The sequence below is a fragment of the Typopeltis vanoorti genome, chromosome 23, assembly GCF_054136105.1.
Source record: "Typopeltis vanoorti isolate ZY-2024b chromosome 23, IOZ_Tvanoo_1.0, whole genome shotgun sequence".
NCBI classification, from domain to species: domain Eukaryota; kingdom Metazoa; phylum Arthropoda; class Arachnida; order Uropygi; family Thelyphonidae; genus Typopeltis; species Typopeltis vanoorti.
This window is the reverse complement of record NC_143571.1, coordinates 58,816,352-59,067,500: the sequence shown is the minus strand read 5'-3', so window position 1 is coordinate 59,067,500 and position 251,149 is coordinate 58,816,352. Positions and strand designations below refer to the sequence as shown.

Here is a 251,149-nt window from a genome sequence, read left to right as displayed (position 1 = left end):
GATCTTGAAATCTTGAAATTTCTTTCCTACACTTCTCTTTGTTTTTTTTTTTGTATCTATTTCAGCACTGATTTCCAGGATGATGTTATCACATGATATTCGTTGGCGTTGTCTGGCTATGAATCAACTTATTTCTTTGTATAGGTCTCGGAGCCGAGATCTGTAGAAGTAGGCATGTTCTTGGTCCATTCTATAATTTTTTGGTTGATGACATCTTTGAAGCGCGCTCAATTGTCCCAATCTTGGCAAGCATTGGTCCACGTAGAGTAAAGATGGTGAAGCGTGACTGAGAAAAGAAGTTTGATGATAGCTTCCAGAACCCGGAAGTATCCGGAATAGTTTCCACGTTTTCAAGATTGTGGTACTTGAGCGCAATAATTTTATGGTCTGAAATGTTGTTGCTGATGTTGACATGACTTATCTTCCTGATTCTAGAAAGGAGCGACGGGGTCATGTAAAAACGGTATAGTCGAATACGAATTCCTTGATCAAACCATGTATAGTCACAGGCGTGGGGATGAGGATGTTACTAAACACTGATGAGCTGAGCATTTCTTAGGTGTATTTCCAAGTCTCTGTAGCCGGTTGTTCCTGATGTGAATTCTATCCTGCTTTGTCTACGACTCAGATTGCTACACAGTCGAAGTCACCCATCAAGATGACGTGATGGACACCATTGAGATTATTTTTGAGACCAGGAAGAACGCTGGTCTTGCAGGTGCATTAGCCAGAAGTAGATGTTAAGGAACCTAGTGCTACAATTTCGGTGCTTACAGCCTATGGCGAGAATTCTTCCTTCTCCATCCCTTTGAATGTTGTGAAATGCACCTGGGAGAGACAAGCATCACTCATGCTTTTCTCTCCCAGGTGCCCCAACTTTAGCACTGAATGGTGTTGGTACGAAGCTCCAGTAAAATATCACGATCATTGGTTAATAATATCAGGTCTAAGACGATGGTTCGAAGTTTGTTGGTGAATCTGAGCAAGAAATCAAGAGTTGACTTCGTGCACGTTTTCATTTTATCATTAATGTTGTCTTCTCTTGAAGTAGGGTGGGAATCCAGCTCCGTTTCTGTTTCTGGTGTTACACTAGTCGATTTTTATGGCCTTGGTTTTTGTTTCTTCTCTTGCTTCGAAGCCGATTTCTCTTTACGTTTTGCTGCCTTTGATGGTTCTGTTGCTGGTGGTGCAGGTTACATGTGTGGTATTTCATCCTCTTCAAGTGGCTACAGATGGGAAAGTCTATTCCTCGTTTTCACCTGCTGCTGTTGTTGCTGGTAAGACAACGGTTTCTGTAGAAGTCGTCTGTTCTGATGGTGTTTTTTAGGGTGGTACCCGGCTCGACTTCTGGTGTCGATTTTGTGTCTCTAAGGTGGTTTCCGGCTGAATGGCAGTTGCCGATGTCGCTATAGCCGCTGTTGTTGTTGTTGTTGTTGTTGTTGTTGTTGTTGTTGTTGTTGAGGAAGTAGCTACAGGGCTGTCAATCATAGCTAATTTCTTTATCTTTCTGAGGACTTTCTGTGAAACGTTCTTTTCTCCGGTGTTCCTAGAGAGGCGTGGAAATTTTTTTTCAGTGGTCATGATAGACGCTTGTAACAATGGTTGAATTGCTGTCCATGCTCTCTCCGTAGAGGTACATAGCGGGCAACTGGTTATCCGATGGTCAGGAGTGCTGCACTATCAGAAGGGATTAGGGCACTGGCTTGAGATGTGCCTGACACTAACACAACTGAAGCACTTGGCTTAGGGGAAATTCGAAATACTGCCACAGTATAGCTGTATTCTGCTGCATTCCAGGGTAGTTTACTATTGATCATGTCGTACCGATGTTAACTCAGTTAGGCATAGGTAACCATGTCCATAGTGAAGGTTACTTCCCCGAAGAGCCAAGAGGGATCTTTTTTAGAAAATACTATACTTGATGTAACTCACTTTTTCGCACTTCACAATAGCTTTTATTTAATATGACGTCTCTGGCTTGAATATATTCCTTCGGGAACCTATCGATCTTAAAGAGTCCTTACTTAGCTACCTATCGTGACTGGTGTAATATGGTTCTATTCTGCAGAGAATTCCTTTAGAAGTTTATCTCTCGAATCTGTATTTTTCACCATGACGAGAAACTTTTCACCCATCATATGGAGTAAAGGAGATTATGTTCTGTGCCTCAGTGATCTTTTTTTAAAGCTTTCGTAAGGACTCTGGGTACTTCACATCCTGTCATATCTATTCATAAAATTATAGTCCTGTTAGGGACTAGAATCATTTTAGCTATGTTCTTTTTTAAGTACCCCTGACTTGTAAGTATCATATCCCTTCAATTCATACCGTGACTCGTTGCATGGCACGATGCATCTTGCCCATGGGAATGTCCTTAAACTTCTTTCTAAGCAGTCTAATTAGACCATGACATTCTACATATGCATGTGCAGTTCGCACGTGTCATTTCTGAATGTACCAATTTCTATTCTTGTTTTTTTTTTAATTTGAAAGTTGTGTAGCTTAACCGCACGAAGGAAGACTTGCTTTTGATTCTAGTCGGCGACTAGAGGAAATGTTGAAAAAATAAGCCGTTTTTTGACAGATTCCCGAGTTAGTCGATCTCTGGCACGGGATAGCGGGATTTTTCTCCCGGAAACTCGGGTTTTCGTCCCGTGAACTCAAGAAAATCGACCGTAGAACCCACATTATTTCAGACATTAAATATATTGTGTTAGGGTTAGGGACTACTTGTTGAGTCATCTCTCGTCACTGCGTGCCACTTAATTAGTGATAGCCTTTGGTCAGCTATCTTTGATTGGCTGCCAGTGGAGATTGAACTGCCCAGTCAGTCTCCAAAAGTTAGATAAGGTTACACGCCTTGCCTACTCCCTATATTCATGAATACAAAGGCGTTAGCTGATTTTTTTTTATTTCTTTAGTCATATTGAAGATGCCCTGAATATGGTGCTAGGATTAGGAACAATCAGGCGGCGGCATTTCACAGCCATTTATCTTCAACGGACGCCATGTATAATTAGTGGTAGTCTCGGGCTGGTTATCTCTGACTAGCTACTTATTGAGATTGAGCTTTTCTTTGTCTCCAAAATTCAGATAGGGCTAAACAGTCTTGCCTACTCCTTATAGAGAAATCAAAGAAGTTAGCATATTTTTTTAGGTTATAAGAAACAAAGTTAGAACTGGTCATTGAGGTGATTAAACCAAATAACGTATATTACAAACACGAAATATAATGATAACTGAAGTAGTTAAATAAGTTGAATTTGAAAACCTTGATGGATTTCTATCTGAAGTTTTCATATAGTCTCTATAGTTTGAGTATACTGAAGAAATTAATCATTATGAAAAAGGGATAGTGTTCTTTGTATTAAGCAATTTTAGATTTTAAAATATACACATGGAACAAATGTGCAAAGAAGTACTTACTAATCAGTTTATGTGCATAATACTACTAATAGTTATTATCATAATGTATGGAGAGTGTACTCATATATATATATATATATATATATATATATATATATAGGAAGAATCAGAGCGATTGAGAACCAAGAAATTGACCCTGGTCTCATCTGGTTTTCAAATAAGGCACACGTTTGGCTTGATGGGATCGTGAATAGGTTGAAATGGCGAATATGGGGCTTAGAAATTCCGCGTGTTTTGGTTACTTCAAGTCTTCACCCAAAACATGTGACTTTGTCGTGTGCCTTGTCAAAAGTGAGCATATTTGGACCTGTTTTTACTGAGGAGGGGGAAACTCTATCCATACTGAGCTATTGGGATTTGCTTGAAACCATTTCAATTCTTTTCTTCAGAGCTTCTATGGTTCTGGCTTAACGGGCACTTTTTCATGCTAGACGGTACTCGTTCCCATCGCATAGGATAGATTTTCCAGCTTCTGAATGAACATTTCCATAGGAATGTCATTGCTCTGGATTATCCAAAGCAGTACAGAATCGGAATTGGCCAGCTACCTTATTCACCAGACCTCAAATCTTTGAATTTTTTTATGGGGACATCTCAAAGACAAAGTGTATCAGAACAATCCAAAGACTTTGGAGGAACTAAAGACGTCTATCGAGCGTGAAATCTTGGATATTCCAGCAGACGTTCTCCACAAAGTGATGTACACTTTTGTGATAGATTGTTGAAGATCGTCAAAGTTGAAGGTAAATATATTGAGCATATTATAATATATATGACATAAGATGTAGTGGTATGCCTCCTCGTTCAGGAATAATACAGCATTGAATTTGGTAGGTACATTTTGAACTACATACCACCCTGTATATACGAGGGTGTGCTGAGAAGTTGTGATAATCACCATGACGGAATTCAGGTAGAACCATATAACTTACACATTATTCTCCATATTCCCCATGAAGTGTTATACACTTGTTACTTGTTATATATATATATATATATATATATATATATATATATATATATATATATATATATATATATATATATATATATATATATATATATATATATATATATATATATATATATATTCATGCTTTTATATACTGACTGAGATCCGAGAATTAGAATAAATAATGAAATTTATTAAAATACACATGTTTCATTGGGGTGGCCGACTTCTTCAGGCGTGATAGAACATAGAAAGACAATAAAAAAACACTGTAAAGAAACATTGAGTCACTATAAAACCATAAATTATAACAATATAAAATCGAGTGTATACTACAGTTATTTTGAACTGGAGCTACAGTCCGTGTTAAAGTTCTATTGATAGAAACCTGTGCGCGTATGATTTCACGAGTGCGCCAATATCTGACAGCAGAGCTAAAAGAGTCAGGCAAATTATAGCTGAGGTTACTGTTTATATGAAGAGGATCCATGACAATCTCTTTAGACGCGATTATGCGGCGTTCTACCTCGTCGCAAATGTGCGGGTTTGAAGTTGTTGTCCAGTTTATCTTTTGTTGGCGGCCTTCATTATTTGTGTTAACCGAAAACAGGACATTGCTTGAGAGGGCACTAGCTCTAGTTCTTTTGTAAGCGATGTATCTTTGGTGTTCCTAGAGACGTAGGAGGATAGACTTTCCCATTTTGCCATAGTATGGGTTCCCACAGTCACATGTGATTTTTTACACACTTGGGAATTGTAGGTGGTTGTGAGCTTGTTTGTGATTGCTTGAATTTGATCTTAGTCTGGGAAGAGTAGAGAAGCACGTTTTTAAGTTAAGCTTTCTTAAAATTCTACTCAGTTTCTTGGAGAGCGTGCTGATGTATGGCAAGGAGATATAGCCTTTGGGATTGTGTGTGTATATATATATATATATATATATATATATATATGTAATTAATTTTTTAACTTGGGGATACTGTATGTTAGGGTTACCAAGTAATTTTATAAGCTTGGTTATTTAACTCCTAATCCCAAGTATGCAAACAATTAAGTGTGCGCCTGAAACAACTTAGTTCAAGTCTAAAGATGGTACAACACCAGGGCAGCTCATTGTAAAGGTGGGTAAAGCTCTGATCACTATTCTTAGTATTTTCCCATAATGTAAAGCACATCTCACGAAAATATGTGTACTGCAATACCTTATGGGTGGGGTCACTACCCAGACTGGTTTCGACCTTTTTTGAGGTCTCCTCAGTGAGTAGCTAGACTCTAAATACCAAGGTTTAGTAATTCAGAGCCTTATCAACTTTACCTATCGAAGTTGCTAAAAGGTCTTTTTATTTTTAATAAGAATCTCTGGAGGAGATGTAGATGTAATTAAATTTTAACTTGGGGATACTGTGTATTAGGGTTACCAAGTAATTTTTTAACACCTTGTAGCAACTTCTATAGGTAAAGTTGATAAGGCTCTGTATTACTAACCCTTGGTATTTAGGGTCTAGCTACTCACTGAGGAGACCTCAAAAAAGGTTGAAACCGGTCTGGGAAGTGACCCCACCCATAATGTATTGCAGTATACATCTTTTAGTGAGATGTGCTTTACATTATGGGAAAATACTAAGAATAGTGATCAGAGCTTTACCCACATTTACAATGAGTTGCCCTAGTGTTGTACCATCTTTAGACTTGAACTATGTTGTTTCAGGCGCACACTTAATTGTTTGCATATTTATTTATTTATATTTATTTATTTATTTATTTTTCTCTTTTATATAATTTTTTCGTTATTCTATTCTTCTCCCCCTAGAGCTTTTATTTCATTGCCATACATCATCTCTCTCTCCTCAAAACTAGCAAAAATTCTTAAGAAGTTCAACATTAGAACTTGCTTCACTACGTTTCCAAAACTTCACTCTATACTAAGTAAACCTAAAGTGAAATATCTCCCTACTCACTATCCAGGAGTCTACAAGATTTTGTGTGAGTGTGGAAAACCATATTATGGCCAGACAGCTAAATCCATCCTTTTGCGTATGGAAGAAACACTTGAGAGACACAGAGACAAAAAAACCAGAGCCAGCGCTCTCTCTAGCCATGTTCTCTTCTCTATTAACTCAGATGAATGCCGCCAGCACCTCGTAGACTGGCCAAAAACTTCTAATATCCACGTGTGTTATGATGAACTCGAAAGAAAGATCATCGATTCAAGAGAAATTTCACTAGATTCATCACATATTAATAACAACCTTAGTTTCAATCTCTCTGACGCACACATTGCCACTATTCAGTATTGGCGCACTCGTGGCAGCTCACGCACATAGTCAACTTTAATTGGAACTCAAGCTCGCATTCCTGTTTTTATATGTACTATTTTCTTTTCTACTAGTTCTGTTGATGTAATTTTATCATGTCTCTGTCATTTTTTGTATAATTCCTTGCCTGTGATACTTGATGAAGTTGAATTATTCAACGAAACTAGTTGTATCTTAATATATAGAGAGAGTTTTTTTTACCTTCGGTATAATATATGTTAAAGATATCAAGCTATTTTAAATATAAACCAGGTTTTTTACTCCATTTCCCAAGTAAACAAACAGACAAGCCAGTGAAGTTTGCACATGCAAGTCTTGCAAGCCTAGCTGACCCTGCAGGTAATGCAAGTCAAGGCAACTCGCGGTAAAGATAGTTTAAGTTATGATCACTATTCTTAATATTTACCCTGAATGCAAAGCACATCTCCTGGAGGAGATGTATGATGTTATGTATTAAAGGCAAGGGGCCACTACCCAGACCGGTTTCGACCTTTATTGAGGTCTCGTCAGTGGGAGCGAGGCTAAGAAATACTAAGTTTTAAGCAATACAGAGCTTATAAATATTTTATCAAAACAAGTTACCATAAGGTGCTTTGACCTTATTAAATTAACTTGGGAAATGGAGTAAAAAACCAATTTTATATTTAAAATAGCTTATCTTTAACATATATTATACCCATGGTAAAAAATCTCTCTATATCTATCTCTCATCCTGAGATTTTTATTTAATAAGGTCAAAGCACCTTATGGTAACTTCTTTTGGTAAAATATTTATAAGCTCTGTATTACTTAAAACTTAGTATTTCTTAGCCTGGCTCCCACTGATGAGACCTCAATAAAGGTCGAAACCAGTCTGGGTAGTGCCCCCTTGCCTTTAATACATAGCATCATACATCTCCTCCAGGAGATATGCTTTGCTTTAAGGGTAAATATTAAGAATAGTGATCAGAGCTTATTCTACCTTTACCACGAGTTGCCTTGACTTGCACTACTTTGAGGGTCAGCTAGACTTGCAATACGTGCAGGCACAAACTTGACTTGTTTGTCTGTTTGCTTACTTGGGAAATGGAGTAAAACCAAGTCTAAAATAGCTTGGTATCTTTAACACACACACACACACACACACACACACACACACACACACACACACACACACACACACAATCAGAGTTTTTGAATACATTTCTGATTTTATTCATTTAATAAGGGTTTTCAAGAAAAAAAAAATTGTTTTTCTTGTCTTTTATTTCCTTTCTTTTATAAAATGAATTTACAGATGGCGCTAGGAGCATGTAAATATGGCGTGTGCTCTTGCATTTGCTGCGAAGAGATTTGTCGCTGCAACATGCTGTGTAGGAAGTTCGCATTTTCTTGGTGGAGGAGCGCTTTCCTTTGTTAGGTATTAATAGTGTGTGCGAAATACATTAGCCTTTGATGCAATAAGTAGTATTTCTCCGTGTTTTTCGTCCCTCAGAACAGGCAAACCGGCCCGTGAACACACACACACACGGATCTACAGCTATAAAATACATACTTAATGCATAATTAGGAGTGCTGAACTAGTCCTAAAGGACGGTTGTAACATAGACTATGTTGAGGAACATTGTCTGTGTTGCAAAAATAGCCAGCGTAATATGATATAAAAATATCATTCTCTGATCTGTGTTTACAGCTTGCAGAACTGTTAGTTTTGAGAGTAGGATGCTTTTCCTTTTTTGGAAGACCCTTTTTGCTTCATGCACTGGCTATTGGGAGAAAATTCCATAAAGAGTAAAGTACATATTCTGAAAATGTTGCACGTTTTTTCACTTGGTTATAAATGAAAGATGCCAAAAATTGTATTCACTTCACATGCAAACTTTGTTTGCTCACTTGGATAAAGGATTAAACAAGAATATAATTTTTTGGTATCATTAAGTATTGTAACCAGTACAGTATTGATAGGAATAGTATTCTCTTATTAAATAGGTCAGTTATGAACTGATACATAGACTGACAAATAGCCTATTTAATACAAGATATGAATGTTGTTGTTCTTTAATTAAGATAAAGTTAATAATTAGAGCCATGAAAGATGTTCATAGGTTTTACCTGTGGATGCCGTTTTGTAATTGTGGAAGTATACAGTAAACGTGAAATGGTGCATCATACCTAAAAAGAACTGCTTTCTAACTTCATCTGTTGAAACAGTAGCCAATTGTTATGTATGCAGCACATGGCATGGTCAGTTAACCATGCTCCAAGAAACATACAAATATTTCTTGGTGCATTCAGTAATAATTATATATTGCAATATTTTAGAGTGTAAGCAAAAATGTCAAATATTATTTGTTTTTATTATGCAAGTATCTCCATGGAGTCAGAAGACATCATGAAAGACCCATTATTCATACATTAACTTTTATTTACATATTACCTATCATACCTATCCTTGAACTCATCCGCTGATGAATCACTTGCAACCACCTCTGGTAACCCATTCACCACCCATCAGGCAAAAAAATCTAGTTCTGCTACCTTTACTAAACACACTCTTATATATACTGAAAGTTTTTTTCACTTGGTTATACTATAAATTAAAGATGCCAAGAAATTATATTCTTTATCCAAGTGTAAGCAAACACTTGTCAAGTAAAGATAGGGCAGACCATCAATCTGAGTCATACTCGCCAATAAATTATATTCTTGTGTAGTCCTTTATTCAAGTATAAGTGTACAGTTTGTGCATGAAGCATTTTCATGACCAGGCTACATGTATTTAGAGGCTGATATCATATCAGTTGCCTTAGCATCCCATAATGCAAGCACACTTCCCTTCAGACATAAATAATGCTATGTAATAAGGAAGAGTCTCTGTCCAGACTGGTTTCAAAGTCCAAATGGGACCTTTATTAAGGCATTAAAGGAAGAATAATAACTGCCCTACCTTTACTTGACAGTGTTCTTCAACAACCATGTAATCTGAGGCATAATTTTAGATGTCTCTATTTTATACATCTGTTAAATAGAGACTTGTGTTAGACAATGTTTTAAATAATGGCTTTGCACACATAAGAGAAAACTAAACAGAATTTGTTACTCCTATATATTCGCTTAATATGTCATGAACTTCATTCGGGGAGAACACCGAATACTTGGCTACATTTAAATCATGAACACGAGAATGATTCATACAGCATGCATATACTATCACGTCTCAATCACATCTGAACCTTTTGGCATTTAAAAAAAAAAAATTAATTAATTATACACTTGTACAGCTGTGATTGAGATGTGATAGTATATGCATGCTGTATGAATCATTCTCGTGTTCACGATTTAAATGTAGCCAAGTATTCGGTGTTCTCCCCAAAACCGTATGCCTATCTCTAAGTTCCCAAAACTTAGAGATAGGCATACAGTCTATCTGATTAAGACAAGAATGGCAACATAGGGCTTCATATGATTCAAAAATTTGAATTTCCTTTGTCAGAACTCAGTCATAACAATCTTATTATTTCAGCATAAAGATCAGAGGGCTTGCATTTCAGGTATAGAAATATTCAGAAAGGAGGTTAGCTTTATGCAATATCAGTGCAATCTCAAATCTAAGCTTGTTTGTATCATCTGTACGTAATTCCCAAATATCTTTTTCTACACCTACCATTGTTTAAATGAGGCAATCAATGCAGTATTACCTTGTGTGTATATATATAATTTTTTAAAAAAAATCAATTATACATGTATACTTCTCAGAATTCTAATAATATTTCCTCCTACTTGTGCAGCTGCCACAAGACACACATTGCTGTATGATTTGTTCTTATGTTCATAATTTAAATGTAGACAAGTCTTCTGCATTCTCTTTGAATGAAGCTCATGACATTGAGTGAAATATATAGGAGTAATAAATTCTGTTTATAACTACAGAATAATATGCATGCCACAGTAAATAACATTTTTATTATGTAAATATTTTGTCTTATGTATTATAAGACATCATCAGTACAATTATTGAATGACAATATGAATTGAATTCAAAAAAACAGTAGCATGCATGAAGTTGGAATCCCTCTACATATACAGTTGTGTGTGCATGGATTAAAACTACTGGGCTGAAATTAAAATTAAATTAAAATATAACAGAAATTAATTAATACACTTCAGGATAACAGTTTGATACAATTGAGGATATATCTAAAAAATTCTATTTGGCTACCTTTGCAATGTGACTTTTGAACTTCATCTCCCTGTCCACAGTCATCCCCAATATTCCTGGCCTTATTATTCTGTAATACAGTTCCATCAATGTAATACATCACTTGTAAAATCCATCACCTTACACTTGGCCCCATTAAACTGGCAGCCATTTACCTTTACATCATCAACAAAAAACTGAACATTCAACCCCCCCCCCCAATCAATACTCATTGATGTACAATTAAATTGCAAAGGACCAAGTAAGAACCCCTGGTACACCACTAGTCACCTGCCTTCTAGACTGGCTCCTCCATAAAGTGCACTTTGATATCTGTTTATCATCCATCCCTAATCAAAACCAGTTTCATATTCATTTGCTCCAATTTATGCAACAGAATACTATGTGCAATCCTGTATTAAATGCCTTTGTAAAGTCCAGCATTATTACTGAGTAGCCATTACCTTTATCCAACTCAATTGTCTTTTTATTATAAAAAAAGTAAGCATACTACTAAGCTAAGACCTACCCTTCATAAAACTACATTGTCTGCTTATAGCGTATTATATTACTGTCCATCCAGTCTTGAATTCTGTTTTTTACCAACATCTCTAATATCTTAACCATCACGCCTGAGATGAGATAACGATAGGCCTATAATTTGCTACTTTTGTCTTGTATCCTCTTTTATGCAGTGGGACTGTTTTATCCCTTTCCACTCCATTAGTACCTTCCCAGAATTGAGGCTTAAATAACTTGGTCAGAGAAGGTGCTAACTCCCTTGCACATTCTCATAACACCTGATATACCATTGAATTCCATGGCAATGTTTGTATTAATCTTCAATACCCTAAGCACCTTCAGTTCATCAACCTCTTCATCAGTCAGTGTTATATCTGTGGCTTTTGGCCTCATCAGCTAGTTTCTCATCCTTCTTGCCTGTGTACTGGTCATGGATATGCTGTAATCACCTTTTTCTTTATATCTCTACCAAACTTTTTCTGTAATTGCTGTTTAATGAAGCTATTCACCCATCTAATTCTTACCTGATTTAACCTCCTGAGTCTGAGTATACAGGCTGTTACTGCTTTCTCCATACACCCTTGAACCATCTCCCATGCACTGCTAACATTTCTCCCCTCCAAATTCTTTTGCCATGGCACACACTGCTGCAAGCAGGACTCCTCAGCTTGTCATAATCACCTGATTTATAATTCCTCATGTATCCCTTAATAGAAAATTCTGTGTGGCTGGTAGTCTCCTAGGTTAAGATCACATGATTGCTTCACCTAATGCAGGCAGCATGGCTAGATTCATCACTGCTAAAATCTCTGATGCTATGACAAGATCAGCTCCCTCCTCTCTCAGTGTCTGGAGTATATAGAGTAACTTGTTCCTGTAAGCTAGCTTACTTTGGACAGACATAGGCAGATCAGCAACCATCCAGTTAGAAGAACATGACCCACAGGATTTCCTGGAAAAAAAACACCATAGTAAATTCAAAAAAGAAAGACTATTTTTTGAATCTGCATCTGCACTCAGGAATCAACCTAATTTAAACAAATATGGTTGCATAAAACTTCCCAAAATTTGGGAAACATAATTATCAGAGATCCCTCTTTACATCCTAGGCCACCTGCAAATGCCCATAGATGGCACATCACATAGATAGGACTTTAGTTTCACTCATGTGTTTTACTCATCATTGTATTGTATTTGTGTGTGTGTTGTTACAAAAAGTTACTTGCAATCCCTGAAGATGTCTCTCTGACTGAGACAAAATATTGTAAGCATTAAAATTAGTTTTAATCCTTTCTCAGTGCTGATAATATTCCATTAAACCTCTAAAAATCCCATTCTTGAACATTGTGTCCCAACCATTATGTGCTGTCTCAGGTAATTTTTTATTAACAGTTGTGAATTTAATTTCCTTTCCTTCCTGTGACCATTCTTCCTTCCAGTCTGTCCCTATAGTTGAAATCCCTATAATAACTTGGCCTTATATTATATGGCAAAATATTATATTATAATTATATGGCAAAACTGTATAAGAAAAGTAATTATATGGAAAGAAAACTACTGTTTGTGGAAACCTCATAAAGATACTTTTATATGAAATCAGTCTATTTTATTTGTAGGGCAAAAACATGGTATCCTGATCTTGAATTTTTAAAGGAGTTTGATACTCCATACTTACTTCCTGATGAAAAGAAAGCAAAATTTGAAATTAAACCTTGGCTTGGTAAGTTTTAATTTCATTGGATAATTTTTTTTAAACTTCACATTAATTTGAAATATAAGCAGACAGTAATTAAGTTATTTTTAGTATTTAATTTTTTTTTTTCCCTGCTAAATGAAACAAGCAGTGATAGCACAGTGGTAAAAAACACACAAACAGGCATACATTCAGGAATACATATCCATACTTGAAGTAGAAAAAGCCATCACAGGCTTGAAATGTGGAAAGCCAGCGGGAGTAGACGATATTCGAACAGAAATGCTGAAGTATGAAGGTATAAAAATTTTACAGTGGCAACACTGCATAGTTCAGAAGGCCTGGACAGAAGGAAGACTTCCCGATGATTGAAGTAGAGTTCTCATAGTACCTATACAAAAAGGAAAATAAAACTGAATGTGAGAATTACAGAGGTATTTCCCTACTGAGTGTTCCTTGGTAAGTTTATGCAAGTATACTTGAGAAAGGGTTGAGAAGGAGTCTGGAAGGGAACCTTGGTAATGAACAAGCTGGATTCAGGCCAAATAGAGGCTGTCAGGATCAGATATTCACTTTACAACAAATAGTTGAGAAATCATGTGAATATAATAAAGATCTGTATTTAAGTTTTGTAGATCTTAAAAAGGCATATGACAAGGTGCCAAGAGATGAACTATTCAATATACAGTTATATGTCAATGAGGCATTATATCAAGCAATACTTAGTCTTTATTTGAGTTGTAAGTCAGCAGTTAGAATTGTAAGAAATACAGGAAGATGGTTTAATATTAAATCTGGTGTCAGACAAAGATGTACATTATCCCCTCTGTTATTCATTATCTATATGGATCACAATATGAAGGAAAGTGGTATTAAACCAGATATTAAAATTAGAGATGTTATTCTCAGGCTCTTTTCTTTATGCGGATGATGTTATACTTCTAAATAAATCTGCTACAAGTCTGCAAGATTCCCTAACTAAATTGAATAACTGTTGTAATAGGTATGGTATGAAGGTCAGTAATAACAAGTCAAAGACAATGAAAATAGGCAGAAGCTTTGAAAATGGAGAACCTATAGAACAAGTAAAACATTTCAGCTACTTAGGCACCATTTTTAGTGAAGATGGTAAATTAAATATGGAAATAGAACAGAATCAACAAAGCTGGTATTGTAGGAAGTTAATTGAATAAATTTTTATGGAATAAGAGAGAAATTAGTCAAAACACTAAATTAGCTGTATAGAAGACAGTGTTCAAACCAGATCTGAGAGCTGGGTTAGAAGTAAAACACTTGACTAGAGACTATAGATATGAGAGTCCTGAGAAAGATTAGAGGCATGAACAGATGGCATCAATGGCAATATCATATTAAAAACAAGGATATTAGGAAAGAACTTGACATTGTCAACATCCAGGAATGTGTTAGCAGAGCTAATCTCAGGTGGTATGGTCACTTAAACAGAATGGGCGAAGAAAGATTAGCAAAACAAGTGTTCTCTGCCAGATTGTCAGGAAAACGACCCAGAGGAAGACCAAGATATAGTTGAATTGATACGGTAAAAAGTGCCTTAGATGATAGAAATATAAGATCTGAAAATGTTGGAGTCTTGATAAGTAACAGACTGATTTGGAGGAAAATTGTAGATAGAAAGTTAGTAATGATGTAAATTTTTCATGTAGTACTATCATATCCTGTACACATCCCTTGAGGGTACTTGGCAGGAATTAGATGCTGATGAATTTTTTTTTCACATGATTTGAGTTATAAAGAATAAAGATAATTTTTTTTAATGATAATTAAAATACTTTATTCATACAGTATGAATTAGAAAAAGAGGAATTAGCTATTGCACTTAATACCAGACATAAAGATAAATTTCTTAAATGAGTAGTAGTCCTAAGGAATGACATTTGGAAATTTCAAAGTGAAAAATTGGACAGCATGGCTTAATTTTGCTTGTACTTCTGTTTGAAGGCATTCATATTGAAGTGGAGAAATTCTTTCATTCATTAGAAAATACATCTAACATAAATGGGGGAAAAAAAAAAAGTTGGTTCTTGTTGAGGACCTCCTAATCATCAGAGCAGGAAATTAATCACATATCCTGCACAGCAAAGAAAAGAATATTCCACAACAATTACAGTTAACCTTTTCCTTTTTCTCAAATAGTTATCTGCTCTCTTTGTGCCTTGGACACAGAAGTCATCGCTTATGTCATGTTCCAGCACCAAAACGTATGTTTACGTGTAGACACATATACCAGCTGCCCTTCCACATTTTAGGCTTTTGATAGTTTATCAAAATCAAATGTATGATTTCATCAGCTCTTAATTTTGGCAATATAAAATATTTCTAATTCCATCTTCACACCTATATGTTGGATGACCTTCTGTGGGACCGAAGGTACGAATAAGTTTCATTATGAATCTTGCCATTTTGAAGTTGGTGCATATTAATACTTGTAATTGCTTTCCATTCAAGAAGTTTTTCTTCTGTTTGGTGTTGACTGCTTTCACTCCTCCTTCCTTTCCAAATATAATGTCCTGTATTTATTAGGATCTTGCCTGTTTTCATCTTCTTTGTCTTAGTAACATCAATTATATCCATGTGATACTTATTTCCAATTATATATTTGGTTTAATCCTTTATCCAAGTGTAAGCAAACAAAGTTTGTGCCTGAAGTATTTTCAGGACTGGGGCAACTCGTGGTAAAGGTGGTATAAGTTCTAACCTCTTGCCTTAGTATCCCATAATGCAAAGCACATCTCCTTGCAGACATGTATACTGCTATGCATTAAGGGAAGGGTCACTACCCACTACCATATATAATTGGTAGCATAGCCAAGTGATAAAACTTCCATCATGATACTTTTCCAGTTCTGCCAATTTGATTTCCTTTCCATTGATATTCCTTATGTTGTTGATTTCATGTCTTTTGATGTTATATTTGTTCATGTAGCTGACTTTTTCTGTTCACCCTTTCCCTGACTAAAATAGTAGTGTCCTCTTTATAATAAATTTAGTTTAATCCTTTATCCAAGTGTGAGCAAGCAAAGTTTGCTCCTGAAAGTATCTTCAGGACTGGAGTAAGTGGTACAACACCAGGGCACTCCTTGCAAAAGTGGAGCAAGCTACCAACACTCCTATCTCAGTATCTCCCATAATGCAAAACACATCTCCTTGCAAATATGTCTAATGTTATGCATTAAGGGAAGGGCCACAACCCAATTTGTTGTGGCCCTTCCCTTAATGCATAACATTAGACATATCTGCAATTTTGCATTATGGGAGATACTGAGATAGGAGTGTTGGTAGCTTGCTCCACCTTTGCAAGGAGTGCCCTGGTGTTGTACCACTTACTCCAGTCCTGAAGATACTTTCAGGCGCAAACTTTGTTTGCTCACACTTGGATAAAGGATTAAACTAAATTTATTATACTCTAACCAAGTGAAAAATAAACTTTCAACAGTAGTGTCCTCATTTAAGGATAATGCCAGTTGGCATAAAATCTCTTGTTATTTCTGATTTAAAGCAATAGAGAGAGAGAGAGAGAGAGAACAATCTGGTTTTCTTGGTCCCAAATTGCCAGCTCATCCTCATTTGTTCAGTATCGTTGGATATCTAACAGATGGACCACATAAAGGTAAGGATCGGATATAAGGTCAGAAGCCCCAGACTTTGAATATCTTCTCCCAGTTATCTGGCTTTGAACATTAAGTAACCCTGTTGACTCTCATAGTGACCATGGGAATTGTTTGTTATGGTGGAAATTTGCTATAATTAATTGAATTTACTTTAAAAATAGCATCTTGTCTTTGGATTTGGTTGAGAATTTCTGTAGTGTTTTATATCAGATCCTTCTCTCACTACAGTAAATAATGATATAAGGATCTGATATAAAACACTACAGAAATTCTCAACCAAATCCAAAGACACTGTATATTTGTGATGATTTTCTGGTGTATGCTCTCAAGGGATATATCAGACTTTATGGCAGCACACAGATTTCATACCTAGTTTTAGATCAACACTTTTCTTCCAAACTGGTCTATTATTTGTCATGTTTGATTTCATCAGCTCTTAATTTCGACCATATAAAATATTCCTTACTACTCCATCTCCACACCTATATGTTGGTCTTTATCTGGATCTTTTCCTTCCAGTTTTGCTTTAGACTCTTATTTTTCTAATTTATCAAGTGGTGTGTGTGTGGGCAGGGAGAGGGGAATGTGAGTGCAAGAATTAAGACCAGTGGTATGCCCCAGAGATCAGTCGTTGGTCCATTATTATTCAGTCTATCGTTATTACATTAATGACATAAGTAAGGATTTAACAGGAAACATATAGCTATTTACTGGTGATGCAAAGATAGGCAGGGAAATTAGTAATGTGACTGACATGTAGCACTTAGAGAATGATTTGAATAAGCTGGAATTGTGGGCATATGAAAATGACTGTCAGTTCAGTTAATAAATGTCATGCACTTTGGTGTAATCAGATATTCAATGACATTATATTAGTGGGAGTATGCTAGGAGAAACTGAGCAAGCTATGGATCTTTGAGTTTTAGTAGATAGGAGGTTGAAGTTCAGGGGCCATATAGTAATGATTCTGAATATAACTTAGTGGATAATTGCAATACTGAAATGAACCTTGACATGTAAGAACAAGGAAGTTTTTTTGCCTCTTTACAAGGCTTTGATATAACCTCATCTGGGCTATTGTGCACAAGTCTGGTCTGCTGGTTTTCGTGGTGATTCTGATACAGTGGAGTCTTAAAAATTATATCAGAATTGTGAATATAGATGTGGAAGAGAATTTGAGAATTTGTGAACTGCAAACAGGAGAAAGAGGGACAATATAATAGACACATTAACTTCTGTAAAGGTCATGCAGGATAGTAGTAGTAGATGAAAATTTTCATTTTAAGGAGGATGGTGAGAGAATAAGAGGGCATCCATGGAAGTTGAGGATGAATGCAGTCAGAAGTAGACTTTTCTCATAGAACAGTGTGTGATTGGAGTAGCTAGCCTCAAGAGGTTGTGAGTGCAGATAGTGTTGAATGAATTCAAGAGAAGGTATGATATGTGGCCCCTTTGATGATCATTTACTCTCTAGAGATAGCTTTTAATAATAATAACATTCATCTTGCATCTCTCTCTCTGTTCTGTTGTGAGATTATGCTAAGTTATTATTTTGGACTTGATTATACTGAAATATTTTGCATAATTGGTTTCTCTAATTTTCTCTGTTTAGAATTTGATATTAATATTACGGGACAAGGAAATAATGTGGATGATTTTTATGCAGATGATGTTATTTTGAAATAAATCTAGTACAGGGCTGCTTGATTCCTTAATTAAATTGAATAATACATTTGGTATGAAAATCTAATAAAAAGACAGACTATGAAGGTTGGAAATATTGAAAACACTAGTAACAAGTAAAACCTTTCAGCTACTTCACAGTTTTTAGTGAGATCACATATTAAATATGGACATAGACAATAGAATTAGCAAAGCTACTATGGTAGAGATTCAACTGAATAAATTTATATGGAATAAGGAAAATTACATGAAACACTGAAGTAGTTGTTTTACAAGACAGTGTTCAAACTAATTTTAACTTATGGAGAGGTGCATTAGAAATAAAAACAATTGACCAGTGGCTGGAAAGCACAGATATGAAAGTTCTGAGAAAAATTAGGATAGTGAACAGATGACATCATTGGCAGAAACATAAAAGAATGAAGGTATTAGGAAGGAATTTGGCATTGTTAGCATTCAGGAATGTGTGATCAGAGCCAGTATGGTTACTTGAAAGGATACTTCATATCATGGTGGAATGAAAAAGACCTAAAGGAAGATCTAGGTAGATTGATGCAGCTAACAGCCTTAGAAGAGCACATATAAAGATCTGACAGTATTGGAGTCCTTACAAATAAGACTAATTTGGACAAAAATTATCAATAGGAAATTAAGATACAAGAAGTTTACATTATTACTATCATAATATCTTTTTATCCCTTGAGGATACATATCAGGAATGATAATTATGATGAGAGTGCACAGGTTGGTCATCTTGCTAAGTACACTACCACTACAAAAGTGCAATGTAGAGTGATGATTAATGAAACCATGTTTCATCATATGTGAGTGCAAAGGGGGGGTGAATTTTATTGCCCAGTGTAAGACCACCTCCCTTCTTATTGGCCTGAAATGGTTGAAAAAGTCATGTTTAGTCTCTAGAGCAGGGTTTCTGGACCATGTAAAAATAATTTTAAGGCATGAAAAAAAAATATAAAATTGATAAAAATTGTGTGTGTGTGTGGGATCTTTAGCCCACCCACAGCACAAATGTACTATAGGTTTACCAATAACTTTATGTGGGTGAGAACCACATAAAAAAAAACATAGCTAGATAATGTCTTCAGCATTGGAACCACTCAGCATTCATACTTATTTCTTAAGTATGGATGCTTAATAGTAAGGCAAGGCATGAAAGGCATGGAACTCTTATCCTATCTTAGTACTATTAAACACATCTAGTGCAAGTGTCCAGGATTCACTAAATTGAATAACAGCTATAACAAATTTGGCATGAAAATCAGCAACCAAAACTCTAAGGAACATAGAAAACCTCAGCTGCATTCTGAATGGGGATCCTATAGAATAAGTAAAATATTTCAGCTATTTAGGCACAGTTTTTAGTAAAGATGGCAGGTTAAATCTGGAAGTATGGTGGGTAGCTAGCTGAATAAATTTATATGGAATAAGAGAGAAATTAGCCAAAACACCAAGCTAGCATTTCTAACCCAACCTAAAACAGATTTGAACAGTGTTCAAATCTGTTTTAGGTTGGGTTAGTTCACTCTCCTAATTTTTCTCAGAACCCTCATATCTGTGGTCTCTAGTCTTTGATCAAGTGTTTTATTTCTAACCCAACCTAAAACAGATTTGAACAGTGTTCAAATCTGTTTTAGGTTGGGTTAGAAATAAAACACTTGATCAAAGACTAGAGACCACAGATATGAGGGTTCTGAGAAAAATTAGGAGAGTGAACTGATGGAATCAATGGCAAAATAATAATAAAAATGAAGATATTAGAAAGGAACTTGACATTATTATCACTGAAGAATGTGTCAGCAGAGCTAATCTAAGGTGGTATGGGCACTTAAATAGAATGGGTGAAGAAAGGTTAGCAAAATAGGTGATTGATGCCAAGATGGCAGGAAAGATCCAGAGGAGCATCAGGAGACTTCATCAGGAGTGTATCTGTTGACAAATGAAACTAATTTGAGCTTTTGTATGTATAATTTTATTTATTTTATTTTATTTTTTTCAAATATAGGTTCTTATCTGGTTATTTTACTGGAATTTTGAAGAACTTAACATATTTAAACATTTATCTGCCCTCTGTGATAATTTATAATGGATATAAATGTACCTATTCCTGCTGTTTCTCATAAGTACATCCTGCTTATAAATATTTGATAGTCCATAAAGATGAAGTGTCTTAAGATTCATTGTTTGATATAGTAAGAGAAATATTTATTAGATATGCAGTAATTTTTTTAAATCTAAGAACATTTTTGAGGATTAATAACTTTGATATTTAAAGAATGAATATTTCAGTTATATTTTAAACAGCTGTTACATTAAATAATTTGAAGTTGAGAATACCCAACATTAAATTATTCAGACTTTTTCTTCTACATTTAGAGTCAATACCACCATCTGAAAGGACAATTAAAAACATTATTCTGAATTTTGGGCCTCAACATCCAGCTGCACATGGAGTATTGCGATTGGTTTTGGAACTTGATGGAGAGGTAAGTTTGTTTATCAATGGCGGCCCGTGAAATTTTAAATGGGGGTGCTGCCTATACAAAATAATTGTTAAAAAAATCTTTTTTTTCTAATCAGTAACCAATTTATTAATAAATAAATCTACACATTTATTTATTAATAAATTGGTTACTAATTAGGAAAAAAAGAATTTTTAAAAAATTATTTTGTATAGGCAGCCACCCCCACTTAAAACTTCATGGGCTGCCACTGTTGTTTATCGACTTACATTTGTGTGAATAATTATTTTCAGCACACAGTGGATTCTGAAACCTGTGTGGGATTGTGTGCGTGTGTGTTATATTGTGGTGTATTATTTTTACTTTTCATTACACCTGGTCATCGACTTACGAGCTTGTGACTTATGACCAAAAATAAAATAAAATAAATTAATGAATAAATTAATAATAAATCAGGCAGCTGCCTGTACGATAACTATGGGATATGATAGTTATCGTATGATAACCTGCGTACGATAACTATCTCTCACATACACTGTCACTTTCAAGCATATGTTGCATGTGGTGTATTAATTAAAATTCTACTGAAATACTACCCATAAAATGTCTAGTAAAAGGAAAATGCCTTCATCTACAGATATGCCAGCTAAGAAGTCTAGGAAAACTATTGATTTAGAGTGTAAAATGAAAGTTATCCAGAAGTATGAAGGCAGAAAGAAAGTGAATACAATAGCACGTGACTTGAAGTTATCACATTCCATGGTATCGACAATACTTAAGGACAAAGAAAGAATTCGGGAAGCTGTGAAAGGTTCTGCACCTATGAAGTCTACAATTTTAACCAAACAACGACAGGGATCCATCCATGAAATGGAGAAATTGTTGTTTATGTGGTTGGAAGATTTAATACAGAAAAATTCACCCATGAGCCTTTGCACAGTGCAAGCAAAGGCTAGAAGTCTGTTTCAGAGTTTAAAATCATGTGCCGGAGACGATTACGTAGAAGATTTTCAGGCTAGTACTGGATGGTTTAAGCGTTTTAAAAAAAGATTTGCTTTGCATAATGTACATGTCACAGGAGAAGCAGGAAGTACAGATGAAGATGAAGCCCAAAAATTCGTTGATGGTTTCGACTCTTTAATCAAAGAAGGTTATCTACTGGAACAAATATTTAACGTAGATGAAACTGGCTTGCAATGGAAACGCATGCCTAATCGTACGTACATACACTAAGAAGCAAAAAGGATGCGAAGGATTCAAAGCTTTTAAGGATCGGTTAACTTTGTTGCTTGGTGGGAATGCCGTGGTTATTTAGCTGAAGCCTTTTCTCATTTATCGTTCAGAAAACCCTCATGCATTTAAGTACATCAACAAGCACACACTGCCTGTTTACTACCGTTCAAACCCTAAAGCTTGGATGATTCAAGCATTGGTCGATGACTGGTTCATGAACTGCTTTATTCCCCAGGCTCGTGAATATTGTGCAGAGAGAGGTATCCCTTTCAAGATTTTATTGATTATGAACAATGCCCCTGGCCACCCTCCTCATCTGGATGACCTTCAACATGATCTTAGAGTTGTTTTTATGCCACCTAACACAACTGCTCTCATTCAACCCATGGATCAGGGTGCTGTTTCAGCATTCAAGGCTCACTACTTCAGAACAACATTCGCACAAGCCATCGAAGCGATAGATTCTGATGTTGATTTATCTTTGCGAGACTTGGAAGCAGTACAACATTCTTCAGTGTATCAAGAATATTTCGACCGCATGGGAATGCGTAATAAAGAATTGTATGTCGGGAATTTGGAAAAAGTGTCTAAAATGTTATGCAAATACATTTGAAGGATTTTAAAAAGGACAGGAACTGGAAGTGATTACAGAAAAAATAGTTAAACTTGCAAAAAATCTTAAATTAGAATGTGAAATAGAAGACGTAGAGGAGTTGCTAGATTGTGAAATAAAAGAACTTTCGAATGAAGAGTTGATTGAATTGGAAGCAGAGAGTGTCAGAAGAAAAAGCGAGGGAGGAAGAAGAGAAAGAAGAAGAGGAGCCAGAAAAGAAATTCACTGCTAAGAGTTTATCAGATTCTTTTTCGCAACTGAATAAAGCTCTCGCCAGTTTCGAAGCAATGGACTCTAATGTTGAACGATTCACAAAGGTTGAACGTATCATTCAAGATGCTGTGCGTTGTTATCGTGAGATATATGAAGAAAAAAAGAAACAAACTGTTCAAACAAAGCTCAGCATGTTCCTCATCAAGAGAACATCTCCTACCTCAACTCAAGAACATGATCCTGATGATCCACAACCCAGCACAAGCAAAGAAAAAAAATTGATTGACATTGTAAATTTCATTTGCATTAATTTTTACATTGAGTTTAGATTGCATTTTTGCGTTTACAGTATGTACAGTGTTATTTTTCACATTATGTACAATATACATAATTATAAATTTAAAAGATTATTAAAATAAATTATAAAGATGATAAAAAGATTAGAAAGGTTAAAGAATACTGTTAATAAATATATGGCCGACATACGATCAGATCGATTACATCCTGTCAGCCAGAACGGAATTCAGTCGTAAGTCGACGACCAAGTGTACTTTTCTTTTATTGTGTGTGTGTGTGTATACACATACTGCATAGATCTAAAGCTTTTCCTTTATGTTTCTAACTCACTTACTTATGCTGAATTGATGCTCACCCCCACTTTTCTGCCTTGCCTTAATCCTTATTGTAAATGGACTAGCTCTAATTTTGATTGCTGCCCCCCATATGTCTGCGACTTATTCAGTCCCTTATGCTCTTCAGTTTGGCAAATTTATTTGATTTTCGACTGCGCCAGCCATACTGAATTTCTGAGAGTGAGGGATTGAAATGTGGAGTAATGGCAATGCAAGTGCTCGTAACTTTAACAGAAGATTCTAAATTTTGTTACTCAACACTTAAGCTAGTCATTGCAAATTCCTATCAGCACACAGGCTCGTAATTTTTTTTGAGATAGTGCATTGGCAAGAATCAGATCAGCGTGTTGTTTACAAGTCATTTATTCTAACCAAGAAATGCAATTACAATTGGGACAGTTGTACTTACCGTATTTACCACTGTATAAGATGCACCCCCTTTTTTGTACATATTTTTTAGGAAAAAAACTTTATCACTGAATATTATAATGAATTTACAGTATTTCAAATATAAAGTAATAAGTAGGTCTACTTTAAACAATACCTAATCTAACTAGGATAGAGTACCCACCTTTTAATCTTCTTTGTCAAAACCCAGAAATTCATCTCCAGAGCTAAGTGAAGAGACACTTGAAACCTCTTCTAAATCAGAATCTGAGTCCTCATACAACAAATTGTCCTCTGTACCATCCATGCACTGGATGGTACAGAGGACATTACTAATGTCACACTTCTTAAATGATTTAACCACTGTCTCAGTTTTCACAGCATCCCATTAAGCTTTGACCCAGTCACAAACTTGCAAAATGCTAGGCTTCTTCCTGTTGGCATAACCTCAAAATCTGAAGACTGCATCTGGCTGTTCCACTTCTCCTTCATAAATCCTTAAATGGTTTATTAATACAGACATCTAAAGGTTGAAGCTGACTAGTTAGACCTCCTGGAATTACAGGTAACTGAGTTTTCAATTCCTTGAATTTATTTTTAACATCTTCTGTTCTGTGAGAACGAAATCACATGTTGCTTGTATGCAATATTGAGCAATGCCAATGTTTTTCAGTCATAATTTGCCACAATTGGAAATTTTAAACAAACAGGAACACAGCTGTAATTGTCGATGACTGCTCATGTGCATCCACTGAACTCTACAGAACTGGAATGCTCTCACACACCCCAAGGAAGCAAGAAAGAAATCGTGTAACTTGGAACAGAGAAAATTTCCAGAAATGAAAGTAATAAAAAACTGAGTATCGGCATATAAGATGCACCCTGTTTTTCAGATCTATTTTAAAAGAAAAAAGTGCATCTTATATGCCGGCAAATATGGTAGTTATGGCTATTTTTCCTAGCCTACTTATATCTTAATTATGCACACACTATTATATATCATACACTAATAAACAATGCAATACTATACACTACTCTATTATACAACATAGTATTATACATAATTAAGACAACTTATTTCATACCTTCACACAGTTGCACATATTCATAGCACAAGAGTATCAATATAATACAGCTACTCGCAGGTCTTCCTTTACAAACAGTCCATTGTGTTCAGTGCAAGTTCCATTGGAACTTCTCATACCTCACCTCTATCTTGATTAGGACATTTCTTGTTTTCTCTAGGACGTCACGGAAATACATCTCATCATTGATGGCGGCACTGTGCGAATTCTGAGTGATGTCCTCTCCTTTCTCTGTCTCTGTAGTCTGGCTAGAAGCAATTCTATCGGGAAAGATTCCTGTGGAGACCTGGACGTCATCTGTGAGAACCTTCCATTGGTTCCTAGCCACAGGTGCTGGTTGTGGAGAAGACAACTTCTACACATCGAAACTTCCCAACTCTTGGAACACTCAGAAACTCCGTGGGACTACAATAAATTATCGTGAACGAGTGAACGGTGTCTCCTATTCACCAGGTCGCTTAAATATCCTTTCCTGTTCTTTGTTTTTACCTCTGCAATTTTTGCACCTATCCTCAGGCATGCCGATATCACTTTTGCATGCTTTTCTGAGGTCTTTTTCTTGATTATTTTCAAAGTTCGCAAGTCTCTGCAACCTTTTCCTTCAGGGCTTTCCTTTTTTTTTTTTTTTCCCTACTAATCTGGGCAACTTTTCTGCTGACTCATTACATTAACAAAGAATAATCCTTTTCCTTTTCATCCTTTTCAGGTAATTTCAAATCATACATACACTATACTACATTTTTATTTATACGTTACATTATACTTTATGTAATATTCTGACATGATTCTAATATTCTGACTTTATGTGTGTGTAGCCAAAAGGATGATAAATTAATGACATAAACTGTTGGGGAGTGTACAGGATATTATGATAGTACTACATGAAAAGTGTACATCATTGCCAACTTGACCATTTATTCCTGAAATGTGTGAAATCCTGAGTCATCACCCTAATTGTAATTGAACAAACTGCATGTCTATCTCCACAGTTTTGGAAAGTAATTGTCATAAATTGTTCATAAATATTTTTATTATTTTTTACCACCTTTCAATTACACAACTGTACTTAGTTCCATGGAACTTTAATAGTGTTTTCTCCTGTTCACTTAGCTGCAACCAAGCCAGTGGAGTATACTCATGCTATTTACCTCATTCTTGTGTTAATATTTAGAATACTGTAACCAATTCTGTTTAATGTTTCATTTGCAAATTTGTATAAATGCATAAATTTGCAGTTTATAAATAAATTGCAAATTAATATTTAGGAGTGAATAATCAAAAAAAAAGATTATTCACTTCTCACCTACCCTAACAGCAAAGTGAACGTAATTTAGGGTTGTATGTTATCCTCATTGCTGTTTATAATTTCTAGGGATGACATTACTAAGAAAAATGATGTTAGACGTGATATTAAACTATTCATTAAGGCTTAGTTCTTTACCCTATGCAAATAAAATCGTCTTATTTTCATAAGATCCATTCCAAACACCTAACACTCAATGCCTCCTCTGACCTCTCACCAGAAAGTCATCAGAAAAATCCTTCAAATTAGATACCAAAAAAAAAAAAAAATGTCTCATTGCCCTGACAGCATTTATCCAATTCTCCTGAAGATTTGGGCTCCAGAGTTGGTCCCTGTTCTGTCACCTCTTTATATTTTCTTACTCCACTGGCACCTGCCCTACACCCTGGAAATTAGCTCACATCCAACCTATTTCCAAGAAGTGTGACAAATCTTTACCATCAAACTACTGCTCAGTTTCTCACCTCACTCCTCTCCAAAGTAATGGAGAGAACCATCAAATTTCATCTCCTATGCTACCGTGCAAGTACTCAACTAATAAACGAGTATGGATTCCACCAATGCTGTTTGATAGGATCTGCTTACCTGCTGCCTACCTCTAGACAAGTACCATGGAAAAGTGTGGCAAATCCAAAGTTGTTGCGCTCAGTATCTCCAAGGCTTTTGACTGGGTAAGCTCCCATCATTTAGTCTGTTCTGTGACTTCTGCAACTGCAGTTGCCATTTTTTTTTCACTGGACATGTGCGGTGGTGGACAGTTCTCTATCTTCTAACTATGCAACTGATGCTGTGATCCCACAAGGTTATTTCTTCTCACCTACCTTCATTTTTTGATACATCAATGACCTACTCCACTTGGCCATCAATTCAATACCCTAATTTACCAATTACAGTACACTACATTCCTCCTTTTCACTTGACAAACCAATAAACCACCACAATCCACACAGTAACAACCTCTGCAAATGTGAATTCTGATCTCCAAACCATTCTTTGATAGAACTTAAATAATCTTGTCAATTTCATTTAAATTGACATTATACCTTATACCTTATTTCTCATTAAAAAAAAAACAAAAAAAACATTCTCCCTTATTTTTTTCTACACCCAAATCTCTAGGCAAAATGAGATTTTCCTCCTTGGGATTATCTTCACATCAACTCTCTTGTTATTAAACACATTACAACCATTGCCTCCTCAGCATACAAAAAATTAGGATTCCTCTTTTCCATTAATTTACCTATTAACTCTGTACAAAATCAAATCTTCCCATCATTAACTAATGCTCACATACCAGGACAGTGTCAAAGTCTCTCTAAATACTCAATTTAATACAAAAAAAACAATCAGACTGATTAATAACTCCTCTCTTACCAACTTCAACCACTCACCCACAAGCATTTAGTACTTCTAGGGTGGTCTGAAAAGTTCATGGCCTCGACCATAGATGGCAACACTATCGGCATGATTTTTTTTTTTCCCCTTAAGTTGGTACATCTGTCATAAGCATTCATGTGAAATTGCAAGTCATTCTATCAAGTAGTTTGTTTTATACAGCTGTCTGAAGCAAAAGTTTTTCCTATATCCCTTGAAATCGATAAAATTTGAGTATCATGCGCTTATACAATTCTTTGTAAAAGAAGGTTTAATGCCAAAAGAAATTCATTCGAAGTTCATAAAAGTTTTTGGGCACTCTTCTCCTTCATTTTCGACACTTAAGAAATGGGCTGCCGAGTTTAAATGTGGTCATATCAGCCTTGGAAGATGATTCACATGAAGGACGTCCAAAAAGTGTAACAACACCAGAAATCATTGATCAAGTGCACGATATCGTATTGGATGACCGGCGAGTCAAAGTGCATGAAATTGCTGAGACTATAGGTATTTCAAAAGAATGTGTAGGGTACATTTGGTATGAAGAATTGCAAATGAAAAAGCTTTGCACAAGATGGGTGCCATGCTTACTCACATCAGATCAAAAATACACTCGCCTGAAAATCTCTGAAGAGTGTTTGGAGCATTTTAAGAAGAATAAAACTGATTTTGTGCATCAATTTATTACTATGGATGAGACTTGGATTCACTATTGCACACCAGAATCCAAACAGCAGTGAAAACAGTGAACAGAAGCCTGTTGTTCAGCTCCAAAGAAGACAAAGTTGGTTCCATCAGCAAGAAAGGTCATGTCATCGGTGTTTGGGATGCTAAAGGCATTTACTTTATTATCTTGAAAAGGGTAAAACAATAACCAGGGAATATTATTATTCCGATCTTTTAACCACACTAGAAGAAAAAATTCCCAAGAAAAGACCTGGTTTGCAGAAGGAAAAAAATCATCTTTCATCAGGTCAGTGCACCTGCCCTCAAAGGTGTTTTGGGAAAATTAAGGGATCTGTACTATGAATTGTTGGAATATCCACCATCTTCTTCCCCAGATTTGGCTCCCTCTGACTTCTATCTCTTCCCAAAACTAAAACTCATCTTCTCTGGTCAGCATTTTTCTTTGAATCAAGAGGTGATTGCAGCTGTAGAGGGGTATTTTGCAGATCTTACTGAGAACCACCACAAGGTTGGGATAATGCGCTGGAACATTCCTGGAATAAATGTATTAGTCTTAAGGGAGATTATGTTGAAAAATAAAAATAATTTTGAAATTAAAAATTTGTTTTTTCATTGTTAGGCTGAGAACTTTTCAGACCACCCTCGTACTGCATGCACTTTCTAACCTATTTCCATGGTAAATGTTCATCAGAACCATCAATAATTCCTCCTCTCTCTCTACCAAATCCATTGAAACACATGCAGCTACCACCCAATAGTCCTACTTCATAGTCCAATTCATACTCATGGAACACGTTTCACTTTCCTCTTCATCCGCCCCTGCTCCCCCCCTCCCTTACCCCATAGTGTTTCCCAAACAGTACAATGCATCATCCTTCCTTCAGATCTAATGTGAACAAGTCCCTCCTTTCCCAAATCTCTTCCCATATATGGTACTAACATGCTATAGATTGATCAACGTCTTGTGCATAGGTCCAACATTTTATACACACACATTAGCTATTTTATTCCAATTTTTTGTGAAGATTGCAAATTAAATTTTGAAATAGATAATACAACAAAGAAGATGGCAGGAAGCTAGCTGAAGAAATTTATGTGAATAAGAGAAATCAACCAAAAGTCCACCTAGTAGTATATAAGATTGTGTTCAGACCAAATTTAACACGAACCATCATCAAATTCCTGATGTGTACCATACGAAAAAACCACAACCATTGATTTCCATATGCAAAAAGTTGAACAGTTAATCAGAAAAAAATAGTGAACAATAACTCAAGAGATCACTAGTACTGAAACTGAATGTTATATTAACATGACAAAATTATTATCGAATTGGAGTTGTGCCATATACGTTGATTAGTTCAAATGAAACAGATGAGACTGGATGTTTGTCACTTTGTTTTTCACAGTTACCAAATGGAAGCCACTGCTTTCCCCCTTGTAATCATGATTTTAGAATAAAAGTTGGGTGCATAATTAGGATGCCAAAATAAAAATTCTTTGTCATTAAGAGTTCATTCAGTCAAAAAGATCAGAATTAGAAACAAAATTAAAAAGTTCATAACTTGCTAGGGCTATATGGATGAAAGGAATGGCAGTAAATTTGCAATGCTATGTTAACACCTTGCAAAAGTTGAAACAATGAATTGATCATGTTTATGCTGAGATACAACTTTTTAAACATGACATTCAAGGTTACTGAATGTGTTCACTTTGGTTGCTATTGAAAGATTGGTTTTGAAGATGTGGAATATCCTCCCTGCAGCTCAGACTTGACTGTGATACTTCTAGTTGGTTCCTATATTGAAGATCCATTTCAGAGGGATTCATTTTGAAAATGGTGAACAGGTCAAAGCAAGATGAGAAAATGATTCCAAAAACAACCTAAAGAGTTTTACTGCAATGGCTTTTTTTTTAGTGCAATGGAGAAAATGTATTAAAAAAAAAAGGAATGGAGATTATGTTGAGAAGCAACATATGAAATTAGGGACTTCAATATCTTTTTTATTTTACTGATATCTCTTTTGGATATGGAGTTGTCACAATGCAGGCATTACTTTCAGTTGCCATTCATAGCAGCTGCCTCTGAAAAACTGAGACCTTGAACAAATACATGTTGAGGTTGTATACAGTTATTCAAATCAAGAAGACATTTTCAGGTTTAGTGGCCATTGCGCTGAAATGGAACAGTGGAATTTCCATTCTTTCTCCAAGAAATCACAGGTTGCAACATCATAGTCTGGTGGAAAACATGCAAATTAACCCTCTTCACAAGAACAAGTGTGAAGTCAATTATGGCTATGAATCTGTTGTGATGAATTACAAAATATCTAATTGTTTTTTGAGAAATTGTAGGGCATGTTAATCTTTGCTTTATGCGGATGATGTTATACTTCTAAATAAATCCACTACAAGTCTGAAGATTCCCTGACTAAAGTGAATAATCGTTGTGATGAAAATTAAATGACAATGAAAATAGGCAGAAACATTGAAAATATCAACTGCATTGTGAATGGAAAACCTATAGAATAAGTAAAACGTTTCAGCTACTTAGGCAGGATTTTTAGTGAAGATGGTAAATTAAATATGGAAATAGACAACAGAATCAACAAAGCTGGTATGGTAGGAAGTCAACTGAATAAATTTATATGGAATAAGAGAAAAATTAGCCAATACACTAAATTAGCTGTATACAAGATGTTATTCAAGCCAATTTTAACTTATGGATTTGAGAGCTGGGTCAGAAGTAAAACACTTGACCAAAGACTAGAGACTGCAGATATGAGAGTCCTGAGAAAGATTAGGGGCACAAATAGATGGCACCAATGGCAATATCATATTAAAAACAAGGATATTAGGAAAGAACTTGATGTCAGCATCCAGGAATGCGTTAGCAGAGCTAATCTCAGGTGGTATGGTCACTTAAACAGAATGGGAGAGGAAAGATTAGCAAAAGAAGTGTTCTTTGCCAGGTTGGCAGGAAAAAGACCCAGAGGAGGATCAAGATATAGGTGGATCGATATGGTAAAAAGTGCCTTAGATGATAGAAATATAAGATCTGATAATGTTGGAGTCTTGACAAGTAAAAGACTGATTTGGAGGAAAATTGTAGATAGGAAGTTAGTAATGATGTAAATTTTTCATGTAGTACTAACATATCCTGTTCACCCCTTGAGGGTACATAGCAGGAATTTGATGATGATGATGAATTTTTTTCACATAATTTAAGTTATAAAGAATAAAGATAAATTTTTTTTAATGATAATTAAAATTGCGTGAATGAATTCAAGAATAAGTATGATAGCGGTGTGTGTAGTATGCTGGCCTCCCTCGATGAGTCTGACTCCCTGGAGGTCTCTCTTAATAATAATAATAAATGAAAATAAATTACATATACACATTACAGCAATTTATCTTATCTGATTTTCAGATATTTTCATCAAATAAAATTATCAGTTAAATTTAATTTCTTCTAAAATCATCTCACAGTTACAACTTGTCACGATTTGAACTATCTTGGTGCTTGATTGCTGCTTTAGCTATAACTCTGTCAGGATTCATAAGTTGATTGTGCCTAATGTTATTTTACTAACTAGCTCTATGAGTGATAGCAGTGCTCTTTAAAGCTCAAGCCAGCATGACATCAGTGTTGTACTTGCACCACATTTATGATCTCATTATGGAGATGGCAAGGCTTTTTGCCCTGGAAACTTTTCATTCTGCAAAATAGGTAAACCAGCTAGATGAACATGTGCAATTAACTGTAATTCCAAACATCCTGTTGTTACACTTGAATTGCCTGAATAGCAATTTTTTTTTTTTTGTTATGCAGTTACCTTCAATCATTCCATACCATTTAACCAACTTCACTGCTTTAAACTTTCCTTTCAGGAATTGATAAAAGTATTTTGCAACATTGTGATTTGCGTCTGCTACGCATCCTTGCAAGATAAACCTAATACTTCTCTCTCTCACAACTTGATCATCAGCCTTTTTTTTTCCAAAATATATGATAAATTGTTTCATTCTTACTCATTCAAGTTCAAACATGTACTGTGACCTCCACTGGTGGACTTCTTATCTCCCCTCTATACAAAAGCACTAATTTTCTCACCTTTGAACAAACTTAAATTTATTATTATTTAACATGGAGTCCAAAGACTAATCGCACCTCTCTATCTCTAGGGAACTAAATTATCATACCTCTCTTTAAACCCATTAACAGACAAAGCACCAACTGACTCTGGCAACCGATTCCACTCATTCAGCACTCTCCAAGCAAAAAATCTAGTCCTCACACCCTACTAACTGCACCTTTATTCAACTTCCAGCAATGACCACTTCTTCTGGTCCTTCTAGCCAAGTGCCGAAACATTTCTCCTGCATCTATCCTATAAAACTCTTTAAGAAACTTGAACATTTCTATCATAACAACGCCTCTTTTTCTCCTATCAACAAACTTCTGCAGTCCACACACCTTCAATCTATCCTCACAGGGAATATTCCACAAGCCACTCACCATCTTGTTCACTCGCCTCTGAATCCTTATCTGTACTTATTAATGTGTTCTTCAATAGACAATCTTATGGGCTACCTTAACAATATGTCTTCTAAACTTTAACTCTTTGTCTACCACCAGCACTACCCCTAAATCTTAGCTTTATCTATTTCCTGGAGTACGGTGCCATCAATGTGATACACGACTTGTAATCTATTTATCCCAAAATGCGTAACCTTACATTTCTTGACATTTAAACTCGCACCCGTTAACTTTTGCCCATGATGACGAGCCAATTGAAATCATCCTTCTAGCTCTCCACATTGCCTTAATTATTAATCTACCTTATTTTGCATCATCAGCAAACAGCTGAATATTTCATCTGAAAATCGAGATGTAAATTAACTAAATAAATTGATTTGATTATTTTAAATTATAATTAAAATTTTTTAATAAACTAAATCAATTTATTGTAATTTATTTTGTATATCTATTAATGCTAATGGTGCTATTCTCCTGCAGCCAATATTGCATATATTATCTCATGCTTTCAATGAAATTGTTCTATTTTGAGTTTTCCTCAAAAATTTGTATGAGACTCATTGATGGGCTAAATAACTTGGCTTTTTATAAACTAATTTTGATAATGAGAGGGCGGTAATCCTCTCTCTTGTTTGTTATTATATGTATTTTCTGGCCAGTTTGTCTGTTTCGAAGGTAAAAAAAAAACAGTTTCCAGTAGGAAAATCCTTGCCATTCATTTGAGACTGATTCACTCACCTTTAATTTTTAACATCTTATAGGAGTTTGAATTTGGTTGAAAAATCCCTTATAAAGGTTCAAATTTTATTTGAATCCTATTTTGTACATGGACAAAAAAAAAAAATAGCAAACATTAATGCTATTCCTTAATATGTACTCTCATGGACATACATGATACTGTGATAGTGATACTTAATTAAGGTCACATTATTGCTGACTTCCTATCAGTAACTATAGGAATGTAAAAATTCCTAAGTAACTTACATTGTATATTTTTGTTATTCATTATTAATAATTAAAACTAATTTCTTTATATATTAAATAAAGCTATATATTAAGTTATTTATATTATTTTTTATTCCAATATTATCTTTAGACAGTTGTTAGGGCTGATCCTCATATTGGACTTCTGCATAGGGGCACTGAAAAATTAATAGAATACAAAACATACCTACAAGCTTTGCCATATTTTGATCGTTTGGATTATGTTTCAATGATGTGTAATGAACAGTGTTTTTCCTTGGCTATTGAAAAGCTGTTAAATATTGAGGTACCTCGTCGTGCCAAATACATAAGAGGTAAAGACCTTTTTAATTTTGAGTTTGTAGTAGTAATTATTTCTGCTAATTTCATAAGATTTGTGCATGTTTTTCTTTGTACATGATTCATGTTAACTATATATATTTTGTTTATATATCAATATATAAACAAAAACATTGTCTGCTGAATATCTCGAGAGTTGAGCAATTTGGCTTAAAAATGATTTGATGAAAACAAAATGGAAATCTAGCTTCCAACTGAAAAATGGAAAGCTTTTCATTTCTGACGTGCGCACGCACACACACACACACACACACACACACACAGAGAGGGGTGGGTGGAGGGATGACTTTTGCTCTCTAAAGAAAAAGACATACCAAGAAATATTTTGCTCTCTAAAGAAAAAGACATACCAAGAAATAAAAGCAGAAGTTTCAAAGAGATACAGAAGGTACTTGGCTTTTTCTGAACTAATTTTGATAATGCAAGGGCAGTAATCCTTTCTATTGTTTATAATAAATTTAGTTTAATCCTTTGTCCAAGTGTAAGCAAACAAAGTTTGCGCCTGAAGTATCTTCAGGACTGAGGCAACTCATGGTAAAGGTGGAATAAGCTTTCATCACCATTTGATGTTAGGTCATCAAAGCAATTTAATAACTCATCCGAGCCAAGGATGGAGTAATCCTCTTTGAGGACACTACTTCTTTTAATGCTCCCTTAAGGGAATATTTAAAGATATTCTCAATCAGAACACAATTGTCAATGATGATCTTAAAATTCTCTAAGGGCTAGAAATAACTTGTATTCTCTGCTGCTTTTGACTGAAGTTGAATAGCATCATGAGAAATTGAACATTGCTGAATCTTGAGATTTGATAAGAGCTTCGCATTCTTTTGCTCAGATTTGTAACACAGGATATGTCTGATGATACCTTTCATACGTCCTGACTAACTATCTTTAAAACAGGTCATGGGTCAGACTAGCAATTAACAAGGCATTTCTTCACTTTCTTAAGATCTACATCAGCCAGTGCTGTCGGTTGCATATGAGCTGCCTTTGTGCAAACTTTAAAAAACTGTACCCTTGAAAATCATCATTATCAAATTCCTGCCATGTACTCTCAAGGGGTGTACAGGATATGATAGTACTACATGAAAAAAATTACATCATTACTAACTTCCTATCTATAATTTTCCTCCAAATCAGTCTATTACTTGTTAAGACTCCAACATTATCAGATCTTATATTTCTATCGTCTAAGGCACTTTGTACCGTATCAATCCGCCTATATCTTGGTCTTCCTCTGGGTCGTTTTGCTGCCAACCTGGCAGAGAACACTTGTTTTGCTAATCTTTCCATACCACCTGAGATTAGCTCTGCTAACATATTCCTGGATGTTGACAATGTCAAGTTCTTTCCTAATATCCTCATTTTTAATATGATATTGCCATTGATGCCATCTGTTCACGCCTATAATCTTTCTCAGGACTCTCATATCTGCCGTCTCTAGTCTTTGGTCAAGTGTTTTACTTCTGACCCAGCTCTCAGATCCATAAGTTAAAACTGGTTTGAACACTGTCTTGTATACAGCTAATTTAGTGTTCCGACTAACTTCTCTCTTATTCCATATGAATTTATTCAATTGACATCCTACCATACCAGCTTTGCTGATTCTGTTGTCTATTTCTATATTTAATTTACCATCTTCAGTAAAAATCGTGCCTAAGTAGCTGAAATGTTTCACTTGTTCCACAGGTTCTCCATTCACATTTTCAATGTGAAATGGAGAACCTGTGGAACAAGTGTTCAATTGAACACAGTTGACATTTTCATTGATTCTGCCTATTATCATTCTCTTTGTTTTTTTATTGCTGACGTTCATACCATATCTATTACAACAGCTATTCAATTTAGTCAGAGAATCTTGCAGACTTGTAGCGGATTTATTTAGAAGTATAACATCATCTGCATAAAGCAAAGAGCTGACATTAACATCTCCAATTTTGATATCATGTTTATTACCAGTTTCCTTCATAATGTGATCCATATAGATAATGAATAACAGAGGGGATAATGTACATCCCTGTCTCACACCAGATTTAACATTAAACCATCTTCCTGTACGTCCTTCAATTCTAACTGCTGACTTACAACTCAAATAAAGACTAAGTATTGCTTGATATAATGCCCCATTGACACCATATAACTGTAGCGTATTGAATAGCTTCTCTCTTGGCACCTTGTCATATGCCTTTTCCAAATCGACAAAACTTAAATACAGATCTCTGTTATATTCCCATGCTTTCTTGACTATTTGTCGTAAAGTGAAGATCTGATCCTGACAGCCTCTATTTGGCCGGAATCTAGCTTGTTCTTCACCAAGCTTTTCTTCCACAATTCTTCTCAACCGTTTCTCAAGTATACTTGCATAGATCTTGCCAGAACACTCAGTAGGGAAATACCTCTGTAATTCTCACATTCAGTTTTATTTCCCTTTTTATATATGGGTACTATGAGAGCTCTACTCCAATCATCAGGAATTCGTCCCTCTGTCCAGGCTTTCTGAACTATGCAGTGCAGCCACTATAAAACTCTTTGTACCACCATACTTCAGCATTTCTGGTCGAATATCATCTACTCCTACTGCCTTTCCACATTTCAAGCCTTTGATGGCTTTTTCTACTTCATGTATGGATATGTATTCCTGACTGCATGCCCGGTCAGTGTTTTTTACCACTGTGCTATCATCACTGCTTGTTTCATTTAGCAGTTTTTCAAAGTAATTACTCTATACTTCAAGGATATCCTTTTCTCCCGTTCTCTAACTCCTTTTACAGCACTCTTTCCTCCATTCCTAAGTTTCTTCAACAACCTCCAGAATATTTTGCCACCTTCTTGATATTTATTTTCTATAGTCTTGCCAAAGTCCTCCCATGACTTTTGTTTAGCTAGTTTTACACAGTGTTTAGCATTCTTGCATTTGTCTCTGTATTCTCTAAGAGCACAAGCTGACTTATTTGCCAGGAACTTTTGATATGCTTTCTTCTTTTCCTTCACTGCCCCTTTAACTTCCTGTGTCCACCAGGGAGTTCTGATTTTTTTATCCTTGCAGACAACCTCACCACATGCCTCTCTGGCAGAATCAATCAATATTTTCTTCAGAGTTTGCCACCGAATTTCCAAGGTTTGATTCCTGTTCTCAAACTATACGTATAACAAAATAATTTAGGATCATATATACCTAAGAAAAACATAAGTTTAAGTTTACAATCACATCATGATTGGCATCTTGTACCTTATAAAATCACAAAATTTGTAACCTTAATGCTGTTAACACCATAAAATTCTTATTAATTCACCCAAGTAATTCACCCACAAACTATCCATACTATCATTTTGTATAGATATTTTAGACAAACCTTTAAACATTCTTGGGTTATGGTTGATCGTAAATAACTTTTAATTATTTTGAGTTTCAAGAGGCTTCTTTTTCTTAAGCTACTGATATGGAAGTGTAGATAAATTCTTAAAACAACTGAAATATTCAGAAACGTATCATGTAAATTGTTCTCATATATAAAGTTCAACAAATCTTGAGTGGATAGATTTTTTTTATGAAATATTGTCAAGTTTTGAGTTCCTCGAAAAGCACATTGCCATCAATATCATGATTATTTGGATTTTTATCATTGCTTAATTTAAAGCATAAATCTTTGTAATGCTATAAGATATCTTCCTCCTTCCATTGTTTCAATGTGTTGGCATTATGGACGATTTCAAATATTTCATTATTCTCCTTTAACAACATAAACCTTTCAATTAGAAATGATAGAGTAGAAATGTAATGTCACCAAAAAGAAGTGTATTTTCATCCATAACCAAATATTTGTTTCGTTCTTTATTTTTTGAATATCTGGAAAAACTCGTTCTACATCCAAAATATCAGCCATCTTCTTTGCAGAATTAATTACACTTTCAAAATTTTGATCTGTCCTATAATCTGTTCTTCTTTTGTAATTTCTTCAACACATTCAGTAACTGTTTGTATATCAAATTAAAGGTTTTGCATAATTTTACTGATGACATTAATTTTAGTTAAAATATCATGCCATATAATAATTGAACAAAAAAATTTAAACGACATAATTTTTAAAAAACAAGATTATTAGCTTGTGCAATTTGATATCTTTAGTTGTGTCTTCAGTTATTTCCAAGAGGGCTTGAAAGATTTCATATATGTTAATTTTAAGAGGCTTTATTGCTTCTGTACAGCTTTCCCATCTTGTTGACAACGGTTTTAAAGTTAAATATTGAATATGAGAATTCAGTATAGTGCTTAGTAGAAGTGGAAAAATAATTGTGACAATGCAAAAAACGATCATCTGCTTCAAAAGATATTTTTGCCACATCATAAACTACTAAATTTAATGAGTGCGTGGAACATGGAACAAAGAAAGTTGAGAATTTGTTTCAATAATTGTTTGTTGAAACCTGTTATGTTTACCACACACATTCATACTATTGTCACATCCTTGGCTGCATAAATTAGTAATATTGAGATTCAGCAATTGTAAATGATTTAAAATAAACGGATATAATCCCTGACCAGTGGCATCATCTTCAAATGCACAGAATTCGAATGTCTGCTGTGTTTTTATTTTTGTTTTGATATACAAATCTAATAACAAGAGTTAATTGTCCATATGAGTTATGTCTGGAGCTGTATCAAGAATTACTGAGTAATTCTTGATATTTTGCATTTTGAACTAGGGTTATATTTGCAGATACGATGACAATACCCGACAAGTGCAGCCACCGCTATACTATGTCTAAATGAATTCAGGCTGGATGCATCATACAGATGTATATATATAATTCTGTGATTCCTTAAATGATCCCAAAAAAATAAGTTTTATTATAAATATAATCAATCAAAATGCTGCCCTTGTGCAGTGAACAACCTGCACATCTACATGTGCTGACATCAGCAGTTTGGGAGATCTTAGTTCTTTATCACAACTGAGGAAAGAAGTTAAAGAGGCAGTGAAGGAAAAAAAGAAAGCATATCAAAAGTTTCTAGCAAATAAGTCAGCTTGTGCTCTTCGAGAATACAGAGGTAAATGTAAAAAAACTAAACACTGTATAAAACTAGCTAAACAAAAGTTGTGGGAAGACTTTGGTAAGAACACAGAAAATAAATATCAAGAAGGTGGCAAGATATTCTGTAGGTTTTTGAAAAAGCTGAAATGGAGGAAAGAGTGCTGTAAAAGCAATTAGAGATGATAAAGATGACATGAAAACTGGAGAAAAAGATATCCTTGATGTATGGAGTGATTACTTCAAAAAATTGCTAAATGAAACAATTAGTGACAGCACAGTAGTAAAAAACACTCAACTCAACACTCAATCAGGAATGCATATCCATACTTAAAGTAGCAAAAACCATTGAAAGCCTGAAATGTGGAAAGGCAGCTGGAGTAGATGGTATTCGACCAGAAATGCTCAAGTGTGGAGGTATAAAAGTCTTACAGTGGGTCCACTGCACAGTTCAGAAGGCCTGGACAGAGGGACGAATTCCAGATGATTGGAGCAGAGCTCTCATAGTACCCATCTATAAAAAGGAAAATAAAACTGAATGTCAGAATTAGAGATATTTCCCTACTGAGTGTTCCTGGTAAGATTTATACAAGTATACTTGAGAAAGGGTTGAGGAGGAGTTTGGAAGGGAATCTTGGTGATGAACAAGCTGGATTCAGGCCACTTAGAGGCTGTCATGATCAGATTTTCACTTTATGAAAAATAGTTGAGAAATCATGGGAATATAACCAAGGTCTGTATTTAAGATTTCTAGATCTGGAAAAGGCATATGACAAGATGCCTTTTCCAGATCAAAACACTTTTGATGCCTTTTCAAGCTATTCAGAACACTACAGTTTTATGGTGTCAATGGGCATTATATGAAGCAGTACTTAGTCTTTATTTGAGTTTTAAGTCAGCAGTTGGAATTGAAGAAAGTACAAGAAGATGGTTTAATGTTAAATCTGGTGTCAGATGAGGATGTACATTATCATCATCATCATCAAATTCCTGCCATGTATCCTCAAGGGATGGACAGGATGTGATAGTACTATATGAAAAATTTACATCATTACTAACTTCCTATCTACAATTTTCCTCCAAATCAGTCTGTTACTTGTCAAGACTCCGACATTTTCAGATCTTATATTTCTATCATCTAAGGCACTTTTTACCGTATCAATCCAGCTATATCTTGCTCTTCCTCTGGGTCGTTTTCCTGCCAACCTGGCAGAGAACACTCCCATTCTGTAGTGACCATACCACCTGAGATTAGATCTGCTAACGCACTTCTGGATGCTGACAAGTTCTTTCCTAATATCCTCGTTTTTAATATGATATTGCCATTGATGCCATCTGTTCGTGCCCCTGATCTTTCTCGGGACTCTCATATCTGCTGCAACCACTAGTCTTTGGACAAGTGGTTTATCCCAGCTCTCAGATCCATAAATTAAAATTGGTTTGAACTCTGTCTTGTATAGGCTAATTTAGTGTTTTGACTCATTTCTTTGTTATTCCATATAAATTTATTCAGTTGACTTCCTACCATACCATCTTTGTTAATTCTATTGTCTATTTCCATATTTAATTTACCATCTTCACTAAAATCATGCCTAAGTAGCTGTAATGTTTTACAGCTACTATTATTTATTATTACACTTTATTATTTATTTATTATTACACTTCTAAATAAATCTGCTTCAGTCTGCAAGATTTCCTGACTAAATTGAATAACCGTTGTAATAGATATGGTGTGAAAGTTAAGAATAACAAGACAAAGGAGAATGGAGAGAGAGAAGCATTGAAAATATCAATTGCATTTTGAATGGAGAACCTATAGAACAAGTAAATAAGAACATCTTCAACAACCTCCCGAATATCTTGCCACCTTCTTGATATTTATTTTCTATGTTCTTACCAAAATCCTCCCATGACTTTTGTTTAGCTACTTTTACACAGCATTTAGCTTTCTTACATTTGTCTCTGTATTCTCTAAGAGCACAAGCTGACTTATTTGCCAGGAACTTTTGATATGCTTTCTTCTTTTCTTTCACTGCCTCTTTAACTTCCTGTGTCCACCATGGAGTTTTATTTTTTTATCCTTCCAGACAACCTCACCACATGCCTCTCTGGCTGAATCAGTCAGTGTTTTCTTCAGGGCTTGCCACAGTATCTCCAAGGTTTGGTTCCTATTCTCAAACTCTTTCATTTTTTCTTGAATAATATTTGTGTATTATTCAAGAAAAAATTTCAGCAATTTCAGTCTACAGTTTACATCTGAGAGCTGTTCAACTTTTATTCGCTTTAAAACTTTCTTACATGTTCTTCTTTTCAATATGAAATTCAATTTTATCCTGCTGAAGACTAAATTGTGATCATTTCCAATTTTAAATCCTCTGTACACTCTGGTGTCCTCCTGCACCAGGGAGAAAACATCACTATCAACAATAACATAGTCAATGAGACTTGTCTTATTCCTTGCCTCTTTTCTCCATTGTGTTAGTAATAATCAGTCCATGTCCTGAGCAGAAATCGAACAGGTATTTGCCATTATTATTAGCTTTGCTCTTTTTTCCAAATTTTCCTAATATATTTTTGTATGTTTGGCAATCATTTCTACTCTGCTATTTAGATTCCCAACAAGGACCAACTTTTCATTTTTCGTTGTGTCAGTTGCTTTCTCTAAAGCTTCAAAAAATTCCCACACTTCTACCTTAGTAGAACCTTCTGTGGATCATAGGCACAAATGAGTCTCATTATCCAGTTTCCCATTCTGATATTTTCCCACATCACTCTACTTGAGACTGCCTTGCCATTCAAGAAGATTATTGAATACTGTGGCTACTCCTTCTTTTCCTTGATGGTCAATGCAAGAATATAACATTTTGTATTTATTGCTCAGAAAGATCTCACCAGTTTTTGTCTTTTTTTGTTTCAGTCACCCCTATTTATGTCAAGCTGGTACTTATCTAATTCCTCAGCTAGCTCCAGCTATTGAGGCTCTAGGAAAAATTGGTAAAAAAGAGAATTCAAGAATGGGTAGATAAAAATATGATACTTTATGTAATAAATTTAGTTTAATCCTTTATCCAAGTGTGAGCAAACAAAGTTTGCACCTGAAAGTATCTTCAGGACTGGGGTAAGGTGATACAACACTGGGCAAATCGTTGCAAAGGTGGAGCAAGATAACACCACTCCTATCTCAGTATCTCCCATAATGCAAAACACATCTCCTTGCAGATATGTATAATGTTAAGCATTAAGGGAAGGGCCACTACCCAGACTAGTTTCGACCTTTATTGAGGTCTCTTCAGTGGGAGCCAGGCCCAAGTGGAGATACCAGGAAGAAGCATTAGCAAGGTCATCTCTACCTATAGGAGTTGCCAAACGGTGTGCCACCTTTTTATTAAATTACTCTGGATTTAGAGAAAGATGTTTATTTTTCACTTGGTTAGACTGTAATAAATTTAGTTTAATCCTTTATCCAAGTGTGAGTAAACAAAGGTGGTACACCGTTTGGCAACTCCTATAGGTAGAGATGATCTTGCTAATGCTTCTTGGTATCTCCACTTGAGCCTGGCTCCCACTGAAGAGGCCTCAATAAAGGTCGAAACTAGTCTGGGTAGTGGCCCTTCCCTTAATGCTTAACATTATACATATCCTCAAGGATATGTATTGCATTATGGGAGATACTCAGATAGGAGTGATGTTGAGTGATGTTAGCTTGTTCCACCTTTGCAACGAGTTGCCCAGTGTTGTACCATCTTACCCCAGTCCTGAAGATACTTTCAAGCTCAAACTTTCTTTGCTCACACTTAGCTAAAGGATTAAACTAAATTTATTATAGTCTAACCAAGTGAAAAATAAACTTTCAACATGATACTGTATGAGGTTCAACATGGCTTTGTGAAGGGTCAGTCATGCCTTTTATGAACCTTTTATAATAGAGTATCAGCTGAGTTGGATAAAGGAAATGGTTACACAAGGATTTTGCTGGATTTTGCAAAGGTATTGGACAGAATACCACATGGAACTCTGTTATGCAAATTAGAACATATGGGGATGGATATGACACTGCTTAAGTGGATTACAGGGTGGTTGCTGAACAGATATCAAAAAGTGGTACCTGGAGGTGCAGAATCAAGGCAAAAGCATGTGACTAGTATTGTGCCGCAAGGTTCAGTGCTGTGACCATTGCTGTTTCATTTGTACATAAATGATGTAGAAAATTACCTGAAAGGAAATATTCAATTGTTTGCTGATGATGCAAAATTAGGTAGAGTAATAGTTAATCAAGGCGATGCAGAGAGCTTGCAGGACGATTTTAATAGACTGTCAGTATGGGCAAAAGTTAATGGGTGTCAGTTTAATGTCAAGAAATGTAAAGTTATGCATTTTGGGATAAATAGATTATAAGCTGTGTATAACATTGATGCACTGTACTCCAGGAAATAGATGAAGCTAGAGGTGTGGTGGTGGTAGACAGAATTAAAGTTTAGAGGACATGTTGCTGAGATTACTTACTTATTAATGCTGAGATTACAAGGTTACTTATCAATTGAAGAACACATAAACAAGTAGAGATAAGGAAATTGTCGTTACTCTTTAAAAGACCTTGATACAATCATATCTGGATTACTGTGCTGCTCAAGTCTGCTCTCCTGGGTTTCTTGGGGATAAGGAAGCGGTGGAGAGAATTCAGAGGCAAGTGACCAAGATGGTGAGTGACCTGCGGAATATTTCCTGTGAGGATAGATTGAAGGTATGTGGATTGCAGAAATTAGTTGATAGCAGAAAAAGAGGCATTATGATAGAAACATTTAAGTTTCTTAAAGGGTTTTATAGGATAGATGCAGGGGAAATGTTTCAACACTTGGCTAGAGGGACCAAGAAGAAGAAGGGATCATCGCTGGAAGTTGAATAAAGGTGTGGTTAGTAGGGTATGAGGACTAGATTTTATGCTTGGAGAGTTGTGAATAAATGGAATGGGTTGCCAGAATCAGTTTTGAGTGCTTTGCCTGTTAATGGATTCAAGGAGGGGTATAATAGAATATGTGGATAGATTGGGTCTCCCACGATGAGTCTTTGGACTTCATGGAGGTGCCCATATAATTAATAATAATGAATATTTTCCTAAAGGATAGGAATGTGAAAAGCCGAGGGGGAGTGGGAGATTGAAGTACTGTTAATCGATTACAGAGGAATTGTGTCCACAAAGTGTGCAAGTTAATAGTACACGTGCAGATTTTGAATCTGTGTAGTGCAAAATTGAAATTAATAATATATCCTCGGTTTGGGTAGTGACCTCTCCTCATAATGTAAAACAGTAATACATCTCCTAGGAGTTGTGTTTTACATTATGAGAAAATATTAAGGAATAGTGAAGGAGCTTGCTCCACTTTTGCAACGAGTTGCCCTAGTGTTGTACTACCCAGGTGATCACTTATGCCTGGACTCGCCGATAGTTCTTCGGCACGAAACTCTTTGATTTCGATAGATTTCGATCTCCGAGTTTCGTATCTGACTTTAAAATAAAATAATGAAGGATTTATTATCCCCTTAACTTAATTTATGCCGCCGGAAAAATAGCCTCTTGGCTCTTTAACGTAGTAATAATAATATATAATATATGTGGGTACACCGCTCTGGCAATTCGTTAGTGGGGGGGGGGATATATGTAAATTTGGTTCACTCAAACCTTGGTATTCCAGGTCTACCTACTTACTGATGAGACCTCAATAAAGGTCGAAACCGGTCTGGCATAATATAAAACAGTAATAGATCTCCTAGGAGATGCGGTGTAGCTCAGTGGATGTGGCGTTTGTATACCACGGCACTTAACTGCACGAAGGAAGACTTCTTGCTTTCGAATCTAGTCGGTGACTAGAGGAAATTTTTCTAAGCCTTTTTTTGACCGGTTCCCGAGTTAGTCGATCTCTGGAACGGGCAAGCAGGTTTTTTCTCCCGGAAACTCTGGTTTTTCGTCCCGTAAACTCAAGAAAATCGCCCGTAGAACCCACATTATTTCAGACATTAAATACGAGTGTTAGGGTTAGGTACCACGAGATGGCAGCACTTGTTGAGCCGTCTCTCTTCGCTGTGTGCCGCTTAATTAGTGATAGCCTTGGGCCAGCTATCTCTGATTGGGTACCAGTGGAGATTGAACTGTCCACTTAGTCTCCAAAAGTTAGATAGGGCTAAAAATGGCCTCGCCTACTCCCTATGTATGGGAATAAAAAGGTGGTAGCTTATTTTTTTTTTATAGAAAATATTAAGGATAGTGAAGGATCTTGCTCCACCTTTGCAACGAGTTGCCCTAGTGTTTTACTACCCAAGTGATCACTTATGCCTAGACTCGCGGATAGTTCTTCGGCATGAAACTCTTTGATTTCGATAGATTTTGATCTCCGAGTTTTGTATACGGCTTTAAAATAAAATAATGAGGGATTTATTATCCCCTTAACTTAATATATCTGCTAGTCCAGAATATGTGTTTTTGTTGAATTTCTGAGGGATAAATATCTTAAGCAGCATGTGACTAAAGCAACTAGAGGCTTTAGTTCATCATAAAATAATTACTGGAATCATTTACATTTAATTTAAATCTCTTTGTTTGTAAAATGTTATGCTAAGTTTCATAGTCATTGCCATTACAATGGCTTACAATTATAAGAAAACACAAAAACGAGAATAACAGTTAAATTGAAAATGTGTGATATTAGGTGCACTATTTGCTGAAGGAGAATAGCTCCATCTGTATTAATAGATATCCAAAATAAATTATGCTAGAATAATTTAGTTAATAAATTAGTTTTAAATGTCAGCAAAAAATTAATTACAAATTAAGGAATACATGAATGGTGATTATTAATCTTAACTTTCCAAATTTGAGAAAGTTTTAGGCAATTATTTTTGGTTCAAATTTGTGAATATGTGCTTCACAGAATTTTGTGAATCATGTGAATTTTGTGAATATGTGCTTCATAGCTTTCCTTGAACAGTGTTTCCAGAAGAAGAAAACTTTTGTGTAACACTGGTTTTTTTCCATTGAATCCTGTGTTTTGTAGATAATGTGTGGCTTGCTAAACCAGATTTGTTGGGTTTTTTAAATGAAATGTATTCTTGATGTTATTCAAATTGAATTTGTGCAGAATGAAAAGTTTGCCCATAATACCATAAGTTGCAAAAGCAGGGGATTCTGTAAACTCCAAGATAAGAAAGAGGAGGATATTTGTCTTTAAGTGAGGTAAGGAATGTATTAAGTTTGCAAACTGGACAGAAAGAGACGTAAGCTAATCTGTCAAAGTAGTCTCTATTTTTTCTGAAAGTCCTTTAACATATGGAATACAAATTCTGGTAATTTCTTCTCAAGGTGGGTTAAGACAATGTCTATAATTATTTTTTCGATACTTTTTGTATTATAACCAATTAGAGATAAAGATAATTCTGATAATAAATAGTTCTTTGTTAAGAAGAGAATCTGTAAATCATATTTTATAAGCTTTGTCGACTAAAGATTTGATTACACCATATTTATGACAAGGGTGATGCTGTAAGAACCAATGGATTTACCAGTACGAGTTGGTTTTCTATATACTAAGAATGTATACTACTAGTTGACGTAGAATAAGAACATCCAGAAAAAGGAAGACAATTGTTATCTTCTACTTCCAGGGTAAATTTGATTCTTGGGTTTATTGAATTAATTTTTTCAAGAAATTCGTGAAGAATCAAATTTGTCAAATTTGGAGTTCCATATAGCAAAGACATCATCAACATATCTGTGTCAAATTGATTGTTTAGGCGAATGTTCGAAATGTTCCATAAAGTAATTAGCTAGAGTTGGGGGAAAGGGAAGCCACCATAGCTATTCCTTCTATCTGTTTGTACAGTTGGTTCTGGCAGCTAAATATCCTGGATTAATGACAGTCACATAATTTTACAATGTCAGGAGGAAAGTAATTATGAAGTAATTCAGTCGTGTCTGTCAGAAGGATATTTGTAAAGTGTGAGACTACATCGAAACTTATCAGATCTGTGGGTTGTAAGGATAATCCTGAAATTTTATTCTTAAAATCTATTGAATTTTTTATGAAGGAAGCAGAACTTCCAGTAAATACAGAAAGATTAGATTAGGTATTTAATTTCTTTTTTCATTTCCTTCTGTATTTACTGGAAATCTGCTTCCTTCATAACAAAATAACGTTTTATGATGAATTCTTCCTCTTTTGTCTCGATTTGTAAAAAAATTAGAGGCTTTAGTGTTTTGGATTTGGTGATAATTTCACAAGATGTAGTTGTTAATGAGGTATTAACTTTGCTCCCAGTCAGTTGGTTAGAGTGATCATGAGGTATTTGTTTGGGAAGTGGTGAAACAAGAAAAGGTTACTGCCAAATAAACAAACAAACAAAAAAAAACATGTGGAATTATAAAGTGGCTGATTATGGGAAGCTCTGTATACTCAACTAGCATCAATATGTGCAGAAAAGATGTTGACAGTGCATGGAAATTTATAAGGCAATATCTCACACAAGCAATGCATCGTATAACTGCATTCCAAGGGTAAATAAAGGAGTGAAATGAATGAACAGTGAAATCAAGCAGGCTGTGTTAGAAAAGAAAAGGTTATAGAGGAGGTACAAGACAGTTGGCAGCGATCATATCAATGAAGAGTATAAAGCGCAGACTAGGAAGGTGACAAACATGGTCAAGAAGGAAAAGGTACAGTATGAGAGTAGATTGACTGGTCAGGTTAATTCCTCAGAATTAACGTATCCAAAGTTAATTCTGAGGAATTCTTCCATTATATGGCAATCGAGAGGAAACATAATTATGGCAAGTTTACACTGGTGGATAGTTACAGCAGTAGAGTGACCACTGTGAAGGATATTCTGGAATAATTGAATGACAACTTTATGAGTGTATGTCATACTGGTATAAATGATGCCATGCAATAGGTAGAAGTGACACGTATTAAGAGGATTGGAATTGAAAGAATTAAGGGTTGAGTGGTTAGATGTTAATAAGGCTATGGGAATGGATGACATTCATCACCACATATTTTTATGGAATGTGCACAACAGTTACTTGTTCTTGATCTGGTTATTTAATGAAAGTCTTGCAGTGGATAAGGTTCCCAAGGAGTAGAAACAAGATAAGATAGTATCATTCCACAAACATGATTCTAGAAGAGAAGTTTCCAAGTTATAGACCAGACTGTATAACTGCAGTTGTAGTCAAGGTGCTGGAGAGATTGGTTAGGAATAGAATACAAGACTGGGTTGATGAACTTAATATACTTTTTGATGGCCAGCATGGATTTATAAAGGGTAAGTTTTGTTTTAGCAATTTACTTGCATTTTATGGTAAGGTAACGAGTGTGTTAGCTAAGGGAGAATCATATACAGTGATATTCTTGGACTTTGCAAAAGCATTCGATAGATTACTACATGATAAGTTGGTGTACTAGCTGTACAGGATGGGAATAAATAGCATATTGGTTTGATGGATTGGTGATTGGCTCTGAATGATACCAGCAAGTTGTGTATGATGGAGCAGTGACTCAAAAAAGGAGGGTAACCAGTGGTGTGTCCCCAGGCCAATGCTGTTTAACTTGTTTGTAAATTGAATATCATGGGGGCTGACTGGGGATCTTCAGCTGTTTGCTAATGATGCAAAGTTGGAGAGAATTATAATTATTATCCTAAGATCCCATTGAGTCCAAGACTCGCCCTCTCTGGCAGGGCATTTCAATCATTCACAACTCGCATGCAAAAATCTGCTTCTTACTCCCCTGCTCCTCCCCCCCATAACAACAGGGATGACCGCAGGTTCTCCCCTGATCTCCCAACATTTTCAGTGAAACCTCTTTAACATTGATCTTATAACAATCCCCCTTACTAACTTGTAGGTCTCGAGCATATCATCCCTCTTCCTCCTATCCACTAGACTCTGTAAATAGCATCTCAACCTTTCCTCATATTCAACATTTCAGATAATAGAAACTACCTTATTTAGTCACCTCTGGATCCTTTCAACATCTTTGTCCTTTTGAAAACCAGGTGAACAAATCGGTGTACAGTAGTCCATGTGTGGTATAATCAGAGCTTTATACAATGGAACAAGAATCTCCTTATTTCTACAAGTCAATGTTCTTCACATCATTCCCAGAATTTCATAATTTTGTTGTGTACCCCTAAATTTCAGATCCTTATCCACTATCACCCCGAGATCTCTTATTTCCTTCACCTTCAACAATATATTCCCACCAAGCATAAATTCTACATGCATCTTTGTTTTTTCCCAAATTTTAAAACCTTACATTTTACAACATTGAACTGGCATCGCCATTCTCGTGCCCATTCACTCAATCCATTCAAGTCTTCTTGTAAGGCAACAACATCTTGTCTACTCTTCATAATTCGTCCCAACTTTACATAATCTGCAAGCGTCTTAATATCCCCATTAAAATCTTTGCCAATATGATTAACATGCAAGTTAAAATGCAATGGCTCTAAAACAGACACCTGTGCACACCACTAGTGACTTTCCTTTTCTGGGATATTGCTCCCCCATACACAACTTGTTGATACCTATCAGCTAACTAATCTCCAATCCAATGCACCAATCTAATATCCAACTCCATTCGCTCTAGTTTGACTATCAACTTATGTGGTAATCTAATCAATATCATCCTTCCATAATCTTTTTTTTTTTTTTTTTTGTTGGCCACATATCACCATACCTTTTGCAAAATCTAAGTATGCTACTGTGTGTATCCCTCTCCTCAGTCCAATGAATCTGTCACCTTATTGTAATATGTAAGTAGATTATTAAATCATGACCTCCGTTTAGCAAATCCACACTGTCCATCAAAGATAATACCATTGTCAACCCAGTTCTGGATACTAGTTCTCACCAGCTTTTTCAACACCTTAACCAAACATCTGACACACAGATAGGCCTATACTTTGATGCTTGAGTTATATCAAATCCCTTGTGAAGTGGCACAATCTTGCCCTCTTTCCACTCCTTTAGAACTTTACCCAGTGCAAGTCTCATATTAAAAAAAAATGTCAAGGCAGATACTAACTCCCAGGCACATTCCTTCAAAATACTTGGTGATATATTATCCAATCCCACGGCCTTATTAACATCAAGTTTGCTCAATTCCCCATATACCTCTTGCTCACTTATAGTCAATATCTCCTCATCATCAATTGCTCTTCAACTCTCCATTATGTCACATTCACAAGAATGAAAGACCTTTATGAACTGCTCATTAAGTATCTGCACTATATCTTGTGAAGCAATTCTTATACCATTTTCTCCATTCAGTGTAATTTTTCCATAATCATTCTCTTTTTTTTTTTTTTTTTTTCTCTTGGCTACATATCAAAAAGAACTTCCTAGGATTTTTTGCGGCTTCATCAGCTAACTACTTTTCATACTTCATGTTTGCTTCCTTTACCAACCAAGTCATCCTCCTTGCCTGTTCCTTGTAATCCTCATGGAATTAATTATTACCACTTCTCTTATGCTGTCTTCATAATGTCTTTTTTTGTCTGTATCACATACTTAATCTCTTCATTCATCCATTTACATCTACTTATTTAACCTTCTGACCCTTGGAATATATTATTATTATTATTATTAAGGACAACTCCAAGGAGTCCTGAGACTCATCAAGGGAGGCCCTAAACATCATGTCAAGAACTATTCAGCATTCGAACAGTAGTTATCATACTTTGCTTTAAACTCATTCACAGTCATGGCATCCACAACAGACTCTGACAGCTCACTCCACTCATAAAAAACCTAGTTCTAACACCCTTGCTAACTACACTCTTGCTCACTTTTCCTGGATAGCCCCCTAGTTTTCCCACCACCAGACATTTTCTGAAAAATTTCCTCTGAATTAATCTTTTATCTCAGTAATTTGAATATCTCAATCATATCATCCCTTTTCTGCCTATAAACCAGTTTCTGTAACACAAATCTTCAATCTGTTCTTGTAAGGTTCATTCCATAGACCACCTACCATCTTGATCACTTGACTCTGGATCATCTTTACCTCTTCCCCATCACCGAGAAGTCCTAGCACCCAGATCTGTGCACAGTAGGTCAAGATTGGGTCTTATCAATGCTTAATAAAGAGGAACAATAACCTGCTTGTCTCTGATCATCAAAGTATTCTTCAGTAACCAAGTGATCTGATGAGATGATTTAGCCACTTTTGCTATGTCATCCCTAAACTTCAACTCGCTATCCACAAACACTCCCACGTCACTGGCTTCATCAATTTCCTGGAGAGTACAGTTACACCAATGTGTATACTCTGATAACCTTACACTTTGCCACATTAAACTAACATCCGTTCTCCTTAGCAGAGTCTGCCAATTTATCCAAATCATCCTGCAAAATTTTGACATCATGCGTATTCACTATTGCTATACCCAACTTTGCATCATCAGCAAATAACTGAACATGTCCTCTCATATCCTTTCCTATATCATTAATGAACAAATTAAATAGCAGTTGTCCAAGAACAGACCCCTGCAGCACACCAGTCACAGGCCTATTTTTGGACTCTACTCCTAAATGAACTACTCTCTGAGATCTCTCCAACCCTATATCCATCCCCATGTGCTGCAGTCTACTGATTAGAATTCCATGTGGTATCCTGTCAAAGGCCTTTGCAAAGTCCAGCAGCATCACTGTAAATCCATTACCCATATCCAGTTCAGCCATCACTGTATTATAAAACGTGAGCAAGTTACTGGTGTGATCTATTCTTCACAAAACCATACAGTATCCCATTTCCATCTATCCATTCCTGTGTTTTGCTCTAGACCAACTTCTCCAATACTTTGATGACTCCTGATATGCTGATTGGTTGGTAATTTGCAACAGCAGTCTTGGAGCCTCCTTTATGTAATGGAACTATTTTCCCCTCTTTCCACTCCTTTGGGACTAACCCAGAGCTGAGACTTAGATTGAACAATGGTCAAGGGCACTGACGATTCCTTTGGCACTTCACGTAAGACTTGAGCTGGTATACCATCCAATCCTAAAGATGTATTCACATTAAGATAATTTAGACATTGCTTCTACTAGACAATTTTTGAATATCCCCAAGCTGTATTGATCTCCTTTCCAGCTAACTCCTCATTCCATGCTACACCTGCAAACTGTCTCCTGAGCTCCTTATAATCACCAGCCTTGTAGTTATACTCTTATCTCACAGAGGTCCTCACACTGCTGGCAACCACCCTGGTAATCACTTCATGGTCACTCTCACCATCTGGAGGGTGATTTGACACCTCATTTATAATTATATATTCTCTGATGAGATGATCAAATCCAAGACACTCAATCCTTGTGTGCCCTCTCTTACATACTGTACGAGTTAGTTGTCCCTCAAAAACTCACTCATTTTCTTTATTTCCAGTTGCTATATCATCATCCTAGTCTATATTGCATAATTAAAATTGCCCATAATGATCACCCTTTTCTGATTTACTTGGCTAATTTGATTATACATTTCATAGTCGCTACATCCACATTACCAGGTCTATGACAACACATCTAAGTATTTCATTTCATTTACATCTATCTCATACCATACTGCAGTGGTGTTCAACCTTTTTTATTACGCGAGCTACTTTTCTATAATAAGTTATTCGGCGATCTACTCTCTTATATAGATCATGTTCCCCCAACCTGATATCGCATTATGCACAAATAAACAACTAAAAAAAAATACACAACTAAAAACTTTGTGTATTTAAAAATTTATTTATCAATTTTTAATTATTTTAATACAACAAAAAAATATATATATATATATTGGAATAAAATATTTATTTCTCATCATCATCATCAAATTCCTGCCATGTACCCTCAAGGGGTGTACAGGATATGACAGTACTACATGAAAAAATTACATCATTACTAACTTCCTATCTACAATTTTCCTCCAAATCAGTCTGTTACTTGTCAAGACTCCAACATTATCAGATCTTATATTTCTATCGTCTAAGGCACTTTGTACCGTATCAATCCACCTGTATCTTGGTCTTTCTCTGGGTCGTTTTCCTGCCAACCTGGCAGAGAACACTTGTTTTGCTAATCTTTCCTCTCCCATTCTGTTTAAGTGACCATACCACCTGAGATTAGCTCTGCTAATGCATTCCTGGATGCTGACAATGTCAAGTTCTTTCCTAATATCCTCATTTTTAATATGATATTGCCATTGATGCCATCTGTTCACGCCTCTAATCTTTCTCAGGACTCTCATATCTGCGGTCTCTAGTCTTTGGTCAAGTGTTTTACTTCTGACCCAGCTCTCAGATCCATAAGTTAAAACTGGTTTGAACACTGTCTTGTATACAGCTAATTTAGTGTTCTGACTAATTTCTCTCTTATTCCATATGAATTTATTCAATTGACTTCCCACCATACCAGCTTTGCTGATTCTGTTGTCTATTTCTATATTTAATTTACCATCTTCAGTAAAAATCGTGCCTAAGTAGCTGAAATGTTTTACTTGTTCCACAGGTTCTCCATTCACAACACAGTTGACATTTTCAATGATTCTGCCTATTTTCATTGTCTTTGTCTTTTTATTGCTGACCTTCATACCATATCTATTACAACAGCTATTCAATTGTCAGAGAATCTTGCAGACTTGTAGCGGATTTATTTAAAAGTATAACATCGTCTGCATAAAGCAAAGAGCTGACATTAACATCTCTCCAATTTTGATATCAGGTTTAATACCACTTTCTTCCATAATGTGATCCATATAGATAATGAATAACAGAGGGGATAATGTACATCCTTGTCTCACACCAGATTTAACATTAAACCATCTTCCTGTACTTCCTTCAATTCTAACTGCTGACTTACAACTCAAATAAAGACTAAGTATTGCTTGATATAATGCCCCATTGACACCATATAACTGAAGCGTATTGAATAGCTTCTCTCTTGGCACCTTATCATATGCCTTTTCCAAATCGACAAAGCTTAAATACAGATCTTTGTTATATTCCCATGCTTTCTCGACTATTTGTCGTAAAGTGAAGATCTGATCTTGACAGCCTCTGTTTGGCCTGAATCCAGCTTGTTCTTCACCAAGCTTTTCTTCCACAATTCTTCTCAACCGTTTCTCAAGTATACTTGCATAGATCTTGCCAGGAACACTCAGTAGGGAAATACCTCTGTAATTCTCACATTCAGTTTTATTTCCCTTTTTATATATGGGTACTATGAGAGCTCTACTCCAATCATCAGGAATTCATCCCTCTGTCCAGGCTTTCTGAACTATGCAGTGCAGCCAATGTAACATTCTTATACCACCATACTTCAGCATTTCTGGTCGAATATCATCTACTCCTGCTGCCTTTCCACATTTCAAGCCTTTGATGGCTTTTTCTACTTCAAGTATGGATATGTATTCCTGACTGCATGCCTGGTCAGTGTTTTTTACCACTGTGCTATCATCACTGCTTGTTTCATTTAGCAGTTTTTCAAAGTAATTACTCCATACTTCAAGGATATCCTTTTCTCCCGTTCTCTAATTCCTTTTACAGCACTCTTTCCTCCATTCCTAAGTTTCTTCAACAACCTCCAGAATATTTTGCCACCTTCTTGATATTTATTTTCTATATTCTTGCCAAAGTCCTCCCATGACTTTTGTTTAGCTAGTTTTACACACTGTTTAGCTTTCTTACACTTGTCTCTGTATTCTGTAAGAGTAAAAGTTGACTTATTTGCCATTAACTTTTGATATGCTTTCTTCTTTTCCTTTACTGCCTCTTTAACTTCCTGTGTCCACCAGGGAGTTCTGATTTTTTTATCCTTGCACACAACCTCACCACATGCCTCTCTGGCAGAATCAATCAATGTCTTCTTCAGAGTTTGCCACTGAATCTCCAAGGTTTGATTCCTGTTCTCAAACTCTTTCATTTTTTCTTCAATAATCTTTGTGTATTTTAGTCTACAGTTCACATCTGAGAGCTGCTCAACTTTTATTCACTTTAAACCTTTCTTACATGTTATTCTTTTCAATATGAAATTCAGTTTTATCCTGCTCAAGACTAAATAGTGATCACTTCCAATTTCAAATCCTCTGTACACTCTGGTGTCCTGCACCAGGAAGAAACATCACTATCAACAATAACATAGTCAATGAGACTTTTCTTATTCCTAGCCTCTTCTCTCCATGTGAATTTGTGCACATTTTTATGTTGGAACATGGTGTTAGTAATAACCAGTCCATGTCCTGAGCAGAAATCCAACAGATTTGCCATTATTATTAGCTTTGCTCTTTTCTCCAAATTTTCCCAAAATATTTTTGTATGTCTCACAATCATTTCCTACTCTGCTGTTTAGATCCCCAACAAGGACCAACTTTTCCTTTTTCATTGTGTCAGTTGTTTTTTCTAAAGCCTTAAAAAAATTCCTCCACTGCTATCTTAATAGAACCTTCTGTGGGACCATAGGCACAAATTAGTCTCATTGTCCAGTTCCCCATTCTCATATTTGCCCACCTTACTCTACTTGAGACTGACTGCCATTCAAGAAGATTAAGCTTGTATTTTGTGTTGAATACTATGGCTACTCCTTCTCTTCCTTGATTGTCATTGCCTGAATATAACATTTTGTATTTATTGCTCAGAAAGATCTCACCAGTTTTTGTCTTTTTTGTTTCAGTCACCCCTATTATGTCGATCTGGTACTTTTCTAATTCCTCAGCTAGCTCCATTTCTTTGCCATTCAGGCTTCTTATGTTGATAGTACCGATCTTTATCTCTGGTGATGTCGAGTTGTGGTTTGTTTTCAGATTTGTTCCAGTAGCTGACTTTTCGCTGTTCGCCCTGGTTCCCTGGCGAAAACAACGGGGGCCTTGTTTAACCGGGCGATGCCCCAGCCGGCATGAAATTTTGTCATGTTGTACCATCATTTTTTATTTTGGTTTAGCCAAAAGAATACAATTTGATCGGCTAATTCCCAAATTGCCAGTCCATCCTCGTTCGTTCAGTATCCAAATAGATACCCAACAAGGTGTACCACGAGAAGGTGAGGATTGGACATTAGGTCAGAAGCCCTGGTCGGTTCTCCGCATTCCTTTAAATACTATGGGGAGGTCTCCTCTCAGTTATACAGCTTTGACCCTTAAGCACCCCATATATTTATTTCTCTATTTTTGAAAACCAAAGTTAGGAAAAACAACAGATTGATTACAAACTCACAAGTTACAGGAAATACTGGTTGATTAAAAAAAAAAAAAAAAAAAAAAAAAAAAAAAAAAAAAAAAAAAGAAAGTTGATGTGAAATTTGGCATTGTTTGGACCTCGCAATATTTTCATAGTCAAGTTGATATGAAGAAGTGGCCAATTGCAGACAATCATCCAAATGATCATTTGTAATTCGTGTTCTTAATTGATTTTTTATGACGGTCATATTTGAAAAAGCGGTCTCTGACAAGTATGTTGATCCGAAACACGAATTTTTCATGCAATATCAGTTAATATTGGGAATTTTTCATGTACATACTTCCAAATGACTTCATTGCTTTTAAATGTAAACTATTCTGAATGTTTATTATCTCAAGGTTTCAGCTTGGTTTATATCAAACAGCCCACTAATTTTATTTGAAATTTTTGTGATGTTCAAATTTTCTTGAAATGGATTATTGATAAAAGATACAATCATTTCAGTTTTATTAAAATCTTTAAATCTTGAATTTATTTCTTCCTCAACTAATTCTATTTCACGAATAAATTCTTTTAAATCACAGCGAAGCATTTCTTGATTTTGTTCAAAAAATTTTAATAAAATGGTAGATGTCTAAATTTGCGGTCATATATATTTTTCTTTAATAAAAGTAAGTATTGTTGAAAAGTTTTTATTGAACTTAACATGTCAATTAAATTTTTATCTCTACCTTGTAACTTTAAATTTAAATTGCTTAATTTCATACAGAAATCTACTAAAAATGATAAGTGTACCAACTATCTTTTATCACTCAATTATGGATAAATATCTCCTTTTTCATCAAGAAAATTTTTTAGATCATTAATTAATACAAGAAATCTTTCTGAAAATTGACTTCTGCTGAGCCAGCGAACATTATTGTATAACAGAAGTTCCCTATCATCATTTGCCTGTAATTTTAATAACCACCATTGCAGGGCTTTTCCTCGAACAGAATTTAGAATTTTAAATGTAATATCCAAAACATCTTTTGTGTTTAATCTTTTACTACACAGTACTTGTTGGTGAATAATACATTGGTATGTTAAAAAATCTGGATATTTGTCATCATTTTTACATAATGAAATGAAGCCTGATTTATTACCTATCATTGCAGGAGCACCATCAGTAGTAATAGACACAAGTTTAAAAAGCGGAAGTTTGTGTTGTTTGAGAAATTCATCAAATGCTGAAAAAATGTCTTCTCCCCTAGTACTATCCAATAATGTTATAATTTTCAAAAGTTCTTCTTTACTTGAATAATCTTGAAATATCATGCGAATAAATACCATTAAATGAGCATTATCAGTGAAGTCGTTTGATTCATCAAATTGTAATGAAAACACAATACACTGGTGAATGTCTGATATTAACCTGGTCTGGAAACTTTTCTCCGGCAATTGGAACTCTTCCTTTTACCAATTTGAAACCTTGTCTGCAGCCTAGAAGGCACCGTCAGTAGTAATGGACACAAGTTTAAAAAGCGGAAGTTTGTGTTGTTTGGGAAATTCATCAAATGCCAAAAAAATGTCTTCTCCCCTAGTACTATCCAATAATGTTATAATTTTCAAAAGTTCTTCTTTACTTGAATAATCTTGAAATACCATGCGAATAAATACCATTAAATGAGCATTATCAGTGAAGTCGTTTGATTTATCAAATTGTCTCGAACCGAGAAGCTCCTTTCTGGAAGCAGGAAACTCCTCTCTCAAGCAACATGGTTCCGAGCAGTCTCTCTGACGGCATCTCTGGACCGGGCGCCTCCTCTCTGACAGCAATTCTGAAACCAGGACCCCTTCTGCTTGCTTCAGTCCCTTTTTATAGGCCTCCTCTGAGACCTCACATAAAGTTTGGCAACTCCCAAAGAATCGGTATGAGTCTTTCATCTTAAGTTTCAAGTTCGGCACGCCTTTTGTTCTCCTCCGCTTTCTTTTGATTGTAAGTTGCCGGCCATCGGAAAGTTGTTTGAACTCTGACTTACTTCGGAGATGTTTACACTTAGAGCCTGCAAGTTTCAATAACAATCTTTCTAATGCCGCCATGTACAGCTTCGGCGACAAAAACATTGGCTTTGTTTTTACGCTCTAACATATTCTTATTAAAGCAGTATATACAGTTAGCTTCAAAAGAGTTATTTACAAAAACATCTAATACAAACTATACCGAGACAAACAAAGTTTAGTTTTTTACAATATTCACGTGGGACTTGACCTAAGTAAAAAATCGATGTAATGTGCTTTGGAATATTTAATATTTAAGCTACAATTGAATTTTTACACTTTGCTTATAATCGAATTCACTCGGCTCGCTGTTTGACTTCCACTGATCCAAATTAATTCATTTACCCGAACTTATAAGAAAATTACCGATTTGACAATTTTAATGAAAATAAATAAACAATAGCGATACACTTAAAGCGAATTAAAAATAATACAAAATAATGATAAATAAAATATTATGTTTTCAATTTTAATTAAATTTGTAAGTAAGGAGGAATACACAAGATATCGACCAAAAATCGCTCTGCGATTGACCGGTTGATCGCGATCGACAGGTTGAACACCCCCGCCATACTGCCTCAGAACCACTGGCACTATTTCCCTCTTGCATCTCTACTATGTATGGACTTAACTCTTTCTCTATCATCAATAGCACTCCCCCTCCCTCCCTTTTTACTTTTACTATCTTCACATCATACCCTTCCATCTCTATTCCTGTCAGAATGTCATCCTCATCCAACAATGTCTCATTTATTTTTACAATTCTTGGGTGAACAGACTCAGTTAATACAACCATTTCATTTAGCTTGTTTCTTACACTTCTAGCATTTGTATACAAACATGGCATCTCATACCACTTATTTGATGTGACTTCTCCATGTTTAACTCGAGCCATTTCTTTTACTCCTTATTCATCTTGGAACCTTCTTCAAATCTAACTGTTTTCCCTTGATCCCAGGTCATTCTCTTCCCTTTTTGTCTACACATGCATCACATCCTCTTGGAACATCAACCTTTCTCACGCTGTGTTCCCCTGGTCAGTCTGAGCCTCTCTGTTTCCCTGTCTTGCACACCTGTTCTCTCATTCTCTATACTCATGCCATTCACTTCATTCATAATCACCTCTTCAATCTCTCCTTTCCACTCTCCTGTTCTTCCACATCACTTCCCACTTGATCAGATTCATTCTCTGCACTCACTTCTCTACCTTCTAGCAGCAGCAGTCTCTCCAAGTAACTGCCAACAATACCATTCAAACTCATTCTGCACACTCAATTCTGCACATTAACAACTACACTCCCTTCTCCTCACACATTTTATTATATTTTATCTGTCTCAACCTGATATCCAATCTGACATGTTCTTTGTTCCCAGTCAAGTCATTTGTCCCTATTAAAACTATCAACTTTTTTGATTGCTTGCTTCTCATATGCAATGCCTCAATCACTCTACTTGTTCTCCCTCCAGGAAAACAAACTTTTTGCATCCTCTCATCCAGCACACCTCTAATAATTGAATCACCATACAATGCTATTCTCAGGTCTTTATCTCTTTTATACCAATATTATTCGTTTTCATCTTTTTCACTCTTCCATAAGTTTCGAATTCTCTTAACTTCATTCTGCATCCATTTCATCTCTTGTCTCATCTTAACCAATTCAACTTTCAAATCTTGCATTACATTTTTGCTTTCCTTCACTCTCTCAGTTTTGTTGCCAGCATACATGCTTGTTTGCAGTCAATACCACTCACCATCTCACCACCTTGAACGTTACCTTTTTTTTAAAACTTCTGCTGCATTTGTATCACTCTTGCCTTTTGTACCATTGATTGTTAAGTTTCTCAGATTGCTCATTCTCTTTTTTAAAACTTTTTAACCATTTTTTCACAGTTTGCTACATGTAGGATAACAAGAAATTAAAATTTTATATATATTTCAAATATAAAATCATTTATGGATTTTTAGTAGTGTAATATTTTTTTTTAATCAAATTGCAATAATTTAGTTACAAACATTATTTATGTCTTGGAACTGAAAATAAATTGCATCTTTATTTATTTTATTTTTCAGTATTGTTTGCTGAAATTACTAGGATATTAAACCATATCATGGCAATAGGAACACATGCACTAGATATCGGAGCAATGACACCATTTTTTTGGCTATTTGAAGAAAGAGAAAAAGTAAGAATTGATATACTTATTTAGTGAGCAATCAAGTCAGAATGTGCAATCACAGATTGCACATGCATTTGTGTGTGTACTCTGTCATTTGCTTGATTTTTGATGTATTTTGGTATGTTTTTAAGCATCAAGTCATTTGCATCCTCTCATTCAGCACACCTCTAATAATTGAATCACCATACAATGCTATTCTCAGGTCTTTACCTCTTTTATACCAATATTATTCGTTTTCATCTTTTTCAGTCTTCCATAAATGATAATTGTGGCTTTTTTTCTGATTGTAATTATATCACTGGAGAAAAGATTGGAGATGGCTGGTTGGAAAGTAAGAATGCAAGGTATGTTTACTTGCATGGTGACTTTCATTTGAATTAATGGGTTTCCTGTTATGAAAATAACAAGGTACAATTACAGTAGCAAGCTGTAACTGTACCCTGTATTCATGTTGCATTATTTTAACATTAACCTGATTTAAGGTAGAGCTTCTTATGTATTTCCTGAAGCAATGCATTTATCTTTTCTTTCTTTTTTTTTTTAAATCAGTGTATATATACAACGTATATATACACACACAAACCAAGAGAATTTCATATATAGCTATATATAGTGTAATGGAGAATGATAATGATTATGGCAGATGACTTGGACAGGTTAGAAGGAAGATTGGATTTAGTCACCTTGTTTTCAATTTGTTGTGGAAACATTGGAGAGGTATACACTGGGGGAAAGAAATGAAATTTTGCATCTTTTGAGAAATAATAATTACACGAAACAGCACATGATGGAAGTTTCCCGGGGTTTGAGAGTATTGATCATGTGACAGCATCAGAATTTGTTCATAATCAAGGTGACCACTTTGCATGGTGGTCACCTTGATTATGAACAAATTCTGATGCTGTCACATGATCAATACTCTCAAACCCCGGGAAACTTCCATCATGTGCTGTTTCGTGTAATTATTATTTCTCAAAAGATGCAAAATTTCATTTCTTTCCCCCAGTGTATACCTCTCCAATGTTTCCACAACAAATTGAAAACAAGGTGACTAAATCCAATCTTCCTTCTAACCTGTCCAAGTCATCTGCCATAATCATTTCCTGAAGCAATGCATTTATCTTTTCTTTCTTTTTTTTTTTAAATCAGTGTATATATACAACGTATACACACACAAACCAAGAGAATTTCATATATAGCTATATATAGTGTAATGGAGAATGATAATGATTATGGCAGATGACTTGGACAGGTTAGAAGGAAGATTGGATTTAGTCACCTTGTTTTCAATTTGTTGTGGAAACATTGGAGAGGTATACACTGGGGGAAAGAAATGAAATTTTGCATCTTTTGAGAAATAATAATTACACGAAACAGCACATGATGGAAGTTTCCCGGGGTTTGAGAGTATTGATCATGTGACAGCATCAGAATTTGTTCATAATCAAGGTGACCACTTTGCTTCTGATTTGAGTGATCAATGCAGTTTGACCTGGGAGGTCAAGACTGCATTGACAAACATGCAAGATTTTTGTTTAGTAGACGGATTTACTGACACTATGCCTCAACATAAAATTGTGCATAAATTTACTGGAGAACACACAAAACAAGAAAAATTTTACTGGTTATGGTATTGAGTGATGACTTCAGATCGGTTCTCACAATACTATAATGTATAGGTGATTTGATAGAAAGCAATCATCACCTAGTATTGAGCAGGATAAAGGATCAAATTCTTACCTTAGAACAAATTTTCTGAAAATATTTCTGTATAATCTTAATATTCATTTTCTACTGCTGATTAGGACTACACCAAGATCTGGAGAACTAGCTTCTTTCTGCTGGATTTTTTTATATTTATTTTTTTGAAAAATGCATAATTAAGACTTGTTGAATGCTATTATTCTTCCGAACACCAATTCAGAAACACTGTTTCAGCGAATCATAAACAAAAACATAAAAATTCTAAAATGAGAAAGTTCTTCTATTTATGTGTACTTATATTTTGCAGTATGCATAACTATCCTAAGCTTAATAATTACTTGTTACTGTTTAACCAATTTTCCATTTGAAATTTGCCCACATCTCTCACTCTTGAAATGTAAAAACTATGGGAATCAGTTTCAAGGAAAATTTAGCCACATTATTGAGCATTGTGCTTAGTTATGCCATTCTCTTCCTTGTCCTTATTACTTTAATAAATCACCTTATTACCTGTTGTGACTTTTTCTCACTCACATCAGTTTTATCATTCATTCAGTTTTATTTCTAGAATATTTTTATTAAACAGAATTCTCTTCCTAAACAGCATCATTATTACTAAACTTAATATAATACTAATACAAATATTAGTATTATCATTTTACTGATTTGAATAACAGTGGAAAAGCTGCATTTTTAAACCTACCAGTTTACATATTTGATTCTTATTGATATTAGTTGATGGAGTTTTATGAGAGAGTATCAGGAGCAAGAATGCATGCTGCCTACATCCGTCCTGGAGGAGTAGCACTAGATGTACCTATTGGTTTGCTGGATGACATATATGATTGGTTAAATAAATTTGGACAACGTATTGATGAAATGGAGGATTTGCTCACAAACAACCGTATTTGGAAACAAAGAACTATTGATATCGGAATAGTATCTTCAGAAGATGCACTTAATTGGGGATTCAGGTAATCTCTTATTTTGCATTTGCATGTTTCATTTTATTATTTTACTTCCATTTTCTATTCAAAACACTTAACATGTTGACTCCCAACTACGAGATAATTTGTAGTAGGCGATCTGGATGAGAGGACCGACTACAAGTTATCTCGTAGTTGCTTGACTTGTCTTTTTCGTGAGTTGCGAGTATATTTGTGGTATATAAGTGTAACTAAGGATAGTTGGCTTCTGGGAAGAGAACAAAAAATCAAGGTTGGCGTACATGAACAAAAAATTTATTCATAAGTAAAAATCAAATACAAAGTATAGTATGCCCATGCTTTAGAGATATCCACTTGGAAACTTGCCAAGAATAGTCAATTCATGCTGAAGGGAAGAAAGAAATGAAGGACGTACGAATTGGTCACCAACACGCGAAATCACGTGCTTTATAGGTAAAATTTTCCAACTGTTATACAAGCAACATAGTTAACTACAATGATCATAAAACAGAAGTTAATTTTCCGATGTGTAATAATAAACAACTCATCCCATAATATGGATTGATTACCCTATTATCGGAATGGATTCTCCTTTTTGTGACATGTGCAGAAGTGTTGAAGGGTCTCTAATCTGTGGGCGAACTATAATAGAACAATTTTATTTTTTTGTAATATTTTTTAAAATAACCTTTCACACAAAGTGCTGGCTTCTCTTCACAGGCTGGAGAATAATAACGCATTTCTCATCATTTTTTAGCTTGGGTACAAATTTGACATGGCTTTGTCGGACGCAGTTTTTTTTTAGTAGGTGGAATACTCTCTAAATAATAAAAAACTATTTATGATCTAACATTCTTTGAAATTGATAGAATCTCTTTTCTAATCAATGCTTTGACAAATGCTTCTCTAAATTTTATAAGTTTTATGTTAGAATTAGTTACTTTATGAAAAAATTTGAATGCATTGTGTATATATATTTCTATAATATGTAATTCTATAATTGAGTCGGTGGTCTTATCCATATTGTGGGGTTAAAAATATATATTATAATAATAATTATAAAACAAAATACTCAAGAAAGAAGTAAACGTAACGTACTCGACTAAGTTTGATTCACTACTGACGAATTTACATACATATCACTAACTCTGCTTTAGCAAAACAACGACAAGTCGAAGCGTGTCCGAGTACGAATTAACTCGTAGTTGGCTACTGCGAAGAACTTTCTGTTACATATTCCAGCTACGAGATAATTTGTGAGACCTTTTTTTCCAAAAAAAAAACACATTCTGTATGTTTTTTGGTGATGACTATACATTATAATTCATCATCATCATCATCAAATTCATGCCATGTACCCTCAAGGGGTGTACAGGATATGACAGTACTACATGAAAAAATTACATCATTACTAACTTCCTATCTACAATTTTCCTCCAAATCAGTCTGTTACTTGTCAAGACTCCAATATTATCAGATCTTATATTTCTATCGTCTAAGGCACTTTGTACAGTATCAGTCCACCTATATCTTGGTCTTCCTCTGGGTCGTTTTCCTGCCAACCTGGCAGAGAACACTTGTTTTGCTAATCTTTCCTCTCCCATTCTATTTAAGTGACCATACCATCTGAGATTAGCTCTGCTAACGCATTCCTGGATGCTGACAATGTCAAGTTCTTTCCTAATATACTCATTTTTAATATGATATTGCCATTGATGCCATCTGTTCACGCCTCTAATCTTTCTCAGGACTCTCATATCTGCGGTCTCTAGTCTTTGGTCAAGTGTTTTACTTCTGACCCAGCTCTCAGATCCATAAGTTAAAATTGGTTTGAACACTGTCTTGTATACAGCTAATTTAGTGTTCCGACTAATTTCTTTCTTATTCCATATGAATTTATTCAATTGACTTCCCACGATACCAGCTTTGCTGATTCTGTTGTCTATTTCCATATTTAGTTTACCATCTTCAGTAAAAATTGTGCCTAAGTAGCTGAAGTGTTTTACTTGTTCCACAGGTTCTCCATTCACAACACAGTTGACATTTACAATGATTCTGCCTATTTTCATTGTCTTTGTCTTTTTATTGCTGACCTTCATACCATATCTATTACAACAGCTATTCAATTTAGTCAGAAAATCTTGCAGACTTGTAGTGGATTTATTTAGAAGTATAACATCATCCGCATAAAGCAAAGAGCTGACATTAACATCTCCAATTTTGATATCAGGTTTAATACCGCATTCCTTCATAATGTGATCCATATAGATAATGAATAACAGAGGGGATAATGTACATCCTTGTCTCACACCAGATTTAACATTAAACCATCTTCCTGTACTTCCTTCAATTCTAACTGCTGACTCACAACTCAAATAAAAACTAAGTATTGCATGATATAATGCCCCACTGACACCATATAACTGCAGCGTATTGAATAGCTTCTCTCTTGGCACCTTGTCATATGCCTTTTCCAAATCGACAAAACTTAAATACAGATCTTTGTTATATTCCCATGCTTTCTCGACTATTTGTCATAAAGTGAAGATCTGATCCTGACAGCCTCTATTTGGCCTGAATCCAGCTTGTTCTTCACCAAGCTTTTCTTCCACAATTCTTCTCAACCGTTTCTCAAGTATACTTGCATAGATCTTGCCAGGAACACTAAGTAGGGAAATACCTCTGTAATTCTCACATTCAGTTTTATTTCCTTTTTTATATATGGGTACTATGAGAGCTCTACTCCAATCATCGGGAATTCGTCCCTCCGTCCAGGCTTTCTGAACTATGCAGTGCAGCCACTGTAAGACTCTTATACCACCATACTTCAGCATTTCTGGTCGGATATCATCTACTCCTGCTGCCTTTCCACATTTCAAGCCCTTGATGGCTTTTTCTACTTCAAGTATGGATATGTATTCTTGACTGCATGCCTGGTCAGTGTTTTTTATCACTGTGCTGTCATCACTGCTTGTTTCATTTAGCAGTTTTTCAAAGTAATTACTCCATACTTCAAGGATATCTTTTTCTCCTGTTTTCATTTCACCTTTATCATCTCTAATTCCTTTTACAGCACTCTTTCCTCCATTCCTAAGCTTCTTCAACAACCTCCAGAATATTTTGCCACCTTCTAGATATTTATTTTCTATATTCTTGCCAAAGTCCTCCCATGACTTTTGTTTAGCTAGTTTTACACACTGTTTAGCTTTCTTACATTTGTCTCTGTATTCTGTAAGAGTAAAAGCTGACTTATTTGCCAGGAACTTTTGATATGCTTTCTTCTTTTCCTTCACTGCCTCTTTAACTTCCTGTGTCCACCAGGGAGTTCTGATTTTTTTATCCTTGCACACAACCTCACCACATGCCTCTCTGGCAGAATCAATCAATGTTTCCTTCAGAGTTTGCCACTGAATCTCCAAGGTTTGATTCCTGTTCTCAAACTCTTTCATTTTCTTTTCAATAATATTTCTGTATTTCAGTCTACAGTTCACATCTGAGAGCTGCTCAACTTTTATTCGCTTTAAAACTTTCTTACATGTTATTCTTTTCAATATGAAATTCAATTTTATCCTGCTCAAGACTAAATAGTGATCACTTCCAATTTCAAATCCTCTGTACACTCTGGTGTCCTGCACCAGGGAGAAAACATCACTATCAACAATAACATTATAATTAGAGTTGTGAATAATATGATATGATTAAATCAAATTGGCTTCTGAGACCTGAATCCTGAAAATTGCCACGGCAGTCAATGTGTTAATGTATTATTTTAAAAAATCACGCACTTTATACCATAATCATTATTTAAACTGATGAGCTTTTTTGGAAAGCAAAAAATCTTTGCTAACACTTCTGCAGTATTTTGAACCTGTTAATTAACAGTTGAAATGATGCTAGTAGTATCATCTGTCTCATACAATGAAATACTTCCAATAGGAAATGAAAAGAAGAAACAGCACATCATATGAAACCTGTTCCCAGTAGACGGACTGGGAATAATTTATTCTTCATTGCTACTGTCTAACGCGACCTTTTATAATTCTCTTCCTTTCATTACCTTACCTTAAAACTTCATCTGGTTTGAAATATTATGGATAGTAGCATATACAAATCTTTCTTTAAAGTTTGTAATGATGAAATTAAAGTTCAAAGCAGTCTTGGCTTGTATCAGAACAATTCATCTCAGGAAAATTTTTCACGGACAATTCATCCTGGGAAAATTCATGGTGCGGAAAATTAATTGCAGGAAAATTAATTGCGGGAAATTTCATCGTGAGAAAATATATCTCAGGAAAATTCATTATGAGAAATCCTATTGTCATGCCATTCCCATGTACTAAAAAAAAAAAAAAGAAATATTTTATGTATTATTTATTATTTCGATTATATTTAGCATTCTGAGATTTTTTATTCTGTATAAAGTTATTAATATTCTTTCTTACTTAGATACTACAGGCTCTGTAGATGGAATATTAATTTTTACAAAACTGGGATAGGGTGGTTAGGGAGAAAGGGCACCATATTTAAGAATATTTAGGGATAATAGTTATTTCCAACTAATATTTGTAGTTAACTATCTACATATTCCTATTAACTATTCTATTTATAGTTAGAATAGTTATTAGGAAGAATAAAATATTTAAGAATATTTATTCTTCTAACTGTTCACTATTTTTCTGTTCTGTGTATTTAGACACCCATCCAGTTGATATATTTTTTATCTGAACTAATTCAGAAGGTGAGGTGTTTCAATTATTGAATACATGTGTATTTGGAAATGACTCCACTTTTACGGCATAGGAAAGACATCTTGTATGCTGCTATTGTTTGCAGAGCTAGTTTAAGATTATATTAAAGAATATGATAAAATTACATAAATCCTATCATCATTATGTAAATCAGCATAAATTAATTTGGTTGCATTACTAGTCTTTACCTTTTCCACCAATACCAGTATTTCTATGACACTAAGAAATTTTAAATTTTACATTTAGTCTTCTTTACTGAAAAAAAATATATATAGATGCATGTTCCTAAACTGAAATACGTAATTAATTACTTCTTCTGTGAATTGTTCAAATAAACTGTAATCACAAATATCATGTCGTTAACAAATGACTATGTGGTGTACTCCTCTCCCACCAATGAGCTGTAGATTCAAACTCGCAATGGGCATGAATGTTTGTAATTGTTTTTAGGTGAGAGATGAATTTTGTCATCTGATACTAGACCACAGCACTGCTTATTGGAGGCCTGAAGTGGCTTGAGTGGTTTCTCTGTTTGGTCTCTAGAGCAGGATTCCAGACCAGGTTAAAATGAATAAAAATTACAAAGAAAAGTAAATAAAAATAGATTTCGTGTTATCTTTTCATATATAATATCGTTTCTGTGTTCTTTTAAAAATAATACTACTACTGATTGTTGCTATTTCTGAAAGCTGTGATCTTTAATAATATATATAATAATCCTTTCTGGTTACTAGACAGTAATCCTTAGATATACTAGAAGATAATCCTAGAAATCACCAGGCTGAAAGTTAAGTGAGATTATTCATCACGATTATGATATTTAAGTGCACCTATGATCTTAAACTAGCTCTGTAAATGATAATAGCATCCGGCATCTTTCCTATGTGGAAAAATGGAGTCATTTTCAGAATACACGTGTATTCGATAACTGAATCACCTCATCTTCTGAATTAGTTCAGATTATATATATATATATATATATATATATATATATATATATATATATATCACATCTGGATGGATGTCTAAGTGCACAGAAAAATAGTGAATGGTTTGCAGAATAAATATTCTTAAATATTGGGCCTTTTCTCTCTCTAAACTGCCCTATTCCAGTTTTATAAATATTGATATTCCATCAACAGAACCTGTAGTATCTAAGTAAGAAAGAATATTTACAACTTTGACCACACAGAAATTAGGAAAATCAGATCAATAAAATATTACTTTCACTGTATAAGAATAAAAATATTATGAAAATCTAATTAAAATCTAAATAAATAATATGGTGCTTAAGGGTCAAAGCTGTATAACTGAGAGGAGACCTCCACATAGCCTTTAAAGGAATAAGGAGAACCGACCAGGGCTTCTGACCTAATGTCCAATCCTCACCTTCTCGTGGTGCACCCTCTTGGGTATCTACTTTGATACTGAACGAACGAGGATGGGCTGGCAATTTGGGATTTAGCCGACCAAATTGTATTCTTATTGGTTAAACCAAAATAAAAAATGATGGTACAACATGACAAAATTTCATGCCGGCTGGGGCGTCGCCCGGTTAAACAAGGCCCCCGTTGTTTTCGTCAGGGAACCAGGGCGAACAGCGAAAAGTCAGCTACTGGAACAAATCTGAAAACAAACCCCAACTCAACAATACCAGAGTTAAAGATCGGTACTATCAACGTAAGAAGCCTGAATGGCAAAGAAATGGAGCTAGCTGAGGAATTAGATAAGTACCAGATCGACATAATAGGGGTGACTGAAACAAAAAAGACCAAAACTGGTGAGATCTTTCTGAGCAATAAATACAAAATGTTATATTCAGGCAATGACAATCAAGGAAAAGAAGGAGTAGCCATAGTATTCAACACAAAATACGAGGCTAATCTTCTTGAATGGCAGTCAGTCTCAAGTAGAGTAATGTGGGCAAATATGAGAATGGGGAACTGGACAATGAGACTTATTTGTGCCTATGGTCCCACAGAAGGTTCTACTAAGGTAGAAGTGGAGGAATTTTTTGAGGCTTTAGAAAAAGCAACTGACACAATGAAAAAGGAAAAGTTGGTCCTTGTTGGGGATCTAAATAGTAGAGTAGGAAATGATTGTGAGACATACAAAAATATTTTGGGAAAATTTGGAGAAAAGAGCAAAGCTAATAATAATGGCAAATATCTGTTGGATTTCTGCTCAGGACATGGACTGGTTATTACTAACACCATGTTCCAACATAAAAATGTGCACAAATTCACATGGAGAGAAGAGGCTAGGAATAAGAAAAGTCTCATTGACTATGTTATTGTTGATAGTGATGTTTTCTCCCTGGTGCAGGACACCAGAGTGTACAGAGGATTTGAAATTGGAAGTGATCACTATTTAGTCTTGAGCAGGATAAAATTGAATTTCATATTGAAAAGAATAACATGTAAAAAAGTTTTAAAGCGAATAAAAGTTGAGCAGCTCTCAGATGTGAACTGTAGACTAAAATACAGAAATATTATTGAAAAGAAAATGAAAGAGTTTGAGAACAGGAATCAAACCTTGGAGATTCAGTGGCAAACTCTGAAGGAAACATTGATTGATTCTGCCAGAGAGGCATGTGGTGAGGTTGTGTGCAAGGATAAAAAAATCAGAACTCCCTGGTGGACACAGGAAGTTAAAGAGGCAGTGAAGGAAAAGAAGAAAGCATATCAAAAGTTCCTGGCAAATAAGTCAGCTTTTACTCTTACAGAATACAGACACAAATGTAAGAAAGCTAAACAGTGTGTAAAACTAGCTAAACAAAAGTCATGGGAGGACTTTGGCAAGAATATAGAAAATAAATATCAAGAAGGTGGCAAAATATTCTGGAGGTTGTTGAAGAAGCTTAGGAATGGAGGAAAGAGTGCTGTAAAAGGAATTAGAGATGATAAAGGTGAAATGAAAACAGGAGAAAAAGATCCTTGAAGTATGGAGTAATTACTTTGAAAAACTGCTAAATGAAACAAGCAGTGATGACAGCTCAGTGATAAAAAACACTGACCAGGCATGCAGTCAGGAATACATATCCATACTTGAAGTAGAAAAAGCCATCAAGGGCTTGAAATGTGGAAAGGCAGCAGGAGTAGATGATATCCGACCAGAAATGCTGAAGTATGGTGGTATAAGAGTCTTACAGTGGCTGCACTGCATAGTTCAGAAAGCCTGGACAGAGGGACGAATTCCCGATGATTGGAGTAGAGCTCTCATAGTACCCATATATAAAAAAGGAAATAAAACTGAATGTGAGAATTACAGAGGTATTTCCCTACTGAGTGTTCCTGGCAAGATCTATGCAAGTATACTTGAGAAACGGTTGAGAAGAATTGTGAAAGAAAAGCTTGGTGAAGAACAAGCTGGATTCAGGCCAAATAGAGGCTGTCAGGATCAGATCTTCACTTTACGACAAATAGTCGAGAAAGCATGGGAATATAACAAAGATCTGTATTTAAGTTTTGTCGATTTGGAAAAGGCATATGACAAGGTGCCAAGAGAGAAGCTATTCAATACACTGCAGTTATATGGTGTCAGTGGGGCATTATATCAAGCAATACTTAGTTTTTATTTGAGTTGTGAGTCAGCAGTTAGAATTGAAGGAAGTACAGGAAGATGGTTTAATGTTAAATCTGGTGTGAGACAAGGATGTACATTATCCCCTCTGTTATTCATTATCTATATGGATCACATTATGAAGGAATGCGGTATTAAACCTGATATCAAAATTGGAGATGTTAATGTCAGCTCTTTGCTTTATGCGGATGATGTTATACTTCTAAATAAATCTGCTACAAGTCTGCAAGATTCTCTGACTAAATTGAATAGCTGTTGTAATAGATATGGTATGAAGGTCAGCAATAAAAAGACAAAGACAATGAAAATAGGCAGAATCATTGAAAATGTGAACTGTGTTGTGAATGGAGAACCTGTGGAAGAAGTAAAACATTTCAGCTACTTAGGCACAATTTTTACTGAAGATGGTAAACTAAATATAGAAATAGACAACAGAATCAGCAAAGCTGGTATGGTGGGAAGTCAATTGAATAAATTCATATGGAATAAGAAAGAAATTAGTCGGAACACTAAATTAGCTGTATACAAGACTGTGTTCAAACCAATTTTAACTTATGGATCTGAGAGCTGGGTCAGAAGTAAAACACTTGACCAAAGACTAGAGACCGCAGATATGAGAGTCCTGAGAAAGATTAGAGGCGTGAACAGATGGCATCAATGGCAATATCATATTAAAAATGAGGATATTAGGAAAGAACTTGACATTGTCAGCATCCAGGAATGCGTTAGCAGAGCTAATCTCAGATGGTGTGGTCACTTAAATAGAATGGGAGAGGAAAGATTAGCAAAACAAGTGTTCTCTGCCAGGTTGGCAGGAAAACGACCCAGAGGAAGACCAAGATATAGGTGGATTGATACGGTACAAAGTGCCTTAGACGATAGAAATATAAGATCTGATAATGTTGGAGTCTTGACAAGTAACAGACTGATTTGGAGGAAAATTGTAGATAGGAAGTTAGTAATGATGTAATTTTTTCATGTAGTACTGTCATATCCTGTACACCACTTGAGGGTACATGGCAGGAATTTGATGATGATGATGATGATGATAAATAATACATAAAAAAAAAGTATATATTTTATGAAATTTATCTTGCACTGCATTTACTTTTCATATATCAGTATCAATTCAATATCGTTTCAATTTTCTAGCTAATAACATTTTCAGTGAATTTTTTCAATGATGAATATTTCCCGCCATGAATTTTCCCCATGATGAATGTTTCACATGATGAATTGTCCATGAACTGTCTTGCTGACTTTTTGCATTATTTCCAGTGAGTGCTAAAAATGAAAGAAAGAATTTATGTTCCTACTCATCTATTAAGTATGACATTAGACAATAGTGTATGTATATGATGTCTGCAAAGTTAATACTTTGATAAAATTTACATTGAAACCTAGTGGGTCATTATCTATCAATGAATTTCAAAAGTTCAGTTGTTGCTAAGTCAGATTTCATCATTGTCCTTTCAGGGATTTAGTCTTAGTGGCCTGTTCTGGTCTAATTCCATCTTTTTCCTTGGTCATCCCTGACTTCTGCATCCTTCAACTAGGTGGTATCGAAGTATTTTTGTGGATATTCTTATACTGTTTATTCTTTCAGTGTGTTTATTCAACTTCTTTTGATATTCTTACATTTTTTTTGCCCAATACTGAGTATTTTTAGTTCTTGATGTATTTCTGTTTTTTTGTTTTAGAGAGTATTTGCTTCAAGTACTTGCTGTCCTTAAATTATTTAATTTCTACAGTTTCTGTTCTGTTTTCTTCTGCAGTTTTTATGGTTCATCATTCCCTAACATACAGTAGAGGTCTTGCCAAAATTTTATCAACTCTTATTCTTGTATGCTTTTGAACTTGGTTAGATTTGAAAATATTATCAATCATTCCTGTTATCTTTCTGTTTACTGTTTTACTATTATATATATATATATATATATATATATATATTTACTATATTTAATAAATATTTATAAATAGAAAATTTGACATTTTGATATCAATGTCAACTTCTTTTGTATATGATACAGCATATCCAAGGTGTTTGAAGCAATTAATTTGTTCTAAAATTTTATTTTCAATCATGATTTTACTTTTGACTGGAGATGGTCCTTTAAAAGCCATGATTTTTGTTTTGTCTGGTGATTGATGTTTGCATTCAAATTTTTAGCAGTTATGTTTAAGGAGTATATTGATCTTTAGAGTTCATCTTCGCTTTGCTATGATTATCTGGTCATCTGCAAACAAATGGGTATTAAGTATAGTTCCATGATCCAGTTTTAAATGCTAGTTTCATGTTTTTCTTCCATTTCTTTACTGTTTCATCTATACAGATATTAAGAGTGGTGATAACAGGCATCCTTAACAGACCCTGTGTTTATTGATTTCCATTCTGTAACTCTTTCATCATTCTTATTGCTATTTGGTTGTTTTGATATATGTTAGTTATTGCAGCAAGCAGCTGATTTGGAATGTTTAGATTCTTGAGTTCGGTCCACAGGTTGTTCCTTAAGATGCTGTCAAAGAATTTCTAATCTGCAAATGTTTCTATGTTGAATTAATGTTTTTCCATTAAGATTTTTAATGTAAAAGCTGGGTCAGTGCATGATCGTCTTTTTCTATAGCTATTTTTTTTTCACAAAGTTTATCTTCTACATATGATTTAAGTTTTGAAGTTAATATTTGTGTGTATAACTTATAACCAGTTTAGGAAACTTATTCCTTTGTAATTTTCACTTTTGCACTTATTATCTTTTTTTTATATATTGGAATGATAATTGCCTTATTCCAACTTTCTTGGATTTTTCTATGCTGCTAGATATTGTTAAATAATTTTATGCCATTTCATGAATAGGACGCCTGCATATTTAACAGACAAAAATGCACAGTTTCTTTTCTAAGGTTTATATTTATTCCATCTTCTCTAAGGGATTTTCCAGATTTGCTTTGCTGTATTGCTCATTGGATTTCGTGTTTTTAATGTTATTTCTTCCACTGTATAGTTAGTAGGTAGCATTATATCAGTTCTAGATTAATTACTATCTTGATGTAAGTTTTGGAAGACCAGCCAGGTTTTCTCTTTGATTATTTTACACTTTTTATTTTATCTCCTTATTCACATTTCTTAGAATTTTGTATGTGTTTAGCCTCTTCACGGTAAGATCTCTTTCCAATATTGCTATGAAGTTATCCCATGTTTCTCTGTTCTTTTTCTAGCATGCTTTTTTTTGCTATTGCTCATTTGTATTTATAATTAATTTCTGCTTCTAGTGATTTTGTGTTTATCCATTGTTTATAAGCTTCTTTCTTGTCTTTGATTATTCCTTTAATGTTTTCATCCCAGTTTCTTATTCCGTTTTTCCTCTTCCATTTACTCTTTTGTTCCGAGGCATTTTGTTGCTGTATTTATTAATATTTTTTTAAAAAGATTATTCCATTCTATGTCTATATCATCATTTTCTTTTATTTCCTCTAGTTTTCCATTTATTCTTGCAAATAAAGGTAGTTTATACTTTTATCATCAAAAAGCTGAACTGTAAAACATTCCTAGAGATTTTTCTTAGCATTGATTTGGCTAATTTTAAACTATGTTGGGGATATTCTTAATTTTCCTTGTAAGAGATAATGATCAGATTCTATTTCTGCACTTCTAGTATCATGTTAGCTGTTTTCCTATTAGCTGTTATATAGTCTATTATACTTTTTAGGTTTCTTATTTTCCAAGTGAATTTCTGGCAGTTTTTATGCTTGAAAAAAAGTATTAGTAATTTTTAAGTAATGTGGAAAAATCTCTGGCTATATCCATTTCTGTTGCTTGTAGTTTCACCGTTTGTTCCTATATTTGTGCCTAGTGGAATGTTCCCTACTCTGGCATTGAAATCTCCCATTATTAATCGATAATTGTTTGGGTTTATTTTATCTTTTATTTTTCATAAATCTGAGAAGAAAACTCATTATCTTCCTCTGGGGCATAGACTCCCAATAATAGTCAGAAAGCCATTACTTATTTGTGATATTAGTTCTAGAATTCTCTCGCTCCAGTATTTGTATGTGTGATATTTTTTAAATTTATTTGTGAATAAAAATCATTACTCCTGCTTTTTGCTCTTTCTTCATTTTTGACTCCACTGTAGATGTAGTGATCAATTTCAGCTGAACCTTTTTGTTCTTTTTCTTTGTTTCTGTTATTACTGCTAATTTGATATTTCTTTCTATTATAGTTTTCTCTAGATCTTGATATTTGTGATGGATACTCCTGACTAACTTGTCCTAAGTCTCCCCTCTCTCATTTGTACCTGACTGAGCTTCCCACCAGGGTTAGTACCCAATCTTCCACTTGGTTGCTCAGGTTCCAGGATTCACCACCTGGATGTGAGAGTTGGATTGGGGAGGAGAGGCTAGGTGAGAGGATCATATATTGCATATTCATCCTCTTTGAACTTCATATTTGAACCTCAATGATATTTCACAATAAAATTGACAAATCATCACAATATGCATTTTTTTAAAATTACAAGCTTCTATTAACTGCCCCCAATTATATTTAATTTGTGAAACCCAATTAAGTTGCCCAAATAGAGTAAGTTTTCAATGATTACTTTTATTTATGTATTATGGGGAAACTTCCTGTTTTGCAGTGCAGACTTTGGTTTGCTGTTACTTCTCCCCCTAAATGTAAGAAAATGAAAGTGATGTGTTTTTGCACATCAGGTCCCTTTGTATGTGCATATTCATTTGATGTTGTAAGCATTCTATATTAATTTTAAAAAGCTAATATTTCACACTCAGACATCTTTTTTTTTTGTTACTCATTTCATCTTTCTATATGTATTATAAATCCTTTTGCAACATATAGAAAGATGAAATGAGTTTCACGATGAAATGAAATGAATTTCATTTCCATAAAGTTCTTGATGGGCCAGGAGCATCAGTATTGTGAAAATGAAATTCACATAGCTGACACACACAGTGGTGGTATTTTAGCACAACTCATATATCAGTGGAAAACATTCTTGTGGCATCTAGTATGAAGAAAAATCTATTATGCAAGATACCAATTCCTAAGCTATTTGGATAACACTGAATTCATTGTAATATCTGTGACAAACATAGTAACAAATGGATTTGTGAAAAAAAAAATTAGAGAAGTGAATAGGTAGCATCAGTGGTATAACCATATAAAAAAAAAACGAAACATGATTATTATATGAGTATCTTCATGCAGTCATAAAACTCATTGTGGAAATCTCATTATTCATACATAACCTATTGTACCTCTTCTTAAACTCATTCACTGAAGCACTTGCAGCCTCCTCTGGCAACCCATTCACCATCCTCCAAGCAAAAAATCTAGTCCTAACATCATTGCTAACCACTCTTTTACACATTCTCTATGAGTGAATCCTTGTTCTGTCCCTTCCTGCCATATACTAAAAAAGTATTTGGTGTCATTCCTATAAAATCCCTTTAATAACTTATATGTTTCTATCATGTCTCATCTTTTCTGCATATCAGCTAATTTGTGAAGCTAATAGACCTGTGTTGTATCGATTCTTGTTTTTATTATACAATGGTTGTATTATATTCAATCTTTTCTAACCTAAACCCTTTTCTATCTTAACCTTATCGGCTGCACCATTTATGTTGTGTCGCCGATTTCCTTATCACAACTATTTAACCTTTTATGCTATATCTCCGTAATACACTATCGGGTAGCATGTGGTACCTCTGAGGAACAATGGAATTTCCTCGTGAACAAGGCATTACCAGAGTATCAGAGTGTCTGAGATTTACCTCTCGTAAAACGCCAAGAAATTTATTTGTTTTGCTGCGTCACTTAGCGCTATTAGATTATTAATATTAACAACCAAGAGGTAATCTCAGGACAGTACTTAATGATACCTATCAACTCTGCAGACGTGGCCAAAATATACTCTTTTCTAATATCCCGCATAGGTTCACATTAATATTTTATAAGCAGTGCATCGGATTCCAGAAATCACAGAAAGTCTTTGTTGGAATCAAAAACAAGTTTATTATGCTCAAAAGTTGATACACATAATAACACTAAATTAAATCCCATCTTAAGGGAGTTTCAGACAAGGTATATAAAATTCAAACACTACTATTACACTTATAAAATATTATACAGTAGCTTCCTAAAGTAAGAATTATATTAACCTCCGCTAAAGCATTAGTCATGTACTATTATCACATTCAATCTAAAACTCCATAGCTCTGTCAGACTACACAAGATAACATTCATATTTTTCACAATCTCTTTATACTTTACCAGTTCTTTACTCTAACATATCCTTAACTTCATTCAATATAAAGACGAACTTAAACACAACGACAGATAGTAAGATTAAATTCAATATCCCTCTTAAACTGATAGCAATTCAATCTTATCCTATATCATTAATGTTCCTTTTCCATAACATATTAACGTGACACAAATCTTTCACTCGTAATCAGTGTAACACAAACAAAGTTTACTTATCCTCCCCTTTGGTTCTTTAGTGCTTCATAGGTTCGCAGGAAACTGGCCTTCTGTGGACAGCCAGACTTGTTTCTTTTCGCGGAGAATACGGCCGCCAAGACCGTAGCTGCCTATCGGGAGCCATCCGACATCGAGGGCACTCGCACCCCACGCCACCACGAGAGACGAACACACGGGAGATCCAGGGAAAAAAAGCCTAGTTACAGGGTTGCATGACCCTTATATTTCCCCTATTCTTCTCGGCAATTCTCGCCCTTTACTACAATGTCCAGCCAACTCACAAGTGCTACTACATCATGGCGTCCATTATCTCTCCTCCGCTATCGCACGTACGCTGATGTCACGTTGTTTGCTTGGGGTGAGCCGCTCCCTCGCTTCACGACTCCGTAACCTTTGGACTTGACTCCTCCCCAACTGTTGAATTTGTGCTTACATTCCATAACTCTTTTATATATGAACTTTTATATTGCTCTGTTACTGTTTTATACCTTCAATATCAATTTAATCACATTCGTGAACTTTTTTGGGACATTTTTCCTGAGATGTTTATTTTAGTCTATCGCTAGGTGGTAGACCATAACTGACCTGGAATGTTATTCAGCATTTAGCTTGCCCATTTTGGGCTTCTGCCAGTGGGTTTAAAAAGCTTACCTGCTTGGTATGCTTTGTTTGCTTTTGGGACGTTTGTGTTTTGCAGGCTCATGCTCACTGTTGTCTACCACTTGGTAAATTAATGGGTTATGGTGGATAGTAGCATTTGCAAAAATTTTGCTGCCCTTTCTTGTAAGAAAGTTTTGATCTCGGAGATATCAGTTTCTCGGTGAAGCTGTTGTTTCTGAGCCATGGCGTGTTGAACACTATTTGTAAACATTTGTTTTTGGATTACCTGTAGTTTACTAATGTTGGAATCCACTGTAATGCCACGTGGGTAAGCCATACATCAGGACTGGCCTGATAAGCATCTTGAATAGGAGCAGTTTAAGTTCTGTGCTTAGATGGCTATGATGATTAAGTAATAGATATAGCTATTCTATTGCCCTATTTGCTTTTGAGCATGCATGATTGATGAGTTATGACATAAAACCCTTTATCTTGTTGTACCCTTAAGTATTTGGCTTCTGGTTGCCATAGAATGAGGAGGGGAAGTGCTAAATAATCACTTTGCCCTCCAGCTACACTTGTTTTCTTGTGAATAGCATTGCATGTCTTGTCTGCATTAACATCAATTCATCATTTTTTGAATAGTGAATTTTTTGCCCTCCAGCTACACTTGTCTTATTGTGAATAGCATTGCAACTTCTCTCTGCATTAACATTGATTCATCAGTTTTTGAACCATTGTTCTAGTTCTGAGAGTGCGTTTTTCAGTTTTTCAGTTGCTAATCTGTGTCACAGATTAGCAACCGAAAACCCCCATGTCAGTTGGATGGGGTTTATGTACTCTGTGCATTTTAGTGTACAAGCATACTCAGGTGTGTACTTTACTGAGGATGACCAAGGTGTTGGTTGCTTGATGTGGTCAGAGATACTTGAGAACAGCATTTCTCAAAGTGTAGGCCAAGGCCCACAAGTGGACTTCATGGTTTTCCTAGTGGGTTGCATGAGAATTTTATTAGGAAATATTATGTTTGTAAATTTTTAGATACAGTTTAGAATACGATATTAAAAATATATATTTTAATGGCCGGACTGGTTAACGTATCTGCTCTCCTGCCTAGGGCATGGATGCTTGTGATGTCTTTCTCCTTCATACCTTCATCCAGACAAATATGTATACACTCTATCAAGATGGGGTGGATCACCATGGGACTAGTAGACCCAATCCTCCCACAATGGGAGAAGTTACAGGCTTTTTTCATTCATTCATTAAAAATATTAATTAAAAAAGATTTTACATAATTCATTTAATGTATTTATTCATTTTAATAATATACATAATATTTTACCATCTGCTTATATCGCCACTGTATATAGAGAAATGCACCAAGAAATACTATCCTGTTTTCCTCTCAATTTTCTGCTAAAAAATATTAAGGTTGTGAATGTTATTCCATAATTTTGCACTTAAGAGTGGAATATGAAGGCTCACTTCTGTTGATAAAATAATACCTATCAATAAAGTGTGGGGAGAAGGCTATGAGACATCACCAGAAAGGTTTGAGAAACACTGCTTTAGAAGATTGAAATGTAAGACCTGCTCAAATCAAAAGCTATGACAAATAACTGACTATTTTCAAAATAAGTTAATTGAAAACTATATCCTGTTCAACTTTAAGATTTCAGGAAATCATTTCCTCATGTAAAAGAGCAAATTCTGCCAATAGAAAATAGTTCCATCTTAGGTCACAAAAATAAGTATGTAAATAAACTTGCTGATTGTTTTGACCAATCACATTGCGTAGTGGCTTTGCCACAATTTCAAAATCAAAACAAACAAATGTCAGATGAGAGAGGTGTTTTGATTGTGACTCCAGATTTTTTTATTCAAATTTCTCATGGGAAAACATTGACGAGTCAATCAAAGCAAATTTTGACTGAATGTTTACATGAAGTTTCAAGCTTCACACACTCAAACTTTGCCAGTCCATTGCAAAGCACTTGGCACCAAGATTTGATGACTTTGTTTGGTGTGCCATTTGCCAAAAAATTCATCCATTTTTTTTTTTTTCAGAAATGAGCAACCCACACTGAACAAGCTGATTATTGAAGCCAACGGCAATTTTCAGTCTGCCACAAATATCAAGAACAACACTTCAGATGGTGGAGGAGCTTGGCTTCAGGTACATAAAACAACAACGTGCATCGACATTCATAGAATGAGAGGATGTAAGTGCTTGGTGACATTGATACCTTTATGCACAGAGGATTATGCACCTTGTGGTGAGCAGGCTGCAATCTTAAAGTGGAACAGAGCATAGCCAATGAAATCTTTTATTATCATATCTTGTACAATCCTGAAGATATACATTAAAAAATGAATGATAATTTGTTTCTCACTAGATAAACTTCTGATGTTCTCCCTCTTTTTAATACATCTTTTAATTATTATTTATTTTTATGTAATTTTCTCTACTTTATGGTCATATGACAGTTATTATGAATTTTAAAATTGTAACTGCAATTTTATATTCATGTTATTTATCATTTTTGTAATACAAGTGACTTGTTTGATGCTCGTTATCTGATAATTAGTTGATAATCTTTGATGCTATAAGCAAAAAATCAGTTCTTTTCAAAGAAATTGGAAAAATATATTTACACCTTATGTATTAATCAACCAGTTATATACCTCAAATTTGTTTGGGAGCAAAATATGAATTTTGATAATCTGAAATATTCTAATTATAATATTTTCATTTATAATTTAAAACTGATATTTATAGTGGGGTTATGCTTCGAGGTTCTGGAATAAAATGGGATCTCAGAAAGACTCAACCTTATGATGGATATGAAGAATTTGAATTTGATGTTCCAGTTGGTATAAAAGGTGATTGTTATGATAGGTAAGTAAGAAGTTAATCCTCAGGTATTGGTTTTTTCTCATTCTCAACCTTTTTTTTTTCTTTACTATTGCAAAGAAGATTATTACTCTGTGATACCTCCAAGGACTCATCATGGGAGAGCACTCTACTCCAAATATCCCACACCTTCCCCTACTACTTAATCCTCCAACTGCACACAACTCACAGTTTCTGTTACTTAATTCTTCAACTATACACAATGCCATCTGTTGCACACCACCAACAGTAGTATTTTTTGTCTGTAAACTGCGTGTGTTTTCATGGCTGAGTTGCCTATATGTGGAATGAAAAACGCAATTTTCTGGGAGAAAAAAATCTTACTACTTCATATGAGATCAGTATAATCAAAGTAATCTAAGTTTATATTTGCAAGGATGTCATGACATTTTCCCTTCATTTTGAAAGACCTGGGTTTGAATCCCATGTAAAATGCAAGGAGCTGCAGGATAGTTATAATACATATGATGGTCTACAACAGACCACTTGTATCTATGCATTACGATGTCCTACAAAATCATTGTAAGGGCTTTTCATATTAATGTGCGTTAGCTGGTGACAGAGGCAGAGCATTTTTCATCCTATAAAACAGACCAGCCAGAAAACATGTAAGATAAGACATAAGATTTGTTTGTTTTGACCATAATTCCAAACAACCCAGCTGAGAAGTCTATTAGGAAAAAGTAATCCATCCATAAAGAACAATTGATAGGCTTTACTACATATTGTAAGTTGATTTGATAACAGACTTTTCTTTATTTATTCTCTTTTTTTTCAACTGAAACAGTGTGTTTAACTGATGACATCCCAGTCTGTGTGTTTGTTATATCATTATAATGCATAAATAGTTTTAGAAATTATAGAATATTTGGTTGACTTTGTCTCAGATGTGAGGATTATGTATCTGCCAAAGAACTCCAGTTCAGTTCATTATGGACTGAACTGGACTCTAATCCCTAAGTCTGTATCCATTTCTATTGCATGTAGTTTCACCATTTGTTCCTGTATTTGAACAAATATAGTTTGTATTATGTACAAACTAGATTTCTTCCTAGTTTGTGCATAAGTAACAATAGGAAATAAAAATAAATTCAAAACATGTATAAAAATAAGCATGTCTTTATAAGTGAACTATATTAAAACCTTTTAGTTTTCAATATTGAAATCCACACAACCGAGGTTTTATATGCAAATATTATATCAAACCCACACCTAGGAATGAACTGTATTTTCAAAAATACAAAGTTCTTTCAATGCAAAATTTTAGAATGCTCTACTGGATTACGAAAAATGAGTTGCATATTTTATATTCAACTTTCATGCATATTAAATCCCTCTATGTTGGGGCAAGGCTGTTCAGAGGAGAGTTTGGACCTTGCTGAAAAAATATTTTGCTTATTTTGCCCTTCCCTCTCTTCAAGCAAGGACTGTCAAATTGTCTTCTGGACTGCCAGGTCCCAGTAATTTGTATCCCCCCCCCCTTTCTGATCAGCCCTGTGTGGGACACCTTTCAGTGGTGGAGAAGGTCAACCTCTTAGTGATGGTGAAAAAAAACTTTTCATTTCTCCATTGTTGTTATTCTTCTCATATTTTTTACTTCTAAGGCTTTTTTAATCTATCCTCCTGACTACTGTTATTGTGATCCAACACACTGCTGCTGTGTGATATATCTCAGAGACATCCAGAAAGGAGACGATCCTGGTAGCCTGCATTGTTGAAATTTTTTTCACTTGGTTATATTATAAATTAGAGATGCTGAGGAATTATCCTTTATCCAAGTGTCAGCAAACAAATTTTGCACTTGTGAAGTAGCTTCATGACTGAGCTACTTGTATGTAGAGACTAATGACTTCACATCAATTGCTTTATTATTCCATAATGCAAAGCACATCCTCTTTGGATGTGTAATGCTATGCATTATGAGAAAGTCCACAGTTGATGTGAAATCATTAGCCACTATCCAGTTGTGAAGATACTTCATGCACAAACTTTGCTTACACTTGGATAAAGGATTAAACCAAGAATATAATTTCTTGGCATCTTTAATTTATAGTCTTGCATTGTATCGACAAGCCTGCCATTTGTGAGAATGTTAAACACAGTAATCCCTCACAAAATTCTGAACTTTTCTCAAGGAGTAATATCAGCTTGGTTTAGCTGCTTATCAAGTTCTTCTTCTTTGTTTGCAATGCTTCTCACATTCCATATTGTGTTCTTCTTCATTATGTGTTCCTTTTTCCAATTTCAATTATCATTTCCTGAATTGTAGTCTTTTCCCTGATAGTCCGTCTGGCTTTTCTTTGGATGAGACTTGAAAGTATTTTGAATTTCCCCCAGGGCAGGTTACTAACCTGTCGTTGGGTAAGTCCAGTGGTGGGGCTGCTACCTAATGCCTCTGGAAAGGCAGATCTAACAGCATTTACTCTGTTAGGGTTATACTACCCATACTCAGTCACCAGTGCCTCGTTTGTACTTTTAGAACAGGATGGACCATGAGAAGGTGAGGTTGACATTTGAGTGGGAGAGGCTTGCGCTTCACCACCCCTTACATCCCACATACTACATCAATAGGTGAAGCATACAGCAACCACAATATGTAGTGGAAAATCTGCTTATACTGAAAATGCAACAGTATAAACAAGTGTCAAAGGAGATGTTAACACATCTCTCCCACATCTTCTCACAGTTACATCATCCCTGAGTGGCATGATTTACCTGCAATTTCCATAGAGCAAATTACAGGAGAAAAACCTAAACATGACCTCACTCCTGAAAAACACGCCAGAAATTATTGCATCCCAAATCCATTAATGGATGGGATTGGACACCACCTCCCTTCTCTGAGAAAAATCAAACCATAAAAATACAGTCTGTCCTGAAATAAGTAGAATTTGTCTCTCTTGGACATTTTTTCTGAGGAAGTAGAGATGAAAATCTCTGAAAATGGGTGTCCTTCAATGCAGATTTCAACTTTGGAAAAAGGTAAAAGTTATATGGAGCTAAGTCTGGCGAGTAAGGTGGGTTGATTGTCCAACACTGGGATCTTATCAGCCAGATAGTACTTTACAGACTGTGAGCTGGAGCGTTGTTCTGATCTGATGGAGAATCCAAGCGTTGTTCTTCCACAGATCGGGTCTCTTCTTCCTCACTCATTCTCTCAGCTTGGCCAGAACCTCAAGATAACAATGTTGGTTATCTGTCTGACCCCCTGGTACCCATTCAACCATTACCATGCCATTGATATAAAAAAAAAAAAAAAACGATCAGCATTGCCTTCAGTTTTGACTTGCTCATTCTTCCTTTTTTCATTCTCGGCGACAGAGTTTTCCAGTGCATCATACAAAGTGTATTGTCTCTTTGTTTCTGGATTGTACTGGAAAATCCATGTCTCGTCACATGTGATGATCTTCTCCTGCAAGTCCGGCTCTGCTGTCAGCCGTTCCATGCTGTCGGTGCAAATTTGTTTCTGGACGTCTTTCTGCTCCTGACACAAGTTTTTGGGAACCATTTTGACACAGACTTTGTTCATGTTTAATTGCTCATGCAAAATTTATCGTACAGTTTTTTTATCAATGTGCACCATGCCTGCTATCATCCAAATGCTTAATCGACGATCATTGCAGACAATTTCATTAATTTTCCCAGTGTTTTGTTCGGTTGCTGCCGTGACATGGCGACCTAGTCGTTTGTCATCTTCAATGTTTTCTCGACCTTCAGCAAAGTGTTTGTGCCATTCAAACATTTGCGCACATGACATTACGTTATCACCGTACAACCCCTACAACAGTTTAAAACACTCGGTCAGTGATTTCTTCAATTTCACAAGGAATTTGAGATTAATGCACTGCTCGAGTTTAACGTTAGATATTATTCCAGCAAAGCGACTTCACGTTTCTTTTACAACTGTGAACAATGCTTATCTCAACTGCTTCTAGAACCTTCAAGGTCATTCACGCTGTAAGTGCATCCCACTGCTATGAGTACACAATTCACAGCGACCTTGTCTTGTTATTTAATAGCCACATCTCGTAGAATTGTCATGGATTCTGTCAAAAAATGGATGATATTAATGTCCTCTTGCAAAAACACGAGCCTGTGTACTTCTTTTTGCAAGAGTCGTATTTGAAACCTGGGTGAGGATTCTATATTGTGGTATACCTCTTATTTCCAAGGACATGATAGGAAATAAACCTACCCACGAAGGTGTATCATCTTGTGAACAATCATACCCCTTTCCAACAAGTCCTACTCAACACTCACAGAAGTAGTTGTTATCCACCTCTTGTTATAATCTGTTATTATAGTATGCTGCATTTATCTACCATCTAGGTATTTCTCAACGACTAGCCTTATACTCTTAATAAGGACTTATGCACAATACTCTGTGGGGTAGTGCACAAACTCCCAACTGTTTATTATTATTACAAGAAGATAACATGTATGGGAGCAATCTTTCCCTTCTGAATACCATATCTACTATGGATACCTGAACATTCATTGTTATTGACCAATTTAATAATCATTCTCTCTCAACTGTTTATTATTATTACAAGAAGATAACATGTATGGGAGCAATCATTTTCCAATAATAACCACTCCCTTACATGGGCAACTGTCTTTCATGATATTATGATATAAAATAGATTATTCTTGAATATCTTCTCATCCCTAGCAGAATTTGATTGAGGAGCTGTTAGCTCCTCTACTGTTAATGAAGCAATTAATTATATTACAGAGTGTAACATACAAGTTGCTACAACTGCAGTAACCAAAACATCAACAGTCCTCAACAAGTCAGTTTCCACCTTAATGGAATTCAGAATGTAAGCAGTTAAGAAAGTCCAGAGCAAAACGTGGGATATTTTCTGCAGCTGAGCTTGATCTAATTCACATCGTCTATCACCAAATCAACTAACACAGGACAAAATGTGGAAAGTAAATGGCATATATCATCATCATCATGTTTCCTGATATGTACCCCCAAGGGGTATTGAGCTTACTGTGACAGCACTACATGATTAACTTTACATTATTATTAATCTCCTATCATCAATTTTCCTCCAAATCAATCTATTACTTGTGAGCACTACAATATTGTCATATCTAATATTTTGTGCCTCTAAGGCACTACTGACCAAATCAATCCACCTAGACCTTGGTCTTCCTCTGGGTCTCTTTTTTTCACCCGTTCTATTTAAGTGGCCATACCACCTTAGATTAGCCCTGCTTGCACATTCTTCAGTGCTAATGATGTCAAGTTCCTTTCTAATATCTTCATTTTTAATATGATTCTGCCATTAATGCCATCGGTTCACTCTCCTGATTTTTCTCAGAACCCTCATATCTGTGGTCTGTATTCTTTGATTTTTATTTCTAACCCAACTCTCAGATCCTTAACTTAAAACTGGTTTAAATACTATCTTGTGTACTGCTAGTTTTGGCTAATTTCTCTCTTATTTCATATAAATTTATTCAGCTAGCTACTCACCATACCAGCTTTGCTTCTTCTGATGTCTGTTTCCAGATTTAACCTGCCATCTTCACTGTGCCTAAATAGCTGAAATATTTTACTTGTTCTATAGGATCTCCATTCAGAATAGAGCTAAAGTTTGGTCTTTTTATTGCTGATTTTCATGCCAAATTTTTTATTACAGCTGTTATTTAATTTAGTTAGTGAATCCTGGAGACTTGCACTAGATGTGTTTAGTAGTACATCATCATCTGCATAAAGCAAAGAGCTAAGTTTGACATCTCTCTCTAGTTCTAATATCAGGCCACATTTGCGACATTTCTTTCATAATGTGATCAATATAGATGATGAATAAGAATGGAGATAATGTGCATCCTTGTCTTACCTCTGATTTTACATCAAACCATTTACCTGTATTTTCTTCAATTTTAACTACTGACTGACAACTTAAATATAGACTATGTATTGCTCTGTATAATGTTTTCTATTTACCGCATATAATTGTAGTGTTTCAAAAAGCTTTTCACCAATTACTTTGTTGTATGCCTTTTCTAGATCTACAAAACTTAGATCATTCCCTCTACTGTGATTCCAGATGAATACCCTTGATGTTGGCTATCCCCTTTCCAGGTTTGTTTGGTGCAAACGTGTGATTCTCCCATTGCGTGATAGTTTCCCCTTGTGTTTCCTCTTTTGACAAAGCAATTTCGGGCAAGATGCCCAATTGTACTGCAGTGGTAGCACCTTGGGGGCTCTCTTATGTGACCTCACGAAGACAAAGGAGATTCTGCAGTGTCTCTATCAGACAGTTCTTTCAACTGTTGCATTTTCATTTTTTCAAGCAACAGTCTCTGCAACTTCCTTGTGGATTAGACTGGTTGTTTTCTCATGCTGAAAGGAGCTCTCCAGGTTTCTTGTAGATGCTGCTGTCAACTGACCAAGCACAGCATCTAGGTGTTCCATAACAGGCTGCTGTAATCTTTCAACTTCCTGCCTAATTAGTGAGCAAACCTCGTTTAGATCAGGAACACTAGCAGAAACCTGGCAAACTGATTCGGCTCTACTTCCCTCATTTTTTTTCGGCGCTTTCTGCCTTTCCTTCATAACACCCGGATCCCTGTTATCCATCTCTTCCCTAATTACATTAACCGACCCTATGTTAGCTGTGGGACAGATGTCACTAAGCAGTAGTTCTTTCTCTCTCACGGCTGCATAGCATTCTTCCAAATTTGTTATTTCCTTACCAAAAGCCGTCTCCTTCAGTTGTGGTCTTAGTCCAATCCTAAAGTGTTGGAAGACTGCCCAGTCCAAATGGTGCTTGTCTTCTCTTGAGACGTTTAGGGTACTGGAGAGGGTCAGCAACCTGTTGTGGAAGTCGGACACACTCTCCTTATCCTTTTGCACCATTTTCTGCAGCTTCCACAAATTAGTCCCTACATTCTTTATCCTCGAAAACTGAGATATAAGGATTCCTTTGAATTTTGAGTAGCTCAGGGTCTCTTTCAGAATTGGTGAGGAGTAGAAAAAGGCCTTGGTCTTCCCCACTAGCTTGCTGCGTAGCAGAATAAGGAGTTGGAAATCACTCTATCTACCGATTTTTCTCAGTTCCTCAATATAACCAAAAAACGTTAACACATCATCTGATTCCTCTCTAGAGAACTGGGGGAATACTTGTTGTGGGTTTATTGTATGAAAAAATTCAGTGTCGTTCATCTCGGAACTAGTTGGGAGAGACATACTTGTACTAGAGCTTACACTGAAATATAAGATTATTTTCTCAAAATTTCTACTATTTCCAACAAATTTCTGATTGCCTAATATAAACCAAAGACCAACTCATTACCTGTGATAGATCGATTTACTTAATTTTTCGGGACCTAATCACATCCTGTCAGCTGCGCCATTGTTAAATATTGTCGTCACTTTTCCTTAAAATAATTTACTTCCTTTATGAATCTACAATGACTACAAGACTTACAAAATTTCCCTGACTTTAATATGTGTATCACTTCTTACGTGTTCATTCTATAAGGAAAGCAAATTCTATATCTCTAGCCGATTCCTAATTTTACTCACGTGCTTACCCTGACTGTTAAAGGTTATTCTTTGCTAAAAGAAAAGAATCCACTAATTTCTTTCTGGGGCCGTCTCCTCTTCAGATATTGACAAATTTATTTTTTAAAGCTGTGCCAGCCAATATCTTAGAATAGAGGGGACTCTTATTCGTGGAGACTATTCCAGACTATTGGTGCACAGGTGAATAAATTTAGTGCTTAAACTCATAAATTAAATGCTTTACTGTGGCTAAGTAAACTCTGGTTTGCAGTCGTGACCTCTATAACAACATATTATACCTTTCTTTCAATTCCCCCCCCCCCCCCCCCGCATCTGTGGTTCAAATTAATGAGCGTTAGTTTTGATTCATATCACAGGCAAAACTCAGGTATAGAAGAAAAAACATATTTATTGGAATCTAAAGACATAATATACACTTAGACCAATCTCACTTTCAATTAGTTCAATGACATGCTAAATCAAACTGTATTAAACTGATTAATACTCTAATGTATGAACAGTAACTCCTTCTTTTAAGTTAGAGATTTATCACACATAATATACACATTATACATTTCTAATCAATATTCTACCTACTTTGGAATGATCATCTATAATCATTCCAGACAATTTGTCTTATGCTAAATAATCACTTAAAGTTCCTAAATACTGTCCATACTCGATTATTATTATAACGGGCAGCTCCAAGAAGTTCTTAGACTCATCGAGGGAGGCCCAACATCATGTCAAGAATTATTCAACATTCACACAGTATCTATCATACTTCACCTTGAACTAATATACAGCCATGGCACCCACAACAGACTCTGGCAGCTTATTCCACACATTTACCACTCTCTAAGTAAAAAACCTAGCTCTAACACCCTTGCTAACCACACTCTTACTAAGCTTCCATGGATGCCCCCTAGTCCTCCCACTACCAGTCCTATTCTCAAAATTATCTTCTGAATTAATCTTATAGAAACCCTTCAGTAATTTGAATGTCTCAATCATATCACCCCTTTATCGCCTATCAACGAATTTCTGCAGCCCACAAATCTTCAACCTGTTCTCGTAAGGTTCTTTCCATAGTCCTGCTATTATCTTGGTCACTTGTCTCTAGATCCTCTCCACCTCCTCCAAATCGAGAAGAAACCTTGCCGCCCATATCTGGGCACAGTAGTGTAGATGGGGTCTTATCAAGGCTCGATAGAGAGGAACAATAACCTGTTTTTCTCTGCTTGTTAAAGTATTTTTCAGCAACCAGGTGATTTGATGAGCCGATTAAGCCACTTTTGCAATGTGCCCTTAAACTTCAACTCCCTATCCACCAATACTCCCAAATCCCTAACCTCATCAATCTCCTGGAGTACGGTTCCACCAATGTGATATACTTCTGCTAATCTTTTCATCCCAAAATGAATAACCTTACACTTTGCCACATTAAATTGACATCCATTTTCCTTAGCCCAGTCCTCCAAACTACCCAAATCATCTTGCAAAATTTTGACATCCTGTGCAATCTCTATTGCTCTACCCAACTTTGCATCATCAGCAAACAAGTGAACACTTCCTCTCAGATCCTTTCCTATATTGTAAATGAACAAATTGAAAAGTAATTAGAAGAAACACACGTATAAACCACAGTGAAAATTATTTAATTGTAAATATTTCATCCTAAGTATCTTAGGACATCATCAGTACAGTATTTAAACAAAATTAGGAATAACATACAGTTAGGGCGTATGATTACAATAGAATCTCATGAAAACGTGCATAACGTGTTAAAGTAGTACAAAAAAAAAAAAAAAAAAAACATTAATTATTTAACACAATTTTATATGATAATTTCCCATACTTTAGGAATAGTAAGAACATCGTTGCGGTTTAGGTTTGGTCTGTGTAGTAGGGCTTCAGAACTTTCTTTGTATCAACATTCATGTTTAAATAAAAATCTATGTAAAAGTTTAGCCTTTTCCCAATGGATCCTATGGTTTGGATTTTCAATTCCGTGTTGAGAGAGGCCAGATTTCTGTGGTTTAAGAAGACGAATGTGGTCTTGATGTTCCGAGATGCGTTTCTGAACAGGCCTACCTGTCTGTCCAAAGTAAGATAATTTGCATGAGCATGGAATCTCATAAACACCAGGTAACATCAAGGGTGAGAATTTGTCCTTAGGAGAAGGTAATAAGTTGTAAATTTGGTTGATAGGTTTGTAAGTAGTGGCAAAATTGTATTTCTTCATAATTTTAGAAAGACGTTCTGAGATGCCTTTAATGTAAGGTATGGGAATCCTATGCACTTCTTCCTGTCTGGTTTGATGTATGCAGAAGTGACTGATGATTTTTTGAGTTGTTTTGGGATTATATCCATTTAGGATGGCTGTATTTTTGATAACTTCTAACCTGGTTTAAAGATTCTACAGAGGAGCAGAATTTGTGTGCTCTGGAAACTAGTGATTTAATAATCTGGCATTATTAAATGCCAGATTCCTGAGATGGATGATGAGCAGAAGAATTGTGAATGTAGCGACCTGAGAGTGTAGGCTTGCAAAAGACGGACGTGGCGATGGAACCGTCTTCTTTTCTTTGGATGTGTAAATCCAAAAAAGAGATACCCTGCGGAGATTCTTTTTCTAAAGTAAAGTTGAGGCGATGATGAAGAAGGTTAATTTTATCTAGAAACAGTTGTAATTCAGGTTCGGGATGATTCCAGACTGCAAATACGTCATCGACATATCTTAGCCAAATTTTTGGTTTGAGTTCAAAAGTGAATATTTTTTCTTCAAGGTGTTCTAGAAACAAATTTGCTAGGTTTGGTGATAAAAGAGATTCCATTGCTGTTCCTTCCTCTTGCTTGTAAATTTGACCTTTCCAGGTGAAGTAACCTGATGCAATAACAAACTTGAACAATTCAACTATATCAGACGGAAATTTGTGAGTTAGTAATTCTATTGTTTCTTTATGGGGAATGTTTGTGAAGAGGGAGACAATGTCGAAGCTGATTAACAAGTCAGTTTTTGATAGTTGAATGTCTTTAATTTTTGTGTGAAACTCAGTAGAATTTTTGATTGAAGAGACTGAGTGGCCTATGTGAGGGTGGAGAAGGTTAGATAAGAATCTTGATAACTTGTACGTTGGACAGCTGATACAGTCTACGACGGGTCTAAGTGGAACATTAGTTTTGTGTAGCTTAGGTAAGCCATAAATTCTAGGAGGTCTTGCATGGTATGTCTTAAGTTTTTTGATTGTTTCTTCATCTAAGGAGGAAGTTTCATTAAGTAGCTTATTTAATTTTCTGAGTTGACGATTCGTAGAATCAAAATCCAATTTGGAGTAAGTATTAACGATCTCGAAGAAGTAAATTCATTTTTCGGTCATATGAATTGGTATCAAGAACCACAGTGGTATTTCCTTTATCAGCGCTCTAGTAATGATTAAATTTTTGTTACGTTTTAAGGAAATAATAGCTTTCGATTCCGACGCTGGGATATTTAATTCTGAAGGTTTGGCATTGTAGATCACTTTAGCTACTTCGAAACGAAGTTTGTTGGCTTCAATACTGGAGAGATGCTTGATGTTTCTTTCTATATTATGTATAAAGTCTAAATATGGGAAACACTTTGGTGAAATCGCAAATTTATGGCCTCTTGCTAGAACATTTAATTCATCTTTTGTTAGTTGACGGTTAGATAAATTGACTACCCATTTTTCCTTTGGTAATTTGTTAGTGATCTTTTTTGATCGATTTAATAGATTAAGGTATTTAATATGTAAAGCACTATTGCTTTTATCAAAAGCTTTTTTTCCCGAATTCTTTGAGAGAGTTATAATTAATTGTAGCAATTCTTGATTTAACGTATTTGACAAATCTGTTTCTAGTTCTGTAATATTTAAATTGTTTGTTGCTAGTTCATGCTTAGACACTTGTAACTGATTGAGTAGTAAGGAATGACTTGCTTTTTGATAGATTTTATGGGCACCTGGAGATTTGATGGTTTCTTTCAGTTTTGCAAAGGTTGGAATAAGATTATCACGTTTGCACTTTTTTAAAAAAGATATTCTAGCTCGTAGCTTACCCTGTTTTAATTGCAGTTTTCCTAGTAAGGTTGTCTTCTGCGCTGTCATTTCCCCGTGAAGGAATAAAACTTTTTTAAATAACGAAACCTGTGGTGCGTTCATAATTAGAAGAAACACGCGTATAAACCACAGTGAAAATTATTTAATTGTAAATATTTCATTTACAATTTCATTTACAATTCATTTTATTTCTTCACACTGATAAAAGAAATACCACTGTGGTTCTTGATACCAATTCATATGACTGAAAAATGAATTTACTTCTTCAAGATCGTAATACTTACTCCAAATTGGATTTTGATCCTACGAATCGTCAACTCAGAAAATTAAATAAGCTACTTAATGAAACTTCCTCCTTAGATGAAGAAACAATCAAAAAACTTAAGACATACCATGCAAGACCTCCTAGAATTTATGGCTTACCTAAGCTTACACAAAACTAATGTTCCACTTAGACCCGTCGTAGACTGTATCAGCTGTCCAACGTACAAGTTATCAAGATTCTTATCTAACCTTCTCCACCCTCACATAGGCCACTCAGTCTCTTCAATCAAAAATTCTACTGAGTTTCACACAAAAATTAAAGACATTCAACTATCAAAAACTGACTTGTTAATCAGCTTCGACATTGTCTCCCTCTTCACAAACATTCCCCATAAAGAAACAATAGAATTACTAACTCACAAATTTCCGTCTGATATAGTTGAATTGTTCAAGTTTGTTATTGCATCAGGTTACTTCACCTGGAAAGGTCAAATTTACAAGCAAGAGGAAGGAACAGCAATGGGATCTCCTTTATCACCAAACCTAGCAAATTTGTTTCTAGAACACCTTGAGGAAAAAATATTCACTTTTGAACCCAAACCAAAAATTTGGCTAAGATATGTCGATGACGTATTTGCAGACTGGAATCATCCCGAACCTGAATTACAACTGTTTCTAGATAAAATTAACCTTCTTCATCATCGCATCAACTTTACTTTAGAAAAAGAATCTCCACAGGGTATCTCTTTTTTGGATTTACACATCCAAAGAAAAGAAGACGGTTCCATCGCCACGTCCGTCTTTTGCAAGCCTACATTCTCAGGTCGCTACATTCACAATTCTTCTGCTCATCATCCATCTCAGGAATCTGGCATTTAATAATGCCAGATTATTAAATCACTAGTTTCCAGAGCACACAAATTCTGCTCCTCTGTAGAATCTTTAAACCAGGAATTAGAAGTTATCAAAAATACAGCCATCCTAAATGGATATAATCCCAAAACAACTCAGAAAATCATCAGTCACTTCTGCATACATCAAACCAGACAGGAAGAAGTGCATAGGATTCCCATATTTTACATTAAAGGCATCTCAGAACGTCTTTCTAAAATTATGAAGAAATACAATTTTGCCACTACTTACAAACCTATCAACCAAATTTACAACTTATTACCTTCTCCTAAGGACAAATTCTCACCCTTGATGTTACCTTGTGTTTACCAGAAGCAGAGGCTCTACCAATTGATTGATTGGTAGAGCCTCTGCTACTAATGGCTCAGTTAAGTAAGTTTGAGCGTGGTTAGTAGTTGGAAGGGGCTAAATCGTTCGATGCTGTTGGCACACTCTCCCTCGATGAGTCTTTGGACTCCCTGGAGGTGTCAAATAATAATAATAATGCTCATGCAAATTATCTTACTTTGGACAGACAGGTAGGTCTGTTCAGAAACGCATCTCGGAACATCAAGACCACATTCGTCTTCTTAAACCGCTGAAATCTGGCCTCTCTCAACACGGAATTGAAAATCCAAACCATAGGATCCATTGGGAAAAGGCTAAACTTTTACATAGATTTTTATTTAAACATGAACGTTTATACAAAGAAAGTTCTGAAGCCCTACTACACAGACCAAACCTAAACCGCAATGACGTTCTTACTATTTCTAAAGTATGGGAAATTATCATACAAAATTGTGTTAAATAATTAATGTTTTTTTTTTTTTTTTTTTTTTTTTTTTTTGTACTACTTTAACATGTTATGCACGTTTTCATGAGATTCTATTGTAATCATACGCCCTAACTGTATGTTATTCCTAATTTTGTTTAAATACTGTACTGATGATGTCCTAAGATACTTAGGATGAAATATTTACAATTAAATAATTTTCACTGTGGTTTATACGTGTGTAAATTATGAACGCACCACAGGTTTCCTTATTTAAAAAAAAAAAATTGAAAAGTAGTGGTTCAAGAACAGAACCGTGCGGCACACCACTAGTCACAGGCCATCTTTTGGACTCTACTCCTGAATAAACCACTCTCTGATATCTCTCCATCAACCACCCTCCTATCTATCTATCTTACCAACCCTATATCCATCCCCATATGCTGTAGTTTACTAATTAAAATTCCATGTGGTATCCTGTCAAAGGCCTTGGCAAGGTCCAGTAGAATCACTGTAAACCCATTTCTCTTATCCAGTTCAGCCGTCACTGTGATATAAAACGTGAGCAAGTTACTGAAATATGATCTACCCTTCACAAAACCATGCTGTCCCCCATACAGTATCCCATTTTCATCTATCCACTCCTGTATTTTCCTCTTGACTATTTTCGCCAAGACCTTAACAATGATTCCTGATATTGTGATCGGTCGGTAATTTAAATCAGCAGTCTTTGAACCTCCTTTATGCAGTGGAACTATTTTCTCCTCTTTCCACCCCTTCAGGACTAACCCAGACCTGAGACTCAAATTAAACAAAATGGTCAAGGGCACTGACAATTCTTTAGCCGCTTCACGTACGACACGAGCTGATATATCATCCAATCCCACAAATGTATTGACATTGAGGTTTTGTAATAGACTATTCACCTCCACTTCATTCACCATAATTCCCATATAAGCTGTTGGTTCTTCCATTTCTGCAATGTCACCACCAGGATGATATACTCTTGCAAAGTGCTCACTCACTAATTCTACTATATCAACAGATTCGGTTACCTCCCTATCATCGGCATTCTTTAAAATCATTCTGCGTATACATTTTTTCTTTTACTTGCAACAACATATCGAAAAAACTGTTTGGGAATCTCTTTGGCCTGCATGGCTAATGTCCTTTCATAATCCGCTTTTGCTTTTCTTACCACACTTGTTACCATTCTGGTTTGGGCTTTATACCGTTCATGTGCCTGTAGGTCACCTTTCTCATTAAATTCCCTCCATAGTTGTTTCTTTTTTTGCAGCTCAAGCTTAATGGTGTTATTCATCCATTTAACTCCTACTTGATTTATTATTCGGACTCTAGGTATATAGTCAGCCATTGCCTCCTGCAAACACTTCTTAACTGCCTCCCATGCACTGTCAACATCCAGCCCTTGCAGTTTTACATTCCATGGCACTGAACGAATCAAACTCCTAAGCTTGTCATACTTACCAACCCGATAATTCCACATGTACCCTGTCTTAATTGTAAATTCCACACCTTTAACTGCCTCCCAAGTTAAGATTCTATGATCACTCTCATCAGTTGGTGGCAGTGTGGTCATATTGGTTACAGTCAGATCTTCAGATGCAATTACTAGGTCAAGCACTCTCTGACTCCTAGTATTTTCCATTGCATGCTGTCGCAGATAGTTATCCCTTAATAACCGCATAAAATCCAATTCCTTCTTCCCATGTGTCTTCTCCTCCCTCCAATCAATGCTATTATAGTTGAAATCTCCCATAATAATTACCCTCCTTCCAGTCATTTCTTCTATTTGCTTATGCATACTATCTCCACCATCTTTTCCATCACCTGGTCTATAGCAGCACCCAATTGTATATTTTGTTCTGTTAGCCTCACTCTCACACCAAATGGTCTCAAATGTGCTGTTTTCTCTATCCTGCAATTCAACTTCTATTCTCTTTGGCTGCAGCTCATCAGCTATCATCAATAATACTCCTTCCCCCCATTTTATTCTCCCTGTTATTCCTGAACACACTACACCCCTCACATTCAATCCCACTAGCTATATCATCTTCATTCAGCCATGTTTCACTAATGCCAATAACCTATGGTCTGGAAGTGCCAACCAAGGCCAAAAATTCTTCCTTCTTGTTCCTAATACTCCTAGCATTAGTATACATGAATTGCAGACCTCCGTTGGCCCCATTCCTACCTTGATGGCTTATTATTACTATTATTACGGGCAACTCCAGGGAGTAATTAGACTCATTGAGGGAGGCCCCAAATCATATTCATCACAACTATTCGACATTCATACAGTATCTATCATACCTCGCCTTAAACTCATTCACTGTCACAGCATCCACCACAGACTCAGGGAGCGCATTCCACTCATTCACTACTCTAAAAGTAAAGAACCCAGCTCTAACACCTTTACTAACTACACTTTTGCCCAGTTTCCATGGATGTCCCCTAGTCCTCCCACAACCAGCCCTGTTCTCAAAAATATCTTCTGAATTAATTTTATAGAAACCCTTCAGTAATTTGAATGTCTCAATCATATCTCCCCTCCTCCGCCTATCAACCAATTTTTGAAACCCACAAATCCTCAACCTGTTCTCATACGGTTCATTCCACAGACCTGCTATCATCTTGGTCACTCGCCTCTGGATCCTCTCCACCTCCTCCCCATCAAGAAGAAACCCTGGCGCCCATATCTGGCAACAGTAGTCTAGATGGGGTCTTATCAAGGCTCAATACAGAGGAACAATAACCTGCTTGTCTCTGCTTGTCAACGTATTCTTCAGCAACCAAGTGATTTGATGAGCTGATTTGGTCATTTTTGCAATGTGTCCCCTAAATTTCAATTCCTTATCCACCAACACTCCTAAATCTCGTGCCTCATCAATTTCCTGGAGCACGATTCCACCAATGCAGTAAACTGCCGCCAATCTTTTCACCCCAAAATGCATAACCTTACATTTTGCCACATTAAATTGACATCCATTCTCCTTAGCCCAGACCTCCAATCTATCCAAATCATCCTGCAAAATTTTGACGTCATCTGCATTCACTATTGCCCTACCCAACTTCGCATCATCCGCAAACAAATGAACTCTTCCTTTCAGATCCTTTCCTATATCATTTATGAACAAATTAAACAGCAGTGGTCCAAGAACAGATCCTTGTGGGGCACACCACTAGTCACAGGCCGTCTTGTGGACTCTACTCCTGAGTAAACCACTCTCCGATATCTCTCCGTCAACCACCCTCCTATCCATCTCACCAACCCTATGTCCACTCCCATATGCTGCAATTTACTGATTAGAATTCCATGTGGTATCCTGTCAAAGGCCTTAGCAAGGTCCAGTAGAATCACTGTAAACCCATTACCCTTATCCAGTTCAGCCGTCACTGTGTTATAATGTGTGAGCAAGTTACTGAGGCATGACCTACCCTTCACAAAACTTTGCTGTCCCCGATACAGTATCCCATTTTCTTCTATCCAATCTTATATTTTCCTCTTGACTATTTTCTCTAAGACCTTGATAATGATTCCTGTTATGCTGATTGGCCGGTAATTTTCAACAGCAGCCTTGGAACCACCTTTGTGCAGTGGAACTATTTTCCCCTCTTTCCACCCCCTTGGGACTGACCCAGTCCTGAGGCTCAAATTAAACAAAATGGTCAAGGGCACTGACAATTCTTTGGCCGCTTCACGTACGACACGAGCTGGTATACCATCCAATCCCACAGATGTATTGACATTGAGGTTCTGTAATAGACTAGTTACCTCTACTTCATTCATTACAATTCCAGTATAAGCTGTTGGTTCTTCCATTCCTGCAAAGTCACCACCTGGATGATATACTCTTGCAAAGTGCTCGCTCAGTAATTCCACAATATCGACTGATTCGGTTACCTCCCTACTCTCAGCATTTTTTAAGATCATTTTACCATGAGCATTTTTCCTTTTACTTGCAACATATTGAAAAAACTGTTTGGGATTCTCTTTAGCCTGTGTGGCCAATTTCCTTTCGTAATCTGCTTTTGCTTTTCTTACCACCCTTGTTACCATCCTGACCCGAGCTTTATACTGTTCCTGCGCCTGATGGTCACCCTTCTCCTTAAATTCCCTCCACAATTGTTTCTTTTTTTGCAGCTCAAGCTTAATAGTGTTATTCATCCATTTAACCCCTACTTGATTTATTATTCGGACTCTTGGTATACAGTCAACCATTGCCTCCTGCAAACAGTTCTTAACCACCTCCCATGCACTATCAACATCCAGCCCTTGCAGCTTTACATGCCATGGCATTGAGCCAAGCACACACCTAAGCTTGTCATACTTACCAGCACGGTAATTCCACATGTACCCTGTCTTAATTGTAAATTCGACTCCTTTAGCCACCTCCCAAGTCATGACCTTATGGTCACTCTCACCAATTGGTGGCAACATGGTCATGTTCGTTACAGCCACATTCTCAGTTGCAATTACTAGGTCCAGCACTCTCTGCCCCCTGGTATTTTCCAATACATGTTGCCGTAGATAGTTGTCCCTTAATAACCGCATAAAATCCAATTCCTTCCTCCCATGTGCCCTCTCCTCTTTCCAGTCAATGTTACCATAATTGAAATCACCCATAATAATTATCCTCCTTCCACTCATTTCTTCTATTTGCTTATGCCTATCCCCACCATCCACTCCATCACCCAGTCTATAGCAGCACCCAATTGTATATTTTGTTCTGCTAGATTCTATCTCACACCAAACAGCCTGAAATGTGCTTTTTTCCCCATCCTACAGTTCAACTTCTATACTCCTTGGCTGAAGCTCATCAGCTATCATCACTAACACTCCTCCGCCCTTTTTATTCACCCTGTCACTCCTGAACACGCTATACCCGTCGCATTCAATCCCACTAGTTTTATCATCTTCTGTCAGCCATGTTTCACTAATACCGACAACCTGTGGCCTGGAAGTGCCAACCATGGCCAAAAACTCTTCCTTCGTGTTCCTAATACTCCTGGCATTAGTGTACATGAATCGCAGAAGCCCATTTGTCCCATCCCTACTTTGATGCCTTATACTAACTATCCCATTCTGATTTGTTGTCCGTCGTACTCGCTCGGGCATAATATACTCATTCATACACTTAACTGCCCCCCTAAAGTCTGCATATCTATTACCCCCCTCTTAATAAATCTAGTTTCCCTGAGTCTGTACATCCACTTCCACATCATTCATCAGCACTCTTTCAAGTCTCCGTACACCACTCCATTCAAATGTAACTCATCCATCTTATATAAGTCCTTTCGCCCATCGATCTCATTCCACACATCCACAAATTCCACACCACTCTCCATGCATAACCCACGCATAAAGTCATTGGCAATTATGGTCCTCCTTCTAAACACTTCGCTGTCATACCGCGGTAAGATACTCACTATCCTAACTCTCTCACTCTTCTCTTTTGCTACCTCAAACAACTCCCTCACATCCTCTATCATTTCCATTTTGTCCTCTTTCAAATCATTCGTTCCTGCCACGATTATCATCTCTCTCACCCTCTGTTTTTGCAGTCGAATAGATTCGCTGACGTCCTTTATGTTCGCACCCGGCTGGTACGACTTCGTTAAACTCTCAATTATTATGCCTCTTAATAGCGAATCCCCATACAGCACTCGCTCCTTCATTTTATTGACGTTTACGAACATTCTATTATTTGCCGTTACAGACTTCCGCCGGTTATTTGTCGGTACGTTCAACACACATTTTTCCATACACTCCCGTTGTCTTTTAGCTCTGTGTATCGCACCATTCAAACAGGCAATTTCGCTACTCGCATTTATCTCACCATTTTCATTATCAATCAAATCATCCATTCTTTCTGTGTTTCTACCTTCATTTACACTTTCAGCGACGCTCTCACACCTATCTGGCACTACCACGCAATTCTCTAGCACCGCCATTTTCTACATTCTGACTATCGTTAACAATATCATTCTCGACACACGAAAAACGCTTGAAGTCCTCATTCTCTTTATACTTTCTACACATATTAACTCCACTATCACTTTCTAACCAGACTCCCACCGCTCTTCGCAAGGCATACATCACAGACAGCACATTGCATAAATTCATTTATATCAAAACTCTTAAACAAACATGGCGACCTGGCCACCATTTTTTTCTTTATCGGTGCCATGTGTACGCCATCTTTTCTTAAAAATAATAATTAAAATAACAGAAAACATGCAAAAATTGCACAGACACACCAAGAAACAAAAAGCAAACAATTCTACTTAAAATTCTAGTAAAATATCTAATGTTAACACAAAATACTACTAATCTTTTCAGGAGTCGACAAGCCCTGGTTAGTATAATGGCTTATACTAACTATCCCATTCTGATTTGTTGTCCTTATTCGCTCGGGCATATAATACTCATTCATACACTCAACGGCCTCCCTAAGGTCTGCATATCTACTTCCCCCACCCCCCTTAATAAATCTAGTTTCCCTGATTCTGCACATCCACATTCAACAACACTTTTTCAAGTCTCCTTACACCAAATCCATTCAAATGCAAACCATCCATCTTATATAGATCCTTTCACCCATCGAACTCACTCCACACGTCCACAAATTCCACACCACTCGTCATGCATAAGCCACGCATAAAGTCATTTGCAATTATGGCCCTCCTGCTAAACTCTTCACTGTCATACCGTGGAAAAAAAGACTAATCATCCTAATTCTCTCACTCCTTTCTTTTGCTACCTCAAACAATTCTTTCAGGTCCACTATCATTTCCATTTTATCTCCTTTCACGTACCTCCCACAACTATCATTTCTTTCACTCTTTGCTTTTGCTCTCTAATAGACTTACTTACGTCCTTAGTGGTCGCACCAGGTTGGTATGATTTTGTCAAATTCTCTACTCTCACACACTTTGTACTAATGAATCTCCATACAGCACTCACTCCTTCATTTTGTTTACATTCACAATCATACTCTTATTTTTCCTATCATACTTTTTTTATTGGCTGGTACGCTCGGTAGACATTTGTACATACGCTCCAGCTGCCGATTTGCTCTATGTATCGCTCCGCTCAACAGCACGATCTCACTCATTGCATCTATCTATCTTATTATTATTACACTTATTATACTTATATATATATTATTACACTACAATGATATTTCCCTTTTACCGACTGGGTAATTATACAACAAAATCAGTATTTTACCATTTCTTGGGGCAGTATCTCCAGGTCCATCTGAACTGTCCTTTGTTTAGATTACCTCTTAATACTTCCATAAGCCTGCGTCCACGTGGTGGGTCACTATGGTCATCAGATTAAGCTATGCTCTGCACCTGGCATTTTTCCCTCGTCTATTCTTGATCTGTTTTGGGCCATCCTCGTTTCTGCCGGTTCATATATATGTCTGCGATATTATTCCGTCGAAACTTTCAGCAAAGGAGCGAAGACAGCATATGCCGACATCTCACGCTTTAGTACCGGCAGAAATTCAGACATCGAAGGGAAAGGCACATTGTCCTATATCGTACTATCGCCAAGAAACACCATCAGGAACTACCAGTCCACAGGAGAAGTCGAATCATCATCCAATATGCGAAAAAAAAGCCTTGAGAAAGGGTGCAAACCCTTTTTATTCTCCCTTCACTCCCCCCCCCCCCTTTTTAGCACCCTGTTACTAGCTGGGATAGCACCCTCTTACTTTCTGCGATCTTTTCCTGCCCACTACTTTCTTCGTCCGGTGGGAATTTCAGCACATCGCGAGATCTCTAGCAGTGTCTTCCGTGAAACGAATGTGCATCGCTTTCCAAGATTGCCAATGCCTTGGGCCCGCCCGTGACCTTTGGACTATTGTTTACATCTAATTTACCCATTCATTGTATACATGATGCGTTCATATAATACCAATTTATACACAGAGTTCTTTACACGGTCTTACAATTCTACTAAAAGGAGGTAATTCTATTTCTATTTACAGTTAGTACTTTATTTCTTCTGCTCGAGTACAAGTTTTTTCTCTCAGCTGATTTTCTGACTTGTTAAATCCTGAATGAATTGTTTCCCTTTAAAAGTTCTTCATTCAGGATGTAACACCAACATTATCAGTATATAATCTCCAATATAATCTCTGTTTATATACTTTTTTATACTGTTTTATATGCATGCTTTATATATTGTCACCTCAAAGGGTTTTGTAAAAGAACAGAAAAATTAGTGTAAGATTAATTGTGTCTTAAGAAACCTCTTACTCACCAGTAATTCCAGACAGATTAAGGTATTAACTAATGGCCTGGGGAAAATTGAACCTTGAGAGTCAACAGTACAGGGAGTTCTCCCGACTAATTGCACCGATCCACTAGGGTAATGGGTGCAAACCACCAAAGTACCCGGTGGATGATGACGTAAGCAAAAACGAAGGTCATCGGGAACATATAAATAGCTACGTCGAAAAAGGGGTCTTGTCTTGCCTGTTTATTGGAGTTCGAGTACATCCAGTCCCATTTCCATGTCTGCGAGAAGTTTTGAGGTCACGTGCCTGTTCCGACCTGAAGTTATGATGTACGTAAGGCAGCGGAGTTTTGCTAACATCGTGGGAGATAATTTGTAATCACCATTGGAGACCTGCGTTCCAGATGGTAAATCCCGAGAAAGCGATGTGACTAAGATAAACGGTTTTTAGAAGAAATTAGATGCCGAGTTTTCATGGCACCAAGATCCAAATGTTCGCCGATATTAAGAGGAGATCTCACGAAATCCCGGAGATGATATCTAAGTGCAGTACTAAAGTCGGACGGTAATAGAAGGAAGTAATTTCAGGGATCATTCAGAAATCACCAGACATCTGTTCAAAGTAAGATTTTTCCTTTGTTTAGCTAGAAATAAGAAGATTGTGATGGTGAATTAATTAAGGGACTTGTTTTATAGTGATACTTTAGGACTTATGCTGATATCTGAAGTATTTTGTTATATGTGAGAGAAGGGCTGGCTAAAATTAAAGGTGAAACATCTTGTATTTAATGTTATGCTATTGCCTAAACCTGCAGAATGTTATGTAAAAATTGATCTGAGTATTAACTAAGTTTCACGAGAGAAAATTAGACACGTGGTCTTACTAGAATTGATTATGATAAGGAACTAAATTGTAAATGTAGTCTTTAGTTGTGATTTGAAGCATAGAAGCTAATTTACTTAGTACTTAAAATTGGCCCATTGTACATTTCATTGATGTTAAATAAATTGTTTTCTTGTTTAAATAACTTGCCTGATTTCTATTTCCAGTGCACTACTCATAAATTCGAATCTGTGTGTGCCTAAAAGTAGACATTGTCACGACTGCATAACAGAAAACTTAAGTTGCTAGATTTAATTAGAATTAAGAGAGAGAGGTTCCATTTGTTTTACTGCGTGTTATTCTTTTGGAGGGAGATTCAACTCCTACCCACGAATTTGGTGGTGCAGCTGGAACATAAATAAATTTTTCCAAATTCAGTTGCGAATAAACACTAGTAGGTCAGACAAAGAGATTGGCTCCAGCCAGAGGCGATTTATTTGTTCTGTAAGTTTTGCACACGTGAGCTTTATTATTTGCGGCCATAATTCAGAAGAAGAAAGGTTTAAACGAGATAACTATAGTTTTTACAAAGGTGCAGAAGACAAGATATCTTTGAAGATTTGATAACATATTTAAAATAACTACATTTTAACAATATCACCTGAGATTAGCTCTACTAAGCCATTCCTGAATGTTAGCGATGGCACGTTCTTTCCTAATATCCTCCTTTTTAATGTGATACTGTCATTGATGCCATCTGTTCACGCCTCTGATCTTTCTCAGAACTCTCATATCAGAGGCCCCGGTCTTTGATCAAGAGTGTCATTTCTAACATAGTTCTCGGATCCATAAATTAAAATTGGTTTGAACACTGTCTTGTATATTGATAATTTAGTGTTTTGACTAATTTCTTTCTTATTCCATATAAATTTATTCAGCTGATATCTTACCATGCTGACTTTACTATTTTTGTTGTTTATTTCCACTATGTAATTTACCATCTTCACTAAAAAAAATTGTACCTAAATAGCTGAAATATTTTACTTGCTCTATAGGTTCACCATTCAGGATGCAGTTGATGTTTTCAGTGTTTCTGTCTATTTTTGTTATCTTTATCTTTTTGTTGCTAATTTTCATACCAAATTTATTACAACAGTTATTCAAATTTAGTCAGGGAATCTTGCAGACTTATACTGGATTTATCAGCAGTATAACATCATCTGAATAACATAAAGAGCTGACATTAACATTGCCAATTTTGATATCAGATTTAATACTACTTATTATATACTTCTTATTGTGATCCATACAGATAATGAATAACAATGGATATAATGTGCATCCTTGTACCACACCTGACTTTACATCAAAACATCTTCCTATACCTCCTCTAATTCTAGAATTCATAAGGGGAGATACTAAAAAAGTTTCCCAACATAAAAAACAGAATATTTAAATATTGCATTTTTAACCATCAAATAATTGTCTGGAATGGACTTTTAAGAATAATGGAATAATTTTTGGAATGAGTTGATGAAAAGAATTAATTTGTGTACATAAAAATATTGCTTGCATCTTGTACCCTAAAAGTGTTAATCTGTTTTTAATGTTCTAGATATCTCTGTCGAGTTGAGGAAATGAGACAAAGTATGCGAATTATTTATCAGTGTTTAAATAACATGCCATCTGGAGAGATCAAAATAGATGATCACAAAATTGTTCCTCCAAAACGTGAAGAAATGAAGGTATGCTTTCTGCTTCAAAGATTATATTAAAGGTTATATTAATATATTATATTATATTATTAAAGGTTTATAATTATGACAGTATCATTTAAAAAAGCAAATAATATCAGTTCTGTAATTTCCACTACAAGATAAATAAATCGAAAATTAAAAATTGTAATGTTGTGGATATTTTAAAAAGAAATGCAGTTTCAGAAATTAATTCATTTCTTACAAATTTGCTGTTAACAACAAAAAATCTACACAATTTAGCATTATTTTTTATTATTTATCTTCGTATGCATCAGTAAATTTGTAATATTTGAAATGTCTTATATATATATATATATATATATTTTTTTTTTTTTTAATTAGACATCGATGGAGGCATTGATTCATCATTTCAAGCTTTATACTCAAGGATATCAGGTTCCTCCAGGAGCAACTTATACAGCAGTTGAAGCTCCTAAAGTGAGTGTTTTAATTCTCTTTGCTTTTGGAACAAATATGTCAGTATAAATATTAAAAATGACAATTTGTTTTAAGCATGTTCACAATGACAGATATTGCTGAAAGAAGTGTATTGAAATACTGCTTTTAAACTTTGAAGTGTTTAGTATTTTAATATCTATAAAAATGATTCACTCAAGCATTCCCTTTCTCTCGCTTTTAAATCATCCTAATGATCAGAGTTTATCTTATGTTCTTCACCAATACAAAGCAAAAACTAGTAACTGTCAAATTGGCCTGTTTGGCCAAGTGAATAGCACTTTTGCTCTTCAATAACCAGGTCACATGTTCACATCCCACTGTTTATCGATGTTTGTGAATTTATTTATGTAGCTGATGAATTTCCATCCCTGATGTGAGGCCACATCTACTCTGCTCTTGAGACCACATTTTTTATTGAGACAAAGGGACATCGTTAATACTAATTTAGGTTGAATTAGTTATGGATTATACCCTTGGATTGGAAAGACCTGGTTATGAATCTAGTCTATGATGTGAAGAACCTTTATCAGAACTTTTCAGCTGAAGGTGAGTTTGCTGGTCTTGTAGCAGAGTTCCTGGAAACTAGTTTTACATCTCCTGGCCAAAAGAACAATAAATTCAAAACAACTAACCAACTTAAGTTAGCTAATGTATAGTAAGTTTATAACCTTGGGTAGATTCACAAAAAAATTTTTTTTTTTAAAATAAATAAATAATGAAAATAAAAGAATGTGTGTGATAGGGAAAATGACTTCCATTTGATGTTCATGGCTAAATTGTAAGAGAAAAAAAAAGCACCTGTTCCTCGAATAATATGCTGAAAAAATTATCTAGTAAGTGCATCAAACAACAGATATAACAAACTCATAAAAATCATTTGTAGCTCCTCCAGATGCATTCAGTTGCAGAATTAGTAATGAATATCATGCTCAAAGTTTATGTGAACATGAGTACAGAAATGCTTTGTGATATTGTTGGGTTGATGTTTTCTGAATGATTGTGACATTGTGTTTCCTTCAAACTAAACTATTGGTAAGATAACTGGTTCTCATTACATGAGCAATTTGTTTCACTCAATATGCTGCTCTCCTAGATGCTTGTTACTGTATTCAGTTTCGTTGCAGTGCCATTCTGGCACTGCAATGAAACTGGCCTGATTGATTGAATAGTTAGCATGCCCACTCTATGACCGTAGTCTGTACGGTCTAATCATCCATAGGAAGGATGTTTGCAATTGCCTTTAGTTAGGAGATAAAGATCATTGCCTGGTGTGAAATTACCTGTTTATTGAAAACCTAAACTAGTTTGAAAACATTTTTGGCCTCTAGAGTTTCTGATTATGTGACAAAAAAAAAAAATAAAATAAAAATAAAATACTGAAAAATAGAGCCAAAAGGCTTTACTTCGGCGATGCAAAATTATTCAAATTAAGTGGATATTGAATCCAACATTATTTCTTAGCTGAATAGGGAAACTACAAGAGTTTTGTGCCGAATATAGAGACTATAAAAGTTTCAGCAGATATAAGCGTAAGCTGACTTTATGCATGACCGGGTAACTCGTAGTAAAGGTGGATCAAGCTCTGATCACTGTCCTTACTATTTTCCCATAATGTAAAACATCTCCTCCTAAGGAGATATATGATGTTATACATTATGGGGGGGGGGGTCACTACCCAGACCAGTTTTGACCTTTTTTGAGGTCTCATCAGTGGGAGCAGACCAAGAATACTCTGGATGAAGTGATGTGGAACTTATACTTTACCATACAAGTTGCTAAAAAAAGGCGCCACATTACAAAGGGCACCAAAAATTACTGAAAAATAGATCCAAAAGGCTTCACTTCGGCAATGCAAAATTATTCAAATTAAGTGAATATTGAATCCAACATTATTTCTTAGCCGAATAGGAAAACTACAAGAGCTTCGTGCCGAATATAGAGACTATAAAAGTTTCGGCAGATATAAGCGTAAGCTGACCTTATACATGACAGGGCAACTCTTAGTAAACGTGGATCAAGCCCTGATCACTGTGCTTAGTATTTTCCTGTAATGTAAAACATATACCCCCCTCCCCATAATATATAACATCAATAATATATTATGGGGGGAAGGTACCCAGACTAGTTTCGACCTCCCCCCCCCATAATGTATAACATCATACATCTCCTAGGAGATGTGTTTTACATCATGGGAAAATAGTAAGGACAGTGATCTGGAAGCCATGGGAAGAAGACAATTAAGTGGTTTCACTTAAAAGAAGAGAGTGTGAGGAATCGTTTTAGGGAGAAGGTGTTAGAGAGGATTTCGGATGGACTGGAAAGTGAACAAGATTGGTGGAAACATAATTCAAAAGTAATTCTGAGCTGTGCAATCGAGGTGCTTGGTGAGACATCTGGAAAGATTAGAGAGCAGAAGGAGGGTTGGTGGTGGAATAATAACGTACAAGTGGCAGTGACAGCTAAAAGGAAGGCAAAGCAGAAGTGGGACGAGTCAAGAGTGGAAGTGGATAGAGAGGTGTACAGAGAGAGAAAGCAAGAAGCCAAGAGAGTTGTGGCACAGGCGAAGATATGCCATGGCATATCAAGATCTGTATGATCAATTAGAAACAAAGGAAGGACAGAGAAAAATTTATGACTAGCAAAACATAGAAATAAAGCAGCAAAGGACATCTTACATGTGAGGCAGATCAAAGATGCTGAAGGAAGAGTATTATGGAGGGATGTGGACATAAGAAACAGATGGAGAATATACTTTGAGGGACTTTTGAATGAGGAAAATGCAAGGACTCACAGAGAAGATGGCAGCCTTCTGAGGGGATGGTGCAGAACATCAGTAGAGTGGAAGTGACGGAGGCCATGAAGAGGATGAGGAATGGAAAATCGGTGGGGCCCCAACAGGATTCCAGTGGATGCATGGAAGGCACTGGGGGAAGAGGGAATTGACCTGCTTTGGGACCTGTTCATGGAAGTTTGCCAACAGGAAAATATACCCAGGGAATGGAGGGAGAGTACTCTTGTCCCCATCTACAAGGATAAAGGGGATGCACAAGACTGTAAAAATTACAGAGGAATAAAGTTGATGTCCCACACAATGAAAATCCTAGAAAGAGTTCTTGATGGAAGATTGAGGAAGGAGGTGGAGATTGCAAAGGAACAATTTGGCTTCATGCCTGGTAGATGCTATCTTTGGGTTACAGCAGATGATGGAAAAGTTTCGAGAGAAACAACGGGAGCTACATCTGGCATTTATTGATCTGGAGAAAGCATACGATAGAGTGCCAAGGCAAGAAGTCTGGAGATGTCTGAGGGAGAAGAAGGTTCCAGAGAAATATGTCAGGTTGGTGCGGGAGATGTACAGAAATGTGAAGACAAGTGTTCGGACCTGTTTGGGACAGACAGAAAGTTTTCAAGTAACAGTTAGCTTGCATGAAGGGGCAGCATTAAGTCCGTTTCTGTTTAACATTGCGATGGAGGAGGTGAGAGAAGATGCGCCTCGGACAATGTTGTGTGCAGATTCAAGAGAAGAAGCGGGAACTAAACTGGAAAGATGGAGAAAAATACTGGAAGAGAGAGGTATGAGACTGAGCAGAAGTAAGACAGAGTATATGTGTTACACAGTGGGCAGCGGGCAGGAGACAGATATGGAGCTGGAAGGAAATGTCATCACGAAGGTGAGGGACTTTAGATATTTATGTTCAACAGTGGAAGAAGATGGAGGAGCTGAGAAGGAAGTGGGATGCAGGATACAAGCGGGTTGGAGGAACTGGAGGGAGATGGCTGGAGTGTTATGCGATAAGAGGGTGGCGATCAATCTGAAAGGCAAAATCTATTGGACAATAGTGAGGCCAGCTATGACGTATGCTATAGAAACTGTGGCCCTGAAGAAAAATAACATCAGCAGGATGGAAGTAGCAGAGATGAGAATGCTTAGGTGGATGTGCGGTGTGACCAGAAAGGATCGTCTGAGAAATGACTATGTAAGGGGAACAGTGAAAGTTACAAACTTAGGAGCGAAGATACAGGAGGCAAGGTTGAGATGGTTTGGTCATGTGATGAGGAGGGAGGACAAATATGTGGGAAGAAGGGTCAAGCAGATGGATTTGCAAGGAAGAAGGAAGCGTGGGCGACCAAAGAAGAGATGGAGGAAGCTGACAGAAGAGGACTTGAGAATGAAGAACTTGGATGTGGTGACAGACTAAGACAGGAGGATGTGGAGGAGACTCATTATTAACAGTGACCCCACTTAAGTGGGAGTAGCTCCAAAGAAGAAGAAGAAATAAGGACAGTGATCGGAGCTTAATCCACCTTTACTATGAGTTGCCCTGTCATGTATAAGGTCAGCTTACACTTATATCTGCTGAAACTTTTATAGTCTCTATATTCGGCATGAAACTCATGTGGTTTCCCTATTTGGCTAAGAATGGGTTCTTAGCCAAATTGTTGGATTCAGTATCCACTTAATTTGAATAAGCATAAAATAAAATAAAACACCTTATGTCACTCACAGTACTATTAGGTTGACAACCTTTCACAATAAGATTGTAAATCCACGTACATTTATGATAGAAGTAGGATTAAGGGGCTGCATATCATATCAGTCTGTGAACCATGTCACTTGGGGGGGGGGGGGGGAGTTTCATTTGTGAATAGTGTAACAATAAATGCAGGACTCATCATCATCAATGGCCCTAAGAAATGGCAGAACTGTAAATAAGCAAGGCATTCAGCAGAAGTTACTGTGTTGTATTGGTAGGGGAAAGCACCCATCTGCTTAATACAGTTGGCCCTTGAACAACGTGGAGATTAGGTGTTAAATTGTGATTGATAAAATTCCTAAGAGAATTTATTCTTTCATAATTTAACAAGTAAAGAACTTATAATAGAAAATTTGCTTTATCTAAGAGTGTAAACTACATATATGTGAACAAAATTGGATATATTAAACAAAAGGATAATAATTGTGAAAATGCATAAGAAAGAAGTGTTATTCCATTATGTAGAAAGATTACTTAAGCTAGTTAAATACTGGCGGTAAAATTCTAGAGAAAAAGAACGTTAAAGTATGATTAAAGCAGTATACCATTCCTAGGAATTAGATAGACAAAGCTTAGATGAATGACTTGCAATTTTTAACGATAATTGTAGCGTAATCTAAGGCCAAGAGCACAGGATTAAAGGAAGTTGCCGCAAGCATATCGTGTGCACACAGCACATGATAAGTAGGCAGAAAAGAAGAAATCCTCTACCAAGAGATTTCGCATTGAGTGCTGTCATGGGGGGGAAGATTACGGAAGGTGCCGATAGGGTGTGGAGATATAAAAGAATTAAGACACTCCCCCAATGAGGCTTTTTCTCTGGTGGTTTTGGTTTGTGGACTTTGAGTGGAGGGATGGTTTGAGAGCGTGAGGGGAAATCTCTGCCCTGATGCCCAGCAGACGGAAATGGTAGACGCCACGTATCCACGGGAAATGTTATGCGTTGCAAGGTCTGAGGTGAATCACATTACTCCAGAAGAAAAGGGTAGGCTGCGAAGAGGCCTCAGAATCTAGGTAAAAGGGCAACACATACGAAAGAGTGACTTTGCCCCAAGAATCCTATTGAAAAGAAGGCATAACCAACTGAAACGAATGGGCCAGCATATAATCGAGGAATTCCAGGTACCAACCCTAGCACAAAGAAATCAATTGGAGGCTCAGAGGATGACTAAAGAGAGGAACAAGCACAGGAGATAACTATAATATGGCATCGTCAAATTTTATTGTTAAATAGTATAAATGAATGAATCAAGATCTAAGGATTTAACAAAGATAAAACTTAGGACTGTAGCAAACTATAAGTTGTGAAAGTAGACAAGTGTAACTTAAAGAGTGATAACCTTAGGATGTGTGAATACAAGGTTAAAATGTATGTTTACTAGGTTTTAATTAAGAGAGCTATGAGGATCTTATGTGTGAATTAATATAGAACAGCTCTATTGTTAATTCTATGTGAGTTATGAGAATTTACTGTTCGTATTTAATAACTGTGATAGCACATAAATTTGTAGTTTAGAAAATGATCTTTCCCAGACTTCCATGAACTGTATATATGTTAGAATGTTAAATAAATCTTTTGCTTACTCTGATTCAGTTGTTTGTTAGTATTATCCGATGCACTACTTGCTAAATATGCGAATCTAAGCAGGAGCTTTGAGTAGTGTGTCTACAGTCACGATTGCACAGTTGTTAGTCACTGAGGTATAGCTGGGTGTTCACTTCTTGTTTAAGATTTTTTTCTTTAAACTAATTGTCCTAAGTGGCGTAGCAACAACAAATAAATGTCTTAGGATTTTATGAGAAGAAGAACCTCAGAAGCTTTGTTACATTAGGATTTTGGCTCTACCCCAGGGCAATTCCCTTTGTAGGTAGATAGTACCACGTGACACCAAGGGGCGAATAAACGTAAAGAGCATAGATATCAAAGTTATTAAGAAAAGGTGACACAACATAGGGGTGCCAACCCCCAGCACTGTTCAAAAATCCACATATAACTTTTGACTCCCCAAAAACTTAACTATTAATAGTCTACCGTTGACCAGAAGCCTTATCAATAACATAAACAGTCAATTAATTAACACATATTTGTATGGTATGCACGTATTATATACTATATAATAATATAACATAATACTAACATAATACTATATAATACTCGGCCTGCCATGCCGGCTGGCCGAGTGGTTAGCGTATCCGCTCTCCAGCCAAAAGGCTGCGGGTTCGAATCCTGCCGTGGGCATGGTTGTTTGTGATTGCCTGTGAAAATACTAGTGGTGGCACTGGTGGGCGATAGATGCCGTTGGTATAGTTGCGGTTCGTTGGTGGATTGAGTGATGGAGACAGAGCTGTAGAGTAGGTGCCCTCCCTCGATGAGTCTTTGGACTCCCTGGAGGTGTCCAGTAATAATAATAATAATATTCTTACAACAAAGTAAGCTAGAGAAAAGAAAATGTTATTAAAGAAAACCATAAGGAAGTGAAAATACAATTACAGTACTGTCATCTGTTTACAAAATGAATCACCCGTCTGTCAGTACCTACATCAATATTGTCTTATATGATACAAAAACACAGTAGACGATGTTATACCTGTTACTAATACTATGAGAGTTGTTTGAAAAGTTTTATAAAAAAATAAATTAAGCACATTTTTTTGAAAAAAAATCACTTTTATTTCTCAACATAGTCTCCATAGAGGTCTACACATTTGGTTCAGCAAGTTTCCAATTTTTTCATCCCATCTAAAAAGTAGGATTTGTCAAATTGTGCAAAATGGTCATTGACAGCCTTGATGACATTATCGTTCGAAGAAAATTTTTTCCCACCGAGCCAAATTTTTAAGTTTGGGAACAAGAAGTCACAGAGGGCAAAGTCCAGAGAATATGGAGAATGTGAAACCAATTCGAACCTCAATTCGTGCAATTTTGCCATTGCGATGGCTGATGTGTGGGACGATGCATTGTCTTGATAAAAGAGTGACTGAAGAATAAACATGCTGTTTTTTCTTCAGTTCTTCTTTTAAACGGTCCAACGACGATGCATAATAGACTTCTGTTATTTTATTGCCCTTTTCCAAATAGTCTATCATGATAATTCCTTGGGAATCCCAAAAAACAGTGGCCATCACCTTCCCAGCTGACAAAACGGTCTTCGCTTTTTCCAGTGCTCTTTCACTAGGCATTATCCACTGTTTTGACTGTTGCTTGGACTCAGGTGTGTAGTGGTGGATCCAAGTTTTGTCAACAGTCACAAATCAACACAAAAAATCCTACAAATTGAGATTGAACATCACCAAACAATGCGTTGAAATGTCTTTTCGCATGCATGTTTGATCGACAGTCAAAAGCACCCATAATCAGCAAGTAATCAGAACTTCTTAATTGCCTCTTTAACTTATTGAGTTTACCATGGAGTTCTGATTTTTCTATCCTTGCAGTCAACCTCACCATATGCCTCTCTTGCTGAATCAATGTTTTCCTCGGTTTGCTGCTTAATCTTCAAGGAAGTTTGGTTTTTGTTTTCAAACTCTTTCATTTTTTCTTGAGTAACATTTGTATATTTTAGTCTACATTTCACCTCTAAAAGCTGCTCAACTTTGATTCATTTTAACTCTTACGTTGTTCTTTTCAACATGAAATTTAATTTTATCCAGCTCAACTTCCAGTTTCAAAGCTTCTTGTGTATACTTTGTCTTGAATCAGTGAGAAAACTTTGCTATCAACAATAACATAGCCAATGATACTTTCTTATTTCTGACATCTTCTCTCCATGTCCTCAACAGTAATGTGGCATATACTTCAGTTTTCATGTTGCTTTTATTATATTTGATTTCTTTTACTACACTTTCCTTCATTTCTAAGCTTCTTCAATCACATCCAGAACGTTTTGACAATTTCATATTATTTATCTTTTATATGCAACTCAAATTCTTTTTAAAAGTTTCTTAAATATTGTCCTTTTCAATGTGATATTTATTTTTATCCTACTTAAAACTAAGTGGTGATGTCATCCAATTTCAAATTATCTGTATATTCTTGTATCCTAAATCAGCATGAAGATCAGTATCAACAATAGTATAGTGAATGAGGCTTTCATATTTCTTGTCTGTTCTTCATGTTAGTTTGTTGAAATCTTTATTTCAACAAGGAATATGGAGTCAATAATGACTACTCCTTATTACATGCTGAAATTCATCAAATACTTACTATTATTATTAGTCTTGCCCTTTTCTCCACATTTTCTGAAAACTTTTCTGTATGCCTAGTGGGATGCATTCCTACTTAGCTGTTTAGCTCTCCAACAAGGATCAGATTTCTCATTTTCTTTGTCAGTTGCTTGTTGTAGTGACTTGAAAAATTTCTCCACCTCTTCCTTAGAAAATCTTTTGTGGAACCATTGGCACAAATGTTTTGCTGCCCATTTCTCCATTTTAAAATTTGCTCACATAACTACTTGAAACTGCCTTCCAATGAATTTTATCTTCATGTTTGGTATTGACTCCTTTCCATGTTCATTGTTGCCTGAATATAACATCCTATAATTATTATATAGTAGGATCTCACCTGTTTTAGTCTTCTTTTACAGTTCTTCTAATGTTGGGTTTGTTTCAGTAACTGACTTTTCATTGTGGTTTATGGAGCAAATGGAGGCTTTATGGTATTCAGCAACACCACAACTGGCATGAAATATTATCACATTGCACTATCATGTTTGGTTGTGGTTTTAGCCAGTACAGAGTAAAATTTTGTCTGCTAAGTCCCAAATTACCAGTCCATCCTCATTCGTTCTGTAGTTAGTGGATACCTACTAATGCAATGCACCACATCAAAGTGAGATTTGAACATTAGGTCAGAAGATTATCACATTCCCTAAAGGTGATGTGGAGATCTGGCTTTGGCCCTTAAGAGACCCCCAATAGGGAAATAATACAAAATATTTGAAATTTATGCCTCTCATTTAGTTACTGTTTTGTTGAAAGTATTGCTGCAATCACATTAAATAATGTCTAAAGTCAATAACGCATAACCCCCGTGAGTAGGCATACCACGAGATCGATGCTCTCTAACAATATGTAATAATGACAATCAAGGAAAAGAAGGAGTAGCCATAGTATTCAACACAAAATACGAGGCTAATCTACTTGAATGGCAGTCAGTCTCAAGTAGAGTAATGTGGGCATATATGAAATTGAGGAAACTGGACAATGACACTTATTTGTGCCTATGGTCCCACAGAAGGTTCTACTAAGGTAGAAGTGGAGGAATTTTTTCAGGCTTTAGAAAAAACAACTGACACAATGAAAAGGGAAAAGTTGGTCCTTGTTGGGGATCTAAATAGCAGAGTAGGAAATGATTGTGAGACATACAAAAATATTTTGGGAAAATTTGGAGAAAAGAGCAAAGCTAATAATAATGGCAAATATCTGTTGGATTTCTGCTCAGGACATGGACTGGTTATTACTAACACCATGTTCCAACATAAAAATGTGCACAAATTCACATGGAGAGAAGAGGCTAGGAATAAGAAAAGTCTCATTGACTATGTTATTGTTGATAGTGATGTTTTCTCCCTGGTGCAGGACACCAGAGTGTACAGAGGATTTGAAATTGGAAGCGATCACTATTTAGTCTTGAGCAGGATAAAATTGAATTTCATATTGAGAAGAATAACATGTAAGAAAGTTTTAAAGCGAATAAAAGTTGAGCAGCTCTTAGATGTGAACTGTAGACTAAAATACACAAAGATTATTGAAATAAAAATGAAAGAGTTTGAGAACAGGAATCAAACTTAGGAGATTCAGTGGCAAACTCTGAAGAAAATATTGATTAATTCTGCCAGAGAGGCATGTGGTGAGGTTGTCTGCAAGGATAAAAAAATCAGAACTCCCTGGTGGGCACAGGAAGTTAAAGAGGCAGTGAAGGAAAAGAAGAAAGCATATCAAAAGTTCCTGTCAAATAAGTCAGCTTGTGCTCTTAGAGAATATAGAGACAAATGCAAGAATGCTAAACACTGTGTAAAACTAGCTAAACAAAAGTCATGGGAGGACTTTGGCAAGAATATAGCAAATAAATATCAAGAAGGTGGCAAAATATTCTGGTGGTTGTTGAAGAAGCTTAGGAATGGAGGAAAGAATGCTGTAAAAGGAGTTAGAGATGATAAAGGTGACATGAAAACGGGAGAAAAAGATATCCTTGATGTATGGAGTAATTACTTCGAAAAATTGCTAAATGAAACAAGCAGTGATGACAGCACAGTGGTAAAAAACACTGACCAGGCATGCAGTCAGGAATACATATCCATACTTGAAGTAGAAAAAGCCATCAAAGGCTTGAAATGTGGAAAGGCAGCACGAGTAGATGATATTCTACCAGAAATGCTGAAGTATGTTGGTATAAGAGTCTTACAGTGGCTACACTGCATAGTTCAGAAAGCCTGGACAGAGGGACGAATTCTCGATGATTGGAGTAGAGCTCTAATAGTATCCATATATAAAAAGGGAATTAAAACTGAATGTGAGAATTACAGAGGTATTTCTCTACTGAGTGTTCCTGGCAAGATCTATGCAAGTGTACTTGAGAAACAGTTGAGAAGAATTGTGCAAGGAAAGCTTGGTGAAGAACAAGCTGGATTCAGGCCAAATAGAGGCTGTCAGGATCAGATCTTCACTTTACGACAAATAGTCGAGAAAGCATGGGAATATAAGAAAGATCTGTATTTAAGTTTTGTCGATTTGGAAAAGGCATATGATAAGGTGCCAAGAGAGAAGCTATTCAATATGCTGCAGTTATATGGTGTCAATGGGGCATTATATCAAGCAATACTTAGTCTTTATTTGAGTTGTAAGTCAGCAGTTAGAATTGAAGGAAGTACAGGAAGAGTTTAATGTTAAATCTGGTGTGAGACAAGGATGTACATTATCCCCTCTGTTATTCATTATCTATATGGATCACATTATGAAAGAAAGTGGTATTAAACATGATATCAAAATTGGAGATGTTAATGTCAGCTCTTTGCTTTATGCGGATGATGACATCATCATCATCAAATTCCTTCCATGTACCCACACGGGGTGTACAGGATATGATAGTACTACATGAAAAAAATTATATCATTACTAACTTCCTATCTACAATTTTCCTCCAAATCAATCTGTTACTAGTCAAGACTCCAACATTATCAGATCTTATATTTCTATCGTCTAAGGCACTTTGAACCGTATCAATCCACCTATATCTTGGTCTTCCTCTGGGTCGTTTTGCTGCCAACCTGGCAGAGAACACTTGTTTTGCTAATCTTTTCTCGCCCATTCTGTTTAGGTGACCATACCACCTGAGATTAGCTCTGCTAACGCATTCCTGGATGCTGACAATGTCAAGTTCTTTCCTAATATCCTCGTTTTTAATATGATATTGCCATTGATGCCATTTGTTCACGCCTATAATCTTTCTCAGGACTCTCATATCTGTGGTCTCTAGTCTTTGGTCAAGTGTTTTACTTCTGACCCAGCTCTGAGATCCATAAGTTAAAACTGGTTTGAACACTGTCTTGTATACATCTAATTTAGTGTTCTGACTAATTTCTCTCTTATTCCATATGAATTTATTCAATTGACTTCCCACCATACCAGTCTTGCTGATTCTGTTGTCTATTTCTATATTTAATTTACCATCTTCCGTAAAAATCGTGCCTAAGTAGTTGAAATGTTTTACTTGTTCCACAGGTTCTCCATTCGCAACACAGTTGACATTTTCAATGATTCTGCCTATTTTCATTGTCTTTGTCTTTTTATTGCTGACATTCATACCATATCTATTACAACAGCTATTCAATTTAGTCAGAGAATCTTGCAGACTTGTTGCGGATTTATTTAGAAGTATAACATCATCCGCATAAAGCAAAGAGCTGACATTAACATCTCCAATTCTGATATCATGTTTAATATCACTTTTCTTCATAATGTGATCCATATAGATAATGAATAACAGAGGGGATAATGTACATCCTTGTCTCACACCAGACTTAACATTAAACTCTTCCTGTACTTCCTTCAATTCTAACTGCTGACTTACAACTCAAATAAAGACTAAGTATTGCTTGATATAATGCCCCATCGACACCATATAACTGCAGCATGTTGAATAGCTTCTCTCTTGGCACCTTATCATATGCCTTTTCCAAATCGACAAAACTTAAATACAGATCTTTCTTATATTCCCATGCTTTCTCGACTATTTGTCGTAAAGTGAAGATCTGATCCTGACAGCCTCTATTTGGCCTGAATCCAGCTTGTTCTTCACCAAGCTTTCCTTGCACAATTCTTCTCAACTGTTTCTCAAGTACACTTGCATAGATCTTGCCAGGAACACTCAGTAGAGAAATACCTCTGTAATTCTCACATTCAGTTTTATTTCCCTTTTTATATATGGATACTATTAGAGCTCTACTCCAATCATCGAGAATTCGTCCCTCTGTCCAGGCTTTCTGAACTATGCAGTGTAGCCACTGTAAGACTCTTATACCAACATACTTCAGCATTTCTGGTAGAATATCATCTACTCGTGCTGCCTTTCCACATTTCAAGCCTTTGATGGCTTTTTCTACTTCAAGTATGGATATGTATTCCTGACTGCATGCCTGGTCAGTGTTTTTTACCACTGTGCTGTCATCACTGCTTGTTTCATTTAGCAATTTTTCGAAGTAATTACTCCATACTTCATGGATATCTTTTTCTCCCGTTTTCATGTCACCCTTATCATCTCTAACTCCTTTTACAGCACTCTTTCCTCCATTCCCAAGCTTCTTCAACAACCTCCAGAATATTTTGCCACCTTCTTGATATTTATTTTCTATATTCTTGCCAAAGTCCTCCCATGACTTTTGTTTACCTAGTTTTACACAGTGTTTAGCATTCTTGCATTTGTCTCTATATTCTCTAAGAGCACAAGCTGACTTATTTGCCAGCAACTTTTGATATGCTTTCTTCTTTTCCTTCACTGCCTCTTTAACTTCCTGTGTCCACCAGGGAGTTCAGATTTTTTTATCCTTGCAGACAACCTCACCACATGCCTCTCTGGCAGAATCAATCAATGTTTTCTTCAGAGTTTGCCACTGATTCTCCAAGGTTTGATTCCTGTTCTCAAATCTTTCATTTTTTCTTCAATAATCTTTGTGTATTTTAGTCTACAGTTCACATCTGAGAGCTGCTCAACTTTTATTCGCTTTAAAACTTTCTTACATGTTATTCTTTTCAATATGAAATTCAATTTTATCCTGCTCAAGACTAAATAGTGATCACTTCCAATTTCAAATCCTCTGTACACTCTGGTGTCCTGCACCAGGGAGAAAACATCACTATCAACAATAACATAGTCAATGAGACTTTTCTTATTCCTAGCCTCTTCTCTCCATGTGAATTTGTGCACATTTTTATGTTGGAACATGGTGTTAGTAATAACCAGTCCATTGTCCTGAGCAGAAATCCAACAGATATTTGCCATTATTATTAGCTTTGCTCTTTTCTCCAAATTTTCCCAAAATATTTTTGTATGTCTCACAATTATTTCCTACTCTACTATTTAGATCCCCAACAAGGAACAACTTTTCCTTTTTCATTGTGTCAGTTGTTTTTTCTAAAGCCTCAAAAAATTCCTCCACTTCTATCTTAGTAGAACCTTCTGTGGGACCATAGGCACAAATAAGTCTCATTGTCCAGTTCCCCATTCTCATATTTGCCCACATTACTCTACTTGAGACTGACTGCCATTCAAGAAGATTAGCCTCGTATTTTGTGTTGAATACTATGGCTACTCCTTCTTTTCCTTGATTGTCATTGCCTGAATATAACATTTTGTATTTATTGCTCAGAAAGATCTCGCCAGTTTTGGTCTTTTTTGTTTCAGTCACCCCTATTATGTCGATCTGGTACTTATCTAATTCCTCAGCTAGCTCCATTTCTTTGCCATTCAGGCTTCTTAGGTTGATAGTACCTATCTTTAACTCTGGTGATGTTGAGTTGGGGTTTGTTTTCAGATTTGTTCCAGTAGCTGACTTTTCGCTGTTCGCCCTGGTTCCCTGGCGAAAACAACGGGGGGCCTTGTTTAACTGGGCGACGCCCCAGCCGATGGTACAACATGACAATTTCGTCATGTTGTACCATCATTTTTTATTTTGGTTTAACCAATAAGAATACAATTTGGTCGGCTAAATCCCAAATTGCCAGCCCATCCTCGTTCGTTCAGTATTCAAGTAGATACCCAACAGGGTGCACCATGAGAAGATGAGGATTAGACATTAGGTCAGAAGCCCTGGTCAGTTCTCAGCATTCCTTTAAAGGCTATGTGGAGGTCTCCTCTCAGTTATAGAGCTTTGACCCTGCGGATGATGTTATACCTCTAAATAAATCTGCTACAAGTCTGGAAGATTCTCTGACTAAATTGAATAGCTGTTGTAATAGATATGGTATGAAGGTCAGCAATAAAAAGACAAAGACAATGAAAATAGGCAGAATCATTGAAAATGTCAACTGTGTTGTGAATGGAGAACCTGTGGAATAAGTAAAACATTTCAGCTACTTAGTCACGATTTTTAGTGAAGATGGTAAATTAAATATAGAAATAGACAACAGAATCAGCAAAGCTGGTATGGTGGGAAGTCAATTGAATAAATTCATATGGAATAAGAGAAAAATTAGTCGGAACACTAAATTAGCTGTATACAAGACAGTGTTCAAACCAGTTTTAACTTATGGATCTGAGAGCTGGGTTAGAAGTAAAACACTTGACCAAAGACTAGAGACCGCAGATATGAGAGTCCTGAGAAAGATTATAGGCGTGAACAGATGGCATCAATGGCAATATCATATTAAAAATGAGGATATTAGGAAAGAATTTGACATTGTCAGCATCCAGGAATGCGTTAGCAGAGCTAATCTCAGGTGGTATTGTCACTTAAACAGAATGGGCGAGGAAAGATTTGGAAAACAAGTGTTCTCTGCCAGGTTGGCAGCAAAACGACCCAGAGGAAGACCAAGATATAGGTGGATTGATACAGTACAAAGTGCCTTAGACGATAGAAATATAAAATCTGATAATGTTGGAGTCTTGACAAGTAACAGACTTATTTGGAGGAAAATTGTAGATAGGATGTTAGTAATGATGTAATTTTTTTCATGTAGTACTATCATATCCTATACACCCCTTGAGGGTACATGGCAGGAATTTGATGATGATGAGGTTTATTAAGGAATTTTAACTCACCTTTGTAGATATGTTTACAGTATTATTAAACACTTATTAATATTGTTAATTATTAATAACACTCAATAATTTGAATTGTTTTTAATTCACTTTTTATATCTGCAATATATAATATTTCTTATTTTGGTCAGACAGGCAACCATCAGAATTGAGAAACATAAATGTGATTCTGAGAACAGAAGTCTGGTTCCTGCTAAACATGCTATTTCGATGGATTACAGGACACATTTTAAAAAAATTTGAATCATTTACTGTTCTAAATATAAATTACACTAATTCAGGAATCCCAAATTTCATTACATGTTGTTAGAGAGCATCGGTTCCCGTGGCTTTAGATGTTATTGGCTTTAGGTGTTATTTAACGCATTACTAGTTCAGTTATTGACTGAGTGTTAGTGCATTACATTAAGATAGTCACTGAACAAAAGTGTCAGTATTTAAAAACAGCTATTTTAAAAACCATGAGTACAATTTATAGAAATTGGTTTAAAAGGGGTACACAAGTGGAAAAAGGTTGGGAACCACTGTTATAGAGCTGAAATATAGTATAGTATTGTATAATTGTTATAGTAAATAAAAATTGGTATAAAACTAGTAAAACAAAGAATATTTCCTTAACATGTTAGTAGTGTGTTACAAGTAAATTAGACAAATGTAATTAGGTTGTTCATAGAGTTAAATCTTGAATGGACTTTTAAAATTTAGTCAAAGCTGATAACAGTATTATTTACAATAGATTTTCTAATTGAAAATGATAATAAATAAATGTTCCTAATAATCTGGCATCTCTAAATGTCACTTTCATCCCTGTAGGGAGAATTTGGTGTATATTTAGTGTCTGATGGAAGTACTAGGCCATATCGATGCAAAATTAAAGCCCCAGGCTTTGCTCACTTGGTAAGATTACATTTTTTTTTTAAATGAAGTATATCTCTTTGTTAGACATTATTTTATTTTATTATTTTTTTTTTATGTTCTGTGTATTTATTAAGCTTCCCTTACAGTAGAACTTGCCTTTATTCGCCAAACCTTCCTGTCCAGTGGTTACAATGCCAAAAATTTCTATAAATTTTTTCTGTCCCATTCACCTCCTCACATCTCTCTCAACATAAAGACTACAGTAATGCCATTACTATTCCCTATATCTGGGGACACTTCAGAAAAAATAGCCAAGAAATAGAAAAAAAAAGCCAGAACATTGAAGAAATATAATCTCTACACTGCTTTAAAACCTCACTGAACTGGCTTCCCTTCTTCACTCTCCTAAGATCTGCTTCCTTCCCTCTTTGTTCCAGGATTCCTTGTTCTTGCAAATTATCATATTATGGTTAGACTGTAAGATTTGCTAATATCCACCTAGAAGAACACAAAAAATACATCCGTCACCACAACTATGGTCAGTCAGTTCTATCAAACCATGCTTTGGGTACCTTAATGCATTATGCAAATCAAATGGGGGAAAAAAAAAACACCATGCTCCATTGCAGCAAATACAAAACTTGAAAGACTCTTTTTAGACTTAAAAAAACCCAGCCTTCTTCTAACTTTACAACTCTTTTAGTTTTAGCTTGCAAAACAATTTTTAGCCATTCTTTTCTTTTCTGTGCAACATTCTTTCAATTCTTATCTTTTAAAGTTGTAAAATCTTTTTGTATATCATTAATCCATCTTTTTCTTGGTCTACCTTTCTTCCTTTGTCCTAATGGTTTCCATTAAAATATTTTTTAACTCCTCTTTTTTCATTCTTTCTATATCCCTGACCACACTATTCTTTGTGTCTTTGGTGAAGATATCTTATATCTTCACCAATAATTAGTTATTCAAGTTCATTATTTTTTCTAACGTTCCATTTTCCATTTTCTTCTTTTATTTCTCCATATATCATCCTTAATATTTTCCTTTCAAAGATTCTCAATCTATCTATATCTTATATCTTCACCAATAATTAGTTATTCAAGTTCATTATTTTTTCTAACGTTCCATTTTCCATTTTCTTCTTTTATTTCTCCATATATCATCCTTAATATTTTCCTTTCAAAGATTCTCAATCTATCTATATCTTTTTGTGTTAATGGTCATGTTTCACATCTATATGTTGTTATAATAATTTTTACAAAGTTTTAATTTAGAATTATGATTAAGAATCTTATTACTTTAACATTTTATAAATATAATAACACTTATTTCCAGCCTGATTCTACTATTAATTTCTGCAGATATATTATTGTTTGTTATTCATCTCATCTTCCTATTTCCCTCTTTTACCTTGCGGTGTCGAGAGTTTATTAATCATTGGACCTCAAACTGTTCACAGGATAAGGTGGTCAGCCCTACTCCCCAGTGTATCCTACGTCCATAGTGTTGAGTTCTCAAGGCCGGTTTGCCTGCTTTGCAGGATGAAAACCTCCAGGATAAACTGGGGGGAAAACCCTGTGGTCCACGCCCAAGACCGGCTAACTTGGCTATGGCTGAGGAAGATCCTTCAGCTCCTCACGTCACTGACGGGAATCGAACTTAGGACACTCCTTCCCAAGGCATTATGGTTGCGAAGTGCACAGCCACTAGGCTAACCATATGGCATTTGTTTGTTGTTAATGAACCTAAATATTTAAAACTATTTACAACTTCAAAACTGTGTTCACCTATATTATATCTTGTAACGTTTTTATTTATTGTCTTTCCACATTGCATATATTTAGTGTTCAGTTTGTTAATTTGTAATCGAACTTCTTTAGCATTCGCATTAAGTTCTTCAAATTTCTCTTCTAGATCTTTTTTCTTGTGACTTATTGCTATATTGTCTGCATATGCACATATTTGTATTAATTTACTATTAAAAATCCTCTCATTTAACTTTCTTATTATTGCTTTAAGTACCAAATTAAATAAATTTGCTGAAAGTATATCTCCTTGTCTTACTCCATCGTTTAATTCAAAGAGGTTTGTTAATTCCCCTTGTATTGTAATTACTGCTTTGAGCCCTTCTAATGTAATTTTAATTAATCTAATTAGTTTTCCTGGTATTCCCAGTGTTGCAAGCTATGTATAATTTCTTATCTATTTAATTTATCAAATGCTTGTTGAAAATCAATATATAAATTATGAAGTTGTATATCATATTCTAAACATTTTTCATATATATCTCATAGCATAAATATATTATCAATTGTGGATCTTTTATTTCTGAAACTGCACTGGTAATCTTCTATTATTGTTTCTATATATATGGTTCTAATCTTTTATATATCATACTTGATAAAATTTTGTATGTCACATTCAATAATGTAATTCCTCTGTAGGTCTGACAATTCATATTATCTCCTATTTTTATATACTGGTTGGATTATGCCAATTTTCCAATTCTTTGGCATTTTTTCTTCTTTCTGTATATCTAATATCAAATAATAAATTTCTTTCCATAAAATTTCACCTGCATTCTTTATATGTTCTTCTGTTATCCCATCTACTCCTGGTGTTTTAAAACTTTCAATTTGTTTTATTATTTCCACTATTTCTTTATAAGCAGGTTCTCGAATTCTTTCTTCTATACAGTGGTCTCCCCTTATCTGCGGAGGATGCGTTCCAAGACACCCCACGAATACCTGAAACTGCGGATATTACCAAATAGTAGAATCCGCTTGTTGTGATCATGGATATTATAATCAGTTGGCTATTGTTATCAGAATCAGTCGTCCCAAAACACAGCATTTAAAATGAATTAAAAATAATCCGTCTATTATAATCAAAGTTCCGGTTATTGTTATCAAAATTCTTGAATGTTTAGACTTTTGCATCTCAGAATTCTAAGAAATAAGGGTTAATCGGGAGAAAATTTGACAAAGAACATTTGTTGAAATCTTACTTTTTTTTTATTAATCTTCCTTTAATCTTATTCTTCCGTAAATCTTATATCTTCCAGACAAATGCAGGCAGGTATCTTAACCTTTTTTATTCTTAATCTTCCATAAATCTTAAATCTTCCAGGCAGATGTGTGTGGGGGATATAAATACAGTCTAATTGTGATTTTTTGAGTTTATTTTTGTGCTCTTATTCAGTAAGTGAATTTGACTTTAAGTGCTCCTTAAAACTGCCCTTAGCATTATCAAAATCAGAAGCAAGTAAAAAATATAAAGATTTATCTTTTCAAGCAAAGTAAAGAATTTTGGAGTGCTATGATAAATCTTAAAAAACAGATCAAACATTGAAACTTCATCTTTTACTAATGAGAACATGAATTGAAGAGAGCCCGATCTGGTAAGGATACTCAAGTTGAATCAGCATTAAAAATTCGGTTTAGTAATGTTTGTGGAAAGAATGGATGGTTTAGCAGGTGGGAAAAGTGAGAGAATATTGTGTACAAGCGTATTCATAGTGAAGGAAGTGCTGATTTTTTATCAGCTGATACGTGGATTAAGACCGAATGGCCAAAAATTATTGCCACAAAAAAAGAAAAAGGAAAAAACATTAGAAAATTTTCCAAAAATCTTTTCTTAATTAAAATTAATTTTTTTTATTTATGTTGTGTCGTGTCTTCTATTTCTATACTACTTATGAATTAGCAGTCACATAAGGTGGAATACACTATAGCTCTCGGGAATCACGGCCGCTGTGAATGCGGTAGTGCTCGGGCAGACAGAGTGCTACTTCCTTTGCCCGAGCCGGCCCAGAGGAGATCATGGGTATCATATATTGGTGATCACTGCAGATGCTCAGTCATAGGTCATATACAATGTGTGGCGTGTATTCTCCAATCATCTACTCAACTTGCCCCCCCCCCCAAGATTAAATCCTGAGGGCGACACTACCTGAGCATATTTATTTGTTTAAAAAAGGTAAGAAAGGTAAGGCAGCTCCTAGTGATTGGAAAAAGTAAAAATTCCTCTGTGTTTTAAAGATGTCAAAAGTTTGTCTGTTGACTACTGTTCTAGTGCAAATGCTTGGATGACTAATGACATTTTCAACAGTTGGAGTTAAGTGGGATCTTAAAGCGAAAAATTGTCTTGCTAGTAGACAACTGCACTGCACACACAATTTATCATTAAAGGACATCAAAGTAATTTTCTTGCCTTCGAACACTACATCATTAATTCAACCATGTGACCAAGGCATCATACAAGCTTTTAAAGCTTATTATCACAGGGAAGTTCATGTGAGAATTATAGCTGAACTTGATTATATAAAAGATCAATCTGATGCAAGTGCAATTGCAAAAATGATTTCCCTTCTTGATGCATTGTATTTGGTAGCAATGTCATGGAAGCAAGTCTCAGAGAAGACTATTGAAAACTGCTTCCAAAAAGGTGGATTTCTTAAGACAAACTCTGAAACTCCTCCTTCCGAAGAATTTGAATATCTTATGAATGAAATGTTTGATAAAACCCGGGATGATATGTCAAAAGAAGAATTTGAAAATTGGTTGGATATTGATAACAACGTTGACGTGGTGGCTGCAATGACAGTGTTGGAAATATGCGAAGCTGCTTCTGATGAAAACTTTAAACTAATACAAGAAAGCGAACCTAATACAAGTATGAATAACCTTAATGAGTGCTGATGGTCATGAGGCGACAGAAGCAGATAAAATAGTTGAGTTACTAAGTGACCACTCTACAAGGGTACATTATTCAAGTGAGGTTGCTGCTGTAATATATATGACAAGCGCTGATGTGGGAATAGAGGTGGATGGGTTCTAGGATATTGCAGAATCTCATTGTAAATACAGCTGCAGGATTAGATGGGTTATCAGCTCACATTTTGTGGGAATGTGCAAGGAAACTGCAATGTCTCTACTAGACTGTTTAAGTCTCTGCTCTGGTCGAGTTCCAAGTGGAAAGAGTGTAAGATAATTACCTTTTATAAGAATGGTTCCAAGACTGCATTAGTAAATTATAGACCAAAGAAAATTATGTATGTTAGGAGTGGTGGTAAGAGTACTGGAAAAATTTATCAAAAAGAGAATTGAAGAATGTGTGGATAAGAATACAATACTGTTTGAGAGGCAACATGGCTTTGTGAAGGGTCAGTCATGTCTTAGTAATTTACTAATTTTTTTTTATAATAGTGACAACTGAGTTGGATAAAGGAAATGGTTACACAATGATTCTGCTGGATTTTGCAATGGCATTTGATCAAATACCATATGGAACTCTGTTATGCAAATTAGAACAAATGGGGATGGATAGGACACTGGTTATGTGGATAAGAGGGTGGCTACTGGACAATTATCAGAAAGTGGTATACAGCAGAGAGGAATTGAGGCAAAAGTTGATGACTAGTGGTGTGCTGCAAGGTTCAGTGCTAAGACCACTATTTGATGTGTACATAAATGATATAGGAAATAACTTGAATATTCATCTAGTTGCTGATGATGCAAAATTAGGTAGAGCAATAATGAGTCAAGCAATGTGGAGAACTTGCAGGATGATTTAAATAGGCAGTCAGTATAGGCAAAAGATAATTGGTGTCTGTTTTAATGTGGAAAAATGCATTTTGGGATAAATAGATTGCATGCTGTATACCATATTAATGGAACTGTACTCCAGCAAATAGATGAAGCTAGAGATTTAGGGATGGTGGTGGTAGATAGAGAGTTGAAGTTTAAGGGCATGTTTCTAAGGTAGCTCAAAAGATTACTTGGCCATTGAAGAACACACTAACAAGTAAGGCCTTAATATGTTCATATGTAGATTACTGTGCTCAGGTCTGGTCTCCTGGGTTTCTTGGAGATGAAGTTCTGGAGAGGATTCAGAGGTGAGCGACCAGGATGATGAGTGAAGTGTGGACTGCAAAAGCTGGTTGATAGCCAAAAAAAAAAAAAAAAAGATGATATGATAGAAACATTTAAGTTAAAGGATTTTATTGGATTGATGCAGGGGAATGTTTCAGCACTTGGCAAAAGGGGAGACAGAACAGGAGAACCCTGAAAGTTGAGTAAAAGTGTGGTTAATAAGGGGTGTGAGGACTAGATTTTTGCTTGGAGAGTTGTGAGTGAATGGAATGGGTTGCCAGAGTCATTTGTTAGTGCTTTTTCTGTTAATGGGTTCAAGGAGAGATATAGATTGTGTGGATGGTTAGGTCTCCCACGATGAGTCTTTGGATTCCATTGACGTGCCTGTACAATAATAATAATAATGAAACATAGTGACAGAATGAATGTTGGTGAAAAATACTCAACAATTAAAAAAAACTCCTGAAATATGGAAATAACTGGATTAAATGATATTTGACTAAAAATGCTCATGTATGCAGGCATAAAAGTTTTATAATGGCAATACTACATAATATTCAAATATATGGCCAGAAGGTCAAATTCCAGGTGATTGAAGCAGAGCTCATATAGTACCTATCTATTAAAAAAATTAAAACAAAAGAAAAAGTGAGCAGGGGTTATTAAACAATGTGAGAATTACAGAAGAATTTCATTACTAAGTATTCTAGATAAAATGTATTCAAACATACTTAAAAATCATCTAAGAAAACTTTCAGAAGGGAAAGTTTTGTGAAGAACAAGTTGGATTCAGGTTGAATAGATGTTGTCACAAACAGAATTTTTTACTGTAAGACAAATAGCTAAAACTCATGAAAATATAGCAAGTGTCTTTATTTTAATTTTGCAGATCTGGAAAAGTCATGTGATAAGATAGCAATAGAAATGTTGTTCAAACCACTACAATTATGGTGTAAATAGGACATATGAGTAATACATAGCATATATTTGAGTTGTAAGTCAGCAGTTAGAATCACAGGTGATATAGGAAGATAATTTGAATTATTTCTGCAATTTAGTCATAATTTTGTCATCATCATCAACTTCCTGCCATGTACCCTCAAGGGGTGTATAGGATATGATAGTACTAGATGAAAAATTTACATCATTACTAACTTCCTATCTACAATTTTCCTCCAAATCAGTCTGTTACTTGTCAAGACTCCAACGTTATCAGATCTTATATTTCTATCATCTAAGGCACATTGTACCGTATCAATCCACCTATATCTTGGTCTTCCTCTGGGTCGTTTTCCTGCCAACCTGGCAGAGAACACTTGTTTTGCTAATCTTTCCTTGCCCATTCTGTTTAGGTGACCATACCACCTGAGATTAGCTCTGCTAACGCATTCCTGGATGCTGACAATATCAAGTTCTTTCCTAATATCCTCATTTTTAATATGATATTGCCCTTGATGCCATCTGTTCACGCCTCTGATCTTTCTCACGACTCATATCTGCGGTCTCTAGTCTTTGGTCAAGTGTTTTATTTCTGACCTAGCTCTCAGATCCATAAGTTAAAATTGGCTTGAATAGTGTCTTGTATACAGCTAATTTAGTGTTCTGACTAATTTCTCTCTTATTCCATATGAATTTATTCAACTGACTTCCTACCATACCAGCTTTGTTGATTCTGTTGTCTATTTCCATATTTAATTTACCATCTTCACTAAAAATCATGCCTAAGTAGCTGAAATGTTTTACTTGTTCCAGAGGCTCTCCGTTCACAACACAGTTGACATTTTCAACGATTCTGCCAATTTCATTGTCTTTGTCTTTTTATTGCTGACCTTCATACCATATCTATTGCAACAGTTATTCAATTTAGTCAGGGAATCTTCCAGACTTGTAGCAGATTTATTTAGAAGTATAACATAGTCCGCATAAAGCAAAGAGCTGACATTAACATCTCCAATTTTGATATCATGTTGAATACCACTTTCCTTCATAATGTGATCCATATAGATAATGAATTACAGAGGGATAATGTACACCCTTGTCTCGCTCCAGATTTAACGTTAAACCATCTTCCTGTACTTCCTTCAATTCTCACTGCTGACTTACAACACAAATACAGACTAAGTATTGCTTGATATAATGGCCCATTGACACCATATAACTGTAGCGTATTGAATAGCTTCTCTCTTGGTACCTTGTCATATGCCTTTTCCAGATCGACAAAACTTAAATACAGATCTTTGTTATATTCCCATGATTTCTCCACTATTTGTGTAAAGTGAAGATCTGATCCTGACTGCCTCTATTTGGCCTGAATCCAGCTTGTTCTTCACCAAGCTTTTCTTCCACATTTCTTCTCAACCGTTTCTCAAGTATACTGGCATAAATCTTACCAGGAACACTCAGTAGGGAAATACCTCTGTAATTCTCACATTCAGTTTTATTTCCCTTTTTATATATGGGTACTATAACAACTCCAATCATCAGGAATTTGCCCTTCTGAACTATGCAGTGCAGCCACTGTAAGACTTTTATACCACCATACTTCAACATTTCTGGTCGAATATCATCTACTCCTGCTGCCTTTCCACATTTCAAGCCTTTGACGGCTTTTTCTGCTTCAAGTATGGATACGTATTCCTGACTTTATGCCTGTTGAGTGTTTTTTTACCACTGTGCTATCACTGCTTGTTTCATTTAGCAATATTTTGAAGTAATTACTCCATACTTCAAGGATATCTTTTTCTCTCGTTTTCGTGTCACCTAACTCCTTTTACAGCACTCTTTCCTCCATGTCTAAGCTTCTTCAACAACCTCCAGAATATTTTGCCACCTTCTTGATATTTATTTTCTCTGTTCTTGCCAAAGTCCTCCCACGACTTTAGTTTAGTTAGTTTTACTCAATGTTTAACATTGAGTAAAACTAGCTAAACTAACATTCTTGCATTTGTCTCTGTATTCTCTAAGAACACAAGCTGATTTATTTGCCAGGAACTTTTGATATGGTTCTTATTTTCCTTCACTGCCTCTTGTTGTGTCCCAATTTACGATTTCTACTCTAATCTTGCAAATTCCATTTATCTATATTCTTCTAACTTCTATGCCCGAGATTTTACCAAAACTTATACCAATATCTAAGTTATTGCTCCCCGTAGTACCCCCAATATTTGTATTTATACTGTGCCTTTTGGGATATTTAGTTTAGGATATTACATACATAAACAAGGAGAAAGAACTCAAATATATCTGAAAGTGTAACTATTGCAGTCGTGACACTTAACTCGATTCTCAACTTAAATTTTCCGCGTGACTAAGTACAATATTTTCAAGTGGTTATCAACTGCACCATTTATGTTGTCATAAATAGGGAGAAAGTTAATCTCGAATATATCTCTTAGTATTTAAATATTATTGCAGTCATGACTCTTAATCTCTTTCCTCAACATTAAATTTCCCGTGTGATTAGGTACGATGATTTTTAAGCGGTGCATTGGATTAGCAACATCAGACAACTCTTTTATCATTGAACAAAAGGTTTATTAAGTTTCTAAACATTGTGCAATTCAAATACTAAACTAAAATACTTATAGACTAACATTAAATCATTACAAGCAATATGGCTATTTGTGATTATGCTGCCATACACATTAATTCATAAATTCACCTGATGTGAACAAATTAGATCAATTCACACTATCTGATTATTCATACTGAAGTAGATTAACAAATCATTCACTGCTAACACATACTTGTGACATTTCAATTATTTTATACATTACATTAGGCATTCAATTCTTAGGATACGTAATTACTTAATTCACACTATTCCGTCATACTGTTATTTGCACTAACACACAATTATGTCATTTAAATATCTTGTGCAATATAATAGACATGTAAAAATACCTTAGGACTCTTAATCATTCACAAATCTTTAACACTAGTCAGTCTACACATAACACATTCTATCATATACTAAAGTCCTAGTATAACTTCAACAGTTCTGTATTGGAATCACGATACTTTTCACAGACAAATTTCTAGCTAACATAGGTTATGATTTACAGTACCTTTCTTGAGCTTTTCGTATGGGCCTTTATTCTTTTCCAAGCGAACCTCTGGTATAACTTCTCGTAACTCTGGAATACTTTAACACACATATATTTGCTCTACTATTAGCAACGAGGACATCGATCTCTTTACGCTCTCTGCTTTGCGTAGTTATCACTAACGTCGAAACGAAGAAGATCCCTCCTTTTCTAGGACTCTATGGCAATTTTTTCTTTGCTTCCTACTCGGGAAAACGGGAATCGAAATCCCCCTCACTTTCGTTTCCGTGTTGTGACGAGGAGATATCACCCCTGTCGCCACTCAGGAAAACCCCATGAACTATACCGGAACCCAAACCAAATTGCAAGGCCAAAAGAGACTATCCAAAAAAGCCCCCTCCAGGGGGTTACCAACCCTTTTATAGCTGCTCCCCTAACGGCACCTTTTCTTACTTCCTTTCTCCTCCTTCTACTTGTTTTTTAATCATCGACCAATTAGGGTGGCATTTTCCCGCCAAATATCATTTGATCGGCCAGCCCGTTCTCAATGTTTCAATCCGGGGATCGGCCCTAAGCGATAGCTTTGCTTTTCTTGTGCTAGCCTGACTTAATCCCCTTTCAAACTTTTTCTATGTATTCTACTTAATAACTTAATCTCTCACATAACGTATTTTATGACTCACCCCTTTCTACTTATTTACTTAACTCTCTCATTTTTAATCGTATTACAATATTAATCTATACTTTCCTTTGTTAGCTACTTATTTAGTTAGAATTCCTTATTTTAAGTCATATTACAATATTAATACATTCCTTCCTTTATCAGCTACTTTAACAACAACCCTTACATTTTATACATATTACTGGATGCAAGAAATTTTCCATTAAATAATTCATTTTTTTTTTTTATGCAGGGGTTTTAATTTATGATATTTATTCTTCATGTTACACCATGATAGCTGAGAATACTATATTCCTAAGATATCAGGTGTAACACTCTTCCTGATATCAGGTGTTAACAAGCTTTGACCCTTAAGCACCCCTCATAGTTTTTTGAGAATTGTAATTTATATATGAAAATAGATAACAGAACAAGCAGTGGTGACATGTAGGATTTAAATAAGAGAAATTATTCAAAATGCTAAACCAGCTGCAAGTAGTGTTCAAACCAATTTTCACTGATGAATCTGAGAGATGAGTCGGAAAAACAGTTATTCAGGGACCACAGATATTAAAAATGAAGATATTGTGAAAGCACTTGATATTAGCATTCAGGAATATGCAAGCAAAGCTAATCTTAGGTGGTCTGGTCACTTAAACAGAATGCCAAAGAAAAGGTGAGGAAAACAGGAGTTTGATGCCAGACCAGATAAATATTCAAGATCTAGGTGAATTTATGCACTAAGAAGTGCCTTAGAAGGCAGAAAAACCTGACTATATTGGAGTCTTTAACTGATAACAGACTAATGTTGAGGAAACAGTTGTGGTGGTCTCCTGTAATCCAGCTGCTTGGAGGCTTGAACTGGTGGATGGTTTGAGGACTGGAGTCCTGTTTTGCAATGTTCCTGTGCCAATCGGATACTGCACTAAGCATATCAATATGGTGACTTTGAGGGAGCAAGGAGTTACCAGGAGTTACTAAATAACGAGAAGCAAATCATTCCAAGGTGGAAATACAGTAAGCAAAAGCTTTTATGTCATGCAGGAGTCAGATTGCATCAATGAATAAGAATTGAGTGACAGCCAGCTCAATAAAACTGCATCTGGTTCTTTCATTGACCTTGGTTGTGCATTTGGAAAGAGCAAGTAACAATTTGCTTTCATGAGTTTGATTCTCCTGATAGTAAGAGACTCTTTATCTGGTGTTTTACAATTAAATGTGAATTAGCTGATCTTGTATTTGTTTTGTGTGCAGATCTAGTCACCTGGGTTTCTTGGTGATGAGGAAGAGGTGGAGAGGATCCAGAAGCAAGTGATCAAGATGGTAGCAGGTCTATGGAACGAATCCTACGACAAGAGATTGAAGATTTTTGGGTCACAAATTACTGAAGGGTTTTTACGAGTTTAATACAGAGGAAAATTTTCAGAACAGGTCTGTTGTTGGGAGAACCAGGGGCCATCCTTGGAAACAGAGCAAGAGTAGTTAGCAAGGGTGTTAGAACTAGATTTTTTGCATGGAGAGTGGTGAATGAGTGGAATAGGTTGCCGGAGTCTGTTGGTATCATGACTGTTGAATGAGTTCAAAGCAAAGTATAATAGATACTGTGCAATTGTTAGATAGTGCTTGGCATGGTGTTTAGGGCCCCTTTGAGTTTATGAACTCCATGGAGTATTCCATAATGATAATGAAATAATAATAAACATTTAATGTAGCACCCATTTAGAGTGCATATGAAGAATTTGATGATGATGCTGAAGTTGAGACAGAAAAGTGTACATTATAAATTGCTAGTGTTGTTACTAATTTTAATTTTTTTTTAATTTGATTGGTCTGGTTACAAATGAAATAATTGAACAAAAATTAGAGATAATAGATAAATTTATTCTAAGTATATTAGAGGAGTGATTGGAAAATGTTTTGAAATGTTTAATCTGTGTCTGTTCAATTAACAGGTCTTATACAAAGATTGTTGGGTTTTATTTTTACAAAACAAACTTGCCCGAGAATAATGCAGTTAACTTGTATTATGTACTGGAATCTGAGTAAGGAGAAAATAAAGTTAACTGAGCATTAAAAAAAAGTTTCCATCAAGTGTGAAAATATATAGTGATCCTGAACTCTGAAAAGAATACACACATGAAAATGTTTGCAGTTACAATTCACCTTTTAATACATTTTGTTGTTATTATACTTTCTATTAAAGTATTATCTAACTTTGTATATAAAATTTTATATGATTAAATAGAATTTTCATGTTTGTTTTGCATTTTGATTTATTTAAAACCCCATTCTTCCATGATCACAAATAAAATGATGAGTAAAACAATCAAAATAAGTTTTGTTCAAAAAACATAAACTTTTCTAAGTTTAAAAAGTTGTTTCCAAATTCTATTTTTTAGGCTGCTCTAGATCACATAGGAAAGAAGCATATGTTGGCTGACATAGTAGCCATTATTGGTAAGCTATTATTTTTATATTCTTATATTTATTATTGGTATAATCTGCTAAATATAGATGGTTTTAATATTTATGTTTAATGTTAGATAGGCACAGAGCTTACCTGTGCCTATCTAACATTTTAGACTCTTCTGCTCACTTGAATGCAAATTCGAATTTGCGAACTTGCATTTTTGCAACAGATTGGCAAATTTCATAATCATTTCATCTGGAAAGCTCTTAACTCTGATCTGCATGAATATATTAATGCGTGCAGATCAGAATTATGCATTTGATCTTGTGACTATAAAGGAGATCATAAGTTTGATTTCCTTTATTTAGCCACATTAGCAAATTGTTGTGCAGGTAGACTGTTGATCTCCTTTACCATAAATGAAGAATAATATTGGGTATATTTATAATTTATATAGCATTAGCAGAGTGAAAAGAACTGTAATATCTTGAGTAGAAAAGGACACTGAGGGGGGGGCAGTCTAATCTTACTTAGAGATTTGAGTATTATCAAAAAGATAGGAGGAGGGAAAGTGATATCTTTATTGTGAAGTATGTTTTGGTAAAATTGAAGCTAACCATATTTTCTTATTCTCCAGGTCATTGGCAAGATAAAAAATTATCTGCAGTATTATTGTATTTAAGTGTGATGTTCTTTCATGGTTAGTTGTAGGGCTAGAAGTAGCTGGTCAGCTAGCCAGAACAGTAGTCTCCTGTATGTTCCATGGCCTCTAGTACTGGTGTGCTGGAGGCATACCTATATACTATGTCTCCCTTGAGGCACAGTCCTGCATAGGAGAATTGTTTGCTAGCTGGTTGGGAAGCCACCTAATTCATTACCATTTGGTATTTCCCATGTACTATTCAAAAGCATGCCATTAGGATTTTCTGGGTGCACTGGTAGGGGGGGGGGGGGAGAGTACCACCTGAACTTCCTTAAGATAGGGAAAGAGAAATTATGGGAAAATAGGCCTTCATTAAATAAAATAAGGATATTTTTATTAGGCAGTAGTTGCCATCTATGGTTTTTTGCTTTTTTGCTTCCAATATTTGGCAGGTTTTGCAGACCTCCCTTTGTGAAAACAGGCAACTGGAAGGAATTGGTGTATGTGATGCTGATATAAGTATTGGGACACCTTCTCCCCATTTCAGAATAATAGATATGTTATTTTTGTCACATGTGGCCTATACAGCAATTGTCTTTGATTGTAATTTTTGATTTAGTGTGCTTTATAATTTGACACCACATTTCAGATAATACATGTCCATATTCAATTTAGTGCTTTTTTTTGCTGAATACAGTACTATATGAAAATTAAAATTTTCAAATATAACACAGTTAATAGATATCAGTGTAGTTCTGACTAACTTAGTGTGAGCACATATTTGCCTGTTGTTTTCTGGCATTGCATAATTTACATTATTGAGGAACACTTACATGAGGAACACTTCAGTATCAAAGCTAGATAACTAGGAAGTGACCTCCATAATTACATTTAAGGAATGGACTTAGGCAATAAAATTTAATTTTCTGTTGGCTTAAACCACAAACAAATAAACATGATGGCAAAATGATGAAATTTCATGCTAGCTGGAGTGTTGCCCAGTTAAACATAGTCCCATTGTTTTCATAATGGAACCTGGGAATAGTGAAAAATCACCAGAACAGACTCAAACTCAGTGTCAGCAGAATTGAAGATAAATGGAGAAGTTCAACTGGCAGTTGAGCCAGAGAAATTCCACAGGAACACAATTGGTGTTGTTGAGACAAAAAAGATAAGACAGGTGAGATCCTGCTAATTAATGCATATATGATGTGTTTGGACAGTCAGGAGAAGGAATAGCAATAGCATTCAGCACTAGACAAAGATAAAATTGATAAGTATGGAAGCAAATTTCAAAATGGGGAATTGGACAGTGAAACTTGTTTGTATTTATGGTCTCTGAAAGTTCTAACAAAGAAGTAGAGAAATTTTTTTAAATCATTAGAGAAGGCAGCATCCTTGGAGATCTAAATAGCAGGGTAGGAATGAATCCAAGGAAATGTCTTGGGAAAATTTGAAGACAAGGGCCATCTAATAATAGTGATAAGTGCCTGCTGGAATTATTTTCAGGACCTGGACTAGTCATCATTAACACCATCTGTCAACATAAAAAGGAAGTGCACAAATTACATGGAGAGAAGACCAAGAAAAAAGATCTTATTCTCATTATTAGTGTTACCTTCATACTGTTTCAAGGATGGAAGATATATATAAGAGATTAAGTTAGAGGTGATTAGCACTTTGTTTAAAGCAGGATAAAAATGAATATAACACTGAAAAGAAAAATATTGAAAGTTTTAAAAGGAATTAAATTTGAGCAGCTTTTACAAGTGAACTATACTCCACCTGTACATGTATTATTTAAGGCAAAATAAGTTTGTAAACAAGAACCAAACCTTAATCTCAGTGACTAAATCTGAAGAAGACATTGATTCATCAAGTGAGGTATGTAGTGAAGTTACCTACAATAATAGAAAATTCAGAACTCCATGTTGGATGCAGGAAGTTAAAAGCAGTCCTGGAAAAGAAGAAAGTATATTGAAAGCTCCTTGTAGATACCCGAGGAGAATACAGAGAAAAATGGGAGAAGTGAAAATATGGATAGATAAGAATGATACTCTGAGGGGCATTATGGCTTTGTGAAGAGTCGGACCTGCCTTAGTAATCTACTACTTTATATGACTCAGCTGTCACCATTATTTTCATAATGGTGACAGCTGAGTCATATAAAGAGAATAGCTACATGCTACTGCTAGTTGCAAAGGTGTTTGATAGGATACCAACTGAAATTCTGTTACTCAAACTGAAAGAAATAGGGATATATTTGAAACTAGTGATGTGGATAAAAGGATGGCTGGTGTGCAGATACCAAAAAGTAGTATATGGAGGTGCAGAATTCAGGAGAAGGCAAGTGACTGATGGTGTGCTGCAGGGCTCTGTGCTTGGACCACTGCTATTTATTTTGTACATAAATGATATAGGAAATAATTTGATGGGAGATATTCGGTTGTTTGCTAATGATACAAAGTTGGGTTGGGTGATAGTTAATCAAGGTGGTGTAAAGAGCAGGATTTTGAGTATGCTGACAGTATAGCAAAACATAATGGATGTCAATTGAATGTTGAAAAGTGTTGAGTTATGTGTTTTGGGATACAAAGATTACAAGCTGTGTACCACATTGAGGGAACTCTAGGAAATTGTTGAAGCTAGGGATTTGGGGGGTAGTAGTGGATGGATATTGTTGAAGTTTAGAGAGCATATTGCTAAAGTAGCCAGGGTACTTCACAAGATTACTTGGTTATTGAAGAACACACTAGCAAGCAGAGATAAGAGAGCATTCTTCTTTATAAAGCCTTAGTATGACCACATCTGGATTACTGTGCTCAGATCTGATCACCTGGGTTTCTTGGGGATGAGGAAGTGGTGGAGAGGATCCACATGTCAGTGACCAAAATGACAAGTAGTCTGTGGAATGGTCCCTATGAAGATAGATTGAAGGTTTGTGAATTGCAAAAATTGGTTAATAGGTGAAAAGGTGGGGGGGGGATATGATAGAATAAGTTACTTAAGGGGTTTCATAGGATTGATGCAAGGGAAATGTTTCAGCATTAGGTGAGAAGAGGCAGGACAAGAGGTCATCCCTGGAAGTTGGATAAGATTGTGGCTAGCAAGGGCATTGATATTAGAGGGAGAGAGAGAGACTTCAAAAGAGGTTATTATCAGATGTCTAGTGGTCTCTCTATTCAGCACATTGGTAAACGACTCCATCACTAAAAATCTATTGTAGGCAATACTGTTAGTCAGTGGAAATGAGGGCAGATACCACCTCTGTCAAGAAATGTAAAAACAGCTGGCACTAGTGGACCAAAGGTTGTTGGAAAAATGGTATAGAAATCTTGGCAAGCAAATGTGAAATCAGAAATTTAGAAACTGCTGAACAGTTCTTTTCTACAAAAGAGTTGTTGCAGGAGAAAAATCTCTGCTTCACACAAGTTCTCTGTATTTAAAACAGGATTCAATCCCATGTTTTTCCAACCGAAGTGTATTGGACTGTTGTGAAAATACTTCTCATATTATTACATAAATAAAACCAACTAATAGTTAAAGATATTGCTTAAATTCATTATGCAGATTTATTGTGTATAATTATCAAATTCCTGATATGTACTTCCAAGGATCATATGAGGAATTTGATATAGAATAGAATTGCATGATAAATCTGCATTATTTTTGAATAAATCTGCATTATTATTGTTGAAGGGTAGTAATGCAATTATTATGTAGTACTGTTACATTCAGTATATCTGTTGAGAGCATATCAAGAATTAATGGTGAAATGTGTGTGTTCTATATACATATGTTTTGAAAATGAAATTCATGATGCCACATCAGCTTTTCATATTGCAGGTAATTTCATGAAAGTTTTGTAATTGTAATACCTGATTTGTACTTCATGTATTACTAGGTTTTTGTTTGCTTCCTTGTTTAATTTTCATTGAATATAACAAACTCTCTCTCTCTTTCTAGGGACTCTTGATGTAGTATTTGGTGAAATTGATCGCTGACCGTCGAAGCCATCTAACTGGAGTTTAGTAAATTATGAAGGCTTTATTTATTAGATTTGTATAAGCTGATTCAAGTCCCAGAAAGAGTTCCATGAATACTGTGTAATATTTGTAAATTTAGAAAATAAAATTTTTTTCCAGTAATTTATTTCTTAATATATTATAACTGTTAGGCAAGTATTGTTCCTTTAGCTTAGAACAGTTGATTAATGTAATCTTAATTTGCAATCCATGAATTTCTTTGCTTGCGAATTATGTATTAAACTAATAGTAACCCATTAGAAAACATTTCATGCATGTCATTTGTTCTTTTCTTTCCTGTTGGAGAGAATAGAGAAAAGAATTGTTCTCTTAAATAATCATTCTATTTAAATACATTTTTGGATCATTAATGGGCATATCATTATCATCAGATCAGTAATGGAATACAATTAAAATGCAGTAACAGAAAAAATGTAAAAAAGTACCACTATAGCCTCAAGTAAGACAACAAACAGTCAATAAAATTCCTAATTAATTAAAAAAACTTACGTGTATATATATAAAATTAAGAATTATTAGAGGAATGATGCAATAATATTTCTCATCAGAGGTGGGGGTTTTAACTGAAGGCCATCAAATTCAGATGATGATGTAAAAAAGGTCTCACAACTTTCTTTATTTAAGCATTTCATAAGGAATCTACTCTTGTGTAAAGGTTTAGTTTTCTTCCACACTATGCTCAGTAGAGATTGCGTGTCCAGCCAAGCCATATTGCTCAGATTCATGGTGCTGGCTGTAAGATTTATATTCATCATGGCAGACAACAGGAGATATTCCTGACTAACCAAAATATGACAAGCCATAAGAGCAAGGACTATGGCAGACATCTGAAAAGATTAGTGGAGGATGTTTGTTTGTAGAGAAGAAAGGAAGGATGAAATTTTCCTGACAGGATGAAAGGACATGAAGATGTTGAGAGCCTCAGAACTTTTGCAGTACATTCTAATAATATTCCTTTAACATAAGAAGAATTGGGGAGATTTCTTTAGACACGGAGACAAGGAGACTAAAACTGCTTTTGTAATAACGCATTGAAACCTATTGTTATGTAGAAGAGCTGAATTGATGAACACCTTGCTCATTTGTTTGTGTATTGTCTATGGCTTCTTTTTGTGTCTCACACTCATGATTACGACAATGACCTTATGTTGCACTTGCATCACCACACAATGCCACTGATACTGCTTGCTTGATAATTTTGAGTACCACATATCTTGGTGAATAATGGTACATGTTTGTTTCTATTCATATTCAGTAACTCAGAAAAGATATTTTCTAAGGTGAAAAGCATATAATCTAGTTACAGATCAGCCTTATTTGTTGAGCATTTGCAACCAGTTTTGATGATAGGAAATTGTCTGAATCCAGTTAAACATAATTATCTCTTAAAAAGAGTTTGTGCTTCTCATTATTTTTCCAAAAATATGTTTGTACACAATTCAATTCTGTATTATTTCATTAATAAATTCAACTGCATAAATTTTGTTTTCTATCTTAATTCTCGTGGAAAGGCTTAGACGTTGGTTATGCATTTTTTACTAAATAATTTATGGAAATTACAACGTCAACTAGGATATACATTAAAATAAATTTTAATATACTTCAATATTTCGGCAACGTCACGTTGCCATTTTCAAGAAACTTAAGAACAAGACACGTGCATGCAGCCACAACAAACAGTAAGTGAGGAAGAAGCAGGAAGCTATTATTTCTCCTAAAGTCCTGATGGTTGCCCCCTAGCAGGCAATGTTGGTATTCTTAGGCGATTGGGCTGAAAGTCTTCTGATGTAGGTTTCCCAAATTTGAGGCAGTCTCATGCAGCCAAATTTATTGAGGTTTGGATTGTTTCTTAGGGCTGAAGCTTATTCCATGAAAAGCCTTTCATATTTGTATTTACTATGGTGTATTATCGTGGCTTTCTTCCACCGTATTCTATGGCAGGTATCCAGCGCATAGTCAGCAAGACCAGAGTGGCTGTATTGGTGAAACCGGATGTAGTCCTTGTGTTCTGAAATTCCGATATTTGCTGTCCTACCTGTTTGGCCAAAGTAGGACACCTTACAGCTGCAAGGGACCTGGTATACACCAGGTAGGTCTAGGGGGGAGGTTGGTCTTTAGTAGAGCGGATAAGGGATGCCAATTTTTTATATGGTCTGTAACAAGAAGTTAAGTCATGTTTTTTTAGGATTTTTGATTCCAGATAATTCTCTAGAATTATCTGAGGCACCTCGGATAATTCTTTCCGAGGTGCCTCGGATATAGAGTATGGTGATGGATTTAGAGTAATCCTTGTTGTGAGGGGGGTTGTGGTTTACTGTTTCAATATTTTTTGGATTTTTTGGGGGATAGCCATTGGCTGAGAAAGTGTTGAGAATGTGGTTTAGTTCTGTGGTTAGGGCATTGCCATTTGAACAGATAAGTTTAGTCCTGTTGTGTAGTGTCTTAATGACTCCATATTGTTGTGAGGAAGAGTGGTGGGATTGTTGGTGAATGTATCTGCCTGTATGAGTGGGTTTTCTATAGACGGAGAAAACCAAGGTTCCATCAGGCTGGTGGGTGACTAGTGTGTCTAAGAAAGGAAGGCAGTTGTTTTTTTCTTCTTCCAGGGTGAATTTGATTCTGGGGTGTTGGTTGTTTAAGTGTGTTAGGAAATAGAGGAGTGCATTGGAGCCATGTCGCCAAATAGCAAACACGTCATCGACATAGCGAAGCCAAATGGTTGGTTTTTGTGGGGCAGAGTTTAAGGCTTTCTCTTCAAAAGTCTCCATATAAAAGTTGGCCAAGGATGGGGAGAGTGGAGAACCCATGGCTGTCCCCTAGTCATTTGTCTCAAAGTACATGGAGATGGTGACATCACCATTTGTTTAGGTGATGAAATTCACAGAGTGCAGCAACAGCACTGCAATTGTTTAGATAGTACAGTTTCATGAGCAAAGCAATTTAGGGCAAATTGCTTTGCTCATGAAATACAAATGTTAAATACAAAAAAAATACAAATGTTAAAAAATACATTATTATTTCTGTTTGAATGAAATATACTTCTCTCAGATTGCTTTGCCTGAGAAGAGTTATGCCAGTGTTACTAAAATATTAAAAGGGGTACGTGGGTACTGAAAGTTTGGGAAATTCTGCTCTAGAGCATACAATTATTTGTATGCCCTAATAATACATAAATAATATTAATGATAATAAATTAATATTAATAGATTCGTTGTTAAAGTGTTAGTTCATGCCTCACTGAGATGTCAAACATGCTTCGGTTTATATGTGCTGAATAAAATTGTTCATGACATATTTCAAGAATTTCTGTCTTTTATGTAGGCTAACAAAAATTGATTTCGAACAAGGCCTTAATTTGTATAGGTCCGGCGTATCTCATGCCATTTAGGTGACTTCTTTAAACTTAAAAATACTTTTTAAATTCAATATATAACGTTAATTTTTGTTATTTCTGTTCCCTGATGTTTTTTCTTTGTATTCTAATAAACCAGTCTTGATTTTTCTGTTCTGTTTTTAAAGATAGAACATATACCATATCTAGTGACAGCAAAATAGAAGAAGAAGAAATGAATTATCTCTGGAAGTTTTTTTGTTGAAAGAAATAAATGGCTAAAATGTTAAAATTGTTAATAACATCCTACAAAGACTGCCAAATGACTCCACAAATATGAAAGGAAAAAAATTACAATAGTGCATTACTTTGCCATACATGAAGAACATAAGTAAAATAACAGGTGCAGTATTAGTTGAAACAGTACTCATACAACCTCAACGTTGTTCACACTCATGAAAAACATCTGCAGTGCTCAGGTCACCTAGACCAGCGCTTCCCAAACTGTGGGCCGCGGCCCCCTTGGGGGCTGTAGGTTTTGTTGAAGGGAGCCGTGAAATAATGAAAACAAATTTAAAATGTTTTAAGACTAAGTAGATTTTTTTTATTTTAAAATGAACGTATTTAACTTTTATTATTTATTATTTCTTTTTTGTTATTTTTTATATTTTAATGGAAAAATTCACACATTGGTGTTGGTTCACAAACCTTGGTTCCTGCGTATTTTGGCGCTTAATGAATATTAGTAAATATTGCTGCTTATTCATATGTTTCATTTCAAAGCAGTGGTTAATTGTATTTACTTCGAATGCTCTCCAGGGAAGTTCCAAATCTTCCTGTCCCTTTCATATCAGGGACTGTTGATATTGACTTTATATACATATCAAAACTCGTTTTATATTATCACTGTCATCCAAGCTAGTTTTCTGTTACCAATAAAAGTTTCGCATATACTTCACACATGAAAAAAAGCTTAAACAAGTTCATGTGGGGAGATAGTAACTCTCTTGCAGTGGTAAACAACAGCCCTCCCTACAGCCACTATACTGCAGAGGCAATAAAAACAAGTACTTTTATTATGCCAGTGAATAAGGTATGAGGAGTCTGTGTAATATATTTCTCAACAAATAGTGCAATTAGAGACAACTGGGATAAAAACACACTAATTAATGAATCACATGTCACCTCATACAGAAACTATGCTGTATATATAGACTCAAGCTAAACCATATGTTGCATGGGCAAACACAGTATCTAACTAGAAACTATTGTTATTAATTAGATGTGTGTGAGTTCGATTTCCCAAGGCAGCAATAAAATTCAACCGAACGTGTTAAATTTGTAAACGTGTTAAAATTCGTATAAGTGTTAAAACGAAGTAATATATATATAATGAATGTTATAAGCAGTTTCACATATGGAATTCGGTTGAAGAGAGTTAGCATTTCAACTCAATTGTTAGCTATGCTTTTATCTTTCGTTGCGCGATCTTTTGTTAATACCGCACCAACCATATGCACGTTTTAATAACCTGCCTTTGCTGTCTGTTTCGCGTTAGGCTTAATTACCTTAAAGGGAGAAAAGTCACAAAAGAAAAAAATGTTCCTGGTCCGGGGATTCCCTTATTCAGGTAATATTCACTAATTTCATGTTATCAGTTTGTGGTGTGCCAGTATCGGTAAGTGGTGATATTATTTGATCTATTCTACGTTAAAATATTTAACCCTGAGATGGATAAGTGGCCGATAAAAAATAAAAAATAAAAAAATCCCGCCAACAATCAGAAGAAGCAGAAACAGACTCAAGCAAAAAGGACAGTATTTCATATTTTACCAGAACAGCCCGCATCGTCTTCAGAACCAAACGGTAAGAGGCAAAAAATGTAATATATGCATTTGATTTTTGCAATATTCGCTGTGCATGTTTTGTATTGAATATAAATACAATAAATATTATAATAATATATCTCTCTATTACGATTTTTTTTCGAGGGGGGGGCGTGAAATATTTACATTTTTGCAAAGGGGGCCCTGACATCCAGAAGTTTGGGAAGCACTGACCTAGACAACTCTTCTGCCTTTCAAGAAGCCAGGTTTATATATAAAATTTTCTACATATTAACATATTTTATATCCAGAAAATGAAACATTCCGAAGAGATTCTCATGAGAATATATTAAAATATATGGAGAAGAAAAGATCACGAAAATCAGACCTGGCATATTAGCTTCAAATGAAAAACACCAGATAAAATGAGAACTAACAAGAATGCTGTGTGTTAAATTTAATAGCTATATTCTACTAAGTTTAAAGCAATCCCTGAAATAGCATGATATTCAAAACAGCACAATATAAATCAAGGCCTTATATCTTAAACCAAGTTTGGTCTGCCAACATAAAAGAACTGAATGAAATTCACAGAACTTGATTATGATGTTACATGGCACAAATAAAAACAATGAAGTACTTGGGTGTGACATCCCAATATAATATAAACTTTTATTTTAATGATTAACATTAGTTTTTTTTTTTTTTTGACTCATTCTGCTACTGTGTCTTGAAATTGAGAAATAATCATATTCCTTATGGAGCATAAGAAATTCATAAATAAATAATTTTTATTTCTCTATTGTACGTGGTTATACCACATCTGTTTCACACGAATAACAAAAGTCACAGCAACTTGATTATAAGAACTATTGCTTATGTTTCCCTTTCTTGGTACGTTGGTACGACTGTCATGAAAAGGTATGGCGAAACTCAAGTGATTATTCTGATCTTTACGGTAGTCTGAAAGGATCTGACCAAAAAAGGGGGCCTAATAAGCACATGACCATCTTATGGCCTGTCTTATTATATTATATATGTGAATGGGAGAAGAATTTTGATTTTCAACTACTGCAACTAGTGTTCGACTACCACAGGGGTCTCTATCTTTTTGCTTAATTCTGTTTATCAGTGACCTAATTGACTGCAAATTCAGTACACAGTTATGCTGATGTCAGTATAATCCCCTCATATGACAGACCTGCTGCAGAAATCTCCGAAGAACCTTTTATAAGTGCCTTTTAACCATAGGCTGGTTTCTGGAAGCAAAACTCTGCCCCATCCATGAGACCAGCTAATTCGGTTTTTCAGCTCAGGTTTTTCATCCTGCAAGCTGGCCATAAGAACACGTGTAATTTACTGATATACCACACTGGCCTCATACTTTTAGTTGCTTCTACTGTAAATCCAAAGCAAACAACCACTCAACAGAAATTCCCAAAACTTCGAGAATCTCTACTTTTATACCCTGAAATTCTGATCTTGAATGCATTCTTTAGTCGGATTCTGGGAGCTTTGTTAACTTCAATGTTTGCAAAACCACATCCTTTTTCCCCCTCACCCATCCACACAAAAAAATTCTATTCTGTCATCCTTACTTTTGCCAACATCCAGATCTGCACAAGATAAGCTTTATCGTTTAGGATAACTCATTTTTTTTAGCATAAACATATCACTGGTTATTGCTTTGTCAGCAATAACCAGTGATATAGTAACTCCACAATGCAGTGTGGAGTTACTATTGCCTTAGTTAATTCCAGTTGAAAGATGGCGGCTACCATGCGAGTGTGATCCAAAACAGGCGTCCTTGAAGTTATTTGTTTTTTGCAAGCACAAGTGGCTTTACCGTGTCACATTTATTTTGAAATGGTTACTGTGTATGTTGTAAATGTGATTTAAAAGAAGTTGGTGTGTTTGTTTTTGGTGCAATGAATTTAAAGCAGGCAGTGGTGACATTGAAGATCGACATCGGGCAAGATAGAAGACAATGTTTTTTCGCACATAAAGGGCATCGTTCTTGACAACCGCCGAGTAGTGAATTTGAATAAGTCCACTGTTTACGAAATTGTTTACGCCTTCTTTCGCTTTCGAAAAGTGTGTTTTTCCGCTGAGGATTATACAGAGGAGCACAAGGCAACATACGAGTACATGGATATGTATCTGGTGAATTTGTTGTGATACAGCGTTGTTGTGATCACTGGTATCTACCTCCACAGCCTGGAAATTCGGTATATGTTCAATCCATTCCCTAGAAGAGTGACAAATCTCTCTCTCTCACCTTAGTCCTCTCTGAAGTAATGGAAAATCATTGTTACCCATCTCTGACAAATACCTTGGCGAACCCAATGAAGAGTTTCGCGGTTGACAGCACGTTGCACTCTTTCCTTTCATTTAACAAACCTTGCATAAATGACCTCAATTTACAGATCATCGACATCCACTGGCCTCAATTCTGATCTACAAGCCATGCTTCACTGGGGGTTCAAATGCCCTTGTCAATTTCAGTTCTAGCAAAACTCAGTTCTGCCTTATTTTACACAAAATATAAAGAACTATTTTCTTCTAGTATTCAAAGAAGATAAAATTTCTCTTCTTTGAATTACCTGACATCAAGCCTCTCTCTCAGCATAAAAAGGTCACAACAATTGCTTCTTGAGCTTCCAAAAACTTAAAATTTCTCTTTCACTCAAGGCTTTACTTCACCTCTGAACAGCCGTTAACCTTATACAAATAGAAAATCTGCCCAAATATTGAATACTACTCTCACATTTGGAGTAGGTCTTAAGGCCCCGCCCCCCAACATTTGATTCAGTGCACAATAGAGCCGTCAGATTGATTAATGACCCACATCTTATTAACTAATTTTAACTTTCACAAAGACGTTTAGTTTCTGCAATATATGTATCTTCTATAAATATTTTCTTGCTAAATGTTCATATGAAAGAGCATCAATAATTACTCCCCTCTCTCTCTCTCTCTCTCTCTCTACTATATCCGCTGAAACACGTTCAGCTACCATCCGACATCCCTTCACAATATATCTCAAAACTCACAGAAAAACGTTTCATCCTCCTCCTTCGTCCCTGCTACTATTGTATTGTGGAATTCTCTTCCCTTATATGTTTCCCAAGGAATACGATATGCAGTCCATCAAATGAAATGTAAACATATTTCTCCTTTCTCTACCTACTACCCATACACAGCACTAACATACTATAGGGTGATCAACCAACCTCTCATGTATGGGCTCAACATTAAAGGCAAATAAAATAAATAAAAGGAAAAGAAAATTAAGCAGCTGCGTGGACATACTATGATTTACTGTAAAAAAATCTGCTAACGCCTTTTATGACGTATAGGGAGCAAGCGAGATTGTCAGAAGTGTGAATTTTATGGTCTGTTTTTTGAGACAAGATGAAAAACCAGAGTTTCCATAAGAAAAATCTCGCTTGCCTATACCACAGATCGACTATCTCGGGAACTGGATGAAGAAAGGTAAGAGTAAGAAAATGTTCCTCTAGTCCACTACTAGATTCGAACCTAGAACGCCTTTTTCGGATAGCCTAACTTTATGGAAGCAAAGCCTACTTCAAAAGGTCCGCGCTCCCTTCTATAATTAGAATGTTAAAATTACTGTTAAAGGGAAGGTAGTTCGAAGAATTCCTCTCAAAAATGGAATTTAAATAGTGACTCAGTTTAATAATCTAGTTAATTTTTCATTTGGGTATTTTCTCTAAGATTATTTATACTGCCAGTTTCTGCATTCACTGGAAATTTGACCGTTTGATCAATTCAATATTCCCATTAAAATTTCTGTATTTTAAAATTTCTGAATAATAAATTCTACTTTTATATTTTAACGAACTTAATTGTACGAGGAATGAAAATAAAAAGCTATCGTGTATGATTACTTTTTATAAACATATTAGCAATTGTGTTTCAAAGGTATTGCTTTCTTATAGTGAAATAGTGAAAAAATGTTGCGAAGACATTTGAATATAATTTTCCAAGCTTGTTTTATTTTTAATTTCTTACTAGCATTGCCAAGAGCCTGTGTAGCTCAGTAGAAGTGGCGGGGGGGTGTAGCTCAGTGGTAGAGCGTTCAGACGTGTTTCTGTGTGCTCCTTAGTGTTCGACGTAAGAGGATTAGTGCGGCTTAAGCCTTTACCAGTGCGGGCACGTTGCCCTTAACGTACCGTCTGCTTTCATAATGTCGTCGATCGCGGGAAAATCTTCTAGTGCTATTACAAGCTCACCTATTAAGGCTACTAGCTTTCAACAACTACCGGAAGGAAATGTTTCATCTGGCAATACCTCTTCAAGTACCAAGGCTACTGGATCTCTGAAGGATACATCCCCAGTCTCTACAGTAACAAGTCTACTTAACACAATGGAACACGCATCAGCGACCGTCTCTCAGTCACCTGCTGCCAGTACAACGAAGGATTTCAATTCAGATGTTCTCTCATCGTTGAATCTCCCAGATGAACTAGATTGGAGCAAGGCCTGCATCCTACAGTGTGATCCTTCTGGCGCCCCATATATACAGAACTGGATATCATCGAAAGTTTGAAAGGCAAGGTAAGAAGTTCCGATGTATGGCATCTTGGCTCCTTAAAGTTCAGTTATATTTTCATAATTTCATTTAAACATGTTTCCTTGAAAGAAAATTTTGCTAAATTAAAATCACTTAATATTAATAACCATACTTGTGAAATTATCCCCATTGTGAGATCTAGAAAATTAGATATTTTAATTCATTGTTCCCCCCCCCCCTGCCCCAAATATCTAATAGATTAGTTGGCATGCACTTTGGATCATTTGGTAAAATATAATGCATTGAAAATGTATCGAATATAAAAGATAAAGAATGGGCGCATGTATTATCTAACCAAAAAAAGATTGACTATTACATTGAATGACGATGCCAGACTAGAAAATATCCCGCACATTATAAAAGTTTCTAAAATGCCAGGCTTAGTGATCATTCCAGGAAGACCTATTGTGTGCTTCAGATGCAGGCAGGTAGGTCATCTAAGAAGAGAATGCACAGCATCGAAATGTGAGCGATGCAAGAGAATCGGACACGATATTAAACAATGTCCAGGGCAGACATATGCCTCCATGTTGGTCGCGCGCCCTTCGGGTAGTCAACCGAACACATGCGATGAGCTTGAAAAAGCAGAAGGCTTCCAGGAAATATCTTCAACTATTGAATATGAGGCAGAGAATCGGATCAACGAGAGCAGAACCCCAGGGCTTAACACCTACGGGCACGAGGAATGTAAAGAAAATAACTCTCCGCTAAAGGCAAAGGAAGGGATTATCCGGGCGGATGAGGAGACTAACAGCCAAAGGTCAGTTTCAGATTCAGAAAAAGTAACAAAACCTGAAACTACAGAGAAAAAAAATCACTCCGAATAACACAAATGAAGAATTAAATAATAATTGCCCGGTTGAAGATGAAGAATCTCCAAAAACTGAAATAATTCAAACCATCTCGTAACACAAACTACAGAAAAAAAGTAAAACGGATTTAGAAAACGAAGTAGAGAAATCAGAATGGAATGCTAAACAGACACCAGTAAAGAGAGCAAAAATGAAGTTTATGCCTAACATCACCAAAAGCCGAAAGTCAAAAACCAAAGGAAAAAAATTAACTAAGAGTCTGGAAAGAAAAGGCTCTAGAAAACTTTCAACTTTCTAACTATGACTCATAATCTAAAAATCATTACACTAAATGTAAACGGGCTAAATAATAAAAAATCGATTCAACTAACAGTTAATTTAATCTTTCAACACAGACCCGATATACTTATGGTACAAGACACTAGACAACAACACTGACCCATCAAACAGCTTCAACTACAAGTTACAAACAATGTACCATATCGTTGCCGAAGAGGCTCAGACCAATGGAATAGGTGGAGTTACTACACTAATAAAAATATCGGGCAACCTCCAAATATTATACCATGATGTCGTAATCAGGCATAGAGTTCTGGAGGTCGATCTCCTTTGGCTGAAAAAAATACACAACATAATTAACACATATGGACCAGCCACACATAATCATAAGACCACCTTCTGGGAGGAAGTGCGACACTATATTCAACAAAAAAACAACCCAATAATAGCAGGAGATATGAACTTTACAGAACAACCACAAAAGGATCAAGAACACCCAAACTTTCTTCCGCAGAAAAATTTCACAAGAGTTTTCACCCACTGTGGCCTATCAGATGCCTTCAGAATCTTGCATCCCCAAAAGAAGGAATTCATATTTTACACCTGGAAACGCCTCTAGAATAGACCGCATATACATCCAAACATTCAGAAATATAAAGGTCAAAACTGTACAACACACACCTGTCATGTTCAGCGAGCACCATATGGTGATTGCTGAACTACAATACCAACAAACAGAAACAACTGATAAATTTACAAACAAAAATTTCCTCCTATGGAAATTTAATAAACACCTTAAAGATGACAATGAATTCAACAATAACATAGAGAAAATAGTTGTGGAAATAGATTCCATAGAAAATGCTGTAACAGCCTGGGAGAAATTTAAACACATGACAAAACAAAGAGCAATCAAAATCAGTAGAATAAAAAAGCAGCAACAAAGGAACAAACACAACGCGGACATGAAGAAATTATCAAAATTGTATCACTACCATGAAAGAAATAATGAAAACATCAGAACAGAAATAGAAGAAATTAAAAACCGCATCACAGCGAAACAGTTTCAGGAAATAGAAGGAGCGTGGCTACGTGCTGGTCTTAAAATAATTGAAAATGATGAAGGGAAGACCTCGACAGCATGGCTGTTTGAGAAACAACGGAACGCAAAACAGAGAATAAAAACCATAACATACGAAGGCCAAAGGGCATATATATAAACCCTGGAAAAACAAAGCTAATGATATTCAAAAACCCTCAATCCCTACCCATAGAAACCAAATATCTCACTATGCGACATTCATCCTCCTATACACCAATCGCCGATCCTAAAACCACAACCATCACACAGGTGAAAACAACACGGTATCTCGGACTTCACTTCGGTGCTGATCCAAGCTGGAATAGCCATACAAACTACCTAGACAACAAACTCAGGATAATAGTAAGCAAACAATATCGATTGAAAGATATTGCCCCGACACACACACACACACACACACACACACACACACACACACACACACACACACACACACACACACACACACACACACACACACACACACACACACACACACACACACACACACACACACACACACACACACACACACACACACACACACACACACACACAAATACTAACGTATAAAGCATTATGTGAAAACATTTCAAGATACGCAATCACATCATACGCATTCTGCGCAGACTACAATCTTAACAGGTTACAATGGTTGCAAAATAAAATGGTAAAACTGATATTCTGGGAACAACCCACACGTATGTGGGCAGAATGGACAGAACACAAAATATTTAAGGAAACACACTTATGCCACTACACAGTCATGTTAAACCACTACTTTAGTCCAATCTACAGAGTTACCAGAACAACATACCAGATAACAAGACCACAGTCAACAAACTTACATGACATATAAGTACAATAATTACCATGGTAAAGCCATCCAAAACTGGCGTTCGACAACAACGACAGAAACCTGGGGACCTAAAAAGAGCTGAAACAGGCGCTATATAAATATTATAGCGAGAATGAAAGTTAGAGAAATACCGCTCTCTCTCTCTCTCTCTCTCTCTCTCTCTCTCACACACACACACACACACACACACACACACACACACACACACACACACACACACACACACACACACACACACACACACACACACACACACACACACACACAATCTATAGCAAACCCCTCTCAAAAAACACCATACCCAAATCCAACCCCACTTGCAAAAAAGTTAAACCGTGCACAAACAGTAGTACTCTTCTAAGCACCTACCTACAAACAGTAAAATCAACACCTGGCTCGCGACGGGTATAGAAACAAAACCACGAAACCACCGCCATCTATTATCTTCTTCAGATAAACTCCGCAAAGATTCGAGGAAGAAATCAGAAATGCCACCCAAAGAAACAAGTAAATATTATAATCGATTTAATAAAAAGCGAATCATTGTAAATTTAAATGGATCATTGTAAATATGTATGTGACAAAAGATGTAAAACACATTGTTAATATCATTACCTATGCAATTTAAAGGAGATGTTTTCCTAGCATTCAGTACAGAAAAAAATAATAATAGTTAGATAGATAATTGTGTAATCTATCCTGTGTAACTGAACTATAACTGATTGTAAACCATTACAAAAATCGTCATTACTGCAAATAACACACAAATTTTTTTGCTATATGACTTGCGCACTGTACATAGTATGAGATAAATTGGAATCTGATTTGAACCACATGTGAAAAATTGTAGTATTTTCTCTTAAATTGCATGTCATTATATTAAATTGTATGTATTATATAAATATGTGTATTATATGTATTATATAAATTGTATGTAAAATTAAATTGTATGTATACGTATGTAATTTATTAGACATATAATAAAGTATTATTCGACATTAAAAATTACTATTATTATTATTATTATTATTATTATTATTCCATAAGGAGTCAAATATTTCAGTACGCAGATGACACTGCACTACTAACAATCCACACAGACATCAACACGGCTCTCTGAAAAGCACAACAAGACCTAAATGAAAGCACAACAAGACCTAAATGAAATCACAACATACTTCCACCAAAACGCAATTCTAATCAACGGCACCAAAACAGATGTTGATAATACACAACCCAAGAATCATACGCACCGCATCACTATTGATACACTATCACACATACCGCTGCATTAACAACAAAAATACCTGCCATTGTTTCGAAATCAAACCTGTAACACATGCAAAATACCTCGGTCTCTATATAGATTCCCACCTTAAATGGACAAAACATATAGAATACCCACACACCAAACTCCGGATCATGGCAGCAAAACTCTTCCAAGTTAAAGACATTATTCTGTCCAACATAAAAAAACTCCTATATCACGGTACCTGCGAATCCCTACTCAGATACGGAATAGCAGTCTATGCAAACACTTCAAACCGCCACCTAACAAAATTAGAAATATTACGTAGGAAAATTGTGTCAACAGTGATTTGGACACCTTACACGCAACAACAATATCCGACCAGCACATGACGACATACAGAATCCTGAGCATTAAAAACCTGAAACACTACATAATATTAACAAGGAATTACTTCATCATCACCTATCGAAACAACAGAGAGACATATCGTATAACACGACCTGCAACAACTCTCTACATCCCTACACCCTTCAACAATTCAGACGGTTCTTTTGTGAGATCACATCAGATACCCACGCAACACAACCAAAAAATTTAAAACACATAGATAACTACAGAACATTAAAACACGAACTCTGGAAAATATACCAACAAAGATAAGATACCATTAACACTAATATACACATCACAAATCACCAGCATCCAATGTCAACATCCCATACATAAACAGTAGTAATAACATAAATAGTGAAGCCTAAATCCCACTCTCTTCACAAAAGCTAACCTAAGCTTCGAAGTAGGTGGGATTAACTCGCCTCACTCAACCACACGTAATCCTTATAACCAAAGAAACAGATTATGTAATAAAACAGTTAGTAAAGTATACAACAATAAAGAAGATACTGAACATACTGATTATTATATGATAATATCATTAATATAATACTCTTATATAACGTGAAAAAATAATGTAATAAAATATATTTATAATTAAAAATTATATAAACAAATAAATTATTATACAAAAAATTCTGAATAATCTTCATTGTTAACATTAGAAGAACATGTGTTGTAAATTACATAATATAGAGGCAAAAAATACTATTAAAAATTTAGTTGAAATCAATGTAGAAAATGCAACCCTTAGACCTGAATTCTGTAAAATTATAAGTTGCAATATCACTCAAGATGTCTATTGTATGTGTAAATATTTTAGCAATCAATAAATTACTATTACTATTACTAAAAAAAAAGTACTGAAGAAACTCACAGCATATAAAGAGACCTTTCATATTATCCCCAAAACACAATGTGGTTTTCAGAAAAATAAGGAAACAACATCTCTCTTGGAAGACTTTACAGACGTAATTAATACCGCCTTAGACAAAACCAAAATTGCCATGGTAGACCTTATTGATCTAACTAAAGCATTTGACACACTCACACATCAAACCTTGTTAGAAAAGCTGAGGCATGTTGGAATGCACGGGCCCCTGCACAGGTGGTTCACAAACTACCTCCAAAATAGAAAGCATATCACACTAATCGGGTCAAACCGAAGGAGAGAGCTACCAGTAACCTGTGGAGTACCACAGGAAGCTGTACTCTCCCCAACTCTATTCAACATTTACACGCACGATTTTAATCAGCTACCTCTCCAAGGTAAGACATTCCAATACGCAGACGATACAGTTATAATATCCATCCATAATAATAGCCCAAAAAATATGCAACATGACATAAATCTGATCACATACTGGCTTACGAAAACTGCATACTCCTAAACTCAGATAAGACAAAATTAATGATATTCAGAAATCCACTGACTCGCCCAGTTTATAACAAATATATAACCATCCAACATCCACTCTCCAACATAAAAAACACACAGAACAGCAAAACCACTACAATTACTCAGGTTGAAACGATACGATACCTTGGAATTTGCTTCGATGCAGATATGAACTGGAATAGCCACATAAACCATCTACACAACAAACTCCGAACAATAACTGGCAAACTCTACAGGTTAAAAGACAGTTCCCACAGGCCTAAAAACACTAATATACAAAGCACTATGCCAAAATGTACTAAGGTACGCTATAGCAACGTATGATTCCTGTGCACCCTACAAACTAAATAGATTTATGTCGCTACAGTACAAAATGATAAAACTCTGATCTTTTGGGAACAAAGAGACAATAACGACTTTATATACACTGCAATGTCAAACATAAAATTCTAACAACAAAACATTTATGTCGCTATGCAGCTTTGCTAAAACATTATTTCGATGCCAACTACAGGACAGTCAGAAATACAAAAAAAAAAAGTTGTCTGAGGTCTTGTTATAAAGACCTCAGACAACTAATGATATGACATAAATACAATAATCACTACGGAAAGGCCACACGAAAGTTCTACATCCCAAACATGATAAACAAATTACCTTTTGAATACAGAAACCTTACAAAACTACAATAGCCTGAAAAGAGCTCTAAGGACATACTATGAACAAGAAACACCCACCCAAAATACCATAGAAACTCAATGAAACACAATATATTCGTTCAGGCTTCCAGTTCAGCAACGCATCACGACATTCCAAGTTGTCGTGCGCGCGCGCGCGCGCGCGCGTGTGTGTGTGTGTGTGTGTGTGTGTGTGTGTGTGTGTGTGTGTGTGTGTGTGTGTGTGTGTGTGTGTGTGTGTGTGTGTGTGTGTGTGTGTGTGTGTGTGTGTGAAAGCTGAGAAATAACATCTCATCCAAGCTAAAAAAAAGGAAATAAATAAATAAATAAATAAATATATTACAAGTAATCAAATGTATGTAATGTTATATCATATGTAACCAAAACTATGTAATGTATGTATCATATTTAATGAATTATTATTATTAATTAAAAATTTTTAAAAAGAAAAAAAAAAGATTATGAAGAGAGACATCTCCAGGGAGTCAGGGACTCAGAGGGAGGCCATATACTACACGCATCAGTTATCGTACTTTTCTTGAATTCATTCCCATTGCTTACACACACAACGGCTAATGAAAATCCATTCCAATCAGTCATGCACTAACCTATGAGAGAAAAATCTAGCCCTCACCTCTTCTTAGCGGAATTCATTCTCAGCATCCATGGATGCGATCTTGTCCTTTTCCTCTCCACAAATTGAAAAAATTCCATCAACTGAAATCCGGTACCACCTTTCAGAAGTTTGTGAGTCTCAATCATATCACCACCCTCTTTCTACTGTTTGCTAGTGTCTGCAGTCCACAAATTCTGAATCAGTCTTCATAATCAGTATTCCATAATCCCGATGTCATTTTTAGCACTCTCCTTTGCACTCTCTCCAATATATCAGAATCACAACCGAAACCAGGAGACCAGACCTGCGCATAGTAATCCAAGCGAGGTCTTATCAAGGCCTTGTAAAGAGGCAAAGTAACATCCTTATCTTTACATGTGAAAGTTTGTTTCAGCATTCAATTATCTTTTGAGTTGTATTTGCAATCTTTGTTACATGATCCTGAACTTCAACTTACTATCTACTAACACTCCAGGATCTCTAACGCGATCAGCTTCTTCTAGCATAATCCTACCAATATAATATGATATTGGATTTCTAATCATGCCAAAGTGCATAGATTTGCATTTATTGACATTGAACTGATAACCATTTTCTCATTCCCACAATTCCAGCCTGTTCAAATCATTCTGCAAATACTGCATATCAGCAAATAGCTGTATGTTGTCTGTCAAATCCTTTCTAATTTCATTAATCTACAGTTTGAATAACAGTGGACCGAGGATTGATCTTGCAGACTCGCATCCCCGTATTCCACTTTTTCATATCTGTCAGTCAGCCATCCTCTTAACCACTCTAACTTTTTATAAAACAATTCCATATTCTCCAATTTATGCAACAATATTCCATGCTGTATTCTTTAATTATTCTGTAATTGTTAACTTAAAATTTCTTAAACGGAAACCTTTTAAATTTAATAATTATAAAGTTGTGCTTTTTTTCATTTGGTGCCTCGTACAAATATTTTACTTGCCTATCTTTAACGTATCCAGCCAGGGTACTTTAGAAAAAAATGATCTATAGCTCCTTGCCACTTATTTATTAAAGCAATATAGATATAAGGCATTTAAAGAACATTCTCTGGAATAGAAATTCATTTCCGGTTGACTTGCTCTTCCAGCAACTAATCATTATTAGATTTTTTTTTTTTTTTTGTTATCACAGGTGCACAAAATATCTTTTACTTCATCCAAAACTTAGTTGGATTTTATCTAAAATATAAAATAATCTTACTTCGAATTTTAAAATGTGAACGCAAAATCTATATAATTTTGTTACCCGCAATAATATCTATTGCCGCTTCAATATCTTCCTTGGGGGAAGGGCGGAGAGATGCAGGAAGCAATACAAATGAACAGAAAATCTTGTGACGCGGAGAAGATTTTATTCAGTGGTTAGTGGCGCTTAGCACTCAAGGACACTAGCACACACACGCACACACACAAAAAATTCAGACCTATATATGTACATACTGTCTTGACTACGCTATCTTGACTACGTCACAGTGTAAATTTAATGCATGCTTTGGCGCCTGAATACATATTTATGATGATGAAATCTTTTCGTCCATGTTTATTCAGGAAGCCATATGCTCATCCATTGTTCTCATATATAATAACAACCTCTTTCTGAAATGCTCATCGAATTTTTAATTTCCTTTTAAATTCGACCTGAAGTACTGGCCAATCGAATTCCTTTAGGTAAGTTCCATTTGAATTGGAGGCTTCCAGCAAGATTTGTTTTGAAATTCTTCTACCTATGACATGTAATTCCGTACTTGCTATAATAATAATACCTGTAATGTAATTATAGGCCTTTAATGCGCACGACCCACCCAGATTGTCTGTTCTAATATTAATTTTAAGATAAGCTTTATGCTTAAATATATATCCGTGTGTAAATTGCATGTGTTCTCATGACTTGACTGGTTTCCCTGATTGCGGAATCAAAACCCTGTGTTTCTGTAAGGAGAACACCTTGTTTACTACCGTATGTGACTGGTTAACTGACGACCTTTTAGTATCGAGCACTCATTGTCCTGATAGACGGAATCGAACCTTGGTCATCTCAACGAAGGTGGTAATAATTTATTATTGTTATTTTTTTTCCTAAAGTGAGAGAGCGTTAGAATTATTTATGCAAAAACAAATAACCTAGTTCACATAAAACTAACTTTTTTTTAGTATTTTTTTTAATCTCGCAACTCAGCAAAATCGATCGTAAAACATACCCATACAAATAAATGCTAGTTAGGATTATAAACATCTCCCACTTATTTATCATATCCTGATAAAGCACTCAACCACCTTGAGGGTAGCGTAAGATGGAGACTGGCTGCTTACTGATTTTCAAAAAAGTTAGCGTCCATAGTTCAGTCGCTATCGGCGATGCCCTTCGGTTGGAAAGTCCTGGGTTAGAATTTAGGACGGTAGAAACGTTTTTATTTCGAGAGTTAGACCTACTTCTGGGTGCTTCATATTGTAAAACAGACTAAGAACACAGTTCACAAAGTTCTTTTGCATAAATTAGAGCAATGGAAATGGACCTGAAACTAGTAAATTGAATTAGAGGGTGGCTGATGGACTAATGTGTTCCTCAGTACTTGGTCATATCCGAATAAGAATGATTTGAAAAAAAAAATCTTAAAATAACGGACATTAGATTTAACTTACACCAAGGAGATAAAAAAAAAACAGTGTGAAATAGCCATTGGGACGTTCTAAAAAGCATAAGACATTGGTTAAATAGAGGGTAGTGAACAATGTATAATATTGCCCGTCGAGTGCGTCGATATCACAAAGAAAAATAGCAAACAATGATGCCAATAAAATACAAATATCATGAAAACTTATCATAGAAAATCCAAATTCTTTCTTATCTCTAGCAATTCTCATCTGTGTCCCCTCCACCCACGCCCCAATACACACCAAGCATCACTCTTTACTTACTCCTTTTGGTGATTTGAAAATGTTCAAGACAGAAATAAAACCCAAATCTTTAAAGAAAGTACGAAGTTCTCAGGCAAACAAACATGTACAGTAATACCCAGATTTTTAAAATCAAATACATTCATTTTGAACAAACATAATTTTCCCTTGAACCAGGAATATATAAGTGCTACCACCTAAACATTTACACACAAATCCATGGATTATGATGACTCTTTCTTTTAAGGTTACACGGTGATCAGCACTCATATTTATAAATTTAGGGACACAAAACACACGTGTTGAAAAGGTTATTTTACTGATTAATAATAAAATAATAACTTTACGTTTCGACCCCTGTATTGAGGTCATCTTCAGAAGGATAATACATGTGTATAAGAACAAGCTACATGCTGTTGCACTCTATACAAGTAAATTACATCTACGTTGTTAACTAATGTTTTTTCTCAGCCTGCCCCTCTATTGTAAAAAAAATTAATAATAAATAAATAAATAAATAAAATAAAATAAAATAAAATAAATAAAAATAAAATAAAAAAAATAAAACCTACAATAAACTCTGCTAAAGTCCTCACGTATTAAGATTCTGGAATTATACAGTTTATATTGTTATTGAATGTTAAGGAGGGAAAAAAAACACTTCACCACGTCTTCTTGTATTAAGGGTTTTTTTCTTCGTGGTTGCTAAGAAGGTTGTAGATGGGTCCTCCACATTCTTGGAATTGTTAGACCATCATTTTTATTCAGATTCGGATCATGTTTGAGCATTTCACATGCTTCCTTGAATTTCCGCTCGAACCAGGTTTTGGTGGGGTGTAGGAACTGGGTACCTTTCCAGTCAATTCTGTGGTTTTTGTGACAATTCTGCATGGTCAGAAAGGCCGGTTTTTCCAAAATGGAGGTATTTTATGTGACGTTTGTGATCATCCTTTCTGATTGGGATGGTTCGCCCTGTTTCCCCTATGTATGGTATTGTACATGTGCAATCTATTTTGTAAACCCCTGGGTGGGCTAAGTGTGGCCCACCCAGGGGTTTAGTGCTTGGCGACAGTGGGGCCAAATGGCGAAAATATCGTCGACGTATCTGAGCCAAATTTTGGGATTTAGGCACACCGATTCTAGAGCTCGTTGCTCAAAATCATCCATATAAAAGTTCGCTATTAGGGGGGAGAGGGGTGAGCCCATGGCGGTACCCTCTTTTTGAAGGTAAAAATTGTTTTGCCACACGAAATATCCGGAGCGGAGTACGTGGGCAAAGATGGCCGTGATGGCGTGTGGAAATATGCTCTGTAAGAGTAGGACAGTATCATTGATTAGGACATTGGTGAATAGGGAAGTTATGTCAAAGCTGACTAATATATCTTGGTCGATGAGTGTAATATTTTTAATTTTGTTTATGAATTGTTGTGTATTTTGTATGCAGGAAGGGGAATGACCAACCAATTCCTTGAGTGTGGCCGCTAATTTTTTGGCTAAGTAGTAATTCGGACTGTCAATTCCTTCCACAATTGGACGTAACGGTGTGTCTGTTTTGTGTACTTTTGGCAGGCCATAAATTCTGGGCACGCGGGCATACTGCGGTATTAATATTTTAATTGTTTCTTCCGGCCACGTGTTAACTGATTTAAGTAGTTCAGTAGTTTTCTTTTTGTTACGTTGCGTGGGGTTGTAATTTACCATTTGGTAGGTGTTGTGGTCCGATATCAAATGGTTCATTTTTTCAATGTAGGTTGTCCGATTTAAAACAACCGTGGCGTTCCCTTTGTCTGCTTTTGTGATAATAATGTCACGGTTATTTTTTAGGGATTTGAGGGCCAGTTTATCCGCTTTGTTTAGGTTGCTGCTTAATTTTTTGGTAGAATTTAGTAAACAGGAGGTTTCCATCCGTATTTTGTCAGCGGGGGGGGGATCTTAAACCTCTCTCGATATGATATATTATATCTAGTTTATTTACTGATCTCGGAGCAATGGCGTAATTTAAACCTTTTTCCAGTAGCGAGAGTTCACCTTGTATGAGGTTGTAATCCGATCGGTTGATAATCTCGCTACTGGAGAAAGGTTTAAATCACGCCATTGCTCCGAGGTCAGTTGGTTGGTCATTCCCCTTCCTACATAAAAAATACACAACAATTCATAAACAAAATTAAAAATATTACACTCATCGACCAAGATATATTAGTCAGCTTTGACATAACTTCACTTTTCACCAATGTCCCAATCAATGATACTATCCTACTCTTATAGAGCATATTTCCACAAGACATCACGGCCCTCTTTGCCCACGTACTCCGCTCCGGATATTTCGTGTGGCAAAACAATTTTTACCTTCAGAAAGAGGGTACCGCCATGGGCTCACCACTCTCTCCCCTAATAGCGAACTTTTATATGGAAGATTTTGAGCAACGAGCTCTAGAATCGGCGTGCCTAAATCCCAAAATTTGGCTCAGATACGTCGACGATATTTTCTCCATTTGGCCCCACGGCCGCCAAGCAATAAATACATTCCTTAGCCACCTGAACAAACAACACAAACGCACCCAATTCACCATTGAAATTGAAAAAACAACTCTCTTCCGTTCCTAGACACACTTGTCACACGTCTTCCTTCAGGCTGTCTCTCCTTCTCAGTTTACCGCAAACCTACGCACACAGGCCAGTATATACATAAAACTTCTTATCACCACCTAACACAAAAACTAGGTGTCATAAGCACCCTTAAACACAGAGCGCAAACCATTTGTTCAAATGAACAAGCTCTTAACCATGAATATGAGACCATCAAACATACCTTTATAAAAAATGGATACAGTATAAAAACCATCCACAAGATCCTCCACAAAGATACCACTAATAAAAAAGATTTCAAGAATGCTATTGCTATACCATATGTTAGAGGCATTTCAGAAAAAATAGACAGAACACTACACAAATACAACATCAAAACCACCTTTAAACCCCCGACAAAATTAAGACACCTACTCAGTTCATCCAAGGATCCCCTGCCACACTTAGCCCACCCAGGGGTTTACAAAATAGATTGCACATGTACAATACCATACATAGGGGAAACAGGGCGAACCATCCCAATCAGAAAGGATGAACACAAACGTCACATAAAATACCTCCATTTTGGAAAAACCGGCCTTTCTGACCATGCACTCCAAACATACCACAGAATTGACTGGAAAGGTACCAAGTCCCTACACCGCACCAAAACCTGGTTCGAGCGGAAATTCAAGGAAGCATTGAAATGCTCAAACATGATCCGAATCTGAATAAAAATGATGGTCTAACAATTCCAAGAATGTGGAGGACCCATCTACAACCTTCTTAGCAACCACGAAGAAAACCCTCAATACAAGAAGACGTGGTGAAGTGTTTTTTTTTTCCTCCTGAACATTCAATAACAATATAAACTGTATAATTCCAGAAGAATCCTAATACGTGAGGACTTTAGCATAGTTTATTGTAGTTTTTATTTTTTTATTTTATTTTTATTTTATTTTATTTTATTTTATTTATTTATTTATTTTTTATTTATTTATTTTTTCACTAGAGAGGCAGGCTAAAAAAAAAGATTAGTTAACAACGTAGATGTAATTTACTTGTATAGAGTGCAACAGCATGTAGCATGTTCTTATACACATGTATTATCCTTCTGAAGATGACCTCCATACAGGGGTCGAAACGTAAAGTTATTATTTTATTATTAATCAGTAAAATAACCTTTTCAACACGTGTGTTTTGTGTCCCTAAATTCATAAATATGATTTAGACACAAAGATTACCAAGTAAACTCACTTGTCTAACGAACACAACTTATGAATCGAAAAGTACATTTTAAAATCACAACTTCTCTCCACAGGAGGATATACTTCTTGGGCAGCGTCGAGTTTTCAGTTCTCGCACCACTATGTCCAATAATTTACCACTATTTAAACTAAAATTCAATTATGAAAGCCTGCGCCTCAGATATGCGACCATCAAAAAGATGATCGTAACTTCATCGTAAATACAAATTAATTCACAGAAATTAATTATTCCTAAAAATTACTTAACTATGGGAGGGGATACTTACACTTTTTAACATTTACTGTCTTGCTCCCTTAAACGTATACTTTTTTATTTTTATTTATTTAGTTATTTTTTCCTGGTAATACAAGTAGAACATCTATATGCTAGTCTGTATGTATATAGTTCATGTATACGCTAGTTCCATTGATAACGCTCATATTTTATCAGAGATTTTCCTTTTCAGACACATTTCGTAAAAAAAAATAAGTGCTTATCAGATTCATTTTTTCTTCTGTAGAACTGTAAGAATACAACAAGGTGGAGGAATTTTAATAACAATCGAAATGCAAAACGGTCACTAAAATTTATCAAGACAGATTTTAGTTAAAATGGTACTATTTGTAAGAGATTGATTGTTTCAGTTTGGAATTACAGATCTGAGGCCAATATATCAGGTCGATTAACTGTTTGTTCTTCTACCAATTAGCCTGTTTTGTGACATGAAAACATATATTTCAGGTTAATAAAGATGTCCAGCATCCTGACTCAGTTGAAGAAGCTGATTTATCGAGGTAGCCATTTGAAAAGAGCTTTTCAAATGAAGAATTTTAGCTGTATCATGGTGGGGTAGTAGGATTTTACCATCCAGGAAAGCTGGATATTTATCCTGTAAATTAGGCAAATCTTCCAGTCGGTCACACAGTTTCTAACATAAATGCATCGGCCTTAAATAGCCTTGGCTTCTTCGGTCATAATTCGAAATAACAACAACACCTCGATTCTCAGACTGAATTCGAAGTCAGGATCTTTCCAAGAGAAGGACAAATGATGCAGCATCCTTGTGCCATTCAAATACTATAAGCCTTGTCATAAAATGAAGTCAAGAAACATTTGAGCAAACATCATGTACGAGAATAATATTAATAAACATTCTCTCTCTATTTCAATACAGTTTAATGTCATCTGAAATAGTTGCCTGTTTCATTCATTCTCGAAATTCGTTTTCATCGCGAGTGTCCTTTTCATTTTACTTCAAATAAAATCATTAAATGTATTTGCCGGCGTGAATCAAACCTGATTTTTTTTTCAGATCATGTCGCCTTATTCATTTTGCTTCTGGACGATAGTGATGATGTTGCTAATTACTACAGAGTTGCAACATGAAGCGAGAGCCAGTCCTTTGGGAGAAATGGTAAAAAGGTCTCTTTCAAATACAGCTCCTATCATTTCGAAGAGCTGTTATTACGGAGGTAGCGGTGCTGGAGGTACTGGAGGATCAGGTACTGGAGGTACTGGAGGAGCTGAAGGAGAGGTACCTTTTCAGATTCGAAGTGGTAAGATTCGAAGTGGTCCGATTCGAAGTGAGAAATTAAAAACGACGAAGAAAAAAGGTAAAATCTGTAAAAGTGATTGAAGTTTACATTTCATTCGGAGTTTGATGATATAGTACTTTTTAACTATATTTACCTAAGCTTGCTAATTTGCAACTTTTACTTAATTTTAAATTAAAAATAAACGTTATTTTTTTAATTTAAAAATAAGTTGAAATAAATTCCTTAACGCCTTTCATTCCCCAAAGGGAGCAGGTGAAGCGGTTCTAGCACTAAGTTTTGGAGACTGAGGGATTCTCGATTTCCACCCTGAATTAATCAGAGATGGCTTTTCTGATTAAGTATCAATACTTATAAAGAGCATCTAGTGATGAGAGTATGGCAAACAACTTCCGCTATCTCGTAGTCCCTAATCAAAACGCAATGTATTATTATCTGAAATAATATGGTTTTTACGGTCGATTTTCTAGAGTTGGGGGATTAAAATCCAGAGTGACTAGAATCGAAATTAGGACGAACTTTCATTAGGTGGCCAAGGGATATGTATGTAAATAATATTTTTTCAGGTCTACCTACACAGGTCTTAAAATAACTTTTAATTTAAAAAGAAATTACTAATTCCTTTTATTCCAGGGAGAGGGCGAAGCATTTTTACCTTTTCCTAATTTTTGAAGATGGAAGGGAACTCAATTTCTGTCATTAGCCACTCAGATGTAGTTGCCCAATCCATCAATGATATTAAATGATATATGGTGAAGAGAATGGCAAAGTGCCACCACCACACTTCCTAATCATAATGCATGATATTTTTGTCCGAAATCATGTGGTTTTTTACTGTCGATTTTCTTGTGTTTGTGTAACGAAAACTCCAAGTTTCTTGAAAAAAAGATTGCAGAACTGACGCTGTTTCAGAAAGTAATGAAGGTTCTTAATAGATCATGTTGGTAACCAATAAAAAAGTTTGGGGTTTTGAACATGAGATGGATAGTTTTTGTAGCCATGGATATAAATAGGAGGCCTATGTAGCTCAGTGGAAGTGGGGCTTGCATCTTCCATGCTAGGCTGCCCGAAGATAGATTTAAGTTCAAGTCTAGTCGTCGACTGGAGGAACGTTTTCTAATCCTTTCTTCCACCGGTTCCCAAGTAAGTCCATCTCCGACATGGGCAAGTGGGTTTTTTCTCCTGGAAAGTCAGATTTTTCGACTTGTGAATTAAAGAAAATCTACCATAGAACCCACACAATTTCAGACAATAACATATCCTGTTAGGGTTAGTTACCAGGAGAAAGCAGCACTTGTTTGCCAGTCTCTTCATCGCTTTGCCGCTTATAATTAGTGATAGTCTTGCACTAGATATATCTGATTGACTACAGATTGAGATTGAGCTGCCCTCTTGATCTCCAAAAGCTAGATAGGGTTAAAAGGCCTCAGCTACTCTCTACAAGGGAATAAAAAGGTGTTAGCTGATTTATTGATTTTGTTATATTTTGAATATAACTACCAGTAAGGACGTGAAAGGTGAACTAGCAGTCTGCTGATTTCCAGAATGTTACTTGTGGTGAAAGGAATTCTGCCAATGCAATTTGGAATTTAAAAGACTTTAGAGAATATATATACGGAGGTAGCAACCGCTTTTTGTATCCCATACACCGAAGTTTTTCATTCTGCACACAGGCTAACATGTAGAATTTATAGAAATACCATTGGCGCTTTTAAGGAAACCTTAAGTCGTTAAGGCCGCATCCCCTGAGCAATAGATGTAGATTGATACAAGATATGGTGGTGTGGTCCGGATATATTGAATAAGGACCCAAAGGACCAACAGGGCCACAGAAAGCTATTAAGTTGACAGCAAGGGTAGAGTTTCTTCCATGGTCTTCTAGCTAGCTCTGGTCTCTTCTTTCACTTGAGACAGACTACTTTCTTTTAGGTTCTATTTGACCACTCTTAATAAACTGTTGTTTTCTTCTGACTTTGAGGCTATTAGAGTATTCAAGGGCTAGGTGTCTTTCTTTTCTGACTTAATTCCCAGATAAGGTAGGTATGAATCTTTAGCCTTGGTCAGCGACATACCTGAGGGAGAGATGGTAATTCTGAAATTACACACGGTTGCATCACATTAAATTTTTTCCTATGACAAGCCAGCTACAGGTCTTTGTAAAAGTCATTGTCTGAAGTATATACATTAAATATTATGACGTAATTCAGGAAGTAGAAAAAAGTAAAGAAGATGTTCTAACAGAAACAAAGAAGAAAGAGAAGGGTTTCAACATAATAGGTAAATATTTATATACACTCGCTACCAATAACAGTCCAGATACCCCTGTTATTTGAAGTCATGGAACATTCTAAGTTTGATAATAATATAAAAACCTGTGTGCAGATAGTAGGAAGCAGTATTTCATCATAGTAGTTGAACAGATAATATCGGCAACACGACGTGAACTCAGTGACTTCGAAAGAGGTGTCATCGTGGGCTGTCACATTGGTCTCATGTCCATACGGTGCCATTGCCGCTCAACCGGAGCAGCAAAAATAAATCAACGGTTGGAGATGTTCTGGCATCACTAGTGCAAGAAATTACCCAGGGCGGCATCCGAAAATGACTGACAGGGACAGGAGGGTGTTAAAACGGGTGGCACGCAAAATCCGGCTACAATCGGTACGAACCATCCGTGATTAGTTCTACAGTATCAGTAACATCATGACGAGCACTAGTACTGTACAAAAGAACTCCATTTACTGGATTTCCAGTCAGATGGTAGGGTGTGGGTGTGGAGGTAGCCTGGTTAATGTTTGTTAACCAGGCTACCTCCTGTTAACCAAGAGGTAGCCTGGATTACGACAGTGTGTTGTATCCACAGTAAAGTTTGGTGGTGGAAGAGTAATGGTGTGGATTGCATTCAGCTGGTTTGGAGTGGGACCACTGGTCATTGTACATGGTTTCATGAAGGCAGCTCAGTATCTTGATATTCTGGATAATCAGTTGCTGCCTTCACTGTGGAGTTATTATGGAACGAACTCATGTTAGTATCAAGACGACAATGCCTCATATGCCACAAAGCTGCAGCTGTTATGGAATGGTATGGAGATATGGGTGTTAAACGACGGCCCTAGCCTCTGCAAAGTCCTGACCTCAACCTCATCGAACACCTATGGGACGAATTGGAGCAGCGATTGAAGTCCAGAGCAGCACGTCCCCGATATGTCTCTGAACTCAGTGCTGCTCTGAGGGAGGAATGGAGACAAATTCCACCTGATGCCTGCCGCACATTGGTAGAAATCCTCCCTGAAACAGGAAGTCTCCCTGGGTACAGGAACTAATCAAAGCCAAAGGTGGACACACCCGATATTAGGGTTCGCCTACTGGTATCAATTGTAAAATGCTAAAGTGACCTGACAATTATTGGTAGATAGTGTAATTAGAGTGGAATGGATTAAAACAGAAGATCTTTAAATAAACATATAATAATTAAACATAAATTTACAGGATATCTATCGTAATAAAAATAGTAGCTATCCTTCCCAACTTTATAAAGTTGGGAAGAAGTAAATGAAAAAGTTTATAAAAATAATTCCTGAATTACATGGATTAGAATTTTTAATTATTGCAACTTATACCCCATGTAAAGATGTTTCACTCGATGAAAAGGAATTTTTTAAAGAATATTGTTGAAGAATATCTCCACCACTTGACAGTAGCTGCCTGCAAAATGGAGACGCCTGAAAAAAAAAAAAAGAAAAAAAAAAGCTATATGTAGTGGGATGTAGACGGTGTTAATGCGTAGTTCATAGATTCATAGATTAACCAATGAAGACAGTGAATTGTGTGTAGTAAAGTGGTGTATTCTCTATCGATGAGTTCGTGGATTCCTTGGAGGTGTGACATAGGAATTTAGTGGCCCCACTCTTCTAATTTGGGTAGTATCTGATGATGATGGCTAAGGGATAGAATTTTTTTAAAAAAATTTGAATCAACATTCCTTTTCATGTATAAGTCTGAAATATTCTGACTTAACCTTATTAACTTAACCTCGATATATTTAATAACGAAAATTACCGTGTGAGATAATAATTCTATTTTTAATATATTTTTTAGCTCCATCAAAAAAAGAAAGGAATAGCAAGGTATAGTGACTTATAAAATCTATTTATAGCATAAAAACCTAACAGTAATTCCAACTACGATACTTTTCTATATCATCATTTAAATATCATTAGTCAATCCGGCTTCATTAATTTCATTTTTCCCATTTGCTGTTTTGTAGATAACAACAACCAAAAAGCTGGTATGAACCATAAATTTCGCAGGTAAGGAACATACTTCCTTTCTTATATAAATCTCTATTCTAAAATTATTTTCCCAACTCAAGAATAGTAAAAGACGCGGATAATTAAACATAAATTTACAGACAAAAAATATTACTTGGGGTGGTGGTGGTGGTGATGATGATGATCAGTAGATGGCGTGGTGTGTTGATGGCAGTACTATCATTGTGAAGATAACTATGGACCACTATAATCGATCAACTATTAAATAAAAATTATACAGAATTCGTGCTTTGCTATATTTTAAAAAATTAGCAGTATGAAGAGTGCAGAGGCTGTTGCATAGTAACTGTCTCTTTTTTATGGATGGGGGAAGACTTCAATTGTAATCTGAACCTTGATGTTTTTCCGACTATAATACTGATTGTTATACTGTAGGGTTTTGTTACATTATCAGTACCTTATTAGCCTCAATAAGCACTTTTTCAGATCGGAATTTTGATATTTTCAGTAGTTCAGTGCTGTGCAAGGTGACGTGGTCTTCCATAATTGCATGCCAGTCTGGGCTTTGATGAATGATATCTAGCCTGAAAGATGGAATGATTAATAGAATAACAGAAGGATATTACACACTTCACCCTTGCCTGTAATTACCGACTGCTACTTCGTAATATGGCGTAGCATTCAGCTGTGACATACGTCAAAATTAGGTTTCGTAAGGCTGTAAGGTGCTAAACATTCCAGTGATACAAACCAAGACGATGGGATGAAATTATCTAGAATATAGTAATCAATACTACAATCAAATAACTTGGAACGTACACAGTTAAAGTGTAGACGTCGTCCTTTCACTGTGGAACATGACATTCCTTCTTAATTCATCATCATAACAATAAATAATGGAAGTTTGCATGTTCTGCAAGTAGACAGGAGTTGCTGATCACGCTTTTTTTTTTTTTTTCATCACACCCACGATAGGTCTTAAGGCCCATAGCAAATAAATGGCGTGTATGGATTGGGCCAAGAGCTGAGTACATATGTTGTTATTATTTTTAAAGAGCTGGAAGTTGTAGGTATTTGGGGAATACTTAATGGAAAAGGCTATCCTGCAGAAATGAAGAAGATGGGATAAAAAACAACTGGGAGTAGCTCGTTTGGTGAATCAACAGTTCAACTTTAAAAATATTGTTATTATTTATATGGACATTCCATGAGAGTGGTGAATGAGTGGAATAGTTTGCCAGAGGTGGTTGTGAAACATAATACCTATCATGCATCTCATTAAACCTATTCACTGTTTGGGCGCTTATAACTACCTCTGGAAATCTATTCCACTCATTCACCACTCTCCTAGTAAAGAAATCAGCTCGCACACCCTTATTAACCACACTCTTAGAGAGCTTCCAAATGTGACTCCTTGTTTTTACCCCGATTCCACATGTATTGAAACATTTCTTCTGTGTTAATCTTAGAATCTCTTCAGAATCTCCTCGCCTGTCAGCTAAACAACTCTGCTCTGCACCTCCCTCCTCACACCTTCAGTCTATCCTTATAGAGAATATTCCACAGTCCTATCACCTTGGTCACTTGTCTCTTAATCCTTTCCATCATCTCCCGATCCCTAAGAAACGCAGGTGACCAAATCTGTGCACAGTAGTCAACGTGGCCAAATCATAGCCTTATAAAGAGCGATAATAGTCTCCCTATCTTTATTGTCAATGTGTTCTTTAGCATCCAAATAATCCTCTGAGCTATTTTACCAAATCTGACAATATGTCCTCTGAATTTCAAATCCCTATCCACTATTTCACCCAGATCCCTAGTCCACATCAATTTACTGTAAACCAATACCATCAATATAATAAGAAGTATGTAATTTTTTCAACACGAAGTGCTGTGTAGTGTTGCTTATGTTGCTTTAGTTTAGCAGCAATGGATGGCATAATGGATGCTAGGTGTGCTAAACTGCGCCCATTTGTAGAAGAGACACAATGTGAAAACCGATTGTCTACGAGACAGTGACTGAAGATTGTCTGTGAAAGAGAGAGAGAGAGAGAGAGAGAAAGGATCACCAGTTAATCGAACCGCTCTCCTCTCATCTGTCTCAAGAATTTTAAGAAATGTGAGGGCAGTATTTCGGGGTTGGATAGATTTGAGATTTGTACATATTAAGACAAGGGACAATAGGGAAGTAACGTTTTGAGTAAAAAAAAGATACCAAGCGTTTGAAGGTGAGGCGGCTACAGAAGTGATATGATTATGTCAATAAAGGCTAGGAGAAATTCAGTCTGAGAAGAGGTATCTGGTGTTGCTCTTTACAGATAACATTGTCAAAGATAAGGGGAAGAGAAGGATTTTTCTTTGTTTCTTTCTTTTTTTTTTGCGAAAAAGCAGGGAAACTTTTTTTCGTCCCAATGAAAGGAGGTGTGGAGATTAGTGTTCAGGGCACATTATTATGGGTAATCATGAAGCTTGAGCACTGCAGTGTTTGTTGTATGAGTAGGTTAAATGGAGTTTCTAACATCACTGGAAATAAATACGGTTTGAGATCTGGGAGAGGTCAATTACACTGGCCAACAAAAAAATTTTTTTTTTCTGCTGATTATGATCTGACACTTGTTTTTTTACTAATTTGGGTGCTGATTTCAAATATCAAACCCCCATTTTTCTCTATCACGTCAGGTTTTTCCTCTATGGCATTTTCTTTTTGCTAATTTGTAAGTTTTTGATAGTTTTCAGGAGGCAGTACAGGATCAAAAAAATCGATTTTTTAATATTACTTTCTGAAAGTATGTACTTTTAAAAATCTGTTTCTAACTTTTTATCAAGAAATTTGAAAAATTCCCGAAGATATAGCCTATTATTCAAAGCGGTGCGCAGGTCAAAATCGGAGCGCTCAGCGCTCTCGCTTGTTAGTAAACGAATAAATGCGTAAGAACCTGCAACGGCACGTATTGGCGCTTTGAATGCGAGAGAGGCCGAAAAACCGACCTAATACATTTAGGTGATGAAAAGTAGGCGATCACAACTGCCTAAAACAAATGAATGCTATATGCGTCATAGCGGACAAAGAACGATCGAAATCAGTCAATCGTTAATCGATCGTGAAAGTATGATGAGCTCTTATAACGTTTCAATAAAGTCTCTGTTTTTTTTGTCTTGTTAATTGCATGTTAGTCGGCAGGGAAGAAAATACATCATGTCTACTACTCGAAAATGTGTCGTCAATAGTGTACATTCCTTCTGCTACATTTGTGGCAGCTTTACTGTTCCCAGTCAAAGGACAAATATCACTCATTTCGTTAAGAAAGTGTACTTTGCATACTTTGACGTAAAACTTGCAGATCAGGACAATTCATGGGCTCTAAATAAAGTGTGTAAGTCATGTGTAGAAAATTTACGACAGTGGAGCAAGGGAAAACGCCAAAAATTAGCTTTTGTCATTCCAGTGATTTGGCGTGAACCGAAAAATCACGTAGATGATTACTATTTTTGTTTAGTTCAGACTTCTGGTTATAATAAGAAGAATAAGAAAAAAACTGTGTATCCAAATCTCGACTCAGGAATTCGGCCAGTTGCTCATTCCAATGAAATAGCCGTGCCAATTTATAAAGGACTTCCTTTACTTGAGAACGAGCATGATCGCGATATGCCAGATGTTCTTGAGGAGCAAGACCCGAATGTTGATTTAGACAATGAAAATTTAATTTCTAGTTCTGGAACGTAACGTTTTACTCAAGCGGAATTGAATGACTTAGTAAGAGATTTGGGCCTACGGAATTGTTAGCTTCAAGATTAAATGAAAAAAACTTACTGGAGCAAGATACGAAGATAACTTTTTATCATAGTATAAATAATTATTTATATGCTTTAATTTTAATTACAAAACAAATGCTTAAATGCTTATGATATCATACTGATATCATAAGCATTTGTTTAAGGCCATGTGAAGCGGCACCCAGAGATCCAAATGCTGCGAAACTTCGCGTTAATACATTGAGCGTTATGCGGAAGAGATATCTGAGAAACAAATGTCTAAAAATTCACCACCAAGGACGCTGCATGATGGACCGAATGTAGATGTAGTAATTTTTCTATGCATGTGTAAGAAGAAGAAAAGTAACACGAGTATAAATAACACATTATATTTACTTTTATTATGCATTCACAGGCTGTACTGTTCAATGTGCTGCCCTTCTTGATATGCCACAAACTGCATCCATTGCACAGTGTATGTTCAACGGCAGAATGCAGCTGGTCGGGACTGGTGTTGCACACATGCTGCGTTGTGCTGTCTTTCAGCGAAGGAACGTTATCAGGATGATCCTGATAAACCCTGTCTTTGAGAAATCCCCAGAACAGCAGTCACAGTGGGATCAGATGAAATGAACGAGGGAGCCATCAGTGCGAAACGCACGGCTGATCACTCTGGCTTCCGTGAAATGTTCTCGAAGAGCTTCTTGTGCGGATCGACCGATGTGTGAAGGGAGGCCATTCTGCATGAAAATGACTGAATCCATGCACAGACGCTGCTGCAATTTTTGCACAAGAAAATTGTTTATCATATTGCGATACCTCTCGGTAGTAACTGAGCAGGTCACAGGCCCCAGCTGGAGAATGTCCTCAAAGAAAAATGGTCCAATGATAAACGAAGCTGTAAACTCGCAACAGACAGTAACTTTGGGTGAATGCAAAGGAATATGTTGTATTGCATGCGGGTTTTGCGCAGCCCATAGCTTCATGAGCAGACGTTGGGATAAGATTACTGCTATCACTGTGGACGGTATTAACAACCAGCATGAACCAAATCCATATATTTGATGGTTACAACTCACCCAGTGGTGAATTGTGGAACTTTGTTTCCTCAGATATCGCTTCTTCATGACTCCCAATGTATTCTGCAAAGTTTCGCAGCACTTGGATGACTGGGTGGCACTCCAAAAGGCCTTGAACAGTGATACTTTAAATTTGATCACACAGCATGATCACACTTGAATAATGCACTTTTTCTTTGCGCAGTCTTTATTATGAGAGCGATGTATGGTCACAATTTTCTGTCATCCACATATTGGATAACATTATAGTATACCTTTGTCTCTTGTTGCCATCACTTTTCAGCTTTCTGTCGATTCCGGTATAATAGGATATCCCATCATAGGCCTGTCAAGATAGCAACAGCTAAACAAAAAAATCTGAATGTACTTCAGGATACACAAAACATGAGAATGATTTGTGTGCAAGAATTTACTGATCCTATCAAGTAAATCAATTTGATGGTAAATGTATGTCAATGTAAAGAAATTTCAACTCACTCCAGAGATATAAATCTAAACGATATCCAAGAACTTAGAAATAATCGTGATATCTTGAAAATATATTCACTCATATAGAAAAACTTTAAATATTTTACTAATATCTTAATTTATGCCAATATTCAAATAAATATTTGCATGAACTGCATTTATGATAATTAATTATAACCTATTATAAAATTGAAGATTCTGTGTAGCTCAGTGACAGTGACGTTTGCTTTCTCGGTGCAAGACCGCCCCCTCAAAGGCCTACGTTCAATTCTCAATTCCAGTCGCCGATCAGAGGAACCATTTCTAACCCAGTTAGACGATCGCTGACAAGTAACCGTTTTTTTTTTCCTCCCTCCGAAAAGTTGTGTGCTTCGTCCCGTAAACTCAAGAAAATCATCTGTAGCTCATACCATTACAGATAATAACATATGTTTTTGCAGTTACAGACTACGAGATGGCGACACTTCAGTCGTCTCTTCATCGGATACCGCTTATAATTATAAGCGGTATCCGATGAAGACTATTACTAATTATAATTACTAACAGTCTTTGGTCATCTAGCTCGGACTGGCTACAGGTGGAGATTGAACTGCCCCACTCAGTCTCCAAAAATTAGATACAGCTAAAATTGCCTCGCCTCCCTATAATGGTATAAATGGCGTTAGTTGATTTTTATGGGGGGGGGGATAAATATTGAGCCTGTAGTAAAAAATAAGCTCGCCTATTCCCATTGAGGAATACAAGTTTATTTTGTTTTTTTTTTAACCTTTTTTAATGAAATTTTAATGGAATGAAAAACGCCAGAAACAACAACACTATTAGTGGTATTTGTGATAAAATTTGGGAAGGAAAAAGATAATAAAATAAAAAAGTTCCGGAGATCTACTAAGAAAAAATATCCCCCCACCCCCAAATTAAACGCAATATTTTTAAAGCTGGTATCAGTCTTATGTAGAATGATGAGCATTAAATTTCACTGATCATCATGGATAGTAAGTTGGTATTTCGATTTATAATCTCATCTTTTCCCCGTTTTTTTATAGGTGTGGAAAACGAAACCAGTGAGGAACGATTTTTACCTGCAGTTGGTTTCTGATTATTTATTAAATTAAACATTATGTTAATTACGTTTTATTCTATTTTCTTTTGTTGCATAATATGACCTCAAATCCTCAAATCCCTCGACATCAAATCCATATTTGAATGCATTGATACATACTTAGGAGAGAAAGAGATTTAAAAAAAACAACAAAAAAACGGTTGTGTGGTAAATTAAACAACATACAATACAATAAATAGTCTTCTTAAAAAGTAAATTATACTAGTTAAAATTATATTCATGCTTCAGTCCTTTTGGCAAACGTGTGTGCATATTTCGATTAAAGATTAAAATAAGAATATAATTTCTTGTCTAGGGTAATTTACTTTCTAACCACGTGAAAAACTTTATGAAAACTATATTTTTATTCGCATTCAAAGACGAGAATAATAGCAGTCGAAGCTCGATTAGACATCAAAAAGAAAGTTTACAGTTGAAAATGTGGTGGATGGTGGTTGGTAGTAGTGTCGTTTAGACAACGTTGGATGATTAAAATAAAAGGAATCCCATAATGATGTGGCAGGAAATTCAGATTTTTTCATCCTGCAAATCAGGTAAAATGTCCAACGAATATACTTTGACAAAGCACATTTACGTAGAGCGGACTACCAAATTATAATATTACGTGTTAAGTAGGGAAGGAGGAGACTTGCGCAGTGGCGAAGTCTTCCCTCTCACGATTAGCCCATAGACCCATTTGAGGTGTCACGTAATAATAATAATAATAATAATAATAATAATAACGTGCATATATGTTGTCCTTCACCCAGTGATCAACAAATAAAACAATTATTGGGTGTTTGTTCTTTTATTGTACATGTGATTGTCCTCGACACCAAATCCGTATGATTTGAATGAGGTTAAACATACTAAGAAAGCAAGAGATTTTTTTTTAACTTGGTTGTGTCGTAAATTAAAAGGCATACAATACAATACAATAAATAGTCTTCTTTAAAAGTAAAGTTGTTGGTTCTTCATATGCACCTCTTTTAACTCTTAGTATGAGACGGTGTTTTTTCACCCTTTAAGGGTGAGAAACAGTGTCCTATTCAATAGTAATTGCCTAAATTGTGATCAGATCATAATTTAAATGGATAAATTAACTCAGTTTGTTCGGTAACAGTGGTAGTGAATACAGCTGTCCTATCTCATCCCAGATAGGCTCAAACCAGGCATATCCAAATGTGAATAGCAAGGTATTGCCACTCTTTATGTAAGAGACAGACTTTTTTTGCGGTAGCATAAATTTATATAACGAATTTTTTAATGAATATTTTAGTAGACAACGAATACAAAGATATATGTGTAGTCTCTATAAAGTCCGATGGTTATTTTCTATGCATAGAGAAATCTCGGTTTAATATGGATATACTGTTTTGAATAAGCAGTTATCCATTATTTTGAATCAGTGGTTTTTATTTAAGGGATTGAATTAGAAGAAATTGTATATCATTTCCTCATTATACTTTTGTAACTGAATCATTTAGGGGCGATGTTGAAGAACTATATTAAATCTGCTTTCTACAACAGTAATCTTGAAGAATACTCTGGGTGAAAAAATTACTTGTTATTTTAGTATAGTGCCAAATACATTCCCTCTTGCGTCCAAAACATTTCCATTTATATTTAGTGCCTATCCTATCTCCCCACCCCCCTTGCATATTTTCTTAATCGTTAATTTTCTAGAGAAAGCTAAGAAAATAATTAACAGCACAATACTTCATATGCTAATACAGAAATGAACCTTTAATCCAGAACAGCAATCCAATTTGCAGAACTTAACATGTTTTCAATATATTAAAAGTATCATCATAGAATCATTATCGTTGATTATTATTAACACACACACACACACACAAACACACAGTCTTATTAAATTTTATAGGAATAGGCACTTTTTTGTTTAACATCGGTTAGCACAAAATGAAATAAGAACATACGTTTGCAAACTCTTAGGGTTGTTATTATTATTATTATAAGAGCGCCGCTAGGAAGTCACGGCTCATCAAGGGAGAGCATTATTAAAGAGGAAATGAGAAAATTAATAATACCATATTCATGATATTTATAACGATATACACTATGTTTCAAACAATTTCACAATTCTAAAAATGAAACATGCTTTTGTTATCAGAATTCTAAAAAAGTATAGCCAGACAATGAACTATTTCTCATTAATTCTCAAATAGCTAATACGACTGCACATAGTTACATTAAGTTACATTATCTCAGAACTGTAGCTAACACTAACAGGTGGAAATGTGATGTGAAAAGTAAAATAATAATAAGCATCATGACAATACGAAATGAGAGAAGCGTGAAAAGAACTGCATAATTAATTGCATTTTCTCAATGAAAAGTTGAGAGCATCTACAGCTTTAAAAGTTTCACCAAATATTTTACTGACGTAGTCTCCATTTCATGTGTTACATACACGTCGAATATCACCTCTCAACCACCGGTGTTACTGAGATTTATTTGTGTGATTCATAATTCTCCATAACCGGACGGTAGACCACTGTAAAGATGTAGTATTGAGTTATAAATCACGATATTTTTCAGATCGGATGGATGTATTTTAGGTATGGCGTTGGCGCTGCCATAAGACCGTTATTTATCAAAGAATTTATTATCTTCACTGTGAACAGACTTGAGAATTTATTATCTTCACTGATTTGCAATTCAAGCCTTTAGTCATGGCTGTAAGAAAATACACTATTAAACTTTGCAAGAACATTAACGGGTTTACACATTGATTACACAGAGATTGTAATTTATTTATTTACGCATATGGCTTTGTGAAACTGGCAAGTTAAATGTACAATCACAATATCCAGTAACAAATGATGAAAATCTTAAGATGTAAAAGTTCATTACATAAAAGGCACAAACTACTTTCCAAGTCTTCCCTTTTTTAAAAAAAAGACGTAATTACAACTGCAGATCAATGTCCAGTCTGGAGAGCCAATCCAGGCCTCGTTCGTCACCGTGTAGATGTCCTGTAGGCCACCACCACCAAATCTTCCTGGGAAGAGCAAAACCAGACTGCAGAGCACAGGGATCTTCTACCAGGAAGCCGTTTGTTGGGAGATTATTGGACCAGTATTCTCTCCATATATCAGATATTGATGGCAGTGCAGCTGAAGAGAGTTCGTCCATGGACCAGAGAGGCTTTCTAGATTTTAGGCGAAGACTAGGTGGATTTATGAGAGTCTGGTGCAGGGGCAGAAGTGGGTTGCTCATTGCTTTATTAAATTCTTTAATCGAGGCTTGTCTTCTCCGTATGTTTGGTGGAGCAATGTTAGATAGAACAGGCAGCCAGGAGAGAGGGGTTCTTCTCACTGTTCCACTAATTGTGCGCATGGTAGAGTTTAGCTGGGTGTCTATAATGTTAGTGTGTGCACGTCTTTCCCAGACAGAGGCACAATATTCTGCTGCAGAGAATGCGAGGGCTAGTGCAGACGACCTTAGGATTTCTGCACCGCAACCCCGGGTTGTTCCAGTAAGCCGTGAAATGATATTGGTTCTCGTTTTAATTTTGTTGGATAGGTTGGTGATGTGCCTTTTATAGGTTAGGCTTCTGTCCAGGCTCCCTCCAAGGTATTTCAGGTGAGGCTTGTGTTGTACCATTTTTCCACAGAAAGAAAGGTTGAGGTGGCGATTCGCCTCAGCATTGTTCAGGTGAAATACTGTGGACACAGTGTCTGTTGGATTTGGCTTCAAGTACCACTGCTTGAAGTACTCTTCCAGGATGTTCAGGTCTGTGTTCAAGGTTGATTCCAGGTTGGAAAAGGATGTAGATTGATGTAGGATCGCTAGGTCATCAGCTTACATATACTTGCTTGAGCTGGTATGTGGTAGTCGCACACGTAGATGTTAAAAAGTAAAGGGAATAACACAGAGCCCTGTGGGAGACCGTTGTGAAGGAATCTGAGCCTGCTCTTTTTTTCCGTAAATATGGACCCGGATCTTTCTGTTGGAGAGAATAAATTCAAAAAGCTGGAAAGTTTCTTTGGACCTTATTATATTACCTAGCTTTAGGACGAGGCCCCTGATTCAGACTGTGTTATAAGCTGATGTTAGGTTAATGAAAGTGGCGGCTCCAGATTTCAGTTTCGTCTGGAAGCCTGCTTTAATCTGTATTATAAGGGCCAGGACCTGGTCACAGCAACTTCTTCCTGGCCTGAAGCCAGCTTGTTCGATCGGAAGTGCTCTTTCGATGAGTGGCGAAATTCTTTTAAGGAGAATTCTTTCAAAGAGCTTAAAGGTGGAACAAAGCAAGGAGATAGGTCGTAGAATTTTCACATCATTTGGATCTTTCCCTGGTTTGGGCACGGCAATTATTTTGGCTTCCCGCCACAGATTTGGTAGTTTACCAGAACATTATAATTTCTGAGAAAAGGGTGGCCAGCCATGTTTGGTGGTATCCTCCCTGAGTTTCTAAAAGATGTTTTAGAAACTCAGGGAGGATATCACCCACTCCTGCTGCCTTGCCATTCTTGGCGAGTTTTAAGGCTACCTGTACCTCTTCCTGAGACACTGGGTGTAAAAATTCAGGAAGCTCGGGTTCCGTCTTCAGGCTTTGTCTGATGGAAGATTGTACAGCAAATTTCTTGATAGAGCTGGGACGTATTGAGGTTTTTAATAGATATTGTAATAATACACATAAACGCGAAAATTTGTAGTCGTAGGTTTCATAATTTCATAATTTCAACGAAAATTTCATACCGGAATTCTATACAATTGGTGGTTTCAGCACTTAACAGAGAGAGAGAGAATTACGTTGCCAGGATCTCAGAATTCCACATAAAAAATGAAATAAAGCCCCTGTTTTTGTCCCCAAAAGGCACAGAGGTAGAGCAGTTTTAGCCCTGATAACTCCTTTGTAAGATCGCTAGGCTGAGGCTCTTATGGTTCTTGTTCTCAAAGTGTTTCATTTTTTCTTGAATAATGCTTTTATAATTTTTAAAACTTTCTTACATATTGTTATTTTCAATGTGATATTCATTTTTATCCTACTTAAAACTAAATGGTGATCACTTCCAATTTCAAACCCTATGTGTACCTCCTGTATCCTGAAACAGCACGAAGACATCACCATGAATAATAACAGGCTCAATGAAGCTTTTCTTATTTCTTGGTGTTCTCTTCGTGTGAACTTGTGCACATCTTTATGTTGAAACATGATGTTCATAATGACTAATCTGTATCCTGATCATAAGTACAGCAAATACCTTTCTCCAAATTTTACCAAAGCGTTTCTGTATATCTGATGGGATTCATTTCCTATTCTGCTGCATTATAATTTTTGAATAAAGGTGTTGTAAAATAGGGAAATCCTAACTATTTGACAATTGTGACTATCAGATATCATAACTGAAATTTACCACATTTCAAGAAAAAAACATAAGATGATGTTGACTGAAAACAAGTGTTTTAACACTGAAAATATGTATACAACAAATTATGTAGTAATTATATACTGCAAAAATAATTCTTGCAGTCACGTAGCCTTGATATATGTGTGATCTTGTTTTGTTTCTACATTGTTATGGTACAATTGTTATTAGGTACACAATGGATGATTTTTTACAAGTTTGTTGAAGCATTTAAAACAGCTTACATTAATCGACTTTTTGATGCACAATAGTAAGAACACTATAAAAATTCACGATTTATTTCATGGGAGTTATAGTGAACTGAAATAATGAACAAGAAACAGCAATCGCGCAGTTGACACAAAATGGGAAGCAAAAACACAACTGATGACATCTACAAGAAAGCCGGGCAGTTGCTGGGTTATCGAAGTAGTTAATGTATCTACTCTCCAACCAACAGAATGTGGGTTCAAATCCCCCATGTGCATGGATGAATGTGTATTATCTTTAGATGGGAGATGATCTTCACTGCCTGGTGTGAGAACCAGGCCTCATTCACTGGATGCCTGAAAAAGTTCCATGTTTGGTACATACAGAAGAATTTCTGGATTATGTGAAAAAATAAATATCATTATCATATTCCTGATATTTTTCATTCTGTTGAAAGTGGCCATACAATCTCAGATTAGCTCTAGTCACACATTCGTGAATGTAACAGCACTGTCAAATGAATTCCTAATATCCTGATTTTTAACGATTTTGCCATTGATACCACCTGTTTGCACCACTAATGTTTTCTCTGTGGTCCCCAATCTTTGATCAAGAGTTTTATTTCTAAGCAAGCTCTGCGTTCTGTAAGTTATAATTGGTTGAAATTTTGTTTTGTATACAGCTACTTTGACTAATTAAAAATTTTGTTTTGTATACAGCTACTTTGACTAATTAAAAATTTTGTTTTGTATACAGCTACTTTGACTAATTTCTCTTATTCCATATAAATGTATTCAGTTCATTTCCTGTCACATCAGTTTTACTAATTCTGTAGTCTGTTTTCATATTTTACTTACTTTCACCAAATATCATATCTAAATGGAAATGTTTTACTTCAATAAGTTCCCCGTTCAGGATACAGTGGATGTTTTCAAACGCTCCTCCTCTTTTCATGATCTTTTTATTGCTGATTTTGATACCAAATTGATTACATCAGTTATTCAATTAATTTAGGGAATTCTACAGACGTGTACTAGATTTATTTAGGAGTATAACATAATCTGCATAATGTAAAAATGCTGAGATTAACATTCAGGTGGATTATGTATTGCTCGGTACAATGTTCCATTTATCCATATAATTATATCATTTCTAGCAGCATGGTATCTTTTTGTCTTAAAGTGAAAATCTGATCCTGACAGCCTCTATTTTCCCTTGATCCCAGCTTGTTCTACTCTTCTTCGTCATATCATGGAATCTAGGCCATCTTTCTCAGTTTCCACCCATACTTTTTCTTATTCCCTTCTCCAGTATGCTTTTATCAATCTCACGTGCAACACTTGGTAAGGAAATCCTTCTGTACTTTTCGTGCTGTTTTATTTCTCCTTTCTTTTTCTTTATAGACGGGTAATGCAAGACCTATAATGAGACCTCTGGGTGCCTGCAATTCGACATATGTATATATGTATATTAATGTATTGCTGCCACTGGAAAACTTTTAATACTCCAGTGTTTGACAATTCTGACCAAATGAAAACCATCGTGAATGCTGATCTTTTGAAAGTAACAAATTGGTTCCAGTCAAACAAACTCAGTCTGAATGTCTCAAAAACTAAATATGTAAATTTCACTTGCGAAATACGTTGTATTTTGGCAAAATAAACTTCGCTGCACAATTAATTTTGCATGATTGGAATTGCAGGACAAATTCAAATTGCAACTGCGAGAAAATAGAAAAAGTCAGTGTAATAACTTACTTGGGATTAAAAATTGATAATAATTTAAGCTGGAAACCGCATATCACCGATGTCGTAAATAAAGTAAGGATTATGTTAAACATACTTTACTACCTAAACAGATTCTTAAATTTAAATATGCTAAAAATATTATATTCTGCCTGGATTCAAAGCACACTACAATATGGTATATTAAGTTGGGGAGGAATCTATTGCACTACTCCGAAACCTTTAGTCTCGACTCAGAATAAAGTAATTAAAATCTTAACTAGAAACAAATATAAGGATACTGCAATGTGTAATAAATACACCATACTAAACATACTACCCCTTAGATATTTATACCTCTATAGGGTATTATTATTCATAAAAAACGACAAAGAATACGTAAACATCAAACAAGATACTTTCCTTGGTAGACATAAGGGCCTAAAATATTAGTACCAAAAGCAAATAAAGAAGCAATACACAAACAAAATAAAGAAGCAATACTTATTTAGCGCCAAAAGTATTCAACACACTACCTTTAACAATGAGAAATGAAACTAACCCAAACAAATACAAAACTCGAATCAAAGAGTATTTATTTTCCCACAGAAATGAGGAAGCTCTGTTCAAAATAATCGTATAAATTATTGGTTTTTAGCATATTTGTATTCAAAGATCCAGTCTTATATGTAAAACATAAAATTTAAATGCTATTTAACTGCTTTGTTTTATTTTGTTCTTAATTAATTGTTATGCAACTTTCTTTCTATGATGAAATTTTATTTTATTTGCGATTTTATTATGTAATTATATAATAATAATAATATGTAATATGTATATTATATGAATGTACATATGTGTATATAATGAAAATGCATTACATAAATTTTTGTAACTTTATGCATATTATAACCTGGATGAGCTGTTGCTCTTAGGTTACACATATGATTGTTCAACATATTGTACTATTATAGGAAGCTTACAAATAAACATGATTTATATTATTATTATTATATTAATACTGTCAACTATGCCTGCTTTTCCACAGTATGTATTGACATGTACTCCTAATTATATTCCTCTTGAATGTTTCTAACCACAATGCTGTCACTGACTGTTACATTAAGCAGCATTTCGAAGTAATTATTCAAGATATCAAGAATAATTCATGAATTATTCTTGAATTATTCTATTCATAATTCTTGAATAAGTCATTGTTTTATTTAAAGTTTAAGTTTCCATACTTTCGTTCTTGTTTTCAAACTCTTTCATTTTTTCTTGAATAATATTTGAATATTTGAGTCTACAGTCCACGTCTGAATGTTGCCAAGTTTGTTTTTTAATCCTTAGCGCACCCACAGTACTAATTCACTATAAGTTTAGGTTTAACGGGAGGAATACACATGAGAATAAATAAATAAAAATCTGATAAAAATCAGCAAATGATTCAGATTAGTAGCACTAAAACCATCATAATCAAATTCCTGACATATACTCTTGAGGGATACAAGATATTATGATAGTACTGCATGAAAGACTTACAGCATTACCAATTTCCTATCGACAATTTTCCTCCAAATTGATCTCTTATCTTTCAAGACTCCAATATTATCAGATCTTATATTTTTGTCTTTTAAGGTGTTTTTTACTGTATCAGTCCGTGTACACCTTGGTCTTCCTCTGGGTCTTTTTCCTGCCATTCTGGCACACTTTGCTAATCATTCTTCTCCCATTCTGTTTATGTAGCCACGATTAGCTTTGCACACACATTCATGAATACTAACAATGTCAATTTCTTTCCTAATATCCTCATTTTTAATATGATAGTGCTATTGATCATCTGTTTACTTCCCTAACCTTTCTCACAACTCTCATATCTGTGGTCTCCAATCTTTGATCAAAAGTTTTATTTCTAACTCAGCTCTCGGATGCATAAGCTAAAACTGGCTTGAATGCTGTCTAGTATATAACTAATTTATTGCTTTGAATAATCTCTCTCTCTCTCATATTCCATATATATTTAATCAGCTGGCCTCCTATCATACCGGTTTTGCTAATTCAGCTGTCTATTCCAAATTTAATTTTCCATCTTCACTAAAAATTGTGTCTAAATAGCTGAAATGTTTTACTTGTCCTATAGGTTCTCCATTCAGAATGCAGTTCATATTTTTATTGTCTTCTTGTTTTTAATGCTAATTTTAATACCAAATTTATCACAGCTGTCATTTAATTTAGTCAGGGAATCCTGCAGACTTGTACTGGATTATTTAGAAGTATGGTATGACATCACCTGCATAAAGTAACGAGCTGAGGTTATAGTTTCTAATTTGATATCAGGTTTAATACCACTATACCACTTTTCTTCATAATACGATCCATATAGATGATGAATAAGAATGGAGATAAAGAACACTTTTGTCTCACCCCAAATTTAACATCCTCCTTCAATTCTAATGGTTGATTTATAACTCAGATATAGACTAAATATTGCTTGATATCATCATCATCATCATCATCATCAGAGACCTCCAGAGAGCCTCAGGTAGGCTATACATTACCCAAAACAGACTTGACGATGTATAGTCCATTATCCGGTGGATACTTCCAGATTTAATAATCTAGTGTGTAATGATGTTTTTGGATGCAAATTGTTTCTCAGAGAGAAAGAGAGAGAGAGGTGGGGGGGAGTTGTTTATCTCCAGAAATAATAAAAGATGAGAGTTAGCCATTTTTTTTCAAGATATGGTCAGGGAAATTACACAGTTTATATATTTGGTCCATCGAATACCTGTATTAGAAAAGGCAATAATAATTGCCCGTTGTCCGGATTCATTCTCAGAGAAAATTCTTTTGAATATTTAGAGCGGAATATTTACAGTTGATCCATAGAGGAAGGAGACAGGTGTTTTACAATTTCATGATGATGTCATCTGGTCCTTAGGCAACTAGTTGACTGTAAGTCAATCGGATTTCAATTCTTCTTTATTGAATGAACTGTTGTAATATTCTAGGCTTCTTAAATTGAAGAGATTTTGATGTTTTACTTTTTTAGGGCCAGGAATCTGGGAATCTAAAAAGATTATAAGGTTTTGTCAAAACTCTCCCAACGAGTATCTGCAGATGCTTCGAATCTAAGGATTAGTGGAATATCTGCAATTCCTTATCTGTATTTTATCCCCGATCTCTATAGTGTTTGCTAATCTCTCGAGATAAGGTGCGAATTGGATGCACAAATTCTCTTGGCTCGGATGTCTAAGCATGTTTTGAAAGCAATTAAATTTTGTGTTACAGGGTATGTGCAGAAGCAACCCAAGGTTTGTTTCGTGCTACCTTAGCTGAAATTCATTCCGAATTCTACAATAGTATGCAGAAATTGATGATTTGGGTAGCAGTTTATACACTGTCTACTCGATCGAAAACAGCAGGTAATTTTATGCTCTCTATTTCCCCTGCGGGGAGATAGAATTATTCATCCATACTTTCATGAATGTGGAAACATCTCCATTATGCTTTGAGGGAATGATCCATTATTTTCCCACATAATGTAGATGGAGTGGAATCATTTTTGGCGTGTTTTCAAACATATTCATTCTAACTCACCATATAAAGAGTCTAAGCAAATCATGCTATACGAGGATGATGAATCGCGTTTTTGACAATCTATACAAAATAAACAAATAAATAAAAATAAAATGAAAATAATTAAATAAACTTAATTCATGATACTGCTACAGCAACACCCTAAAGTGAACATTCTGATTATATGTATAATGCTATTCTAGTTCATTATAGGTCTATGCTTAATGCCTGTATTAATTAATGCTCATTTCTTCTTAATCAGGAAGAATAATGGCTAGCAACAGTCACAAGAATGATCATGTGGTATCCCCATCATGTGTATAGGATATCACTGATAGAGATAATTTTTACATTCCAAGATCATTAACAGATACCCAGTGATATTGAAGCAGCTGTTTGCCATTCCAAGGATAAGTCGTAGGATTGACATTTATCATCCAGTCCTCAGCAAGAAAAAATTGCATCATCATCATCATCATCATCATCATCATCATCATCATCATCATCATCATGTAAAAGCAAAGCAAATAAATATTAGTTTCATCTATGATTCATAATTTGGTTAAATTCTCTTCATTTCCAGTCATTCTTTAGATATTATGAAAAGTTGTAACTCTATCAATTAAAGTATTCATATACTTCGATTCCTGTCATTGATACCGCTAAAAATTATCAAAGTGCAAACTGTAAAAATAGAACAGAAACAAGAACTTAATAATCTTTGGATAGACTGACACTCATTATATAAAAATTCTAGCGGATCGCTCGCATTATTTTGTTATCGACTGGAAGACCGTTTCAGCACGGCAGTGCTCATCTCAATGCGTAAAATATCAAATGATGTATCGTGTCTACAGAAGCAGTTCAAGCAGTAAAGAAATGTACGTTCTCAACATCTGGAAAATTCCAAGGAAATTGGTATCCTTTTCGGCATTTTATCATATTTCCAGCAAGGGAGTTAAAAGATGAATAACTGATTGTGAGTATATTTTATTTGGCCACTAACGTAATTTTCGAATCAGATTACACTGGGTTGTTTATGGACTAATGAATTTAATGATAAATTATGAACACAAGTTTCACCAACTGGACTGTTTGGCTTCTTCAGGGAATACAAAATGGTAAATACAACTCGAAGTCGCTAGAACATAGAACAAATGTGTAAAATATAAAATATAAAGACACGTGACATCATACGCATGGAGCGTGTGTTTCATTCGTTATTGTTGTGTGAGCACGCTCTGTAGTTTGCAGCGAAATTAAATTCTGGCAAGCTTAGCGATCTTATTAGGGTTTTCCATATGTCAGGCAGGATCAGTCCTTGATTTCTGTTTAGGCTGCTTCCAAAACGGAGAACCACTGGGGCTTCTTTGAAATTGCGACATCGGAAATCTTCTTCTTCCAGATAAGGCATGCAACTTTTGTCCCATTCAATGGTGTGACTTGTGTTGAACAATTGAAGGGCTAATCCGGAGCTGTCTATTGTGTTGTTTTTAATATTCCCTAAGCGTTCCTTTTTTTCTTATTTCAAGACTTCTTGATGTCTGACTTATATAGTTTAAACCACAAGAGCAAGGGGTGTTGTATACTCCCGCGTATTTGAAGAAGGCATTGATGTCTTTTGGTTACCTTAATATGTTTCGGATCGTTTTGATCGGTTTGAAAAAAAGATTTCAGATCTGTTGATGCAGACACATGAGCTCTTCAAAAACCTTTTTATTTTTTCGGACCTCAACACATATTCCCAATGCTGCTAATCCAAAATTTACAAAGCGTCTTGTAGTGAATTCGGTAAAATAGAATAAATAAATAAGACAAATGCTCTAATGTCATAATTAAGAAAAATACGCAGACCTCCGTTTTCCATAATAAAGTTTCAAAACTCGGCCACCGTGTATCATTAACTATCATCATGAAGAGCTGAATTGCTGACTCTCGATGATTTTTAAGGCATGAGGGAAAGGTATGGCAGATGAGTGCATTTTTCCTATCTCGTTATCCTTTACCACTCCTATTGTCAGAAATCGGTTTTTCTGAGATCTGGATTCAAAATGTGGAAAAAGAAAAACCTACTACCGGTGCTAGAGATCTACTAGCTCAGGAAGAGGACCAAAAAGGCATAGAAAAAGTTCCTGTATTCGGACTATAACAGGACCTATGACGGAAGTGGCTCCCTGACATGGTCATCAGCTCTCTTCCTTCGATGAAAAACAGACCACCAAGAATGTTCACCGAAATGGCTGAAGGATACCGGTTTATAAAAGAAAATTTACGGCATGGAGAAAGTACTGCATAGGAACACAAGAGAAATATATGCAAAGCTAACTAGAACCATTTTTCCAATACCTCAACATCGAGAACAAAAAAGAGGGGAGATCAAACTAAGCTCAGTGTTAAACAATATATTTCGTCTTCCAATAAGTCCGTTCTACAAAACCTTTTTCTTTAAAGTTCATCATGCATGTTTGCCAACCAAAATGTGGGTTGTAGCAAAAGGAATACTATTGGATGGTCTTGCAACCTGTCAGTTCTGTAAACAGCCAGAAACACTTTATCACATGATGATTTATTGTAAAAAAAGCAGATGAAATCTGAAGTCTGGTGAAACAATGGATGCCACAGAATCAAATAATAAATGAAAATCTAATATTTTGGCTAAACGAGAAAAAGTTAAGCAGAGTACAAACAATCGTAATTATAATAAAAATGTTTACTATTTGGACACACAATGTTTCTATGTTGAATATGTATACACTAAGTAATTCACAAAATGAATTACTTGTAACAAATATTAATTCTCTTGGAGGGTAAAGCATGTGTAAATATATGATGTATATATCGTTTTATGATGTAAATATTTTACTACTATGTAAAAAAAAAAAAAAAAAAAAAGGGAGAACCTATGACGATCTTCTTTCTGTCAGTGCACAGAATTATGGTACCAGAAACGTGAACATACAGACAGCATTTATTTTTTTACTTTTTTTTTCATTTTTTTCTTTTTTTCCCTTTGAAAAAAAAAACTACTTCTAGAACTTAAAGAATCTTTTTAAGGTACTTCAGCTGAAAATGTGTGTTCACTGTTGTCATACGGACATAAGAAATATTTTCCTCCTAGAGGTTTATTATTATTATTATTTTCTTTTGCAAAACTGAGATCAGAGAACACAAGCAGTTAATGAACATAATATATTATTCTCATGATTTAGTTACTTAGACTGCAATTCAAATAAGTCTTAATCCAACAGATGCCACTGAGATGAGTCTTTAGACAAAACTAAATAATATCTGTGACGAATTCGGTATATCAATGTTATATTTAGCAATAAAAAGATAGTTGATAATAATACTTGATAAACGATTCTTATTTTCAAATAGCAACAAGAAAAAATAAGACATTTTAGCTATTTTGCAGTTTTTAGTGACATTGGAAATTTAAAAATGGAAATTGAAAAAAACCGAACAAATTAAATTATCATGGTGGAAAATTAGTTGAATACATTTGCATGGAACAAAAGAAAAATCAGCCAAGAGACCAAAGTAATTATTATTATTATTAATAATGTTCCCGGAAACTCCAAGGAGTCGACAGACTCATCGAGGGAGGCCCTAACATCATGTCAAGAACAACTATTCAACTATTCGACATTCACACAGTAACTATCATACCTTGCCTTGAACTCATTCACGGTCGTAGCACCCACAACAGACTCTGGAAGCATATTCCACTCATTCACTACTCTCCAAGTAAAAAACCTAGCTCTAACACCCTTGTCAACCACGCTCTTGCCCAGCTTCCATTCATGGCCCCTAGTCCTCCCACCACCAGTCATATTTTCAAAAATATCTTCTGGATCAATCTTATAGAAACCCTTCAGTAATTTGAATGCCTCAATCATATCAGCCCTCCTTCACCTATCGAACAAAATTCTGCAACCCACAAATCTTCAACCTATTCTCATAAGGTTCATTCCACAGACCTGCTATCATCTTGGTCACTCGTCTCTGGATCCTCTCCACTTCCTCCCCATCACGAAGAAACCCTGGTGCCCATAACTGGGCACAGTAGTCCAGATGGAGTCTTATCAAGGCTCAATACAGAGGAACAACAACTTGTTGGTCTCTGCATTTTAAAGTATTAGTGAGCTGTTTTAGTCACTTTTGCAATGTAACCCCCTAAATTTCAATTCCCTATCCACCAACACTGCCAAATCCCTGGCCTCATCAATCTCCTGTAGTACGGTTCCACCAATGTGATATACTGCTGCTATTCTTTTCACCCCAAAGTGCATAACCTTACACTTTGGCACATTAAATTGACATCCATTTTTCCTAGCCCAGTCCTCCAAATTATCCAAATCATCCTGTAAAATTTTGACATCCTGTGCACTCATAATTGCTCTACCCAACTTTGCATCATCAGCAAACAAGTGAACACTTCCTCTCAAATCCTTTCCTATATCATTGATGAACAAATTGAAAAGCAGTGATCCAAGAACAGAGCCCTGTGGCACTCCACTAGTCACAAGCCGTCTTTTAGACTCCACTCCTGAATAAACCACTCTCTGGTATCTCTCCTTCAACCACCCTCCTATACATCTCACCAACCCTATATCTATCCCCATCTGCCCCAGTTTACTGATTAGGGTTCTATGTGGTATCCTATCAAAAACCTTGGCAAGGTCCAGTGGTATTACTGTAAACCCATTACCCCTATCCAGTTCAGCCGTCACTGTGTTATAAAACGTGAGCTAGTTACCGAGGCATGATCTACCCTTCACAAAACCATGTTGTCCACCATAAAATATCCCATTTTCATCTATACAATCCTGTATTCTTTTCTTGACTAATTTCTCTAAGACTTTGACAATGATTCCTGATATGCTAATCGGTCGGTAATTTACAACAGCAGTCTTGGAACCACCTTCATGCAGTGGAACTATTTTCCCCTCTTTCCACCCCCTCGGGACTAACCCAGACCCGAGACTCAAATTAAACAAAATGGTCAAGGGTACTGACAATTCTTTACCTGCTTCTCGTACAACACGAGCTGGTATGGTATACCATTCAATCCCACAGATGTATTGACATTGAGGTTATGCAATAGACTACTCACATCCACTTCATTCCCCAATTCCCGTATAATCTACTGGTACATTCGTTTCTGCAATGTCACCACCTGGATGATATATTCTTGCAAAGTGCTCACTCAGTAACTCAACTATTTCAACTGATTCAGTTACCTCCCTACCATCGGCATTCTTTAAAATCATTCTGCCATGTACATTTTTCCTTTTACTTGCTACATATCTAAAAAACTGTTTAGGATTCTCTTTAGCCTGCATGGCCAATGTTCTTTCGTAATCCTTTTTTGCTTTTCTTACCACACTCGTTACCCTTCTGGCCTGCGCTTTATACCGTTCGTGTGCCAGCCGGTCACCTTTCTCCTTAAATTCCCTCCATAGTTGTTTCTTTTTTTGAAGAACTGGTGTTATTCATCCATTTAACCCCTAGTTGATTTATTATTCGGACCCTAGGTATACAGTCAGCCATTGCTTCATGCAAACACTTCTTAACTACCTCTCATGCACTATCGACTTCTAGTCCTTGCAGTTGTACATGCCATGGCACTGAACCAATCAAACTCCTAAGCTTCTCATACTTTTCAGCCCGAAAATTCCACATGTACCCTGTCTTAATTGAAAATTCTACACCTTTATCCACCTCCCAAGTCAAGACCCTATGATCACTCCCACCGATTGGTGGCAATGTGGTCATATTTGTTACAGCCAAATCCTCAGATGTAATTACTTGGTCAAGCACTCTCTGACCCCTAGTATTTTCCATTACATGCTGTCGCATATAGTTATCCCTTAATAACCGCATAAAATCCAATTCATTCCTCCCGTGTGTCCTCTCCTCACTCCAGTCAATGCGACCATAGTTGAAATCTACCATAATAATCATCCTCCTTCCACTCATTTCTTCTATTTGCTTGTGCATACTGTCACCACCATCTTTTCCATCACCTGGTCTATAGCAGCACCCAATTGTATATTTAGTTCTGCTAGCCACAATCTCACACCAAATGGCCTCAAATGTGCTGTTTTCTCTATCCTGCAATTCAACTTCTATTCTCCTTGGCTGCAGCTCATCAGCTATCATCAACAATACTCCTCCCCCCATTTTATTCTCCCTGTCATTCCTGAACACACTATACCCATCACATTCAATCCCACTAGCTATATCATCTACAGTCAGCCATGTTTCCCTAATACCAATAACCTGTGGTCTGGAAGAGCCAAAAATTCTTCCATCTTGTTCCTAATAATCTAATAATCAAATCTTTCTTGTTGTCCTTATTTGCTCGGGCATATTATATTCATTCTTACATTCAATTGCCTCCCTAAGGACTGTATATCTACTCCCCCCCTTAATAAATCTAGTTTCCCTGAATTTGCACATCCACCACATTCAGCAACGCCTTCTGAAGTCTTCTTACACCGTAACCATTCAAATGCAAGCCATCCATCTTATATAGATCCTTTCGCCTATCGAACTCACTCCACACGTCCACAAATTCCACACCACTCGTCATACATAACCCACGCATAAAGTCATTCGCAATTATGGCCCTCCTTTTAAACATTTCACTGTCATACCGTGGCAAAAGACTAATCATTCTAACTCTCTCATTCTTTTCTTTTGCTACCTCAAACAATTCATTCAGGTCTTCTATCATTTCCATTTTGTCTCCTTTCAAATCATTCGTACCTGCCACAACAATCATTTCTTTCACCCTTTCCTTTTGCTCTTTAATAGACTCAGTTACATCCTTTATGGTCGCACTAGGTTGGGTTGGTACGATTTTGTCAAATCCTCTACTATCACACCTCGTACTAACGAGTCTCCATACAGCACTCTATCCTTCATTTTGTTCATGTTCACACTCATACGTCTATTTTTCCTGTCATACTTTTTATTATCGGCTGGTTCATCCAGTCGACTTTTGCTCATATGCTCTAGCTGCTGTTTTGCCCTTTGTATTGCACCATTCAACAACGCGATCTCACTCATTGCGTCTATCTCATCTTTTTTTATTCTCAGTAAAACCATTAATACTATCATTCACACTCTCACAATTCTCTGGTACAACCTCGCCGTTTCTTGTCATATCCCTATTTTCTTCATTCTGAAGTTTGACAAAAATATCACACTCTTATATAGATCCTTATATAGATCCTTTCGCCCATCGAACTCACTCCACACGTCCACAAATTCCACACCACTCGTCATACATAACCCACGCATAAAGTCATTCGCAATTATGGCCCTCCTTTTAAACATTTCACTGTCATACCCTGGCAAAAGACTAATCATTCTAACTCTCTCTCACTCTTTTCTTTTGCTACCTCAAACAATTCATTCAGGTCTTCTATCACTATCTTGAATACTAATAGTATTCAATATAGTGTTTTCAAAGCAATTTCAACGTATGAATCAAGTTATTTTTTAGAAATAAAATAATGATTAAAGATTACGGGGAACGGTTACGAAAGTGGTGAATGAAAATAGAAAACTGAATAGGATATCATCATGGCGGAACCATATTAAAATGACACCAGAAGAAATTTCATCAAAAGAACATTGATAACCTGCGAGAATATCTAGGTAAAGTTAATTTAAAGATGGTATGATTCCTTAAACAGAATGAGATATGAAAGGTTAACAAAGCAAGTGTTCGAAGCAAAAAGTCCGGAGAATCAATTTTAGACCTATCTAACTTTCGAAGACTGAGGGGACATTCAGTCTCCACCAGTAGCCGGTCATTGATATCTGGCTCAAGACTAATTATGCATAACGTCTGGTGAAAAAAAGACTGAGAAGTGCCACCATCTTGTGGTATCCTAACATTATGTTTACTGTCTGAAATAATGTGGATTCTACGGTCGATTTTCTTGAGTTTACAGAACGAAAAACCTGACTGAAAAATCTATTTTTGAGAAAGTGGGCATCCATAAAGAGCATATTAGTAATATCTATACACCATTCATTGATTACACTTGGTATATTTTCTTTTATTTGTCCTGGTTTGTCAGTCAGAAATAATTGGTGATTTTGTTTATCAGATGACATTCCAACTAATAGGATATTTGATTATGTTGTATCGTTATAATGCATATGCAATTTTAGCAATATAGAATAATACGTATTATCAAGAGTAATCGGGTGAAATGAGATCTTTCTTACTAGAAATAAGATAAAACTCTATTTTGGTAATATTGAAGTTCACTATATTATCCCTTGTCCAATGGAAAATGGTACGGAGATCAGTGTTTTCAAAGTATTAGTTTTGAAACATTTGAATCAATCGAACACTAGCAATTTGTTGAGTAAAGAGGAATGGAATGTGTTCGTCAGCAAACTATAGATTGGATTTGATGCTAGAGAAGGTCACTAATTTATTGGAAGAAGAGTATAGACCTACATTGCTGGAAATCCCCAAACTTTTATAGAGAAGTTAGAAGATAGTAAATCATCCAAATGACATGCAGTGAAAAATCAGAGAAATTGTCTCTCACAGTTCGCAAAAGTGCAAAAGACAGATTATAAGCTTTTAGCTTAAGAAGGCTTTTATACTATACTCCACCAGATGTTCAGACAGCGTCATGAGCAATGTCCACATGAGTATTCTGTAAATCTTTCTCAAACACAGGATAAAATATTTATCCTGTGTCTAAAGTTGCGGTTGTGTCTACGAACCTAAGAATGGTTGGATTCACACTGTTGATTGTTAGTTAACTGATAGAATGGTTTCCTAAAGATATCGGCATTTGATGACTTTCTTCATTTTTTTTATTGAGAGGATTAAGATGAAGTCAATTTGAGTATAGTTTGAGTGCCTATATTTTATTTCTTTTTAAGGAATGGAGTGGATATAGGTCTGTAACCATATTGTTCGCATTGTGATAGGAAAACATGTTTGGGACGATAAATTCTGGATTACCAATTTGAACAAAATTATGAGGAAATACTCTTTGTGTCAGGAGATATTGGTCATCCAGGCTAATGAAGAATTTTCTGATGCCATTGGTAAACGTTCAAAATGCTATGCCGTCTTGTGAAATAATGTGAAGGTGATTGTTTTGTTATTTATAAAAAGAGAACACTGATGCCAAGAGGTCAACCTCATGTTAAGTTGATGTTAGCAATGAACTATGAGGATGTGAGAGATGGAATTGCAAATGGCAGAAATTGTGAAAGGTAACCTTTCAAAGGGTGACGAAGGCTCCATTGCCATCCCAGCAAACAAAAGTTTTCTACATTTCGATCCTTTCATTTTTCTTTTTTACAGATATTGAAGGTTGTAGTGGAAGCTGAACTTGAGATATGCTCTTTCATTCTCCCAGATAAATTAAAATCTCCCATTAATAATGCATCAATTTTCTTTATCTTGTAAGTAGTCCGTAAATATAATCAAGATATCCTGTACTACGATAACATATTTCGATCCTCCACAGTAGACACTCCATGCTAAATTTTCAAGTCATTTCGGACTCCAATAAGAGAAGTTTTGTTCTCACACACTGGACGATAAAAATTACACACTGCCAGAGAGCTTTTGCAAACATACGTGCCACACACTGACCGATTCGAAAGTACATCTGTTGAAGACAGCTGAAATACTGTCTAATCATCTTTGAAGGTGTGTTAACTAACCTCATTTTTATGCGAATCTCACCAAAGAAATGTTCTAAAGGGGTCGGCAACCTGCGGCTCTTAGAATGAATAATTTAATACTTTCATGTTTGAAACCTGTTTCAAACATGAACGTATTAAATTTCTTTGAAATCATACGCGATAATCCTTCTTTATATTCTATTTACATTTTACAAAAATTCTACTTTATGGTGGATATGACTTCCCATTTAAACGCACTAAATAAGAAACTACAGGGAAAGGGAAACACAGCAATTTTGCTTTCAGAAGAAGTGATTTCCTTCGAACAAAAATTATATTTGTTTGTGACAGACTGAAAGAAATGTACATTATTACATTTTCCTGCTTTGAAGAAATATCAACAATAACAAGCTGATAATAATTCCATAAATTTAACCTTTTTCAAAGAAATTGTGGTAAATATGCGATCTGCATTTAATGGGAGATTTGAGGAATTTAGAAAGAACAAGGCAACTATGTCATTTTTATTGCGACCACTCGAAATTAACCCTGCCGAATTAAATTTTTCACCTTTTTCTGGAATTGATGAGGCTGCATTTCAACTTCAGTTAGAGAACCTGAAAACCCAGGATTTGCGGAATTCAACATTTAGAAATCTTAAAGCTGACCTGGAGGAGTTGGAAAGACAAAAATCTACGTTTGAAATACAAAAAATGGTTCTGAAATAGATCTTAAAAAGCAAGATTAGATTGTATTTGACACGTGGAATTGTTTACAGGACACTTACATTCGGTGATTTCAAACATATGCATTTGGACTTCTATCGATTTTCAGATAGACATATTTCTGTGAGCAAATATTTTCTAATATGAATTTTATTAAAAGTAAGTTGAGAAACCTACTAAACAACATGAGTCTTTCGTCATGTTTGAAAATGAAAATTATCGCGTATTCGCCGTATATTGAGAAACTATCCCAAGAAGTTCACCAGCGCTAAGAAGATATTTTAAATTTAAAAAAAAAATTAAAGAAATAGGTATGTTATTGGATTTTATACATATTATTATTATTATTATTATTATTATTATTTCGGGCGACTCCAGGAGTCCTTAGACTCATCGAGGGAGGCCCTAAACATCATGTCCACACAAATATGCGATTACATTCTCACAGTATCTATCATACCTTGTCTTGAACTCGTTCACCGTCATAGCACCCACAACAGACTCTGGCAGCTTATTCCACTCATTTACCACTCTAAAAGTAAAGAACCCAGCTCTAACACCCCTGCTAACCACACTCTTGCCCAGCTTTCATAGGTGTCCCCTAGTTCTCCCACCACCAGTCCTGATCTCAAAAATAACCTCTGAATTAATCCTATAGAATCCCTTTAGCAATTTGAATGCCTAAATCATATCTACCCTCCTCCTCCTATCAACTAGTTTCTGCAACCCACAAATCTTCAACCTGTTCTTATATGGTTCATTCCATAGACCTGTTATCATCTTAGTCACTCGCCTCTGGATCCTCTCCACCTCCTCCCCATCAAGAAGGAACCGAGGTGACCAAATCTGGGCACTGTAATCGAGATGAGGTCTTATCAAGGCTCGGTACAGAGGTACAATAACTTGCTTGTCTCTGCTCGTCAAGGTATTTTTCAACAACCAAGTGAGTTGATGAGCACTGATTTAGCTACTTTTGCAGTGTGCACCCTAAACTTCATCTCCTTATCCACCAACACTCCCAAGTCATTGGCCTCATCAATCTCTTGGAGTACAGTTCCACCAATGTGGTATACTGCTGCTAATCTTTTCACCCCAAAATGCATAACCTTACATTTTGTCACATTAAATTGACATCCATTCTCCTTAGCCCAGAACTCCAATCTATCTAAGTCATCCTGCAAGACTTTGACATCTTCTGCATTCACTATTGCCCTACCCAACTTTGCATCATCAGCGAACAAATGAATTGTTCCACTTAGATTCTTCCCTATATCGTTAATAAACAGTTTAAACAGCAGTGGTCCAAGAACAGAACCCTGCGGCACACCACTAGTCACAGGCCGTCTTTTGGACTCTACTCCTGAATAAACTACTCTTTGATATCTCTCCATCAACCAACCACCTATCCATCTCACCAACCCTGTATCCATTCCCATATGTTGTAGTTTACGGATTAGTATTCCATGTGGTATCCTGTCAAACGCCTTTGCCAGGTCCAGCAGTATCACTGTAAACCCATTTCCCTTATCCAGTTCAGCTGTCACCTTGTTATAAAACTTGAGCAAGTTACTCAGGCATGATCTACCCTTCACAAAGCCATGCTGTCCCCTGTACAGTATCTCGTTTTCATCAATCCATTCCTGTATTTTTCCCTTGACTACTTTCTCTAAGACCTTGACAACGACTCCTGATATGCTGATCGGTCGGTAATTTGCAACCGTAGTCTTGGATCCTCCTTTATGCAGTGAAACTATTTTCCCCTCTTTCCACACCTTCGGGACTAAGCCAGACCTGACACTCAGATTAAACAACACGGTCAAGGGCATTGATAATTCTTTAGCCGCTTCACGCAAGACCCGTGCCGGTATACCATCCAGTCCCACAGATGTGTTCACATTAAGGTTCTGTAATAAACTAGTCACCTCCACTTCATTCATCACTATTCCCGTATAAACTAATGGTTCCTTCACTTTTTCAATGTCACCACCTGGATGATAAGCTTTTGCAAAGTGCGCGCTCAGTAACTCCACTATATCGACTGATTTAGTTACCTCCTTACCATCGTCATTCCTTAAAATCATTTTGCCGTGTACAGTTTTTTCTTGCTTGCAGCATATTGAAAGAACTGTTTCGGATTCTCTTTTGCTTGCAAAGCTAGTTTCCTTTCATAATCCGCTTTTGCTTTTTTTACCACACTCGTTACCTTTCTTGCCTGCACTTTATACCGTTCGTATGCCTGCAGGTCACCCCTTTCTTTAAATTCCCTCCACAGTTGTTTCTTTTTTTGCAGCTCAAGCTTAATGGTGTTATTCATCCATTTAACCCCTACTTGTTTTACTATTCGGACCCTAGGTATACAATCAGCCATTACCTCCTGTAAATGCTCTTTGACCACTTCCCATGCTCTATCGACGTCCAGCCCTTGCAGTTGTACATACCATGGCACTGATCCAAGCAAACTCCTAAGCTTGTCATACTTGCCAGCACGGTAATTCCACATATACCCTGTCTTAATCGAAAATTCCACACCTTTAGCCACCTCCCAGGTCAAGACCTTATGATCACTCTCACCAATAGGTGGCAACATGGTCATATTCATTAGAGTCAAATTCTCAGATGCTATTACCAAGTCAAGCACTCTCACACCCCTAGTATTTTCAATTACATGCTGTCTCAGATAGTTATCCCTTAATAATTGAATAAAATCCTTTTCCTTCCTCCCATGTGTCCTCTCCTCCTTCCAATCAATGTTACCATAGTTGAAATCCCCATAATAATTACCCTCCTTCCACTCATTTCATCAATTTCCCTATGCATACTATCTCTACCATCTATTCCATCACCTGGTCTATAGCAGCACCCAACTGTATATTTTATTCTTCCAGTCTCAATCTCACACCAAATAGCCACAAATGAGCTCCTTTCACTATCCTGCGATACAACTTCAATTCTCTGGCTGCAGTTCATCAGCTATCATCAATAATACCCCTCCCCCCATTTTATTCTCTCTGTCCCTCCTAAACACACTATAACCTACACATTCTATCCCACTAACTATATCTTCTTCCGTCAGCCATGTTTCACTAATGCCAATAACCTGTGGCCAGGAAGAGCCAATCAAGGCCAAAAATTCTTCCTTCTTGTTCCTAATACTCCTGGCATTAGTATACATGAAATGTAGTGATCCCTTATTCCCACCCCTATATTGATACGTTATTCTAAATGACCCATTCCCATTTTTTGTCCTTAGTGCTGGCTCGGGTACATTATATACATTCTTACACTCATCTGTCTCACTGATGTCTGCATATCCATCCCCCCCCCCTTCCTTGGTAGTTCTAGTTTCCCTGGTTTTGCACATCCATTTTCACTTCATTCAGCAACACTCTTTCCAGTCTCCGCACACCAAGTCCATTCAAATGCAGGCCATCCATCTTGTATAAGTTCTTTCGCCCTTCAAACCCATTCCACACGTCCACGAATTCCGCACCACACTGTCTGCATAACCTACGCATAATGTCATTTGCGATTATGGCCCTCCTCCTAAACTCCTCTCTGTCATACCGCGGCAACAGACTAACCATTCTAACTCTGTCACTTTTTCTTTCGCTACCTTTAACAATACTTTCAAGTCCTCTCTCATATAAAATTAATCACCTTTCAATTCATTCGTACCTGCCACAATTATTAATTCTTTCACCCTCTGTTTTTGCACTCTAATACTCTCACTTACATCCTTAAATTTCGCACCCGGTAAGTACGATTTAGTTACACTGCCATCTATCACCCCTCTTAATAACGAGTCACCATACAACACTCTTTCCTTCATTTCAGAAACTCTCTCATTCTTGCACTGTTTTTTTACGTTAGCCGAATCACTCTGGAAAGAGTTTTGCAGGTGCTCTAATTGCCGCTGCGCATTTTGTATCACTGCGCTCAACCTAGCGATTCACTTCCTACAAATAATTCCTCATTATTTTTATCATTTAAATCATTTTCTCTCTACTATTTTCTCTCTATATGTTTTTGTAAGAAAGAGCAAATCTTTGTTTTATTATTTAATATTTAAAAATACATATAAATTCGTGAGACATGTCACCCCTGTGTTTTACAAGTATGATAATGTGCTACTGTAAATAAAAAAACAACAAAAAAAACTGAATAAATAATTTAATTATAATATTTGTCAATGTAGTTTCTAAATTTAAAACAGTGATGAGCAATTAAATAGTAAATCAAATACTCGGTTCGATCCTCATAAAGAATATTTTCTTTTTTTTGATAAGAAAGTATTAATTTATTTTCCATTATTTAGCTATATTTTAATTTTTTAACCTGCACAAATAAATCCACATGTAAAAATCAACATTCATAAAATAGAATATTAATTAAAATATACTAATTCTGCTGTACAAAACGAACACGAACACTTCAGACCTCCAAGAAGATAAGCAGTGTGGTAATCTTACATCTGGAGGTGAAAACACCCTTCCACATAAAGACCCTTAAGAACATTCATGCAATCAGTGAGATTTGAATTCACCGCTTATGTTGGAGCGTAGAAGTTTATCTACTCAGCCGATCACACTGAGGGAAACAAGGAGCTATCTCACATGTAGCTTCTACCAGAAGCGAGTTTTTTCTCTAGGAAACGTTCGGAGAATGCATGCAATTAATGTACACAATATGCGGACTTATAATCACTTTCATCATCCATGATTTTAACCAACGAAATTGCAGTAGCACATGATCTATATTGCATATAAAACCACCTGAATCAATATGTTTAATAGACACTTAATATTCATGTATACAAAATAAGAGATTCAAAAATAAATAAATTAATTGAACCTACTAATATTTCGGTGTTTCTTTAGCTAGTATCTACTTCTGAACATATTGTTAAAAATTCTAGGAAAGTCTTAAAATTATGTACTGTCAGGAAGATTTAGCTTTCCTCATCTAAAGACAAGCTTTTTCCATTCAGTTTTCCAAATGTATACAAATCTCTTCTAGTGTCGTTTGTCTAACTTCTGACAATATAGTAGATATACAGCCGATCGTCATGAGGTACATAAATCGTGATGCATACAGTATATACGACAAACCAGAACCAAAGCAGTCTGGCCTAGCAGAACATGCCATCTCGACAAAACATAAGGTTCTTTGGAAGGAAACTAAGCATTTACATAAAAGTAGATTCCTTGTTGAATGGTTATGCAAAGAGAGCTCCGAGGCCTTTCTATACCGCCCCAATTTAAACAGATCTGATGGCCTTCAATATCCCCTTTATGGGAAATATTATTATACCAATCTTCAGTAAATTAATTATTATTATGCATATCTGAAGGGATAAAATGGCTAACTCCTTTTATTGCCTTATAGAGAGTAAGTGAGCCGTTTTAACAGAATCTAACTTTTGAGACTCCACCTATCTGCTCTCTTGCTTACGCTGTAGTCGCTTTTTTTAAAAAATAATTATTTTAATGCATTTTATTTTGTGTTTCATTGTTAATACAGAGGAAGCCTTTGATACATAAGCGAAAGTTACACATCGATTAAAATTATTTCCACGTAAGTTTGAGATTCCGTCTTTAATACAAACACGACAGCTTACATACCTATTTATTATTATTATTACATGACACCTCCAGGGAGTCCAAACACTCATCAAGAGAGAGCACCTACTCTACCACGCTCTGTCTCCACCACTCACAATCCACCAACTACAACAAACCGCAAATACACCGACGCCATTATTTTCACATACAATCACAATGCCCACGGCGGGATTCGAACCCGCAGCCTTTTGGTTAGAGCCACTCGACCAACCAGGACGGCATTTTAAAACTGTTTTAAAATAGCGCAAATTATAACTGCAACAATCACATAGACACTCAGCTAAATCATTATAAAGAATTGAAACTGTAACTGAAACGGAATTAATGTCTTGACATGCACACTCTATAAGCTAACCGTTCATGAGATACAGTCGAAGTATACCCCTCAAATTGAGAAAGTCACTATTATCGATTTCAAAAAAAAAAAAAAAATCTACCCAATATGCCATTCACGCGCACCCACGTACACACACACACACACACATACAAATCCCTATATACTCTATCCCTTATGTCAATTAAATAAAATAAATTATTCCACACGACTCTCAACCCTGTTCTCATAAGGTTCATTCCATAGACATTCTATCATCTTGGTCACTCGTCTCTGCATCCTCTCCACCTCCTCCCCATCAAGAAGAAACCCTGGCGCCCATATCTGGCAACAGTAGTCGAGATGGGGTCTTATCAAGGCTCAATACAGAGGAACAATAACCTGTTTTTCTCTGCTTGTTAAAGTATTTTTTAACAACCAAGTGATTTGATGAGCTGATTCAGCCACTTTTGCGATATGCCTCCTGAACTTCAACTCCCTATCCACCAACACTCCCAAATCGTTGGCCTCGTCAATCTTCTGGAGTACGGTTCCACCAATGTGATATACTGCTGCTAATCTTTTCACCCCAAAATGCATAACGTTACACTTTGCCACATTAAACTGACATCCATTCTCCTTAGCCCAGTCCTCCAAACTATCCAAATCATCCTACAAAATTTTGACATCCTGTGCACTCACTATTTCTCTACCTAACTTTGCATCATCAGCAAACAAATGAATACTTCCTCTCAGATCCTTTCCTATACCGTTAATGAACAAATTGAACAGTAGTGGTCCGAGAACAGAACCCTGCAGCACACCACTAGTCACAGTCCTTCTTTTGGACTCTACTCCTGAATAAACCACTTTCTGATATCTCTCCCGAACACCCTCCTATCCATCTCACCAACCCTATATCCATCCCCATATGCTGTAGTTTACTAATTAGAATTCCATGTTATATCCTGTCAAAGGACTTAGCAAGGTCCAGTAGAATCACTGTAAACCCATTTCCCTTATCCAGTTCAGCCGTCACTGTGTTATAAAACGTGAGCAAGTTACTGAGGCATGATCTACCCTTCACAAAACCATGCTGTCCCCCATACAGTATCCCATTTTTATCTATCCAATCCTATATTTTCCTCTTGACTATTTTCGCCAAGGCCTTAACAACGATTCCTGATATGGTGATCGGTCTGTAATTTACAACAGCAGTCTTTGAACCTCCTTTATGCAGTGGGACTATTTTCCCCTCTTTCCACCCCCTCGGGACTTATCCAGACCCGAGACTCAAATTAAACAAAATGGTCAAGGGCACTGACAATTCTTTAGCCGCTTCACGTACGACACGAGCTGATATATCATCCAATTCCACAAATGTATTGACATTGAGGTTTTGTAATAGACTATTCACATCCACTTCATTCACCACAATTCCCGTTTAAGCTATCGGTTCATTCATTCCTGCAATGTCACCACATGGATGATATACTCTTGCAAAGTGCTCGCTCAGTAATTCCACTATATCAACTGATTCGGTTACCTCCTTACCATCGACATTCTTTAAAATCATTCTGCCATATACATTTTTTCTTTTACTTGCAACGTATCGAAAAAACTGTTTGGGATTCTCTTTAGCCTGCATGGCTAATGTTCTTTCATAATCCGCTTTTGCTTTTCTTACCACACTGGTTACCATTCTGGCCTTCGCTTTATACCGTTCATGTGCCTGCTGGTCACCTTTCTCCTTAAATTCCCTCCATAGTTGTTTCTTTTTTTGCAGCTCAACCTTAATGGTGTTATTCAGCCATTTAACCCCTACTTGATTTATTATTTGGACTCTAGGTATACAGTCAGCCATTGCCTCCTGAAAACACTTCTTACCACCTCGCATGCACAATCAACATCCAGCCCTTGCAGTTTTACATGCCATGGCACTGAACCAATCAAACTCCTAAACTTGTCATACTTACTAGCCCGATAATTTCACATGTACCTTGTCTTAATTGTAAATTCCACACCTTTAGCCACCTCCCAAGTCAAGACCCTATGATCACTCTTACCAATAGGTGGCAACGTGGTCATATTCGTTACACCCAATTACTAGATCAAGCACTCTCTGAACCCTAATATTTTCCATTACATGCTGTCGCAGATAGTTATCCCTTATTAAACACATAAAATCCAATTCCTTCCTCCCATGTGTCCTCTCCTCCCTCTAATCAATGCTATCATAGTTGAAATCTCCAATAATAATAACCGTCCTTCCAGTCATTTCTTCTATTTGCTTATGCATACTATCTCCACCATCTTTTCCATCACCTGGTCTATAGCAGCACCCAATTGTATATTTTGTTCTGCTAGCCTCACTTTCACACCAAATGGTCTCAAATGTGCTCTTTTCTCTATCCTGCAATTCAACTTCTATTCTCTATGGCTGCAGCTTATCAGCTATCATCAATAATACTCCTGCCCCATTTTATTCTCCGTGTCACTCCTGAACACACCATACCCCCCTCACATTCAATCCACTAGCTATATCATCTTCTGTCAGCCATGTTTCACTAATGCCAATAACCTGTGGCCTGGAAGTGCCAATCAAGGCCAAAAACTCTTCCTTCTTGTTCCTAATACTTCTGGCATTAGTATACATGAATTGCAGAAGCCCATTTGTCCCATCCCTGTTTTGATGCCTTATACTTACTATCTCATTCTGATTTGTTGTTCTTCGCACTCGCTCGGGCATATTACACACATACACTCAACTGTCTCCCTAAAGTCTGCATATCTACTCCCCCCCCCAATTACTCAGTTTCTCTGATTCTGCACATCCACTTCATTCAACAACATGTTTTCAAGTCTCCGTACACCAAATCCATTCAAATGTAAACCATCCATCTTATATAAATCCTTTCGCCCATCGAACTCACTGCACACATCAACAAATTCCACACCACTCCTCCTGAATAATCCGCGCCTAAAGTCATTAGCAATTTTGGCCCTCCTTCTATACTCTTCACTGTCATACCTTGGAAAAGACTCACCATCCTAACTCTCCCACTCTTCTCTTTTGCTACCTCAAGTAATTCCTTCAAATCCTCTCTCATAACCATTTTGTCTACTTTCAAATCATTCGTTCCTGCTACTACTATCAATTCTTTCACCCTCTGCTTTTGCATTCTAATTGACTCGCAAGGCATACAAGGTAAGGCAATCACAAACACCCATGCCCGCAGCACCCAGGCCGGCACAGCGTAGAGAAGGTGAGGGAAAGAAAGTAGAAAAGGTGCCGAATAAGTGCGTCCGGCTGGATTTGTCCGTATTACCAATCGCCCAAATGCCACTAGCCTTTGTGGACTGAAGTTCTTATCGCTGTGCAGTTTATAGCCATTGTCGATTTTGCAACCGGATTGCAAAATTCTTGAAAGTTTAATAAGCGGCTCGAGTGAGGCAGTAGTTAGCGCACCCATTCTCCAATCTACAGGTCGTGAGTTCGAATATATACTATTATTAGATTATTATTCGAATATATACTTTTTTTAGTATATATATATATATATATACAGTTCACCCCTGAACAACGCAGAGGTTAAGGGCTCGATCCCCCCCCCGCGTTGTTCCAAAATCCGCGTACAACTTTGACTGCACAAAACGTTTTCTACTAATAACTTACTGTCGATTGGAAGCCTTATCGATAACATAAACAGTCCATTAACACATATTTTTATAGTGTGTATGTATTATATACTATATTCTTACAATAAAGTAAGCTAGAGAAAAGAAAATGTTTTAAAAGAAAACCATAAGGAAGGGAAAATACATTTACAGTACTGTGCTGTATTTATCGATACCGTAAGTTTATATCATCTGTTTACAAAATGAATCGCCTGTCTGTCAGTACCTACATCAATATTGTCTTATATGATACAAAACACTGTAGATGTTATACGTATTACTAACGCTAGACATCAAAAATGAAAAGATAATGTGAAAAAAAAGTATTCATTTTTATTTACAGCTTTAACTTCATACATTGATAACGAAGAAGCAGCAATATGATTGCTTTATGATGGCCTAGCGCAATCGATACGATTGCTTCACGGTAAGCTAGCCTATACACTAATCAATGAATCATTATAATTTTTTTTATTTGATGCTACTTAATTAATTTAACTAATTAACAGTCATTTTATGCAGTTATGACTTAATACTGAATCTTTAAGTTTGTTTACATTTCTCTGGACTGTGAATGGCCATGTACGGCCTGTAAGTGTTTGTGTGCGTACCTTTTGATAAATTGTAACTTTATATATATATATATATAATAGATTTGTTTATATTTTCCGGTAGTAAATGATAAAAAAAACTCGTATCTACATATATTTTGCATTCATGACATATCTAACGTTTCTTAATTGTTTAGATATTTCTAAGCTACGGTTCGTGTGCGAGTTTTTTCAATTTACCGAAATCGGTTTTATATCAATATATTTATTGATATAAAACCGCTTATAAGTGGACCCGCGCAGTTCAAACCCATTTATTATATATATATATATATTAAAGAAAATGTCTTCTTTTTAAAAAGAAGTGTGTCATATAGGTTGTTTGTTTGGCTTAACGGTTGAAACCTTACTTAATCAAGTCTGTGATGCTAGTATGATTTTCATCTACGTATTGTGTGAACTAATATGTGCGTAGTATGTGGTATGGGATAAAAAACTGTTTTTGGGTCGGAAAGCTCTCCACCTCTGTTTGAAAACTCATCTTCAACTAAAAAAAACCCTTATAAGAGCCTGACGTCAAAGACTAGTGGAAAATGTGTAGTTGCCTTTGTCAGTGTGCTACAAAGACGCTTGTTTATAGTAGGTATATTTTTCAATTGAAATTTTGCGAATGAGCAATATTTAAATTAATATTTCGTAAATGGGAGTTTTTAAATTAAATACATACACTTTTGCCTTTTCCATTTGGTGCTTGGTACAGATATTTCACCCTCAATGCAATCGTCCTTGTATGTTAATATTTGCTTTACACAGAAGGAAGGGCTTTTTTTTTTTTCATATTCATTCTAAGCATCATAATTTAATACCTTTACCCTCTTTTTTGACAAAAGATTTTATTTATTTATTGAAGAATACGGTAGTTCTTCGCTACTTATTCAATATTCATAAGACATTTCTAAAGCAACATGAATAAGGCTTTCGAAGAAACACACTTGCGGGAATAAAACTCACTGGAATTGAATTTCTGTTTAAACAAATATTCATTATTACACATCTGTTTGTGAAGAAGAAATGGTTTTTACTTAGAAACTGACGTATATATATTTATCATGCCAAATACAATATAATATTGCGTCGAATTTTTGAAATGTAACGCAAAAACATTTGGCTTCATACTTACAGCTGCTTCAATGTATTCCTTAGGAGGGGGGAAAATGAAAATAAAGTAATTTATATGCAAACAAAATTGCGATTTAGAAGGGTTTATACAAGACACACGCACACACTTACATACACACACATATAATGAATATAATCTTAACTACGTCATAGTGCAAATGTAATAATGCGCGCATTACTAGAAATTGTCACTTTGACATCTGAATACACATATTCGATTGTGGGAATTGTACAATTTCCTGACATGTTTATTCAGGAAGCCTCAAGCTTCTTATTATTCTCATTTACATATAATAACCTGTTTCTGAAATGCTCATGCAGGTTCTCATATCCTCTTATGCGTTCGAGCTTAGCCTGATTCAATTACTTTAGGTAAGTTCCTCTTGATTTTCTCTCAGTGTATTACATACCAGAGTTTATTAAATTGTTATTTTCAGTTAATAACACGGATTAGGATGCGGGATTTTATTATAAAAATAAGTTAACTTAAGAGATTGAGTGAGAAACAAAGAAAATTCAAAAGTAATACATTTATTTACAAACAAATAATATCAGTATAAATTTAGGTAACGCATGGATTTATATAATAGTGTATGTGTAAAGAGTTTGTTTCGCAAGCGATACAAACAAATCAGTATTATAACTAAAACTTATGTTCCAAAGCGAGAACTGCGCGTAAAGATATTGTCAGACAAACATCACATAAGATGTCATGTTTCTTTTCTTCAAGCTCACAGGATTTGATGAGAACACACAAGCAAAGGCAATTAACTTCACATTTATAAAGCGCAGTTTTTCCTTTCTTAATGGTGGTCATTGAAATATAATTAAATCGTACTTGTTTTACTTTGAAAGCAAAAACAACTCGAATTCACAACGTTTAAGTGGAGTAATTCTGCTGCTGAACGTATCATAAGGAAATGTCCGTTACTTTGGGAGAAACTATTTAATTCTTTTTATCAGTTTTATTTACACTCCGACATAATTTCCTTCGAAAGAACTTTTTTTCTTTTCGTTTCGTTTTCGTTTCTCTTACGCCTTTTTGGCTTAAGACACATTCTTTCCCTTTAAGATACATTTCTTCCCTAAACTCCCAACTTTCAGAACGTATTATATTCTAATTCACACAATGGATATTGTAATTTTTTAATCTATATCAACTTTCTCTTCAGAAGCACAACCACAACTTCTTGCGCAAGCGCGCCACTACTGCCTAGGGCAGAAAATAACATTATTATTATTATTATTATTATTACACCCTCCACGGAGTAGGCAGACTCATCGTGGAAGGTTTATTCCATATATTTATCATACCGAATCTTAAAATCCTTAACACTCTTTGCATTAACAACATACTCCAGTAATGCGTTCCATTCACCCACAATTTTTCATACAAAAAATCTACTTCTAGATGTCCTCCGGTTCTTCCCCTCTTGCCTTCTATTCTTTTTATAATCCCACTTGAATGAATCTAATAAAATTCTCTCACTAACTTAAATGTTTCATCATATCACCTCTTTTCCTCCTATCCACCAAGCTCTGCAATCCATATTTCTTCAACTTCTTTCCATGGCCAGCATTCCAGAGTCCTGATATTGTCTTAGTCACTCGTATGTGGACCCTGTTTCCACATCAAATTGAAAACGAGGTGTCCAAATCTGAGCATAATAGTTCAAGTATGGTCTGACCACGTACAGCGGCATAACTACCTTATTATCCTTACATTCTAGAGTACCTCTTATCATAGCGGCACTACGATGTGCAGTCATTTCAACACTTTCAATATATTCCTTAAACTTCAGCCTACTGTCAACCATCACTACTACATCTCGAATCTCATCCACTTCCTGCAGTACAGCAGCGTCAATAATAGGATACACGCTTCTTACATGGCAACGAAACTCAAATAAATCATCGCTTTTCATGACCTCTAACAATGCAAAGATTTCTTTATATGTATCATTAGTGAAGAAATTTGTAATTACAAAAAATAATGCCTTTTCATTATATGTTTAAGAAATGATTACATATATAATGAAACCAAACGTTATCCTGTCCTTTTTATTTAATTATTTATTTCAAATTTTCGTCATTAAAAAGAAAAAAAAAGTAAAATAATTTGATATTGCTAAATACTAGATATCCTACATAGTCCCACCATTAAAAAAACAACGAGCGAGGGCGGGGGTTCAATCTACTGCTTTTATCAAGAGATTTGTTTACAGATCCTTCTACCCTCAGTATGTAATTCCATACTTGATATATTATTATTATTACTACTACGTGACGCCTCCAGTGAGGGGGCCGAGCACTCAAGATTTAATCTTGGGGAGGGGAGGGGCGAGTTAAGTAGACGATTTGACAATACACACCACGCATTGCATACGACCTATGACTGAGCATCTGCAGTGATCGCTAATATCCATGATCTCCCTTGGCCCGGCTCGGGAAAACGAAGTAACGCTCGGTCCGATGGAGCAATACAGTACTTCGTTCGCTTCAGGTTCAACAGTGGCCGTGATTCCTAACAGCTATAGGGTATTCCCACCTTATGTGACTGCTAATTCTTAAGTAGTGTAGAAATAGAAGACATGACACAACATAAATAAAAAAAATTAATTTTAATTAAGAAAAGATTTTTAAAGTATTTTCTAGTGTTTTTTCCTTTTTCTTTTGGGAGGAGGCCAGGGTCCCTTGGCCCCCTTCCTAGGTGCGCTGCTCCATGCTCTACTCCACTGTTCAACTCACCATCTGTTCAACTCACCCGAGGGCCGCATCATAATGCGTATCTAGTAATTTGGTGAGCAGCAGCGACACAATGTCGGTAGCTGAACAAACGAACACACTAATCGCGCTCCCACATTCCCCGTGAGTGACCAAAGCATGTGCGTTGGAACAAAACAGTGTAAGAACGCTTCTTTGACATCTAATATTTGAAAAACACTTGGGTATATAGTGGTGTAAAAACACCAAATAAAATTACCAACATCGCGATTATCGATTAGTGATAGAATTAAAATATCTAATACGCATTCGATTCAAATTGTTATTTTATTTTTTCGCTCGTGAAAATCAAAACCCACAGGCGGGCCGCAGAAAATCGCTCCGAAGGCCGGATGAGGCCCACGGGCAGTGCTTTGGACAGCCCTGGTTTAGGTTATCGAGTGTAGATCAGTCAGTTTACATCTTCTATCCGGTTTTGATTATTTTTGTTTAGTTTTTCTTCTACTGATTTTATTTGTATTTATTTAAAACTACCTTCATTCTTTTTTTTGGTCTGATAATGTGTATTTCACAGTTTTTCTCGTGAATATCATTTCGCTGGCTTTTATTATTTGTCGGTCTAGTGCTTAATTTCTAAATTTCGCTGTGATATAGCGAAATTTAGAAACTATCATATCAAGAATATATATCATATCATATCAAGAAATTTAGAAACTATCATAGTAACTTTAATATAAATAAGGCCAAAAAATTTTATATTTTTCAGCTTGTTTCTTTTCGTACAAGATTAGGAAGAAGAGTTCCATTTAGCCTGTAACCTATAAAACTTTTGAAGTTTTTAATTAAGTATTTTACGTATGATATTTCACATCAAAGTTAAGTAAATATGTTTTGTTATTTATTATTAATAACTACTTTATTTCTAATTGGAGTTTGTCCAGAAATTGCCATTGTTAAGTTGTTTATGCAAAAACAAGTTTTAAGTTGTTCATGAAGAAAAAAGAAGTACGAAACAAAAAGCCATGGGGTCCACCTTACTAAGATGAAGGACTTTCTTTTGCTGCTATGATTGCAGTAGTCCTATGGGGAATACCTTCAGAAGCGTACGATAGGGATCAATGGGAATTTTGGACCATTCTTCCATGAGGTTCCGGACTGTTGTATGGCGAACGTCCCTTATTTCACCCGACGCTCCAGTTCATCCCACAGATGTTCAGTAGGGTTCTTTGGATAGTTTAAGTGTGATGCCGTTCATGTCCACAAAACAGTTACAGCAGCAGCAGCCTGAGGACACAGTGCATTGTCTTGCTAAAAGAGACAAAGGTCAGTTCCGAAGAAACGCTACAAAGTAGGGAGCATTGCATTGTGCAGAATGCTCAGATACCTCACGCAGTTCAATGTTTGGGGCACCACAAACAGAGATCCGAGGCCAAATCAGGTAAAACAGGACCATACCATCACGCTGCCACCTCTGAATTTCATAGTTGGGGTTACGCTCCCAGGTCACTGCAACTTCTACGGTTTCATAGTAAGAGACGTTCACGGACATACGCCACACCTACACATACACCAGTCCACCTGTTCGTTAGAGGGTGAAGCGTGATTCGGCGCTCCAAAACACAACTTTCCAAGCTTCTCAGTGTACACACCTTTGCGTCATCTTTAGTGGCGCAAAGGTGTGTACACTGGGACCTGCATGTTTGCTCTAGTACTGTAGGGATTGGATGTTACAGTTCTACCATGGAAACCCATGTTGTGAGCCTCGGCTCAAAATGTTTGTGTGCAGATTCGTGTTCCAGTCTATGCCGAGAACTCTGCATTTAACGTGTCTGCCGACTAATGACAGTTTTTATATATTATCAGCTGAATGTTTATCAACATTCAGCTAATTGTTGATCTGGGATGGCCCAATATGTCAACAATTTGCCGGACACATAGGCATATAACATGGAATCCTACCACAACGACTCTTTCATACTCTGTCAGTTCTTTTCTCTTAGCCATTTCACCCGGACAAAGTTGCAGTGACCTGGGAGCATCATATTCTTCCAATTTATATCAACTACAAACACATGACTCATTAAATGGTACGATGCACCTTGCCCATGGGGATGTCCGTTGACTTCTTTCTAAGCAATGTATTACCTTCCGATAATAACTGCTTTCCGAAAGTTAAAGAGACAATGCCGAGTTTTAAATCTATCGCAATGATATTTAATATAAATAGATAAATGATTTTTGATTTTCATTCATACTCTTAGGATAATATGATGTCGATCAAGTAAAACAGGGTGTTTCATAAAGACAACAAAATACAAACGCTAATATCTGTCATGCTGCTATAGAAGTAGCAAAGAAACAAACGTCGTGCTATAGAAGGAAGTACTAAATCTCTTTGCAGCAATTCTTGTTCCAGTCACAGGTTAGGGCTGCATACGAAGAACCCTTGTAGGAATCACGTAATAATAATATCATGTGGACAAACAAAACAACTACTTTGAAAGAAAACGTGGGCTATTGCTTAGGGTACCCCTACAACACCTAAAATATCTAACGAATGAGAAAAGTTATTCTTATGTGTTCTTATGGAGAACACACAAAACAGGAAAATCTGGGAGATTTTCCTATTTTTTTGGATCAAAAACTTAAGTTTCCTGGAGGTTAAACCTTAGTGCCCCGTATTATATCGGCTAACTCACCTTTTGTTGACGAGACTAACTAATGAGTGCTCGCATCCCCTCTTGGCGCGAGGAAATACCCAAGTATTTCCAACAGAGGAGATATTTTGAGGCATCCTGGTGACATGCGAGATGCTAGCTATGATATTTAACCATGTCGCATGTCACAGGATGTCTCAAAATTTCTCCTCTAATGGAAATACTTGGGTATTTCCTCGCACCGAGAGGGGACGCGAGGGATCATCAGTAATCATCAGCAAAAGACGATTTTTTGTTAAATTTTTCCCCTCTCTCTCTCTCTCTCTCTCAAGATAGTTTAATATAGCTTAGTATTATTTGAGTTTGTTTTATTCATATCTGAATTTCATTTTACTTGAAATAACAATTGAATTTAACTCATGCTTTTTAAACAAGTAGATTTAATTGGCAAAATGCCAACCACGAAAGTCATCTGTCATTTTATTCTATTTTTTGCTTTAAACACGTGCATGTGATTGATCAGTGTATAGCATTGTTTTAAATTTATTTACAGATCATGTCGCCCTACTCACTTTGTTTCTGGACAATAGTAATGATGTTACTGATTACTGCAGAGTTGCAACATGAGGCGAGAGCCAGTCCTTTGAGAGAAATGGTAAAAAGATCTCTTTCAAATCGCGCTCCTATCATTTCGAAGAACTGTAACAGAGGTAGAGGAGCAGGATCCGGTACTGGAGGAAATGAAGGAAGCGAGGGAAATGATGGTGAGCCTCAACGCGAGAGAATAACTGAAGGAAAAGGAAAGGTAAGATCTCTCTTACTTTAATATAGGAAAAACATCTGGAATGAAATTTGTAAAGAATTCTAATAAACGTTGACATTATTTATACTTTTATTTCTTTCTTTAGAATTACGTTTTGCATAATAACATATTAAAAAAATATATATATATAAATAAATGTATCTTCTAACATGTTTACGTTCACCAAAGGAGCAGTTGGCATTCTTTTGGTCCTTGCTTTTTAAAATCAGTAGCAATAACAATTAGTTCCTCATTCCAATTAGCCTCCATGGAGTCAAAAGCTCATCTCAGGAGACTCAACATTGATATACTAACCGTTATTCACACAATACCTGTCATACTTCCCCTTAAACTCATTCACAGATGAAGCATTCACAACCACCTCTAGCAACGTATTCCACCCATTTACAATCCTCCAAGCAAAAAATCTAGTCCTAACACCCTTGTTAACCATACTCTTACACAATCTCCAGGGATGACCCCTCGTTCTCTCCTTTCCTGCACTGGTCTTAAAAACGTTATCAGTATCAATCATATAAAACCCTTTTAATAATTATACGCCTCTATCATATCTTCTGTCCTACGTCTATAAACTAATTTTTGAAGCCCACAGACCTTCAATCCATCCTCGTAGGAGACATCCCACAGGCATGCAACAATTTTCATAACCCGCCTGTGAATCCTCTCCACCATTTCCACATCACCAAGAAATCCAGGTGACCAGATCTGTGCACAATAGTCCAAATGAGGGCTTATTAATGCTTTATAAAGTGGGACAATCACTTCCTTATCCCTGCTTGTCAGTGCATTTTCAATAACCATGTAATCCGATGCGAAGTTTTGGCAACCTTTGCAATATGCCCTCGAAACTTATGTTCTCTGTCCGCAATAACTCCCAAGTCCCTAACCTCATCAACTTCTTGCAGTTCAGTTCAATTCCATTAATATAGTAAACAGCATGTGATCTCATCCTTCCGAAGTGCATCACCTTACACTTGGCCACATTAAAATGGCAGCCATTTAATTTATCCCAAACCATCAGCCTATTTAAGTCATCCCACAAGATATCCACATCATCTGAATTAACTATCGCTCTTCCCAGTTTTGCATCATCAGCAAACAAGTGGATATCTCCTTTCAAAGTGTTCCCAATATCATTGATGTACAAATTAAATAATAGAGGACCAAGCACTGAGCCCTGAAGCACACCACTAGTCACCTGCCTTCTACTGGACTCTGCTCCACCATAAACCACTCTTTGATATCTATCCACTAGCCACCCTCTAATCCAAATCACTAGCCTCGGATCCATACCCATTTGCTCCAATTTATGCAACAGAGTTCCATGTGGAATCTTGTCAAATGCCTTAGCAAAGTTTGCTAAGGCATTTTGCAAAGTTGGATAAAGGAAATCCAACTTTGCTTTAGCAAAGTTGGATTTCCTTTATCTAACTTTGCTTTAGCAAAGTTAGAATTCCTTTATCCAACTTCGCTTTAGCAAAGTTGGATTTCCTTTATCCAACTCCATTTTTACTTCATTATAGAAAGTGAGAGAAGTTGCTAACGCAAGGGTCTATCCTTCACAAAACAGTGTTGCCCCTTATAAAGTATCTCAATTTCTCCAGAACCTTAACCACCACTCCCGATATACCGATTGGTCTATAATTTGCTACCTCAGTCCTGGAGCCACCCCTTATGTAGTGGAATAATTTTCCCCTTTCCACTCAATTGGGACTTTACCAGAACTGAGGATTACATTAAACAGCCTGGTTAAAGGAGGTGCTAATTCTCTTGCGCATTCTCGTAACACATGGGACGATATGTCATTTAACCCAATGGAAGTGTTAGCATTAAGGTTCTGTAATATACTAAGCACCTCAAATTCTTCTCTCACTAGACTCTCATCAGTCAATGACACGCCCGGCACTGTAATATCACAATCCAGATGGTACACTTTTGCAAGATGATCACTAATCAACTCAACTATTTGATTAGCTTCTGTAATTACCTTACCATCAACACTTTTTAAAGACATCCTTCCAAAGTTATCCTTCCTTTTACTTGCCACATAGCGGAAGAACTCCTTAGGATTTTTTTGGACTCATCAGCTAGCTACCGCTCATAATTAGCTTCGGCCTTCCTTACTATGCAGGTTACCCTTTTTGCCTGTATCTTGTACTGCTCATGGGAATGCTCATCACCCTTTTCTTTATACTTATAAAACATATCTGCAACTCTCGCAATAATAATATTAATAATTAATTATTATTAATTATTAATTAAAATTTATTAATAATAATAATATCTCGCAATAATATTATTATATGATTGTGAAATGCTTCAGAGTCAATGAAAAACGAATTTATTCGATTATGTTTATTTCGATTTGCATCAATACAACAGTATTGATGAAATATGAATCACCTCGTCCATATAAACCTAAGTTCAACAATTACTGCGTCAGCATTTTACAGAGTAATCAGTCGCTCATGTTCTATGAAATCACCACCTCGTTCACCAGACCATAACCCAGGGTTTTCCAAACTCTGAGGTATACTTCCATTGTGGAGAAGTATACAGACCGCGTTCAGGGAAGGTGTGAAAAACCTTTTTAGTTATACGCCGTTAAAATAAATACCGTCTCAACGAACTACAGAGCAAATCTTTGGTAAGGCAAATTTCCGTTAATCAAAATCTTGATGAATTCTGGTGTTCTCAAATGGCTTCATGCCCAGTTTTGTTAAGTAATACTCTTTTAGATTCATTCCTGTTTTCTACAAACTATCTATGCCAATCAGGATTTTTAACATTAGTCAATGTGACGCCAAGCATAGGTATACATTAAGATTACACTAGAGAGGTTGTGATATCTATCCACTGAGCTGCCTTAACTTTCGTGACTTTTAGCTTTGGGGTTACCTCAAAAAGCATGGTGTATTGGGGAAAAGTTCTTCACCTGGCAGATTTGAAAGAAAAAATCGCACATCATGTGCCAATCATGTGCGTATGTTGGTCAGTCCTGATCCATCCTGATTTATGCTCACGCGTAGATCCACAGTTTACTGTGTAGGCATTCGAAACCGAAATCCCTACCGAATAGTAACTCCGTAGGTTGATAACTCCTTATTCCAGGAGTGTCTTATGAATGCCTAAATGTGTGTTCATGGGGCTGGTTTGTTTGTTCTGGGTGACGGAAAACATGAGTTTCCGAGTAAAACCGCCCCCTACCTCCGTATGAGACCGGCTAACTCACCTTTGGTCGAAAGAGACCAGAAGGTTCCTCACGTCTTAGACTGGAATCGAACCCAGGTCTTCCTACCAAGGGGTTCGTCTATACTGACCAAGCTCCGGAGGCATTTGCATGTTAGTATCAACTATTAGTCCTTCACAAAGGCCAGAACATTGAATGTCACCTCCATTGTTCATTCGGATCTTGACAGATGCTTGCAGCATGTCAGCTAGCTCTACGTGATGTGTTTTTTTTTGTATTTATTTTGTGAGATGAGTGAAATAAACATTGAATAACTTCGTTTGCTATTGACTCTGAATCATTTCGCAATCATATATCATCCAGTTCACATTAATGTAATTTTCTCCCTCATACAGCGTCGTATTTCTCTTATCGGTCATTTTTGAACTATATTTTAATCAAAAATTCTTCTTCATAATCTGATTAGGATACCCACCAAATTTGAGGATATTTCATCCACTAGTTCTTGTAACAGATTACTCTGAATAGGGGTACTTTAATTTGAAATACCAGGTACATAAAATATTAATTTATTGGCATAATTAAAATGAACTGAATAGCTGTTAAAGCAGGCATGTCAAACTCGTTTATCTCCAAGGGCCAAATTAAGAATTATACATCAAGCCGCGAGAGAAAAAAAATCTCGAAACAAAGAGGAAACAGATTTTTTAATATTAACATTAGAGTATTATAAGTACAAAATACAACCATGTTATAAAAATACATATAAAATATAAAATTTACATATTTAAATAAAATTATACATATCTTTTTTTTGAAGTAACAGTAACTTGATAACGTTTTTCCATTAATGAATTTAATTTGTTGAGCTGTAGTTATTTTCAATATTGCTTGCATATGCTAGTCTGTTGATCTTGATCTTTCCGCAGTTTTATCATTCTTTAGTTGTTCGCATAAATATGTACTACTGAACATATATAAAATACTCCAATTTGCGCATAGCACATTAGGGTATCGATCAAATGATAAATAATTATAGAACTTTGGAATTCCAACATTCATATATTTTTGTTTCAATACGAATCACGCTGAATTTCTATTAATTCCAACTGTAAATTGTCATCAACAGTTTGAACATCAATCGATAGAGGAGAAGTAAATAGGTGAAACCGATTTTCATATTTCTTAAAATCTAAAAATCTTTCGGTGATTTTGTAATAATGATTGACAACATTCAAAATGGGATAAATTTTCTTTTTGAATTTGTTTTTGCCAAAGTAATAATTTCTGTTTGAAAATGTTAATATTGTCAAATAACAAGGTAACTACTTCATGTTTGCCTTGTTGCTTAAGATTGACTAAGTTGACATGTAATGTCAACTGAAAACAGACAGGTCCTTTATCCATTGATCATTTTTTAATATTTCACATTCATAATTTTTCGATTCTAAAAAATTTGTAATTTTGTCCAGCAATTCGAAGAATCTCTTTAACACTTTATGGCTGGAAACCATCTAATTTCTGTATAATAAGGTAGATCGCTATATTCACTTTCTATATCTTCTAGAAAGTTATTAAATTGGCGATGATTAAGCCCACGTGGACGAATATAATTTACAATTTTACTGACATTTAGGACATGTCCAATATTTAAAACTTTTGAGCATATTGTTTGCTGATGAATAATGCAATGAAAATTCAGAAAATTATTATTACCTTGTTTTTTGCATTTTTCTTTTAAATTTGTAACAACTTCTTTAACAACACCAGTCATGGCAGGAGCACCATCAGTTGCAAGACAAACTAGCTTTTTTTTTAACGGTAAATTGTATTCATTCAAAACTTCCATAAGGGCGTCAAAAATATCAACTCCAGTTGTTGTATCGTGCATAGGAATAATTTCTAGAAGTTCTTCACTTACTTTAAAGTTCATATCACATCCACGAATAAAAACAGTCAGCTGAGCAATATCCCCTACATCTGTACTTTCGTCAGTTGCAAGGGTCTGAAATGTTGGAATTATTGATTTTAGTTGATTCCTTAAGTTCCCGGCTATATCATCAATTCTGCTAGAAATGGTATTTCGAGATAAGCTTATATTTTTAAATTTCTTTAATTGATCAGGACAAAACACTTCAACTGCTTTAATAATTCATTCGCGAATAAATTCCCCTTCAGTGAATAGTTTCGATTTACTTGCAATTAAATGTGATAACAAATAACTGGTTTTTACCGTAGTTGTATTATCTTCAATAGGTTTGGTAAATACACTTTGTTGATTTTGAAGTGTCAACTTTAATTCTGATAATTTATCTTCACGAAGTTTCAACATATTTGTCATAGTTTCTTTATGATTTGTATCGTAATGCCTTTTAATATTATATTCTTTGAAACTGCAATCGAGTTTCTATATATCAGGCATATTTTTTCCCCTTGAATACAAAAATATTGTAACTCCCATTTTTCTTGAAAACTACGATGTTCTTCTTCAATTAATTGTTTTGTACTCATACTGGTTGAAGGTTTCGACATTATTTTTATAAATTCTTTATTAATTACTAGGGGGAGGGGCTCCGTCCCTCTGACGCCTACTGCGCTCAATCCCCCGAGTTCCGGTCTGGTAGGCCGGTTCTACTTGAATTCTGATGACTCGAATTTTGAAGACTCGACACTCAGGGTAGCCCCCTGAGTTTCAAAACGTTTCAAAAAACTTGACAAAAAACGTGACACAAAAACGTTACAAATATGCTTATCATTTTATATTATAGGGTAGATAAAGAAAACACTACGCTTTCTTACGACTTGAAAATTGCGAACGGCTAGCATCCGATTGCTGTGGTCAGCGAATGTAGCCGCCAACGTAGACTTTCTCGGTAAATTTCGATATTTATGCAGTGCTGTAACAAGATTTTTTGAAATGATAAAAAGAACATTATTTCCTTTAGAAATTACAGAGTAGTTTGGCATATAAAATAATCTTAAGTGGAAATGTTAATTTTTTAAATATGTTTATCTAATTCGTTGTTGTCAAAAGTTTAATAACCATATTGGTTACAAAGTTTGGCGGGCCGCATGCTATTTGTCGGCGGACCTCATGTGCGGCCCGCAGGCCGCGTGTTTGACATGCTTATGTTAAAGCTTATTTCATATAGAGCATTTCATTGTAATTTCAACTCTTACTCTGAAATACTCTCCGCTTTACAACATCTCAGTAACTTCAGCATCGGAAATTATTATACATGGAATAAATGATTATTCTCTTTTTAGTATGTTTATTATTTTTTAATTTCTTAGGTCCATCAAAGAAGAAAGTTAATAAATCACTATACCTGACTCTATTCTATTTATAGCATAAAAATCTAAAAATAATTCCAACGATATTTTCATTGATTTAAATATCAAACATTATTTAAAGATCTTTAATGAACTCTGATTCATACTTATAATTTATTCTCCTATTTTCCAGAAAGCGCCAACCAAAAAACCAGAAACCGAAGCATAAATTTCACATTCAGGTAAGGAACGCACTATTTCCTCTTTGGAATCTGAGGAAACAGATATTCTAAACTTATTTTCACATTCAGCAGGTAAAAGACTGAGAAAGTAAAAGAGTAAAAAGCATGCGAATTGTTATATAACTCAAAGCACTACTAAGATGAGTTCATTGTGACAGTGATCCTGGCAAGAATATAGATTTCTGCTTCCTCTGCTGTGGCTTACGTAGCCCAATGAATATAGACGAAAGTGCGTATTCGTATAGGTATTTTTAACCAACGAATTCAACAGTACATGCAAATTTGCTGTGAAGAGTGCTTTGTTCTAATATTTAGAATTCATCCCACTTCACAATCGAGGGAGACTAGAAAATTAATCGATGAACTATTAAATCTAAATTATGGACCTCTTGTTTTTTGCAAGATTTGATAAAACTTGAAAGAAAGATTTCATAAAAGATTTCATCAAGAATACAGAGAAAGTTGCACTGTAATTGTCTTCTTTTGAATTCAGTGGAGAGATCTAGAGCCTTTCTGCACCTAGTACCGATTGACATAGCTTAAGTGCTTTCAACTTATCGTATATTTCTTTTCTTCCTTTCTTTGCATTACCAAAATAGTTAAGTATGTCATTAGACTTAAGAAGAAGTCTCTCAAATTGGAATTTTGATCTGTTCAGTAGTTCGATGCTATGCTATGTGAAATGGTCTTCTGGAGAGCTGATACGCTAGCCACTGGGTCAGCCTGGCTGGCCGAGTGGTTAGCGTATCCGCTCTCCAGCCAAGAGCTGCGGGTTCGAATCCCTCCGTGGGCATGGATGTCTGTGATTGTCTGTGAAAATACTAGTGGTGGTCGGCAATAGATGGCGTTGGCATAGTTGCGGTCAGTTGGTGGATGAGTGGTGGACACAGTTGTAGAGCAGGTGCCCTCCATCGATGAGTCTTTGGACTCCCTGGAGGTGTCGTGTAATAATAATAATAATAATAATAACTGCATTCAAGGTTGGAATTGGATGGATGAGCGTTAGAACGAGATATGAAGGGATTGTTAAAATGACAAAAAAGACAAAAAAAGAAAGTACCCAGAGGTCTAAATAAATCACTACCATCAAAAACATGCCTTCTTTCGAATGCACTAATAGAAGTTTCCTTCGTCAACTGACAGAGTACTCAACTATTACATGGATCAGAATTCTGATAATACTGAAAAATACACGAGAAGAGATTCAAAACTCTAGATCAGTTAACAAAGTAAACTCATCCAAAGAAGACAATCGCAGAAAAGCAGTCTCGAATATAACAACGAGTAACACATAACTGAAGAAATAACACGTCTACAGCGAAAGTATACGTAATACTTTTTTCAGGTTATGGAGAACTTCAAATTATATTATGCATTAAGTAACACGTGATGAACTAACGATTGCGCCTTTTGATTTTAGGTTCCCCTATATGAAATCTAGGCAAACGGCCTCCAGGGCACTCCTATATGTAAAAAGCTTTCAAAAATGTTTTCAGATAACCCTTTCGTCTGTTTATTTGATTTCTTTTTATGTAATCAAACTCGAACCATTGTGTTTTATGAGACTAGCAATGGAAGTGACGTTTGTGTCCTCTGCGCTAGGCCGCAAGAAGATTGACTTAATATCAAGTCTAGTCGACGACTGGAGGAACTTTTTCTAAGCCTTCCTTTAACCTTTCTGAGTTAGTTGATCTCTGGCAAGAGAAGGTGGGTTCTTTCTCATGGAAACTCGGGTTTTTCGTCCCATAAACTCAAGAAAATCAACCGTAGAACCCACACTATTTCAGACAAGAACATATCCTGTTAGAGTTAGGTACTAAGAGATGGCAGCACTTGTTTTCCAGTCTTTTCACGGTTGCCTTTATAATTAGTGATAGCCTTTGACAGCTATATCTGATTGGCTACCTGTGGAGACTGAGCTACCTACTCACTCACCAAAAGCTAGATAAGGTTAAAAGGCTTCACCTACTGCATATAAGGAAATAAAAGGCATTAGCTAATTTATTTTATTATATGTATGAATCAGCCACACTTTACGCTATTCTTGAAATCCTCACTATTTTCGCCTTTACCCTCTCTCTCTCTCTCTCTCTCTCTCGAACACACACACACACACACAGAGAGAGAGAGAGAGAGAGAGAGAGAGAGAGAGAGAGAGAGAGAGAGAGCGCTTATGGAATTTAATACATGTTTAATGACTCATTAAAAAACACATATCGGTACTTTTGTTTCATAATGAAAGTATATAAAAAATGCATTTAATGAAAAGTGCTGACTAAGGTTTACATGTGAAAGGCCCGAGTTCCTTTCTGATATCGCTAGCTGTTTCTTCGGTCTTGTTGGCCGAGTTGGATTGTATTTCCGCTCTCCAATCAATAGGCTGTGGGTTAGAATCCCGCCTAGAATATGGATGTTGTGAATGTGTGAAAGTGCTAAATGAATTTCATCTTCGAGTGTGAGACCATCGTGCTGCTTAATGAACGCCTGATGTGGCTTAGAAAAGTTCCATGTTTGATCTCTAGAGCAGGGGGCGCAGGATTATCTAACAGTTAGTCCACCTACAAAACGAATACTAATGTACTAAAGGCTAACAGCCTTTCTGGGATGGAATTCATATAAAGATGGTTACAAATTACAGCCAATTAAACTTGGTGTAAATTAATAATTATCCCCTACAAAAGAATAAAGTCAATAAGTGAGTAAGGACCGTACGCTTACTCAGCTTCAGTGCAGTCAAGAGGAATATGAGGACGCACAGTTACTCAGCGTGGTCAGGAAGAATGTGAGGTCTAAAGTATTTTCACTGTGTGTATTGAGTGAACAGAATAAACTCTTAGCGGACATTGTGCATGAGTCATCAGTGAATGTTTTTAAGGAGAAATATTACAGCTATCAAACAATTGCACCTTTCTTCGATGAGCTCTTGACTCCGAGGAGGTGCCTACAAAAAATAATAATAGCCTGCTGGTTTGTGTGCATTTTCAAATATCAAAAACTAAAGTGAGCGAATAAATTCTTTGAGTCATTAATACAAGGTTAATACACGGACAGAAAAAAAAGATACACTGCTTGAAGTATAAACGAAATTCTCTCTTCTGTTTTAGTCCCTTGTGAAGAGTTAAGCATCCCCTAAGAAATGAATATAAACAGACTTTTTTCGACTGGAATTACATACAAGGTTTCGACAAAAGAATGCCATATTTTAAAGCAGAATTTTATTTTGTTGAAATTGTTGAAAGTCATCATAATACACAAGTTATTGAACTACTTGAAAGAGTTTTGGACCCATTCCATTCGAATCAGCATTTATCCATAATTTAACAAAAAAAAAAAAAAAAAGAAAGTTCAGTGTGCATTATGGTACGTAAAATGAAATACGAGTGTGCGTATTGCGTGCAATGAGCATTTATGTTATTAATTAGATTCAACCACCCGATGGTACATACATGAAGCGGTGATATTAATTAATTTAAAGAAACTTCCAACTTTGAGAAATAAATTTAAATGATATACTCCAGAACGTATAAAACGTTTTCTGAAAACCTATTTACCCATATTCAAAAACTTATTTTCGTTTCAATAAATATTTGCATAGAAACAGGTAATATTAATAACATTTATAACAACGTAACACTAATGGTTAAAATTTGAATTCTTTTAAAAAAATAATATAGAATAGAAATAATAACACTAGTAATGTTATTGGTAATAAAAATTAAGAGGAAGAAACCAAATAAGAAATAAATAAAAATTAAACATTAAACGTAATACTCTTAGTTCTAATAGTAATACAGTCTTAATGAGGATGATGACTAGTAAACTTTGATGATCATCATTAGTAGTAAGTAGATATTCCGATTTATTATATTAATATTTTTTGTCTCTTTTGTTCTAGATGTGGAAAAATGAAACTGGTGAGGAATGAATATCTCCAGCAATTGTTTTCTGTATACCTGTTAAAATAAAAGCTTTGCTGATTACGTTTTTCTTATTCTTTATTTCATAACATGTGGCAACCCTCGACACAGAATTCGTAAGTGAATGAGTTGTGAAATATTTAAGAAAGAAACTTTTTTTTTTTTTCATAAGAAACAGAACAACAGTGGAAAATCAACAGTGGGAGTTTTTTTCAGTTTCATAGTATTATAAAAGACCCCACCTTTGCTATAAAAAAACATTAATAATCTTTCAAGTAGATTCCGTAATTTATTTATTATTAAATTTCTTATTCATAACTACAGCTCTTTTAAGGAATGCGGATAATACCTCAAAAAATGAAAAATATAGCCTTGATCGCTTTCTGAAATAATATGAATTTTCTGCTTATCTGATATATCAAGAAAGTTAACATATGCTTCTCACATTGTCGAGAACATGTTACCTATGCTGTTGTCATCACACACATTACTGCGACGTTGCTAAAATTTTAAGTTTTGTAGAATATAGTGAAATGCTATTTTGTTCTTTTTTTATAAAGATTATAAAATGAAATGTTAACTATGCTTAGTCTTTTGGTAATGGGATTTGTAAACATGGTGTAAGCCACAAGAAAGGCCGTTCTCAGTTTGATTCAGGTTGCCGACTACAAGAATTATTTGTATGCTTTTATTCGATCAGTTCCCCATTTCTTTGCTCTCTAGCGTAGGGAAGTAGAGTTTTCTTTTTTCCCCCAGAGACACAATTTCTAATCTTGAAACACGAGAAAATCGACCATAGAACTCACATTACATCAGGAATAATATATAATGCTAGGACCGCGAGACAGAGACATTAGTCTGCATACTCTCTTCCCTGGATGCTAATTAAAATCATTGGTAGTCTTGAGCCAGCTATCGCCAGCTATTTTTGAGTGGCTAAGAGTGGAAATTTGATACTTTCCAATTTACAAAAGTTAGGGCAAGAACGGCCTGGTTTATTCACTGTGAGAAATCAAGAGTTAGTGGAACATTTCTTTCATTTTTGAATATGAGCGTAACATGATATGCTATGTACTGTTATATTCTAAGTAAACTCGAAATATAAATTAATTATTTTTTTTTTACTTTATTGTGTGGTATGTTAAACAGCATACATGAAATAGCATCTTAAAATAAATTATACTGGACAAGAAATTATTTTCTTGTTTCAGTCCTTTGACCGAAGCCTCTGAAAATCTTTGGAGATGCTTCTGCGCAGGAAGCATCTCCAAACACAATGTTGAAATTATCAACCTCTGGATACAAGTAGCATAGTTGTAAATTTAACTCCAAGTGGTAACTTTTGCTTGCTAATGTGTAACTGACTAATTTTGTGGGAGTAAATGACTGAAATAATAAGATATATTTGTGTATATATTTACTTTCTAATAGAAAAACTTTCTACAAATAGCATTTATTTTAATTAAAACATAAGATAAAATAACAGCGAATCATCCAGACAAAAACGAGAAAGGAAAAAAAAATCAGCTGACCCGTTTTGTCCAATGCAGAGAATACGCGAAGACGTTTTGGTCCTCACTTTTGAACACTGGAGCAATTCACTCTCCACCAGTAACCAATGAGAGATAGCTTACCCTCGAGTATCACTAATCATAAACGATATTCGGTGAAGAGAGAAGTTAACCCTAATGCAGTATATTATGTGTCTAAATAATGTGGATTTTACGGTCAGTTTTCTTGAATTTACGGAACAAAAATCTGAGTTGCTGAAGGAGAGGGTGAGAGAGAGAGAGAGAGATACATAGATAGCTTGCCAGTGAAAGAGATGAACTAACTCGGGAACAAGTTAAAGAAGGACTTTAAAAAGTTCCTCTGTTCAGCAGCAATGAACTTAAAAGGATCCTTATTCGGACGGCCAACGATATAGATGCAAACGTTATTTCCACAGATTTACATAGTTCATTCACGTTTTAATTTAAAATGACGTGGAAATATGTCATGCGTCTTGAGCTGAGTATTCGCGAAACAAAAGCAAAGTTCAATGTTTTTGTTTGTAGGTGTTCAGTTAATTTCGTGTTTTTCTCTGGACAGTTTGCATATTTTAAAGAATGAAAATTCTGAATTTCCAGAAGAAAGAACTGTGCCACTTCTATATAAGATTGATGGATTCATCTTGACTTAAATATCCGTATAAAGATTTCTAGCATTATTACGAAAATTTAAGTCATTTTATACTGACGGAAGCATAATGCGTCATTCTTCCAACTTATTTGTCAAGATGATAGCTCAAACATGATTTCATAGCACAATTTCCAGATATAATTACATTTGTCTTGCGTATGGAAAGATCTTGGTTCTTACCTGTTTAGGACGCGAGGAAACTTTATTAAGCCTTTTCAGGTGAATGTCATCTAGTCACATACGGCAGACGGTTTTCCTAGACTGGAAACTCGAACTTTTGCATCCTTCAAAACAGGCAAATCAGTTCGAAAAAACATGCAGTTAAATGTACCTACAGATACATTGGTCGTAATTTCAATCAACTAAAGAGCACACTACAGCTTTATATTTGGTCAGCTGGGTTCCACAGATAGCAGGAAACTACTTAAATGACTAAGCACTAAGTGTCTGGAATTTCTCATAGGAGGTTTTCTTCATACCATCTTCATAATTAAACTTATAAGTTCTCTAACAAAAAGACAATAAAGATATGTAAATTTATGTAACAAACATATCAAATATCTAATGCAGTCTAATTTTAACAGAATCATTTTATGGGCAAATATAATGGATGTCAATTTAGTGTTGCAAAGGGGAAGTTATGCATTTTTGGGTGGACATGGGCTCAGTGTTGTATTAATGTGAATTTTTTGCAAGTAGTTGATAATGCCAGAGATCTAGGATTATGGTAGACAGTTGGTTAAACATAAGAGGCGACATTGATAAGGTGGTTGATATATCACATAGGATACCTACAATACGAAATTTATTCTCTCACTTTCCAATTGTTTCATAAGGTGACATCTAGACTAATGAGCTCAGATGTGGTCACGATAGAGTTCAGGAAAATGTTAAAATACACTATCTAATCAAAAATATTCGGTAATTAAAGAAATGTAAAGTTATTTAAAGAAAGTAAATATTGCAATATTCGTAGACAAACCCTAACAGTAAAATGTGCCATAATGTCTAGAATGTCATTATAAGCCACAGCCGTAAGTTACTCCGCCACTGGAACTAGGGGCGAAGCTGGAAGCCATGAAAAACAGATCATGATGCCTCTTCTACAAAACTTCGCAGTTGGCATAACACATTCGGGCAGACAACGTTCCCCTTGCATCTACCAAACCTAGATCATCCGTCGAATTTCCAGATGGTGAAACGTGATTCATCACTCCAGAAATTTCATTACGGATTTTCTACTGAAGGTCAATTTGCAGTGGCTCTACAAATTATGCAAAATTCTAATCGCCACGAAAAAATGTACCTGCCTACACCCCCTACTTTTTTTAATGATATTTCCCAATTAGTCAACAGAATTTCTATAAAGTGATTAGTGGTGATCTATCGTTATTTGGAGAATATTTCCTTCGTGTGAGAACTATTCTAAGAAGGAGACGTCACTGCATAATACGAGTAATAACAACAGAAGAACAATAAAAATAGCATTGATGATGTTTTGGAAAATATAATTTATTATAATAATTTTCGCTACTAGAATATCCCTTTCTAGTAAGCACGTTCTCCTGCGTTTTCTTAGTCTTCTTCTTCTTTGCTTCCCGTATTAGGCAATTGTTTGCCAGTAACGTTTTCAGGGGTTTAAAAATTCTTCTGCCCATCTCCTCCTTGGTCGTTCTCTTTATCGGTGTCCTTTTGGTTTATATTTCCAAGCTACATTTGGCCATCTATCCTCATTCATTCTTTCTACGTGGATTTTCCAGTTCTTTCTATAGTTTATGATATCTTCTGTTATGTTAATTAAGGATAACTCTTTTCCTATTTCTTCATTTCTTATCTTGTCTATTCTTTTATAGCCTGCAAGTGGTTTTAGGAACTTTATTTCTGCAGCTTCCACTTGTCTTTTATCTCGTTCTCCCTAAGTCCATGTTTCACTGGCATATTTGAGAATTGGTTTGGCTATTATTTTATATAGTTTTATTTGGGTTGTTCTAGACATCTGTTTATTGAAGTGTCTGTTCAAAGTTTCAATAACTGTTAGGAATTTTTGCTTTTTATATGCAATGTCGATTTCTCCATTGGGGTTTATGTAATTTCCTAGATATTTAAATGTGTTCACTTGTTCTGTTACTTTGTTGTGGATGACTAACTTGTATCTTTTTCTTTACCTTGAAATGCTATTGATTTTGTTTTATTTATTGAGATTTTCATGTCATACTCTTCTATTGTTTTATTCATTACGTGTAGATTTTTCTGTAAATGGTCTTCATTTTCAGCAAAAATAACTTGATCGTCAGCATAAATGCTGGTTAATTCTTTATTTCCCATTTTAATTCTTATCATTTGGTTTTTCCTCCATTCTCTTTAAATTTTCTCTCTCTCTCTCTCTCTCTCTCTCTCTATATATATATATATATATATATATTTTTTTTTTTTTTTTTTATTTATTTATTTATTTTTTATTTATTTATTTTTTTTTTTTTAAAGAATTGAATGACTAAAACCGGAATTTAAGTCAAAAGGTTTTAATATTAAAACATGGCTAGTTTCGGCTTGTAACAGCCTTCATCAGGTGACATTATAAAAGAAAGAAAAAAAAAACAATAAAACACTGAAGCTTAAATAAACTATGAACAACATAGAGAGTCTCTATACATAATTGACATTAAAACATTTTGGTTGTATTTAAAGCAGTTCTTTCGTTTGTTGTATTGGGAGAGTGCGTGCTAGTAGCATCTCATGAACGCCAGTACATGATTACAGCTGAATGACTATCTGGGAGGTTGTAGCTCAAGTTATTATTTAGATGAACAAGATTGAAGATGATTTCCCTAGATTCCACGATTTTTCTCTCTAGTTCATCATTGAAACGGAAGATGTTAGTAGATTTTTCCCAGAAGACTGTGTGACTTTGGCTTTCATCATTAGGATTAGCCGAGAAAAGGATATGACTTGATAATGCACTGGCTCGCTGTCTCTTGTAAGTAATGTCCCTCATGTGTTCTTCCATATGCAATTCGACAGATTTGCCTGTCTGCTCAAAATAAGGAATATCACAATCACACAATATTTTATATACACCAGGGTATTTAAGATGATGATGACAAGGTTTTGGGTGGCTAATTAAGAAACAGATTTGTGGAAGTGGAGTGAACAAAGTTCTGATATTGTATTTTCTTAGAACGTTTACTAATTTATGTGAAACTGTACGTATGTAAGGAATAGATATATTACCTTTGAATCTATTTGTTTCTTCTGAGCAATGTCTAGGAGGATTATTAAGGAATCTTTCAATGATCCTCTTGGAATATCCATTAACGTTGAAAGAAGTTTTGAGATGGTTTATTTCTGTAAGAAGTTCATTTGGGTCATCCAGAAGAGAACGGGCTCTATGTCCCAAGGTGGAAATTATTCCACCCTTATGAGGAGGGAAATGATGGGACTGACTATGCAGATATCTGTTGATATGTGTGGGCTTTCTATATATCGATATTTTGAGTTTACCAGAAGAGCGGGTCAGTTTGACATCAAGAAAAGGCAAAGAATTATCCGTTTCAAGCTCGGCAGTAAACTTAATACTTTCATCTCGGCTATTGAGATGTTCGAGGGAAACCATAAGGGAATCATGTCCATGGCTCCAAATAATGAAGACATCATCTACATAGTTAGGTGTTAAAATAAAGGAAGAGATAGCCTTGGTTTCAAAATGTATAGAGACTCTCTATGTTGTTCATAGTTTATTTAAGCTTCAGTGTTTTAGTGTTTTTTCTTTTTTCTTTCTTTTATAATGTCACCTGATGAAGGCTGTTCCAAGCCGAAACTAGTCGTGTTTTAATATTAAAACCATTTTACTTAAATCTCGGTTTTAGTCATTCAATTCGTTTTAAAAATATATGTATGTTAACCGAGTCAATGATCATTATTTCATAAATATATATATATATATATATATATATATATATATATATATATATATATATATATATATATATATATATATATATATATATATATATATATATATATATATCAGGGGACCCTGTAACCCCTAGAGAGCGCGTCCCCTGGGTGGCGGATAGGGGAGCCCACCGTGTGTGTGTGTGTGTGTGTGTATATGGTGGGGTGGTCCGAATATACTGAATAAGGACTCGTGGACCAACAGGGCCATAAGGGGCAATCATCTTGATTGTAAGGGAAGCGGCACTCCCATGGACCCCTAGCTGGATCTATCCTCTCCTTCTTCTACTTTGAGGAAGATCCACTTACTTTAATCTTTCCTATAAGGCCTTATCAGCCAACTCTTCTTACTTTATGACCCTTATGCTATTAGGGTACTCGAGACTCCATGGCCCTTTTCATTTCTGGCCTTACAACTATGCCCTCTCTATAAACCTTACTGTATTTCTTCTATAATCTACTCTTTCCCCTTCATTACACCTTATTTCTCCTATGGGTTTAAATTCGGAAGAAGGCGAGTTCAGAAGCCTTAAGGTAGCAGCCCTACCACTGAACTATTCCATAGTGAGGCTAGTCCCCTGACATGGAGAACATAATCCTACTTGGAAGCTGACAGAAAAAGATAATCGGATCGAATCTATGGGAAACGACCCTGGAATGGAAAAGGGAAAACGAAAATGGAAACGACAAAATATAATACACATAGCAAACTGGAATGTAAGAGGAATAGCATATAAAGAAATAGAATTAGACCAGTTATTAAATGAAAGAAATTTTAAAATAGCAGTAATCACTGAAACAAAAAAGAAATTAAAAGGAACTATGAGAACTGAAAATTTTAATGTGATATACAGTGGAGTCGACAGAGACCAAAAAGCACACGCAGGAGTCATGATTTGGATACATAACTCCCTTTCAAAACAGTTAAAACATTATAAATTATGGAATGAAAGAATAATAGAAGCTAGAATAAAAATAGATAGAGGCTATTTAACAATAATTGGTTTATATGCCCCAGAAGAAGGAAGAGAACAGGATAATATTGATTTTTGTAATCATCTACAAAACATATATAATAAAATAAATAAAAATGACTACATAATTTTAGCAGGAGACTTAAATGCAAGAATTGGAAACACGAAAATTAATAATAATATAGGAATACATGTAGAACACACTCTAAACAGAAATGGTAAAAAATTGATTGACTTTGTAGTTTATAATAACCTAAAAATAATGAATTCCTTCTATAAACATAAAGACATACATAAATATACTTGGGCAGCAAGAGGATGGAAATCAATATTAGATTACTTCATATTAAATGAAAAGACATCAAAATTTTCACTAGCTGTTAGAGTTCACAGAGGATATGAAATAAGCAGTGACCACTTCCTTGTTAAAATAAAATTAAGATTACCACCTAAATGGCTACAAGTAACAAGAACAGAAAGAAAAATTGAAACATTTGTTTATAAAACTAGACTATTGAATGACACAAATGTACAATGGCTCTATGAACAAAGAATTAACCAATATCTAGATAAAATAAAACAAAATGAAGAAATAGAAATAGAATGGCTTAATATAAAAACGATACTAAATGCAGAAGCAAATGAAAGCTTAGGAAAGACCAAAAAATTCAATAAAAGAAACAAACTGAAGATCTGGGATGATACAATCAAAGAAATAATTAAAAAGAAAAAAGAAGCCTATCACAAATGGAAGCAGTAAAAGATTAGAAGATGAAATAGAATATAAAAGAATAAGAGCCATAGCTAAAAGAGAAGTCAGAAAAAGACATAGAGAATCATGGAATAAATTTGTTTCTAATTTAGAACACGATTTATATAAAATAAGACCCAATGTATATAAGATTTTGAAACACCTAAATGCAGATACCAAAGAAAACATAAAATTAAACATGAATTAAAATTAGAAGAATTTCCAAATTACTTCACAGAACTGTGGACAGACAAATATTTTAAAAAAGACGACTGGCAAACAATTAACGAAAATGAAAAGGAAATAACTGAAGAAGAATTAGAAATCAGCCTGAAAGAAACAAGAAACGGAAAATCACCTGGAGAAGATAAGCTAGGTTCAGAACTATATAAATACGCAGGAACAAGATTAAAAAAAAAACTCTTACTATTTTTAAATAAAATTTACTCAACTGGTAAACCTCCAATAGAATGGAAAAAAGCAATTGTGATTCCTATCTTTAAGAAAGGTAATAAAGATGACCCTAAAAACTATATAGGTATAACTATACTAAATTGCTGTTACAAAATATATAGCAGAATCTTAAATAGCAAACTAATGAAATATTCCGAAAACTTTATTCTAGAGGTACAGAATGGATTTAGAAAAGGACGATCATGTATAGACCCAGCCTTTTGCCTAAAATTAATAGTAGAGAAAAGAAGAGAATATAATTTGGGAACACATATTGCATTTATTGACTTTGAAAAAGCATTTGACAAAGTTAAGAGAAACATGTTATTTAACATATTAAAAGAAAGACAAATACCAAATAATATCCTAAAAGCTATCACAAGTATATATGAAAATAATCAAATACAAATAAGATTAAATCACGAGCTATCATATACAAGAGAGATAGACAGGGATGTCCCCTCTCAGCAACTCTTTTTAATATCTACTTAAATGAAATAATAATAAAATGGAGTAAAAATATACATCAAGGAATTAAACTTTCACCTACAGTTAACGTAAACACTCTCCTCTTTGCAGACGACCAAATAATAATTACAAATTCAATTCTGAAGATAACTTACAGAAAGCTATTTTAAATATAAATGAGATATCCAAATATTATGGTATGATAATATCAACGGAAAAATCAAAAACTATGGCCTTTAAAGGACAAGATCCAGCAAGAACTAAAATAGTAATCGATAACAAGATCTTAGAACAGGTGAATTCATTTAATTACCTAGGATGTATGATCACTTATGAAAATGAAAAAGACATAAACATAAAAATTGCAAAATATTTAAACATAACAGGAGTAATTAACTCTATATTTAAACCAAACCTAGTTCAAAAACAAACCAGGCTAAAAGTATACAATACATTAGCCCTACCAGTCTTAATGTATGGAAGTGAAATCTGGACAATAAAACAAAAAGACAAACAAAGATTAAGAACAGCAGAAATGAAGTTTATGAGAAAAACTGCAAAGTATACCCTATTTGATCACAAAAGAAACGAAGATATTATGAAAGAATTAAATCAAGAACCAGTAATAGAAAAAATTAAAAAATATAAACATAAATGGATGGAACACGTTCATAGAATGAAAACAGAAAGATTACCAAAACAAGCCTTAAAGTACAAGCCATTAGGAAAAAGAAAACCAGGACGTCCTCTTAAACGATTCAACGATGACTTCTAAGGCCGGAACAGGCCTAAATCCTTGATACGTATGATGATGATGATGATATATATATATTCTATAATTATATAAGAATATTATATAATTATATTCTTTTCTCTATAATTTGTTTGAGTGTAAATGTCGGATCTGTGCAGGATTTTCCTTTCCTGAAGCCGTATTGTTCTTATTGTTTTTCTCCAATAATGTCCTCGGCCCATGGTGTTAATTTACTTTTAATTATATCTAACTATATTTTATAGCATGAATTTATAGCTTGTAGTTTCCGTAATCCTTTCTGTTTCATTTTTTGAATATGTTCATGACTATCTTCCATTCTTGTGGGATGTTTCCTTCTTCCCATATTATTCTAATTAGGAACTTAATAAATCATAATTGAGATGGTTTAGAGCTGTACGTGTGTACGTGTATAGGTGTGAATTTATTCCATCTTCTCCTGTGGCTTTTCTATTTTTTAGTTTTTGCAGTATTTTCTTTAGATCATTTAATTTTATTGGTTCTTCATTTGTTTCTTGACTTACTACTTGTTTTATTTCAATTTGATTATTATTGTTTAAAAGCTGAGTGCAGTGATTGGGCCATTCGTTTGTAGAGGGGGGACCTTTTAATTGTAGATTATGCTTTGTTTCTTGAGTCATTTTTAATGATATTAGAGCTCATTAGTTGTAGTCCATTTACGTCATGCTCTAATCTTGATACAAATTTTTCCCAATCTTCTTTTTCTGTCCTTGTTTCTCTTATTTCTCTTCTTACTGATTCTTTTATATTCTATTTCATTTCCTATTGTTCTGTCGTTTAACCCTTTAAAGTACATTTTTTTTTTCTTTCTTATTAAAGATTCTGTTCTGGGTTCCAAGTTCTGAGTCCTTCCCTTTTTCTCCGCAGATTTGTTCCTATGGCTCCATATGATGCTTGTTTTACTATTTTTTTAATGTTTTGCCATTCATTTTCTATATCTATAACTTCATTTATTTTCTTCGTATGATTTGTAAGTCTTCTTTGATATAGTTCTCTGATACTATCTTGCTGCAACAGTTCTATCTTAAATTGCTCCTGCTTTTGTTTTTGTGTTCTTGTATTGTTTCTGTTTCTCTGGTTTCGGATCTTAATAGTACTGATTAATGAATACAGTAATGGTCTGAGATAATAATATTACATTCTTTGTATACTCTGCAATTTCTTTAGTTTTTCGCCCACTATTATACAGTCAATGATGCTTTTATATCCTCTAGCTTCCCATGTATATTTATGTATATCTTTATGTTTAAAGAAGCTGTTGATGATTTTCAAACTATTACAGGCCACAAATTCCCTGAGTTCTCTTCCATTGTTATTTATGAAATTTTTCTCCTTGATTACCTATTAAATCTTTAAATGAATTTGATCCAATTCTAGCATTGAAATCACCTGCAATGATTAAGTAATCTGCAATGATTATTTGTGTTCTGAATTACGTTTTGACGGTTTTTATAGAATTCTTCTGTTTCAGATTTTTTTTCCTTCTTCGGGTGCATACATTCCTATGATTGTAATAAATTTCTATAAAAACGGTTATTATTTTTTCAGAGATCCAGATATAGCATTCAATTTTGTCTTTCCATTTATTGCTGATCATGATTGCTATACCTGCAGCTCCTCGCTTTTCGTTGGGTACGCTACTGTATATTAAACTGTAGTCCTGAAGTTCTGTAGAGCCTTTTGATTTTTCTTTGTTTCTGAAATTACTACTATTTCTATTTTCATTTCTGTTAGAGTTTTTATATTTTCAATCTTGTGATTGATGCCTTATATGTTTACTGTTCCGATCCGTATCCAGTTCATAGTGCTTTTTTCCACTTCCGCTTCATTATCCTTTTGGGCTGTTCGGTTTTTATTTCCTTGAAATTTCCGAGTACGGTATAAGAATTTGTCAGTCGGGCTGGTTACCAACCATTCTTAGCCTAGTCTGATGATGGGGCTACCAACTTAGAGCCTCGAGACATGCCCGCTTTGTTCTTCCAGAACTGCTTCTTGGGTATTCGCAGCCAACCACAATTTCTGATAGTCATTCACCTATCCGCCGCCTGGGGACCAGCTTGGTCACAGTAGTTCTGCTCCAAGTAATTAAAGTTAACGAAAGATATTTTAGAAAGTTATTTTTTCTTAAATAAACAGTATTCTTTTCTCGCCAAGAAGAAGTGTATTTATCGAGCCCTGCATATGATAATGGCAAATTTTTGTCTCCTAGAAATGAGTTTTTCAGCCCGTGAAGCACAAGAATATCCAGAGGAAAACGCCCAGCGGAAAGAGATTTATCACTGTCCTCATAACTTCAGTTGCTTCGAAGATAATATCAAAGAGCTCTTTTGGTGGTCTAGCATTATTGAAGTAATCTAGTTACATAATTAAACAAAGAACTTTTATTGTTAAAAGACCATAAGATTTAATGATTACAAATAAAAAGAGCCAACAAGTTTCACTAGCCACTGTCTAGCATTTTCAAGGCTGTACTGGTGTGAAAACAAACATCACGTTACGTGAGCACATACACTTTAGTACCTGCTAGGCCGTTACATTTGATAACTCGTGTTTGATGGCGTGCATGCGTTCGAATGCTTCAGTCAGAATCCGATACATGACCACGTGTTGTGTTGTTTTTCGCATATTGTAGTCTTGTTGAGCTGAGAGAATTGATGAGATATTTCCATATGTCTTTAAGAATAGCACTTTGATTTCTATTTAAATTATTGCCTGTGCATAGCACCACTGCTGCTTCTTTGAAAGTTCTGTGTCTGTAGTCATTCTCGATGTAAGGCATAGAACGGTTTTCCAATCTATAACGTGATTTGATGTTGACGAGCTAAACCAGATGTGATGATTCTATTGTGACTGACATCTCCCACATGTTCCTTCTGTCTTATTTCAAAACCTTTAGAGGTCTGTCCAATGTACGAAAGGCCACACGTGCATGGAATTTTGTATACTCCAGGAAATTTTAAGAAAGGTACCTCATCTTTCGGTGAACTTAAGACTTATCTGATTGTGGTAGTTGGTTTAAAAACTTCTCTGATGTTATGAGCTTTTAACATTCTCGCCAATTTTGTGGATGCTGAATTAATATATGGAATGACAGCTTGATCACATATTGGTACTCCGTTCCAAGTTGTTGGAGGTTGTCTTTAAAAAGCAATTTGTTTGAAATGTTAGAAGGGTATCCATTCAGAGATAGAGTGTTAACTATTTGCGACAGTTCTCTGTATACATCTACTTCTTTCGAAATAGACCTTAAGGCTCTATTACGGAGATATGAATGATATTGTGTTTCTGTGATCTATGATGGTTAGACGAATAATGTAGATATCTACCTACCTGTATCTGTTGGTTTCTTGTAAATGGACAGTTGGACATTGTTAACTTCTCTCCTCCCCAGCGTGTCAAGAAAGAATAGTTCTTTGTTCTTCTACAGTTCGATAGTGAATTTGATCATATTATGTAGTGAGTTAATTTTGTTAAGAAACTAGAGAAGGTTTTCCGTGGTATCCTTCCAGATGATGAAGACGTCATCGACATATCTTCACCAAATCAACGATGTAGGTGAAATGGTGGAAAAAATATCCTTTTCAAGTTCGCTATCACTCCGAATTTTATTCCTAAAATGGATTTCATATGTGGTATAGAAAAAAGCCTTTATCATCTTCCAGAGGCTACAGCAAATACTCTCAGATTCAATAGTATGATTATTCTTGCCTCAGCAAAACCACCAACACCTAATACTACTCCATATGATAAGAAAGCAATTCACAGTTTACGTAACAACAAAGACATTATAATAACCAAAGCGGACAAAGGAAATTCAACAGTCATTCTCAAGTCGAACGATTACTTTAATAAGATTAACTTATTACTTGCAGACAGTTCCACTTACCAAGTCTTAGATAAAAATCCCATCATGAGTAATCATCTGGAGACTAACGCTCTTATCCGCAATATGACCGGTTGGCCGGATGAACTAAAAAACAACTTAAATCCTTACACCCTATTACTCCACGCCTTTATGGGGCACCGAAGATTCACAAAGAAAACATACCACATCGTGCAATAGTTTATGGAAGATCCTCACCTACGTACATACTAGCAAAGCGTCTGGCAAATTTAATGAAAGGAAAAATTAGACAAACAGAGACCTACAATAAAAGCTCTCAACAATTTGTGGAAAAAATCAAGAGTATCAAAATATCACAAACGGACATTATGGCTCGTCTAGATGTAGTGTCCTTATTTACTAATGTACCGGTCGTAGAGGTGGTCAACATTCTAAAAGATCTCTTCCCTCAGGACATCACCCAGTTGTTTCATTATTGCCTGAAATCAAATTTCTTCAAAGTAAATAACATAGTATACAAACAATCGGGAGGCCTAGCTATGAGTACCCCCCTATCAACAACATGTGCAGACCTATTTATGGAAAAACTTGTAAAGGATATATTTTACAGCATTTCACCTAAACCGTCGATTTGGTGGAGATATGTCGATGACGTCTTCATCATCTGGAAGGATACCGTGGAAAACCTTCTCATGTTTCTTAATAAAATCAACTCACTACATAAAAAGATGAAATTCACTATGGAACTGGAGAAGAACAAAGAACTATCCTTTCTTGACATGCTGGGGAGGAGAGAAGTTAACAATGTCCAACTGTCCATTTACAAGAAACCCACAGATACAGGTAGGTAGATATCTACATTATTCGTCTAACCATCATAGATCACAAAAACACAATATCATTCATATGCTCCGTAATAGAGCCTTAAGGTCTATTTCGAAAGAAGTAGATGTACAGAGAACTGTCACAAATAGCTAACACTCTATCACTGAATGGATACCGTTCTAACATTTCAAACAAATTGCTTTTTAAAGACAACCTCCAACAACATGGAACGGAGTCCCAATATGTGTTCAAGATGTCATTCCATATATTAATTCAGTATCCACAAAATTGGCGAGAATGTTAAAAGCTCATAACATCAGAGTAGTTTTTAAACCAACTACCACAATCAGATAAGTCTTAAGTTCACCGAAAGATGAGGTACCTTTCTTAAAATTTCCTGGAGTATACAAAATTCCATGCACGTATGGCCTTTCGTACATTGAACAGACCTCTAAAGGTTTTGAAATAAGACAGAAGGAACATGTGGGAGATGTCAGTCACAATAGAATCATCACATCTGGTTTAGCTCGTCAACATCAAATCACGTTATAGATTGGAAAACCGTTCTATGCCTTACATCGAGAATGACTACAGACACAGAATTTTCAAAGAAGCAGCAGTGATGCTATGCACAGGCAATAATTTAAATAGAAATCAAGGTGCTATTCTTAAAGACATAAGGAAATATCTCATCAATTCTCTCAGCTCAACAGAACTATAATATGCGAAAAACTACACAAAACGTGGTCATGTACAGGATTCTGACTGAAGCATTCGAACGAATGCACGCCATCAAACACGAGTTATCAAATGTAACGGCCTAGTAGGTACTAAAGTGTATGTGCTCACGTAACGTGATGTTTGTTTTCACACCAGTACAGCCTTGAAAATGCTAGACAGTGGCTAGTGAAACTTGTTGGCTCTTTTTATTTGTAATCATTAAATCTTATGGTTTTTTAACAATAAACATTCTTAGTTTTAATTATGGAACTAGACTACTTCAATAATGCTAGACCACCAGAAGAGTTCTTTGACATTATCTTCGAAGCAACTGAAGTTATCAGGACAGTGATAAATCTCTTTCCGCTGGGCGTTTTCCTCTGGATATTCGTGTGCTTCACGGACTGAAAAACCCATTTCTAGGAAACAAAAATTTGCCATTATCATATGCAGGGCTCGATAAATATACTTCCTATTGGCGAGAAAAGAATACTGTTTATTTAAGAAAAAATAACTTTCTAAAATATCTTTCGTTTAACTTTAATAACTTGAAGCAGAACTACTGTGACAAAGCGGGTCCCCAGGTGGCGGATAGGTGAATGACTATCAGAAATTGTGGTTGGCTGCGAATATCCAATAAGCAGATCTGGAACAAAGCGGGCATGTCTCGAGGCTCTAAGATGGCGGTCCCATCACCAGACTAGGCTGAGGATGGTTGGTAACCAGCCCAACTGACAAATTCTTATCCCTTACTCGGAAATTTCAAGGAAATAAAAACCAGAAAGCCCAAAAGGATAATGAAGCGGAAGTGAAAAAAAAGCACTATGAACTGGATACGGATCGGAACAGTAAACATAAAAGCCATCAATCACAAGATTGAAGAAATACAAAAACTATAACAGAAATGAAAATAGAAATAGCATTCATTTCAGAAACAAAGAAAAATCAAATGGCTCTACAGAACTTCATGGCTGCAGTGTAATATACAGTAGCGTTCCAACGAAAAACGAGGAGCTGCAGGTATAGCAATCATGATCAGCAATAAATGGAAAGACAAAATTGAATAACTGGAATCTCTGAAATATGTGATATATGTTTTTTTATTAATATTTTTATTTTTTTTTATATCTTGGATGAGATGTAATTTCTCAGCTTTCATCCACGAAGCTTATTTGTAAGCTTGTCTGAGGATGACGCCAGTTACTTATTATTTATTGGTTTGTTCGATGTGTTGGAATGTTACGAAATCAAACCTATGTTTAATAGGTTTTATTTCCACTGCAGTCTTTCATTGAGAAATTTGCGCACGCCACACACACACACACACACACACACACACACATACGATAGCTAGGAATGTCTTGATTCGTCGCTGAACTGGAAGCCTAAACGAATATATTGTGTTTCATTAAGTTTGTATGGTATTTTGGGTGCGTGTTTCTTGTTCATAGTATGTCCTTAGAGCTCTTTTCAGGCTATTGTTGTTTTTAAGGTGTCTGTATTCAAAAGGTAATTTGTTTATCATGTCTGGGATGTAGAAGTTTCGTGTGGCCTTTCCGTAGTGATCATTGTATTTATGTCATATCATTAGTTCTAAGAGGTCTTGTTATATGGTATGTATTTCTGACTGTCCTGTAGTTGGCATCGAAATAATGTTTTAGCAAAGCTGACGAGTGAAATAAAAGTTTTGTTGTCAGTATTTTTTGTTCTGACATTGCAGTGTTTATAAGGTCGTTATTGTGTCTTTGTTCTCAAAATAAGAGTTTTTTCATTTTGTACTGTGAAATAAACAGAAAGCATATGTTTTTATTGCGTATTTTAGTATATTTTGGCACAGTGCTTTGTACATTAGTGTTTTTAGGCGTGTGAGAACTATGACTTTTAACCTGTAGAGTTTGCAAGTTATTATTCGGAATTTGTTGTGTAGATGGTTTATGTGGCTATTCCAGTTCGTATCTGCATCGAAGTAAATTCCAAGGTATCATTTTGTTTCAACCTTAGTTATTGTAGTGGTTTTACTGTTCTGTATGTTTTTTATGTTGTAGAGTGGATGTTGGATGGTTATATATTTGTTACAATTGAATATATTAATATAATAATATATTTGAAAACTGGTCGCGTCATTGTATTTCTGAATATCATTAATTTTGTCTTTTCTGAGTTTAGGTGTATGGAGTTTTTCGTGAGCCAGTCTATGATCAGATTTATATCATGTTGCATATTTATTTGGGCTATGTTTGCGTTATTATGGATGGATATTATAGCTGTATCGTCTGTGTATTGGAAGATCTTACCTATGAGAGGTAGCTGATTAATATCGTGCGTGTAAATGTTAAATAGGGTTGGGGAGAGTACAGATCCACGTAGCACTCCAGAGGTTACTGGTAACTCTGTACTTCGGTTTATCCCGATAATTGTGATATGCTTTCTATTTTGAAGGTAGTTTGTCAACTACCTGTGCAGAGACCCATCTATTCCAACATGCCTCAGCTTTTCTAACAAGGTTTGATGTGTGAGTGTGTCAAATGCTTTAGTTAGATCAATAAGGACTACCATGACAATTTTGTTTTTGTCTAAGGCGGTATTAATTACGTCTGTAAAGTCTTCCAAGAGAGATGTTGTTCCCTTATTTTTCTGAAAACAGTATTGTGTTTTGGGGATAATATGAAAGTTCTCTGTATCTGCAGTGATTTTCTTTAGTACGATTTGTTCCATAATTTGATCGATAATTGGTAATTTTGCTATGGGTCTGTAATTGCTGATTAAATTTCTTTTTCCATGTTTGTATATGGATGTGATTATGGCGGTCTTTAGCATACTTGGAATCTGTCCTGTTTTAAATATTTTCCTTATTAATTTTAGTAGAATAGGGCCTAAGTTAGTTGCATGTTGCTTGATATCCTTCGGTCTTATACCATGAATTCCCGGGACTTTGTTTGGTTTCATTTGATGTATTATAGAGAGAAGTTCTGCTTCTTTTATGGTTGGGAACTATAATGTCTGTTTTGATTGTGGTCCAAGTGGAAGATCACGTTTTGTGATTGGGGGAATATTTCTCTGCAGTTCTTGGATAGGGTCTGCAGAGTATTGGTTAAAGTCATTTACTAGTTGTTGGTAAGCTTTGCGTGTTTCGTGAAGCGGTGTTTTATGGATTCAGAGGCGGTGGTGTTGGGAGCACAATCTATCATCTCGGTGATCAGATGCCAGGTTTGTTTCATGTTGTTTTGTTTGTTTTGTTAAGAGGTTAATTTGTCTCTGTAGTAGTTTCTTTTTGCATTTCTTATTTGTGTTGTAAGGCGGTTTCTTTTTATCTTATATTCAGTTTTTAAAGCTGTGCCATTTGGATATCGCTTTAATTCTTTCCATAGAGTGACCTTTTTGTGTATTTCTAGGATTACGTTTTGTGTTATCCAAGGATATTGGGTTGTGCTTGAACGAATTCTGGCTTTCTTTGTAGCTTTCATATATATATTTCCTTATTGTGAGTTTAATGTTGTTGTATAAGATATCTGCTGAATCTGACTCCATGTGTTCCCAGTCGGTTTTTCTTATTTCGTGGTTGACTATTTCTTCCTCTATTATTTCTGTGTAGCTTTTCATCTGCTGTGGGGCATTGCATTGATATCGTCTTTAGTGTGCAGGTTTAGAGCTGTGCAGTAATAATCTGCTACTTTGAACTTTATGGCTGATGCGGTGGTGCTCGGATGTTTATATGATCTAGGCAGAAAGCTGTGATAGCATTTACGAATATTTCTTCTCTAGTATATGATGTTATTGTTGGTATTAGGTTATAGATGGATAGCATGTCTAGGTATTGTACAGTGTTGTTCTGGTTTTCGTTTGCAATATTTATGTTTATGTCGCCGATTATCATTAGGTATTCGGTTGAGCATATATCTTGGCATGAAAGCCAACACTTGAGTTCCTGCAAGAATTTTATCATTTTTATGTTGGGTGGCTTGAAATAGCGTTTAGTATTATGGGATGCTGTCTATTGCTGGTATTAGTAATTTTGATGCAAAGGGTTTCAGCATCCTCAACCTGATAGACAGTATTTCTTTTCCTATTAATTTATGTTCGATAAATATTAATATTCCATCCCCTTTTTTGTTTGGCGGCATGATCTATGTTGTTCGAAGCTTGAAATTTGGAAAGCAGTCACTTCGTCATTAGTTATGGATACTTCTGTTAGGACCGATATAACAATAACACCAGTGTAATTCCTCAGATAATCCTGTAACAATAACCAATGTTTTCATGCATCAAGCGAATCAAACGTACAATTGCCGATTCATTCTGGTGTAATTACATCTATCTAATGGTTCACATTCCTTTTTGTTGTGTTGAGGTCTTCTTCTTGAACTAATTTGAAGTTTTTTTGTTTCACTCTGGCAGCCTATCTATGTTTCCCGAGCTTTTTATTTGTATAGACTTTGAAGTTAGTGATTTCTCAAGAATATCTTGCTGTATTTGATCCACAAAAATTGATAATTTTTGTGTTTTTGCTTTTCTTGCTTGGTACGACAGATTCTAATTGAATGGTGTTAAATACTCAGATAGAAAGATTGGTGTATTGTCTTGAGATGCGTTTAAATCCTTGACAACTGTTTTTTTTTTCCAGTCTGCTGGCTTTTATGGGAGTGTTTCTTGTGAACTTGTTTGTCTGACGAATTATGAGTGGTGCGGGTCGTGGCAAGCCTTGTTTTTTTCTTTTTCCCGGGAATCCGATTTATGGTCTGAATATCATTATGCTGTAGGGAAGATGTCAATTACATGGCCTAACTTTAAAACTACGTCTCTGAGATTTTCTGTGGATGAAGTTTCTGGAAGACCCTTTATGACAAGATCTTCTTTATGTTGTTGTTGATTTAAAAGTTCATATTGTAGTTTTAGGGAATTAAGTTCTTGACGGAGTTCGGATGTGTCTTTCATCAATTTCTGTTGCCTGTCAGTTAGTAAGTTAATGCTGATTTTAATGTATTTTACCATTTGGAAGACTTCTTCGACTGTTGAGTTATTATATTTAATAATCTCTTCATATTTGCTAATTTTTTTTGTTATATTTTTATTCTATTTATCAAAGAGTTCTTGGACAAGATCTTAAGCTGGCTTTTATATTGTCTAAACCTTTCCGACTTCAGTCGGACGATAAATCCTTCAGGCACTTTTTTCATTTCATGACTCACCTTTCTTCCCTTGAGCAACTATAAAGATGGCGACGTCCTTTGTTCTATGCTCGTTAGTGACCACGGTGAACTCTGTTCATTTTTCAGCACACTCAAAATTTGGATTCCACTTGGCCGATTTCGATGAATTATATATCACTGCCTTTAGTGTGACAAGTAGAATTACTTTATTACACTTTTGAATTAAAAACAAGAGTTAGAACGACTTGAAAACTATAAAATCGGGAGCAGCGAAAGCACCATGCGACCGTTCGTATGCCTGCACAGCTCCGATAATGATAATAATAATAAAATCAAAATTTTTAATAATAATAATAATAATAATAATGTTTTGTTTTTTGTAACTGTAATAATAATTTTTTTAAAAAAATTATTTGAAATTGTTTTCATTTACAACAGAATTCCACAAGCACATTATTATGTGCACATTATTATTATTGTTATATTTGATGTTAAAATTAACAAATAATCCTCACTACTTCCAACTTTTAGAAGTATTACATAATAATGAGCAGAATAATATTAACAGTTTAAGTAATTAATGCTGATTAGGTCAGTGCAATTCAAAGCTGTTTGTTTTGCTTATGTGAAGATCTTTGTAATGTCTTTTTTTAGACTATTAAGTTGATTAATTTTTTTTAAACTGTAATAACATTTTGTTTATCATCATACAGAGTATTTACATATATACAATAAAGCATACCATTACATTTTCTGTTCAGTACAAGATATAGAGTAGAGTGATTTTTTTAATTATAAATGAACATACTTTTTTTCAATATCAATATCATAACTCATTATTATACAGCCTATTTACATATACACATTTTTTATATCAGTATCTTCATTATTATACACTTACTGACTATTTTGTTACATAGTTTGCTTTGATTATGAGGATTAGGTAAGGATTTGTGAAGCGGATTAATCCACTTACTTCGAAGCTTATAATAATAATAATAATAATAATAATAATAATAATAATAATAATAATAATAATAATAATTTTTTTAACTGTAATAACATTTTATTTATCATCATACAGAGTATTTACATATATAGAATAAAGCATACTATTACATTTTCTGTTCAGTACAAATATAGAGTACAATGATTTTTTTAAATATAAATGTACATACATTTTTTTTCCAATATCAATATCATTGATTATTATTATACAGCCTATTTAGATATAGACATTTTTTTAAAATATCAGTATCGTCGTTATTGTTATACACTTTACTGACTATTTTGTTACATAATCTGCATTCTTTGATTATAAGGATTACGTGTAGACGAGTGAGGCGTTTTAATCCCACCTACTTCGAAGCTTGGGTTAGCTTTTATGAAGAGAGTGGGATTCAGCCTTCACTATTTGGTATCCGGGGAGTTCATCGAAAAGACAATTCATCGAAAGACAATTCACCGAAAATTTTAAATTTCCGAAAATGTTATGAAAAAATTGATCCATTTAGAACAAAAACCAAACCGTGCATAGGGAGATAGCGATGCTACTTTAATAGGAAAAAAATATAGAACAATGTGGTTTCTTGTAGTCTGGCTTGTCGGATAACTGTTTCATGTGTGTTCATGGGACTGATTTGCCTATTTCCGGGAGCAAAATCCCAGCCGTCTCTGTATTATGCTGCTAACTTACCTTTAGCTGAAGAAGATTGATAAAAATTATGGCCGTCGTAAAAGGGATTCCAACTACCTAGGTCTTTCTAACTAAACGGCTTCGTTTATACCGACTGAACTACGCAGGTTCCATTATTATTATTGTTCTTAGTAGTAATATGCGACATCAATACAGCAATTATTATGGGATGAATTTTACTCAGATTCGCTATTTGAAACTTTTACAAGAAAAAACCGTTCCAGTTTTCAGTTCAGCTATGTTCGGGGCAACAAAAAAATAGCGTGTACAAATTATGTATTACAATAACTGTCTGACCTAGCGGAATTAGTAGAAGTTGCCAGTACAAGAAACTGTCTGCATGGTTCAGTTTTTGTTCTAAATGGATCACTTTTATCATAACATTATGGAAAAGTTAAAATTTTCGGTGAATTGTTTTTTCGATGAATTGCATTTTCAACGAATTTTCGTTCGATATATTGTTAATTCGACGAATTGCCTTTTCGATGAATTGTCTTTCGATGACTTACCTTTTCGATGAATTTTCGTGGAACCCACTATTTATGTATGGGATGTTGGCATTTGATGATGGTGATTTGTGATGCGTATATTAGTGTTAATGCTACATTAATTTTGTTGGTATATATTCCAGAGTTCGTGTTTTAATGTTCTGTAGTTATCTATGTGTGTTTTAAATTTCTTGGTCGGTTGTTGAGTTGCGTGGGTATCTGATGCGATCTCACAAAAGAACCGTATGAGTTCTTGAAGGGTGTAGGGATATAGAGAGTTGTTGTAGGTCGTGTTATACGAAATGTGTCTCTGTTGTTTCGATAGGTGATGTTGAAGTAATTCCTTGTTAATGTTATGTAGTGTTTCAGGTTTTTAATGCTCAGGATTCTGTGTATCGCCATGTGCTGGTCGGATATTGTTCTTGCGTATAAGGTGTCCAAATTACTGTTGACACTATTTTCCTATGTAATATTTCTAATTTTGTTAGGTCGCTGTTTGAAGTGTTTGCATAGACTTATACCATATCTGAGTAGTGATTTGCACATACCGTGGTATAGGGGATTTTTTTATGTTGGATGGAATAATGTCTTTTACTTGGAGGAGTTTTGCTGCGATGATACGGAGTTTGGTATGTAGAGACCGAGGTATTTTGCATGTGTTACAGATTTGCTTTCGGGACATGCAAAATACCTCGGTCTCTATATAGATTGCCATAATGTCTTTTATTTGTATACCCTGGCTGTGACATGTACCTATTTTTGTTACTTATGTTCTGTTTGAGAGGTAGTTCCTAAACCATGTATGCAGAGTGTTCCTCTTATGCCTATTTAGTATAGTTTGGTGAGTAGTATGTCATGTTCAGTGTATCAAATGCTTTGGTTACGTCAAGCAGTATAAGGACGGTGTACTTGTTTTTGTCGAGAGCTTTGTTTATTGTGTCGGTGATGTCTTCTAACTCTAAAACGATCTGTAGTCTGGTGTGCGTTATTTGTTCTAGAATTTTTGAAATGACTGGAAAGGTACTATTGATCTGTAGTTCTGAGTATCGTTTCTTTTATCATGTTTGTAAATTGGCGTAATTATTGCAGTTTTTAGTTGTTGTGGAATAATGCTAGTGTCGCATATTATGTTCACGAGTCTCTAAAGTATTGGATTTATTTGTTCAAAGGGTGTTACAAGGTCTGTGAGTCTCATTTTGTCTATTCCTGGAGTGGTCTTTGGTTTTAGTTGTAAGAGTGCTTCTTTCAGTTCCTGTTTTGTTATGGGTGGAAAATACATCGTTTGTTGTTGTCTTTGTGTCGGTAGTTTTTTGTTGATTGTTGGTAGTTTGTCTTTTTTGAGTTCTGTATTGTTGTTTGTGAAGGCATAGTTGAATGAGTTTGCTAGTTCTTCTTGGTTTGTGTCCTGACCGAAGCTTTTTGCAATAAAATCTTGTGCTGAAGTTTTCTTTTTTCGAGTTACTAATTCGTTGAGTGCAGCCCGTGTTTGCTTCGTGTTGTCGTTATATTCCATGAATTTTTGGAAGTAGTAGTGTCTTTTTGCCCGACGAATTTTTGTTGTTAGTTGATTTCTTGTGTTTTTGCATAAGGTTTGTAAATGTGTATCACAGGGTGACTTTTTTAGTTTTTTCCAAAGATTTTTTTTACAGTAATACTATTTAGTATGTAGTTAGTATAATAATAATAATAATAATAATAATAATAATAATAATAATAATTTTTTTTGCTGTTTTTTTTTATTTTTATTGTTCTTTCAAGTATTTACATATGTACAATGATCATCTATTCAGTATATTATTTTACAAGGTTCTGCACTTTGTGTTACATATAATGAGATTTAAATAGTAATGATGATAACAGTTTTTTTTATATAACAATCATAATAATAATTTACAATTATATTGTTCAGAGTTACATAAGTTGTATAATATTACATGTTGTGGTTTAGTATTTTTTTTTTCAAGTTTGAAAAGGTGAGATTATACAACAGTATTTACACATATGCAATCTGAATATTATGTGTCCTTATTTTCACAAACATACGGTGTAAACTCATGATTTACTTTTAAAATAATTTTTTTTTTTACATTGCATACATTTGTTACAGTTATTATATATATTACATACATTTGTTATAATTATTAAATACATTACATTCATTTGTTTACATATGATACATTACTTACATTTGTTTACATGTGCTCTTTACATTACGTACATTGGTTTACATATAGTACATACATTGGTTTTCTTGTGATACGTACATTTCATGCATTTCGTTACATATGATATATCTTGGATGAGAACTAATTTTTTTTTCCTTTCATCCTCGAAGCTTAAATGTAAGCTTATCTGAGGATGACACCAGTTGGTTATTATGCTTTTTTTTTTTTTTTTTTTT

The 251,149-nt window shown here is 35.6% G+C and overlaps 1 protein-coding gene and 1 non-coding gene across 2 annotated transcripts; both read left to right on the top strand.

The window, feature by feature from the left end:
• The first annotated feature begins 7,978 nt into the window (after positions 1-7,978).
• On the top strand, positions 7,979-141,006 carry ND-49 (NADH dehydrogenase (ubiquinone) 49 kDa subunit). The gene is made up of 12 exons (XM_090412813.1): positions 7,979-8,089; positions 13,006-13,109; positions 20,807-20,916; positions 34,056-34,257; positions 60,630-60,742; positions 63,176-63,414; positions 81,602-81,721; positions 105,981-106,110; positions 106,465-106,560; positions 123,184-123,267; positions 136,205-136,262; positions 140,825-141,006. Exons 1-12 carry the CDS (start codon positions 7,989-7,991, stop codon positions 140,860-140,862), a joined length of 1,395 nt encoding a protein of 464 aa, XP_090268939.1. The 5' UTR covers positions 7,979-7,988; the 3' UTR covers positions 140,863-141,006.
• On the top strand, positions 134,625-134,917 carry LOC150093887 (signal recognition particle RNA). Its single transcript, XR_016550361.1, has one exon.
• Positions 141,007-251,149: the final 110,143 nt, after the last annotated feature.

Coding starts and splice junctions, on each gene's coding strand:
- ND-49 (XM_090412813.1), top strand. CDS start 7,989: ATGGCGTGTGCTCTTGCATTTGCTGCGAAGAGATTTGTCGCTGCAACA. Junction 20,917..34,055: donor TTTTGGAACTTGATGGAGAG/GTAAGTTTGTTT, acceptor TATTATCTTTAG/ACAGTTGTTAGGGCTGATCC. Junction 34,258..60,629: donor TCGTGCCAAATACATAAGAG/GTAAAGACCTTT, acceptor TTTATTTTTCAG/TATTGTTTGCTGAAATTACT.